The sequence below is a fragment of the Rhinolophus hipposideros genome (genome assembly GCF_964194185.1).
Source record: "Rhinolophus hipposideros genome assembly, chromosome: 7".
Classification (NCBI taxonomy): domain Eukaryota; kingdom Metazoa; phylum Chordata; class Mammalia; order Chiroptera; family Rhinolophidae; genus Rhinolophus; species Rhinolophus hipposideros.
Genome location: NC_138053.1, coordinates 48,390,325 through 48,621,758, shown reverse-complemented (window position 1 = coordinate 48,621,758; position 231,434 = coordinate 48,390,325). Strand labels below are relative to the sequence as shown.

Sequence of the window (231,434 nt, the reverse complement as noted above, 5' to 3'; positions counted from 1 at the left end):
CGTGTTGTGATTGTGCGCGCTGTGTGAGCGTGCATTTGTCTGTGTGTACGTGAGTACATACAGCTGTGTGTGCGCGCGAGCGCGCGTGGGAGCGGCTGTGTGCTGTCGCCGCGCGCCCCCACCCCGCCACAATCGGCCCCATCCGCACGGTCGCAGAAGCGGCGCCTGGGGCCGGGCGGGCGAGGGAGGGACGCGCGCCGGAGTGAGCGGGCTGCGCCGCGGCGCCGACTTTGCCCTTTCAATCAGGCTCCAAGCCGATTACAGCTGATCTGCCACGTGACGTTTTACCTTCTGTCTCCTGGAGCGAGTTGCCCGAGGACAGACCTTCTCCGGCGGCCGCGCGTCGCGCCGCCCCGGCCCGCTTCGGGGGCTCTGGCATCCGCAACTTTGGGCGAAGCAGCCGGCAGCCCTGGTGCCCTCGCGGGGCCACTGTCCGCGCGGGCATCGGGGGCGTCGCGTGGCCAGCAGCGCGGCGGTCGTGCAGGAGAACGCGCGTGGGCCACAGCAGGGCGCCCCTCGGACCCGCGCGGCGCCTTGTCCGGCAGGCCGGAGGGGGTGCCCTGTGCTCGGCGTCAGGAAAGGGGGCGCCATTCGCCAGCCGGGACCCGAGCGGGCGGGCGCGCCCTGGGGGGGAGCCGGCCGGGAGATGGCCGCCAGGCAGGAGTGAGCCTCCCGCGCCCTCACCATGCAGAAAAGCGTGCGCTACAACGAGGGGCACGCCCTGTACCTGGCCTTCCTGGCCCGCAAGGAGGGCACGAAGCGCGGCTTCCTGAGCAAGAAGGCAGCCGAGGCGAGCCGCTGGCACGAGAAGTGGTTCGCCCTCTACCAGAATGTGCTCTTCTACTTCGAGGGCGAGCAGAGCGGCCGCCCGGCGGGCATGTACCTCCTGGAGGGCTGCAGCTGCGAGCGGGCGCCCGCGCCGCCCAGGGCCGGTGCCGGGCCCGGGGGCGCCCGAGACGCGCTGGACAAGCAGGTACCGCGCGCCCCACCTCTCCCAGTGTCCCTGCCTTAGGTCCCGAACTCTTCTAACCTTGGAGACCTAGGGCTCGACCGCACGGAGTCCATCCTCGAGATCCCTCCGGGCGTCAGTGACGGGATGTCTCCACGCGCCTCCCCAGCTCCATCTCCCTTCTCCCCACTTTCGTGTAATCACTGGGAATAGGCACTCGGCTTTATTCCTTTTGCGACCCTGACAGCGGTCGGGTCTTTCCCGCTTCGTTGACAAGCATCCATTGCTTCTCTAGACCTTGTTCGGAAAGATTTAGTATGGTGACGGGTGTTGACACCTGTTGGATTTAGATAGGCAAGACGGAACTAACTTATTTCGGAAAGTTTGGTCTCTCGCTTATCCGGCTGGTGCGTGTAGGTTCTTTGCACGCAGATGTTTGTGCAGAAGACAAGTGGCACTCCTGAGACAGACAGGCACTGTCTGTTGGCCACTTTCAATCTGTGTTGTCGTTTACGTTGGTTTACCTTGCTAACATTTGACCTACTGCGTCTCATTCGAAGGTAAATGTGTACCCAGTTCCCTCAGGATTCATATTTGGTAGCCACATTCCTGCTATGTTTAAACATGTGGGCATTTAAAAAGACCATTTCTGTGTACTTTTAAATGAGTGCTTTTGAAAACGAATGTGACCTTTTTTATTTTTGGTCATAATTTTATTAGTTTTGCTACTATGTACGTACTCCGGGAGGAAAAAAATCTCTAGATTTAGTAACTCTGGCGCCCAATTCCTGCAAATGCGAAATTTGTATTTTTTTCAATCACCATTTGGTTACTAAAGTTAAAGCAGACTAATTGTATGCTCCCAAATGTTCTCGCTTCGCTTCTAGACCTCCAACTTAAAAAAAAAAAAGGCTCATTGTCTCTGCTGTTGCATAAAAATATTTCGCAGCTGAATTTTCCGTGTGCTAGTCTGACCAAACAGCTTTTACTGCAAACCAAGGAAGGTGGCTGTGGGAGGCGCTAGAGATGGAATGATGAATTAGATTCCTACCTATCCCCTGGGGGCTCATGAAACAACGTGTAGAATTAAGAGGAGTTAAAACTAGATCGACCCGAAGTTTGATTTTTTTCTTTCACTTTGGTTTCACTGTAAATCATTAATAGATTTAACTAATTAAACTTGTTAGAAGCTTATAAATCTGAAATTTAAAAAATACGCCCTTTGGTTTTAAGGGCATGTTGAGGGTCATTTGAAAAACTGATTTCCAATTTTGTAGATATAGTAGATACTGGAAATACGAGCTTAAATTTCAAGTCATGAATTTTAGAATTTTTATTGCGAGCAGAAGGGTTTTGAGGAAACAGATTTTTTTCCTAGCGGTGAGATTTTTTTTTTTTTTTTAAAGATGTGTATTCCAAGGCCCGACGGAAGCCAAAACTAAAGGGCTTTTAAGTGTTATGTCTAACATGAAATTACTCTGAATATATATCATTGACTTAATTCCAAATTATCTTTTCTCTTTGTATTTATACTACTAATATCAGGAGACAACCACTATTTTTTTTTTTTTTTGAGTTCTTACCTGTTGCAACTTATATGGCTGCCTGTCAAGTTAATATTATACGAAAACCAATATTTTTCTACTTGGAAAATATCTGGACTCTCATCTGCAGGACAGTTTTCTTTACACCACACTTTAATAAAGAATTGTAACCTCCGGATAGCTTGACTTTCATACCACTTTTTACTGGATATCCTAGACAGGTCATCCTATGAAAAAAATTTTCTGTCTATCGTACAAGTGATGAACAGTTCTCAATCATTTTATTCATCTCTAAGAGGTTAGAAATCAGAATCTTTGGTCTTTGTAGAAAAACTGAGATGTAGAGAACAGCTTTGCAAATGGATTAGGAGTTGGCCTGGGAAATCTGACAAATTTTTGTCTTCTGTTAGATATGCTTCTGTGACTTGGGTTAGTTTAGCAGATTGACGCTTTTCTCCAGCACTGCCTCTCTGGGAGTGTTTGAAGAATTAAGGCAAAACTGTGAAGGTAAGAAACAAGTCCTCAGCTGATGCAGTTGGTTCCCTTTCAGTTAATGTGTTGCTAATGGGCTCACATCATCTTAAGCACCTAGATTGCTGCAACTGTGAGACTGGCAAGATAGAGGATGGATGTGAGGCACTGAGCAAGGATAACCTCAAGTTCTGCTTCTCCATCTATGCTTCGGGAGCTTTCCACATAAGTATTCCATCAACCCCATTAACATAGTTGAAAGTCAGGACTTGAAACAGGACTTAAGGAGACAGAGTGGATTTCCTTTACCAGAACTTCCTTAGGCAAATCTCTGAACATGTCCTTTGTTTTTTTTTTTCTGTTAATGAAATCCGTTTTTTAAGATGTGAAAACTCAGAGTTTGGGTAAGGTGATTTCCAAGTTGCCTTCCAATAATGACGTCTCCTATTTCTAAGTTATAACAGACAGTGTGAGCTTTCTGCTATGTAGAGGATGTGAAAGATAATTTCACAAGATTTAAAGATTACCAGTCTCTGTGATAAATACTGCATCTGGGAATCGAAGGACAAGCAGGTGATTGAAGTGGACATTCTGATAAATCATTGAGGTCAACAGATGTGCAAACCTATCGTCACGCTTGTCTGAGACAGATATTCCTATTCACATTGGGGAGCATATATTGTCAGGTTGCTGACAGTTACCATAGTTGATACAATTCTTGCTATAAAATGCTTTTAGTCATTCTTGCCCGTTTAAATTCTACTCCTGCAAATCATTTTAAAATTGTAATTAATTGTTTTTTAAGTAAGTTATAAGAAAACACCCATTGATTTGCTTCATCTAAATAATAATTCAAAATAAGTTGATTGACAAAAGAAAAGAATTAAGTTTTTTTTAACCACTTTGTCTTAAACTGTTAAGAAGAAAAAAGGAAGTTGTTTTACACTTTCCAAATGTGCCTGGGTTGAAGGAATATTTGCATTGCTTCGTTTTAAAAATGATGTTCCAGAATTACACTTTGGTAGGTTCTTGGGAGATTGCAAGGTTCTCTTATCAACCTTCTGTAGTGACTGCTTCTTAGCGATACTTATGGTGATATAATCCAAATGAGTTCAGTTAAAAAATTTAAGTGATGTTCCTTTTCCCAAAAAAGTGTGTTGTTGGTACTTCTTTCTAAGAACGCTCCATTTATGGAAAATGAAAAACTTACCTTTCATTCCAGGTGAAGGTGTTTAAGAAAGAAGGGCATTTGCATTTAGTAAGCACCTTCTATGTGCCAGGGTTGGTGTTGTCCTCCATTATCTCATCTAATTGGAACCTCATTTCAGCTCTTGGAGATTGGTAGTATTTTTTTTTTCTCTTGTTTTTACCTATGCCAGCACTGAGGCTCAAAGAGTTCTTGGGAGAGGATCAAAATCCTACTCCAAGTACGAAGACAGAATAATCTTGAAGAGTGCCTTACCTAGGAGACTATTTAAATCCACTAAGCTTCAAGAAATTTCAAATCTGGGTGGAATGGGATTTGGGATTGTAGTATATAAATCACTGTTTTGTTTATTCTTATTTTCCCTTTACAAACTACTTACAGGGCAGTTGTGATTGTTGAGAAATACAATTGCAGAGCATTACATTCTCAGAGAAAAATGGGATTTATGCTTAAACAAACATTTTTCCATGGTATTCACTTACTTCAGTAGGGGTCTTTAAAAATATTTGCCCTTAGGGTGACAGTACACATCTCAGTCAGTTTGGTCTGTTTAAGCGGATGGAAAGACATCTAGGGATAAAGCCATCTTTATTCTTATTTTTCTGGTAATGTTAAGTGCTCTATTCAGTCCGATTTCAACTGTTTTTTGGAGAAAATATCTCCTTAGTTCTGCAGGTTTCAAGTATTAGATACTTGTCATATTTGTACTGAATAAAACATGTTGATTTAATTTTAAAGGGATTAAAGGTTATGCGATTTTCCCTGTCACCTCATTACTAGCTAGGCATTTTAGCCTTCCTAACTTGTAGCCAAGTTAAAGAGGATTTTAATCATTTTATTGAATTAGGCAAATGTTAATGGTTTGTTAGAACAAGTTTTTGATATTGCAGTTTGTGTAATGCAGATTATATTTTAAGGTGATTTTATACATATTTTTCAATAAATATTCATTCTACAGTCAATATAATTTTAATTTTGTTGAATACAAAAATTTAGTCTTTAAAATTATTTTGTAATGAAATAAGGCAGATTAATAAACAATATGGATTTCCTCAGGTCTTAAATCCTAATTTTAAAATAGCTTTGTTTTTTTATGCCTGTTCATTTGTCCTATAAGAAAGAGATATGTGTGTATCTGTGTGTGTGTTTATTGAGTTAGTTATTTTCTATCATTAAATATTAAACGTGTTATACAGTTATTTATGTTGGAGTTTACAGATTTTTATTTTTATCATTAATATTTCAAGACATGACAGTTGTAAATATAATCTGCCTACAATTTGGGTAGGGTTAGTTTTCAAGATTTAGGATGTGTAATGATTCTGTTAAATGAATCACAGTATAAATTCCTCTCTGAAATTAGTTTCCCTCAATGTAAGACTGTAAATAATAAAATCTTAGTTAATATTTAAATGAAACTGAAATGATATTTGTTAGACATCAATGTTTGGTTATTGTATAACATTTGGCCATTACTCTAAAAATTAACAATTTATTACAAAATTATTCATTACATTTCAATTGGTGTAATTTTCAAATATTGGCTAATTGAGAAGTTATAAATACATTATTTTGGCTCCACTAAGGGGTATATTTTAGCATTTTTGCCCAAGGAATTCAAATATAATTGTATGTATATTTAGGGAAAACAAATAGTAATAGGTTTTTCTTTTTTTATTTGAGAAAACATTGATATTAGTAGTAGGTGGAATGGAGATGAGGAAGGCACATGTTCTCACAGTTTTCCTTTTTGCTAGTGTTTGAAAACATGATTCAATGAAAAATAAGGATTCAAATTATTTTTCCTAAACCTCCTCACAGTGAATGCAAAATTCCCCAAATATACTTTTAGGGAGAAGGCAGAAACAAAGCAAAACAAAACAAGTTTAAGTTGAATTGTGTTTATTTAAGTAATATTTCTTTTCTTTTCAAACTGTAAAGGACAAAATGAGGAAGTTGGGGAGGCTGATATAAGCGTAGCTTACAGCAGCAGAGTAGAGCAAGTTAATGAAGGTTAGAATTCTCTTGAGGTCTAAGAAGTTACAAATAAAAGGACAGTTAAAAAAAAAGTTATGCTTAAGAATAAAATTTATTGACCCTTTTGTGCTTTGCTTTTTAAAATGTAGGCCACAATTTCTTTTATGATCTCTTTTCATACTTACCAGTGTGACATTGCTGAGACCTATGTGACGGAAACAGCAGGGATCTGAGGGAATCTGGTTACTGGTACTTTGCATTCTTTTCAGGTTTCCGAAATGTTTTATTTTGTCATTGTCTGATTTAATTTAGACAATGCCTGATTCATTTCCTCAACTGTATTTATGAGCCATGCCATTTATGTGACTCATTTTAACAGTGGGGTTAGTGCTGTCAGAGAGGGACAGTTGGGAAATAGGAGGTTTCCTGGGGTTAGCAATGTGGGAGAGGAGCGCTGGTAACCTGGCCTAAGGTTCAGTATGTAACCCCATAACTCACTATAGAAGTCATGACGAGACAATGTCAGTCCTGCATAGGAATAGCACGCTGCACATATCCAATACAAACTTCCTTTTTTAACTTGAAGAATGTCAGTTCCAGGTCAGATGGTAGTATTGTGTGGGGTTCAGTTCAGGAGTTAAACTGCGGGCGTTTCAGTCTTGACTCAGCTGCTTCCCAGATACATGATCTTGAGCAGTTCTCTTTCTAAGCCTGGACCCCTCCCTTCCTGTGTGATGGGGCTTATGATAGTACCTACCTCATAGGGTTGTTTTGAGGCTCATAGTCAGTAGTTCCCACCAAGCTCTTAACAGAGGGCCTGGCAGGTGAATATTCAGTACATTTGTCTGCTGGTGTTTTTATTACCCCTTTCTAATATAATTCTTCTTTGACTTTCTTCTTTTTGTTTTCATTACTAAGGTTACTCAGAAAGTATTTTCCTTGCTTCCTCTTTAAAAAATAATTTTAATTTAACACTCACAATAGAGAATAAATAGTTCATGGAATGCCAATAACCCTTCACTCAACTTCAAGAATCAACTTTCTGCTTTCTTGTTATCTCTGTTTCCCTCCACACTTTTTTTTTTTAAAGACTACTTAAAAGCAAGTCCAAGATATCATATTATTTCACTCATAAATAAGGATGTTTTTCCTTTTTGGCATAGTCCTTTTTTGGCAGGGAAGATTGTGCTAGATGTAGCTCGGAAAAGATTGATCTTGGAAAGACTATAAACGGAAAAAGTTAAGACAGTAGTTATGAAAACATAAAGGTGGTGGAATTCAGTTTTCAATAAGTTCTGGCATATCAAATCTTAAGAAAATTTGAAATCAGTTGTTTAATTATGACCATGGTATAAAGGTATTTTCATGATTTGTCCTCACTCTAGGATAAGTTATATTATCAGTGATTCTCTTACTAAGGGATCTTCTTTTCTTTATTGAAGTCCATTTACCGAACTCTTCTAGCTGTAGAGAGTCAAGAATGAGTGGTTTTCCCTCTGACACCATTAATGGTTCTTCTCACTCAGGATTTTACAGTTTTGCAACAGACAAGACGTCATCCATACACCAATGTTTCGTCCATCTTTCAAAATCAATTCTGAGACCCAACAGCTAGTCAATGTTTTTTAAGACAGTTACTATGGATTCATTAATCAACTGTGAAGTTTGCTTTTTTCTACTGTTGCTAAACTTTTCTAGGGTTAGTTGGTTTCTGTCATATGAATATTTACTTTAGGCCCTTTTGATTGTAAGGGAGAGATGTGAAACTAAGTTGTCTTAAATAATGGTCACCTCTGTATGTGGTGGGGGGACAGTGGGAATACTGTAAGGCAATATAATGGCAAGTCTCCTTTATTGTGACCAAGCTATTCTTTGAATGTTGGTACTGGCTGACCTGTTTTTCAGCATGTTTATTCCTTTTCGGTTCCTCACTGCTTCTGTTTTCTCATAGCTTCTGCTTTCCCTAATTTCAGGTTGCCATGCCTCTCATGGTACTGCCTCAGGATGTTGTGGGCCCTTTCTCTCTGCCTTTGTTTGTTTCATCGGCACTGCAGTGTCTCTTATTCACTCCGTATATACCGATGCATTTTCTAGTGAAAGAATCTCTTTGGCTCCATTCACATTTTGGGGCTAGACAAAACCACTGGTCTCTGACCAGTCCATGGATTGGCTGTCAAACAGCAGGGGCCACGGTAAGGGAGTTTCATAAAAAGTTTGGTGGGTGTGATAGATATTATTATTGACATGTCCAGTGTGTTCATCAAGCTAGTTAATATTATTTCCCTAAACTAATAGTATAAGCCACATTCTCGTCCTTCAGTAGCAGTTTTACACCTTCACTTTATCAATAAGATCTTTCCAGTAATACAATTGTTTCTGGTCCTGATTGACCTGTATTGCTTCGGGTTCATGGTCATATTTTTTCCTTACTTTTTAAATATTCAAACATTATTTGAACATTGTTGTTTTAACAATAACTTAAATTAAACCTATTTTTCAAGTATAGCATACATACAGAAAAGTGCACAAATCCTAAGTGTGCTGCTTGATGAATTTTCAAAAAGTAAATACATTTTTATGAGCAGCACCCAGATCAAGCAGTTGATGTGATCAGCCCTCTAGAAACTAACCTCATGGCTGTTCGTCTTCACTACTCTTAACCATGGGGAGCCATTGTCCTTACTTCAGACACTAGGGATGGCTTTGGCATGTTTTGGAACTTCAGTGTAGACTCATGCTGTCAGTTCTTTTTTGTGTCAGGCTTCTTTCCCTCAGCATCATGTTGTTAAGATTCATCCTTGTTGTTGGGTGTTGCAGTTCATTCCATTTCATTTCTTTGTAGTATTCCCTAGATGAGTATACAAAACGATTTCCTTATCCATTCTTTATCTACTATTGTTGGACATTTGGATTGTTTCCAAATTGAGGCTATTACAAAAAATATGGCTGTGAAAATTCTTGTACAAGTCTTTTGTGAACATACATGTATGCCTTCCTGTTGGGTATATACCCAGGAATAAAATTGTTGGTTCCTAAGACATATATGTATTCAGCTGAAATAATTACTGCTAAACAGTTTTCCAAAATTGTCATATCAGTGTGTTCCCACCAGCAGCATATAAGAACTCCAGTTGCTCTATGTCCTTGCCAACACTTGGTATTATCAATATTTTTAATCAGTCTAATGGATGTGTAGTAGTATCTCCTTTTGTTTTTTATTTTTATTTCTCTGATAATGAGGTTGAGCACCTTTTCAAGTATTTATTGGCCATTTGATTGTTCTCTGTTTCAAAGTGCTTGTTCAACCTTTTGCCCATTTTTTTGTTGAATTGTCTTGCCTTATTGATCTTTAAGAGTTTTTTAATATTAAACTTGAACTATGTGAATTGCCATTTTTGTACATCAAAAATGATTGCATATCAGAATTTCATATTCTTCATCCTAATACATATGCAGACATGAGTCCTTTGTCAGTTATATGTACTGCAAATATTTTCTCCTTCTCTGGCTTGTCTTTTTACTTCCTTAAAGGTGTCTTTTGATCAAGAGAAGTTTAAAACTTTAATGCAGTGTAAGCTGTCGATCTTTTTCTTTCTGGCATCTGTCTGCCCATGAAATGGATGGGGATGGGCACAACATCGAGAGGTGCTTTGTGTGGATGCTTCCTGGGGTCTGAGGTGTTCCCTTCCCAGATGCTTCTGGGTTGTTGCTCTTCCTCTAAAAATGCATACACCAACGCATACACAAATGTATACACCAAAAGACTTGTACAAGAATTTTCACAGCAAGATTATCCACAAAATCTGGGTGTCTCCTTCCAGTAGCTCTAGCTTCCCTTTTTATATATAAAAAAAATTAGTTTCAGGTGTACAAAATAATGTAACAGTTAGACATTTACACCTCTCACAAAGTGATAACCTCCCTTCCCCAATCTACTACCCCTCTGACATTGTATATAACTGTTACAATTCCATTGACTCTATTCCCTATGCTGTACTCCACATATATATATATATATATATATATATATATATATATATATATATATATTTGTAGTCACAGGATGTGGAGTACATATATATATATACATATATATATATATATATATATATATATATATATATATATATAAAATTATAATTGACATTCAGTATTTTTATGCAATCATTCCCGTCTCACACCTGCACCTTTTATCTGGAAGGGTCAGGTGCAGGAGGGGCAAGGGCACTTTCATAAAACTTAACCAGGATTAAGTTTGAATTCCTGACAACCCCCTTCAGCTATGTTGGCTCCTGGAGGGCATGCCAACAAGGCTGGCTTGGGGGTACTGTTAGGGAAAGAAAAATGCACCATGCCTGCAATGGTCAAGAGAGAACCCTCAGTTTCAACATATGTCTATAGAATGCCCTATATATAACCCTTCCCCATTTTGTCCTGATCATTACCTAGGAAGTGGTGAAGTAATGATAACCCCTTTCTCATAATAATCTCTTTCAGTGATCAAACTGCCTTACTGACATGTATGTACCAGGAGGGAGTAACGGAGAGAGAGTTGGGAGATCAGTCTATGCTGAGTACACAGATTTGTTTCAAAGACTAAGATGGTGTGGCTGGAAACAGCTAACCAATAACCTGAAAAAGTATTGATAATGGTGAGGCAGCACTGATAATCCTGAGAGAGGTTCAAAGTTCTGACATAGCCAATCTGCCAGGAGCAGGAGAGGTAACACACTGTGTGACATGGTCTCACCCATTATGAGACAAATAGGTCAGTTTTTGGCTGGAGCCACAAGTCTTCCTTGCTGTGGTAGTCTTTGCGTTAGAAATCAACAGCTTTGTTCCAGTCAGTCTCAGTAGAGAACCACCTCTTCCCCTGGGCATCCACAAGAGTGTTCCAGACTTCAATCAGCAGCCATGGCTTGTTCCCAGGTTCATGTTTCCAAAGAAAGGCTCTTTAGTCTGCCAATCCATAGTTTTCCAAGTGGCAGACCAAACAGCTGTGCTATTGGCAACAGCCCAAAAGTCTCAGTTCTGCCCCCTGACCAGCGCAACAACATCTGCTTTTGCTTCTGCATAGCTGATAATGAGGCTGAATAGCCACAGCACTCCAGTGTATACCACTGGGTTTCAGCTAAGCCAAACCATCAGTGAACAGGCCCAGACATTCAGGAAATCTCTGTGAATCGAGGGCCTCATTGAGTTTGTGGCTTTGCTTGAGGTAGCTGAGCAGATGAAGATTCCTCCAGAGGGATGCTTCCTATAATTTTTGTTTTTTGTTTTTTAGTGTAAACCTGAAATGCTGCTGGGGCCAGATCAGCTACATTCTTGAATTTTATTTTTTCCATTTAACAAACAAGGTTTGGCTCTTCCTACCTTGTTAGTTCTTTAGCCTGAGTTGATTCATTCTAAAATGGAATTTCTGGCTGGAAAGTTACAAGGTCTCTTTGGGTTAGTTTTGACAAGGACTCAACAGTAAGTTAATAGTTGCCTGTATGTCTTGTAATTTTGTTTGAATGCTGGACATTGTGTATGAAAAATCAAAGACAATTTGAGGCTCCGCACAATGTTTTTCCTTCAGAGAGAATTTACTTTTGCTTTCTTGCAGGCATTATTGTGGGGGTTATATTATATTAATCCATTCTGGGATTGAACTGGTGAAAGATAGATTTCAGGCTTTGTGAGAAATTGTCTATTTCCAGTTTGTCCTAATTTCTAAAATGTAGCCTTTCCAGTGACTTATCTGTAATTCCAGGTGTTTAAAAATCTCCTTACCCCTTGGTCTACCCCTAGTACCATGAGACTGTCAAAAACTCAATGCTGGTGAGTGAAATAACTCAATACATAGTCTCTTAGCTGCTGCTTTCTGCTTGACCTCTTAGTCTCTTGGTTCTCTACCATTTAGAAATTGGCAAATTTCTTGAGAGGAACAACTTCCAAGACTGTCAAACTCACTAGTTCACTTCCCTTCTCGAAGTTGTTTTTACTTCTTAGGTCCTGGCTGTCTTGTTAGCTCACGGATACTTTCAAATAGATTATTTTTTATGTCGCGTCCAGGTTTTCTCATTGTTCTTAGTGTGTGCATGGTGGTGTCGGGTGCAGGGACAGTCTGTAACAGGCTACTTGGCTATTATCACTTAGCAATGAGTTTTAATAGACTCAAAATGAGCGACACTCTTTTCAAATAGTGGAAGAGGTATGTTGTTTTTTTTTCCTAGAAATTTCTCTGTTAATTACTTCTATTAGGTTGGTGCAAAAGTAATTGCGGTTTGCAATTTTTTTTGAGTTTTTAAACCACAGTTACTTTTGCACCAACTTAATAACTCAGTATTGATAATACTAAGATGTCAAATCACAACTAATCTTTATTAATTATAAATTTCATTCTGAACATCTTTGAATATGGTGTTTTTGGACAAAATTAAAAAAATGTCATTTTGTAGTCATAAGATTCTTACAGATATTTATTTTTATCCTACTACTGAGTGGTGAGGTGTATTTTGAGGGTACCAAGCTGTAAGTTCCATTTTATTCCTTACATAGTGGATTTAGTTTAAACTTCTCTTTTGTATACTTTTCTCATATCTGATATCTGCCTGTCTCTATCTATCTATCTGTCTGTCTGTCTGTCTGTCTATCTAATCCTAGTTGATGAGCATTTAATTTAAAGCAATCATCTTTCTCCAGGCATAAATCATCCCTCTCTTTTTAGAAAGTAAAACAAAATAAAATTAGACTATTCCACTTAGGATACTAACTTGTTAGGTATTTGTAGACATTGTTTTGTATTACACAATTGTAAAATTTCCTGTTTATTGAGTGCTAATTCTGGGTTAAAGAGCCAAACACTTTACATATATTATCTCATTTAATCTTCATGGCCAACCTGAGATGACATTTTGTTTTGCAGATAAAGACACTGAGGCTTAGAGTGGTTTAATAATTAACCTAGGGTAAACCTTCAATTAGTGACAAACTTGGTTAATAGGGCCTAGTTTAGTAATTTAGCGTTTGTTGAGCTTGGCCTTTACCTAGGAGCTAGATATATATTACCAAAAGGTAAAAGCTTTTGTCTTCAGTCTCAGTCTTTTCTGTCTCGGTACATTTGCAGTTTGAGAGGAAAACTTCTCAGTCTAATCTGTCCACCTTCCTAAAGTGCATAAGACAAGCTATTATCACCACCCCAGATTCATGAGAGTAAGTCCACAAAGCAGAGCTGCCGGCCCATATTTATCTAAGGGAAGCATTACAACCAGCTTACATAACTTCCATGATCTCTGTGTGCTTGAACCTGTGCTGAGTGTCTGAGAGTTGGGACATGGTGGAGAGTGGGATGTTGGGGAACAGGTCAGTCTGTCTCCAAAGCACCCCTGTCTTTCTCCTGTGCTGCTGACTTCCAGTGTAGGCTTCCTTCTTGGTATCTGCCCAGCATCATGAGGGACCCAGCACTAAAAATGTGGAAGACACAGCACTCCCTGCCACTTCAGACTTTGCCTGTGCTGTGACTATTGGCTCTGAGAAAATTTCTTACATTTTGATGTCAGTCCATATCCTCAGTCTCTTGATTTATGCTACCACTTTTTAGCCACTAGGTCTAACTAGGTTATAGTCTTCCCTGATCCTGAGGAAGACTGAAACGTTGGGCAACTGAGAATAATATCTGCAACCTGTGCTATCAATGTAAATGTTATCAAATTAGAAGGGGCATTGATATGTAGGCAATCTTTCTGTTCTGAGCCGAAGTATCTTCTTGTGTTTGTTTCGTTGGCAAGTTTCACCTGTTGTCTCTGGAACTGTGGAGTCAAAGGGTTGAACAATAGCATCCTGTGATTATAGTACCTTAACTGTAATTTCCTCCTGTGAACAGTGTTATACAAGTTTATTTGCAACCTGCCAGTTTGAGCTGAGATCATCCTCATTCCTGTTCACCTGCCGTGTAAATGTCTTTTAACGCTGCAGAAGCCGTGGCACCCCATCTGGTTGAATGGTACAGAATGCCCTGTATGTTGAAGTGAAATTCCCGAGTTTAAGCTCTGGATCCACCTGTAAGAAGCTGTGGATTCTCAAGCTTAGTCATGTCCTCATCTGGAAAATGGGCATGATAATTCCTACCTTGTAAAGAAAGTGGTTGGTAATATTATATGAACTGAGGTAATCTAGGCGAAAAGTGTTTTGTACTAAAATTCTACAAAAATGTTATTTTAAATTCTTCACAATTACACTTATTCATTCATTTATTTTTTAAGATTGTTATTAAAATATAGCTAACATACAATATTATATCATAGTTATTCAACAGTACCCACCTGGCACTATCCATAGTGTTTACCATACTATTGATTATATTCCCTGTACATCCCCATGACTCTTTTATATACCACCAATCTGTATTTCTTAATGTCTTCGCCTTTCACCCTGCCCCCAAACCCACCCCCCATCTATCACCCCAATAGATCTAGTACCCATCTGACACCATGCATACTTATTACAATATTATTGACTATATTCCTTATGTTATACCTTACATCCCCATGACTACTGTGTAACAACTAATTTGTACTTCTTAATCCCGCCCCCTTTTTCACCCATCCCCAATCCCCCTCCCATATGGCAACCATCAAAATGTTCTCTGCATCTATGAGTTTGTTTCTGTTTCATTTGTTTGTTTCTTTTATTCTTTAGATTCCACTTATACGTGAAATCATATGACATTTGTCTTTTGCTGTCTGACTTACTACACTCAGCACAATACCCTCTAGGTCCATCCATGTTGTCACAGGTGACAAGATTTCATGCTTTTTTATGGATGAGTAATATTTTATTGTATATATGTACCACCTCTGCTTTATCCATTCATCCATTCAGAGACACCCAGGTTGCCTTCATATCCTGGCTATTGTAAATAATGCTGCAATGAACATAGGGAGGAGCATGTCCTCTCAAAGTAGTATTTTGGGTTTCTTCTGATAACTAACTAGAAGTGGATTACTAGGTTCTTCTTTGTCTCTTGTTATGGTCTTCTTTTAAAGTCTATTTTGTCTAGTGTAAGTATTGCTACCCCAACTTTTTGTTTGTTTGTTTCTATTTTCATGAAATATCTTTTTCCTTCCCTTTACTTTCAGTCTGTATTTCTTTCCATGTGAAGTGAGTCTCTTGTAGGCAGCATATGTGTGGGTCTTATTATTTTATTAATTCAGCTGCCCTATGGTTTTTGATTGGAGCATTTAATCCATTTACATTTAAAGTAATTGTTGCTAGGTATGTACTTATTGCCATATTATTATTTATATTTTTTATCTTTTTTTTGTCTTAAAGAAGTCCCTCTAAGATTCCTTATAATACTTGTTTGGTGGTGAGGAACTCTTTTAGCTTTTTCTTGTCTGGGAAGCTCTTTATCTGTCCTTCAATTCTAAAAGGTAGCTTTGCTGTGCAGAGTAATCTTGTTTGTAGGTACTTGCTTTTCGTCACTTTGAATGTTTCATGCCAATCCCATCTGGCCTGCGAAGTTTCTATTGAGAAATCAACTGATGGTCTTATGGGAGCTCCCTTGTAGGTAACTGTTTTTCTCTTGCTGCTTTTAGGATTTTCTCTTTTACTTTAACCTTTGTCATTCTAACTATGTTATGTCTTGGTGTGGGCCTCTTTGGGTTCGTCTTATTTGGGACACCGCACTTCCTGGGCTTGTATGTCTATTTCCTTCACCAGGTTAGGGAAGTTTTCAGTCATTATTTCTTCAAATACGTTTTCAATTCCTTGCTCTCTCACTTATCCTTCTGGTACCACTATAACGTGAATGTGGGTACGCTCGATGTTGTCCCAGAGGCCGCTTAAACTCTCCTTAGTTTTTTGGATTCTTTTTCTTTTTGCTGTTCTGATTAGGTGTTTACTGCCACCTCATCTTCTAAATTGCTGATTTGATCCTCTTCTTCATCTTATCTACTGTTGATTCCCTGTAATGTATTCTTCATTTCTGTTATTGTATTCTTTATTTTTGATTAGCTCTTTTTTATGTTTTCTATCTCCATTTCTATCTCCACTTCCTATCTCTTTGTTGAAGTCCTCCCTGAGATCATTGAGCATTCTTATAACCAATGTTGGGAACTCTGTATCTGGTAGATTGCTTGTCTCCATTTTGTTTAGAACATTTTCTGGATGTTAATTCTATTCTTTTATTTGGGATATATTTCTTTGTCTCCCCATTTTGGCTGCCTCTCTGTGTTTGTTTCTATGTATTAGGTAGGGCTGTTGTGTCTCCCGGTGTTAAGTGGTGTTATGTAGGAGGTGTGCTGTGGGGCTCAGTGGTGTTGTCTTCCTGGTCATCTGAGCTACGAAATCCAGGTGTGTCCATTGTGTGGGTTGTGTGTGCCCTCCTCTTGTAATGAGCTTTGGTTGCTATTTGCATGTCAATGGAAGGATTGACCATAGCTCATTGGTTGTAAGAACTGTTCATGACTACATGGAGGAGTTGTGATGCAGGGGATGACTCTACAGAGCAGAGTCTGCCTCAGCAGGGCTCTGGTGCCTGCCCAATCTGCCCCTTGGGTGTTATTGGAGGTGGCTGCGTGATGCTTCAGCTCATTTTGAGGCTGGCCACAGTGTGGGCCAGTCCCAGGACCAACTGGGAGGGGACCCATTGCAGGTCAAGTTCAGCTGCAGCCTGTGTCCTATCTAGGGCCACCCAGCAGGAGCCACAAAGCAATCCTCAGGTGGCTACCACCTGTGCCCTGTTTGGAAGTATCTCGAGAGGCCAAGCTGTGAACCACGGTCAGCTGCTGTTAGTTCTGGGCTTAGGGCTGCTCAAGTAGAGGTACAGGACACGATCAAGCCAGATACTGCTTGTCTGGGTTCTGAGAACCTTTGAGAGACCCTAGAAAAGTCTGCACCATGAGCCAAGGCTGGCTGTTTGTACGAAAAAGCCACTGGAAGCGGTTTGGGTGTGCCTGAAAGTTGGGTGGGGCAGGGTCTTAGAATCACATGGGCGTGGCAAACGAATCACGTTAGCCAGCTTGATGGAGACTCAGATATGAAGGCCACCTGTGTCTGCCCACAGGAAGGGGGAGGGCTCAACAAAGAAACTGTCTTCTGCCAGCTCCTCCATCCTGAGAAAACTGTTGCTTCAGCTTTCCTCCTGAAGCCAGACAACTCAGTTCCCTCCTATATGTCCCTGTCACCTCTCCAGCTGCTGCCCCAGAGCCCGTGATTCTGTCAGTGAATAAATCCAGTGCGGTCTTTTTAAAGAGGAGCGTCTGGGACTCCAGCCACCTTTTATCTCACTCTGTCACAATCTCTAGTGGTTTTCACAACTAGAAATTATGGGGCCTTCTTTCTCCGGCACTGAAACCCTAGGCTGGGGAGGGGCTAGGACCCCTCGCTACTGGAGTTAGGGGACACCTCCACAGCCAAGATATTCCTCCTGATTTTTAATGGTTACACGCAGCTGTGAGACTAGCTGGTTCTGTGTCTTTGCCCCTCCTATCGGTCTCGAGTTGGCTTCTTCTGCATATCCTTAGTTGTAAGGCTTCAGATTTCAGGTGATTCTCAATGATTGCTTTTCTGTAGTTTAGTTGTAATTTTGGTGTGCTCATGAGAGAAGGTAAGCACAGCATTTTTCTACTCTGCCATTTTGACTGGAATGCTACATTTTTTCTTTTAAAGGAGGGTGATTTAAACAGCAAATCAGTTGAAAGTTTGGTATTCTGTTCATTTTATGGTCCATTTTGAGAACCAAATGTCTTCTCTAACCAGTTTGTAAGCATCTTTGTGAGTCCAAGTTTTTAATTCTATGGAGACTATTTAGTGGATGACAAATCTTTAAGAAATACTTGGAAGATAACTTTTCTAAGTGCAGGAAAATGTTAAAAGGATAGATCAGTGAAGGAGTTTTTCTTTGTCATTTAAATCCTTTCTGTTGTATAGCTCTGTCGTGCAGGGTCTCAGCTCCCACTCCCCGCCCAAGAACGCAGGACACGGTAAGGCCAAAAAGGAACACCCACGGAGCCATAGGTAGGGAAGTCAAACCAATATATTCTCGCTGGCGGCTGGGCTGGAGACACAGGAAGCAGGATCTACATAATCTGCCTAACAGCAGTCCGTGCTTGCCAACCACCATCTTCTTGCTAGCCCCCATTCCTTTTCTGCTAGCGTAGCCACAGCAGTTATATTAGTGGCCAATAGCCTACGGGTTACAGCTGACGGCCAACTAGCCACAGCTGCTGGCATCTGATCACAGTTGATGGCCATTCACTACCCGAGCCAGCACCTTTCTATGTGAGGCCGAGAGCCTGGAAACTGTTTTTTTGGGGTTTTGTCCCCACACTCCACCCCTACAGGGTCTCGCCTCACAATCTACGCGACAAGCGTCTTCTGCGAGGGGCCCTGTGCAAGGAGCCTGGAGGTGAATGCAATATCCCGGACACAGCCAGGCTCTCTGAGCACAGCCAGGGTTTCTCAGGGCACCACCAGTACTTCTGGGCACAGCCAGACTTCCTGGGCTTCTTAAGGTACCACCAGTCTCCCCGGGCACAGCCAGGGTTTCTCAGGGCACCACCCCAGTACTTCTGGGCACAGCCAGACATCCTGGACTTCTTAGGGTACCACCTGTTTCCCCGGGCACAGCCAGGTTTTCTCAGGGCACCACCACAGTACTTCTGGGCACAGCCAGACCTCCTGGGATTCTTAGGGTACCACCAGTCTCCCCGGGCACAGCCAGGTTTTCTCAGGGGACCACCACAGTACTTCTGGGCACAGCCAGACTTCCTGGGATTCTTAGGGTACCACCTGTCTTCCCGGGCACAGCCAGAGTTTCTTAGGGCACTGCCACTCTCTCTGGACACAGCCAGACTTCCTGGACACAGCCAGGGCTCACAGGGCACTGCCACTCTCTCTGGGCACAGCCAGACTTCCTGGACACAGCCAAGGCTCTCAGGGCATTGCCACTCTCTCTGGACACAGCCAGACTTCCTGGACACAGCCAGGGCCTCTCAGGGCACTGCCACTCTCTGGACACAGCCAGACTTCCTGGACACAGCCAGGGCCTCAGGGCACTGCCACTCTCTCTCTGGGCCTCTCGGGGTACTGTGCTGGAACAACAGCGGCTCACATCAAGGTGCTTACATATTATCAATGGCGGCCAGTCAAGACACAAAAGCAAACATTCTCGCCAGTCCCACTACATGGTGGTATGTTCCCAAACAGTCAAGCGTCCATTAAATTAGGGATGGAAGGCAATTCCCCATAGTCCATAGTCATTCACCAGGGCTGTCCTGGGGGTGAGGGATGACCTTGACCTCACCCTCATCTCCCACGGAGGACTCAGCAAGTGTTTCCTCCTGGGACTAAAAGTCCTGCATCCGGGCTGCCTCAGCAAGCAGTTCCCAGCCCACAGGGCGGCAACAACCTTCGCTTTCTCCGCTTTCTCCGGCCTTCGCTGGTTGGGGAACCATCCACCTCTTTCCACCCCTCCACGGGAATCGAGCTCTCCGGCAGCTGCTCCTCCTGGTCTTCCTCAGACTGAGCTTTCATACGCACAAACTGCTCCACTGCCCTTCGGAAAGCTTTGGCCAGCACCGTATCCTGCCGACTACGCCACGTGTCACGCGGGGGACCCTGCTCGCTGCGCCATTTGTCGTGCAGGGTCTCAGCTCCCACTCCCCGCCCAAGAACGCAGGACACGGTAAGGCCAAAAAGGAACACCCACGGAGCCATAGGTAGGGAAGTCAAACCAATATATTCTCGCTGGCGGCTGGGCTGGAGACACAGGAAACAGGATCTACATAATCTGCCTAACAGCAGTCCGTGCTTGCCAACCACCATCTTCTTGCTAGCCCCCATTCCTTTTCTGCTAGCGTAGCCACAGCAGTTATATTAGTGGCCAATAGCCTACGGGTTACAGCTGACGGCCAACTAGCCACAGCTGCTGGCATCTGATCACAGTTGATGGCCATTCACTACCCGAGCCAGCACCTTTCTATGTGAGGCCGAGAGCCTGGAAACTGTTTTTTTGGGGTTTTGTCCCCACAAGCTCCTTCTGACTGTAATAAATATTAGATGTATTAAAGTGAGACTAATAGGTAATTTGTTTAGAAGAAAATGTAGCAAAATTAATATTTGTGTTTTGAAAGTTCAATTTTTTTTACAGAGAATGTTTAAAATATATACCGAAAGGTAAATAAATGCACAGCTTACTTATTTTTCTCTCTTTTGGTATAGACTGCCATGTTAACAGAATATCTTTAAAAGCAGCTTTATGTAGAAATGTAATATTTCTGGGGATCTAATGTACATCATGGTGACTAGAGTTAACAATACTGTACTGTATGTTCGAAATTTGCTGAGAGAGTAGATCTTAAATATTTTTAACACATACACACACACACACACACACACACACACACACACACAATGGTAACTATGTGAAGTGATGGATTTGTTAACCTTATCATGGTAACCATCTCACAACATATCTGTACCAAGTCATCATGTTGTATACTTTAAACTTACACAGTGTTATTTTTCAATTATATCTTAATAAAGCTGGGGGGAAGGCAATCAGTGAGTGGATACAGTAGTGCATGTATTTTGATTTGATGAATTATATATAGAAGTGATTGGTTGTTCTGGCACCATTATAGCCCAAGTGAATACCAGTCAGAAGACCTGCCTCCTTATTCCAGTTCTTTGAAAGAGTAACTAAGGCACTATTTAATTTCTTGAACATTTGGTTAGGAATGAAAAATAGAGCTTGTTTGTTTATAAATAATTGAGGATGAAGGACTGAAGTTTGAGATCGTAAATCTGTCTTAGTATCTCAGACACTAGCTCAGCTCACAAACCCAAATAACCCTCTTTCTTAACTAGTATTTAACCTATTTCTATGCAGTTGCAATAGAAATTAAAATAATAATTATTATTAATATTTAAAAGCCAAATAATGACATGTGTGTATAATTCTATTTAGTTTTCAAAATACTTTAGCATATTTTATCCATTTGATTTCTTAATAACTCTGTTACTTATGTTTCCTTTATAATTTTGAACTTTTTTAGACACACTATTACATTTTAAATTTATTCTCAAACAAGAAGTAATGTTTATGGTATAAAATTTGAAAATCACAGAGAACTATAAAATAAGAAAATTAAAATCTCCTGAAACCGTATTCCTCAGAGAACACTATGTATTGAATTGTTGGAGGATTTCCTTCAAGGGTGTTTTCTGCATGTGCACATAATAAATGGATGTTTTTGAAGGGGGCATACTTGGAATCATATTGTATGTAGAGTTTTAGATCCTGATTTTTTAATTGAACATTATGAGAATTTTATTTATTTATTTATTTATTTATTTATTTATTTATTTATTTATTTTAAATTAAAGTTTATTGGGGTGACAATAGTAAAGTTACATAGGTCAGACTAGAATTACCATATGACCCAGCAATCCCTCTCCTGGGTATCTACCCAAAACATCTGAAAACATTTATCCGTAAAGATACGTATGCTCCGATGTTCATTGCAGCGTTTTATTTGCCAGTAAATATTCTGTGAACACATTATTTTTAATGACTGCACAGCATTCTTTTTGTTACACAGATGTGCAATAAACCTTCTTCTACTGTTGGATATTTGGGTTGTTTTAATAATATGAAGTTTTGCTTTGCTGTTGTAAATAATGCTGCAGTGAAGACCAGGGAAGTGAGTGTTTGTGAATAAGTTATCAGGCACGTGGAGGCAGACAGAATAAATTATCAGGCAGACAAATAAACGAACAAAAAAGCGGGAAGTGATAGGCATCTTTTAAACCACCACAGTAAGGATATTTCCCTAACTTCTCCACGTCGATTAAAAACTGTGCTCTCTAATAAATACTCCACTGCCATTTCAAGGTAGTTATGTAACCGGTTGAAAACCCAATGTAAAACGTGAATGAAAGTACAATCTCATCTGTGAATAAAATACAGAAATAAATATGGTCAAATAAGTAGTCTAATTTCTGGAAATAAAATTAGACTAGGAATGTTTTTGGTGGAATTTGCTTCCCTAGTGGTGATATTTGTTAGGATTAGAGTGTTTGGAACCATGATCAGTGAGCTCCATTTGAACACACGAATAGGAATGCCTAAAATTACCACATTCCATTGATTTTAAGCATACTTGGATTACAACATTTTCCATTTTCTATAATTAGGATGTGTTTTCAATCAGTGTGCACATTTGATTGATACAGCAATTCTTTTCCTAAAAACTTTCACCAATTTATGTTGTATTTTACAATACCATCATAGAAACAAAGAAAAGTAGTAGCTTCCAAACTAAGATACTGGCATTTATTTGTGTTTTCAAAGCTCTTTGTTGCGTGTATATTTACAACAACATAGCAGCATATGGATGTCTGTATTGCATTATACCCTATAGGCCTTTGACCTTTGGTAATAATTAAATATAAGGATAGAGAATATCATGACCATGTGAGACAGGAAAATTCAGTGCTTGGTTTTCAAAGTTCTTACTCTGCAAATCTACTTGAAAAGGTGGCAGATGTTCATACCAGCTACTCTTTACTGTGATTGCTTTTTATCTTTTCCTGCAGACCCCTTTTTGGCCACACGATCTTTGGTCACTAAAATTCAAGAAGCTGCTTCTTCATACAACTACAACATTATCTACTTTTTGGCATTGGGTTTTCATTTTTCATATCCTTCCATTGTGGTTAGAGAATGGCAAATTTTACCCCATCCTTAAATTTGATTATGTTACCTTTTGTGATTTAAGAAGACCAAAACAAAAACAATGAAATCCTCCTGGGCTAGGATACTCATTCTTTCCTCCACTGATGTTGCTAACAGCTGCCTTGCCTCCTTGACTTATTGTCATCCTTTCCACTGAAATTTTGGCCATGGACAGAACTTCTGAAAGAATACCACTGAACTTCTTTCCCACTGTGAATTTCAATAAATGGGCTTTCTAGTTTTGATGCTTAGACAAAACATTTTAGCTGAAGATTAGTTTACAAACCTGGAAGGCAGGTTTGTTTTGAGGTTCTCTGTAATTTTGAGTAAGGGAAGAAGTTCCATTGGCTTTTCACCTGGCAGCCTGTTGGCCAGCACAATGGGATCTTTCCAGAGTCCACTCACCACAACCCTTGTGAGCCCAGTTCCCAAATTCCTCTGGATTGCTGCTAATGACATCAAAGTAAAATCCAGGCAAACGTTTTCTAGATACTTTGTAATCTCTTTTGCACATTTCTCTAAAAGTCACTTAAGTTTCGGAGCTGTGTATTTATATAGTGACCATGTTACTGTAATTCCAACATACCAACACTAGTTACTTATATAGTTGCTGTTAAGAAGTGAAAATCTTCCATTTTAGCTTTTATTAAGACTTGTTATTGTTAATATTACCACAGCATGGGTTCCAAGTTTTCTAAGACAATCTTGACTAAAATATTCTATCTCTACAGTCTCATAAGAGCATTTGGGTTTTCAGGCCATGGGGTCATGATTCGCTTTGGAAATTATGGTACCTGTACTTCCTGATAACTTTGAAACAATTTATAAAATGCTGCTTTGACTCTTAGGTGACATGTTTAACAGTCCATGTGGTACAACTGAGATGGAAAGAGACTTTCTTACAAAAAGGGTTGTTGTTTGTTGTTGCTGAGGCTTGTGAGTGAGTGTGTGTGTGTGTGTGTGTGTGTGTGTGTTGTTTTTGTTGTTGTTGTGCTTTAGTAACTAACCTCTTTTTAGGAGGTATACTAGACAGTTCCTTTCTCATATTAAAAAGTGCTTGTGCCGTGCTCGCTTCTGCAGCACATATACTAAAATTGGAACGATACAGAGAAGATTAGCATGGCCCCTGCGCAAGGATGATACGCAAATTCGTGAAGCATTCCATATATTTTTTTAAAAAGTGCTTGTTTAAAGCAAAGCATCTAGTTTCAATGGGAAAATTACAATGTATAAAATTTGTCTTTAGAGAACTATTATGCATTAGCAAGTACGTGTGTTATAAAGGGAAACAGAAGTTTGACCATAAATTAATTCACTGGCAGTCGAGCACCACACTGATGTGGCTCATGCACTGAAATGGTAGATGAGGATGGGTATTGGTGTGGCTTCTCCGCCTGTGAAGGTTTGACTGTATATCCTCACCTCTGGTGGCTTTTAGGAGGTTTACAGGTGCTCAGAAGCCAGATCGCCTTCATCAGAGCCAGGGCACTTAATTCCCTCACTGATTTGCTGCAAAGCACTGTACTGAGGCTGAGGAAAGAAGTTTAAGGTCACGTTCCTGCAGTCCTGAAAGTGTCTGTGTAATGGAGGACATTAGCTTGTGCACTTGAAGGAGTTCTCTGATGTGTGAAGCTTCATAAAGGCTGTACATGCATGTTCAGGGGACGAGGACCTTTCTGGCTTTGTGATCAGGGACAGGTGCAGGAACATGTGAGGGCGTTGGTCCGTGACAGACGGGTTAAGTTGAACTGGTAGGAAGAAGAAGAGCTCAGCTCATTTTGGTTTAAGTTAGGGACATGTAGGTTCAAATAGGAAGTAACATCTGGGCAAGACTGGAAAGGCAGATGAGACAGTCCACATTCATTGGCTTGTGAGTCATGGGGAGCCCTGAGGGATGCCAGTGTAGAGAGGGGTGGGAGTAGATGGAAAGATAATCTGATATGGTGTTTGGGGAAATTGGAATAAGAAAAGATGGGAGGGAGCCTGACAAGGAATCTAGGAATTTGGTTCTGTTTTTTTTTTTTTAAATAAATTTTATTGGAGAATATTGGGGAACGGTGTGTTTCTCCAGGGCCCATCAGCTCCAAGTTGTTGTCTAGTTGTGGAGGGTGCAGCTCAGCTCCAACGCCAGTTGCCGTTTTCAATCTTTAGTTGCAGGGGGCACAGCCCACCATCCCACGGAGGGAATTGAACTGGCAACCTTGTTGTTGAGAGCTCACCCTCTCACCAACTGAGCCTTCTGGCCGCCCCTGGTTCTGTTATTAATACAGTTTACTGTGAGGATTTTTTCCTGATATCAAACAGGGCTTTGCAAAAAATTCACCTAGAAATTTTTGTCTCAAAGGGACTACTTGTTATGAGGGATATCCACTTGTGTGCTTTGGTGTTTATTATTTGTTAAAATGGATTCATACCAAAAGAGTATAGGGAAATGCTCAGTTACCCAAAGTGAAGCAGATTTCTTTGTGACAGGATTTCCGAGAACCTTTATTATGCACATTGCTGTGTTAATCTTCCCTTACTTGATAATCTGTTCTAGAACCAGGGTGGGCTGGCACAGTGAACTGCAGAGACCAAGCCCCTTGGCCTCTGTTCCCTCACTGGCCTGCTTTTGTTGCCTTGGACAAACTGGGGTCTTCGTTCTGGCAAGGGCAGGGTGCCAAACGGTGGAATCTCTATCTAGGAATCTCAGTCGGAGTCTCCTCTTCTCTGCCCACTTGCCCAAATTGCAATGACCTGGGCTCCTTGGCATCTGAGCTATAGCTGACCCTTAGGCCATTTTCTTTTGGTCTGAGAATGTCTCTAGCTGAGGGCACTTGTGTGCAAAGCCGCTCACCATCCTGGATGGGCCAACCATGCAAAGGGTACTATTTAAGTACCTACACAATATTGTCCATTTTGCCACTTGCCCTGCAAAGCCTAAAGTATTTTCTAGCCCATTACAGAAAAAGTTGGCAGACGTCTGCTTTCGTCCTACACTGTACAGCAATACGTGATTTTTGAGCACTTAGAACGTGATTAGTCTGAATTGAGATGTGCTGTAAGTGTTTACACTTATACATACTGGAATTTGAAGACCTGGTGTTAAAATATATATATATATATATATATATATATATATATATATATATATATATATATATATATATATCATTAGTAATTTTTTATATTTGATTAGGTGTTGAAAGGATATTTTGGATACATTGGGTCAAATGTATTGTTAAAATTAATTTCACTTGTTTTTCTTTACTTTTTTCCATGTGGCCACTAGCAAATTTAAAATTATAGGTGTGGCTTACATTTAGGACACACAATATGTTTCCATTGTACAATGCTGATTATAGTGTAGAATCCAAGTTTATTGCTCATAGAGTTCTTTTTTCAAAGAACTTCTTGAATAAACCTACATGGTTTTTCTTGGGGTACAAGTTTAACAAACATGACAGAGCCCTACACATACTCTATTTTGAGTGTTTTGTGTTTTGTTGATAGCTAAGCTATATAGTTTAATAGATGTAAATGCTTACCTTTAAATAATGGTACAGGGGCCGGCCCAGTGGCTCAGGCGGTTAGAGCTCCGTGCTCCTAACTCCGAAGGCTGCCGGTTCGATTCCCACATGGGCCAGTGGGCTCTCAACCACAAGGTTGCCGGTTCAACTCCTTGACTCCCGCAAGGGATGGTGGGCTCCACCGCCTGCAACTAGAAACATGGCAAATGGACCTGGAGCAGAGCTGCGCCCTCCACAACTAAGACTAAAAGGACAACAACTTGAAACTGAACGGCACTCTCCACAACTAAGATTGAAAGGACAACAACTTGACTTGGAAAAAACAGTCCTGGAAGTACACACTGTTCCCCAATAAAGTCCTATTCCCCTTCCCCAATAATAAAATCTTTAAAAAAAAAAAGCATAAAAACCTCTTGTGATTCATACTTGTTGATTGTAATCATTAAAATAATAATAATAATACATATTTTCCTTTGTTTCTCAAATATAGATATACTGATTAATTTACGCTATATTTTAAATCAAGTATTTTTTATTACTATTATTCTTATTATTGTGGTTTTAAAATCTGTGAGCTATATATTTCCTGTGATGTAAAAATTATGACTTTGTCATTTTTTCTCTGATTCAGCAAGTCCACTTCTAGGATTCTGTCCTAAGGAAACAATTGGATGAGTGTGCAAAATGTGCATATAAAGATGCTCATTGTAGCCTTGCCTTTGATAATGAAACATTTGGAAACAGCCTCGATGCCCAACTATAATGATTGATTACTTAAGTTATGGAATATCTACGTAATTATATCGCCAATATAAATGATAGCAATGAATTACTAAAGAGTGTTGATAGACAATCAGTATTTTAAAGAGAAATATATGAATTTATACTTCAAAAATCCTGAAATAAAACAGATTCTAACTGTTCATACTGATTCTTTTTGATTGGGGATTTTAGGTTATTTTAATTTCCTTCATGCCTACTTATATGGCCTAATGTTCTGTAATAGATTTGTATATCTTATGTAATTAATTAAAACAATTATTTAACCATTTAGTAAATATGTATGAAATAGCTCCTTGGAAACAAGAAAAGTTCAAAATTCTAAGGGAACATATTTATGTGGCATGGGAATTCATAAAAATAGATTTTATTGTCATATAATAAGAGATATTAGATAAAAAAATTTTCACCCCAGATTAAGTCACATATTGTAAACAAATTGTTCTGATAATAGGGTAAGTAGTCATTGGTGGGGACTAAAGAGTTTGTACTATCTAAAAAAAAATTAAGTTCTCCTTATTTGAAAATCTCCTGAGATCTACCCTGCGTTCCCCACCTCGACACAATTGTGATGGCCAGTGACTTTTTCCACTAAAATAATTTCCTGAAATTTTTAAATGCTTCATGGGTAGTTATTTTTAAGTGACCCAGCACAGGAAGGATGTAAAGGGGGTGGAGTATGTCGGGAACTCCTGCCAGTTCATGGAAACATTGTTTGAAAGTGAACTAAGGCCACCAAAAGGAGTCTGAAGAGATCGCTATGTACAAAGCAAAGGTTTTTATTGTGTCGGGTAAATACAGAGTGTGTGCTTGACTCCAGTAGGTGTTTGGATATGTTTGACATTTTGTTTATTTCCATAGTGCAATTTAACCCTAACAGTCAGTTGAACAGTTAAAACTTAGAAAAGTTAAGAAGAACATGACTTTCACCATAGTAGTTAATAGGTGAGCCCCAGTTTAGCAAACAGCTCTACAAATGGGATTTACCTTTAACATTTACAATATTAAACAGTTCCTAGACTCTACTCCATATTCTACATCTGAAACTACATGTTTTAGACAGTTTATATATAGCTTCAGCAAAATTAATGGGAAATATCACTGGCAATATGTATATCATTAAAAAACGGATAAGTCCTTTAGATTATTAAGACACTAATGGAGTCAAATGTTAACCTTCTCCGTCCCAACCAGGCAGTCTGTAATTCTTCTTTGTGCACCTACTACCTCATAACACCTCTTACAGCATCGGGCTTATTGTGGTTATTATCTGTGTATCCATCTCTCTTCTACTAAGCTCTGAGCTTCTTGACACCAGAACTGTGTTTTACTTGCTTTTGTGTCCTTAACTGCCAGTAGGGGACTTGTACGTGTAGGTAGTGCTTAACACATGTTTATTGAAAGAAGGCAAGTAGGACAGGAGTGTTCTGGGTGATACAATTATTAATTAGTCCCTGTGTTCAAAACGCAGTAGTCTGAATTGCTCCATGAGGATGCTTTTGGGACATAAGAAAGACCCAACAATCTCTTTTTTAAAATTAAACTTTATTGGGATGACAATTGTTAGTCAAGTTACATAGATTTCAGTTGTACAATTCTGTAATACATTATCTATATCTCACATTGTGTGTTCACCACCCAGAGTCAGTTCTTTTTCCATCACCATATATTTGACCCCGTTTACCCTCATCTACCACTTCTTCCCTCCTTACTCTCTGGTAAAACCCCTAAACTATTGTCTATGTCTATAAGTTTTTGTTCCCTCATTTGTTTGTCTTTTGTTGTTTTCCATTTTACATACCACATATCAGTGAAATAATATGGTTCTCTAATTTTTCTGTCTGACTTATTTCGCTTAGCATTATAATCTCAAGATCCATCCATGTTGTCACAAATGGTACTATTTCATCTTTTCTGACTGCTGAATAGTATTCCATTGTGTATATATACCACAACTTCTTTATCCATTCATCTATCGAAGGACACTTTGGTTGTTTCCATGCCTTGGGCACTGTACATAAAGCTGCAATGAACATTGGAGCACACGTGTCTTTATGTATAAATGTTTTCAGATTTTTTTGGTAGATACCCAGGAGAGGGATTGCTGGATATATAGTAATTCTATTCGTAATTATTTGTGGAACCTCCACACTGCCTTCCATAACGGCTGCACCAGTCTGCATTCCCACCAACAGCGTATGAGGGTTCCTTTTTCTCCACAGCCTCTCTAACACTTGTTACTAGTAGTCTTGTTGATGCTAGCCATTCTAACTAGGGTGAGGTGATATCTCATTGTGGTTTTTATTTGCATTTCTCTGATGATTAGTAATGTTGTGCATTTTTTCATATGTTTATTTGCCATTTGTATGTCCTCTTTGGAGAAATGTCTCTTCAGATCCTCAGCCCATTTTTCAATTGGGTTGTTTGTTTTTTTGTTGAGTTGTGTGAGTTCCTTGTATATTTTGGATATTAGCCCCTTATCAGAGGTGCTGTTTACAAAAATCTTCTCCCATTCAGGTGGTTGCCTTTTTATTTTGTCAATGGCTTCTTTTGTTGTGCAGAAGTTTTAAAGTTTGATATAGTCCAATTCATTTATTTTAGCTTTTACTTCCCTTGCCTTTGCAGTCAAATTCATAAAATGCTTTTTCAACCCAAGGTCCATTAAGTTTAGTACCTATGTTTCCTTCTATGCAGTTTATTGTTTCAGGTCTTATGCTTATGTCTTTCATCCATTTTGAATTAATTTTGGTACATGGTGACAGATAGCAGTCCAATTTCATTCTTTGGCACGTGGCTTTCCAATTCTCCCAGCACCGTTTATTGAAGAGGCTGTCTTTTCTCCATTATATGTTTGGCTTCTCTGTCAAAAATTGTCTGTCCTTGTTTACGTGGGTTTATTTCTGGGTTCTCAGTGCTATTCCATTGGTCTATGTGTCTGTTTTTCTGCCAATACTATGCTGTTTTGATTATTGTTGCGCCGTAGTACAAGCTAAGGTCAGGGAGTGTGATACCTCCAGCATTGTTCTTTTTCATTAGGATTTCTTTGGCTATTCAGAGTCTTTTGTGGTTCCATGCAAATCTGATGATTTTTTTTTGTTCTATTTCCTTAAAAAATGCCATTGGGATTTTGATGGGGATTGCATTAAATCTGTATATTGCTTTGGGTGATACGGCCATTTTAACTATGTTGATTCTTCCAATCCATGAGCACGGAATGTCTTTCCATTTCTTTTTGTCTTCTTCAATTTCTTTTAAAAATGTCTTATAGTTTTCAGTATATAAGTCTTTCACATCCTTGGTTAAGTTTATTCCTAGGTATTTTATTCTTTTTGTTGCAATTGCAAAAGGAATTTTTTAAATTTCTTTTTCTGAGATTTCATTGTTAGTATATAGGAATGCAATGGACTTCTGTACATTGATTTTGTAACGGCAACTTTACTGTATTCGTTTATTGTTTCTAGTAATTTTTGCTGGAGTCTTTACGGTTTTCTATGTATAGCATCATGTCATCTAAAAGAGTGACAATTTAACTTCTTCATTGTCAATTTGGATGCCTTTAATTTCTTTGTCTTGCTTGACTGCTCTAGAGAGGACTTCCAACACTGCTGAAAAATAGAGGTGATAGGGTACAGCCCTGTCATGTTCCTGAATGTAGAGCAAAGGGCTTCAGTTTTTCACCATTAATTATGATGTTAGCTGAGGGTTTGTCATAGATGGCCTTTATTATGTTATTTTTCTTTCTATATCTATTTTATTTAGTGTCTTAATCATAAATGGATGTTGTATGTTGTCGTGCTTTTTCTGTATGAATTGATATAATCATATGATTTTTGTCCTTTATTTTGTTTATGTGATGTATCACATTTGATGGATTTGCGTATGTTGAACCATCCTTGTGCCCTGGGGATGAACCCCTCTTGGTCGTGATGAATAATCTTTTTAATGCATTGTTGCATTCGATTTGCTAGACTTTTGTTTAGGATTTTTGCATCTCTATTCATCAGAGATATTGGTCTGTAGTTTTCTTTTTTTGTGTTGTCCTTACCAGGTTTTGGTATCAGGGTAATGTTGGCCTCATAAAATGAGTTAAGGAGTATTGTCTCTTCTTCAGTTTTTGGAAGAGTTTGAGTAGGGCAGGTATTAGATCCTCTTTGAAGGTTTGGTAGAATTCACTAGTGAAACCTTCTGGTCCCAGACTTTTGTTTTTGGTAAGGTTTCGGATGATTGATGCAATTTCTCTACTGGTGATCAGTCTATTTAGATTTTCCCATTCTTTGTGATTCAGCCTAGGAAGGCTATATGTTTCTAAGAACTTGTCGATTTCTTCTAGATTACTGAATTTGGTGGCATATAGTCCTTCATAATATTGTTGGATGATCTTTATATTTCTGTGGAATCCATGATAACTTCCCCTCTTTCATTTCTGATTTTGTTTATTAGTGTCTTTTCTCTTTTTATCTTAGTGAGTCTAGCCAAGGGTTTGTCAACTTTATCAATCTTTTCAAAAAATCTAGCTCTTTGTCCCATTATTTTTTTCTATTGTCTTTTTGTTCTCTGTTTCATTTAGTTCTGCTCTGATTTTTATTATTTCCTTTCTTCTGCTGACCTTGGGTTTCATTTGTTCTTTTTCTAGTTCTTTAAGGTATAACGTGAGGTTATATATCTGGGAGTTTTCTTGTTTCTTGAGATAGGCCTGTAATGATATAAATTTTCCTCTTAAAACTGCTTTTGCTGCATCCAAAAATTTTGGTAGGATGTATTTTCGTTTTCATTTGTTTCTATGTATCTCTTGATCTCTCCTCTTATTTCTTCTTTGACCCAGTTGTTCTTTAAAAGTATGTTTTTAATCTTCACATATTTGTGGTTTTTCCTGCCTTTTTTTTTTTTTTTTTGCTGTTGATATCCAATTTCAAAGCCTTGTGATCAGAGAATATGCTTGGTATGATTTCAGTCTTCTTAAATTGGCTGAGACTAGTTTTATGTGCCAATATATGGTCTATCCTTGAGAATGTTCCATGTAACCAGAAAAAAATGTATAGTCTGATGTTCTAGGATGAAGTGCTCTATAAATGTCAATTATGTCCATTTCATCTAATATGTCATTTAGGGCAGCTATTTATTTATTTATTTTCTGTTTGGATGATCTATCTGAAGCTGTCAATGATGTATTTAGGTCTCCTAGTAAAATTGTGTTTTGGTCAATTTCTTCCTTTAGTTCTGTTAGTAGCTGCTTGGTATATTTCGGTTCTCCCTGATTGGGAGAATATTGATGATTGTTATTGATGTCTTCCTGTTCATTATGAACAAGAACTTTATCATTATGAAATGTCCATCTTTGTCTTCTGTTACCTTTTTTATCCTGGAGTCTGTTTCATCTGATTTTTACCTGATTTTCAGTTACACCTGATTTTCTCTGGATACCATTTGCTTGGAGTGTCAAATTCAACCCTTTCACTTTGAGTTTATGTTTGTCCTTGTAGCTGAGATGTGTCCCTTGGAAGCAGCATATGGTTGGGTTTAGTTTTTCGATCCAATCTGCTATTCTGTGCATTTTTATTGGAAAGTTCAATCCATGTACATTTAGAGTGATTATTGATATGTGAGGATTTCCTATCATTGTATCTTTGGTTTTCTGGTAGGACTGTGTCTCCATTGTTTCTTTGCCTTTTTGTTGTTGTCTGTTATTTCTATGTGGTGGTATTCTATGATTTTTCCCTCTGTTTATTCTTTTATTACATTATATATTTCAGTTCTGGTGTTTTATTGAGTGGTTACCTTAAGTTTATGTAAAATAAAGTTTCATATTTAGAGTATTTTCTTCAGCATGCTTGCTTTCTCCATTCCCATATTCCTGTTCAGGCCTTTACTCTCTCCCCTTTTATGTTTTGGTTGTCACAAATTATCCCTATTTATGCTGGTCGGATAGCCTCCTTCAGTATTTCTTGTAGTGCAGGTCGTGTGTTAAAAAATTCCCTCAGCTCTGTATGTCTGGAAAGGTCTTTATTCCTCCTTCATATCTAAATTATCTCTTTGCTGGATATATCATTCTTGGCTCATAATTTCTCTCTTTCAGTAGTTTGAACATTTGATTCTACTCCCTCCTGGCTTGTAGAGTTTCTGCTGAAAAAGCTGATGATAATCTAATGGGCTTTCCTTTGTAGATTACCGTCCTCTTTTCCCTGGCTGCCTTTAGGATTCTTTCTTTGTCAGTAATTTTTGAGAGCTGCAATACAATGTGTCTTGGGGAAGGCCTGTTGGGGTTGAGGTAATTGGGTGTTCTATTTGCTTCTTGGATTCGAGGATCCAGTTCTTTCCACAAGTTTGGGAAGTTCTCATCGACTATTTGTTTGAATATACTCTCTCTTCCCTTTTCTCTTTCTTTTCTTTCTGCTTTGCCCATTATTCTTATATTCTTCTTTCTGATGGAGTCAGAAAGTTCTTGTAGAGTTCTTTCATTTAAGTCTCAAGTCTCTTTCTTCTTCCATCCAGGTCATTTCCAGATTTCTGTCTTCGATGTCACTGATTCTTTCCTCCATCTGGTCAACTCTACTACCTAAGCTGGCTATTTCATTCTTCATTTCTTTTATTCAGTTCCTAATCTCCAGAAATTCCATTTGGTTCTTTTTTAAAATTTCAGTCTCTTTGGTAAAATGTTCGTTTTGTTCTTTGATTGTGTTTCTGAGTTCATTAAACTGCCTCTCTGTGTTTTCTTGCATCTCATTGAGTTTTTTTAAGAACTGCAATTTGAATTCTCTGTTATTTAAGTCACATGTTTCCAAGTCTTTTAGTTCATTTTCTGGAGACTTTTCATTTTTTTCCTGAGCTGTCTTGTTACCTGGGTTATTCATGGCTATTAATGATTTATTATTTCTCTTCCTAGACATTTACAGGAGTGAGTTCTGCAACAGGTTGATAGAAAGAGGTCTTTCTTTTGTTTTCCAGTAGGTTTTGGTAGAATGTTTTATTTTTCTCTCTGACTATAGCCTTTTATTGTCTCTCACACTGTAGTGTTATATATTTTCTTCACTATTCTGGCTTCTCACACAATGGGGGTATTCCCTGGAAGGAGGGCTTCTCCTCTGTGAACAGTTGGCCTTGGTCATACGGCACCACCTCCATGGGGGGATGTGGAGAGCTTCTGAAGTTCCAAAGCTCTTCCTGTTCCAGATTCAGAGCCCATGTGCTTCAGCAGCCCTGTTTACTCCTGCAGGGATCCACCCAGATAGGTGGGGACAGGGGTAGAGTGGTTTATGAGAGGTGGTCCAGAGCAATGGCTGCGACCACCACCACAGCCAGTCCTCCTTCCATGGTTCCCTCCCCTTTGCCAGAACTAGTTGGGCTGTGAGTCCAAGCCTGTGGACCTCAGTTCTCAGAACTGCAAATATTCTGTTCTTTTGATCTGACACTGCTACTGTTCTGCTTCTAGCACAGGGCAGGTGGGGGCGGGGCAAGCTCTGGGAGGGTAGGGACGGGGCGGCTAGTCTCAGTGCCTAAGGCTTCCGTTCTCTGCTCAGCAGTGAGGGCTTAAACCACCATTTTCAGCCTTCTTCCCTCAGTCTTTTCTCCGAGGTCTCTGCCGTGAGCGTTGGGTTCAGCCGTGTTATATTCTGCCCCCTCAGCCCTGTGGGCCATAAGCGGAGCCTTAGCAGTCCGAGTTCTTCCCTCTCCCGCAGCTGCAGTAGTTCCGGGATGCAGCGAGCTCGGAGCACTGAGCCAAATCTGCGTCCTGCGCCCGTGGGGCTCCGTCCCTGTACTTCAACCTTCCCTCCTCCCCCACTTGCGCAATTTGCCCGCCTTTAGGTGAATTCAGTAATGAGACTCTTCGTCTTGCCTGTCTGCTGTGGAGTCCTTTGTGGAGTTATAGTTTTTCAATTTGTTGTAAACCCTGGGGGAGATTTCCAGAGGCTTACCTCACGCCGCCATTTTGATGACGTCCGACAGTCTCTAACTTAAGAGTTTAAACTACATTTTGCATGGAGAAATCTTTTAGTATGTTTAAACCCATCTTTTTGTCTTGCTCATCACTACTTGAATTCAGACTATCTTATTTCAGTTGAACTTCTATGTGAGCTCCATGCCTCCTTTCCAATCTATTGTCCACATTGCCATCATATCTATCTCCCTAAATGAGTATAATCATATTATTCTCCTGCTTCATGTCTGTCACTGGCTCCTGTAACTGCTAGGTACTCCGGCCTTCTTTGCAGGACACTGGAGCCCTCTGTTATCTGGCTCATTTATTTCCACTCTCCCCATATCTAGGCCCCAGTCATGCCATACAGAAGTAGTCATCTTCTTTAACAGGCCATGTGCTTTGCTGTTTTCTGTGCTTAAAATGCCCTCCAGATTCCTATTCTTCCAGATGCCTCCTCTTCTATAGTAGACCAGCTTTCTGACCCCTTCAGGGAGCTTGCCACACCCTTCTGGTGACCCCTGTTCAGTGTTTATCATCTCTTTGATACACAGTCACCTTATGTATTTGTCTTTTGCTTCTTGACATCTATTTCTTCAATGAATGCCTCATTGCTTGGTTATGATGCTCAAGAAATGGAAACTCCATTTACTGACTGCTGACTGTGTGCCAGGCATTGTGTAGATTTGGTTCCCACTGGATCCAAAAGTACTTGGGGCAGGAACCACAGCTTACCTTGGGCTGAACATCTAGTGGGGTAGGGGCTCTCTAAGTAAAACATATTTGTGGACTGTAGATCTTTCCATTGTTTTTTTAAAATAAATAGGCATGTAGCCTAAGTCATTTGAATTAATTTAGCATTCATTATATTTTGGCTTCATGCAAAGACAATTTTTGGAAATAAGTGAGTGATGAGTGATTGTGTAGTGACATTACTTATTTATTCTGCTAGCTTGTTTTTGATCAAATCATTGTACACTGGTAGGAGGCAGAGAAGAGAGGAAACACAGGGTGATGGTTTCCACTTAACACTCAGAAGATTGCCCCAGAACACTTAGAGAAAAAGAGAATAAAGTCAGAATAGTGATAGTTGTAAGTGTAAAATGTAGATTCTTGGTTAAAGGAAAATCACTGTGACATAGCTCATAACATTTTCATATGACTTGAAATACTTCATGGCATACATTCTGTTCTCCAACTGCCACCTCCGTCTCTTCTGTTGTTTTTGCCTCTGTTTTTGATCATGGTGTGACATTCTCTTCTCCCATCACTCTGCCAATCCAAGCAGTATTTCCTTAGAAAGCTACATTAGGGATCACCCCCACATCACTTCTTGTTATATCTGTCATCTTTCCCTTTATTTCATTCATACATTATCATCTCTATTTAGTTGTGCTTTGAAATAAATGTACTTTATGTATATATTTTTGTCTCTTTAATTAGTCTAATGTTCCTATAGCCAAGGACCATATCTTATTTTTCTTTTAAATTAGCTGGAGTTCTTAGTAATGCTCTATGAAGGTTGTTATTAAATGTTAGAGTCTTGCTGAATTAAGTGATTTTTAAGTGTTTAAAATCTTAATTAATGTATATATAGTCCGGACACTGATAGATACTGTTTGCATTTATTTGACAGGAGTTAAGAGAAAATCTTTCCTCTTGGGTTCAGATACTGAATTTGCCAGATATCAGCAGTCCAATATTTCTGTGCTTCAGGTTTTTATCTTTAACAGTAACATCTACCTCACAGGGTCGATGCAGGGATAGCCATGTTGAGAGAAGGCATATATAAAACACTTGATAATGTCTGGCACTTAATAAGTGCTCGATCAATATTAGTCATTATGTGTAGTTTTTACATACAAACACAGAAAAATAAAATATGTATAGTTTGTGCATACATAAAATACCCTAATGATTATAAAATTGACTTATTGAAGGCATTTAAAAAATTAAGGTGACATTAATTGTGAATTAGAAAGTTGAACATTATTACTATTGTTTTGAAAAAGAACTCTCTTTTTGTGTGTTGATACTCCAAATCAGATTAAGTCTGCTATGTAAAGTCTAGCCTAAAGATACTGGATGCCAAAAAGAATTGAGCAAAACCATGCTTACAGAAATGTTTTTCATTATTTTGCTCATTTCTGTGCAACCATTTTTAGTTTAGACATTCTACTGTAGTGGGGGTTCCATAAAGACTCCTTTGTGTGAAATTCTGTATTGGAGCAAAGTTTATCATTGGAACAACTAATAATGTTGCATTTTGGGTGGCAGAGTGGTGAAAAAATGTTTTCATAAAGTGCCCCATCCTATTAGCAAATGAAAACTGGAGGGTGGGGTTGGACTATGAGCAGAGCAGTAACCCTACACCCTTCACATGCTGAAATAAACGCTCCTTTTTTGAAGCATGGGTTTTATTATATTCTTGCTTTTGGAAATGTATTCCATTACTGCCAACATAATACAGTGTAGTTATACTGTTGTTAATCATGCCATCAGTCAATTTATAAAACTCAATATAATCATATTGTGGTAAAATACAATTACAGTAAGAGTTATAATGAGATAAGAGAGATGACTATGTCTTCTGGGAACTAGTCCTTCATTTCTGGAATACTGTTCTTTGTCTGGATTGTTTATTGGATTCTGGGATTCTTATGCTTATGTAGTTAGTCTCCCTTTCTCCTCTTTCCCACCCTTCCTTAGAGGCTGCCAAGGTGGGGAGGGCAGATGGCTGTGTAGATAAATGTTGCATACATGTTTATGTTGGAGGATGAGTGGGAGATATATCCCCTAGAGAAATGAGGGCCCCGCTTTTCTTCAGCAGAGAGGTAGGTGTTGAATCCAGTGTTCCATCGCCCAAAGAAAAGTCCCTTTACTAATTTGACTGCCAGAGAGTTTTGTCTTTTTCTGCCTCACTAGAGCCCCATTTTCCAAATTGCACAAAGGCACACTGTATTGTCTAGTAGCAGCTTGATTTCCACATTCTGTAGGAAGTAGGTGAGCTCCTTCACAGCCAGTTTCTTGCCAACTCAGAGTCAGTTCTTGGAGTTCTGAGAATTTTCCTGCCCACTCCTGTTGTCTTATTGCCCTTGGAAGGAATGGGTTAGGGAGCTCCAGCCAGAGCAGTCAGGACCTCCATTCTGGTCCAAAGGAGTTCTGAGATTGGAGCTTCCTGTCTGCTGACTGGGGCATTTCCTCTTCTCTAGCTGGCTTGCACTAGGAGCTCTTGGTGGTTGTGGCCTTGCTTTATTAAGCAGGTCTGTGGGTCCAGATGAAAGCCTGGTGGGGACTGGATCTAGGCAGGGTGCTGGTGTGCAGCCAGTCATAGGTCCCACAACTGTCTCGACCCCCCAACTCCCTGAGCCCTGACTCTGAGCTCTCAGGCACTCTGGGCCCCTGTTGTTGGTCCTTCATACTTCTCAGCAAGGCTTTCCTTCTCATAGGTTGACTTGCTGGCTGGTATGTCCCTCACTGTGGTGGTGTCTAACCTTTATTCTGTGGGAATTACATGGTATGACTCTGGGAAAGAGCAGAGCATTTGCATTAGGAGTGCCACCTTAGTACGTGGAAGGTTCACGCCGAGAGCTGCATGAGCTCAGGTTAGTGATGGTACTTTGTGGGTCAGAGGAGCTTGTAAATCAGACTAGAGTGGAAAATTACTCACCTCCAGGAATGTGACAACCTCTTTTTCACTTTACTGTAGAGTTCCGAGACCCCTTGTTTCTATCAGTGCCTCCTAATTTTATATGTTCATTGATAGACTATCTGAACTCAGCGACCATTGAGCAAGGCCTCTTAAACCTCATAAAGGTCTACAAATCACCGGGGACCTTTGAAAATGCAGATTGTGATTCAGTATGTCTGGGGCAAGGCCTGAGATTTTGCATTTCCAACAAGCTCAGGAAGACCTTAGGCTTTCCCCTTACAGGACCTTTTTCGCTGTTTCCGGTTTTACCTCAAAGCCCCACCTTCACACTCCTTTACAATTTGTTTTGTTTTATTTTATTAACAGAGCTATTTCTGGTCTGCCTGTTTGCTTTTATGTCTCTCAGATGTATATTGATATACATTTGAGTAACCTTTTCTCAATTATTGAATGTGTTCCCAAGATAACATATACAAAAGAATCATAGTTGCTTTTAGTTTTTTAAAAAAGTCTTCCTTTTAAATTATATAAACTTCTTCGAATTTTACAGAAATATTTTGAATGACTGCAGTTTACATAGATACATTACCAAGGAGGTGTCTTCTAACCTGACTAACAAACAGGGTTGATACAAATTCTGGAGGCAGAAGGCTCTTACGTAAGTAAGTGCAACAGTGGGTAAATTTATCAGGCCGGTGGACCCTATGGACAAGGGAATGAATCTTTGGATTGGATGTCCTGGGAGGAAATTCTCATTAGGATGGTCGTAGTGCAGACTGTCTCCCATGTCAGTACCTGTCACATTGCTTCCTAGCCTCTCTTGGGCCCATCACACCCCCTCCCCAAACCCTCATCCTCCACCAGAGAAGTCTCACTGCCTTTAATCTAGAGAATAGTATAGCACTTTTTATACACACATACATACATACACACATACAGAGAGAGAGAGTTTGATTGAGCTTGACCGCGCCCCTCAGTAAAGCCAGTACCGTCCTTGGTAGGACTCTGCCTCTTAGATCTGAATGTCCCTTTGGAGTTGCGGCTAGGGGAAGAATTGTCTCCCTTGTCCCACTCGGGAACACCAGTGGCCTTCACATGCCTGTCAGAGACAGGTCACAGGGAATTGACTTTCTTGAGGGTTTCTGCAAGTTCATCCAATGTAGTCTATGATCTGTTCTACTTTATTTTCTGGTTAACAAAATGAGAATTAGTATTCTAATTTGCAGAAGAGATTATGACAGAGATACAGCCAGGGTCTTACTTGTGAAAGAGAGAAGAAATTCTTCAGCAAGTAGGAAGGAATTGGTTCAAGGATAAGCTTCAGGGTAAATTAGAAAGGTTATCATCCTAATTTAGGCTTCTTCATGGTTTGGATGGAGTTTTAAAATATAGATTATGATTCATGAGAAAATACACAGATCACTATTTTCAGTCATTTTTGAAAAATCTGTTCTGAATTATCTTCATCCCTGCCTGATTTCAAAAAGGATTTGATACAGCCCATCTTAGTCCGTTCGGCTTTGATATAAAAAAATATTATAGACTGGATAGCTTATAAACAACAGAAATTTATTTGTCACTGTTCTGGAGGCTAAAAATCCAAGATCAAGGCAACGGCATATATGGTGTCTGGTGAGACCCACTTCCTGGTTCATTAATGGCCAGCAATCTTGCTGTATGTAATCTCACATGTCAAAAGGGGCAAAGGAGCCACCATCAATTTTAATTTCAGAAAAAGTATATACAAAATAGATTAAATCCAGTGGCTGTACTGATTGGTCAGTTTCCTAATCTGTATAGTGAAAGGGTTTAAATATATCATCAAGGTCCCTTTTGTTGCTTGAGTCTTCTACATTAAACATCGTCTTGGCAAGTAAGAGCTGATATTCCCAAACTGAGTACTTGAGGGACCTTCAGTAAAGTGACTATTTACAGTGGTGAGGGCAGGGTTTCAGGAACCAACAGGTAGGTGTGCAGTGCAAAACGCAGGGCTAGCTAGAGAAGGGAGTCATCACCATATCTAGGTGTGAAGGCATGAGGGAGGGGAAGTGGTTACAGAAATTGAAGAGATTAGCTTTAGAGAACTGTCTGTTTCACAAAAGCTATACATTATACAACCAATCCTGGTAGGTAGTTGAGCTGGAGGGATGGCTACCTCAACTTTACTCTTTTCTCATCCTACCTCCTGATGGTGGCTCCCCTGGGCCAAACCCAGCAGAAAGCCACGGGGTTTCCATACACCTCTGCCTCCAGGAGCACAGAGCAAGGTGATGGAGAGAGAGAGAGAGAGAGAGAGAGAGAGAGAGTGTGTGTGTGTGTGTGGGGGGGGAGCGGGAGGGGCAAATGGAAGGAAAGCAAGCAGCACTTTCCCTAACTTCATGTTCTTAAACAAAATGCTTTGAATTTTTTTTCAAGGCAGACATTGTGTCTTCATGTCAGCTTCATAAGAGACCTTATCTCTGGTTTGCTGCTGTAGCTCCAGGGCTTAAATAGGACCTGGGCTCTGGTAGAATTCAGTGAATAAAGCGTTGCTGGGCAGCGAGCACTCCTTAAGAAGGGGCAGTAAGTGGCAACAATCAAACTGCAGTGCTGAAGAAATGAGACAGAAATGGAGAGCTGAGCTGATGGCTTTGTCAGGTTCCTTCAAGTCTTTGCTGTCCTACTCCTAGTGAAATCTGTAAGAGAGTAGTTTTCAGAACAAAATAAAACCTTCATAAATTTTCATTTATTGCTTTCATTTTAATAGTGTGGGACAAAATGCATTTTCGCATCTATAGATCCCACAGATGAATGACAAATGGCACGGTGGCCTTGCCTCTGTGACAGCCTCTATTGTGAAGAACTACCCTCTTAGCTTGTATTCACTGACATGATAGCTTGAAGCAAAGTCGGTTATGCCACAAAAATGTTGTGATTTAAAATTAAGTATGGAAATATATTCTCTTGAGGGAATTAATTGTGGATTTTCCCCCAGCGTCTCAAATAATCATTACTTTTTCAAAAAGTTCAATTGGAGTATATAGTTTATATACAATAAAATGTATCCATTTAAAATATACATTTCCATGAGTGTGGGCACAGGCATACAATTGGGCCATCACCACGGTAAATCAAAATACAGAATTTTTTATCGTCCCAAGAAGTTGACTTGGGGCTCTTTGTGGTCGATCCCCTTCCCAACTTCCTGCCCCAGACCATCTCTAATATAAATGGAATCATATGTGTAGTATTTAAATTTCAGAATCAGCTTTTCAATGTCTACAAAATCTTCTGGTTTTTATTGTATATTTGTGTGTATACCTTTATACAAGTTAACATTTACCCAAGCATATGCATGTGGTAAAAATGATCTGGGTAGTATAAAAAAGTTTAAAATTAAAAGACAAATCTACCACCCACGCTTTCTCATTTCTAATCCCACTTCTCAGAGCCAGCAGTATTTAGCTGTCTCCTGTTAGTTCTTCTGGAGGTTTTAATTGACAGACAAACCACTGTTTTTTGACAGTAGCTATTGACGGCGTGCAGTGCGAGGTGACGCTGTTGCTCATTACATTATCTCCTCTCCTCTTCCACCTCCTTTTCCCTCCTTTCGACAGTTATTAGTCAACTCACTATTTTTATTTCCCCTATTGCTTACCTTTGTATCTTGAGTGCTCATTCTTGATTATATTCCTGAATTTAAACTAGCACTTTGAAGAAGAAAATAATTATAGTTATTGAACTTAATAGACTATTGTGTATGTAAAATAACTACATAAATCACAAATTTCACGGATGGACATATTACAAAACAGCTAAATTCAACTTCTGATGTTAAAAATGTAATTTTTGTCAACATAAAGAAAATTCAGAAGGAAATTGCAAGAAGCTTAACAAAAGCTCTAAGTGTTTGTTTTCCTCCTTTGGTGCATATGAGTTCAGCAAAGCAAACTAAGGAGGATGTTTTCTCCTAGAAAGAACATGAAATTGAAAAGTTTGTGGTACAGGACAAAAATTCGCTAGCAATAAAGATTTTACAACTAAAGACTCCTTGTACTGGCAATTAAATGAGTTAAAATATTCTTCGCCAATGTTACCAAAAAACAAAACAAAACAAAACAAACACACACACACCAACAAAATCTTCCAGAGTAATATTTTTAACACACGCATACTTTCTTTGTATTTCTATAAACAGTGTCTTTGAGATGTTAAAAGTGTTCTGGGTGGTAAACACATAATGTGATATATAGATGACGTACTACAGAATTGTACACTTGAACCCTATGTAATTTTACTAACCATTATCACCCCAATAAATTTTAATTAATTAAAAAAAAGTGGTTTCTGACTGGGTTACCTCTAGGATGAGGCACTGTAGGTGTAGACCAGATGGTTTAATCTACCTTCTCGAACTCTTTCGGAAGCCATCAGATGTGCATCTGCCGTCCAGTTTGCAGGTTAGACTTCCCCAGGGACTCTGCAAACTAGAATGTCTTCACCAAACCAAGGGTCTTTTCTGTGCTCACAGATACTATTGACTCCCCAATGCTTGACGACTCACTTAATGTGAATGTGAAGAGACTTCTTAATACAAGAACAGACCCCTTTTACACCACAGTCTCAAGAAATGTGTTTAGTTAACTATAACAAAAACAACAACAGCAAAATATGATTTTAATGGGGCCTAAACAACTATTTTTCTGTCTTGTATTTATCCAGGCAAGATGGCTAAAGTTGGAATTCATTGAAACAGCAATAGCTTCACAGCTCATATCATGAGACGCATTTATTTTGTCACAAAATGTAATAATTTCTGTAGTTATACAAAAGTGAAATCCAAAGCCTAGAAGAAAATCAGCAAGTATTTCCCTTGACAGGTGTCAAGGCTTCCATCTTTCTATTGACAACAGCTGCATCTTTAAAATAGGGAGATGACAGTAGGAATGTAACGTAAGAGCTGGTGTTAAAGGAGAATTTTGAATGTCGAGAACAAGGAGACATAATGTTTGCTGAGCTATTTTTTTCCCAGAAGCTGAAATGCCCAAGGGAAGATGCTCCCATATTAGGCAGATAATCCCTTAGGTAACTGTCCCACAGATTGGTTACTGTAGTCCTATTTTATAACTTTTAATAATTGTAAATTTCTATTTCTTGTCTCATCAACTTTCGACAGTATATCTTGATTCTCCACTTTCAGCCCTTACTCCTCCTCTCCTCCCTGCATGTTTACTGTGAAATTATTATGATTGAAATTATATACTCTGAAATGTAAATAGTTATCTGTGCTTTATATACAGAGGGTGCCAAAAAATGTATACACATTTTAAGAAAGAAAAACACTGTGTTAAAATTACGCTGACGGTAACCACTTTGAGCACCACTTGTAATTGCAGAAGTCAAACATGACTTGTATTCATCTTTTGTTATGGGTATATATTGAGTATTACAATTTTAATACAGTTTTTTCCTTTCTTAAAATGTGTATACATTTGTTTTGGCACCCTCTGTATATGTTGTTTTTTGAAAGACAAAAGCTGGAAGTAGATTTTATTGTAGCATGCAGAGATACATTGTGATTAGATTTCATTCTCTGTGGTTCCAATGCCACAACTTGTTTGTTTTCAAGAAATAAGTTTAAATAAATTCTCTTTCCAATGTACTCACCATGTTTGGCCCCATTTTAGTGGGTTTCGTATTTGCACCATGACATGCTTTTGCATTTCCCCTTCCCTGGGGTTCCTTATTGCCTTCTGTTTTTCTCATTGAGAGATACATAGAATGCCTCTGCTATGCCCCTGTGCACCCTCTCTCCATCCTTCTTCACCTTACTCTCTACCTCTGTGGATTGTGTCAGCAGATTTCCATGCCTGGTGGCTTCTATCGTGTTTCCCCGAAAATAAGACCTAGCCGGACCATCAGCTCTAATGCATTTTTTGGAGCAAAAATTAATATAAGACCCAGTCTTATTTTACTATAATATGAGACCCCGGTCTCATATTAATATTTGCTCCAGAAGACTCATTAGAGCTGATGGTTCGGCTAGATCTTATTTTCGGGGAAACAGGGTAGTTGGGTTCAGCCCACTTAAATGCCAAACAAGAGATGAGGAAGAAGGGGGAGAATGGGGTCAGAGTATTCTTTCTGCTGGATCCTTCTCTGTGACGTTGCCTCAGTCTGGCTAGGCTATGTGTTTCTACTCCAGGTCACTTTTCCTCTCAAGGTAGTGTTCCTGCAGACTCTCTGACCTTTAGATTTGGGTAAATACTCCCTTTTCTCTTTAGGCTTGGAGAGGGAAACAGTCCCATTGTTGCTAGGACCCCCAGTTACTGCACTTTCTTTTCCTCAGTTTTGTAAATAGGCCCTAAATTATCTTAATCTGAGGATTCCACTGCTTTCCTGTTGTAATCTTAACTGATGCAGTAGGTTTTCAGAAGAAGCAAGATTGATCCAGAAGGTGAGGTTTGTTTATCCATACCTATCAAACATGGCAGAACCAAGAAGTCTGACTGGGCTCTGGGGCAATCTTCTCTTTCTGGTGATCAGGCAGAGAGCTCACTGCCACTCACTGCATACTGTCCTCATAGCCCCCTCCCCCTAAAAGCCAAAATGATTAACAGTTTTCATTCGGGGTGTACCTATGTATTCCTATCGGCCGCTTCAGTTCAGTTTCTGTAAAGAACAGCCTCTGTGTTTTTATTTTGGTTTGTTTTGTTATTTGGGCCTGCAAATAAACTGCCTGAGCTCTGTGCCCTGGGCTGGGAAAAGCAGCGAGAGGTTGTTTCATAACACCTTCCCTGCCCAAATCTTAGCAGCATAAAATACCAATCATTTTATTATGTTCCCAGATTCTGTGGGTCTGCAATGCAGAAAGGGCACAGTGGGGATGGCTCTTCTCCATTCCATGATGTCTGGGGCCCTGGGACAGCTGGGGGCGGGTACATCTGGGCCTGCAATGGCTGGGATTGTACCAGCGAGGGCTGAAAGAGTCACTTTCGAGAGGGTTTCTTGATTCATGTGTCTGCTTCCTGGGCTGAGGTGGCTGAAGGAAGACTCACTATTGGAGCCCTGAGCTGGCATGTCAGAAATCCACCCACCCTGCTGATGCCACCTGGAAAGGCTACACATCCCCACTTTGCTTGAAAGTCACAACTAAACCATGAGCTACGTTTATACTCTCTTTTCCCTTATGGAAAAAGCAGAATCTAGCTTTTACTTTTGAATAACTTATCTAAACACAATAATGTTAGTAAATTAAATCATTAGCAATGGTTTGTGATTTTTTTTTTTTTTCCTAGTAAAAACTCAAGTGTCAAGGGCGTACCTGACTTTACCCAGTGCTGCTTTGTCAAAGCTGTGCTGACCGCTCTGATAGTGTCGGACTGGTGTTTGACTAGAGCAAGTTTCACAGGGTATATTGTGTTCTATGCGCCTCTGCATCTTAGTGACTCAACACAAAAGGGCTTTGTTCAACTGGGGTCCCTTCCACAGGGTACCCCAAATACAGATAGCTACAGCTGGCCATGTTGTAGGCCACCTAAATTCAAACAAGTGCAGCCCTAAGACTATATCATCTGAGCAAACACCAAGACCGCAGACAAACTTGGACAAAGTGCATGACTGGACATTATCCTCTGGCTGCTGCGCTCGTCTCTGTAACTCTGAGCTGGGTGCTTCAAAAATGAGAATCCATAGCTGCGAGGGTGGTGACTCGTCCAGCGCGTGGTGCACTGGTGGGTGCTATGACAGCTATCTTATGTATGTTCTCATTTACGCTTTAAATAGATGGAGCATACCAGAATCAAGAATACATGCATCCTTACTTGAGAAACACTGTTCTAAAGAGAGTGAGTTAATGTTTGTGACCCGACGGGCTTTGTTTCTTTCCTTTCTCTGTGCTGTTAGTATGCCTTCACTCCTGGGAAATACAATTTGCACACAGACAATAGCCTTCCACCAGCAGTCTTTTTTATTGGCTTTACGAGTGAAGCTATTCTTTATTGCACAAGTCGTCTCTAGGATAATTTTAATGAAGGATAAGATGCTCTGAGCTAACGATGGTTCGAGTGGTGAATTACTTGCCTTTGCTGAGTCTCTTTGCTGTCTAAGTTTGGAGGAGCCCACAGGCTTCCAGTACACTGTTCAGTGCACTTTGCTGTAACCCCCTGCAAAGTACTTCCCTGCACTCTTGGTATGTTTTATTCTTTTGACCCACGAGCGTCTCAGTTTTCATTGCCATTCGAGGGCTCTCTTTGTCTTAGTCTGCTTAGGCTGCTGTAATAAAGTACCATAGACTGGGTGGCTTATAAACAACAGAGATTTATTTCTCATAGTTCTGGAGGCTGGGAAGTTCAAGATGAAAGCACCAGTAGATTGGGTGTCTGGTGAGAGCTCTCCTCCTGGGTCACATATGGCCATCTTCTCACTGCGTTCTCACATGTAGGAGTGAAGGATCTCCCTGGGATCTCTTTTATAAGGGCACTAATACCATTCATGAGGGCTCCACCTATGACCTAGTCACTTCCCAAAGGCCTCACTCTTAACGCCTCCTCATTGGGCATGAGGACTTAACATATGAATTTTGGGGAAACACCAACATTTAGTCTGTAACATCCTCAGACCCCCTTACTTTTCCCTTGGGACCATGAAGACACTCCTTGGCACCCTGAATTCCCTTCTTCTTGAGCACAGATGCTACTCTGGGGCAATTAAAGGGTATGATGTGAATGTTTGGTGTCCATAGGGCTTTCTCACAGACATACACACATACTGTTCTCCTCTTTGAAAAGTCAGAGCAACTTCCTCATGACCCCAAATTTTACCCTGACTTGTGTTTATTTGCTTGTTTTCTTGCCTCTGTCTTGCTGTAGAATTGTAACCTTCTTGAGGGCTGAGAAGAAGAGTTTTTCATCTTAATAGATTAATAGTTTAGACACTTAAAAATCTGTGTTTCATTGAAGGGAAATCTGGGCTTCTTCTCATTCACTGATTGGAACAAAGTCTTTGTTTTCTGTGTCCTCTTGAATGATGACAGAATTGGTGGCCTCTAGGGAGTGGAAGGAAACTGTCCAAATATTTCCATTGGAAATGGGTTCATCTGATCAGTTTATGAAGAGACATCTATATGTGGAATTAGATAATTTGGTTACCACTATAATCTTTTAGCAAATGACTTTGCATCAGTAATCCTGTGGGGAACTACTATATCTGTTCAGTGGAGAGTTTATATTTTTGAAAGCCATATCAACCAACTTTTCCTTCTAGTTTTGCTTCACTGGAGAAAGTAAATGTGGCATGTTTAGCATTTAATGCCCATTCCCATGTATGGAGGGGGTAGTTATCTACCTGTGTACTTCATTTTCAGGGAAGTTTTCTTCCCTGTAATACATCTAATTATTTATTTGTTTTTCTTTCCTGCATTTGCATTTTGGATACTCGTTTAGTGTTATGTTTTGATCAATGTATTTGATAAAATACGTAGATGGTGATTAAAATAAATTCATTTGCTACTTGCTTTTTAAAGATTTTTATTTAGAAACATAGCTACTGTAGTATGTTATATCAGTTTCAAGTGTACACTATGGTGGTTCAACATGTATATATCTAAGGAAGTGATCACCATAAGTCCAACAACCATCTGACACCACACCACGCTATCATAATATTATTGACTATACTCCCTATGCTGTACATTACATCCCCATGACTTATTTGTTTTATACCTGGAAATTAGAACCTCTTATTCCCCTTCACCTTTTCTTCCCCTTTTTAAAATTTTCAATTATAGTTAACATTCATTATTTTATATTAATTTCAGGTGTACAGCATAGTGGTTGGGGATTTATATAATTTAAGAAGTGATCCTCCTGATTAGTATTCACCTGGCTCTATACATAGCTATAACCCCATTATTGACTGTATTCCCTATGCTTTACTTTACATCCCCATGACTATTATGTAACTACCAATTAGTACTTCTTAATCCCTTCACCTTTTTCACCCTGTCCACCAACTCCCTGCTCCCATATATCATCCCAATAATCCAGTACCCATCTGACACCATATATAGTTATTACAATATTATTGACTATATTCCTTATGCTGTACCCTACATCCCCATGACTACTTTGTAACAACCAATTTGTGCTTCTTAATCCCTTCCCCCTTGTCACTCACTACCTCAACCCCCCTCCCATCTGGCATCCATCAAAATGTTCTCTGTATCTATGATTGTGTTTCTGTTTTGTTTGTTTATTTTGTTCTTTAGATTCCTTCCACTTATAAGTGAAATCACATTGCATCCGTCTTTCTCTGTCTGACATACTCCATTTAGCAAAATACCCTCTAGGTCCATCCATGCTGCTGCAGATGGCAAGAACCCATTCCCTTCCTTGGCTGAGCAATATTCCATTATATATAGGTACCACTTACTCTTCATCCATTCATCCACTGATGGACACCCAGGCTGTCTCCACATCTTGGCCATTGTAAATAATGCTGCAATGAACATATGGATGAGCACATCCCCTCGAAGCAGCATTTTGGGTTTCTTTGGGTAAATACTCAGAAGTGGAATTACTGGATCCTTCTTTGTCTCTTATTATAGCCTTTGTTTTAAAGTCTGTTTTCTCTGGTGTAAGTATTGCTACCCCAGCTTTTTTCCCCCCATTTCCATTTTCATGAAATAACTTTTTCCATGACTTTACATTCAATCAGTGTGTGTCTTTCAATCTGAAGTGAGTCTCTTATAGGCGGCATATGTAAAGGTTTTGTTTTCTTATCCATTCAGATACCCTATTGTTTTGATTAGAGCATTTAATTTATTTACATTGTAAGTAATTATTGATAGATATGTAGTTATTGCCATTTTATTATTCATATTTTTAATTTTTGGTTTTCTTTGTCTTAAAAGAAGTCCCTCTGACATTCCTTGTAATACTGGTTTGGTGGTGAGAAAGTCCTTGTCTGGGAAGCTCTTTATCTGACCTTTGATTCTAAATGATAGCTTTGCTGGGTGGAATAGTCTTGGTTGTAGATCCTTGTCTTTCATCACTTTGAATATTTCCTGCCAATCCCTTCTGGACTGCAGTTTCTCTTGAGAAATGAGCTGACTGCCTAAGGGAACTCCCTTGTAGGTAACTAGCTGCTTTTCTCTTGCTGCTTTTAAGATTCTCTCTTTGTCATTAATCTTTGTCATTTTAATTATAATGTGTCTTGGTGTGGGCCTGTTTGGGTTCAAATCACTTGGGACTCTCTGTGCTTCCTGGGCTTGTGTGTCTATTTCCTTTGTCAGGTTAGGATAGTTTTCAGTCCTTATTTCTTCAAATAGGTTGTCTATCCCTTGCTTTTTCTCTTCTCCTTCTGGTACTCCTATGATGCGAATGTTGTTAGGATTGATATTGTTTCAGAGGTCTCTTAAACTATCCTTAATTTTTTTTTTGACTCTTCCTTTTGTTGTTCCGATTAGGTGTTTTCTGCTACCTTGTCTTCCAAATTGCTGATTCAATCCTTTTCTTCATCTAATCTGCTGCTGATTCCTTCTAGTGCATTCTTCATTTCAGTTATGTGTTCTTCACTTTTGACTGGTTCTTTTTTATGATTACTCTGTCCTTTTTTATGCTTTTTGTCTCTTTGTTGAAGTACTCACTAAGATACTTGAGCATCCTTATAAACAATGTTTTGAACTCTGTCTCTAGAAGGTTGATTTCTTCCATTTCATTTAGTTGTTTTTCTGGAGTTTTCTCTTATTCTTTCATTTTGGATGTATTTCTTTGTTTCCTCATTTTGGCTGCCTCTCTGTGTTTATTTCTATTTATTAGGTAAATCTGCTACATCTCTCAATCTTGCTGGGTGGCCTTATGTAGTAGGTGCCCCATGGGGCCCAGTAGCACTGCCTCCCTGGTCACCTGTGCTGGGTACTTCAGGAGTGTCCCTTGTGTGAGTTTTGTGTGCCCTCCTGTTATATTTGCTATTGGTACATCAGTGGGTAGGAGTGACCCTCAGGCTGACTGGATGTGGGGTTTGGCCATGTCCACAGCTTATGGGCTGCTGTGCAGGGGCTTATCACATGCAGCAGGATTCCTTACAGTGAGTTCTGGAGCATGTTGAGATCACCCTTTGGGTTTGCCACTTGTGGGGCTAATTGGATGGTACTCTGCTCTGGTCTGAAGCCAAGCTCCAAATATGTTTGTTCTGGGACCTTTGGAGGCGCTCCAGTGCAGACCAAGGTTAGCCACTGCTTGTGACTGGTTGGGAGCTACTGGTAGGAGCTACAAAACGATCCACAGTTGGTTGCTGCCTGTGCTGGACCTGCAGATGCCTGGGAGAGGCCACACTATAAACTGAGTATTGCTGCCACCAGTACCGTGTCTGGGATACCTCCACAAAAAGCCAGGACACACCGAGGCCAATTGCCTGCCAATTTACCCACTGATCACACCTTATGAGGAACTGAGTTGGGTGTGGTGGGGTCTCAGTGAGTCACCAGGGTGGGGCAAGCAGAGCTCACCAGACCAATTCAGATTCAGATTTGGCCATGGGTGTGGGGGATGGCTCACTATTTTCCAGGAAAGATGGTAAGTATCTTCCAGTCCTCACTCTGAAGCACCACACCTTAGTCTGTCCCCTGTATGTCTCTGATGTCCCCCAAGTCACTATCCCTCTGCTGGAGCCCAGGTTGCGTGCCTATGGGCGAATCTTTAAGAGGATGTGCAGGCCCTTTAAGAGGATGTCTGGGTTTCCTGCAGCCCCTCTGTCCCTCCCAGATGGTCGGAATCTCCACTGCTTTTCAAAACTAGATGTTGTGGGGGCTCCTTTTCCCAGCAGCAGTACTCTGGGTTTAGGAGCCTGGTGTGGGGCTCGTGTTTCCTTGCTGCTCTGTGGGGAAACTTTGAGGCTGAGATATCCCTCTCAATTTTCATCCTGCACATGGAGGTTTGGGGTCAACACGTTTTGAGTCTCTGTCCCTCCTATCATCTCAATGTGGCTTCTTCTTTATATTCTTAGTTATAACTTCTGTTCAGCTGAACTTCAGATGATTCTCCAGGTTGATTGTTCTATAATTTAGTTGTAATTTTGATGTGTTCATGGGATGAGGCAAGCATAGTGTTTACTCCACCATCTTGGCTCTCAATCCTATTTGCTACCTATTTTAAATGATGGATAATTAAAAAAAATAACTTAGTTATAGTTAAGAATCATCTGGACCATAATTTGTAGTGACCTATCCATTCTTAATGTTTTTTGTGGCTCAGAGGTGCGATTTTGTCATTGTGAACAAATGAGTATATGATATTAAAATGAAGGCCTTTGATTACTACTGGGTAAATTTGTATCTGTGGAAGAAGTAAAAAAAAAAAGTCCTCATTGAATCTTTACTTAGTAATAATGATTTAGATTTTGAAATGAACTTGTAAAATACCAAGATCACATAATTAAAAGTCCGTAATGTGTAGATCTGGAAATTTTGTAATTGAGCCATCATTTTTCAGGATATTGCAAGATGTTATCTCACTGGACAGAGTGAAATGGAATATTTGATAGTAGGATTATCATTTTCCCTGACAAAAAAATGTCAGCATTATATTACACTTATTGTGATAGGTTTGGCAAGTAGAAAGGCAGAACTGGCTTTGGTCATTTAGCTACTTCTGGAAAAAATGCTCTTTAGATGTCTTCAAACTAGAGAGTCCCTTGAACTCCTTTGTCCCGGGGACATGAATTTACTCAAAGTAATGATTATTTGCCAGATGAGAGAAGAAGCACTCTTAATTTTTTTTTAAGATCACAAAAAGACAGTTGTTTTTTTTTAAAGGAAAAGTAAGTTGCTTTGGATTTTGAAGTTTATTCATAAAATCATTTTTTTCAGCTTTATTGAAGTATAATTGACAAATAAAATTTTATAAAAACAATTTGAATTTGTTTTGATTTCAGACATCAAAATAGAAATCTATGTAATAATACAAGGTCAGGGCTGAATTATAGACCTAAAGAAACAGAATGTCTACCTTTACTAAATTATTTTAGGGAAAAGAAGCCTATATGTTCCTCTCCAAACGGTGGTGAGCCCAGCCTTCTGACATGTTTACCGTTGTGTTACGTCTTTGATGAGAGTCAAAGACAAAGGCTTTGCCTAAAGAGGCGCTCATTTATCTTTATATCAATGGTGCTAACAAGAGTACTGGTCAGCTGCACACGTCCCCACCCTCTTCTTAAAAGATTCCTGCCTGAAAGCAGGGTCCTTGCCGCAGAGCTGTTGGTGAGACTAGAACTGGGGAGTTGATGGTGTGCCTGTGTTTGTGTTAATGTGGGCAGGCCGTCCTGGTCAGAGCCTAAGAGCAGCTAAGCTTCTTTGGAATGGTTTGGGGCTTGTAGCCAGAATAAAGCTCTCACTTGTTGCTGAACTCTAAACACAATGAGCAGTTTCCTGTTATTAAACAGCGGAAAAAAAATTGTGCTCAGCTACTGAGTTTTGGATGTACTTGGATTACAGTTCTCCTTGATTTGAAAGGTGATAGGGTGTGACCCCTTACTTGTTGCATGCCCTTTTGTTTCCAGGCAGTGATCCATCTACTGATCACAGAGTGGTATTTACCCACCAGTGAGTTGTGGACTCTCTGTGGGTGAGACGTGGGGCTTGTTAAGAAGCTGTTTTGGTTGTGTTGTTGGGCTTTGAGGGTGCAAGTTCAACGGCAACATTCCACCAACTGGCTTATGCATGAGAACCACCAGACACCTAATTACTTGGTCAAATAATTTGAAGCAGATCCATTTTTATGTTTTTATAACGTACCATTCTTTAAAGCAGGTAACTTTTTTGAGCAAGCCTGGCTTTTTCCGTGAGATGGTATACTCAACTATTTAAATTGGTCATTTCATCAGTTGAAATAATACTTGAAATTTTCCCACTTTAGAGAGATGCAGGAGTCCCAGAGTCTTGGCAATGCAGTGCAGCAAATGTGGAAAAGGTATAAATACCCTGATGGAAATCATAATCTGTGTGGATAATTGTTTTCTCCTCAGTGTGACATCATCAGTATTGTTCTTTAATTGGAACAGAAGTGCAGTCATGCTGATAAGTTTTTAGTATTTGGTTTCAGTTGCATTTATCACCGTAGTGAATTTTAGAACATTTTCATTACCTCAGAAAAGACGCCTCTCTCATCCTTTAGCTATTACCACCTAACTTCCCCAACTTCCCCCAGCCCTAGGCAACTACTAATCTACTTTCTGTCTCTATGGATTTGCCTGTTCTGGAAATTTTTTATAAATGGAATCATATAATATATCGTTCTTTTTTTATAACTGGCTTTTTTCACTTAGCATAATGTTTTTAAGGCTTATCTGTATTATAGAATGTGTCAGTACTTTATTCCTTTTTACGACTGAATAATATTCCATTTAATGGATATACCACATTTGTTTATCCATTCATCAATTAATAGATATTTGGGTTGTCTCCACTTTTTGGCTGTCATAATTAATGTTGCTATGCACATTAATATACAATTTTTTATGTGGACATGTTTTCATTTCTCTTGGCTATGTACCTAGGAGTGGAGAGGCATTGTATTTTGCAGTGGTTGTTTTCTTTTATTTGTAAAATGGAAGGGGTGCTTTCCTGGGTGATATAGTCTCGGTGTTGGAGACAGCATTGATTAGGAGGCAGGAATTGTGGGTCAGAGTTTCAGGTCTGTCCCTGACTGGCCTTGTATTAGGAATTTCACTGTTTCATCAGCTGTAGAATGAAGTAGTTTTTTTATCAGACAATCTTTAATATCTCTTCCAAGTTAAAAAAATTTTCCTGAGTTATAATAAAAGACTTTTCAAGATATGAAGGAAAATGTTTCCAGTGAGGTCTAAATAACAGACCACACCCCACTAAAGTCGCTAGATGCTATTTTTTTGTTTCCTAGTTTGAAAACAACTTGGACTTTAAATATATATTTAGTTAAATGTTTGCATATATTTCAGTAAAAATAAAGAAATGCTTCTTTTAAAAAAATTGGATGAATATAAAACCAAAATTACTCAAATTTGTGTTCCCCAAAGAAATCTGCTTTAACATTTTGATGTATTTCTTGTCCATGTTTTTCTACTTTAGGTTGTCTTCTGGTTTACTGAGCTGCAATCATACTCACTTCACAGTATTCTGTTGGGATCCTGTTTTGATTGCCCCTCAGACTCGTTTTGATTTTACTTTGATGCTACTTACTCTGATTGAAGGACCTTTGAAAGTGGAAAGTATTTTGATTCAAATGGCTTGGGGAAAGCCATTACAGTTTTGAAAGCATAAGATATTTCCAAAAGTGTGTTTCAGTTAGCAAGATTTGTACATAGCACAAAGAGATGAAGAGTTAAAATCAGTAGTTTCATACCATGGAGCAGCTAATCCATTTCCTCTTTTTGCGTTTTGACTGTTTCAGATGCCATCAAAATCATGTGTTTATCCTTTTCCACCATGTAATCTGTTCAAAAAGTAGTTGATTGTGGTTTCAAATTGACCAAGTCTTCCCAGAAAACACGTTCCCAAGATTCTTTCCTGTGTTGGAAGAAAGGGTGAACTTGAGTTCCTTTTGCCTACTTGTTGGTTTCAATCGCAGCAACTTGAAAATTTATATTGACTCTTTCTGGTTCCTGAGAGACCACTCTGTACAGTGAAGCAGGCCCTTCTTCTTTGGGGGATGGAGGGTCCACTTCTTCCTGGGACCTGTTCCAAGCTGGGCCTTGATGCTGAAGCATCCTCTCCTGAGTTCCCCAGGACTCCATCCCTTCCTGTTGCAGTGGGCGTTAGCTGAGCTCACTTTTTCATTTTTCCTTTTTTAACTCTTGACACCAAACTCCACTTTCTCACAGTGGCCCTTTTAGTTATAGTACACATTGTTTAGTATTTATTCAACCAACATTATGGAGCAGCTATTATGTGTCAGATACTGGCAGGCATTGGGATTAAAGAGATCAAAGTCATGTTTCTTGCTTTGATGAAATTCTGTACTATATGTAGAGTCCTTAAAAATCTGGCTAGAAAATGTGAAAAAAATCATGAGTGCTTCTTTTTACTTTAGTTTGAATGAATACAGAGACATCTTGCAGAAGGTTATGGATGGCTGCCAGGTTATTCCTTGTAAAACACAGCTTTCATTTTCTCATGGTTCCAACTCAAGAAAATATAATAAATCACTATTGTCTATAAAATAAAATTTATTTTATTTTCTAATGATTTCTGTGTCTCTTTCAAACCAGATAAATGTGTTGAGTCACCCTTATGTCCTCTCTGTTAGGGATTTGGGTTCCTTTCTCCTCAAGGACTCTCTTCAATGAAGCAAGTATAGAAGAATATTTAATTAAATGAGAAACAAAAGACTAGTTCATTAATCAGGGCACACCTCACCCCTCGACTATGTGGGACAATATGGCCGGAGCTTGACATTACAAATAGGAGCTTCCTTGATTGTGGGCCTGCTTCACTGTACAGAGCGGTGCCTCAGGAACCAGCGTGTTGTTCTTCAAAGCAGTGACTCCACCCACAGGGAAAACCAATCATTGGATGTGAAATGCTGAGCAAGCAAATCAGATGCTGCTACTCATTTGGGAGGGGATGAATAGGACACGTGAGTGGGAAGAGCAACAGAATTGTCTACATCCCTTGGCAGTGGCAATAATGGGCTATAATAGAAGTTCTAAAGGTCCTGAACTTCCCCATGTCATCCAGCAAGATGTCTTGCCAGTCTGTTCACACTTATTCTTTCTATATTCTGGACTGTCTTTGTCTGGATGCTTCAGTCGTCCGGGACTTAGCTTTCGGAAGTGACTCACATGTATTTTGATCCGTCTGTGCAATGATCTTCTATAGTATTTATTGTATTCATCTATAGTAAACATTTTCCAATATGTCAAAATCAGGATGCGTGATTTGATATACAGGGCCAACTATCTCAAAAGTGTAGAATCTGAAGAAAATGCATGATGATTGTTACTATTTTTATATAGCTTATTTTATCACTTTGACACACCTTGCACTGTTATTTAATCTTATATTATTATTTGATTGCTTTATTAGTGCCTGATTTATATCTTTAGCTAAATTATAATGGCCTGAAGACCAAAGAGTGATCTCTCTCTCTCTATTCTATAGTACCATACATTATACACATATTTTTATACATATCAGCATGCGACTTTTAAAAATAAAGGGGTTGAAAAATATTTAATGGATTTTTTTCCTGCCTCCTTTTTTTTCTTTTTCCCTCTCTCCCTCCTTTCCTTTTGTAGTACCTTCTATTTGTTAGGCTGTTGATGTAAAGATTGGAAATGAGGATAGAAATGGTTAGGGTAGAAGATAGGGGCACTATAAAATTCAAGGGCAGAATAGAACTGTGTAGACTTGCTGATTTTTGGAAATTTATTTTCCAGCTTATATATTCCTTCCTATGTGGTCCATCCTTTTGTGGTGGGTCGGCTCAGAAAGTCGACTTTGTGTCAAAGTCCTGGATTTTGGAATCCTATGACCTGGTTAGCTTTGCCACATATAAAACTTCACAGCAGAGACTCGGGAACAGAGTGTGGGCAGATGAGTGTAAGTACGCCTGGGCCTACAGCTTAGGGCACATGTCCTGTTGGACTGGGGATGACTGTCATGCCTCTTTAAGCCTCTTTAATTCCTCATCTGTAACGTGGGAATAAGTCATGTGGTCATTGTGAGAAGTAAATAAGAAAATGCAGGAGGAATCTTAGTACCATGCCTGGCATCTGTTAGTCATTATTATCATGCTCAGACACATAGGCACGGACACCATTGTATGCTGTCCAGGTTAGAGAAGCTCCCTGGGGAGTGTAAAGTCCTAGAGGAGACCACTCGATTGCTTATAATTTCCAGTTATGGTATCACATATGGGCTAGCTCAGTTGCAGAAATTGTGGTGTGAGTGTCGTCAATAGCTGATTATCATGCCTGTTAGATACATCACCCTTGACAGACATGTGGAACAAAGATCCATAAAGAAAATCTGAAAACAAATTTAGAAAAACAAACTATTTATAACTTGTGCCCACTCTTGAGAATTTCAACCAATGGACTAACTCAGAACTCAAAATAAAAAAGTTTATGTATCAAGATGTTATGAGGAATAAAGACCTTCTAAGTATTTCAAAAATAGGCACATAAATTGAAGTAAACTGTAGTGTATCCTCTCTGTGCAATGTTATACAGGCTTTATAAGTGTTCAGCACATTTTAAGTAACTTGGAAAAACACTTAGGTTATCATGTGACTTGAAAAACCACTCGCGTAACACTACACGTGCAGCATGAGCTCAACTGTATTAGCATGGTTTTAGAAAATAGACTGGACTGAAGTACATCAAAATTTAACAGCAGTTATCTTTGGATGACATTGGGATTATGGGTAAATTTGCCCCTCTAATTTTGCTTCTTTATATTTGCTATATTCATATGCCATATGTGTATTATTTTTATGGGCCCAAAACTAGATTTTTTCATAGGGGATAAGTAATGTACATAGATGGTAGACAAAAACTATGGTATTTGGCTTGGATTTTCACAATGAAAAAAATCAAATGCATGAGGCACTAACTGAATTATTTGTTATGTACTCCTCTAAGACAAATAAGAGTGTGGCTTAAGCTAAACGAAAGACACACTGCTTTGTAGAATTTGAGAGAGGTTTAGCTTTTTGAAGGCCTTTGGAAAAGCAGCAGAAATACAAAGCTCCAGCAAATGCATATGTGCTGTGTCAGTGTTCTTTTCCAGAACTAAACTTGGGTATTCTTAGCCATTATTATTGTTGGAGATTTGAGACTGTCATTTTCTTTTAAATGTTTGACAGCTATAAGCTTTCAGCTATCAGTAAATGAGGTAAAAATATATTTTGAGTATCAAACATCTTTTTAGGGAAATAGGCCCAGCGAAACCATCATTAATAGTTCACTTTCAGGCAACATGTTAAGCTCCCGTCCTAATCCTGCTCCTGATATTTAATAGCCATGCATGTCCACCAGATGTGCTCCAAGTCCTTTTATTTACATGGATGTTTCCAGCAATTCAGTGTATATTTTTCTACTTACAAATAAATGCATGCCAATAGCCCTCTTTTTCACATTGCTGTGCTTCAGCATATTTGTTTGTTTTGAAAAGCAGGAAAGTAGGCCCTGAGTATTTTTCACATCTTTACCACACATAGAACTATTTATATTGATGTATTTAAAATGTATAGGCTCATATGGCTAATTTGAAAAATACATAAAATGTATGAATAAGAAGATAATTACTCAGCGGTAACTGCTGGTTAACATTTTGGTATGTTTCCTTCCACTTATTTTTATTAATACTTTTTCATAAATGTTACCAATTCTGTATTTATTCTCTAGGTTGCTTTTATTGCTTGTCCTTTTCATGTTGGTACATGTAGAACTCATTTTTTTAAATTCCTTACTTATGATACGCTGTAGTATATTTAGCTATCTTTTTATTGATAGATGTTTAGATTGTTGTCATTTTTTTGCTGTTAAAATGATATTGTAATGAATATTCTTGCATGTGTTTTGAGCACATGAGTGTTTTTCTAAGAAGTAGAAATACTGGATGATGGGGTTTGCTTTTATATTTTTTTTACTTAGTATGTGTTTTCAGTATATTTCTTTATCCGTTTATAAACATACACATTATATATAAATAGATGTTAGCGATATTTATTTTTCTTTGAAAGTGTTAGTTACATTAGTCCTATTGCTCTAAATCTTGTGTTTTTGACTTACTGACATAATATTAACTTCTTTCCATGTCATATTTACAAAAGTGGTACGATGTTACGGGTGGTCTGAACTTTTATAGCAGATACACAGACACCTGGTGATATGACTGAATCTGTCTTCTAGCAACCTAACTTTTAAAAAAACGTTAAATTTGTTATAATTTCAAACTTCAGTAAATTGCAAGAGTAGTACAAAGAACTCCTCTATGTCGTTTACCCAGATTCATTAATTATGAACATTTTCCTCATTCTCTCTCTCTCTCTCTCTCTCTCTCTCTCTCTCTCTCTCTGTTTCCTATGTATGAACTCATAAATTTTCTTTGCCTTGTTCACTTGGTTATGTTGATGTCTGTCAGAGTTCTCCACTAAAAAAGTTATTTTTTCCAGTGTAATTATTAATAATCTATGGAGAGATTCATCCACATTGATGTATGTATCTGTAGTTATTTGTTTCTTGCTGAAAGTTTACCATTGTGTGAATATTTCACACATTGTTTTTCTATTCATCTGTTGATGGACGTTTGGGATTTTGCTTGACATTGGGGTGCATCAACCAGATCCCCTCTTAAAGGAGTGCCGCTGTCCCGCTGCAGAGAATGTGGTCAGCAGACAGCCGTTAGCTGTCTCCTCCATCTGAGTCTCCTGCAGCTGCAGAGAGCTGCCTTGTCCAGGGTTATGCCCTTCCTGAGGGAGCCCACATGCAGTGACTGGGAGGCAGTGGTCTAACGGTCCAACCATTGCAGCCCGAGGCAGGACAGCTCGGACACATTTTTCTCCTTACTTCCATGGCATCCACCACTGTCATACCAGCACCCCTTTGTCAGCTAACTGTATTGAGGCAGCTAAAGATTTGAGCAAAGTTTTTAATGCAGATGTTGGGATATCTCCTCTGTGGTTCCTCCCTTTTCTAGTATTTTCTCCCTTAATTTCTATTGCTCTGGTACTTCTCATTTCTGTCCTCTTATTCCTCAAGCCAACATCCTATTGGATTTATAGCTGCTCTGTACCATCTGGAGTGTAGTGTGGCCTCATACAAAAGCTGTACAGATGTGAATCTCATGTGGTGTCGTTCTCTTCTTTCAAGAATAAAATCTCCTCTTAAATTTTGTTGTTAAATTTTTATTTATATTATTCCAAATATATTTGTGTGATATGTATGAATGTATATATATTTTTTGTGATCTACCTTATGTGATCTATGTGTGTTTTCTCAAATATATTTGTATAGTTTATGTTATCCCAAATTTAAAATTGTTCTCTGTGAGAGGGCTAGTTTGATAAAAGCTACTCTGCCAGTACTGGAACCAGAAACTCATTCAAATTTTTAATAGATATTGTCAACAACTCTCCTAAATCAGTTTTCTTTTTTTCCTAAGTCAGTTTTATCAATGTTCTTTCATCAGTGTTGTGTCAATGTTTCCATATCTCCATATGTTTAATAATTGATATTGTAAAGCTGTTTTCCTAGTACCCCACCTGATGGATGAAAATGTTTGTTCAGTGTTTTAATTGGCATTTCCCTATATTCTAGTGAGGCTGGTGAGATTTTCATTCCACTGGAAAGTTCTACTTTCTGTTTTACATTAATAATTTGCCTATTTATAGTTTTGCCCATTTTCTTATGGGTTGTCTTTTTGCTTATTGATTATACATATGAATTATAATTAATTGTCAGCCATTTACATTGCAAATAAATTCTCATAGTCTATTTTCACATTTGCTCATGTGTCTTTTATCCTATACAAGTATTATATTTTTACATAAAATTTATCCGTCTTTTATGTCTCTTGCTTTCTTAGTCCACTGCTTTTCTAGGTATAGTTACTATTTTTTTTTTTGCAAAATTTGTTTCATACTCAGGCTCCAAACTCTATCTTTCTGTGGTGGGCAGCAACTGAAATGTGCTAATGTGTTATTTTGTTACCTGCTTATACACTGTTGTTTAAAATAAGTAATATTCCAAAGAGTATTCCTGAAAATATTCTTACGGAGCATAAGTAATATTCCAAAGAGTATTCCTGAAAATATTCTTACGGAGCATGGTTATTAATTAAATTGCTCAGAATGTTCCGGTTCAAATATCCCATAATTTATTTAATTTGTCCCCTATTGTTGGACATTTTTATTGTTAATGATGCTACAAACAGTCTTGGATGTAAGTCTTTGGATATATTTCTAATTATTTCATTGATGTAGATTCCTATATAGAAACGGATTGTTACAAAGTGTGTGATACAAATTGCTAGTCATCAAATTGCTAGCCATAAAGATTGCAATTATTTTCATTTCAATCAGCACATTATAATTCCAACTCTGGATTTTATTATTTTTTAAAAACTAATATTTTTTAAAATATGAAATAATGGTCTTAATGTACTAATATGCATTTCTTGTTCATATTTTCGTGTGTTTGTGTCTTTTTTTGTTTTTTGTGGGCATGTGAATATTCTGTTCCTTTTCTCACATTTATCTTAGGGTATTTGTCTTTTCTTACTGATTTAGAAACTTCTTTATATATTGAGTACATTAATTAATTCTTTTATATTGTCCAGTTTTTGCTTCATGATCATATGACATTTTGGATAATATTTATTGCTGAGTAGTTAGCACTTTAAATGTAAAAATGAAACCACATTTCAAAGGATTCTTTCTGTCTCTTTTATAATGTTACGAACCCAGTGCTTCTGATTAAAAACCCTCAATGCAACAGTGGTTCCTAGTTAATTTGATAAATGTAACTGATGATTATCAATGTAAACTAGGCACAATGCCATAAAAGATTTTCCCTCTTAAAAGGCACTACTTATTTCTTTACTGACATATGTATTTTCTTTGATTCCCATTTTGGTAGATTGCTATGCAACAGAAATTGAGATATTGAACAACAATGTCAGAACAGTGATCTAACTGTTGTTTATGTGCTATACAGGGTAAATGGTAAAATTCTAGGTTATGCTATAGCTACTAAAGGATTTTGGTAATGTGGGATCTTAGAGACCATCTAGTTTTGTTTTCTAAGGGTAGGAATCCCTTTCGAAACACCGCTGAGAGATGGTCAACAGGTTACGGCATTTCGTTCCATTTTTAGAAAGGTCTTCTAAATCTCTAACTTAAAGCCATGATTCCTGTTTGTGTTTTCTGGAGTCACACAGTGTAAATCTCAAGTCTATCTCGGGTGGCTGGTTAGCACAGTTGGTTAGAGCGTGGTGCTGAAAACACTAAGGTTGCTGGTTCGATCCCTGCATGGGCCACTGTGACCTGCGCCCTCCTTAAAAAAAATAAAAATAAATAAATAGATAAGTAAAGTCTATCTCATTGTGCACATTTCCCTACCCATTTTTTCGCACAACCATGGTCCGTGTTCGACAGGGCACCTCAAGAATTTGCCTGTAGCAGCAGAGAAACTTGAACCCTCGCTCAAGTGTCTGTGCCCAAGTAGTCTTTTTGTTAAGTGCTAACTGCCCTGGTGTTAACAGCATCCATTTTCATCGTACATACTTTTTGCAAAAATAAGATTATGGTTAGAAAATGGAAATTAAATAAAACCAGTGGTTGAAATGAGAAAATGATGAAGATGGCACTAAGAGAAAGGTTTGGAGGTTTCATCCTTTAGAACCAATGACGTTAGAGGTTCTGGATTAGTTCAGGAGAGGCCAGAATAAAATGGACATTAGAGTGTTGATAAAGTTATCACTTATCTGTAAGAGAAGGCTGTGACAGAGGTGACTGAATTCATAGGTGTGCTCAATCAGTGGTTCCAAGGCTGGCCATAATTAAATGGTTATTGCAGCACTATACACAATAGCCAAGACATGGAAACAACCAAAATGTCCATCGGTAGATGACTGGATTAAGTAGTTGTGGTACCTTTATGCAATGGAGTATTACTCGGCCATAAAGAAGAATGAAATCTTACCATTTGCAACAATATGAATGGACCTAGAGAACATTATGCTAAGAGAAATAAGTCAGATGGAGAGAGATAAATACCATATGATCTCACTTACATGTGGAATCTAAAGAATAGATTAAATGAACAAACTAATCAGAAACAGTCTAAGCGATACAGAGAAAAAACTGAGGGTTGCTAGATGGGAGGGGAGTGGGGATGAGGGAGAAGGTGAGGGGATTAGAAAGCACAATCAGTAACCACAAGATTGCCACTGGGATACGAAAGACAGTTTGTGGGACATAATAATGTTGCAAAGATTTTGCAGGGTGTCAGGTGGGCACTTGTCTTATTAGGGAGACCACTTCATGGACGGTGTAGGGTCCGTCCATGGACCACTGCAGTGTATACCTGAAGCTGAAGCTGAATAATAATGTCAACTATTATTTTATATATTTATATACATACATAATGTATATTTAGTCACAGGATATGGAGTACAGCGTAGGGAACAGAGTCAGTGGAATTGTAACAGCTGTATACGGTGTCAGAGGGGTAGTAGCTTGTAGGGGGGGTTATCACTTTGTGAAGGGTGTAAATGTGCAACTATTACATTGTTTTGTACACCTGAAACTAATTTAAAAAGAGGAAAAAAATAAACGGGAGGGTTAGGGGTGGGGTGGAGCCAATCACATAGACCAAGCGTTATCTTCAACAGCACCGGTTGGTCCCTGTCCGGAGTGGTAATACAAGAGAAAGGAAGGAACTACCTATAGTGTGAGAATTTAACAAAACATGGAGAGAAATCTTTTCCTTTTCCTGCCAGACAGGGATGATGACCACACATCATGCTTCACTTTCAGAAATTTCAATATGCCTGGTGATTTATGGGAGTTCAGATCCTTTGGTCAATGAAGTTTCTCTGTTCCAATTTTTATATGATAACCTCTCATAGATTTGAAGAGCAGCCAAATATCTCAAGTTCTCTTAGCCATTCTTAAAATGACAGGTTTTCTAAGCCACTGTCCTTGTCACTCTCCAATGAACACTGTTTAATTTCAGTTTTGTGTGTGTGTGAAATTTGGAAGCTAGGAAAATGTAGTTTTTTGTTGTAGAAAACCACAGTAGGAGGCAGTTAAACTCTTACTCCTTGAGTTGGACTCTCAGTTAAATTCTTGCTACATTAGAATCTAAAATATGTTTAATAGAAGAATATATCTGAAAAGCTGATACTGCAGTGTACTGTGGACTTTATGCGTTGCTTTAGTCATAGTTTCAAATTTACAGTCTGTATATTGAGTCCAACATACAGATATGTTGGAACAAATCATTCAGCACTCTCTTGCATGACACTGAAGCTTCAAAATACAACTTCTCTCTAAGCCTTTGGAAGAATTAGAAATCTTTTCATCATGAGTATCAAACAACCACAAAAGAATCTACAAGAACAAAACCACCAAACAACCACCACAACAAAACGGCGTGCTTTCTTCTTAATTACCAAACACCCAGTGTGCTGGTATATAATTTTAATACATCCTTTTCTTCTTTTCACACACACTTAGCTGAGGAAAGTAGGGAGGAAGAAGGAAGGAACACTCCAGTTACCCAGTTTTGCAGATCTGGAAGGAGTTCAAGGTCCCAGGCAGACTTGAGGTGACTGGTTGCCATGTGAGATCTGGCAGTTTCACTCCATGGCAATAACAAGACACTCCACAGTTTTTAAGACACTGTGAATTGTATTATTGCAGTCCATCTTCATTTTGGGGGTTAATAGGAAAGATGGTCTTGTCTTCAGTTGGCATAGGAGCAAACTGAACATAAAGGGGAACTTGCCAGAGTTCAGGCTGTCCCCAGACGCAGAAAGAGATCCTGACATCCTATCCTGCCTTATAGCCTGGGGCTCCTTCTGCTGAACCACGCCCCTTGCTCAGGTGCTGGTATGAATCTGTGAGGTTGGCTTGTACTGAAGCAAATACACTCATAGCATGACCCTGAATCTTGGAGTTGAAAAGGAGGTGAACCAATAAGAAAGGAGAAAAGCCTTCACCATCTTAGGATGTGCCTGCAGCTCCTAAGAAGGCCTGGAGGAGGTAGTTGGATGATTTGACACATGTTTTAAAGAATGAGCTTCAACATATAACCATGATATGAAAAGATGGAGTAGTTGTAAAATATCTCCATTAATTTACATACAATCTTTGGAGCTAAAAGTGCCCATGAGACAGGGCTGTGGTAAAGAAATGATCCTAGTATATAAAAATAGTCACTAAGGCAGGAGAATCGAATGTTTTGTGTCCTGGAGACCAAGAGAGTGGGGTCAAGGGTATAATGCTTTAGACTTTTCTTCAGTTAGTGCCCCACCAACTGACATAATTTTGGCTGAATGCAATGGGCAGAGAAGTCCCCTGCAAGTAACATTTCAATGACAATGTTGGAAATACAAAAGAGTAAGAATGCCAGGCAGAGAAGCGAGGGAATGGTATCAAGAAAGAGGAAGTGTTGTCCCCCCTTTTTATGCCCACTTTACTGTGTGTTTTTTTTCCAGTCTGTCTTCTCTTATTTCTCTGACATGCTGCCAGGGTAGTGGACATTAAATCAGATTTAGAGTGATCTGTCTGTGCCTCGAGGGCTCAGGGATGGGATACTTTTCTCTTACAGAAGGCCGGTCACATACCAATAAATCATTAACTAACTAGTACCCTTGAATGTTAAAGGTAGTTTAATTGTCAGTTTGGATGACATTAAACTCCTTAGAGTCAAAATTAGTATAAGGATACATAAAATTTAGTTTTATCAGTATATCAAATGTTTAAAATGTATTTAATTTCCACTTTACAAGCAGTTACAGAAAGAAGGAGAAAGAGAAAAAGGAGAAAGAGGAGGGGGTACTGAATCAGAGGAAGAATAACATGACCACATACTTAATATTGTGTTGGAAATGCACCAAGACTGGAGAATTGCTATCCATGGTTTTTAGCCATCTCCACATCATAAGGCACTTGGAGTCTCCCTTTTAATTGGGATGGATGGTCAGGACCCACGTTGGGGGAGAAATATGCTCAGGACTTTAGAGGGCCACTGAATAGTGTTATTTACACTCCTGGGGACTAGGAAGGCCAGATTCCAAGGCCCAAGTGGGGATGGAGGGCTCTCCCGCCTTTAGAGCCTTGCTGTGGTCCCAGAGGCACTGCCACCCCAGGCTGCTGTATTATTGTGATCACTAGCTCCATGTGTGTTAATCACCAAGCCAGGGACAGTTTAGAAGGCATCCATTTCTTTGTCCTGCCAGAGTCTGATGTGTGGGGTCAGAAATCTGGTTACCTGGGAGGAGAAGACTCTGGGGCCTTCCTGTAGGGCTTCACCCACCTCTCCCAGACAGGGGCAGTGCTGGAAAAGGATTCAAAGAGGATTTTCTGCCTTAATGGTGCAGAGAGGGTTGGTTTTAGTTCTCTTAATGTAACACTAAAATTTTTCAAGAATATATGTAATAACTTAAAACTCTGCAGAACCATCCAAATAGTAACACATGTGGCGCAACATTTTTTAAGACATTATTTTTCTGCTGTATACTTTTAAGAAAACCCATTGTAGTTTTTTGTTATTTTTTGTGATTTTTATTAAAATGTAGCATACAAACAATATTATATTAGTTTCAGGTGTACATCATAGTTATTCAACAGTACCCATTTGCCACTATACATAGTTATTACCATATTATTGATTATACTCATACTCCCTATGCTAAAGAAGTGATCACCATAAGTCCAGCAACCATCTGACACCACACCACGCTATCACCATGTTATTGACTATATTTCCTATGCTGTACATTACATCCCCAAGACTTATTTGTCTTATACCTGGAACTTTGAACCTCTTATTCCCCTTTACCTTCACCCCCCCCTTTTTTCAATTATAGTTGACATTCAATATTATTTTATATTAATTTCAGGTGTCCAACATAGCAGTTAGATATTTATATAATTTACAAAGTGATCCCCCTGATTAGTACCCACCTGGCACTATATATAGTTATTACCACATTATTGATTATATTCCCTGTGCTTTATTTTACATCCTCATGACTATTTTATAACCACCAATTCGTATTTTTTAATCCCTTTATCTGTTTTTACTGTGCCTCCAACCCCCTCCTGTCACCTGATAGATCTAGTACCCATCTGACACCATCCATAGTTACTACATATTACTACATAGTTATTACAATATTATTGACTATGTTCCTTATGCTGTACCCTACATCCCCATGACTACTTTGTAGCAACCAATTTGTACTTCTTAATCCCTTCCCTTTTTCACCCACCCTCAACCGCCTCGCGTCTGGCAACCATCAAAATATTCTCTGTATGAATTTGTTTCTGTTTCATTTGTTTGTTTATTTTATTCTTTAGTTTCCACTTATAAGTGAAATCATACAACATTTGTCTTTTGCTGTCTGATTTATTACACTCAGCACAATACCCTCTAGGTCCATCCATACTGTTGCAGATGGCAAGATTTCATTCTTTTTTTACAGCTGAGTAATATTCCATTGTATATATGTACCACCTTTTCTTTAGCAATTCATCCATTCAGGGCCTCCCAGGTTGCCTTCATATCCTGGCTATTGTAAATAATGCTGCAATGAACATATGGAAGAGCATCCCCTCGAAATAGTATTTTAGGTTACTTCTGATAAATACTCAGAAGTGGGATTACTAGGTCCTTCTTTGTCTCTTGTTACAGCCTTTTGTTATAATAATGTCTCTTTCATCTGGTATGAGTATTGCTACTCTGGATTTTTTTTTTTCTTTTTTCATGAAATATTTTTTTCCATCGCTTTTAGTCTCTGTGTGTCTTTCAATCTGAAGTGAGTTTCTTGTAGGCAGCATGTGTAAGGGTCTTGTTTTCTTATCTATTTAGCCCCCCTATGTTTTGATTGGAGCATTTAATCCATTTACATTGAAAGTTATTGTTGATAGGCATCAAGTTATTGCCATTTTATTATTTATATTTTTGATATATATATATATATATATATATATATATATATATATATATATATCGTCTTAAAGAAGCCTCTCTAAGATTCATTATAATACTTGTTTCATAGTGAGGAACTCTTTTAGCTTTTTCTTATCTGGGAAGTTCTTTATCTGTCCTTTGATTCTAAATGATAGCTTTGCTGTGTAGACTAATCTTGGTTGTAGGTCCTGGCTTTTCATCACTTTGAATATTTCCTTCTGACCTGCAAAGTTTCTGCTGAGAAATCAGCTGACTGTCTTAAGGGAGCTCCCTTGTAGGTAACTAATTGTTTTTCTCTTGCTGCTTTTAGGATTCTTTCTTTGTCTTTAACCTTTGGAATTTTAATTATGTTATGTCTTGGTGTGGGCCTCTTTGGGTTCGTCTTGTTTGGGACTCTGCGCTCCCTGGGCTTGTATATCTATTTCCTTCACCCAGGTTAGGGAAGTTTTCCATCATTATTTCTTCAAATAGATTTTCAATTCCTTGTTCTCTCTCTTCTCCTTCTGGGACACTGGTACACATAATGCAAATGTTGGTACACTTGATGATGTCCCAGAGACCCCTTAAACTCTCCTTAGTTTGTTGGATTCTTTTTTTCTTTTTGCTGTTTTTATTAGGTGTTTAATGTTACCTCATCTTCTTAATTGCTGATTCGATTCTCTGCTTTATCTAATCTATTGTTGATTCCTGTAATATATCTTTCATTTCTGTTATTGCATTATTTATTTTTGACTGGTTCTTTTTTATGTTTTCCATCTCCATTTTTATGTTTCCTATCTCTTTATTCAAGTTCTCCCTGAGATATTTGAGCATTCTTATAACCAGTGTTTGGAGCTCTGCCATCTGGTAGATTGTTTGTGTCCATTTTGTGTAGTTCTTTTTCTGGAGCTTTGTTCTGTTCTTTTATTTGGGACATGTTTCTTTGTCTCCCCATTTTGGCGGCCTCCCTGTGTTTGTTTCTATGTATTAGGTAGGGCTGCTATGTTTTCTGGTCTTAGTACAGTGGCCTTATGTAGTAGGTGTGCTGTAGAGTCAATGGTGCAGTCTTCCTGGTCACCTGAGCCACATACTCCAGTTTTATCTCTTGTGTGGGTTGTGTGTACCCTCGTCTTGTAGTTGAGCCTTGGTTGCTGTTTGTACTTCAGTGGGAGAGATTGACGCTTGGGCTCATTGGTTGTGAGGCCAGGCCGTCACTACAGGGGAGGTGTTATGGTGCAAGGGCTGACTCTACAGAGCAGTATTTGCCTCAGCAGGGCTCTGGTGCCTGCTCAACCTACCCCTTGGATGTATCATCCTTGGAGGTGGCTGGGTGATTCTTCAACTCATTTTGAAGCTGGCTACTGGAAGGGGACCTGTTGCAGGTCAAGTTCAGCCACAGACCCTGCCCCACCCAGAGCAACTCAGCAGGAGCCACGCAACAATCAGCAGATGGCCACTACCTGTGCCATGCTTGGAAGTGCCTCAAGAGGCCAAGCTGTGAACCAAGGCTAGCTGCCACTAATTCTGGGCTTACAGCTGCTCAGCTAGTGGTATAGGACATGCTGAAGCCAGATGCTGCTTGTCTGGGCTCCGCAAACCTTTCAGAAACCCTAGGAAAGCATGCAGCATGAGCAGGTGGTTTGTATGAAAAAGCCATTGGAAGCAGCTTGGGTGTGCTTGAAAACTGGGTGATGTGGGATCTCAGAATCCCCAAGCCATGGAAAATGAATAGTTTCAGCCAGTTTGATGGAGACACAGGTACAACAGCCACCTGTGTCTGCATGCTGGGAGGGGGAAGGGCTCAACAAAGAAACAATGGCTCTATTAGCTCCTCCATCCTGGAGAATGTTGCCCTTCCAGCCCTTGTCCTGAAGCCAGACAACTCACTCCACCCCCTCCGTCCCTTATGTCCTGGTCACCCCTCCAGCTGCTGCCTCAGCGCTGGAGCTCAGAGCCAGTGATTCCATTGGCAAGTAGGCCCATGCATGGTCCCTTTAAGCGGAGTGCCTGGGATTTCAGTCACCCTCTATCTCACTCAGCCACAATCTTCGCTGGTTTTCACAACCAGAAATTATGGGGACTTCTCTCCCTGGTACTGGAACCCTGGTCAGGGGAGCCTTGTGTGGCACTGGAATCCCTTGCTCCTTTTGGGGGGACATTCACAGTCGAGGTATCCCTCCTGATTTTTAATCATACAAGGGTGTGAGACCAGCCCATTCTTGCATCTCTGCCCCTCTAACCAGTCTCAACGTGACTTCTTCTGTATGTCCTTAGTTGTACGGCTTCAGTTCAGCAAGATTTCAGGTGATTTGCAATGATGGTTGTTTTGTAGTTTAGCTGTAATTTTGATGTGGTCTTGAGAGGAAGTAAGCACAGTGTTTACCTACTTTGCCATCTTGACCTGAATTCCCATGGTGGTTTTTAACCTTCCTTTGAACATCATTTATTTGACCAACATCATTTACTGTCTCTGGTACATAAATACTATTATAAAAACCTGAAGTAGGTTTGAAAAATGGATAAATAGCTTCATTGATTATATAGCAATATTTGCTTATTATAAATGATTCAAACAATTTAAAAATGGAATGAACATATTTTTGTTGGCTATATTTGTGTTTATTGTAAATGATTCAAACAATATAGAAATAGAGAAAGTGGAAGTGGTCCTGTAATACCATCCCCCAGCAATTGCCACTGTTAGCTGTAAATTTTTTTCTAACTGTCAGAAGTTTAAGGACAGAGTTTTAAGTGAGCGTGTGTTCTCATATTGGGTTACATTTGTTCTCTGTGCAAAAGCACATAGTATAAGCAGCAGCCAACCCAAGGCAGAGCCAACACATTATAATAAAAACCAGAAAACTGAAAATTCATACAAACGTGCAGTAGAACCCAATAAGATCCTAAAAATTTTAAATTCTAAATCTGTTTATTATGTTGTCTTTCTGCCATTTTATGGTCATTATAGGTAAAAGATAAGAATCTTTGGTGAATCTGCCTATCTACAGTATCTGTTTTTTATTGCTTGTCTAGTGGTTTGTGAGATCAGCATAATGTTTTGGTTTTCCATCTTATGTTAAGAATATATATTTGATAGCTTAAGGGGTCTGTATTTCTCCTTTCTTTAGGTGCCTACCTGAATATGATTATATAGTCATGAAATTGATCATCATGTGTGGCTATTCAAAGCAAATTTATTATGTTAATTACAACTCATGTTTCTTTGCTGTGATCATTTATTCACCAAACATTATTGAGGGCTTTGTGTATGCCTGGCACCGCGTTAGGATCAAGTGTATCAAAGGACAAGGCTGGTAGGGAAGAGAGATGCGTACACGGACAACTCTAATGTGGTGTGAGAAGAGTGCATGGGGTTCCTGAAATACAGAGCAGAGAGTAACTCCTTTTGCCAGGGAAGAATATTCTTAGAGGAACTGACATTTCAGCGACCTAAGTCATGAAAGTTCAGTTAGAATTTGTAGGTAGAAAAGGGACTGGGGGTTGAAGGAAGAATGTCAAGATGATGAGATACACTGAGAAAGAATGGAATTAAATTTTGCTAAGTGCCTACTGGGTACCAGGCACTGCATGTCAGCGGATTCAATTCTATAAGGGTTACATCATTGTCTTCATTCTGCCCATGAGGAAAGTCCTTCTCAGAAAGGTTATGTGACTTGCCCCAAGGTCTCTTAACTTGAGTTACCACGTGGAGGAGCCAGGACTCACACTTAGATCTGACGACTCCATAGAGGTATGAGGTTGAGGAAAGAGCTTGTCTTCTTGTGGGCAGAGATGGGACAGTGTGCCTGCAGTGTGGAGTGCATTCAAGGAAACAGGCGGGAGCAAGATTAAAAATGGAAAATGGGTCCAGTTCATGAAGCCTCTGTAAGATTTGCTCTTAGAGTTTGAAAATACTAGCAAGGGTTTATAAGCAGACATAAAAGCTCAGATTTATCTTTTAGAAAGAGAACTCTGACCACCGACTTTGGGTTGGAGGGAGTTGAATAAGACCAGCGGTAAGGTCACAGGTTTATCCTCAATACACTTAGATATGCAAAGAAAATGTTTTTTTAAATTTTCCCTGACTTCTCCTTAAGACCCACCCTCTCCCCACTTAACAAGTGGAGAGAAAAAAAATGGATTTAGCTGACAGTAATAAACTCCGTCTGTTCAGTAATGTAAAAGGTCTCTTTTGGTAATTCATTCTTCCCTCTGCGTCACAGAGGTCACATGTCTGAGATTTGGTGTGTGTGTGTGTGTGTGTGTGTGTGTGTGTGTTGGTTTGTTGTGTGTTGTCCTTGCTGGTGCCAACTGTGGTCTGGCATTGTTCTGGCTCTGCCTTGAGTATCTGTTGGCATCTATTGCTAAAGTGTGTGGCTGCTGTAAGTTGTGATCCGTTATCTCTCAGATCAGGACCTGGTTGTCCATTTTACTTACGTGGTCCCTCCGTGGCTCTTGCTGGGGTGTCATAGCCCTCCACGCTGAGATCTGACAGTGCCCTTCCCGCACAGTCCTCCACTGTACACTTGGGGATGTCCACACCACTTAGAAGCTAGGGAGCTATGGATAGCTAAACTGAAAACTTGGGCCCTTTCTTCACCTAACAGCTATGACACCAATTTTACTGATTTACGTGAAATGGTCACCAGCCATGGGGTCACCACCATATGTTGTCATCAGGGTCGGGTGGGGCAAGAGGACATTCTGTGAGATGACATCTCTAGATCCCAAAGGAAAAGTGGCACTAAAGATCCCTGGCTTTTGGCTTTGTCATGAACCCTCTTAACTCTTTACCCTTTGCCCTGAGTAGGGAGAAGCTATACCATATGGGTCTCTTTCTCCTTCTGTTTTCTCTGTCTACCTTGGCCACTTCTTCTCTGCACACTTCTGGTGTTTCCAAATCACTGGGACTTCGCTAGATCATCCTGTCTTCCTTCAAGGGGGACTATTAAGCTCCCACTTTGGGCTGTGGTAGCAGCCAGGATACAAGAAGGGAGAAAGACCAGCTATAAGATAAAGGAACCTCAATTGGACAGTATGTCAAAGCTGTCACAGCTGTCATCCTGTGATAAAGCTGTTACAGTAGTCTAGGTGAGAGATAATAAAAGCCAGAACAGAGTCCTAGGAGGGAGTATTGGTGAAACCAAATTTGGGGTTGATTAGAGGGAGATGTTGAGGGTGACTTTGGAGTTCCTAGTTGGGGCAACTATTGGATAAAGATGCACTTGACAGAGAAAAGACAGGAGGAGAAGGATTAGTTGTGAGGGCAGGAAGTAGGAGGAGGAGCATTAGGGGGCAGGGCAGAGGGAAGGAAGGTAATGGGTGAGTTCGTGAGTTTGGTTTTGAACATGATTGAAATGTTGTCTAATGGGAGAAAAGTGGGGTTGGCACCTGGGAGAGAATCTCTCTGGAAAAGTAGATTTGGGAACAGGTAAGGATATCTAGGGAGAAAAAGAAGACATCACTGTCATTGTAGATGAATTTAAAGACAAAGTTATCACTCTAATTAATTCTTCCTTGTACTTCACGATGACCCAGTACTTCGGAACTCCTCATTCCTGCCAGGTTAGAGTATCACCAAGGGTGTCTGCTGTGACTTTTGACCCCCAAGGGGACCTCTAAAGCCCCAGGTCTGACACCTAGACCCATGGTATACAGAGTTCACATCAGAATGAGGCCAAGAGATACAAAGGAAAACTTTGAGGAGTGGCTAAAAATAAATAACTTTCAGGTACATGCAGAGGCAGTGTTTAATTTTTTTGTGATTGAGCTGAATTTGTTAATTGAAATCCTGGAAACATAACATGTACTTCTCAAAATTCTTTCCATCATTGTTATGCCTGAGACATGGTTTAACCTTTGGATGTACTCTGCTAATATAATTGCCTTGCTGTCTTTTAAAGGTGGCTTTTAATTGGGTCCTGGAACAGCAGCTGCAGTTGAGGTGCTGGTTGCAGTCTTTTAACAGATCTGGCCGGTTCAAGAGTTTCCTCTCCCTGGACTGGGCATCTGGACTTGCATAATAGCCAGCAGCGAATGAAATGCCACCCCTTATAGGATTGCCCTTTAAGCCACGGATTTGTTATTTTGTGGAGTTTCGACTTTTTGCCTCTCAAATTTAAATGGACCTTTATTGAATACAGTGCTAAACTCAATTCTTCCACTTCTCAGTGGCCTTTTCATCAGGTTATATCCCCCTAGTTCAGAGCATTTAGTCCTCTGGCTGGACAAGAGGTTGAAGAACTAAAGACCTGGGGTTCTGGGACTGCCCATGGGGAAATGTAGTGGATTATTACAGGCGTGACCCAGGGTCCCCAACTGGCTGATGATTGAAGTCTCTTAACCATCACCCCCTTTTTTGGTAAATTGTGCTGAAAATTCTTATCTGCAGGTTGTTAATTCATTTGAGTATGTAAGTATCACACTGAACACACAGACGTTTGGGGGTGGGGTGGGAAGGTGGGACAGTAGAATGAATCCTGTGTTTTTGTCTTTGGTTCTCCATCTCAGAGCAGTTCTGTGGGGTTGGTTCTTTCTGTTTCCCAGGATGAAGTCCTGCGCAGGCCCAGTGAATTTTCTGATCATTGTCATAATAAAAAGTTCATTCCCATTTCTTCCCAGTCAGTCTCAGTTTGGTCGTGAAGATGTCCAGTCGCAAGTAGACTGGTTTAAAGGGCAACTTCTCCTGCCCCTGACTCAGATATTTGATTCAGTTGGTCAAATTACACACACACACAAACACACACACAAACCTGTTCCACAAAAACAATAATAGCAACAACAAAACAATTTATTGAAATACATAAAAATCATAGATTAATTTACTTTTTAAAGGTGATAAATATATTAGATTTATTAAGTTTTTATATTTCTTTGTTATCACCAATGCTGTTCTCAAGATTAAAGTTTCCTCTCTCTTGATACTATAACAAAGGGCAATATTTTTTTATATTGATTTTATACCCCACTATTTTGCTCAATGTTCTTATTCTAATAGTTTTTCAATGAAGTTTCATACAGACAATTATATCATCTGAGAAAAATGATTTTTTCCTTGCTCTCTATTTCTATGCCTTTTTCCCCCCTTCATTTTTCAACATTGCCCTCCAGATAGAATTGGTAAATAGAAGTGGTGATAATTGCTATCTTTTTCTTACTTTTGATTTTAGAGGGGTTGCTTGTAGCAAATAGCTCACCATTAGGTAAAATGTTTTTTAGTACGTTTTTGACAGATACACTTTATCAGGTTCAGCAATTTCACTTTGTAGGTTGCAAGGAATTTTAATCATGTGTTTGTGCAGAATTTCATCAAATACCTTTTCTACATCTAATGAGATGCTGCAGGTTGACCCTTACTGAGGAATGTTAAGATGTAACCTATGGTATCTTTCAAATGCAGAGTAATTACCAATTAGACTGGAAGAGATATTACATCTTGAAATATGACTTACATAACGATAATGCATTTTGTAAACATATACCCTTTGTAGGGAAATACCATCTTGTTATGATGTCATGCTTGAAAAATAAAACTAAACATTATTTGTTTGTTTTTCTCTCCAGTATTACTTTACCGTTCTTTTTGGCCACGAAGGTCAGAAACCACTGGAGCTGCGCTGTGAGGAGGAGCAGGATGGTAAAGAGTGGATGGAAGCTATTCACCAAGCCAGGTATGGGCTCAAATCCTCTGTGTGACACTGGCTTGTCTGGGGCTTGCATTGGGGGTGTCACTATTGGTGGTAGTTTTAGAAGAACTTGCAATTCCAAGATGGGTTTCCCCTTGATATCTCCTCATTGGTTATGTGTGAGATGATTCTTTGAACTTTCTGTGGCTATTCTCCAGCTAAAGATGAAAGGTAATAGATAAAACAATAACAGTGATATTAGGTCACTGTTGTGGATTTGTTTCTGTGTGCCAGGCACTGTCTATGTGCTTCTCAGTGAAGGAATTTGTTAAATATGTTGATTCGCTTATCCTTTCAATAGTCTCCGAGAGGGGTATCATAATTACCCCTTCTTTTACAGAGGAAACTGAGGCCTGGAAGTGTAGTTTGCTTGCCTGAGGTCACACAGCTAGAAAGTGGGAAAGCTGGGATATGGACTCAGCTGAGCCCACATCTGTAAACCCTAACCTGTGCAGCCTGCTTATAAGGAAAGGTGCGTTGGCTTCTCTGTAGGGAAATAGAAGACTGTGATTTTGCTTCCTCCGAAGAAATACAAGGAAGATGGAAAGGAACACATTCGGCCTCGAAAGTGAATGAGAAATCCAAAAGAGACGCAGGCAGAACTCTCTCCTTTATTTTTCATATTTGATTCCAAAGTCCTGTCCAGGTTTGCTTCAAATGGCTCCCATCCATGCTCACTGCTTTTCACCTGTCCCCTCCCTAATCCAGGTTCTTGTCACTTCACAGCTCCCCATTCATATGCCTAGTGTTTTAGTGGCAAGACTCAATCTGGGACACATTTTCTTTTCCTACACCTGACATGCCCTCCTTTCTAAACGTCCATTCATGTTTCTACCACCCCTTTCTGGAACTTTCCCCAAGTCAGCCCTCACTGGCCCTCCTTTCCAAAGTGCTTCAGCACATGCACCGCTGTATGTGGAATATTTAACAATGTAGTACAAATTAGGCCATGTTTTACATATTTCATGAGTGTGATTTCTGTTTCCTGAGCTGCACCTTGAGAATAAGGACGAAGGTGATCAGGAATATTTTCAGATGGATTATAAAGAGAAGGAAAATGTTCTGAGTGAGTTTAGACTGTTCCTTTGAACCCCTGAGACTTTTTTTCTGACGGTCTCCTTCCATCCCCTTCTCAGCCCTCCCCTCTTCTTTCTTCAACTACTTTTTATTGACTGCCTCCTCTGTGGCAGGCAGGCACACTAACTGCTTCACATACTTGTCGTTTTTCATTCCTCACCAGTACCCAGGAAGGTATTATTAACCCCATTTTACAGGTGAGAAAACAAAGGTTCATGACGATTCAGCAGACTGGCCAAAATCTACCACAGATTTGTTAAGCTGCAGAGCTGGGATTCAAACCAGCGTCAGGCTGATTCTAGAGCCTTTAACCAGTGCTCTTTGTTATTGTCTCTTTTTCTCTTCAGTTCTTCCCTCTTCCATTTCTTTTTCTCTTCTTCCACTCAAAGACGAAAATGGATTGATGTGAGGTCAGGGTTGAGACTAGAAGATGTTTTTTGCAACGCATCTCAGTTCCTTTTCTTTCCTACCCTCCAAAATATTTCTCAGGGGTGCATGTGGTTGGTGAGTAAACGCAAACGCTACTCTCCAAGCAGGCCTTGGGGGCAGTGACTTCATGACCCAGGCACAGTGTTCAGCCGCCTTTGCTCTCAGGGGATCTGTCTGAGGCTTTTGCTCCAGATTAGGACTAATGTGGAATGATTTCCTATAGAAAGAAGGTCATGTCTTCAAAGGTGAATAAAGCATCAGGTTGGCAAGAGAAGAGCCCTTGGGTCATTTCCAGACATGGTCTTTGTCACCACTTCTATTCCTTTCTACCTGGGAGTTAAAGTAAATGATTTAAAGTGAGTATTTGCCCATCTTTTTCATTTCACAAAAGGCAGGTACCGTTAGTAGCCTAAATGCCTTTATAGTTGCCAAATATCACAGTAAACCAAATGCAGAGTATGAATGACTTTAAAAATGGTTAGATTTCAAGTAACAGATGTTTTTCTATATCATGAAAACTTTGTTATGTATATAGAAGTGAGTCAGTAACTATGGTAGTGATTGACATATGATCAAAACCAGGGCATGTGTGATCTTGTCAGGAAAAATAGACTTTAGAAATCACTTGAGTGGCTTAGGTGATGGAATGGTAAAAATTCTCTTTTGGATTTGAAGATTTGGTTAATAATTGATCTTTTTTCCTGATGTTCTTGACTTTTTGGTCCATTAGGTTTGTTTTTCCTTTGACTGGAAGCCCAGGACTGGTTTCTTTGATGATTTCCTTTTAATCTCTCTGCTTTATACCTGAGTTTTTATATTTGACTTTTTTTGCATTGAGATGCTTCTTAAATTTTTGTTTTTTTTAAATCAGGGTAGATAATCACTTTTTCATTTAAGTTTCATTAAGTTGAGTTTTTCGTGTAAACTTGGATCTTTGAAATTCATCCTGACTTTGTTCAAACATGAGCAGAGCCAGAAAGTTAATGAAGCTGATTCAGAGAAAGAATTTGTCAGGCAGTTTTGCTTGGCATTATGCTAATTAAAACAGCTGGTTGGTTGACTAACCATTTCACCTTTAGAGGACAGTCTGATGGCATTAATTTGGTATTGCTGTCTTTCTAATAGAAAATGCTCAATAATTATGGTTTTATCGATCCCTCTTTATAAAACGTTGAGCTTTTGATTAACTAATGACTATTTTAGCCTGAGACGGGTTCTTTTCTGGGCTACAAACCTCCTGCAGATACTACATAGAAACAGGCCTGCTCAGAATCCGTCTCTGTCACTGCTATTTTCCTGGGCTGGCTTCTCAGTCCCAGCCTGGATGTGCTGTCTTTCAGTGTCATGAAAATCACATTCTTGCTACTGGCTTTTGTACCTCACAGCTCAATCTACCCGACCCCGTTTACCTTCAGAGGCTCTTGGAGCCATTTTCTGAGATGTAGAGTTGCGTTCTCCCTCAGATCTAACCCAGGGAAAAATCTTTTTGGAAATCAGATTCTCATTTGGAGCTTTGTCCTGGTCCAGGAAGCTTGTTTTACTGTTCTGCGTGAAGTTGGCCGATGTGGCATTTTGAGAACACTGACACATTTAATGATCATTTCATCACATATTACTGGCGCTAGTTCATGGGAAGCGCTAGCCAGACTCAGTCATGTTTTTGTCTGAATGAGGTGAAGCCAGAGTATTTTAATAGCAATGAAGTCTATGCTCATTCTCTAAATGGTCTGCTATTTGAGTATGGAACTTTGGACATTCCCAATAACCTGATACTTCATCTTTGTTCCCTTGGCCATATCTGCCCACCATGGTTAATTTAGTTGTAGACATTAGGACAATCAAAAACACTAACCCAGTTGATTTGGGTCCTTAGGGCTTATTGGCTGAAAAGACAGTATCTACAGCACTTTGTCTCCGTGTTTCATCTACTGGAACACTGACCAAATGAAGTCTTGGCAGTTAGAAGGCAGTCATGGCCTGAAATTGGATCCAGGCGTACCTCTTCCAAGGCCCTTCGCATCTGGCCTAAGCACAAGGCCCGAAGGACCTGGTCTGTGACAGTTGGGAAGAGAGGATGAGAAGAGAGGTGGAAGGTATTCTAGAGATGTAGGGGGTAGACTTTAAAGGACTTTGTCACCACCTGGATATAGGCAATATTAGACCAGGGGCACATCTAACACACCTCTCGGGTCCCTAGCTTGAATGCTGCACTCACTGGGAGGAATGGAGGAGAAATGATGAATGAGAGCAGGGCTGTGGGGCAAAGATGATGAGTGCTGGCCAGGAAGGGCTTCTGCGGGCAATTGGAGGGTATGGTCACTTGGAAGGGACAGTGAGAGCCATGCGACACTGATGGACCCCCTGGTATGGCAGGTCTGAGAGAATGAGTGTTGGGGCTGCTAGAGAAGTAAGCTGTGTCCTGAGGGCACAGCTGCTTTGGGTTCAGGTCGGGGACAGCTTGTGAAAAGTTGGAGACGTAGAAAATATTGTGCCTTGTACAGCATACCATGGAAATGTGCATAGCTCTCCCCCCTGCAAAGGTATTGGTTATGCTTCCAGTGTTTAAGACACTCCCACTATCTTTTTCCTGCTTTCCAATTTCTCCAATTAACACTCTGCTCAAACCCCCACCTCGATTCTCTTTCCTCCCTTCAATGTGTGCCTGTGGCAGGTGGATGTTGGCCATGCCCCCAGGGGGAGAGCGTTCACAAGGGAAAAAGGAATTGGGCGTACACTTCCATTCCATAATGCTCATGTCAGATTGGTGTGGCAAGGGCTTGACATAGCCCTTTTCTTCACCCTGTCAGTCTAGGACGTGGTGAGCAGGGACTTAATCCTCCAGTTAAGTCTTTCAATTAAGCCTTGTTCTCTTGTCCATTAAAGAACGCTCTAATCCAGCCTTTTGGGTTTGTTTTTATCTATAGACCTTGTGATTTTATGTGCCAGAGGCAGCCTGTTGTTCATCTCTCTTTCTCTTTCTCTCTGTCTCTGTCTCTGTCTCTGTCTCTATCTCTATCTCTATCTTTGTCTCTTCCTGTGCGTGCGCACATGGTAATTGGTAATTGTACCCACGGTAATTGTACCAAACACCCAATGCTTGCAATCTCATTGCTTTTACTTGGATAGAGACTAAACTTAGAGCAAAGTGTATAGTATAAAATCTGTCCACCACTAAAAGCCACTGTGTGTGTCATATCATCCCCATAAAATCAACACTTCATGGAATGTGCATGGAGGAATTCCTTACTAATCAGAAAAGAGTGATTACGTAGAAAAGCTGAAAATGCTTTATATCTCACAGCTAAACCACAGGCCTAGAAAATCAGAAACAGGCAGTGATACAGCCTAAAGCAATCCTGAAGCTACATTTTGTATTCTTCTTGTAACCGTAAGACTGTCACTCCTATAAAGCTGACAGTGTGGATTTTGTTGAGATGTTATTTTAACTAAGAACTTCTGCTAGGACTTTGCCTTCAGATTTGCCACAGTGAAAGAGAATTCTTGCCTTAGAGCCTGCACAGTACAACACGAAAGAAAAGGGTACTGTTTGTGTGAACTATGAAAGATTTCACTTGGTTGGATGCTAGAACTTGTTTTCTGTAGGGAAACGTTGGGCTTGAATTTTCTTATTTCCAGCCTTTTGGTTACTTTTACCTGTTAGTTTCCTTCCCTGCTCCTCAGTGTTTCCGCTTCAAATGCTCCTCTCCTCCTGAAACATCCAGCTTACATTGCAGTACAACCTCGTATCCACATTCGCAGAGCAGGTACTTTGTCCTCCCCTGCACACTGGCTCACCTGCAGGGGCCGGGGCCATCCTCATGGACTCTTTGCCACTCCCAGGAGAACCATCTCTGGTTCACAATGAATCTCTACCCTGAGTCTCTTCTCATCGATTTTCTTGCTCCACTAGTTGTTCCATTTTTCTCTTATAGCTTCAGTCTGCTTACTCTCCTCCCCCAACCTTGGCTTTTTTCCTGCATTCTTAGATTCTCCTTACGTCTCTCCCACCTTAAAAACAAAACAATTAAAAATCCTCCTTTGAACTAATTAAAAAAAAAAATATATATATATATATACACACACACATATATAAATCCTCCTTTGGCCCTGATCCTTCCTCTCAGTGCTATTCCCTCTTGGAGAAATGGTTTGGTTGTTCTCCCTCTGTTCACAGCTCCTGCTGTCTTTTCAGCCCTTTGTGCTTGTGTCCCTACCCCACTGAGACTGTTATCACCTGGGTCAGCAATGACTTCCAAAGCTTCTTCATATATCACTTCACCTTTCCATTTATATTTAATACTTCCTTATGTTTGAATTGCAAGTAATTCATAAACACAAGCTCTCTAAAAAAGAAAAGTCAAACAATATTTTATAGAGTAAAAAGTTATGGTCTCCATTCATATCCACCCCACCTTCCCCACCATTCCCCAAGCCCCCCTGTTTCCTCAAAGGTATTTATAGGTAATAATCTGGTATTTAGTTTTTCTACACATTTGAATATGGATGGATAAATAGATAATATAATTACATACTCTTTATTTACTATTCACCTTATTCGCAACTTTCTTTTCACATTAATTTTGAAGTCTTTTTTTTAAATAGGCGTATCAGTATATAGAGACCTAAATCTTCCCTTGAAATTCCCTTTCCTTTTGCTTCTATGATGTCACTCACTCCTGATTCTCCTACTACTTTGTTTCACAGCTCCTCTGTTCTGTCCCTTTCTTTAATGTTGCTGCTCAGCAGAGCTCTGCTGTGGGGTCTCTTCTCTCCTCACTGGCACCGAGTCCCAAGGCTTCCACCACGTGGAAAGTCACCCTTTCTCCATGCTTTTGCGCTGCTGGGTACGGTGCTCCATGCACCATGTGCGCTTTGTTTAATGGTCACAACAGCTCATGACGTAGGTGGTACTATTCCTATTGAGTGTGAGGTCTTAGATAAAATAACCCCTGAAGGCCACCAATCTAGTAAGTGGCAGAGCTGGAATTCAAATCCAGGTCAGGCCTCTGCACTTAACCACCAAATATAGTGCCTTCAGTACGGGAGAAGCTGACAAATACACAAATATGCATTTTTCTCTATTGACCTATCCATTTTTCATGTCCCCCTGGGTGCTCAGAGTTACATGATACTAAGAAAATCCAAAACCAAACTCATGTTTTTCTCCAAGTGGCTTCTTGTCCCCTTCTTCCTGCTTAGGGAATAGTTTCCCATACACTCAGTCACACAGGCCAGCAGATGTCATCCTGTACCCTCCGTCCTCATTGCTCTTATCCAGTCAGCGGCCACTTGTGGATTCATCCCCTGGACTAGCAGTTAGTCGTCATTCCTCTCTGTGTCGACTGGGTGGGCTGGGCTATTGCTCAGCCCCCACACCTGTTTCTCTTCCAAGTTTGCCTAATCCTTCCTTCCTGGGATGCAATGTTTAGAACAGGAAGTTTTAGTCTTTATATTTTGATTCCTCTTTTTAATCTCTCCTAACAGAGATGCTTAAATTTTCATTCATTGTAAAGGGGACAGCTTAGGAGAGGAGAGCCTGGCCATAGAGAGAGAGGAGATTAGCAGGGGTGAGACAGTGTTAGAACCTCACGTGAATGTGATGCCTAAAAAGCATTGATCATCATCATACCCCTGTGCTGTGCGCGGGACGGAGCTATGAGAGTAGCAGTCTCACACGTTTGTGTTGTTCCACAATGTCAGATTTTATTAGACTTCATTCTACTGACTCGGTTTACCACAGGCATTAACCAAGGCTTCAGCCAGAGGATAGTCTTCAGTAGTTGAGATAGAGTGGTTTCGCACAAGAGGGTCACATAGGTTTGCAAGCGATATGGTTAGGCAAGGTAAACAGAGTCACACGAAGGAAAGATGCGTGAGTCCGGTGTGCAGTGAGCGTCCCTTTGGCGCTGGTGTGCAAAGTGTCGGGCATCAGGCCAGACAGGTGAGACAGTCAGGAGGCGAGGCCTGGGATGAGTGCAGATGCGGCTCACAGATCGTCAGTTGAGCCCTGAGTGAGGAGCCATCAGAGAGCTCTGATTTTATGCTCAAGACTGGGTGTGGTGCACCCATCTGCAGTCCGATAAAGTCGTCATATGGTCACACTCCCCCCTGCGTCTCGAGCTATCTGGTTAGGGCATTTACTGGGTACACCATTCAGAGGATGCTCTGGCTTGACTGCCATAGCTCTCGGAATCATTAGAGTCCACTTTGTGTTCATAATTAATGCTGTAGACACCCTGATATGAGGAATGATGATTCTTAAGAGTTTTCTCAGTAAAATGGAGCATAATCCTGGAGCTAGTAGCAGTTTTTCTTTAGTTACCTGTTATATGACTTTTCAGTTTGGGTTTTTCTATTATATATATATATATATATATATATATATATATAGAGAGAGAGAGAGAGAGAGAGAGAGATCTATATATTCTATATATCTGTATTTATGTCTCTGTCTGTCTGTCTCTCTCTCTCTCTATATATATATGTATATAATTATATATTATATATATATATATATATATATATATATATATATATATATATGGTCTTTAGTAAGCATGTCTTCAATCAAAGCAACTAGGATGAGTTTCTAGCCCGCACAATAATTCTTTGCTCAACTCATATAATTTTTACCCTTCTTTCAAAATAATTAAGGCATATGTTTTTATACAGTGCCTTTTCTCTGGACTCTTTAGGACTTTATTTGAATGTTTCCATTTTTCCTGTATGGAATAGTGGTGATTTGGTTTTGATTATAAACATTACACACACACACACACACACACACACACATACACCCTCACACACACACACATGAGTAGATACCTCAAACTTGCCATCTGTTGGTGCTCAACAGATGTGTTGGCTTTCATCATGTTGATTTATATGGCTTAATTTTATTATTTCCCTTGGCAGTGAGAAACCATTTTTCCCTCCTGGTGAACATTAAACTGAAAAACAAACAGAACAGAAATAATGAACAGATTAGGCAAAACTTAAAAATCTTAAACTTGAGTATTATCTAGCAACTGGAAAATTTAACCAGATAAAACATATATTGAAAATGTAGAATAGAAATACCAATGCTCTGAAAATTCTTACATTGAAATGAAGTCATACTTGCACGTTCAGTTGATTTGACGCAGTCCTAGAATAGACATTTATTTACTAATAGGATACATAAAGAAAGCTTTGTGATATAAAGGTGAGAGAATATACCAGTAAGAGTAGTAATCTAAGAAGACCCAAGGAAATAAATTAAATAACTTCAAAATTATGAGAAATGAAAATTACTATGTGAAGGAAAATAAACCATGCAAAATAAATCATATTAGATGACTTTTTTTTTTTCATTTGATACAACTTTTCATTGGAATGACTGTTTTGTGCCAGGCCCCATGTCAGGTGCTGGAGCAATCTTTAACATTTTGCCTGGATTATTCTGGAGTCTCCGATGGTTTCTCTGACTCGAACCCCCATTTTTAGTTTTCCCATCACAGCAGTTAGCGTGTGCCTGTTAAAAAGGCAGAACTTGCCAGCCTCTCTGATCAAAGCTCGGCATATTATGCAGGGTGAAAACCTGAGACTTTATATTGATCTTACAGAGAGCCTTCATGTTTTAGAATCCTGTTCCCTTTTCTACTATTATCATTATATATTCCCTATTCATAAACTTTTAAACATTTGCCTTCTTTGCTTTAAATCAAACTTCTGTTGATTCTGAAAACTGAAAAACAATAAGAGGCATGTACATCATAGTTATACAAATATATAACTATTAATACAAATCTTTTTTATAACACCAAGTTGCCAGTTTTATTTCCCTGAACCTGTTCCTTGTAGTATTGGATGGATAATGCTACTCAGTTGTTTCACTCAACCACTTCAAATTCACTAAAATTTCTAATGGTGACCATAAACTTTCCCTTTCTTCCTTCTTCCTTCTTTTTTCTCATATGCTCCCCAGGTAAGAAGAGGTAGTCTTTTTCATCTCCGTACCTGAACAATGTTTGCATCCTATTTTCCTCCCTAGAGAATGTAGCCTGATTGCCTAGTTATTATAATTAATGCATATACCATTTTCTGGAAAATAAAAGATAAAAAATAACTTGCTTTGCATTACCAAGTATTGCTTCTTATCATGGAAATTATAAAAAAGCTACAAATAAGAACAAAAATATATTATTATTATTATTATGTAAATATTATCTTTATTAACCAATATTTAGTGTTACGACCCAAAATCATAGTCCAGATGGTTAAGGTTTGAGACTCAATAACGAATGTGTAAATTGTAAACAAAATGAGGAGACTATTGACTGTTACATCAAGAAGACTGTGGGGGGTAAAGGAAAAAATAATTGAAAAAGATGCTCTCTTAGAAATGGATATTTTATCAACTCAAAGAGCCATAAAGTCAGGATAAGAGTTTATCAGAAGTCTAAATCAATTAATGTAAAAAAAGTAGAAAGTCAAAACAATAGTTAGTGAACAAATGAGTATTGAGTTCATAAGAAATTGATATTCAAATTTGAGTAATTATTGTTTGTTTATGAGGAAGAAGGTATAACCAAATGTCTCCTGATATTCAAGTTATACAAATATATAACAAGATAAAAAATATTTGTATAGTTATACAAATATTATGTACCAAAGTATCAAGGTTGGTGTTTGGTTCTATGAAGAATGAAGGGTGTTCATATGCAGTTGAATAATTTGCTCCTTCAAAGAGAATCTCAGATGTGTTAACTTCTAAATCCTTTTAGCTTCCTTGGCTTCATCTGGCTTGTAGTCTTGCATTCCACGTCATGCTATGTCTTTGTTTTCTGTTTTGTTTGGTTGGAAAAAACTCCTCATAATTTTTCTCCTGTAGTATGTGTGGAGGTTAGTAAACTGTTTTTGTTTGGAGCTGGCCCTTGATCAGTTGATTTGTTGCCTGGGGTAGAAATTGAAGTTAAAAATATTTTTCCTTCAATTCTCTGTTGTCATCTAGCATCCCAGGTTACTGATTGAGAAATATGTCAGCTTGATTCTCACTTTCTTTAGGTAATCTGTGGTTGTTCTTTGGAAGCTTTTATGGTTTTCATCATCTTTAGAGCTCTGATATTTTTACCAGGATCTGTCAGGGTATAAAATGTTTTCATTTATCCTATCTGGCATGTAGATTATCTTTTCTATTTGAATTGTGCCATGATCAGTTCAGGAAAAGTTTCTTTCATTTCTTGATTATTTCTTCCTCATCATAGCCTATGGTTTTTGTTGTTCTTTTTTCCCCTTCTGAAAAAAGATAGATATTAGACCTCTTGGATCTATACTCCATGTTGCTCAATTTTTCTTTCATATTTCCAATCTCTTTACATTTTTGTTCACTGTTCTTTTTCTCTCCAATCACATAGCTTAGTTTTTCAGTCATGTCTGGTGCATTGCTTAGCACAGTCATTGACCTGTAAAATTTTAATAATCATTTTGTTGTTGTTGTTGTTGCCAAGAACTCTTCTTGTTATCTGGTGACTTCTTTTCTGTGGATGTCCCTTTTTGCCTTATGGTCTGATGTCCTTCTAGATCTCTCTGAAGACAGTAAGGCTCTGTTGCCTGAATTAGCCTTGTATCCTCTAGTGTCTTTCTGTTTGTGCATTTGGGGCTGTATGTAGTATCTATTTCTGATTAGCAATTTAATCCAAGTGCTTAAAACAATAAACAATTTATTGTCTCCCCGCAGTTTCTATGAATCAGGAATCGAGGGCCAGTTGAGCTGGGTGCCTCTGTGGGAAGATCTCTCCCAAGGCAACAATCAAAGAGTCAGCCAGGTCTGCAGTCTTATCTGAAGGCTTAACTGGGGGAGGATCCACTTCCAAGTTTGTTATGTGGTTGTTGCCTAGATTCACTTCCTTATCAGCTGTTGGACTGAGACCTCTGTCAGTTTCTGACTATATAAACCTCTTCACAGAGCTGCTTACAACATAGCACTGGCTTCGCTCAGAGCAAACCAGCAAGACAGTAGCAAAAGAAGGCAAGCAAGAGGGAAGCTAGAATCTGGGATGAAGAGCCATCCCATCACTTTTTCTATAACTTTTGCCATATTCTATTCTTCAGAAGTGAGTTACATAGGTCCAGCTCACACTCAAGAGGAAGGGATGACATAAGGACAAGAGTACGAACAGAAGGCAGGGATCACTACAGGCTGTCGTAGGGGCTGCTTACGGGGTGTTGCTTTTCTCAAGTGTCTAGTGATCTTTGTTATAAATGAAGGACCTTGTGGGTTATTACAGGTAGCTGGCCTGGGTTGACTCTGTGACTGTGAATGTAAAGTCTGTGTAACATACATAGGTGTCCTTTTCGGAGAGGTGGGCAGATAGCAGGAAGGCAGGCCAGGACACCCCCTTGTATAATTCCAAACCCTTTAGTATGCAGGGGTGGAGCCTGTGACTTGCTACCAGCCACGAGTATATGGCAAACACGATGGGGTAGTCCCTCCCTTGATTCAGTTACATTATATGACAACAGAAAAGAGATTTTGCAGATGTAATTATGGTTCTAAGCCAGTTGATTCTGAATTAATTAAAAGGGAGATTTTTCTAGATGGGTCTCACTTAATCAAATGAAAGCCCTTAAAGAAGGACTGGGGTCTTCCCTGAAGAAGAAGCAAACTGTGTGAGTTCTATAGCTGCGAGGAAATGAAATTTTAACAGTCTGAATAAACTTGGAATTGGGTTCTTCCCCATTCAAGCCTCCAGATGAGAATGCACCTTGGCTGACATTTTGATTGCAGCCTTGTGAGACCCTGAGCTGAGAATCCAGCTAAACTGAGCCTGGACTCCTGACTCATGGAAACTATGAGATAATACATGTGTTTTAAACCACTAACGTGGTGGTCATTTGTTACACAATAGAAAATTAATGCAGTATATTTCCCTCCTAATCCTTCTCAGTACCTTTCCCTTTTTGGTTCTCCCTTGTGTCTACAGTGGATGTCTGGAGTAAACAAGCTCTGTTCTCTCTGAATCCAGCTTCTTTGTTGGGAGCCTTCATTAGAAAGGAGGCCCCTTTCTGCACAGAACAGAGCTTGGGCCGCGATTTGAGGGCATATCACTGTTGCTAGTTGTGCCTTTTCTTTCTTTATTTTGGGTGTTGGGAAGAGGAAGAGCCTAACTTCCAGATGTTCTGAAAGCACTTTAATGAAAGGCCTGATGATCATCCCCTTGCCTACTCCTGTTCTTTATAGTTGTAGATTCTGAGCTTGAAGTTTCTCTGGCCACTCTTGGTGGGAACCCCATGCTTATATGCAGTGTCTGCATATGTGTAGTTTCCTCTCATCTTCCCACCACTCTGATTCTACTGGTTTTTCTCTTCATGGAATTTCATAAAACCTATGGTCTGTTGATACCATATTTTCCTGTTTTATAATGCTGGTACGGTTTCATTCTTCACAAAGAAAACAATTTTCATAGCATTTCAGTGGTACCTTGGAATTGAAGGAGCCTGATGTCGGCGAAGAGTATGTCGGAACTCAGCCAGCCACACATCCTGAACCAGACTTTTTCTTTTTATAAGAGAAAATAAAACACTATTTGCTACCTAACGCTGATCTAATATATTTATATTAAATTTGGCATATTTATTTTTTATTTTAATTAAAGTTTATTGGGGTGACAATTGTTAGTGAAATTACATAGATTTCAGGTGTACAATTCTGTATCACATCATCTATAAATCCCATTGTGTGTTCACCACCCAGAGTCAGTTCTCCTTCCATCACCATATATTTGATCCCCCTTACCCTCATCTCCCACCCCCCACCCTCCTCCCTTACCCTCTGGTAACTACTAAACTATTGTCTGTGTCTATGAGTTTTTGTTTCTTCATTTGTTTGTCTTGTTCTTTTGTTGTTTTCAGTTTTATATCCCACATATCAGTGAAATCATATGGTTCTTGACTTTTTCTGTCTGACTTATTTAGCTTAGTATAATACTCTCAAGATCCATCCATGCTGTCGCAAATGGTCCTATTTCATCTTTTCGTATGGCAGAGTAGTATTCCATTGTGTATATATACCACAACTTCTTTATCCATTCATCTATCGAAGGACATTTTGGTTGTTCCATGTCTTGGCCACCGTAAATAAAACTGCAATGAACGTTGGCACGCATATATCTTTACAGATAAATGTTTTCAGATTTTTTGGGTAGATATTCATTTTTAAATTGGATTGTTTGTCTTTGTGTTGTTGTTGAGCTGAATGAGTTCCTTATAAATTTTGGATACTAGCCCTTTATCGGAGGTGTTGTTTGCAAAAATCTTCTTCCATTTGGTTGGTTGCCTCTTTATTTTGTTGATGATTTCTTTTGCTATGTAGAAGCTTTTTAGTTTGATATAGTCCCATTTATTTATTTCAGCTTTTACTTACCTTGCCTTTGGGGTCAAATTCATAAAATGCTCTTTGAAACCAAGGTCCATAAGTTTAGTAACTATGTTTTCTTCTATGCATTTAATTGATTCAGATCTCATGTTTAGGTCTTTGATCCATTTGGAGTTAATTTTGGTACATGGTTACAGATAGCAATCTAATTTCATTTTTTTTTGCACATGGCTTTCCAATTTTCCCAGCACCATTTATTGAAGAGGCTGTCTTTTCTCCATTGTATGTTTTTGGCTTCTTTTTCAAAAACTATCTGTCCATGTTTATATAGGTTTATTTCTGGGTTCACAATTCTATCCCATTGGTTGGAGTGTCTGTTTTTCTGCCAATACCATGCTGTTTTGATTATTGTTGCTCTGTAGCACAAGCTGAAATCAGGGAGTGAAATACCTCCAGCATTGTTCTTTTTCTTAGGATTGCTTTGGCTGTTCTGGGTCTTTTGTGGTTCCTTACAAATCTGATGATTTTTTTGTTCAATTTCTTTTAAAAATGTTTTACAGTTTTCAGTGTGTAAGTCTTTCACATCCTTGGTTAAGTTTATTCCTAGGTATTTTATTCTTTTTGTTGCAATTGCGAAAGGAATTGTTGTTTTTTTTAATTTCTTTTTCTGAGATTTCATTGTTAGTATATAGGAATGCAATGGACTTTTATACATTGATTTTGTAATGGCAACTTCATTTATTGTTTCTAATAACTTTTTGGAGGAGTCTTTAGGGTTTTCTATATATAGCATCATATCATCTGCAAAAAGTGACAATTCAACTTCTTCATTCCCAGTTCAGATCCTTTTTATTTCTTTCTCTTGCCTGATTGCTCTGGCTAGAACTTCTAATACTATGTGGAAAAGCAGAGGTGATAGGGGACAAATCTGTCGTGTTCTTGAACATAGCGCAAATGGCTTTGATTTTTCACTGTTAATTATGATATTAGCTGAGGGTTTGTCATATATGGTCTTTATTATGTTGAGTTATTTCTTCTATACCCATTTTGTTAAATGTTTTAATCATAAAATGGATGTTGCATCTTGTCAAACACTTTTTCTGCATCTATTGAAATAATCATATGATTTTGTCCTTTATTTTATGTGGTATATTACATTGATGGATTTGCGTATGTTGAACCATCCTTGTGCCCCTGGGATGAACCCCATTTGGTCATGGTGTATAATCTTTGTAATGCATTATTGCATTTGATTTGCTAGAATTTTGTTTAAGATTTTTGCTCTGTATTTGATTTGTATTCATCAGAGATATTGGTATGTAATTTTCTTTTTTTTGCATTATCCTTACCAGGTTTTGGTATCAGGATGATGTTGGCCTCATAAAATAAATTAGGGAGTATTGTCTCTTCTTCAATTTTTTGGAAGAGTTTGAGTAGGATTGGTATTAGATCCCCTTTGAAGGTTTGGTAGAATTCACTAGTGAAGCCATCTGGTCCTGGACTTTTGCTTTTCGGAAGATTTTGGATGACTGATGCAATTTCCTTACTGGTGATCGGTCTATTTAGATTTTCCAATTCTTCGTGATTCAGCCGAGGAAGGCTATATGTTTCTAAAAATATGTCCATTTCTTCTAGGTTATTGAATGTGGTGGCATATAATCCTTCATAGTATTCTTGGATGATCCCTTATATTTCTGTGGCATTGCCCTCCTTCATTTCTGATTTTGTTTATTTGTGTCTTTTCTCTTTTTATCTTAGTGAGTCTAGCCAAGGGTATATTAGTTTTATTAATCTTTTCAAAGCACCAGCTCTTTGTTACATTAATTTTTTCTGTTGTCTTTTTGTTCTGTATTTCATTTAGTTCTGCTCTGATTTTTATTATTTCCTTCCTTCTGCTAACTTTGGGTTTCATTTGTTCTCCTTTTTCTAGTTCTTTAAGGTGTAATGTGAGGTTATTTATCTGGGATTTTTCTTCTTACTTGAGATAGGCCTGTAATTATATAAATTTCCCTCTTAAAATTGCTTTCACTGCATCCCAAAAATTTTGGTAGGATGTATTTTCATTCTCATTTGTTTCTATGTATCCTTTGATCGTTCCTCTTATTTCTTCTTTGACCCAGTCATTCTTTAGAAGTATGTTGTTTAATCTCCACATATTTGTGGTTTTTCCTGCTTTCTTTTTGCGGTTGATATCAATTTCAAAGGCTTGTGATCAAAGACTATGCTTGGTATGATTTCTTAAATTTGCTGAGGCTAGTTTTATGTCCCAACATATGGTCTATCCTTGAGAATGTTCCATGTATACTAGAAAAGAATGTATAGTCTGATGTTCTAGGATGAAATGCTCTATAAAGGTTAATTATGTCCATTTCATCTAATGTGTCATTTAGGGCTGCTATCTCATTATTTATTTTCTGTTTGGATGATCTATCCATAGCTGTCAATGATTTAGGTCCCCTACTATAATTTAGGTCCCCTACTATAATTGTGTTTTGGTCAATTTCTCCCTTTAGTTCTGTTAGTAGTTGCTTAGTATATTTCACTGCTCACTGATTGGGGACATAAATATTGATGACTATTATGTCTTCTTGTTGTACAGGTCCCTTTATCATTATGAAATGTTCATCTTTGTTTTTTGTTACCTTCTTTATCCTGAAGTTTGTCTCATCTGATATCAGTATGGCTGTACCTGCTTTTCTCTGATTACCATTTGCTTGGAGTGTCAGTTTCCACCCTTTCACTTTGCGTCTATATTTGTCCTTGTAGTTGAGATGTGTCTCTTAGAGGCAGCATATGGTTGGGTTTAGTTTTTTGATCCAGTCTGCTACTCTGTGCCTTTTTATTGGTGAGTTCAGTCCCTTTACATTTAGGGTGATTATTGATACATGAGAATTTCCTATCATTCTATCTCTGGTTTTCTGGTAGGATGGTATCTCCATTGTTTCTTAAATTTGTCATATTTCTAATGAAATTTATGAGAAAGAGCAGAATTTTTATTACATGACTATTTTTCTCATGCTCTGTTTTACTTCCTCCTTTAAAAGTTCCCCAAAGTATATTTCTATGAAGACTATGCTTCCCCCTCCCCCCTTTTTACCCACTTATACTTACACAGCCTTTCTTTCTACTCTCTTAGGTAATTTCTTAGAAAAAGTGTCTTAAAGATTTTTCTGACGCTATATTTTTCCCCCTAACAAATAGCACACATGATGTAAGTGCTGAGGATGTTGAGCCAATTGAACTAAAATTGTGATTTTTAGAATTGTCTTAATACAATTTTAGTTTCAAGTAGCACAAGCCTCTTTCAAATTAGTTTAGGTTAAAAGGAGGATTTATTAGATGGAAACTGCAATGTCTCACTGAAGCTAAGGGTAAAAATAATATTCAGATGTCACAAAGTTCTGGAACCAGAATCTAGAAAACTGACAGGAACCCAGGTAGTTATTACTTTTCTGTCTCAGACTTTTTGTCTCTTTTGTCCCTTTTTTTCTGAACATCTGCTATTCTTTTCTCTCTCAGTAGACTCACGTGTTGTTTTTTTTGGCATGGATGTGGTCAAATATGGTTGCCCAACAATGGCAATCTGAGTTTCTAAGTTCATATCATCTCAGTTCAAGCAAATAGGTCAGAGGCACAATCCAATTCCAAGGAGAAAGAATCTAATTGGTTTATCTTGGGCCAGTTATCTCTTTTTAATGTGGTCATGAGGGTAGGCTTTGTGGTGAAACATGGCGGCCAGGGCCTAAGTTCCCAAAAAAGAAATAATTATGGAAGATTGGGCAGATATCTTAAAACATGTCTGCTACAACATTCATATTTATGTCCAGTATGCTATTTCTCATTAGAAAGACAGTTTAGCTTATGGTTAAGAACATGGCCTTAGGGTCAGACAGACCTCGATTTGAATCCCAACCCTGACTTTTACTAGCTGTGTGACTTCTGTGAGGAACAAATTCTTTCTCTGTACAATTGAAATGATAAAACCTATCCATTTGGGTTGCTGGGAGGATGAGATGAGAATACCTATATAGGTGGTACATCCTACACACTCAATGAATAGTTATTAGGAATAGTTAGTTGTTAGGAATAGTTAGTTATTAGGAATAGTTAGTTATTCCTATTATCATATCACTTGGGAAAGATTATGTGAATGAAGGAACATTTTACCATTCTGAATAGCACAAGAAAATCTGGAGATAAAAGTTTAGATGCTACACAATAGCATAATCAATAAAAATCTAAGAGAGTTTGCTGTTACATTTGGTCAAAGAAATGGACACAGGTTAGACTGCTGGAGTTAGGGCCCAACAAATCTACACTTTTTTCCAGAATGAAATTATTGCTTCAGTTGGTTTTGGAAAGAAAGTACAAGGGTTGTCAATGGTTTCACAATCAGAAATAGAACCAAGTAGGGCTGGTGGTTGTTGGTTCAGTTATCATAGTTCTTTCCCGCCAGTGCCTGTTCTGATGGTCACTGCATTTAGTCTGCTTGGTGGCAAGTGTGTTCTTATTGACTAGTGCCTTAACTGGTGAAATATTTTGAATATCATCCATGGAAGCCAAGGATGTACCATCAATTCAAAGACTTCAGTTTCTTTGTTTAAAAGAACATGTACTGTTTTGACTTCAGTTTCTTTGTTAAAATATTTACTATTTTCTTTGTGAAAGTGTAGATTTCCTTTGCACTTTTCTCACTTATGTGATAAAATTATGGGTGGCAGCCATTATTAAATAAACTCTTAGTAAAAAAATATGTAAAAGTATAATGATTCAAATTCTATATAGTTAAAGGTTGCCAAATGTAAGCCAAAAGTTAATTTTTACATAGAGTTAGCCAAACAAGCTATGTTTATGGCTTCTTTAAAAATGTAGTGTGTGCTTTTCTATATGGAGCTGTAGTAAAACAATATCTCAATGACTAACTGTAATTTTCTCTCAAGTTACGCAGACATTTTGATTGAGAGGGAAGTATTAATGCAGAAGTACATTCATCTAGTTCAGATCGTAGAGACAGAAAAAATTGCAGCTAACCAACTACGGCATCAACTTGAAGATCAAGATACAGAAATCGAAAGGCTTAAATCAGAGGTATTTCCCATTTGGTGAATTCTTTCTCGTTGTTTCATGTGTCTTGTCATGTTGTCATGATTACATATCAAGGCAAAATTTTTATCCCAAACTTAGTTCCTCTTCCATCAACACATATATGGTCAGGCTAGGGATCTATATTAGAAAAGAACCTAATATCTATGTTAGGATTAGGTAAATATACTTCAATAAAATATCAGAATTATTGGCTATTTTTGAATTATTTATGCCCCTGATGTTCTTCATTTGATCAGATATTCAAGAATTGTCTATAATATTTAACCGTTTCCAGACTGACTCTTATAGTAATGATAATTGTGAGTCTGTCATAGATTCTGTTGAAGCCCGAATGACAGCTAAGGAAAGGCCTAAAATGAATTTAGAATGACTACTTTTTCTAGATCTAAGGAGTCCAACCATCTCCCCTTTAGAATTTTGAAAAATACATTTGAGTTAAAGTACAAAACATTTGCTAGGGTGCATTTTTCTCTGAAGTTGGAATTCCTGTTTCCCTCTACTTTTCCCCCGCAACCCACCCAGTATGAACTTCTCAGGCCCTGTACCGCCAATCAGTGAGATTGATGCCAAGTGAGAGCAGAAGGAGTCTGCAGCCATGGCGGTGTGCCTGGGTCCTCTCTTTCTCTGAGGTGCCCATGTCCATATACAGAAAGGTATATAAAAGTGTAAATATATATATAATGGTGTGATCAAAAATGCAGTGAATGTTCAAATAAAAAAAATTATTGCAGTAAAAGACACATTGCTATTAATCCTCCTCAAAATACTCCCCCTTGCTTCGAACGCACTTATCCCATCATTCTTGCCACTATCTGAAGGAGTTCTGGAAGTCCTCTTTTATGAGTGTCTTTACTTCATCCTCCATCATGACAACACTCCATGTCACACATCACTTCTGGTACGACAATTTCTGTCCTTATCCACCTTATTCACAGGGTCTGGCACTGTGCACTTCTGGCTCTTCCCCAAAGTCAAAATGACCACGAAAGGTAAACGTGTTGAATTAATTCAGGACATTGAGACATACATGACAGTGCAACTAAAGGCACTCTTGAAAGAAGACTTCCAGAACTGCTTCAGAAAGTGGCAAAAATGATGGGATAAGTGTGATTGAAGTGAGGAGGAATATTTTGAGGGATATTAATGGCAATGTGTCTTTTACTGTAATAATTTTTTTAATGTAGAGTCATTGTATTTTGTGATCACACTAGATAGATAGATAGATAGATAGATAGATAGATAGATAGATAGATAGATAGATAGAAAGATAGATAGATACTTTCCTTGTTATACTGTCATTCCTCATTGGAAGTGATAAATAACTAAAGAATTGAAGAGGAATGTAGAAATTGAGGGTTTTTTCCTCCCTCTTTCTGGCTAGCAGTGGCATTAGAATTTGCTTAGCTTCAAAGAGAAGAATAGGACGAATGAAGAAACTACTACTTGTATCCTTGTTGGCAGAAACAATTCAGCCTCCTCAGCCTTGATAACTTTCTTGTCACTTTCCTGTCATTTGATATTTTCTTTTCATTTCCTCAGAGCTTCTTCTAAGACATACACTGTGCAATGAGGAGTTTTCACCTCCTGCCGCCTGTGCACGTCACCTCCAGTATATAGAGCATGAGTAGAAGCTTGTTCCATCTGGGATCTGCTTGTTTCTCTGGTGATAATAAGTTGCAGGACGTGTTCACCATATCATTAGTGCTGTTAACTTCCCAATTCAACCCTGAAATCTGAGATAGTGAAAACAACAACAGAAAACTTAACAAACCTGCATTTTAAATGACTATATCAGGCACTGTAATTTAAAACAAAATTATTGTGTTCTTTCTTTGCCACAGTAAGCTAGAGCAGATGCTGTCTACTCAGTGAAAGAGGTTGGCATTTACTCCATAAGAGAAACAGCATCAAGTGATGTTCTCCAGTATTTATTTGTGTGTGCTTATATCTGTCTCCACCATGTTCTATTCTAGTCTGAATATAGATTGCAGCTAAAAGCTGTCAGTAGTAGGCATGTCTTGTGTAGTTGCTTGACAGGAGCCATAATTTTCTACTCCTTTTATTTTCCCACTTCCCTGACAGAAAATGACAGATACGTATATTTGGTATTGGGGTTAAAAATGTAAAGACACGCAGAGGGGGCAATTATGTTTTCTTAACTGTGTAAGTGTTTGCTTGTTAGTAAATCTGTATAGGTTCTTATGGTTGTAAGAGCCTACAATTGAATGGTAATCCAGTGAATTTTATTGCTAAGGGCAGTTGAGAGGCCATCTGGTCTTAAGTTGCCCCTCACAGATCACAGAACTGAGCTGGAGATATAAAGAGATCCCATGTTGTTTCAATTTTTTTTTTTTAACTTCCTTTTCCTTTTCTTGGCTCACTGAGACCAACGCAAAGCTCTGAAGTCCCTTTGCAGTTACCATTTTCCCAAGGAGATCTGTGAGCCTGCTGTACTATGTGTACTTGGAAGGCCATCGGTTGATTATTCCTACGAGGGAAACAAGAGCTTTGAGCTGAGTGTCATTGCATTTGGAGACCACAGGGCATTATAGTTAGCTGCCTTTGGGCAAGATGGTTGGCATGTCTCTCAGCTCCTGAGAAGGCCTTGGCCTGGTCATCACTCCCAGTCAGGGCCGAGTTTTGGGCTATCATTTCTTCTAACCCAAATCCCAGTTCTCACTTTCCATAGTCACTTCTTAAAAGCACTTTTGTTAGTAACAAAACAGGCTTGGGGTGAAGAAAGTCTTTCTTTCCCTGCTTTGGCACCAAAGGCAGGCAGAGTGTATAAAAAGTGAATGTTTCCGGAGGGTCTTGTAAGTGACCTTGTAGGGATAACTTCCAATGGGTTATGGCTATAATCCAGTATTTTCTAAATCATGAAATGGACTTATTTTGTGTTATATAGATTATTGCTCTTAATAAAACCAAGGAACGAATGCGGCCTTACCAAAGCAATCAAGAGGATGAGGATCCAGACATCAAGAAGATTAAAAAGGTAGGACGCTGGAAGTTTCTGGCTTTGGGGGAGCATGACAAGCAGTTGTCTGTTCTGTAATAATGCTTTTGCCTCCCTGTCCTGAGCTGAGAACAAGCTTGGTGTTTCTATTCTAATGGCTCTAGACTTGCCAGATAGGGCTACTCCTCTGGAAAATTTTCAGCTTGAGATTTCTTTGCAGTTCTGGGAATCCCCTTTTGGACTCTGCAGGAAGGATGCCAAAACTGCACGTTAAGATAACTGTTCTCCAGTTGGGTAAATTAGGTGCTGCTTTCATATTTTGGAGGAGTATTTTTAAAATTACATTTCAAAAATATTTCTTTTAGCTATAGTTTCTGGTGCTTATTTCACGAAAGTTTTTTTTTTTAAACGTGAGAAGATTGAGTAAATCACTACATCTGCTCAGATTTCTGGTTTAGTATTGTTTCTTTCTTGTTTAACATCGACATAATCAGCAGATCTTTCCATCTTACTGTTATTTATAACTGTACAACTTGTGCAATTAACCAGACACTGGCACTCAGTCTAGTCTACTGTGTTTGCTTTATGTCATCTGGGTTTTGAGTTCCATAATCTTAATTGTCCTGTGTAAAGCATTTACTCAACTTTGTTAACATTATGTGAAAAGCCTCACTATTAAAGAACTTTTCTTGGATACACATCTTCGAATCTTAATTTGTTCTTAATTTTTTAACCCTGTTTTTTTTTTTTTTTTTTTTTTTTGCTAAATAATTATCCCCCTTCAGTTGTAACAAAATTTTAACTAAATATTGCTCAGAATTTGAAATAGAAATGCTTCTTAGGACTAAGTTGCAATGTTTTCAGTTTCCAACAAATAAAAAAGTAAAATAACATTATCGCTTTCTTAGAATTTAAAACTTTAAAAATTGAATTTGGTTTATGTTATTGTGTTACAAGATTAATGCTATTGTCTTTCTTTTAATATTATGCAGTTGCATGTAAACAGAGGTATGAGTCAAATACAATTTGCAGTCCAGTTGTAGAAATTGGTCTGTTAGGAAGTGAGTGAACCAGCTTTTGCTCAGAGGGCAACACCAATCTAAGTAAATAGAAAGGTTTTATTCATCACAAAATTCAATTAAGTTGAATTTTGGAAATACTTCTATTAAACAGAAAGATAATGCTAAATGCTTTTTACATTTTCTACCTTTCTACTTCTTCTTTCTTTTATTTTTCAATTGCAGTTGACATACAATATTATATTAATTTCAGGTGGACAATATAGTGATTAGACATTTATATAACTTATGAAGTGATCATCCTGATAAATCTAGTACCCATCTGACACCATACATAGTAATCACAGTATTATTGACTATATTCCTAATGCTATACTTTACATCCCCATGACTATTTTTTAACAACCAATTTTTCACTTTTAATCCCTTCCCCTTTTACCCATCTCCAACCCCCCTCCCAGCTGGCAACCATCAAAATGTTCTCTGTATCTATGAGGGTGTTTCTGTTTTGTTTGATTGTTTATTTTGTTCTTTAGATTCTACATATAAATGAAATCACATTGCATCTGTCTTTCTCTCTCTGACATACTTCACTCAGCCTGATACCCTTCAGGTCCATCCGTGCCTCCGCAGGATGGCAAGAACCCATTCCCTTCCATGGCTGAGCAATATTCCATGTGCCACCTCCTCTTTATCCATTATCCATCAACGGACAACTAGGCTGCTTCCACATCTTGGCCATTTTAAACAATGCTGCAAAGAACATATGGATACATAAGTCACCTCGAAGTAGTGTTTTGTGTTTCTTTGGATAAATACCGGAAGTGGGATTACTGGGTCCTTCTTTGTCTCTTGTTATATATAGCCTTTGTTTTAAAGTCTGTTTTATCTGATATAAGCATGGCTATCCCAGATTTTTTATTTTTATTTTCATGAAATTTTGTTTTCATTCTTTTACTTTCATTCTATGTATGTCTTTTTATCTAAAGTGAGTCTCCTGTAGGCAACATATGTAAAGATCTTGTTCCTTTTTACCCATTCAGCTACCCTATCTGTTGGTTGGAGCATTTACTCCATTTACACTAAAGTAGTTGTTGATAGATATGCAGTTATTACCAAGTTATTCTTCATATTTTTTATCTTCTTTGTTTTCTTCTTCTTAAAGAAGTCTCCATAACATTTTTTGTAATACTGGTTTGGTAATATGGTTAATGAACTCCTTTAGCTTTTTCTTGTCTGGTAAGTTCTTTATCTGTCCTTCGATTCTAAATGATAGCTTTGCTGTGTAGAGTACTCTTGGTTGTAGGTCCTGGTTTTCATCACTTTGAGTATTTCCTGCCAGTCCATTTTGATCTGCAAAGTTTCTGTTGAGAAATCAACTGAGAGTCTTATGGGAGTTCCCTTGTAGGTAGCTAACTGCTTTTCTCTTGCTGCTTTTAAGAATCTCTCTTTGTCTTTGATCTTGGGCATTTTAATTATGATGTGTCTTGGTGTGGGCCTCTTTGGGTTCATCTTGTTTGGGACTCTGCACTTTCTGGGCTTGTATGTCTATTTCCTTTGCCAGGTTATGGAAGTTTTCTGTCATTAGTTCTTCAAACCATTTTTTCAATTTCTTGCTCTCTTCTCTTTCTGGTACCTCAATGATGCAAATGTTGGTATGCTTGCTGTTTTTCCAGAGGCCTCATAAACAGTCCACATTTTTAAAATTCTTTTTTCTTTTTGCTGTTCTGATTGGGTGTTTTCTTCTACTTTGTCTTCCAAATTGCTGATTTGATCCTCTGCTTCATCTAGTCTGCTGGTGATTCCTTCTAGTGCACTTTTTATTTCAGTTATTGTATTCTTCATTCTTATGGGTTCCTTTTTATGTTTTCTATTTTATTTTTATATTTTCCCTCTCTTTGTTAAAATTCTCATTGAGTTCATCTATTCTTCCCCTAAGTTCATTGAGCAGCTTTATAACCAGTGTTTTTAACTCTACATCTGGTAGTTTGCTTGTCTCCATTTTGTTTAGTTCTTTTTCTGGAGCTTTGTTCTGTGTTGTCCTTTGGGGCATGTTTCTTTGTCTTCTCATTTTGGCTGCATCCCTGTGTTTGTTTCTATGTATTAGGTAGGACTGCTATGTCTCCCCATCTTAGTAGAGTGACCTTATGTAGTAGGTGTCCTGTGGGGACCAGTGGCACAGTTTCCCTGGTCACCTGAGCCAGGTGCTGCAGGTGTGTCCCTGTGTGGGTTGTATGTACCCTCTTGTTGTAGTTGAGCCTTGATTGCTGTTCGCACATCAATAGAAGGGATTAACCTTCAGGCTGATTGGTTATATGGACTTGCTGTGACAACAGTGGAAGAGCTTTTGTGCAGGGGCTGACCCTATGGAGTAGGGTTTGCTTTAGCAGGGCTATGCTGCCTGCCTAGTCTTCCCTTTGGGTGTGTTTTCTGTGGAGGCAGCTGGGTGGTGCTCCAGTTCCAGCCACCAGGCATGCCAGTCCTAGGGTCTTCTTGGGGAGGGACCCTGCTGCAGGCCAAGTTCAGCCACAGCCTGTGACCTGCCCAGGGCTACTTGGCATGAGCCACAAACCAATCCACAGGTGATAGCCACCTGCTGTGGGCTTGGAGGTGCCTGGGAGAGGCCAAGCCATGGACTGAAGCTAGCTCACATTAGAGCCAGGCTTGGAGCTGCTCAGCACGAGGTACAGGGCATGCCGAGGCCAGATGCTGCCTGTTTGGGTTTTGTGAACCTTTGAGAGATTTTGGGAAAGTCCACAGCATGAGCCAAGACAGGCCCTTAGTTTGCAAAAGCCACTGGAAGCTGCATGGGTGGGTTTGCAAGTTGGGTGGGGTGGGGTCTCAGGGAATCCCCAGGCAGGGTGAACAGTGTTAGCCAGGTTGATGGAGACTCAGATATGGTGACTGCCTGCACCTGCACTCCAGGATAGGGGAGGGCTCAACAGAGCAATAATGGATTCTACCAGTACTTATGTCTGGGAGAAAGCTGCCTCTCCAACTCTCACCCTGAAGCGGGACAATTCAGTTCCTCCCCATATGTCCCTGGCATTTTTCAAGCTGCTGCCCCAGTGCTGGAGCTCAGAGCGAGTGAGTGCATCAGTGAGTAAGTCCGTGCATAGGCCCTTTAAGAGGAGTACCTGGAACTGCAGCCTCCCTCTTCATACTCAGCCCCTATATCTGCTGGTTTTCACAGCCACAAGTTGTGGATACTTCTCTTCCCAGCACTGGAACCCTGGGTGGGGAGATTGGTGTGGAGATGGGACACTTCACTCCTCTGGGAGCAAGGGCGGGACCTCCATAGCTGAGATATCCCTCCCGGTTTTTAATGGCCAAACATGTGTTTGGGACCAGCCTGTTCCGCATCTCAGCTGCTCCTACCAGTCTTGAGGTGGCTTCTTCTGCATGTCCTTAGTTGTAGGACTTCTCTTCAGCTAGACTTCAGATACTTCTCAATGATAGTTGTTCTGTAGTTTAGTTGTGATTTTGATGTGGTCATGAGAGGAAGCAAGCACAGCATTTACCTACTCTGCCATTTTGTCTGGAAATCATCTATTTTTCCTATTTTGTAATAGAAGTAATTAACAGAAAACTATTTGTAAACTTGTTAAATGGGTTTTGAAATTACTCTATTGTTCTTTCTGTCTCAAATCAAACTAATGTCTGTGTGAAAAGGAGTGCTTACAATTGAATTAGTTTCTCTATTCTGATCTTGACAAATATCAACTTAATTTTTTTAACTTTAAGAGACCAAAAATTGAGATTGGTTATAATTCATAGAAATTTCCCATTAGATTTTTCCAAATAAAATGTATGTAATTTCTCTGATACAATTCTATTAAAATGTGGTTAATTATTTTGGGGGGGTACATCAACTGTATGAAAATTGATAGTATACTGACAACATTGGTAGGTAAATAATACAATTTTAAAATTGCAAAAGAAAAGTAGCTGTTTAAATACATGATTATTTCACCCACATGGGTGAAGTACTAGTATGGAATAAATAAAAAGTGTAAGAATGTGTTGAATAGATAACAATGATAACTAAAAAGAATTTGGTAGTGATTTATGCTTTCAATGATATATGAATTTGCAACCTGCTTTGTTGCTGAATCTGCCACTTAAATCCTAATAAATTATCATAACTTTTCTAAAACGACAAAGGACTTCAGATTTTTTTGGTCGATTATTTTATAGATGAGGAAATGGAGGACTAGAATTTATGGTCACCCACCAGATTAGTTGCAGAGCCTTTGGGTTAAAGATTATGACATATACCTGTCTGCTTAGCATCCAACATTTTTAAACCATCTTTTTTTTCTGTTATTTGAAAGAAGCTTGCCATTATATATTCTAGGGGTGGGAACATTAGTGCACCAATGAAAGAACAGTGTTTTATATGTCACAGGAGGGGGGTCATTCTTATTGAGAGAGTTAAGAAAGCTAGTTTCAAAGCTCTGTGAGATTCTTTTTCTTTTTTTTTCCTTCCTCCCTTCCTCCCTCCCTCCTTCCCTCTACTTCCCTTTGTCTCTCTCTCCCTCCATCCCTCCCTTTCTTTTCCTTTTTTTTTTTTTTTTGTTGTTGTTCTGTAGGTTCAGAGCTTCATGCGGGGATGGTTGTGTAGAAGGAAATGGAAGACCATTGTGCAGGATTATATTTGTTCTCCTCATGCTGAAAGTATGAGGAAGAGAAATCAAATTGTGTTCACTATGGTCGAGGCTGAGTCCGAGTATGTTCACCAGCTCTACATCCTGGTCAATGGCTTCCTCCGGCCCCTACGAATGGCCGCCAGCTCCAAGAAGCCCCCTATCAGTCATGATGATGTCAGCAGTATTTTTCTTAACAGGTTTGTCTTGGCATAAATCAAAGAGTCATGTGCCACTTGTATTTCTTAAAAAGACTTTTTACTCTATTCTTAAAAGAATAGGTATCATAAATTCACTTTTACGAGTTTATGATATTGGAAATAAGAAAGCTATTATTTATGTTTCATTTTTAGTCCAAATTTCTATATCTTTATCTTGAATCTTGGCACACAGCTCTCTGGTTTTCTTCTCTATTTGACATATGTTTTCTTGTCATTATGTGGTGTGTGTGTGTGTGTGTGTGTGTGTGTGTGTGTGTGTGTTGGGGAAGGTCATCTCCCTTACAAACTGAGGGAATGGAGTGATTAATGGGTCTTTGCCTGTAATTATACAAAAGTACTTTGGGGAGAGCAAAAACTAACAGAAGGCCTGAGCCTCTCTAGTAAATTTATTCACTCAGTAAATATTTATTTATTACTGCTGAGGATTCATCAGTGAACAAAGAAAAAAAAAATCCCTGCCTTCATGGGACTTAAATTTTGCTGTGGGAAGACAGACAATTAATAGTGAATAAGTGAAATATGTAGTATATTATGTGATGATGAGTGCTGTGGAAAAAATAAAGTGAAGGAGATAATAGGGGAAAGAGACTGCTTGGGTGTTTTACTTAACATTTCAGTTAATTTTTTTTTTTGATAATACATTTCCATGTTCAAAGGTCAAAACAACATGAAAACATCAAACAACAGTTAGAAGTCTCACTCTTACCCTGTCTCTGCCCACCACATTTTCCCCACTTTGTATACCATGTTTCCCCGAAAATAAGACCTAGCCAGACCATCTGCTCTAATGCGTCTTTTGGAGCAAAAATTAATATAAGACCCGGTCTTATTTTACTGTAAGACCAGGTATAATATAATAAAATATAATGTAATATAGTACATCTTATATTAATTTTTGCTCCAAAAGACGCATTAGAGCTGATTGTCCGATTAGGTCTTATTTTCAGGGAAATGGTTTGTATATAACCATTTTAGTTAGTTTTTCATGTATCCTTCCAGTGTTTTCTGACACAGGTTCAATCAAATATACATTTTGAATCTTATTTTCTCCCTTACTACACAAAATGCAATGTGCTTTAACATATACTTATTTTTTTCACTTAACAGTGTATACTGGACAGCTTTCCATATTGACATGTAAAGAGCATTCTATTTTTTAAAAAATTGCTGCTTGGTATTATGTTATGTGACTGTGCCATAGTGTTTTTGTTTGTTTTGTTTTTTAATATAGCTAGTCTTTAGAAAGGCCTCAAAGGTAAGTCAACATTTGAACAAAGACTTGAGTTGGTGAGGAAGTAAGCCATGTGGCTATCTGGGGGGAAAGTGGTGCAAACAGAGGGCACTGCCTGTGCAAAGTTCCTAAGACTGGAGCAGGCCTGGCTTGTTTGTTTGAGAAACTGCCAAGGTCAGTGTGGATGAAAGGGGACATTAGAACATTAACAGTAAGACATTGTAAAGATGTTTGCTTTTACTTGAAGTGAGATGGGGAGACACTGGTAGGGTTTTGAGCAGGCTAGTGGCGTGACTTGACTTATTTTTGAAAGGCATACTCTGGCTTCTCTATTGAGAATAGATTGTGGGCAGAGCAGTTTGGAGGCTATGTCAATAAGCCAGGTGAGAGATGATTAGAGCAGGGAGGCCTGTTAGGTGGCTATTGTGATAGTCCAACCGATAGATAATTATTAACGGAGAAAGTGATAAGTGGTTGGATTCTGGATTTATTTTTAACGGAGAGCCAGTAAGATTTTTTTGATGAGTTTGATGTGGATTTTGAGGGAAAGCAAAAAGCAGTTAAGATTCCAAGGTGTTTGCCCTGAATAACTAGAAGTATGGAGGTGCTATTTACTAAATGGGGGGAGATTGAGGCAAGAACAGATTTAAGGGAAAGGTAAAGAGTTTTCATCTTGGACCTGTCGAGCATGAGATTCTGTTAGCCATCCAAATGGGGAAATCAAGTGATCAGGGATTGGATATTAGTCTGGGTAATATAGTTAAGGTAGGGGTCTGGGCTGGAGATATAAATTTGGGAGACCAATAGCATAAAGATAGTATTTAATGCTGTAATCTGAATGAGGTTTCCAAGGGAGTGAATACAGATGCATGAAAGAAGAGGAACAAGGACTGAGCCCTGGAATATTCCAACGTTTAGAGGTTAGCAAGATGAAGAGGGGCAATAATATGATAATAAAGCGGATAAATTAGAGTTGCAGGATGAAAACCAGAATGGGTTGTCCTAGAGACCAAGGCAAGAGGGAATAAACAACTATGTCAAGAGAAGGTCAAATAGAATGATAACTGAGAACTGACTGGATTTAACAACTTGGAGCTTGTTGGTAATTTTGATGAGGAGCCAAAGCCAGATTAGATAGAGGGTACGAAGAAGAGAATGGGGAATTGGAACTGGAGAGAGTGGGTATAGAAAACTCTTTCAAAGGAGGGTTGATATGAAAAGGAGCAGAGAAACAAGGTAGTACCTGGAAATAAATAAAAAAGTATAAAAAAGTGTGTGTGTGTGTGTGTGTGTGTGTGTGTGTGTGTGTGTTTTAAGTTGGGATAAGATCCTCGGAGGAGAGAAGTTCGAAGGCCTGAGAAGACAGGATACTGGAAGGTTTGTGTGCATATTGGAGTCACCAAGAATTATGACAGAAGCAGTGTTGGAGGAAAGACTGACAGTGAGCTGGGAGCTCAGAGCTCAGCGTGTTAGAAGAGTGGCTGGAGGGTCTGCAGATGACTGCAAAAAGGAGGTCATGAGTGGAAGTCTGACGGCATGAGATCAAAGCTAAGCTTTTCTATTGTGAAGAAGGAGGGAGATTTTCCCACACTGGGTAGTAATGGCTCCACTCAAGACTAAATTGTATAATTTTTGAATTTTTTTACAGTGAAACAATCATGTTTCTTCATGAAATATTTCATCAAGGACTGAAGGCAAGGATAGCAAACTGGCCTACTTTAATTTTAGGTAAGTGCATGCTTTAGAGATACAAGATTTTCTCTTAATATGGTTACAATTAGAGTAAAATAACTTTAACATCATTCAGCTGAAGCTGTTGCATTTTCCTGTTGACCTATGAGCTTCTTTAATTTATTGGGATTTTGTCAAATTGGCCTTTGGGCCCTGTCCTAATAGTTACCTTTCTCCTGGCCTATCATAGTTATTTGGGGCTAGAGTTAGGCTGTGTTTCCCCGGGGGTGGGGGTACAGTCTTTCAGATCCGTCATTCAGGCATCTGCTCTAGGGCCCCATGCATGTGTGACACCTGGTCCTGGGAGCCACTCTCTGCCATTCCCATGGAGTGAACACAGCCAGTCCACCCTCCCCCCATTCCTTAGATAAATTACTGAGCACCAGAAGAAACTGTCATGTTTACTTCTTCTTTACAGCTGATCTGTTTGATATTTTGCTACCCATGCTGAACATTTATCAAGAATTTGTGCGTAATCACCAGTACAGTCTCCAAGTGCTTGCCAATTGTAAGCAAAACAGAGATTTTGACAAACTCTTAAAACAGTATGAAGCCAACCCTGCCTGCGAGGGGAGGATGCTGGAAACATTCTTGACCTATCCAATGTTTCAGGTAAGTCATCTGGGATGTATTTTTTAGGTCATCGGTTCCAGCTTGATGTTTCTGATACCTGGTGTGACCAGAGTGAGATGTGCAGGGATCCCTTGTGAGGAATTATGGCACCTATATATCATTTGTCATCTTGAGTTTGAGAGATCAACAAATTTATGCCACACATTCTTTCGTTTCAGCATATGTAAGAAAACCAGGCATTTTTGAGACAATTAAATAAAAAAATGATTTTTTGATTAGCAGCACAATTTTCCCTTTACAGAAAGATTCCACACAGACCTTTTCTGTGAAGTCTCCTCCTCCAGCATGTTTAAAAATATTATTAGGTTTACAGAAATAGGATGCTGTGCAAATGTTCCAGTATATGCTGGTTGCATAAAAGTTCCTAAGGAATGGAGTGGAATGCTGGGAAAATCTTTGTTTTTGTTGTGATTACTGTTGAGTCTCCCTTGGCTGGAGCTCTGGAGAGCAAAAGGAGGACCTCCCCAGTCACGGAAGCTGTGGAGACAGGAGTCAGAGGCACTGGCTGGACCTGGGGACACTTGGCCCCCGTCAGGATGCTGCAGGGAGGCTGGGGCTTGTCATGACATTCACTCTGTAAGAGCAGAGCAAAGCAAGGGATCAAGTACACTTGTGTTCTTTCCTACATCTAGGGTTTTACCATTAAGAGCTCTTGAGTGAGAACTGCAGAGGCCAAAATGTGAATTGAAGCACATGTTCTTTTGAAAAGTGTTGATTCTGTTCTTTTGGAAAAGCATCGAGTGTTCCCATTGTGGAATTTATGGGGCTTCTGGCCAGCCCTCTAGATTGTCATGTGGTAAACTGATTCTCCTAATCACGTGTGTTAGGGTTTCTGTGGAGAACTTTGTCTCCCTGGACAGGCATGTCTGACCCCAGCCCATCATTTTATAGCCTCAGAAAGAAATGTTGCTCTGGTTTGTAATTGTTTATCTTAACGTTTGTCAATCCTGCTTGAAATTCTGGAAGTCACCATAGAAGATTTTTAAAAACCAAAAGGATGCATCTGAAACAACTTAAGTATAGTGAAACTTTATAATATTATTGTGGTTTTTTCATGGAACTAAATTGTTTGAACCCTTCGCCTCTCTGAGGAAATATTTGTAAAATATTTCACAAGGAAAACTTCAAAGCAAAAAAAGGCTTTTATTTTTGATAACCTGATACAAAATTGTAATTTAAGATTTTATTTATAGTGAAACAGGTTTTGTATACTGCAGTGTTCTTCTGAGATTCTATTGGAATCTTTGGCAGTTATCTCTAGCTGATGATTAAAATATCCTAAATTGTATCTTCAACTTCAACTTCAACTCAGGTGAATATACAAAGGTAGAGTTGTGAAAGACACACAGGACATTCAGAGAGGTTCCTAGCTCCCTTTTTCACAGCGTACTGATATCTTTCCAAGTGCTATTACATCCCCCTGATGTGACTCTGTCAATGTTCTAAGATTCCACCACCCTTCCCTCCCTCCCCCTGGCATTTAAGCCCAATAACAATGACTTGGCATTTTGATTGACCCCGAGGAATCCCCATAATGTCAGAAAAAGACCACTGGACTAGAAATCTTTAGGAGACTTGGATGTCTTGCTCCCCCTTCAGTCATATTGAACCAGTCTAAATCTCCATTTCTTAAACTCAAAATTGAGGGAACAGAGCTCTGATTGTCTCCCAGAGCATTAGCTCGCAGACTCTGTGATCCAACACAGACTAGACTGGTTCTGAAAGTTTGGGTTGGATCACTGTGTGGTGATGCCAAGAGCCTGGTAGTAGTCTGGCACCACCCCACCTCCACCAAGACAGTGGTGGCCCTACAGCCTGGAACTGAGCTAACAGGTCAGATGTTGAGATTTTCCGGCTTTTTTCACACCAGGGTCACCAAAGATCTCAGCTTGTGAGAGCCATCATTCTGGGAAAAGCCTTCAACTTAAAGAATGTAGCCAGAATTGGTCCAACTGCAAGAAATGTACAAACTGAAAGAGCACTGTCTTGCGCTGTTTATTTGCTTCCCCATAACAGTTTTGCTGCCGTATAACTATTCTGAATAGACCAAGAGGGGAAATCATCAGAGTTTGCTGCCCACGGGCCTCATTCTCCTCGGTGTCTCTCCTCTGTCTTGTTCTGTTGGCGTCTCTCCCTCTTGCCCTCTCTTTGGAGTGACCATGTGGAACACTGTGGGGAACTGCCCTTTCTAGATGCTTGAAGACTTTTCTTACAAGGTCCATTTCCATTCTATTCTTCTTGTTGCTTTTTGGTGCTTTCTGTAATGAGGTGAAATAGTCATGAAGGCCTTTGCTCCCTCATGTGATCCAGGGGTATCCAATCCCCTCAGCACGCATATCAGCAAATGTTCTTCTGCCTTGCTCCACTGTAGGCTGACACCTGGGGGATGAGGTTGGGGTGCTGCACATTTTTGTTGTTTAACAACAACGGATGCCGTGACCCTAGTTCATAGCACCAAGGAGCCTCTGCCCAGACTTATTTTGGAGCCTAGATATAGGGGCAGGAGTGGGGGCAGAGAGAGAAGGAGAGGCGATTGGTGACGTTTTGCCTGTGTATGTGTAGAAAAATGTTGTGTTCTACTTCATTCTGTGCTCTTCGTCAAGTAAGTCAATTGCTGCTGTTAAGGAACTATGTTGAATTACGGAAACATGGAGGCATTGTAGAACTTAAATGATGCAGAGAATTTACCCTCAAGTGAACTGTCAGACAAGTAAGTCCAAGTGTTGCCAAGAAATTTGTTATGGAAAATAATGTAGTCATTAACATAATGTTTATTTAGCAAAGACAGTGGCTTGGGTGGTACTGTTTCACTGGGCTCCAGCTGCTCATAAGGCCATAGGAGAGCTGATCATGAAATGCTTCTGACAAGAACAGCACTGTTAGATGGTCTCCAGAAAGTAGCCACCTATTTACTGTAACTGAAGAGCAAGCTAATTAATGTTAATAAATTGACAGGTATTGTTCCATAATTGAAAGCAGAATTATGATTCATCTAGACAGTACTTTCAATGATTCTTGGGTTTTTTTGGGAACAGATTTATAATAAGCTCTTGAATATACAGATGAGCTCTTCAGAGAGCCGTCCACTTGGTCTGCTTTTTGGAAGTTTCAGGCTTGTTTATTCCTCCAACTAGAAATTGGAAAAGGCCAGTTACTGAATTTCAAATCCATCCTCTTGAATCTTAGCCAAGGGGCTCTCTAAAATAGATTTAATTAATGGGGGAGGATGTTGAAGCTATCGACTAAACTTGACTAAACTTAGTTTCGTAGGTTTTCAGTGCATTATAAGTAGTCAGGCTTTTTGTTATGAAAAACTGAGCACATTAGCTGTTGATTGCCTTGATTTTCTTGTAGAACTACTAACTTAGAGGCAAACTTTTATCAATCTTGGGATTATGCAAAAGAGATATTTGAAAGCATCCTTATCCCAAGAGCCTTGGCCAAGTGGGACTTCCCTACAGGCTGATTTAGTGAGAAGTTTCTGGGATGGAGAGAGGCAGAAAGCATCCTGCATCCTTCCTTCAAAGGGAGGGGTCTCCTGTGCCCCACCCTCCTATGGCTAAGAAGTCTATACACTGCCAAAACTTTGACTTGATGACATTCTCTAGGAGAGATTCCAGAATAGGGGCTTCAGATGGACGTCTGTGCTGGTGGTTGTGCCCTCTGTGCCTCGTGTATAAATGTGGACACTCAGTGAATATTAGTAAATAACCCAATGAAGACCACCACCTGCACGAGAGTAAAAGTAGATCTGTGGATATAGAGCCACTAACGCCTCTGGTCAGAATGGAAGGGGCTACCCCACAGGCCCTGGGAAGCTGTTTTCTTTTCTTCGTTCTCAGAGATCCTTTCAAGTGCTGAGTGAGAGAGACCCCAGTTCCACAGAAGAGACACACTGGGCTAGTGCACTGGTCAGAGCTGGGCTCAGGGTTGGCTCTGTTGTTTACTATGAGGCCACCTTGGGCAAGTTACCGAACCTCTCTACACTTTGTTTTCTTCTTTGTAAAACAGGGAATAATCCTGTGTTTCTGGAGGACTTGATGCATGTACAAACCTTGAGCACCCGATCTGACCCACAGCGGGCAGTGTTATGGTAGCTATTTATTGTTCACATATGTTACTATTTACATTAAACTCATTGCTCCTGCTTTCTAAAAAAATTTAGTTTCTAATCCAGTAAAAGAATAAATATGTTGAATCACTATAATTTGAGTTAAATCTCTACTGTGGTCTATTAAAACCTTCATGGGATTCGTGGAGTTTCTGCCTTTCATGGAATTCAGATAGCCTGTTCATAAACAAAAGTACAAGTAAGTAATCTAATTCAATAATACTTTTTACTGCTGGAAGGATGAATTGAGGTAAAGCGGGATCAGAGTTTAACAAGGGTGAATGTATCTTCTTCTCCCATTTTAATCCTTAAAGAGAACATTGCAGCAGGAGTGTCAATTTTTTAAAAACATTGTAAAAAGGCAAATATACATAAAATACAGACTCAAATGAGTTGATGAGAGTTAAATCTGTTTCCCTATGAACCAATTTTCAAAAATTATGATGAAGAAATGTATGATTATATTTAAAAAATCTAAAGAAACAGTTGTTTCTTTGTAACATAATACTTTATTACTCTTTTTTTTTTTTTTTTTTTTTTTTTTTAATTAATTTTATTGGGGTGACAATTGTTAGTAAATTTACATAGATTTCAGGTGTACAATTCTGTATTACATCGTCTATAAATCCCATTGTGTGTTCACCACCCAGAGTCAGTTCTCTTTCATCACCATATATTTGATCCCCCTTACCCTCATCACCCTCCCCCCACCCCCTTACCCTCTGGTAACCACTAAATTATTGTCTGTGTCTATGAGTTTTTGTTTCTCATTTGTTTGTCTTGTTCTTTTTGGTTTATATACCACATATCAGTGAAATCATAGGGTTCTCTGCTTTTTCTGTCTGACTTATTTCACTTAGCATTATTTTCTCGAGATCCATCCATGTTGTCACAAATGCTCCTATATCATCTTTCCTTAACGCCGAATAGTATTCCATTGTGTATATGTACCACAACTTCTTTATCCATTCATCTATCGAAGGACATTTTGGTTGTTTCCATGTCTTGGCCACCGTAAACAAAGCTGCAATGAACATTGGCGTACACATGTCTCTATAGAGAAATGCTTTTATATTTTTGGGGTAGATACCCAGGAGAGCGATTGCTGGGTCATATGGTAATTCTATTCGTAATTTCTTGAGGAACCTCCACACTGCCTTCCATAGCGGCTGCACCAGTCTGCATTCCCACCAACAGTGTATGAGAGTTCCTTTTTCTCCACAGCCTCTCCAACACTTGTTACTATTTGTTTTGTTGATGAAAGCCATTCTGACTGGGGTGAGGTGATATCTCATTGTGGTTTTCATTTGCATTTCTCTGATGATTAGCGATGTTGAGCATTTTTTCATATGTCTATTTGCCATTTGTATATCCTCTTTGGAGAAATGTCTCTTTAGGTCTTCTGTCCATTTTTCAATTGGGTTGTTTGTTTTTTTGTTGTTGAGTTTCATGAGTTCCTTGTATATTTTGGATATTAGCCCCTTATCAGAGGAACTGTTTGCGAAAATCTTCTCCCATTCAGTTGGTTGCCTCATTATTTTGTCAATAGTTTCTTTTGCTGTGCAGAAGCTTTTCAGTTTCATATAATCCCATTTGTTTATTTTAGTTTTTACTTCCATTGCCTTTGGAGTCAAATTCATAAAATGCTCTTTGAACCCAAGGTCCATAAGTTTAGTACCTATGTTTTCTTCAATGCAGTTTATTGTGTCAGGTCTTATGCTTAAGTCTTTGATCCATTTTGAATTAATTTTGGTACATGGTGACAGATAGCAGTCCAGTTTCATTCTTTTGCACGTGGCTATCCAATTCTGCCAGCACCATTTATTGAAGAGGCTGTCTTTCCTCCATTGTATGTTTTTAGCTTCTTTGTCAAAAATTATCTGTCCATATTTATGTGGTTTTATTTCTGGGTTCTCAATTCTATTCCATTGGTCTATGTGTCTGTTTTTCCGCCAATACCAAGCTGTTTTGATTATTGTAGCCCTGTAGTACAAGGAAAAATCAGGGAGTGTGATACCTCCAGTATTGTTCTTTTTTTTAAATATTGCTTTGGCTATTCGGGGTCTTTTGTGGTTCCAAACAAATCTGAAGATTTTTTGTTCTATTTCTTTAAAAAATGCCATTGGGATTTTAATGGGGATTGCATTAAATCTGTATATGGCTTTGGGTAATATGGCCATTTTAACTATGTTGATTCTTCCAATCCATGAGCACGGAATGTCTTTCCATTTCTTTGTGTCTTCTTCAATTTCTTTCAAAAATGTCTTATAGTTTTCAGCATATAAATCCTTCACATCCTTGGTTAAGTTCATTCCTAGGTATTTTATTCTTTTTGCTGCAATTGCAAAAGGAATTGTTTTTTCTATCTCTTTTTCTGAGATTTCATTGTTGGTATATAGGAAAGCAATGGACTTTTGTACGTTGATTTTGTAGCCAGCAACTTTACTGTATTCATTGATTGTTTCTAATAGCTTTTTGGTGGAGTCTTTAGGGTTTTCTATATATAGCATCATGTCATCTGCAAAGAGTGACAATTTAACTTCTTCATTCCCAATTTGGATGCCTTTTATTTCTTTCTCTTGCCTGATAGCTCTGGCGAGGACTTCCAACACTATGTTGAAAAGCAGAGGTGATAGGGGACAACCTTGTCGTGTTCCTGAACGTAGAGCAAAGGGCTTCAGCTTTTCACCATTAATTATGAGATTAGCTGAGGGCTTGTCGTATATGGCCTTTATTATGTTGAGGTATTTTCCTTCTATACCAATTTTAGTAAGTGTTTTAATCATAAATGGATGTTGTATCTTATCAAATGCTTTTTCTGCATCAATTGATAGAATCATATGATTTTTGTCCTTTATTTTGTTTATGTGATGTATCACATTGATGGATTTGCGAATGTTGAACCATCCTTGTGCGCCGGGGATGAACCCCACTTGGTCGTGATGAATAATCTTTTTAATGCATTGTTGTATTCGATTTGCTAGAATTTTGTTTAGGATTTTAGCATCTGTATTCATCAGAGATATAGGTCTGTAGTTTTCTTTTTTTGTGTTGTCCTTACCAGGTTTTGGTATCAGGGTAATGTTGGCCTCATAAAATGAGTTAGGGAGTACTGACTCTTCTTCAATTTTTTGGAAGAGTTTGAGCAGGATTGGTATTAGATCCTCTTTGAAGGTTTGGTAGAATTCACTGGTGAAGCCATCTGGTCCAGGACTTTTGATTTTGGGAAGGTTTTTGATGACTGATTCAATTTCGTTACTGGTGATCGGCCTGTTAAGATTTTCCAGTTCTTCATGATTCAGCCTTGGAAGGCTATATGTTTCTAAGAACTTGTCCATTTCTTCTAAGTTATTAAATTTGGTGGCATATAGTCCTTCATAGTATTCTTGGATAATCCTTTGTATTTCTGTGGTGTCCGTGATAACTTCCCCTTTTTCATTTCTGATTTTGTTAATTAGTGTCTTCTCTCTTTTTATCTTAGTGAGTCTAGCCAAGGGTTTGTCGATTTTGTTAATCTTTTCAAAGAACCAGCTTTTTGTCACATTAATTTTTTCTATTGTCTTTTTGTTCTCTAGTTCATTTAGTTCTGCTCTGATTTTTGTTATTTCCTTTCTTCTGCTGACCTTGGGTTTCGCTTGTTCTTCTTTTTCTAGTTTTTTAAGGTGTAACATGAGATTATTTATTTGGGATTTTTCTTGTTTCTTGAGATAGGCCTGTAATGATATAAATTTCCCTCTTAAAACTGCTTTCGCGGCATCCCAAAAATTTTGGTAGGATGTATTTTCATTGTCATTTGTTTCTATGTATCTTTTGAGCTCTCCTCTAATTTCTTCTTTGACCCAGTCGTTCTTTAAAAGTATGTTGTTTAATCTCCATGTATTTGTGTTTTTTCCTGCTTTCTTTTTGCAGTTGATATCCAATTTCAAAGCTTTGTGATCAGAGAATATGCTTGGTATGATTTCAATCTTCTTAAATTTGCTGAGGCTGATTTTGTGTCCCAATATATGGTCTATCCTTGAGAATGTTCCATGTACACTAGAAAAGAATGTATAGTCTGATGTTTTAGGATGAAGTGCTCTATATATGTCAATTATGTCCAGTTCATCTAATGTGTCATTTAGGGCTGCGATTTCATTATTTATCTTCTGTTTGGATGATCTATCCATAGCTGTCAATGATGTATTTAAGTCCCCTAGTATAATTGTGTTTTGGTCAATTTCTCCCTTTAGTTCTGTTAGTAGTTGCTTGGTATATTTTGGTGCTCCCTGATTGGGGGCATAAATATTGATGACTGTTATGTCTTCTTGTTGTATAGTCCCCTTTACCATTATGAAATGTCCATCTTTGTCTCTTGTTATCTTTTTCACCCTGAAGTCTGTTTCATCGGAAATCATTATGGCAACACCTGATTTTCTCTGGGTACCATTTGCTTGGAGTGTCAATTTCCACCCTTTCACTTTGAGTCTATGCTTGTCCTTGTAGCTGAGATGTGTCTCTTGTAGGCAGCATATGGTTGGGTTTAGTTTTTTGATCCAATCTGCTACTCTGTGTCTCTTTATTGGTGAGTTCAGTCCATTTACATTTAGGGTGATTATTGATATGTGAGGATTTCCTGTCATTCTGTCTTTAGTTTTCTGGTAAGGCTGTATCTCCATTGTTTCTTTGCCTTTTTGTTGTTGTCTGTTATTTCTGTGTGGTGGTATTCTATGATGTTTCCCTCTGTTTCTTCTTTTATTACAGTATATATTTCAGATTTGGATGTTTTTTGAGTGGTTACCCTTGAGTTTATGTAAAAGAAAGTTTGATATTTAGAGTATTCCAGTTTCTTCAGTACGCTTACTTTCTCCATTCCCATATTCTGGTTCAGGCCTTTACGCTCCCCCTTTTTATGTTTCGGTTGCCACAAGTTGTCCCTGTTGATGGTGGTCTAATAGCCTCCTTTAGTATTTCTTGTAGTGCAGGTCGTGTATTAGAAAATTCCCTCAGCTTCTGGATGTCTGGAAAGGTCTTTATTCCTCCTTCATATCTAAAGGAGATCTTTGCTGGATATATTATTCTCGGCTCATGATTTCTCTCTTTCAATAGTTTGAATATTTGGTTCCATTCCCTCCTAGCTTGTAGAGTTTCTGCTGAAAAATCTGATGATAATCTAATGGGCTTTCCTTTGTAAGTTACCGTCTTCTTTTCCCTGGCTGCCTTGAGGATTCTTTCTTTGTCATTGATTTTAGACAGCTTCAATACAATGTGCCTTGGTGAAGGCCTGTTGGGATTGAGGTAATTAGGTGTTCTATTTGCTTCTTGGATTCGAGGATCCAGTTCTGTCCACAAGTTTGGGAAGTTCTCATCAACGATTTGTTTGAATATATTCTCTGTTCCCTTCCCTCTTTCTTCTCCTTCTGGTATGCCCATTATTCTTATATTGCTCTTTCTGATGGAGTCAGAAAGTTCTTGTAGAGTTCTTTCATTTCTTTTAAGTCTCAAGTCTCTTTCTTCTTCCCTCTGTGTAAATTCCAGGTTCCTATCTTCGATGTCACTGATTCTTTCCTCCATCTGGTCAACTCTACTACCTAAGCTGGATATTTTATTGTTAATTTCTTCTATTGAGTTCTTAATCTCCAGAAATTCTATTTGGTTCTTTTTCAAGATTTCAATCTCTTTTGTAAAATGCTCATGGTGTTCTTTGATTGTGTTTCTGAGTTCATTAAACTGCCTTTCTGTGTTTTCTTGCATCTCGTTCAGTTTTTTCAGAATTGCGATCTTGAATTCTCTGTCATTTAAATCACAAAGGTCCATATCTCTAAGTTCCTTTTCTGGAGAGTTTTCACTTTCTTTCTGAGCTATCTTGTTGCCTTGGTTATTCATGGCAATCACTGATTTACTATTTCTCTTCCTAGACATCTACAGGAGTGTCTTCTGCAACAGGTTGATAGGTATGCGAAGAGCTTTTGGAGTTCCAAAGCTCTTTCTGCACCAGATTCAGAGCCTGTTTGTTTCAGCAGTTCTGTTTACTCCTGCAGGGATCCGCCCAGATAGGTGGGGCTAGGGGCGGGGTGAGTTGTGAGAGGTGGCCCAGAGCAATGGCGGCGACCACCACCACAGCCAGTCCTGCATCCACAGCTACCTCCCCTTTGCCGGAACTAGTTGAGCTGCGAATCTGTGTCTGCGGTCCACAGTTCTCAGAGCAGCAAATATTCTGTCCTTTGATCCGACACTGCTACTTTATCGCTTCTAGCACCGGGCAGGTGGGGGCGGGGCGAGCTCTGGGAGGGTGGGGAGGGGGCGGCTAGTCTCCGTGCCTAAGGCTTCCGTTCTCCGCTCGGCAGTGAGGGCTTAAACCACCGATTTCAGCCCTCTTCCCTCAGTCTTTGCTCCGAGGTCTGCCGTGAGCGAGCGTTGGGTTCAGCCGTGCTATATGCTGCCCCCTCAGCCCTGTGGGCCGTAAGCGGAGCCCTAGCAGTCCAAGTCCTTCCCTCTCCCGCAGCGGCGGTAGTTCCCGGGCGCAGCGGGCTCCGAGCACTGAGCTAGGTCTGTGTCCTGCGCCCGCGCGGCTCCGTCTCCGCACGTCTCCTCTCCCTCCTCCCCCGCTCGCGCGATTCACCCACCTGGAGGTGAATTCAGTAGTCGGCCTCTTCGTCTTCCCTGTCTGCTGTGCAAGGAGTCCTTTGTGGAGTTATTGTTGTCCGATTCGTTGTAAATTCCAGGGGAGCGTTACAGAGGCTCACCTCACGCCGCCATTTTTCTCCTTCTTGCCTTTATTACTCTTTTTATATGTTCTTGGTGAAGTGTGTGTGTGTGTGTGTGTGTGTGTGCGCGCGCGCGCGCGCGCGCACGCGCGTGTGTGTGTGTGTATGACGTTTGAAGCGTAGTGTAGTTTGAATCTCTTTCTTTCTTTTTTTTTAAATTAAATTTATTGGGGTGACAATTGTTATTGAATCTATTTCTTATAAAATAGAATTGTAAAACAAAACTGCCAGAGGAGAGATGAGCTCCCCGGACGTGATGCCGGCACACCAGGGAACGTCAGGGTGTTACTCAGCCCAACCTCACGCTCACACTGGCCTTTGCATTTAGATTCCCAGGTACATCATTACGCTGCACGAGCTCCTAGCTCATACACCCCATGAGCATGTGGAGAGGAAAAGTCTGGAGTTTGCTAAATCGAAACTTGAGGAACTGTCCAGGTATGTGGAGAATTTATAATAAAGGCTTGATATGGGAAAATGCAAGTTAGTAGTCCGTGTGTCCATGGTGTGAGAGGCAAGACACAATCCAGCTTCTTAGATTCACCTGAAAGTTTAATGCTAGTTCGTGAGATTGGGTGTATTCTGGTTTAAGTTTGAGAATGTTCGCATTTCTTTCAGAGTAACAGAAAAATGATTTTTTTGTTGCATTTTTGTATTCATATTTGTCAAGAAGCTGGAGAATGTATATTTTGGATTTATCAGTGACTTCTCAGTGTTTCAGGCAGTTATTTATATCTGTGTTTCCTTAGCTTCTATGGAATAAATAGTGCAAAGGTCTCTGGCTTACTCTGCTTCTAAGAAAGGGCATCCTAATTTCAATGAAGGGAGCTGTTCGTAATACGTTGCTTTCCTGTTGCATTTGCAAGCAGCATTCCTAGGATATTCATTGCTCACTGACCTAGTTGTCACTTAGAGTCATGATATACATTGGCCTTGCTTTGGGTCGTGACTTGCTGAAGCCTGGACATCCAGTCTGCTTCCCCCACAGCCCCAGTTACATTGATACAAGTTCCCAGGTGGAGCTCTTCTTTGATTACCTGCTAGGGCAATAGAAAATGTCTCTTACACTGATCCTGCCTGTGTTGTGTCTGACAGGATAATGCACGATGAAGTGAGTGACACTGAAAACATAAGGAAGAATCTTGCCATAGAAAGAATGATAGTAGAGGGCTGTGATATTTTGCTGGACACCAGCCAAACTTTCATCCGCCAAGGTAAGTCCATATTCGGCAGACCCAATTTTAGTGACCTCTGCTACTCCTGCCTCCTTGTCACTGGCAGATCCAGGAAAGCAGGCTTGATTTAGCTGTGTGATTACTGCTGTTCGTGCAGGACATCCCCATGGCCTTGCCGGAGGCTGGGGGTGCGGCCCACCTTTGTGCTGTTTCTTTTCAGGGGCCATGAAAAACAGCAACACAATAACAAACAGTAAGGCATGAGTGGGATAGTAAATTATATTCTGACTGTATGTAGATGACATTCTCTACAGCTCCAAGGAGGACAGATTGATCCGGCTGATTGGAATGTCAGTGCCAGCTGGTGATGACATTCAGGCAAAGGCCCAAGAGAAACTTGCATTACTCAAAGCCCTTTCACAGAGCAGTGGGGATAGTGTCCGAAGTGAAAACAGCTGTCTGTTGTTCCCATATTTCATCAGCATTTCTGGAGGCCCCACATGATATGATTTAGCTCGATTGGTAACTTCGGTTACCATGAAATGTCTCACTCTTGACCCTGTCACACTTTGGTAATGGTGAAGGTATCTTGTTTATGGGGTGTGCTTTGGAGTCATCACCCAGTAAATTAAGCTTTTGAAGCATCGAAAATATTTGTATCACAAGCTGTGGAGAAGCAGCAACGTAATGGTGTAAAACCTCCGTGGCTCTCAAACCAAAGTGGGGGAAGTAAGCCACATCCCAAGTTCTTTTTAAGGCCTTAGGCATTTAGGAGGGGAACATGCCCCATGGAATTGATTTCAGACAATATATTACACACATTTATGATTCCGAACTTGATGAGGAGTGGCACATAAATTTGGAACTGGTATTTTCCTTTAATGTAGTTTCTGTTTCTATTGTGCCAATATTAAAGATAACTTGCATTTCTGTTGCCTACCAAAATGTGTTGCTTAAAATATTTTGTGCCTCGTCAAAACTAGACCTTATCTGTGCTGTGCACATGAATTTGTGCACAGAATACTTAAAAAGCTTAACACATGTTGTTCTATTTTCTGTTATTTATTTACCAAGAGAGACATCACACATACGTTAAAGTTGGGAAGTATATTTTAGGAAATGAGACCTTTTCTCATTTTTAGCTTTCAACTTTAATTTTTCTTCAAGTATTAATGGAATATAATTCTAACAGTGGCAGTCCTGCCTAATTTCCGCTCTATTCCTCCACACCAACTGTGTTCCCCATCCTGGCTCCTGCCTTCCCAGCTGGCACTTGCCTGCCTCTGTGCCTTCCCATGTGCTGTCTGTCCCCAGCCTGGGGGCCAAGAATGCCCTGGTCTTTTTCGTTCATGCTTCTCGAAGGTCTGCTTTTCCTACCCAGGCTCAGGTCAGACACCTCTAAGGAGCCTTCTAACATTTCCCCTTCATCTTCCCGTCCTCTCTCCTCCAGTTAGAATGAATCTACCTTGCTCCTCATTGCCAAGGCATTTTGCTCGTAGTGTACGTATTTCGTCCTCTGGTGTATTACAGGCACATGTTTGCATGCCTATCTCTTCCAAGAGTTACAACTCCGAAGGACAATGTTGGTGAATTCTTGCTTGCCTAGTATGATGCCTTCCATGATGGATCCCTGGAAGATGGGCATTGGATTAAACTGAATTGCTTGTTGAATTGCAGTTTGCATTGTAAGGTGTCTTGTTTTGTGTTTTTCTTGTGTTTAGAATTTACTGAAAAAGACTAGTTGTTGAATTGAGCTTTATAAAATGTAAGAATGGAAACAAAAGTTTCAATTACTAGTATTCAATTTCTGAAAAGACTTTTGATTGAAAAGGATTGTTAGGCATACGTATTTAATATATTTCTACACTTAGGCTGTTTTGATCTAGGTTTGTTAAAAACATCTATAATGAAAAATGCCAGAAGTTTGAATATATTGAATGTCATATTTTTTTCTATTGTCCCAGGAGGAAAGTCAGTGACAAGCCACCTCTTTCTTTGATTTAAGTCCAAATGTTATTTATTGTTTGTTCTGTATCACATGTTTAAGGCACTCCTATCAGCTATTAATATGTCTGATGTAATTATTATATTGATGTTGATGCAGTGATTTGCCTTTCAGCAGTCTTTTTCTGTATTGTGTGGTTTGGTTAGTCTGTTTAAGAAATATTCAATAAATCTGGTTTTAAAAAAATCATACCTTACTCTGAAAGCAGAAAGAAATCCAATTACAGATAATTTGGAAAGTTTGAATTATTTTGGTTTGGTTGCTCCTATTATCGCTTTTACTAACTACCCTTAATGGGCTTTAAAACTCATTGAGGTGAGTTTTCCTTTTTTCATTCTTTTAAATTTTTAGGGATTCTATCTTTTATGCAATAGATTACAATTTATGTCTAATTTTGTGCTAGCATTTGTGTTATTTCCTTTTAGGGATGACATGAGGTCTGTTTCTGTGTGTGTGTGTGTGTGTGTGTGTGTGTGTGTGTGTTTATGTGCGTGCACATGTATGTATGCATATGTGCAAATATGTGCATGGTTTCAATTGTAAGTGAATTTTTATTCTGAGGAGTAGGACAAATAAGTCACCCAGCTTCTCTGAAAGGCCTCCTCTGAGTAGGGGCACCAGCTTCTCTTGAATGTCAGTCCACGGGAATTTAGTGATTGAAATAACAGAAATTTCATTATAAATTGATTCCAATTATTAGACAGTTGATGGCTAGGATGCAAAGTACTGTAGCTCTCGGTGGGCAGATAGTGTCATTTGTTTCCCCAAATCTATTCAAAGTTTGTTGACCAAATGTGTGAGTGTCTGAGGCAATAATAGGAAGACAGTACAGCTACATCACTGGGGGTCAAATGCTTCTCCTCCACTTTTTTGCTCTGTGATATTGGGCAATTTACTTAACTTCTCTTTGCCTCAGTTTCCTCTCCTTAAGTTGCAGTACCTTTCCTTTAGGGTTCTTGTGAAGATTAAATGAGCAAATGCTCGCAAAAGCATCTAAGATCCAAATTTTGGAATGAGTTTCTATTTTCAATAACATGATATATATATATATATATGTATATATATATAAATATTTATATATATTATTTATATACATAAATATATAAATACTTAGTTGAGGATAAAAGCACTGTAAATTGACATGTTGTACAAAACCCATTATGCAGAGTCAGTGTTGTCTGGAAATGTGAATCAGGAAATTAAATAAAGGTGACTGAATTTAGAGCAAAATGCATTGAGAATGAGGCATGGACATCTCTGGTACCTTCATCATTCCCATACTCAAAGCTGTGTATTTTCATTGTACCAGTGTCCTTTGAACATGTCACATGGGGTCTAGTAATAGTTACACCTTCTCAAATGCCTAACTCAATAACCCGGACATTGCGCTTCATTCTTTTCACTGCTGAGTGGAATTAAGAATAAGGGCATTACAGCATCAAAAAGACAAGAGATAACAAATGCTGACAAGGATGTGGAGGAAAGGGAACTCTTGTGCACTGTTGGTGGGAATGTAAATGGGTGCAGCCACTATGGAAAACATGGAGGTTCCTCAAAAAACTAAAATTGGAACTACCATATGATCCAGCAGTTCCACTTCTGGGATTATATCCAAAGGAAACCAAAACACTAACTTGAAAAAATATCTGCCTCTCATGTTCATAGCAGCATTATTTACAATAGCCAAGACATGGAAACAACCTAAGTGCTCACTGATGATGAATGAATAAAGACATCGTCACACACACACACACACACACACACACACACAATGGAGTATTATTCAGCCATAAAAAAATGACGAATCCTACCATTTTCAACAACATGGATGGACCTTGACTACATTATGTTAATAAGTCAGAGAGGAAGAGACAGATACTATATGATCTCACTTATATGTGGAATCTAAAAAACAAAACAAAACAAAACAAAAACCTATCAAACTCACAGAAAAACAGATCAGATTTGTGGTTACCTGAAGCGGGGTGGGGGAGAAGGAATTGGAGAAAGGTAGTCAAAAAGATACAAACTTCCACTTATAAGAGAAATAAGTACTAGGGATTTAGTGTACAGCATGATAACTATAATTAACAGTTGTATAACATATAGGAAAGTCATTAAGAGAGTAGATCAGAAGGTGAAATTTTTATTTCTTTTCTTGTACCTGTGAGATGATGGATGTTAATTACCCCTATTATGGTACTCATTTCATAATATACATAAATCAAACCATCACCTTAAACTTATACAATGATGTATGAGTATGTCAATTATTTCTCAGTAAAACTGGGGGGAAAAGGTAAAACTAAATAAACAAAGAAAAGAAAAGAATCAGGGCCTTAGCTGGTCTTGAATGCCACTCTGGGAATTTAGTGATGGAAATAAGTTTTGAAGGACTACATCATACCAATGGTCTGATAGGAATTACTAATTTGATACTAGCTATTTCTCTAATTTGCCTTAACTAGAGCGGAATCTTTAAGTCTCATGGTTGTGTTAAACATCATGTTAAACATAAGATGAAATGTGAAAAAAATCCACTTAACATGTTTTTTGCAATATAATTATTTTATAAACCAAACAATAGTATTGAAATTGTTCACTTTTAATTCAGCTGTATAGATTTCTCGACATACCTAAAATACATAATCTCCTAGTTGGATATGAGGTGAACAGTTATAGATTAAACATGTTAGTGTGTGGTTGCCAAGGAAATATTTATTTTTTACCTCAAAGCTGAAATTTACAGTATTTACTAATATATGAGTGAACAGTATATTCTATAATTTCTGATTTACAAAATAAATGCTAGGAGCATTTACCAATGAACATATTATTATTAAGTTTTCATAGCCTTGGTAATAGTATTTCTGAAAATGACTCCCAAACCTTCTTGTCCACCAAAATTTCTGTCTAAGCCCCAGGTTTTCACTCTACCCTAACCAATCTGCCTGGGTGACTGCCGACCACCCATGTCAAAGCTGGAACTTACGGCCTTTTCCCATCCCTTCCCTTTACAAGTTTCAGTTGTTATGTTGCTGAATCCACTGCTGTCTCCTGACCATGCCACCCTGAGAGGCTAACCACTGAGCGCTGTTTAGCCTCTCAGGCCTCAGTTTCCCCTTCTGTGAGATAAAGGGGATGATCCGGTTCCGCTGAAAGATCTCCTTTGGCTTTAATTCTACCACGTGAGTCCCATGAGTATAATTCTTCTGCTGCTATTATCTGCTCATCTCCTTCTGTAAGCATTCTACCTTGAGCTCTCCCCATCCCTCCTTCAGTCTTCAAGTCTAATTACTTGTAGCTTGTGTTCTCTGCCAATTTGCTCCCACCTACCTCACCTCCCTCATTCACTTTCCTCTTGCCAGTTCCCTTCAGTGCAATCAAGCCTTCTCCTGCCCTCTGTTCTCAAATCCCACGCCCGCCCCCAGAACTACTTCCATGCTGTTCTCTAGGCCCCCAATAGCTGCCTAGTCTCTTCGTCAAGCAGTGCCACCTAACACCTAAATAGATGGAATCTGGGCGTGGAAGCTTGGGTCCTTTACCATCCTGTACACCTTTAAATCTCTGTAAAAAACAGATACTATTTGGAATATTCATATGTTAATATGAATGTTTTGTGATCCACAATCATAGTTTTACTATTTTATGTATATGAAGAACTTTAGTGGGTTTTTTTCCACTTATAGAAATAATCTGTGCTCATTAAAAAAAAAAAAAAAAGAAATCAGGAAACCCAGAAAATATATGAAGAGGCAAAAAAAAGCTGCCTGCAATCCTGCAATCTCACCTCTTAGTGATGACGACTGTTAAATATTTAAGCATTCAGTATGCATTTAATGGTTCTTAAGAGTCTGATATGAGCCTTTGCAAGGCTGCATTTGGGGTAAATGGTGGAATAAACAAATACCGTGTAGTAGAAATAATACTGGCTCAGGCCATTTCAGAAGCCAGGGGCAAGGCATTTGCAAGAATCTTTTTAGTACTTTTTGTTGTGATATTTAACTTAGACTGTAATTTTATTTTGGGGGTGAGGGAGGTGATTGTTAGGGTGAAGTTATGCAGAGCTTTTCACATTGAATGGAAGGCAGTTTTGCTCACAGGAATGCCCTGGGTATATGGTTTCCTTTCCATTTAGATTCCACAAAGAATTTTTATCACATATAATTTAAACGTAATGTGAAATAGCTACCCTTTAAAAATAGTCTGTAATTAAATTGCATTGAATTCTATAACTTGTATATTTCTATGATACACACGTATGACACATTCTATTTTTTAAATACAAAGTAAACTCTATTAATATGCTATTTATGTACCTTCAGTGCTTTGGGAAGAATAAATTCTATTTGCTTTTTATTATGTTATTACCATATGTAATTACATGACATGTACTTTATTTTAAGTAAATAAATTGATTGAGATCAGATCACCAAGGACAGATGACAAAAGTGCCTCATTCTTTGTATTCCATTTTGCTTTCTTTCAAACTTAATTTCTAGCTTATAGATGAATAATCAAGCCTAAAGTGTTTTATAAAAATAGTAGGAGTTAATGTGACCCTCAAAACAGAATGCATTGTTACTTCTGCTGAGAGGGTAGGGGGTTACTTGTCCCAATGGCACATTTCATCAATCCCTGGTATCTTGGGAAACAGCCCTGGTGTTTATTGCATCAGGAATGGCTCTCACTTGACAGAATTTTAATTGCTGTGTATTCTTCACCTTTGTAATCACCAGGTTCTCTTATTCAAGTACCTTCTGTTGAGAAGGGGAAACTTAGTAAAGTTCGCCTGGGTTCATTGTCTTTGAAAAAGGAAGGAGAAAGACAATGCTTTTTATTTACAAAGCACTTTTTAATTTGTACAAGAAGTTCAGGAGGAAAGCTGCATCTGCTCAAGGTACTGGTGTTACGTGGCTATTCCATTTATGTTTCACGCACTTAAGAAGCATCGAGGTTAATTTAATAATGACTTCCCCATGCTTGGTATCGTAAAACATTGTCACAATTGAATAACGAGGTAATGTACAGTTACTAATCCTGGCATTTACTTTGTTGTCACTTGGATCCAAAGTTATAGATAATTAAGTGTGTATTACCATAAAGAAGTGCAATTAAAATCATAATCTGGATAAAACTATTACTAGTTGATGACTGCTGAGCTACAAAAATCTTATCAAATTACTATAGTGCGCTGTTGCACTATTTGCTAAATGCTATTTTATCTTGCTCTATACCAGGAGTCAGCAAACGATGGCCCATTGTTTGATGCCTGTTCTTGTTAATAAAGTTGTATTAGAACACAGCTATGGTCATTTGTTTACATTTTGTTTGTGGCTGCTTTCATGCTTTTTAAAATGGCAGATTTGAGAAGTTGAGATGGAAATCATATGGCTTTACCATCTGGCCCTTTACAGAAAAAGTTCATCTGTCTACCTTCTGTTATTTATTCCTAAAAATATTGTTCACCTCCATGATGATGGCTTTCTACTGCTTCAGCCACTTCCTGGTTGGTGAGCGCAGCCTTTTCAACCTTTGCTGAGCTGCATTCACTCTGAAGGGTCCCTTACATGCCATCTAGTCTCCCATAGACTGACTTCCTAAATTTTATAAACACTGGGAGTGACAGTGAGTTGGAAGAGAAGAATCATGAAGTTAAATGAGTTTAATTATTTTTACACATCTAAATTTAATTTTGGAATCTATAAAAAGTTCCTTACGGTGTAGAATTGCTATGCTTTTTTTTCTGTGGCAACTTGAGTATAAGATGTGCAAGTCAGAGTTTCCCAACCTATGCGAGGTTCTCAGCCTCTTAATGAAAAATTGGTTTGTTTCCAGACAGGTGGGGTTCTCTCTCTTATAGAGTGCACCTTGATTGAGGAGCCGGATGCAGGTGATGATGACTGTAAGTTACCTTCTATCACTTAGAATTATATTAGAATTTAAAGGTCCTGTGGTTTTTATTTGTTTAGCACTAAGAAGTGATGCTTAAAGAGGCAGTAGAGATTCTGAGAATAAACTTCCTGAAGTCATTTGTATATGAAAAAATTCTATTGAACCTTTTAACCTGTAAACCTTGTGAAACCATCTTTGGCAATTCACATTTTACTGCAGTTGTCTCGTGTTAGTAATTTTTCAGTGTCAGGCAGAGAAGAAAGGAATTGAATTAGAGCATTAGAACTCTGTAGGTTATGAAGATTTACAAAAAATGAAATAAGAAGGAGCAGGATCCTAGTCCTGAGTAACCTACTGACCTCAGGTTCTTCATCTGCGTATGAGCTTCAGAAAACCTCCTCAAGCTAGAGAAGTACCATATTGCTGAAATGAGATTCTGGACTTGAGCAGCAATTGTACTGTTTCCCTGAAAATAAGACCTACCCCGAAAATAAGCCCCAGTTAAGATCATCAGCCAGAGGGACTCATTTAATACGTTATGACGATGGTCCAGAAGAAGATGACATGACTGTATTTGAATAAATGTAGGTTGTTGTACATGAAAAACTAAGACATCCCCTGAAAATTCGCCCTAATACATCTTTGGGGGCAAAAATTAATATAAGACCCGGTCTTATTTTCGGGGAAACACGGTATTACTAGAACTACGTGAAAGCAGCGATCACTCATATTTTTGTATTCACATCTGATTGGTTTACGTGTGTTGAAGCCAAAGGTTCTGGGCACGTGTTTGGACACCTGGATTTTAAAATAGTGGTGGAGCCTCCAGATGCTGCCGCTTTCACTGTAGTCTTATTGGCACCTTCACGCCAGGAGAAAGCTGCCTGGACAAGCGACATAAGTCAGGTAAGCGAATGGCTTTTGCCATAAGTCTTTTTTTTCTTCTGCACATTAACTTTTGGGAGGGATTTTTAGAGTCAATTTATTTTTATTAAAAAATTACATCTACCGTGTTTCCCTGAAAATAAGACCTAGCTGGACAATCAGCTCTAATGCGTATTTTGGAGCAAAAATTAATATAAGACCTAGTCTTATTTTACTATAAGTCCGGGTCTTATATGACATGACATGACACCAGGTCTTATATTAATTTTTGCTCCAAAAGACACATTAGAGCTGATGGTCCGGCTAGGTCTTATTTTTGGGGGAGCACGGTAGTTGCTGTGGTCCCTATCATTGCCATTATGTATCTTGAGATGCTGGAATCATTTGTTGTTTGTTTTTATTTTTATGGTTAACATTTATGTGAAATGTAGTAATTGTATTTTAGTTACTGGGCATTTTTGTACAATCTGTAAGTATAAACACTAGTGTTGAACAGTATTAAAATCTCCGTTAGTAATAAGTTTTCCAGTGACCCCACTGGATGTTTTTTTGCTTATTTGTGTCTGAGGTAGAAAAATGGTGAGAAATACAAAAAGAGCTACGGTGAGAAATCACAAATTAAGGAGTTACATCAAATGAGAGATACTATCTGTAGTCTGAAAACTGAAAATGAGCTCCTGTATTTTATATAGAAAAAATAGGGAACAGACTTGCTTACTTTTCTTGATCAGCAATGTCCAGTTAGGGAATTGTTGCATTTATTCAGGATGTGGAAATATGTCAAAATTAGTCATGATTAGACTTGAGCATTCCAAATCCAAGCTCCATGTTAATTTTGGCTCCATTAGCTAATGTAGGAGAAAAATGTTCATGTGAGGGAAATATTAAACGAAGGCTTGATATTTATCTTCAAAGTTGTTAACTCAGTGAAGACTGGACAAACAGAAAGGGCATATACTGTAAATTCTATCACCCCTTTTTTTCTGAAGAGCTTATAGTAATTTATATATAAAACAGATAAAAATCTGAACTATATCATAGTTCTTTAGAGACTTAATTTTTTTCTGAGTGACTAAAATCTGAGGGAAAATAGAAAGTGAATAAATGTCAAAAATAATTATTTTTACATGTCAAAGAAATTTTGCAAACTTAGTCTTATTTGACCCTTGCAACAGTATTCTGATGGTAATGAGAAATATTAGTCCCATTTCACAGGTGAGAAACCTGAGGTTTGGAAGGCTAAGAATTTGTCCAAAGTTTCACAACTGTGTTGAGTCAGGACTCAGACCTAATCCAGGTCTTTTATCAGAACTCTAAACATCTTCTACAGGAATGCTGGATTTCCACTTATGTACTGCCATGACCGCTTTGATGGTGAATATTTGCATAATTACATCCTTGTGGTGGTGATTTATTAATACCTTCATTAACTCTATGCTGGATGAATGAATACTTCAGTCTTTGTAATGCATCTCTTACCTTACGAAATTCTGAATCATTCACTGATTCTATGAATGTTTATTGTGCAATCACCATGTACTGCCAGATATTGTGTAGGTACTAGGGATACAGTGATAGTCCCTGCTCCTAAGGAGACAGACAGGCTAGTAGAGAAGAAAGGGAAGTAAACAACTTAATGGAACAAGATTTTGTGAAGTGTTGTGAAGCCAAGGTAAGTAGGAAGAATGGGGAGAATAGGAGAAGGCAACGGTGTTTTTCTAGCTGCTTCTAGCTCCTAACTTATGATGTAACTGGGGCTCCTAAGACACATAGTTGACAAACAGCTTTAAGTGACCTTCCTAGGGCACCTGGTTAGGCATTGTTAAAAGAGAAAGAACCTTGGGGTACAGGAAAAATCCTATGCCTGGTCCTTTAAAGAAAGGTACTCCATGCTTTGCCTGGCACAAGCATCCGAGTGAGACTCTCTGCTTAGACTAACTACATCTCGCAGCACAAGTGTACAGCTTCCTCCTCCTCTCTGATTAGCCATGGCCATTATGTCAAATTGTATTAGATTATACCTACAGTTGAATCAGAGAAGGATGCTCAGAGAAAGTTTTATCTTTTTGAGTGACAGTATCATTGTGTGAAATTACTATGTTCAGTAGAACTTTGATATTGTGTAGCTGCGACATTTATGATTTCACTCATTTAACAAATATGTTTATGCAGTGATACTATATGCCAGTCACTGTTTAGGCACTTGTGATGTATCATGAACAAAAGAAGCAACTATAACAAAAAAATTCCCTGGCTTTGTCTAGCTTGCATTCTAGTATTGGAAAAACTGAACATGAATGGTAAACATTATAAAGAAGTATATACTATTTTATGTTAGAAGGTGATTGGGCAGGGGAAGAAGGATGGAGCTCCTGGAGGTAGGTGTGAGGCGGTACAGTTTTAAAAAGGTGGTCAGCTCATTCCGAAGAAGACAAGTAAACAAAAAATGCAGCAGGTGGTGGAAATAACACGGAGGTATGTTATGAAGGGACAGTCATCCGAAACAGAGGTAACAGCCATTGCAAAGACTCTAGAGCAGGAGGACACTGCATATTTTGAGTTATAGCCTGAAGGCCAGTGTGGCTGAAGTGGAATGTGAAAGGTGGAACATAGAAAATGAGGAAGTCATGTAAGTGGAGTTGTTAAGTAAGCAGTGAGATATAGAAGTTCAGTGTTTATGGCAGAGGTCCAGGTAGAAGACTTTATGCCATTTAGGTGGTATTTAAGGTTGTGAAATTATTGAGATTACCCAGGGAGTAACTGTAGATAGAAAAGAGAAAAGGGTTAGGGGTCAGGGGGAAGAGCAAAGTGAACTAAGAAGGAACCATCAGTGCAATCGGAGGACAACCAAGAAGGCATGGTGTCCTGAAATCAAGTGAAGAAAATGTATCGAGGAGGAGGGAGTGGTCATGTGCCAACCACTACTAAAGGCTGAGTACAGTAGTGAGTATTCTGAGATACTTAGTGATTTTTCTGATGTGGGGTTTGAATGGTGAGTGGTAAGGATGGAGTGTTGAACTATTGACTAAGCCTACCCTGCTGCCCAGCAGCCTGCATCTCAACTGGCTTTGTTGTCTGCTTAAAGCAGGAAACATTTTATGGGGGAAATTATGTGCTACACATACACGGATGGAATTTGTCAGGCTCCCAAGTGTATCCCTGGACATATTCATTATTAATAAGATGAGGCTACTAAATGCTTTAAGATATACCATTTAATATTTTATGTATATGTACAAATATATGGACACAAAATGGAACTAAAAATACACCCAACACCCAGCATACAAAGTACATTTTTATCCAAGTATTTTCCACAGATACCTGTATTAGAGTTATCTGAGGGTTCTTAAGATATGCAGCTTCTTCCACCTACATTCCAGACACCCCAAGATTTAACACGCTCCACAGACTACTTTTGTATAATTAAATTAGAGAACCTTTGCCCTGAAAATCAACTGTTTCTCTCTCTAAAACCTCCAGAATCTTGCCATAGAGAAGTCATTTTACAGTCTGGCTCTCAGTGTGTGTATGCATGCGTCACTTTTGCTTTTTTATCTCATTTACGTCTTTCTGTATTTCTGCGTATTTTTCATACTGGTATCTTCTAAGATAGTATATTTGTGTGTGTGTGTGTATATACACACACACACACATACACACATCTCTACATTAACTTACCACCTTTCTAGCTTTTTCTGAATAATGAGGCACGTCATACAGGCAGTTTCCCAGTTTTAGCATTAAGACATGCTATGGTGCTAAGCATCTTAGAGCAGGAATTTTTCCCTTCCCTTTCATCCTTGGCTGGTATGTCTTCCCCACAGTGGGTAAGGCTGGTACAGAGGGCCTGATCACTTTCATGATTTCATAATTCATAACTTGACAGACTGCCGAATGCTTCAAGAAGTATACAACTCATCATTTCACTACATCATCAGCAAAGTATCTATGCAGCTTTCCTCTAAGTCCTGCCAATGTTTCATTTTGTCATATTCATCATATTTTCCTATTTAATGGAAAAATATTGCTTTTTAGTGGTTTTAAACGTGCACTTCTGTAATTATCAATGAGATTAACATGTTCCACTATTTCTATTTCTTGTCAGTTCATGCCAGATGGATGTTTATTCATTTCAGCTATCTGTACAGACCAGGGAAATGAACACTTTCTTTCAATTCATATTATGAATATGTTCTCCGTTATTTCGTCTTTTTATGTTTTTACTCGTTATTTTGCTAAATCTGAATCTTGTTTTGATTTGATTAGAAGTCACCTTGCTAAGGTACTGTACCATGTTACACTAGGCACACATGGCTCTTATTTAAGATAATAAAGTCTGTTCCTGAGTGGAAACGATGTGTTTCACATAAAGCACTCTCTGCAAAAATTAAACCTTTTGGCCTTGCCAGGCCTCTGTCTTTGAAGCTATAATTTTTAGAAGTAACAATTCCTTGAATGATTAATTATACTTTTCGCTACATCAGTAAGGTCATTATTAACTATTGGCTCCTCCAACAAAATGTGAAGTGGCTAATGGTCTTGACCAATAATTCTTCCCTTTTTCTTCTATTTATAGGGACAATTTTGAGGCTGAAGATTTGACCATTCATTTCAATATTGTGCATTCATTGGTGCTTGTCTTACTGTCATGCATAATGGTGTATTAAACAGATTTTTCTATAATTATGGGTATTAACTAAAACGCAGAATTAAAATTCACCTCTGGGCTTCTTGGTTTGGGCAGATGTGTCAAAATATAGACCTTGTACAGACAAATTTGTAGCATGCTGCTGACATACTTTATTCCTTAAAATAGCTCCCCTGGAATCAATAGGGAATTTTCTATTTTAACATAAAAAAGTGAATTAAAAGAGAAAAGTTGAATCTTAACTTCCTTCCTACTTAGAAGTATGAAGAAGGTAAAAAGCATGGTGACAACAGTAGACCACTGACATTTGAATAGGCATTGCCTGAACTAAAACCCTCAAAGTACCCTGCTGGAAGAGTTATTTTCAACATTTTTCCAAGGACCAGCTGCATCAAAATTACCTGGGGCTTTTGTGAACATGCATATTCCCAGACCCAACCCTAGTCGGACTCAAGGTCATCACAAACTGAACTAGAATATCCATGGCTTTTGTTATCCTAGTAATTTCAAGGTTTACTATAGTTCATATAAATTTAATCTGTCCTTAAAGCTATGTCACACCTTGTTTATTTTCATGTATTTCTTATTGAATGAGTGAACTGAAATTGTTTTCCGTTGGAGCTCAAACTCTTCTCCCCAACACAACCAAGATACATGCATGTATGATCATGAGTATACACCACGCCTTCTAACATAAATATATTCATACACACATTCATATACAGGTATCCCTTGCTTCTCAGAAGTTCAGGTAACATCGCTTTGCTTTTACAAAAGACCTATATCATTTCCAGGTGCTGTAGTTTGAGGAAATTCATTGAAGGGAACTTTAAAGTATTCCATTTTATTACCAGGGTTTTGGATCCTCTATACCTGGTCATTGAAATAGTGGCATAAGACATGAGAAAACAAACTTTTAAGGAAAAACAAGTTTGAAAATGACTGATGCGCTAAGTAAACTGAATAGTCAGGGGACGGCAGTGATCAAGTTCCTTATACGTATGTGTCCTCTTTTATTAGACATTTGAGTTTAGGGTAAACCCCGAGTTCAGGACCTGTGTGAAGTCCTGCAATCAGCTTCTTCACACCATTTAATTGTAGTCATAAAGCACTATATGATATCCTAGTAACTAGAAGTAATTTCTGATTTTAAAGATTGTTTAAATCTTTTTTTTAATTTGCTGCTTTTTTCAAAGGGAATATGTATAATTCAAAATAAATGCTTCCATAACCCAAAATAATTGCAAAGGGAAAATTTTAATTGATGTGGCATAGCTATAAATTAAAAAGGCAAAGAAAATTAGCAAAAGTTGTCTTAGAAAAGAGAACAAGATGAACAGGGTTTTATGTGTGCCGGAAACAGGAGAGATTATACATTGTATCCTCATCAATCCAACATGGTCCCAATAGAAACTGCTAGAGAAACTAGTAAAATGAGGGAATTTATTGGCAAAAACACCTGAAAAGCAGGCACAGAGCTGACCAGTGAGACAGAAGATGAATTTCACCCAAGGAAGCCATTTCTCCTCTCCCTGCTCCATACCACCCCCTAGGGCAGAGAATGAACACAGCAGAGGCAGTCACCATCCGAAGGTCATAAACCTCTTAAGCAGTGCTACATCTGCCAGAGAATTGTGACAATGTGACATTGTGGTCAGTATCCTTGAGAAACACATTGCAGGGAAACATGTCCTTAAATTTGCCAGGTACACAGCTTTGGTATCTAGACATTGAATCCGTGCCTCAATGTATAATGTTTACTTGCCTTGTGTGTGTGTGTGTGTGTGTGTGTGTGTGTGTGTGTGTGTGATGAGAAACTAAATTGTTTTTGTTGCTGTAAACAATTCTGTGAATATATAATCTGCCTAGGTTTTCACGTGGGTTGTAATTGTCTATTTTTTAATTTCACAGTGTGTGGACAATATACGGTGTAATGGTTTAATGACTATAGTGTTTGAAGAGAATTCCAAAGTTACTGTGCCACATATGATTAAGTAAGTGTGATAATCCTTTCCCTTACATTTTAATCAAGATAAAATTGGTAGAGAATGTAAAACCCTGAATAAAATATTGCTTCAGCAGCATTCTGCTTCATATTGTGACTATGTTTCTTGACAGTAATATGATAATTCATGATATTCCATTATAAATAAGACTATCAAAATGTTTCTTCAGATTCATGGTTTATCAACTCATGGCATAGAAAAATTGTTTTTCATATATGTTTGTTGTTTCATAAAAATTGTTTGTCACATATGCCTTCACTCAGAACAAAAGACTGTGGAGATTTTCAGATTCAATGTAAAAAGTTGTGACAGCCAGATGTGTCCAAGGTCAGAGGGTGGATCAAAGCATGGCAGATTCTTTTGGCGTCGTCTTAGTGGGTATGAATCTTATCATTCAGATTTGCTTGTAGAGATATGTTTAGATTTTGAAGACAATTAATATGAATCATCTGGGTTTCCTATGGTACCACCTGGCCACTGCCTATATATATAGGGCACTAGAGGCTATTGCCCAGGGTTGCCATCCTGTCTCTATATGTTTCGTTAACAAAGCAAATCCTATAATTTATAATGATCAATAGGGAAACTATAGCTTAAAATGAGAAGTTACATCAATAACTATGTGCCATAGCTTTCTGTATTAATGCTTTTGTCTTTATATACTTTTTTCTTTCCAAATTCAAAAATTGGGGAGTATTTTGAAGCTGATTCCTACTCTTATTTTCTTGGTTATTTGCATCCCAAATTCTAAGAATATTTTTAAAAGAAGTTCTGTTATATCTTTCAAAAAAAGGTTACATGAAACTAAGAAAATGTTTGTCTTCTATGTCTTTTTATGTGGATTTTTTTTTAGGTCTGAGATGTTTATGCTACTGCAATAAATAACATTAACTTTTCTCTTCTGATAAGTGTTAAGTGTTAACTATAATTAGCATCATCCCAATGATACAAATTTTAAAACTTATTATTATGTCATATGAAGGCAGAGGTGCATTATACTAGTTCCATAATTACAACAGAAAGTTAATTACAAAGAATGATAGTATTTTAAATTACTAGTCAAATTTAAACATATTTTGGGTAAGATTATTTTAAAACTCTGGGGCAAAGATTCTTTTAGCATTCAGTTTTCTAGGTTTTTAATTTACTATGGTTTTATTTAAAACCCAATTAGTTAAAATGTGTGATGCTAAGATTACAACCAAGTATGGAATATTAAATCAAATGGTCCAAGTTATGACTGAATTTTTAAATTCACATCATTGGTTAGAGTTTTCTTATTAATTTTTTACCATAGGATTCTTATTTTAGTATTTTACAAAATAACATATATTTTTATTCATTTTTAAAAGCACTTTCTTGAAGGTTAGGCAGCTATTCAATTCAAGTTCAGACTGCTTTAGAATGAGAATATGTTAGTTAGACATTGCAGCCAAGTAAGTTATAAACTCCCAAGCCCACTATACAGTGGTGCGCTGTATCTGTGGGTTCTGCTTCTGTGGCTTCAACATACCACAAATCCAAAATAGTTTTTAAAAAAGTTAGTTGTTGCTGACATGTACTAAGTAGTTAGGTCTATGATGGTGTGACTGTACTGAACATGTTCAGACCTTTTTTCTTGTTATTATTCCCTAAACAATACAGTATAACAACTATTTATGTAACATTTATGTTGTATTAGGTATTATAAGTAACTAGAGATGATTTAAAATGCACGGAAGGATGCGCGTAGGTTATATGAAAATACTAAGCCATTTTATGTCAGGGCCTTGAGCACCCTCAGCTTTCGGTGTCCACCGGGGTCCTGGAACCAATCCCCCATGGATACCAAAGGATGACTGTACATACGTTTTGTTGACTTCAAGAATTAATGTGGATAAAAACTTTAATATTGTGCATGACCGATTATGGCTGGTGCCCGAATGCATCTTTTGTCCCTTATCATGGCAGTTTGACAAGTGTCCATGTCCAATCTCAATCCCATGTAGACCAAGACTTTCCCACTTTGGGGTGCACAGAGGTGCACTTGGATGCGTAGGAAACATTCTCCTATCAGGACAGAAACCTGTATCTCCAGCTGTAAGAGTCACACATTAAGTCACACATTTTGATGCCCATCTATACTATACTGTATTTATTCCCAAGGCAGAGTTTCATATACAGAGGGTGCCAAAAACATGTACACACATTTTAAGAAAGGAAAAAGCTGTATTAAAATTGTAATGCTCAATATATACCAATAACAAAAGATGAACACATTTAACTTCTACAATTACAAGAGGTGCTCAAAGTGGTTACCATCAGTATAATGTTAGTACAGTGTTTTCCTTTCTTAAAATGTGTATACATTTTTTTGGCACTCTCTGTATTTTATATATTTCTTCCATCTATTTTTCTCTGCCTCATTGAGCCTGGTTCTCTTTCATCAAAGAAAAGTAGATGATTTTGTGATCTCTGTTCCTTCTGATAGTCTCCTCCATGGCTCTATTCTACCCTAAATTCTGTATTCTTGTCTCCCTGTGCATCTCCCTGGCTAGATATCACGAGGGGGTAAAAAAAGGACATTTTGGAGCGTTAAAGAAAAAGTTATCCTATCTTAATTGTGGCTTCACTTTACAGGCACTCACTTCCTTTTAAAAAAACTTGCTAATTATAATAGGTAATATGGGTTTGATGTCTCAAGATTGCTTTTTAAAGTGTTTACCAAAAAGGGGTTGTTATCATAAGAGGCTTAAGTAACACATTATATCTTTCTTGAGAGTCCCTTAGGAAATAAAGATCTTGTACAGTGTAATAAAAGAAAATTAAATAATTTCATAAATTCGATTTTTTTCTTTACTTAAAATAAAAATGTAATCACAATTTTGAAGGACAGTGGTGTAATTAGTCAGTTTTATTTTAATTTCATGGTGGCTACAACATAGTTTTCCCTCCTTTTGTTTTCATTGCTTATAGTCAACAGACGCAAATCTCAAACTATGGTTAGAATGCAAAATCATGACATTTATTAGGTGCAAATATCCCTTTAAATGGTGTTTTACATTTTATATATATAGGTTAAGGCTTGATTTCTCTTAACAATAATTAACCTCAACTTCCTCAGGAAATAGAGATTTTTTTGGTGGGAAATGATGGGAGGAAAAGTGATTACTTCGGTCAGCCATCTTCTAGACAGACTGCTTGATTCATGAAAGTTTCTAAGATCTTTTTACAAATGAGAAAATTAAGAACCAGCGAAGTAAAGTTGGTTGATGGTCACATAGTGAGTGGAAAAAAGGGCCACGCTGCTTTCAAGAATCTCAAAAGACGCGCTTGTGCATTTTCAAGATCAGTAATGTGACTTAAATTAGCTGGCCACCCTCAGACAATTCCTTGGCAGGGGTTAGCGGCTTTTTTAAAATGCCCTTTCAGGCCCACAAATGAAATACTTCCGCCTGCACTAAGCATACTTTGGGCTGGGAAGTTTCCAAGAGCAAGCTAAGAAAGGTATTGATTCCTTTTTATCCAAAAGAAAATAAATATATAATTTACAACCCCTCAAAGTGCTGAAAGGGATAATTAAGGGCCCTCACAAGAAGCCAACTGATTCTTAGCAAGCAGTCGCCTCACGGAACATCACTGGCCAAGGAGCATATTCTTTAATCAAGTGGTGAAATCCAGGACTTCATTGATTGCCTTTTCTGAGATGCTGCAGTGAAGAGAAACAAGGGATCTCAGAAGGGAATGAGCAGGCTCTGGGCAGTCCAAGAGAAGGTGTGCATTTCTATGATCCCCACTTGGATTCAACCTCTGCTTTGAAGCTTTTCCTCTTAGAAACTTTGCTTCTTCGCCCGCCTTTTTTCCCTTTTAAGAAACGCTCACCACTGGCTGAGGGCTCTGAACATGACCAAGGATCTTGTGGGCTGCTGTGCGTATCTTCCTCTTAGCTTGCTCATCCGCCTGGAGAGGCTGCTCAGACGTCCACTGCATTGGTCGGGTGGAGGAGCAGGCAGTTGGGAGGTTTTACAGAATGAGAACAAATACAGCATTGCCAGTGGGGGGAACTGCTCACAAGAATCTCTGGAAGGGTTTATGACCTATATTTCACCTATGAGTATTTTTTTAAATTGAAGTGAAATTGGTATATAATACGATATTAGTTTCAGGGGTGCATTGTAATTTGATATTTGTATACGTTACAAAGTGATCACCGTAAGTCTAGTTACCATCCATTACCATACAATTGACCGCCTTTACCCATTTTACTTTTTTTTAAAAAATGAAGACATTTTTAATACTGCAGACCAAAATGAAACCAAAGCATTTTACACAACTTGTGGATTCAACTGTACTCTTGGATAGCCTTAAATGCATTAATAAGCCAGGAAGAATGAAATGAATTAAGCATTCAGTTCAAGATGTTAGAAAAAGAATGACAAAATCAACTATAGGAAAATGCAGGAAGGAAATAAGATAAGAACTGACATTAATAAATTAAGATATAGAAAGACCACAGAATTGATGAAGAGGTAGTTCTAGAGGGAAAAATACCTAATAATATAATCTATCGTATAATCTATCAGTTTAGTCAAGAAAAAAGGGGAAAGCACAAATGCACAAAATTAGAAGTGAGAAAAAGAAATATCTGTGTCTCCCCCTTCCCTCACCCCTCTGTGGGGAGAATGTTACCTATTACTTTTTAAGGGCATTTTTGATACTTTGATTTAAGAGGATAAGCAAAGCCCCTCCTACATAAGGCTTTTGGTCTCATTTTCCTAATAAAACATGGTTGAATTAGAGAGAGAAGTGAAGGGTAGCAGAATATGCCACCCCAAAATATACCACTTTGGCATATTATTTTGAGCTGTAGGAACTTGAAAAACAGCAAATGTAGGGAGAGGCTTTCTCTAAAGTCCCCTTATCTGCCTAAAGAAGACCCTCTAAAAAGAACTCAGTTGTCATAAATCCCTTCCCAAGGACATTCATCACCCAGGAAGGATTGACCCTTATCGCAGGAGAGGAGACTAGAAGTCGATAGCATACCCAAATTGTCACACTATCTATTTAATCGCCCATCTATTCTTCTAAGAACCATTTATCTTTTCTAAAAATCATTTACTCTCCCCTAAGAGGCCTATGTCTCCCTCCCTTTTTCCTGTTAAGATGATATTTAATCCTGAATTCTAAGCCACCTGGAGAGTTCCTCATTTCTCCCTGGGTATCTTGCATGTATCCATGTTAATAAATTTATTTGTTTTTCTCTTGCTAATCTATCTTTTATTACAGAGCTCTCAGCCAAGAACTCAGAAGGGTAGAGGAAAAATTATTTTTGCTCCCCTACAGAAGGAATTCCCAGAGTGAAATGAATTATTATTACCTTCTCCACAATTAATTTTGACCTTCCTAAATAAATTGTATGGCATATTTGATATTCCTTTAGCCCTGCCTTGTTGTATGTAATATGTCATATCAATGTCTTTTATCAAATGCGATGGGAGGCCTGCACAGGAATGTGTGTTTACGAAGACTGAAATACTCAGTGACCCAGAGGACACTGCATCCTGGTTTTGTCCTCATGTGCCTGCTTTGTGCATAGGTCTGATGCCCGTCTTCATAAAGACGACACTGACATTTGCTTCAGTAAAACACTCAACTCCTGCAAAGTGCCCCAGATCCGTTATGCCAGTGTGGAGCGCCTCTTGGAGCGGCTGACAGACTTGAGGTTTCTTAGTATTGATTTCCTCAACACCTTTCTGCACACCTATCGTATTTTCACGACGGCAGCTGTGGTGCTAGCAAAGCTTTCCGACATATACAAGAGGCCTTTTACCTCCATCCCTGTCAGGTAGGCCTGGGACTTTCCTGTCATGACAGTGTGGTCCTTCTGGTTCCTGGGTTTCCCTTTAGATGAACCGCTCTGAGGGTATTGCCTTGCCTTCGATCTTACCATGCCTCACCAGTAGAAGGGGTGAGTAGAGGTCACAGATAGTTCCTGATGGAAGAAGTTGAGAACCCTGAAGTCCCCAAGTGGCCTTTACTTTCTCTGTGATTATTTGGACACTAAATCTATTGTTTTAGATTTTCCTGTTTCATTTTTTTTACAGTTGTGCTTTTCAAACTTTAATATGCGTAAGAATCACCTGGGGTCTTGTTAAACTGCGGGCTATGATTCAGTAGGTCTGGAGTGGAGCCAGAGTTCTGCGTTTCTAATAAGCTGCCCAGAGATACCAGTACTACTGGTCTTTGGAGTATAGTTTCGTAGCAGGGGATTAGACATGGCCTAAAACGTGTCTGTGTTCCTTTGGCAAGTGCATGGAATACAGAGAGCATTGAAATGAAGAAAACCCAGCAAGGGAAGTGTGATGGTATTGTGGCCTTTTAATGAAGGGAGCATGTTCTCGAATGACATCAGGGGAATCATTTTCACTTGGCTACAATCTGTTAATAGCTTTTCTCTTATCTTTAGGTCATTGGAATTGTTTTTTGCCACAAGCCAGAACAACAGAGGTGAACATTTGGTGGATGGCAAGACTCCACGCTTGTGTCGCAAATTCTCCTCCCCCCCACCACTGGCTGTGTCCAGAACATCCTCCCCAGTGAGGGCCAGAAAGCTGTCCTTGACTTCTCCTTTGAATTCAAGGATAGGAGCATTGGACCTGAGCACCTCCCCGGCATCCAGCAGTCCTACCACAACCCACAGCCCTGCTGCGTCCCCACCGCCACACACTGGTAAAGTACCGTTGGATCTTAGCAGAAGCCTTTCTTCTCCAGAACAAAGCCTGGGATCTTTAGAAGAGCATTTAGATAACCCCCGCGTGGATCTGTGTAACAAGCTAAAACGAAGTATTCAAAGAGGTATTATCCACCTGCCACACCCTGTGCTTTCTGGCCACCTGCTTCCCTACCATTCCTTCGGAACGCTAGTTCCCTTTCTTTACAACTTTCCCACTTCTGCTTGGAAAGTAGAATGAACACAAAGGCTAGAATTCCAGTAGTTCCCTCTAGCCTTTGTAGAAAGGAGAGCAAGATTAGCTGTCCTAATGTCTTCTGTAGTAAAGGCCAATAGTGTTATCCGAGTGCTACTACTGGAAGGTTCTTCATGGAATTTGATTAAGGCTGGTGGTTGGGTAAAGAACCTAGCATGATACTCTGTGTAGCAGGTTGTGGGCACCCTCATCTCTGAGCTTGGACCTCAGGGCAGCCACCTCCTCCTCCAGCGTCTGCGTCAAGCACCTGTACTCCTTCTAACCTCCCCTGCTAAGGATGACTAGCCTGTAAGCATTAATATGGCTTCTTCAGTCTAGTTACCAAGGCAACATTCCATATTACAACAGAGATACAGGGAGAAAAATAAAATCTGAGGCAATTTTTAATGTCATGACAGCCAGAATGGTTTTTAAAAGGATACATTAGAATATTTGGTTTCCTGATTAAATTCTTTAATGACTTCCCGTCACACTTAAAGTATATTTTCCCTGCCAAGTCATTCAGAACCCATGAGACTTGGATGTTGTCTCCCTCTCCAACTCCTGCTCCTGCCATGCTCCCTCATCTACTAGGCTATAGTCACACTGATTTCTCTTTCGTGTCTCAGAAACACCTCAATCATTTCTGCTCAGGGCTTTTGCACTTTTTCTTTCTTCTGCCTGGACAGTCTTTCCCCATATAAGCTCCATGAAATCAGCAGTCTTATCTATCTTGTTCACCTCTGTAACCTCAGTGCCTTGGCCAGTGCCTGGGAGGTAGTAAATTTTTGTTAAATGAATGAAGCAAAACACTGTGAACGAATTGATGGTCCTGTGACACATCATCTTACCTCCCTTAGCTTGGTACAAGGTAGGGGTTGCAGGAAGTGATCCTTGTTGGTGTTAGATTCCAGTGTTGCTGTGACGGAAACAAAAAAGGTTTTACAGGCAAATTAGCAAACAACTTATTTTTTTTCTGTATAACAGCTGATTTACTTTCTGATAACAAAATAAATATTGGGCAATTAATCAGACAAAGCATCCAAATTTCAAGGAGCTGAAAGGCCCCTATTTTTATTCCTGCTTAAAGCTTCTGTGTACTTTCTAGCTTCATATCATTTAAATAAGCTTCCTGAGTGAAATACTTAATGGAATTTTAATTGGAGTGGTTGTCATCATCAAAAGTAGCACCCTTTTAAACAAGAAATTCTTTAAATTGACAGGTTAGCAAGTAAGGAAGAGGAAAGGAGGAAGATAATTAAAAACTCATTAGAAAAACGAGCTTCAGCAGAATCCAGATGGGTCCTTCTAGGGAATAATGAGGCAGTGCAGGAGCTAAGTGCATCTGGGGTTCGATCCAGTGCCGGTGCTTGGGCACCTCCACAGAGAGAATGACTTAGGGAGGCTCATCTCTGATCCCTGCTTTGGGATAGGGTGTTCTGGGAAAGACAGGAGTTCCCCAGAATATGAGGAGTTCTTTCCCTCCTTTATTGGATTGTAGTAAATAGGAGAGGAGAAATTTTGGGATAAGTCTGGGTTCTTGTGTTACTTTGAATTAGGAGAGCTTTAGGAAGAAGCATGTTAGTGTCAGACATTCGTGATTGAGGCTTTAGTTTGATTGCCCTCGTGGCTGGAATGACAATGCAGTAAAGGTCTGTTTAAGAGTTATTGCATGGCCGTCTTCTCTATGAGGGTTGCTCTGTTACCTATAATGGTACATAAGACTGTGTACGCTGACCCATTATACCCCAGTTATGCGGAGAAGATAGACACCATATTGCTATAAAGGCAGGTGGTACAAGAGGCATAGATAGAAGGCTCTGGAAGGTGAAAAACACAGGAGATCATGGCTGGTTGAGCAAAATCAGGACATGTCATTGATGGAATGGATAAGTGGGTTGGAGATGGGTGAACATATGAGCAAAACCCCAGTGGTGAAAGTCATTTCTGAGAGCAGGAGACGTAATTGCTTCGGAAGTGACAGCTTTTGCCAGTTCTGATGCCATGTGCAGCCCTGCAGAGCAGACCCTCTCACTAGTACTTCCTAGGGCTTTCTAGCATCAAGGAAACTTTTAAAACTCGCCTAATGAATCTTTTTTATTTACTTCTCCTCCTCCTCTTCCTTTTTCTCTTCCTCCTCCTCCTCCTCCTTTTCTGTCTTAACCACTTTTAAGTGTATACTTCAGTAGTGTTAAGTATATTCATGTTGTTGTTCAACTAATCTCTAGAACTTTTTCATCTTGCAGAATTGAAACTGTGTACCCATTGAACAGCTCCCCATTTCTCTCTCCCCGCTGCCCCTGCCAGCCACTGGTAACCACCATCTGCTTTCTGTTTCTAGAGTTTGACTACTTTAGATACCTCATATAAATGAAATCACAGAGTATTATCTTTTTGTGGTTGGCTTGTTTCACTTAGCATGATGTCTCAAGGTTCATCCAAGTTGTAGCATGTGCCAGGATTTCCCTCTATTTTAAGGCTGGAATATACAATATTCCATTATATATGTACATTCCATATTTTCTTTCCCCATTCGTCCTCTGACAGACATTGGGTTGCTTCTATCACTTGGCTATTGTGAATAATGCTGCAACGAACAGGGGAATGCAAATATGTCTTTGAGATTCTGCTTTCAATTCTTTTAGATAAATATCGAGAAGTGAGATGAATACCCAGAAGTGAGATTGTCATATGATAATTCAATTTTTAATTTTTAAAGAAACCTCCATACTGTTTTTCATGGTGGCTGCCCCCTTAAAATTCCCACCAACAGTACACAGGTTTCCAGTTTCTCTGCCTCCTTGTCAACACTTATTATTTTTTGTTCTTTGATAGTGTCCATCCTAATGGGCAGTGAGAATCTTTCTTCTTCTTTATAATTTCCAGAGATTTCATTTTACTTTGGCTAAGTCTTAGTAGTATGGATATTATTATTTTCTTTAACAGAGAAGCAAAAGAAAAATCTGTTTCTTTCTGCAAAGTAGTCGAAATACATGTCATGGATCTAGAGGCCTTCTGTCGAGCTGCCCATTGCCCACCATAATTCATTCTTCCACTTTAATTTGTTACAAACAGATTGTTTCATGTTGATCACCAGTTTCCCTAGTTCTGGTCTTCAGAGCCTAAGCCCAGAGTATGTGTATAGTGATGGTCCAGAGCCATATCATAGAGCCCGTTTGGCCTGCCATCTAGGATGGAGGTGTCGTCACTGGTAGGAATCAGCAGATTTTCCCCTGGAGCAAATTAAGCTTGAGGAGACCAAGATAAATGAGAAAGAACTGGACCAAGGCCACAAAGACTGGTCAGTGCAGACGCTGGACAGAGGTGGGATCATCGTGGACATAGCTAACAGTGACTGGAGAGCTTGTCCTGTGGCAGCATCAGTCATTCATGACCAGGGGCCTCAGATGGAGAGAGCCCATAAATATGGTTTGGCAAAAATACGATGTCAGCGCCTTTGCCCTCTGTGTTTCTTAGTCCCATCTACCCACTAACATGCCCCACCCCTCTTATTTTTACTATGACTATCCCCTCAGCCCTTCTGTCAAGTACTTAGTTTTTGGCCACTTCTTTGTATCTTTATTTCTTTTCCCTTTCTGTAGCTGTCTTCTGACTACTTTTAGTGTATTTACTTCCCATCGTGTTCTTAAAAATATTTAAGGTGGTTGTTGAAACAGACACATGGTAAAACAGGATTAAAAATAAAATAGATAAGGAAATCAGTCAATGAAAAAAAATTGATGGAGGCTAAGGATATGGTTAGTGAACAAATGAATACTGTGTGGTCCTCTGCAGTTCCCAGAGTCGCTCCAGTTTTGGTTCTGAATGTAATCAATTACATGATTCATATTGAAACCTAAGAGAGATGTGCAGGCACATCTTTTCTTCCTACTAAGACTTGAGAACAATTTATCTGTGGATGCTTGTCAAGGAAACATTGCTAATAGAAAGCTTAGAATTAATACCGGGACCAGGGAGGACCAGTGAGCTCTTTAGCATTTTTCTGAATAGCTGAAACAAAGGAATCCAGACTTCGTTTTTCTTTTATTTTGCATTGGTATGTGGGCAATTTTGACCATGCACAGTCTTAGAAAAATCAAGGATGAAACACTACTTGGCCATCAGTCTGACAAGTTTAGTGTGTGTGTGTGTGTGTGTGTGTGTGTGTGTGTGTGTCCATCCATCCGTCCAGATGTGAGTTCATGCGCATGTGCTTGTGTGCGTGTCTGTAGAAGCCAAGAGTACTGCTCTGTTAACTCGGCTGTCTAATACTCGAAAATTCAAATTGGCAAAGAAAAGGGAGACGCTGATCTGTCTTTAATTTGAAAGATGTTTGCGTGTGCTTTGCATAATGTTAACACTTGAAACAGTGGGTACACTTGAATAAGAATCCTGTACCAACAGTTTGTACATTTTCTGCTTTTCACTTCAGGACACAACTCCACACAACCTCACTGCATAACACCAGCTTTGCCCGTTAGGTCCACACTGAGGCCAGGGGTCTCTCTCGCTGCTGTCCAGCTAGACAGTTTCAGGGCACGTTCTTTGAAAAATGCTAGTAACCCTTGTCCAATTTTATTGTCATTGCAGTTCTAATGCTGGCCTTGCAATATTTCCTGGCAAGAGAACTTCAAATGACATGAAGGAAAAGAAGAAAAACAGGAAATATCCCTCAAAAATGAGTGAGAGTATGAACTTATGAGGGAAAAAATAATGCAATTTTTCCCCCCAACCTAGTCCCTAGATGTGTTCCAGGCTCACTCAATATTCATCAGTGGCCCCCACCCTGCCTTTATTGCTATCAAGCAGTCCCACCTTCTTATACCCAGCATTCTTCTAAAAAGCACTAATATCAGCGCAACTCACATCCAGATTCCACCCAATGGTGGAGTCTTAGTAATATCAAACCAATGGCAGGCAAGAAAGGAGAGCCCCAGGGAGGGCGGCCCACTATATTTGGGCCCCTTATCCAATCAGTGATCACTTGGGCCTTGGCTGTGCAGCTTATCCCAAGCATTGCTGCATAGCCCACATCACTAGTGTCTGTTTCTGTGTGCTTAGTTTGAAAATTGCCTGCCTGTGGGCTGAAAGTGCTCCCAATTTTAACATTTGTTTTGAGCCCACATCTGCCCACTCATCCTGCAGGCAAAGCTGTTTTGCATGGAACTTGGTTAAACGTGAACAAGCCAGAAGGAAATGCTTTTTCCCCCGACCATGCTGGCACAGTCTCGTCTCTTTATAGGTGCCTATTTGCTGACTGTGTTATACTTAGCTTTCTTTCAGTGGACATTCGGGGCCTGTCCAGCTCTCTCACTGGGAAGTGTTTTGGGTTCAATGTAATTGCTGACTAAATGGTTTTCTCTTTTGCCTCAGAGGAATGAATGGGTGAATCAGACCAAGGACATGTATTTGATAGTCTGCTTATTCTTGCAGAGCAGATGCCTTCCATTACTGAATTTTAAGGGAGTTATTTAGAAAATAATAAAACTAACAGCTAAGCACTGATTTTTCTTTTTTGTCTGCATCCGGCATCATTGCCAGCTTTACTGTAATTATGTCATTCAAGGAAAGATTCCAGCCATTTCCCTTCCCTGGTATTTCTGTATTTCAAAAAGGCAAAATTGTGGCTATATTTCTAAGGGAATAAATTGCATGCAACTGTAAAAATGGCTTTATATAATGTCATTTGGGATTATATAAAATTTATGGAGTGAAATCTTAATGGAATGGCAAAGAGAGTTGAGTTGAGAGTAGTTCTGCTGACAGGGGTAATGTAAAATTAGTGGAGGTGACACAGCTCTCATTGGTTAATGAACAGCCCAAGGAAAAAGAAATGGAAGACTCATTGGAAGTTTACAAAATGTTTTTAGTGTTTTTCCTTGAAAGAACACAAACCAAGTTGTAGTTTTACCCAGTTCATAAGCCAGTGGGAAGGGTATGGAAACATCAATAATAGCCTACGTGTGAGCCTAGAATGATGTGGCTTTTATCCATGGGATGTTAGCTGTAGTGAAGAGGCTCAAATGATCTTAAAACCTCCCAACTATTCATTGGGTAGAATTTCCTTTTGCCTCCTGCTGATCGGCAACTTTAGGTCAGGCCTCTCCAACAGAACGTCCTGGGAGGATGGGAATGTTCTATATCTGTGCTGTGCAATGGTATAGCCCCTAGCCACATGTAGCTACTGAGACTTGAAATGTGGCTAGTGCAAGGGGGGACCTGAAATAGTAATGCAACGTTAGTGGGTTTGAATTTAAATGAACATAACCATATTTGGCTCCTGCTACAATGTTGGACAGTGCAGCTCAGATCCTTAGAGTCCCCAACCTTCTTGGGGTAGAACCTTCATGGGTAGAGATTCAAACTTCAGTTGGGTTAAGGGGCTACCTAAGCAAAGAAATAATGAAGACCTATTTTGATCCCAGTCTGATTGATGCTCTAGAAAAGTCCCTCTTCCCCCTCTCCAAGAAGGCAGAAACATTCCTGGAGGGCAGGGGACCGGCTCCATATCTCCCGTTGTCTTTAATATCTGCTGATCTGTTGGGCAGGTGGGGCTGCAGAGAGTCAGCCAGTCTCCACTGGGTCAGCAAGACAGGGGTAGAGACGATCCACATGTAGGTTTAGTGTCATTAGTATTCTGTCAGGAGGAGTGACTCGATTTCATAGTAAAGCCCTCTAAAAATGTAGACTAATAGAAGGTGCTTATTATCTATAATGAACTTTTGTGTTTCCATGCATGATACTGACAAGAAGTTCTTGAATTCATGGCCTGGTTGTTAACATTCACGATGTTTTAAAGCAGCAGTCCTAGAGTCTACAGCAGTGGACCGAGCAGGAGTGGAAAGCTCCCCTGCGGCCGACGCCACCGAACTGTCACCTTGTAGATCACCCTCGACTCCTCGGCACCTCCGCTACCGCCAGCCCGGAGGTGAGAGCTCAGAAAGGGACTCAGAAATATAAAAACAAAAGATGATTTCTAGCTTCTGAATCTTTTGTTTGCCTTACTGTTTCACTCCCGAAATATTTTTTTAGTGTCAGTTATGAAAATGAGTTTGAAGCAAATAATGTTACGAGAAGACCAAGCAGTGGAAAAGTAAATGATTAGAGAATATGCCATTAGTATCACCAGTATTTATTTGACCCCATTATTACATTGCACTTTGTGTGGTGTGAGGTGAATCAGGAGGCCTAGTTGGTACTAGTTGGTTGCCCGTTGAAGAATCTAGTGCTTGTTTTACCAGAATGTTCCCAGATTCTGATACCTTACCATGAATCCCAGGGTAGTTTGTATTAAATAGGCTTATCTGGGACACCGCAATTTTGGGGTAACCATATTAAGAACACTATTTCATGTGATATATGATTCAGTTGCATAGGACCCCAATCTTTATTACTGCTAGTAGCAAAAACTGCCATATTGTCTATAGTTACGTAATTATAAAGTACTACCCCATAATTTGTTTGGGGACATATCAAATGTCCTCTAATTGGAGGAACAAACGATAGAAATCTTCTATCTCCCCATCTTCCCATTGTTCAAATAAATTATCCAAATAGCAGTTGTTTTTGAAATGTTTCCTTTTTTCTCCTAAGACCAATTATTTCAAGTTGGAAGGGAAAAATATACAATTATGAAACAAGATTCACCCCAAGTAACTGAAATAAAATATAAAGACATTTTTTTGGCTTTATTACTTTTGCTTCAAGTAGCACAGTTTAGCAAAAGATAGAGGTGCTTGGCTCTAGGTAGTCATTTTGTTTGTAGCCTTAGCCATGTGGTAGAAGCCTTTGTTATTGCCATCAGCTCCAAGATCAGCGAGCCTAGGTCAGGCTCTTGTCAAATTGATGCTGTTAACACTTGGGGAATGGACTGATTTTAGGCTCCTGGTCTATTATGGGTCACCTTGACATCTGGGTGGTTCTGATAAATGAAGGTGACAAACTAGACTTTCCTGGCTTGTCATAAGACTACTGTGGACTAAGCCAAATATCTTTTCTATTCTTAGAACCTTAGTCACTTCCCTGACCATTTTCCATGGGACAGACCCCCTTCAATTCATTGTAACTTGGAAGAGTTTGGGGCCAAAGCCCATGGAAGGAAAACTGTACCAAGGCAAGAGTTAAATGCTGTTCACTTGGTTATTATTATTATTAGGGCTCTGTTTTATGGTCTCTTTTCATATATTTATATTCACATATAAACTTTTTAATTTATATGAGCATTTTTTGCAAAGCCTCGTCCTGTTTGTGGATGAACGAAGTCTTTTGTTTCTTCCCTGATATGACTAAATCATACAGACACGGGAACAGAGGAAGGCAGCTGAAATCTGTGATAATATGGAAGATCCAAATGGGGGCACTATCACACACTTTCTCACTGTGTAGCTGAAATTTTGCGTGTTCATCTGTCTACTTGCCACCTTGTTGCACAAATGTTTTAAGGCTACTGCTGAGGAGAGGGTAGAACTGTTGAGGAGAGGGTAGAACTGTTCTGTGCTTTCGTGCGTGGGCACGTTAACCAGATCTTTGCTTCCCCCCGTATTCATTTAAGTATCACTATATAACTTAGGAGCAAACTAATAAAAGCCCTTCTGGTCGCAATCACAGTGAACTATTTTCACTGAAAACCTGAGTCAGGAAAAACAGTGACATTGGTATCAATATCAAATGCTATGTGTAAAACACCTGAGGAGTGAGAGGGACTGCAAAAAGGTGCTGAGCACGTTTTTAAAAAAATTTTATTTTAGAATGCAGTCCTACTTTTAAAGGTGGTTTGAGAAGAAAATTCTATTGGTAACTTAAAGTAGAAAATTTTTTAAAATTATTTTGCATATTGAGATACAATTCATATACCATCAGGTTCACACTTTTAAAGTACACAGTTCAGTGGTTTTTGATATAGTCACAAGGTTGGACAGGCACAACCACTATCTTATTTCAGAACATTTTCATGTCTCCCCCCAAAAAACTCTGTACCCATTAGTCACTGCCTATTTTTCCCCCTAGCCCATGGCAACCGCTAATTTATTTTCTGTCTCTACGGATTTGCCTATTCTGCACATTTAATATAAATGGAATCATACAACATGTGACTTTTTGTAACTGTCACTTAGCATGTGTTTTCATGGTTCCTTCATGTTGTAGTGTGTATCTACTTCATTCCTCTTTGTGGCTAAATAATATTCCCTGTATGGATATGCCACATTTGGTTTACCCATTGATCAGTTGATGGACATTTGGTTTTTTCTCCTTTATGCTGTTCTGGGTAGTCATGTATACGTTTTTGTATGGATATATGTTTTCCTTTCTCTTGGGTATATATCTAGAGTGGGCTTGCTGATATAGAATTTTGTTATGTGCCTATTAACAAGAAAAATACAGAGCAGTTAGCCTAACCCTTCATCCAGTGCAGGAATGAAAATGAGAATTTTCATTACAGAATATCATCCATCTGCCTCACCATGCCATTTCCACTCTTTTTATATAACCAGGACAGGCAACTGACAGCTCCCACTGCTCCGTTTCACCTGCTTCTGCTTTTGCAATTGCCACAGCTGCAGCAGGACACGGGAGTCCACCAGGTGAGTAGGGGCCAGCAGCTAAATACAGACACATGGCAACTTATATTAAATCAGTGGTCCTTGCCTGCCAGTGTCCTGATAAACACTGGGTAGCTTATTAAGAATGCAGATTCCCTTCTTGGAATAACCCTGTATGGCGCCAGATGGTTACGACTTACTGGGGTAATCACTTTGTAAGGTGCATAGATGTCTAAATACTATGTTGTACACCTGAAACTAATATCATATTGTTTGTCAACTATAATTGAAAGCTAAAAAAAGAATGCAGATTCCCAGCTTTCATTCTAAGCCAGTCTGGGGTAAGACTGTCATTTCAATAAGCACCTTGAGGTGAGTCTCACACAGGTGGTGTGTGGGTAACACGTTTGAGAACATATGTATCGGAGAAGGGTGTGTTGTTTCTCCCATGGTGTTTTATGGAGTTCTGTAACCTTTTTAGCTACGTTACTAAGAACACACATTTCCCTTTTAATTGAGTATAATGCTAAAAGCGTATGCAAGGTAGGAGGGAAAGCTTGTGAAAGGGAGAAGGAGGAGGGAACTATTGCTTTAGCTGACTCATAATTTATTTCCTTCCAGTAGCTCCCCGATGCTTTCTGAGTTGCTGTCAGTTTCAGGGAAAAGAAGAAGTTCTTAAAAGCACAGTATTTTAATAGATGAATATCATATTCATTGTCTGTCCTCTTCAGTGCCATGCAAGGAGGACATTACGTCCAAATAAATCTGTATGTGGTTTAAACAGCCTTGTTGCTGTGAATGTCTTCACCTAAACTAAAGCTGTGGATATGGAACATCATCCTTCTAGAACCAGGAGTGATGGTGTTATTTTGTTAATTAGCCATTGTTCACCTACCACAAAGGAGTCCGTTTCCAACAATAGTAAGGAATAACAAAGAGAGATGTCCTATAATGAACATGAGCTACCATAGTAATTATGTATAGTCCATCTGAATGGAAATATTTGCAGATTGATCATATTCCACTTCAAATTTTTGCCCCACCCACTGCATTTGATGTGGTCTGGCATATTGGGATGTTTTCTGCCCCAAATATTCCCAAAATCTTACCCCCAAAGTCCCATCCACATAACACAAAACAGCCTGTAGTGGTAATAATAATGATTTTTCATCAATCCAGTTAACTTCTATTATTGACTATATTCTATAATAATGAACATTTCTTTGGTGCAATAATAAAGGACTCTTCACTGTGCTTTCAGCAAAGTTAGTTATCTGTGATTTGCTAAGACCTTCTCCTGTCTTTCATTCTCACAAGCTAGTTTATCTTTGGAAAAAGTGAAGTACTGAGCTTCCTCACAGGTTTCATAATTTAGATAGGATTTATAGCTTTTAGTTTAATTCTGGATGAGCCCATTTCCCTATTTGCTGGAGGGGAAGGAATTTTTTTTTTTCACCAGAGATTGCAGCAAAGTTCTGATGAGCTTTAGGGAATGGCATTTTGACTTTGGCTTGTCCTGGCATCATGGACCAGAAGATAAAGAAACCAAACAGCCAAGTCTTCCTCACTATCTGAACATGCTGCTTCTGCTGCCTTTCCTCCTGCGTCGTTCCTGCAGCTGAAATAGCTTAGGAAGAACGCTCTCTTCAATGAGCAGCTGAGGAGGGGCAGACAGCTGACTGACCCCTGCCAGTGTTGCTAGGTGCAGAGTAGCCTGGTCCTGTTCTTTTACTAAGGTGCTGTTGATGTTGCCTATAATGTGGTCTGGAGACACATGATTCAATTTTAGAAATAAAGGAAATAAAGGACTGGGTTTGGCAGCATCTATGGTTCTGCCATAAAGGCAGCAAGTTGCATATGGGTCAGTTTCAGTGGCAAATGATGGTTAAAAAGGAGGGGATCTCTTTTGGAGGGGAGACCAGTATGTCCCTGGGGTGTAGCTGCTTTATGGAGCTGGCCCTGTGGGGGTTCAGGTTCATAGATTGCTGAGGAAGGTGAACTCGGAGCAGAAAGGTGGACAGAAAATTTTCTTTGCAAAGAGGGCAGACAAGATGTTCATGGCTATCCCTGAAGCCAGATTTTATTTGTGGAAGGTGACCTGGAATCTCCACAGAGTCTCCAGGCCTGCCTTGGGGGTCGTGCCTAATTTTTACACACACTGGAATGGCCTGAGTTTTTTCTCCCTGGTTTCTTTTAGGACCTAGAGCCTGACCTTTCTCAAGGTGGATGAGTCTCTTCCTTCCATATCATGCCCCCTTTGCTTGTAGACCAACAACAGTACCTCTGTGGCAAGGAAGGAAAGCCTGATTACGACTGCAACCCTAAACCACTTCTTGTTAGTGTCACATTATAAAGGTTTAACAGATTATTTAGTGTTTGCCTTCTGATTGGCAGCCAAGTTACATTGGTCCCACTTATAGATGGATCCAGAATTTGTGGGTTCTAACTCTTACACAGTTTGCCACAAGGAAAAGAATATAAAATTACAAATATAAGCATTTAGGGCACCTTTGGAAGGGGTCCACACACGTTGAGAGGCCACGAAGCTTAAGCCTCATCGGCTTCCCGGTAAATCTGCCTATTAGTCCAGTCTAGACCATTCTTGGAATCACAGCAGCTATAGGAAATTTTGTTTGTTGGGGAGTGGGGGCAGAGGTGGACCAATGACCATCCATGAATAAAATAAGTACCCTTTTCTGTGGTGGGAGCTTTAACTTTATACTAGATGAAGATAACGGGTAATTGATGGGGCCTAGTGTGCCCCACACTGATTGCAGTGTATTTTTCAAGCACCTGCTCGAATTTGGGAGCTCTGTACTAAAGTAGAAATTAAAATGTGTATATTTCAGATGGCTGCTGATACAGGGAATCTGCAGGTGCAGTTTGGATTTAGTTATGATAGGAATAGATATGTAAATCCGATGAATACACACATCAGGGCACATCATGGCGCTTACACCTGAAGCTCTAGAATTAATGATAGAGTTTACGAAATGATCTAAAATGAAATATGAACGTGTGAGGTGGGTTATTTTTACAAGAGTAGGAATTGTGGCAGTGGAGGTATGACAAGTAACTCTTGATTATCTGTGAGCAGATTATGTGTTTCACCATTTTTTGCAAGGCAAAGTAAATTAACAAAGTAGAGGCATGGTTGAATGCACTTACAGCAAAGTTAATGGCACGGTTACAATTGTTTAGAGAAATAGTGAGTTCTTTACTGGTGATTACTTGGTACTTGGAAAGCAGATAATTCATAATCTGTTTCCTCTTCTGGCAAACCACTCAGACTTGTGTAGTCAATCGTAGATCTGAGCTTGGTGCGGATTGGGCTTGAACCTGTTTTTAAAAATACTGATACCAGTCCCACCCCCAGAGATTGTGACTTGGTTAGTCTGAGCACATGCTGGGCATCAGGAGTTTTTAAAGTCCCTCCAGGTGATAGTAAAGTGGAGCCACAGTGGGAAACCACTGCACCAGATGAAGGAAGTAGGTGTTTGTTCCTTCTCTGGTTGTAGCATTCCCAATTCATTTCACTGAAGCCCTGACCTCAGTAGACTGTTAACTTCTCCTTAAGTAAGGAAGTAATTTCTCCTTAAGTAATTTCTCCTGGGGTAAGGCTCAGACAGTCTCTCCCTTCTTCCCCCCTCTTTACCTCCCCCCATTGACCTTTGTTATGGAGAAGAAGGCTCCGGGCATATTTCACACCGATGCTTTTCCTTTTCCCTGCAAGAGCCTTGAGGAGATCTTTCTGTAGTCTTTGCTCACAAAAGCGTGGGGGTTTTCTAAGAATGTGGTCCTCAGCAGTTTCTTACTCTCACAACACTAGTCCACATTCAGCCTCCAGCAGTTTTTCAAGATGACCATTTAAGTGTTGCTACCAGTTTCTGGCTGCAGCAACTTCTGCAATTGGTGAGCAGGTCTTAGCTGTGTCTCTCTGGATGTACTCGTCTCTCCAGTCTAGGGCATGGCTATTTGCCTTGCAACCGCAATGTTCTCGTGTCCGGGAAAAGCCATTGATTTTCAGTTTGTCCACCTGTTTTCTTATTGTAAGGACAGATGTGTCAACTTCCAAGTTCTTTCCGTGTTGGAGCTGAAACTGAAACTCTCACTTGGTGGGATTTTTATAGCAATTCTATTGATTCTGCAGGTCAATTTGGGGAGAATTGCCAATCTCAACAATATTCAGTCTTTCAGACTATGAACTTGCAATGTCTCTTGATTTCTTTACATCTGTTCTCATTTCCGTCAGCAATATTTTATGGTTTTCAGCATGTAAGTCTTACGTTTGTTTTGTTGCATTTAGCGCTATGCTTCTGACTTTTGTTTATTAGTTTCTTTTCCTACTGCCAGTATCCTAGTTTGGGACATATTTTCTGTTGTTTTTTTCAAAGTATATAAAAAAAACAACATTTTTTTCATTATTTCATCAAAAGCTAGTTGAAGTTTTGGGGGAAGGATATATCTCATTTAGATTTTAAAATAAAAACATTATCACTATTATGAATGAAAAATAAAGAGCTTTGGCAAATCGAATTTAAATTAAAAATAATTTCACACACGCGCACACACACACACACGCACGCAGAGCCTGGAATTAGAATTTGGGAATGGAAACGTTACATGGGTAACTGGTACGAGCCTGGGAAGCAGTGAGGAATGCTCACGTCCGGTGGTCATCGCCTTCTCTTCCAGGAAGATGCCCGACAACAAGCTAGGTGGCGTGGAGCACTTCCTTTGCTCATCATGTCTTTGACACAGCTTCCAAGCAGACCCAGATTTTGTTCCAGCTGTCTCGGGCGCCCCCTTTCCTGACTGTGTTACACTGCCACGTTCTCTTACTGTGTGCTGCTGTCTCCTGGGCTCCACACAGACTATTCTTTTCTACTTCGGTTACCTGCTTGGCCCTGAAATGGGTGCACCTCATGCAATCAAGTAGCAATTAACCAGTGATTCCATGGGTAACGGGGACAGCCTCTGCTCAGCTCTCTCTGGTGTTTTGCCATGACAGAATACGGATTGGGGCTGTAACATTTGTTTTCTTTCTTTCTGTTCTTTTCTTTTCTTAAAGGACAGTTCAGGAACCCGGATATTTGTGTGCAACCTTCTATTTTTCAATGTTGGAAGTGAATACATACTCTTTAAAAATTACTGTCCAAACCAACAAAATACTTCCATGGGCTGCATTTGGCTGTGAGCCACCAGTATGTGAGCTCAGATTTACTGCAATGACTTACAGCTGGAGTGTAGGTTGACACAGATAAGATTTCCTGAGAAGGGCCTACATTTTAGCAATGCACTCCTGAATGTTCTCGTGTCCCCACCCCCACTATTTCCGATTCCTTTGGCTGGGCTGTTTTACGTGAAGTCCATCTCTTCCCATTCACTGTGGCTTGACTACTTTTGCTCTCACAGGATAATCTTAGATCTGGAGGATGCCTCATTGTCATTCCCTTACCATGGAAGGGATGGCAGGGACCATCTTTCTCTATCTTATTTTATAGATTCTGAAGCAAGTATGAGACCCAGAGTGAGTGGTGGAAGGCCTTGCTCGGGTTCTGAGAATGAGGCTCTGATCTGTCCACTACCAAATTGCTGTTTGCTTTGCCTTAATATTGCCTTTAATGCCACATTTACTTCAAAAAGAACAAGATCTTGGGAAACTTGAATTATTTAATATTCTTACTGACTCTTGATCCTGTCTTCATCTGCAGCACGCCCATTTCTGTTCATCTTCTTCCCCCTTTTATGTCCACCCGGCATTCACTTCACAGATACAGCAGCATGGTAACTTCAGAAGATGAGCCCTGGTGAAATTAGTAATCTGTGGATAGATTCTTACTTGGGAAGCAGTTGTCACTGAGGGATTTGTGATTTCTTTCACAGGATTGCAGAAACTAGGGCCTTAGTACAATGATATAATCTGGTCAGAGAAAGCATTTATCCAGAGAAAGCAACTGAGAATTGGATTAAATTTGCAGCAAGATAGTTATTGATTACCATGAATTAAGTTAATGTCACATCTGTACCCTGCTGTCTGTAGTCTCTTTCAGGATTTGTGAGGACAGTCAGCTCTGTTTAAATAGCTTATCTAGTTATTGAATAAACTTATAAGAAAGGCGCAGAATATGGGCTTTTTCCAATGTCTGTCTTACAAGCTAAGATTGCAACTTCTGGCAGGAATCACAACTTGATTTTCTATTTCAAACTCAGAAGGTTAATGTCATGTAGATATTTTATTGCAGTGATTCTCAGTGGGGTATGGGTAGGGTGGAATGAGAATAGCCAGGGACTTCAAAACACACTGGTCCTCCTGGGGATTCTGAGCCATTTCCTCCCAGAGGCAGACACTCCAAGAAAGAGAGATGTTATTGATGGAAGTATGCCATACATGTGAGTGGTGTGAAAACAGAAATAAGGCTAAGAATCAGTGTTCTGCTCTCTGCCAGCCTTGGAAAGACTGCTCACTTTTTCTGATTCGTCTTCTCTTTCCTGGTTAGTCGGGGATAGCAGGAAACTGGCTGACTATCTCACCCACATTAGCAATGTGTTGGCTGCACGTACTGTTTCTTGTACGGGCCATCTTTTCATTTTCTGTGCAATGCACCTGTCTTCATTCATATTCATCTCCACTTTCCCTGTGTCCTGTTGTCCTTTTTCTTGGCATGTTCTCACCTCTTAGAGTTCTGCACTTATTTCACAGAGGTATGTCCTTTTGCCAGAACTGGCTGCATCCTTTGTAGGGCCCAGCACAATAAGAAAATGCAGGGCCCCTTGTTTAAAAAATTATAAAGAATTTCAAGACAGGGACAGCTGAGCATTAGATCATGTGTGGGCTCTTCTAGGCACGGGACACTGTGCAACATGAATTGAACACCATGAAGCCAGCCCTGCTTCTTGCAGTCCAGTCAGGGGCCCAATAGCTTCCAAATGTTCAGGATGTGCCTTTCAGTGCATTTCCAGGATTTTATCCTGATTCCGTAGAACTTTCCCATGGTGAAAAAGATACTATTAGAAAACAAGCCTCTTATTTTAAAGATGCAAAATCTGAGGCTAGGAGAAACTAATTAAAAAAGAGAAAAAAATATCTAAACCCAGGAGTTTTTATTCTCTGAAGAGACTACAAATTAAAAAAAAGTTAATACACAATGGAATACTTTTAATGATGAGAAAACATCATCTCTGATGAGTCAGAAGGACTCTCACTATCTAATGATGACTCAGAATAATCATTTAAAAAGCATCATGAAGACTAAAAGACATTCTGGTTTCCTGGACTTTTTGGTTATTTGAACTTTTGTAATGAATGCGATAAGGGAAATAAACAATAGGCTTGTCAACACACTACAAACAACTGAAAATCATTCCTCTGGGGTGACTACTTTCTGAACAAAGTTAGGAAAAATGGACAGCCTAAGCAATATATAATGAAAAATGAGATTTCTCAGTGAATTTTCTATTGGGAGAAACAATTCATCATAATGTTGTGATTATGTGTAATTGCATCAGTTCCACACAGGAAAAAGGATGAGATAAGCTTTTAATGACATCTTTCAAAGTAGTCAAAGGTTAAGTATATCAGCCTAGGTTATCTGTAGAAATACTGCTTTTGCGTAGTTAGTGGTACAAGTCGGCTCAGGTAACCTCAGCCTTAAAACTTCTGAAATCTATAGTAAGTGAGGAATGGGCTTTTCATCTGCTAGAAAATATTATCCCCTTAGCATATAGGTCCTAAATGTGTTCCTTACTTTATACAACCAAACAGTATTTGGTACAGGTTGTTTCTCTTACCTGCATTTGTAGCCTGTGGCTTCACAAGTGCTGGGAAGACCAGAAGAGGCAACTTGATAACATGCAATTAGCCTGTTTTATCGATTGTGAATACATTGTAATTGTGGCTAGTTTTTGCAGAGGGCCTCACAAAGTCACACCCACATCTTGCAAACCCTTGTCCTTTTCTGCCCTGTTGGGCATTTTTGTATACAGATTGAGTGATTGCACTTATTATCAACAACAATAAAGTTCTATAAGGTATTCTATATACCATGCACTAGTCTAAGCTTTATATATACTAACTGACATGTGAAGTCATTAAGAATTATTATACTCACTTTCCAGTAGAGGAAATTGAGATACAGAGAGTTAAGTAAATTGCCTAAGGTCGCATACGTAGTAAGTAGCAGATTTGAATCCTATCATTTGGCTAATGAAGAGAGGACCTACGGGATCTATTACCAATCCCAGTTTGTGCCTTACACATATAGAGCAGAGTTGGAACTTCATTCTTTGGGTTTCTGCAGTGCCGCCATTTTGTTTGGAAAAACACATGAATATTTCTATTGGGTGGTCTAGTGGTTTTAACAATAGGCCCACAAGCTATTTCATACTCCTTTCTTCAAGAAGCTGAGCTTAGTTTCTCTTCACTTTTGTGTGGACATGACTTAGTAACTTTTTTCTAACAAATAAAATTAGGTAGACGGGATCATGTGTGACTTTGGAGCCTAAGTCATCAAAAGACATCGTGGCATCCGTCTTGGTCGATGTCTCTTTTGGATCACTTGTTCTGGAGGAAATAAGCTTCCATGTCTTGAAGAGAGGACCATGAGACCGGCAGGAAACTAGGAAGCTGGATTCTTGCCAACAGCCCTGTGAGTGAGTTAGAAGTTGATCTTCCAGCCCCCGTGGAGCCTTCAGATGACTGTTGCCCACGTAGACATCTAGATTGCAATCTCATGAGAAACCCTGAGCCAGAACCACCCAGCTAAGCCACTTCCAAAAGCTTGTCCTGAAGAGACCGTGCAATAATAAATGTTCACTGTTTTAGGTCTCTCTGTTTTAGGGTAATTTTTTTATGCAGCAATAAATAACTACCATAGGTGGTATCACGGTGGCCAGTAAACCTTGGCCAGATATTCATAATCAAATTGAGTTTCAGGAACATACTTTCATTTTGGAAAGAGAATCATCTCTGGACTGTTCCCTGTGGGATAGAGCAAGCACCCTGGGCATATTTCCTACCAAATATTTTGAAATCAAGAGACTATATCTAAAATTAACATGTAGCTTAACTCTACCTTGCATTTCAAGATCTCTGAACAGCCTTTCTCTTCTTCCTTCACCTGCAGTGCGCTGAATTGAATTGAATGATTTTCCTGCTATTTGGAAGCTGAGAGCAGTTTGATTTTAACACAACTGTTGCTTAGCAATGAGAAGTAACTTAATGGCTCTACGCTCTTCTGCAAACTGAGAGGGGCCTCCCTGTGTAGCTATTGTCTGTCTGTAATGCTGAATCTAAAATTGTAATGATCATTTTAGGATAAAATTGAAGCTGGCCTATGTGACACATTATACTTATCCTCGCATCTCAGCCACCCAGGGAGTTGCACTGTCCCAGTTTGAGGGCCCTTTACAGAAAAGCTGGTTTCTTGGAATTATGGGGCATTTAGATGTCAAAAACAAAGCTCTAAAGAAGCTAGTAAATTCTTCCTTGGTAGGGGGTTTGTATTCCCTATATACTGACTTTGTGATTCTGAGGCCGAAAACTTGGCTCTTGAAATGTGAGTAGCCGCTGGGCTAATGACGTTAGGGAAAGGGCTATGAAGGTGTGGAGGTTTCAAAGAAATTTGGGGAAGTGAGAGAGGGTGGGAAGTTTAGCTACGACTGACCTCAATACCCAGCTCTTTTGGAAAGGCTCCTAGAAATCTTAGCTGCTTCGAATTTTTAAATGCAAGGTCTATATGTGATTGTTCATCCGAGAGGTTGGTTTAGAGACTCGGAAATCTCTGCCTGAATTAACAGTGTTATTCTTTCCTACTCTTCAGATTAAATGATGCATGAGTTTATTTGATTTTGTGCAATCTTCGATCAGTTATATAAGTCTTTCCCTGTGTACCCAGTGCCATACTGTGGAAAGATAAAAATGAAATAAGAGGCATTGCCTCCACTGTCTAAGAACTAACAAGCCAATAGAGGAGATTAGATGGACAGGCACATAAAGCAAATCTCAAATGATCAAGATGTAAACACTGAGATACAAGATATTGATAATAGTCAGTATAATTATTGGCCATGTTGGTAAACTGTGGACTTGAAAGCCAAGAGAAAAATGTCACAGTAGCAAAATAACAAGGCTTCAGTGCATGACCTTGAAGGAAACGGTTAATACAGTTTCAAAGTATTTCATGCACTCTTCCAATTAGCTTTCTCTAAAAGCAGTGTTGTTGTTTTTAACTTTGAGACAGTTTTTTCCTCTGGATCTGCAAGTTATTCTTTATGGGTGCACGCTTCCTGGTGTGTATAATAGTCTTAGAAATTTAGCTGGTATAAGATCTAGTGCAGACAGCATCTGTCATGCTGTACTAAATTAATATTGCCAAGATTTCTACATGTGCATCATAACGAGAAGTGATGAGAGATCTATACTGAATCAAATTACATTTCAGTGGCTTCAAAAATGAGGAGCCATAAATCCACAGAAAACCCAAATTAGACTAGTTGAAATAGAGTACAATAATAGTATTGTGATGTGTGCATGTGTTGTGTGTGTGTGTGTGTGTGTTTTTTAATAAATGTGGCATATAGTCTTGGAGGGCCAAGCAGCTCCTGTTTCAGATATTAGTGGATCATCAGCTGTACAGACTCTGAGGCTAGATATTTAAGTATGTGTAGCATTTGAGTGGCAACAGCACAGATGTTACCTGCCGGTAATCCTCCTCCTCTTTACAGACTTTTCGTGGTGCTTGCTTCCAATTTTCAAGATTCTGTACACAATTCAGAATTAATTCAAAACAGTAGAGAATCTTAGGATAAACCTCCTTCTGGTAAATAATGTTATGCTACCCAGAGTCAGTTCTGTCGACTCCCGTGAATTTGCATAAAACAAGCCTCTTTAGAGGCAGGCACCCAAATGCCAATAGTCTTGGCAAAGACTAAAGTCTCCTGCCTCCATCTTACTTGCCTTCCTTACTGCAATATTAAAGAGTTGTAAATGATGCTCTCATTCATTTTTTTCTATTTTGGCATTATCGACTTATGCCTTATGTTTGTATACTGCCTTACAATTCCAAAGCCCTTTAATAAGACATGGCATGTGTGTCCATCACAACAAGCCTGGAAAATGGGAAGGCAGGTAGTGTCTTCCTCTTTTAATATATAAGGAAACAGGCTCAGTGAGGTGAAGTAACTTACTCATGGGTAGCTATAAATTGTAAGAATAGAACCTGAGTTCAAGTCTCTGAATAACCAGTCCAGTGCTTGTTCTATTAAACCAGATTACTTTTGTAAAGTGGTATTTCAGAGCCATATATCGCTGATATTTCACGAGACAATTGAACAATTAATTGGTATGCAATTAATTGGTATCCAGTTAATTAATTGGTCTCCAATGATTTTAATTATTGGCCATCTTCAAATATGAATCTCAGCTTCCTTCCCTCTCAGATTCAGTCACTTCCTGTACATAAGGAAGTTTCAAGGACTGCGTTTTTATTCCTGATTTCCCTTCTGTGTTTCATAGTTTGCATTTCATTTCCAGGCAGGGCTCAGGGCAGAGCACCAAAGCATTCCTGAGGAGGGTTCTTGGATACTGATTAACACCCAGAAACACATTTTTAGGGATTTGAACATTTTTTCTTGTTCTCCTAAACATTTCTTCAGATAAACATCATGGCAAGTAGAAGAAATCCCTGAACTCACACACCATGTTTTACTTATTTACTTTTTCATTTTAAAATCGACCAACCATGTATTTCTTTGAAATGCATTCTGCCATTCAACTACCTTCGATAATGACTTAGAGATAGAAGCTTCTCATTGTCAAGATTGACTGCCCTGGTATTTTTTAAAATTTAAACAGCTTTATTGTGATATATTTCATATACTCTACAACTCACCCATTTAAAGCATACAATTCGATGGCTTTTAGTATTGCCCTGCCATCTTTAGTGGGCTTCCAATCTTAATTTTGAAAGCATTCAGGCTGCCTGCTGTGGAAAAGAATTCAGTCGGGAACTATGATGGACTCTGAGTGTCTGAGACAAAGACTCAGAGGCTAGTTATTTAATTAGGTCTTGCTCAGCACTATGGGGTGGGTGGGGGATACAGTTAAGAAACCTCCTTGATCTCTCAGTAGTTAGCGGTTAGTCCGGAGGTTTTGAACTTCTGTTCCGAGAGTAGTAAGAAAGGCTGTGGTGCCCTTCCTGGGGACATTGCTTGCTAGAGAAGTAGCTTCTGATTGCTGGTATTTGGTGACCTGGAAGTGGGAAAAGAAATTACTCAGGGAACAGGGGCCGTGAGGTCCTTAGAGAGAATTGGGTGTTGGTGAGGGCAGAGAAGAATGATGACTCTCTAAGGAGTCAGGATTGAAAAGTGGCTGACAGTGGATTTCAGTGTCACATAAACCTGCATCTGAGTTCTGTCACTTGTCTAAATAAACGGCGTGATCTAGGGCAGCCTCTCTGAGTCTCATCTTTAAAGGGAGGTAATGTACCTACTTCATAGAGCCGTTATGAGGATTAAAGGTGATGATCCTTGTTCACAGCTTAGTTCTCGGCATTGGAAACCAATTAAGCGCCCTACGAATATTTCCTGCTGTTGTTACAGGCTATCTCCTCCACATGATTTATATAAGCTTCTTGAGAACAGGGACTGCTGTGTTTACCATCAGATCTCCAGCCCCTAGCATCGTGTGAGACCAGAGTGTTGAACTGAAATAAATGCATTCCCCTATTGCCCATTTATTCCCTGTCTTATCCTACCTCACTTATATGCACACACGTGTGTGTATGCATACATATAAAAAAGCACATATGGGCATACTACCCCCCACACTGACTGGGCAAGAAGTAGTAAAATATTTGCAAAACAGTATTATGTGCCATCCTCTGGTCATTTGATGAAAGGAGTGTAGTTTCTGGGCCCTATCAAGAGACCTAGAAAGAACTTTGTTAAGTGAATCTGTGCTAAATAATGGCTCTTGCTACAGCAGGCTCTTGTGTATAGTGAGGAAACTTGGGAGAGAAGAGGCTTAGAGGCTCGCCAGTATGTGTTTATAGTAGTAATGGTAGATGCTTAGGACTTGCACTGGACTATTCTGGAAGGGGAAAGAGCCTGAGGAATGTTAGTGTACACATTTTCGATGGACTATTTATAGGACATGGTGGGGGGAGGGGGGAGAATTGCTGCAGATGATTGTGAGTCTAAGTCCTGAAAGGCTAAGTTAACAATACAATAATGATCTCACTTCACAATTAGCTAACTGTTGAGTGTCAGCAAGAAATCTTAAGTGGAGAGAATGAAAGAGGGGAGAAGATGTTCTTCCAAGATGAGCTTGTCCAGCCTCTCTCAGCCCTGGAATAGCATCCCCTGAGTTTATTTATGCCTGGTGGTCATTTTGGAAAGGGCTTGAGGCAGATCCCTGGCTGCATTGTGAGTCAGAAGACATTGCCTGGGCTGCATTCTGGAGAGAATCCAAGGGAGATTGAGTTTCTGGTCCATACGGAACTGATACCTTAATAATAAAAATTACGTTTGCAACCTTGTATCCTGAAGGTATCACACACCCCAGTGAACAAATTCGGTGCAAATTGTTCCCATTGTCAACAACAATGTCACCTGACATGGCTTTTGCCTTCCTACACTGGCTGCACTTTCAGTGGGTTGAAGGGCCAGTGCTCCAGGCTATTGTGTACAGCCTGCAGTTCCAGGTTAAGTCATTTACTAGCTGTTTTGAGTATTAGTTTCCTCATCGCCAAAAAGGAATAATCATGTCAAATTTACTAGATATTTTGAGAATTAACTTTTTTTTCTTATTTTTTTTATTTTAGCACAGTGATAATCAGAAGGAAAGGTGCTACATGAGGACAAATTTGCATGAGTTGCAGGATGACATTTGATTAAGCCCCATGTCCTGGCACCCAGGACTTAACTTATGGCTGTTTGCTGCCCAGTGGCACTTTCCTACTGTCAGTTTGACTTATGCCACAAGAAGGTGGTTCTGTGGGACATAGAGAATTCTGAGAACAGAAAGGCAGGAAGTCTGGGATCAAGGAGAACATCTCCAATAGGACTGAATATCTCCCAGTAGCTTTACTTTACCTACTGTGGTCAGTTCTGGTATTTTCTTATGCAGGGATTCCTTGAGGCTTCCCCTGACACTGCCCTAGCCATACTAGTGTATTATGGGTCCAGCTGCTGGGACTGACATTCTCATGGGAATGTCAGAACCATATTCAGAGTTGGACTTAGCCATACTGGTGCTATAATAATGTACATGTTCCAGTGAAGTTTCCAATGTGGTACAATTCAGTTTATAATGTTTTTAGTCCTGATTAACTTTTCCTGCATAATGATTATAATACTTGATTAATTTATGTTTCAGAACTGGACACATTGGTTTTTTTTTTTGTTTTTTTTTTTATAGTCAGAAGGATCTTGAGAAATAATGCTAAATCTATGGAACAAAGAGGTATTTTTGTTCAAATTCAGATAAAGACTGTGGGTACTAAACTGAACCTTTGGACAATTACTGCTAGTAATTTAAAGCTGTCACCAAAAATCTCAACGCTTTTTTTTTTTTTTTTTTTTTTTTGTGGCCAATATAGGAAATGGTTTAACGTGTCTAAAAAGAGAAAAGGATGTTCAAATTTAAGGTATCCTTTCTGCCTTCAAATATAGGTAGTTTTTTTTTTTGGTAGTGTGCGATTCTCTTCCTACTACAAAGCTATCAGATTCAGAAAAAGGGTGACTTTATCTACTCCACATGAAGATTTTATAATGTATTATTTCTGAAAATTTATGTGCTTAAAAATAATACGGGAATGGTAGAGTGAAGAGCTTGGCAAATTTTCTTTCTAAAAAGCAATGATAAAATTGGATAAAATTATCAAGACCAACCATTCATATTCTCCTGAAATAAATCACAGGCATACAACCAGCTGATAAGCTTTTACCCGAGAAAAACTCCTGAACTTCAGATAAAAACAGTGGGAATCTGTGGCATTGAAGCCTAGGGATGCTCTTCTCCCCTCATTCCCAGCTCCTTCAGTGTGGGGCAAGCTATGAAAACCAGCAACTTTGTTGTCAGAGGGTGATGACTTCATTTGGAACAGAAAAGAAAGTAGGAAAAAAAACCCCAATGTTGGGTGATCTCGAGCTCAATGGCAAACAGACAGAAACACCCACATTGTAGCTAGCCTGAGGTTGTGATCCAGGTTAGAGCATAGAAGTAAAAGCAACAAAGGAATTAGAATCAAAATGGTACATTATAATATATTTATCCAACACAAAAGAAGGTAGTAAAGGATGAACAGAAGAACAAAATTATTAGACATTGTGGTAGGCAGAATAATGACTCCCCCCATATGTCCACATCTTAATTACTGTAGTTAGTATGATACCTTACATGACAAAGGGAATTAAGATTACAGTTGAAACTAAGATTGTTAATCAACTGACCTTTAGATAGCAAACTTATCTGGATTATCTCAGTAGGCCCAATATAATCATAAGGTTCTCTAGAAGAGGAAGAGGGAGGCAGCAGATCTATGTCAGAGTAATGAGATGTAAGAAAGCCTCAACTGATCATAGCTGGCTTTGATGATGTAAGAGGGCAATGAGCCAAGGGATGCAGGCAGCCTCCAGAAGAAGGAAATGTCAAGAAAATGGATTCTCCTTTAGAATCTCCAAAAAAGGAACACAGCCTTACCAACATTTTACTTCTGACCCAGCATCAAGCTTGACCTCTATAACTGTATGATAATACATTTATGTGTTGTAAGCCTCTAAATTTATGGTAATTTGTTACAACATCCACAGGAAACTAATACAGAATAAATAGAAAACAAACAGCAAAATGGCAGATGTAAATACAAGTGTATCAAATTCCATTAAATATGAATTGATGACACATGCAAATCAAAAGACAGATATTGTCAAACCACATAAAAAAGATCTAGCCATATGCTATATATAAGACACATTTTAGATTAAAAGACACACATAAGTTGAAAATAAAAGAATAGAAAAAGAGATTCCATGTAAATAGTAACCATAAGAGACTGGAGTGGCTCCATTAATATCAGGCAAAATAGAATATAAGACAGAAAAGTGTTACTAGAGGCAAAGAGGGATGTTTTATAATAAAAATATGGTCAATTCTTTTTTTTTTTTTTTTTAATATGCAAGCACAGTTTATTAGTGATACATTCTTAGGGAAGAGAACAGGCCTAGCCAAGGTAAGAGAGAGAGGCACAGGCTCCCAGTATTAGTGATAACATTCTCGGGGAAAAGGTTGGGGAGCCAAGGTTGGGGAGAGGGGGGGAACAGAGAGACAGAGACAGAGAGACACAGAGAGACAGAGAGAGAGAGAGAGAGAGAGAGAGAGAGAGAGAGAGAGAGAGAGAGAGAGAGAGAAGCCTAGGTTCCCGATGTTAGTGATACATTCTCAGGGAAGAGAACAGGCCTAGCTGAGGCATGAGAGCAGGGCAGAGGGGCAGAGGGAGAAGGGGAGAGAGAGAAAAAGGAGGAGAGAGCGAGGGCAAGAGTGTTGGAAGGCCAGAGAGTTCGAGGGCCAGAGCTGGTCAATTCTTTAAGAATACATAATAGTTATAAATGTATATGCACCTAACAACACAGCCCCAAATACATGAAGCAAAAACTGACTGAAATGAAAGAAATACACAATTCAACAAAAATAATTGTTAACTTCAATACTGCACTCTAAATAATTGATAAAATAACTATGTAGAAAATCAAAAGGCTATAAAAGACAACCAACACTGTCAATCAATATGACCTAATAGACATTTGTAGAATACTGTATGCAATGAAAGGAGAATATACATTCTTTAAAGCAGACATGAAAATATCTCTAGGGTAGACCATACTTTAAGCCATAAAACAAGTCTGAGATTTTTAAAAGATTGAAGTTACAAAAGGTATGTTTTGAGAACACAATGGTATTAACATAGAAATTAACAGAAATAAATTTGGAAAATCTCAATTATTTGGAAATTAACACATTGCTAAATAACTCATAGGTCAGAGAAGAAATCACCAGAGAAATTAGAAAACATTTTGAAAGGAATGAAAATGAAAACACAGCATATTAAAATTTATAATATGCAGTCTTTAGAGGGGAATTTATAGCTTTCAATACTTACATTAGAAAGTAAAATTGATCTCAAATCAACAATCTAAGCTTCTACCTTAAGAAACTCTTAAAAGGAAACAGACTAAACCCAAAGTGAGCAGAAGAAAGGAAAGATTGTAGCATAAATAAATAAATTAAAAAATAGAGAAAACCAATAAAGCCAAAAGTTATCTTTTTGAAAGGATCAACAAAATTGACAAGCCTTAACTAGAGTGATCGATAAAAGGAGATAGGAGACAAATGGCCAAAATAAAAAATGAAAGCAGGGATACTGCAGCCAATTCTACAGAAATGAACAATTATAAGGAAATACTATGAATAACTTTATGCCAACAATTGATATGAAATAGTCTTATAAGACAGAAATGGGTAAAACGGATCTAAAAAAGGAAAGAAAATCTGAACAGATCCCTAACAGATAAAGAAATTGAGTTAGTAATTCAAAATATTCCCCCAAAGAAAATCCCAGCCTTATATGAATTCACAGGTAATTTCTACTAAACATTTAAAGAATAAATTATGTTAATCCTTCACAAAATCATGAGACTAGTATTACCATGATGACAAAACCAGACAAAGACATAAGAAAAGAAAACTACAGATTAATAATGCTCATAAATATAAATACAGAAATTCTCAGTAAAATATTAGCAAAGCAAATCTAGCAACTGGTGAAAAAAATTAAATGCCATGACCACGTGTATTTTATCCCAGGAATGCAAGATTGGTTTAACAACAGAAAATCAATTAACATAACATATATAAATATAATAAACAATAAAAAATCATATGATTATCTCAATAGAAACAGATAAAACATTGTATAAAAATCTAACCAAGAAAGTAGGACTAGAAGGGGAATTCCTTAGTCTGACAAAAGTCATCTGTGAAAATTGTACAGTTAACATCATACTCAGTGGTGAAAGACTGAATGCTTTCCTTCTGCTATCAAGAACAAGATCAAGGATATCTTGCCACTTCTATGGAACATTGCACTGGAGTACCTTTCCAGTGCAATAAGAGGTGGAGAAAGGTAATGTAAAGACATTCTAATTGGAAGAAAGGGAGGAGGTAAAGCTGTCATTATTCACAAATGACATGATCTTGTATATAGAAAACCATACGGAATCCACACAAAAACTGCCAGAACTAATAAACAAGTTCAGCAAGGTTGCAAGACATGAGATCAATATGTAAAACTCAGTTGTATTTTATATACAGTGAACAATCCAAAAAGGAAATTAAGAAGACAATTCTATTCAGAAGAGCATCAAAAAGTCAAATACTTCAGAATATATTTAACAAAAGAAGTGAAAAGTTTGTATACTACAAAGTACAGAACATTGCTGAGAAAAATTAATAGAGATGTAAACCAAGTTCATTGATTGGAAGATTCAATATTTGTCAAGATGGCAATTTCCCCAAAACTGATCTATAGATTCAACACAATTTCTAGCAAAATACCAATAGGCATGTTTGAAGAAATTCATAAGCTGATTCTAAATACACTCGTATGCATAAATCTCAGCAAGGATCTTTTTTTTTTTTTTTTTTGGTAGAGTGCTAACATTTCTATGGAAATGAAAGGACTCAGAACAGCCAAGACAATTTTGAAAAATAAGAACTAAGTTGGAGGACTTCTACTTCCTGATTTCAAAACTTTATAGAAAAAAAAACTTTATAGAAGACTACAGTTAGCAAGATAGTATGATACGGGCATAAAGATATTCATACATATCAGTGGAAGAGAAGTAGGAGTCTAGAAATAAATCCTTACATTATGTCCCATTGATTTTGTATAAAGGTACCAAAGCAATTTAATGGGAAGAAGGATAGTCTTTTTAACAAACAGTGCTGGAGCAATTGGCTGGCTATAAGCAAAAAGATTAATTTAATCCTAAATGTAAGGGCTAAAATTATGGACTTCAATAAGAAACAGGAGAAAATCTTAGTGCATTGGGTTGGGCAAAAAAATTTTAGATACAACATCAAAAGCAAGATTCATAAATGAAAAAATGTTGATAAATTGGACTTCATCAAAATTGAAAACTTTTTTACTTCAAAGGACACCATCAAGAAAGTGAAAAAGATAACCCATAAAGAACTGGGAGGAAATATTTACAAATCGTATATTTGACAAAGGATTTCTATCCAGATTATATAAAGAACTCTCACAGCTTAATATTAAGAAGACAAACAATCAAAGTGAAAATAAATGGACAATTTGAATAGATATCTCACCAAAGAAGATAAACAAATGGCTTAAAAGGACATGAAAAGATGAAATACAAATTAAAACCTCAATGAGATACTACTTAATACCCATTAGAATAGCTATAACAAAATTGACGGAAAAATAACAAGTGACAGTGAGAATGTAGAGAAACAAGAACTCACCTACATTGCTGGTGGAAACATAAAATAGTAAAGCCACTTTGGAAAAATCAGTTGGCCAGTTTCTACAGTGTTCAACATAAGCGTATCATAGGATCCAGCAACGGCACTCCAGGGTACTTGGCATCTACACAAGAGAAATGAAGCCGTATGTTCACACAAAGACTCACACATGAATTTTTATAGCAGCATTAATCATAATAGCCCCAAATTAGAAACAATCAAATGTCCGTCAACAAGTGAATGGAGAAACAAATGTGATACAATAGAATATTATTCCATCGTAGAAAGGAATGAATGAATGATACATACTAACCACATGGATGAACCTCAAAAATATTGTGCTCAGTCAGGGTCAGCAATTTTTTCTAAAGATCAGATAATTAATATTTTTGGCTTGTGGACCACATGGTCTCTGTGGCAACTTCACAGCTCTGTCCTCATGGTGCGAAAGCAGCAACAGGCAATACATTAATGATTGGGTGTGATTGTGTTCCAGTAAAACTTTATTTACAAAAAAACAGGCAGCAGGTAGATTGGGGACTCCTGTTCTAAATGAAAGAAGCCAAATGTAAAAGACCCCGCACGGTATGATTCCTTTTATATGAAATGTGTAGAAAAGTAGATCTGTAAGACAGCAAACATTCATGATTGCCCAGCTTGGGGTTGGGAGCAGGGACTGACTGTACATCAGCAGTAGGGGCATTTTGGGAGTGATCGAGTGTTCTATAATTGGATTGTGATTATGGTGCACAACCCTATACATTTACTCAGTGTCAGTGAATTATACACTTAAAATGGGTGATGTACACTTAAAATGGATTCATGGCATGTAAGTTATAGCTCAATAAACCTGTTAAAAATTATATGTACTTTCATTTGTTTTTCTTTCTGTTGTTTCACTGGCTTAGCCATTTTATCCTCATATTATTACTTTCATCTTCAGTGGAAAATGTATTTTATTAGTGACACTTGCATGTCCAAGGTAAGAGCAGTACTTAAGAGAATTTTATAAATGCCTTGTAACGTTGAACTCTTCCCTCTAGAGCAAAAGTTGCTATGAGTTAGGTGAGTTCCTTTTGAACTCTCTCTCACAGGAACCTTATTGTAAGAAAGATCCTGTTAGAACTCGGACGCGAGCTTTCTAGCATAGCATCATCAGTGCCACTTGGTATCTAGAACCAAATGTCAGGCACTGTGGTTTTAAAGGTGGATAACAAAGGAGCTTCTAATTGTATGTATTTTCTTCCTGCCTTCTTTAACAGTTCTTATGATCGCTAACCTAGAACTAGAGTAGGTTAATTCATCTGATGCTTAAGGAATTGTCCATACCTTTTGAAGATCCTTTTATGCTAAGAAGAGAGCACTGATGTGATGTGTGCCAGTCGTCCGCTGTGATCATTGCATTTCCCTCCGAGTCTCAGCTGGTTCAAGGACTCAACTCAAATTCCATTCTGGGATCATTGCCTAATTGCCACTGCATCTTACCAAGAGAGTGAGTTAATAAAGTGTGGAACCATTAGGATTTTGGATACACCGGCCAGCTCTCATAGAACTACAGATTATGCTGCTGGTGACAGAATTGGTCAGACCGCGAGAAAGAGGGCCACGTGATGGCTGGGGCAGTGGTCTGCTGATTTGGTTTCATTTTGCTTATCAGAGAACATTTCCAAGGTGTTATAAGAAAATAGCTTCTTTTCTGGGCTGATGGTAGGGAATAAGCACTAATGAATCACTTCACTGTACGATTGCGGTGCTGCTATTAAATCCTCACCCTTAGACCTGAGTATAAGAGCCAGTTTTTAGAATCTTCAGAAGCTAGAGGAGAAAATGTGTCCCCTCAGGAGGATGTGCTATTTACCAGTCAGGGGCTGTTATCAGTGGCTGAGCTTACTGAACATGATGTAGCTGGAGAGAACCTCTTAGACAAAATATAAATACTGTTTTGTCCCCACTGTGGCCTCTCCTCCCCTTGTGTACAAAGATTCCCACATAAGAATTGTGTACAAATGATTTGATGCTTTATTTAAATCCATGTAATGAAGATACTACTATGAACATTAACTAGTATCCCATTGCCGGTATGTTAGTCTAATATGCATTATTATCTTCTATTTAAATTCGTTCATTTTGTTAGTCTTTTTCCCTGAACCTATTGAACAATTTTTTGCAGTGGTTTGGTTTGGTTTGATTTTCATTTAAGTAAGAGGTCAGGTTCTGCCAGGCAAACAGTGACAAAGACAAGCTTTTTTTTTCAACCTTTCACAGACTAACTGTCTTCTAAACATGGGCTAAGGGGGCCTAATTCACCCAGCACTATCCTCAGGGTGAGAGAGGCTTCTGTGTGAATTCTTATCTCTGCTGGGATTCCTTCCTTCCTTCCTTTTTTCCTCTGGTATCTGGCAGGAAAGATAGCTCCTCGTTTCTAACTGCAAATATTGAGCAGAATGGGCTAATTCCTGGATGTTTGGCATCAGGCGCTTGCTATCTGTTTTTCATGAAAGTTTGGTTGTGGGGAACAAATTAGCTATTTTTCTTGGGAAGAGATTTATTACAGGGTCGTGGGTACCTAGGCTTGGGGCTGGGCTTCCAGGAATCACCTCTGGGACACCATGTAGGACTGACCCAGGGGGCTCCTTGCTCTGATATCCTGGGGTCGGGAGCAAGCAGGAGATCACTGGGAAACTGGTGACCCAAGACTGACTTCGCGGGATCAGTGACCAGGACATGGCAGCTGCCTCTCCAGAGGCTGCCTCATGGGCTGGGACGCTGCAGCGCCCTGGTCAGGCCTGCCAGCGGAAAGGGCTACTGCCTTTCACGTCCACTTTCCAGACCCTGCGCAGATGCTCTCATTTTCATTCAGAACCTGAGTTACAGGAGAGTCTGGGAAAGGCAGTTTTTTAGCTTTTGAACTCTCCAGCCCCAGAGTATAGGAAGGAACCCCTCTCCATCTTACTTAGTCTTTTACATGTAATGAGTTATGCTTGTAAGAAAAGATGTGAATGTTTAACCATCTCAATTCAAATACAAATATGACTACATTGCAAGAACGTGCAAAAATGAGATAGTCCAATAGGCACAGAAGGTGCCTATTTGTTAAATCCTTCTCTGTATAGTTAAATCCATCTCTGTTGACCCCCAAACTCGCTAATTTAAAATATCTTCAGGCAAAGTAATTTTTGTGCGATATGTAGTCTAGAGGGTTCTTGTGGGATCCCAGTTTCTGGGCATATGAGTGAACATCAAGTTCTATGCTTTGATTAAGGGGCACTTTCCCCTGCCCTGGGGAAAGTACAGATGTGATGTGTGTCCCCGCAGTAGGTTCTGTGTAATCCGAGAGCTAAGCTGGTCATCAGCAGCGGATGTCTGCTCATTTTAGAACTCTTTATAAGATGGGGAAATTAGAACCTGTGATGGCTGTAGTCACATCTGTAGTAGACGTGAACGGTACCTGAGGACATTGTGCAGTGCAAACCCTACTACTTATGAGGTTATTGTCGGAGTTAAATAAGTTAATATGTTTAAAGTGCTTAGAACAGTGCATGGCAAATAAACACTATGTAAGTGATTGCTATGTCATTATTATGTTCTATAAAATGAGGATAGCTCTGGCTATAGCATTGTTGTAAGGCTTAAGTGAGTTTAGTCCCTGGCATAAGTAAGCACCAAATGAATCTTAGCTACAAATAATAATTATAATGCTTTAGTTCTTAGAGTGATACTTTTGCTGTAGTATGTAGCCTCTTTTACTACAGAGTCACTGGCTTGAATTTGAGCAAAGCACACCAGAGCCATTTTCATTTCTTCAGGACAGGGCATTTTCTCAGCAATGTGCGCATTTACTCCTGAGGTTTAGAATATTCTTTATAGTCACTCAGTAGAATCTCAAGTCCAAGAAGTTAGTTTACTTTTGGAAAATTATTTTTCTAACCAACGTGACTTCACACCACACTTATTCACTGTGTGAATTAAGGTCTCTGCCTTTAATATTGGGCCAAGTTTGATGAGAAAATAAGTCAACCTTCATGAAGGTTAGGAATCAATATGGTTCATTAATTTATGTTTTTATTAACCAAATACTTTGGCCTGATTTGGTAGAAAATATTTTTGTACAAGTATCTGGTAGACTGTTGGATCATTTCTATAACACTGAATAATTTCTTGGAAAGTTAAATAGAAAGTACTTTCAGAATTTGTGTTGTTTTTTTTTTTTAATGGACTTTCTCCAGCCTGATGAATAGTGACAGTAACACAAACTTAGGGAGTGGAATTCTTGGGAGCTTCTTATATCTTCTGGCAGTTGCATACCAATCAGTGAGTATTGGCCTGATCAGCAAAGTATGGATTCTGGAGGGAGGGTGAAATTCTTATATGGGAGTTAAAGTCCTATGTAGATGAAGTGAAAGTGTCTGGGGAGGGCAAAGAGGAAATTTGAAGCTCTCAAATATGTTTTAAGTATTGTTACCAATGTGTAATATTTGAAAGTTCTCAACATTGAGCACTGAGTGACCATCTGTCATTGAAATGAAACAAATAGACTTTGTCTGAAATACTCTGCAGAGACTTGCAAGATGGTCCCAGCCAGGGTCCTGAGAGGGTTCCCCAAAGGTGGAGCTCAGTGTGACCCTGCCTTCCTGTGCAGGGACTTTCCCTGGGGCTGAAGTTTCCACAACTGTGTACAAGCCTCTCTTCTCAGTCCCCAGTTGGTAAACTGAAAGTACTTTAATGATACCTCTAATCTTGTGGTTACAGACCCTAGGGAGGACGGGATGGGAGGAGAAGTGTGGTAAATTCCAAAGCAGGGAGGTTCCGGAACCTCCTGACTCAGGAAATACCAAAGTCTTCCAATGAACAGAACCAGTCTGTCTTGGTATATTTATCCACAAATGAGAAAGTGAATAAACAAGCTTGGATTTTAAAAAACAAAAACAATTGAACAGATTGACTGAGTCCCCACTGCATGTAAGACCCTTTGCACGAAGACCCAATGTTTCAGGTCTTTCACATGGAACCTCAAAGTGGGGCTCAATTTCTTTTGATACTTGAATTACAATAATTTAAGAACTGCCTCCCCCACCCTGCATCCAATGCATGAGGGGTTGGACAATTAAGTTTGCGAACTCATCAAAAGTGGTACATACCTCATTGCTGAATATCACTATGGTCACGTTCGAAGTGCTCCCCTTGGGAAGCTATGCACTGACACCAGTGCCTAGTCCACCCTTCAAAGCAATTTTGGAACTTTTTCTGGAATGGCCATCAGAGCTGTCATCATATTACATATTGATGTCCTGAATGTCATCAAAATGTCTTCCTTTCAATATTTCCTTTATCTTTTGGTAAAAAAAGAAGTCACTGTGGGCCAGATCAGGTGAGTAGGGAGGGTGTTCCAATACAGTTATTTGTTTACTGGCTAAAAACTCCCTCACAGACAGTGCTGTGTGAGCTGGTACACTGTCGTGATGCAAGAGCCATGAATTGTTGGTGAAAAGTTCAGGTCATTTAACTTTTTCACACAGCCTTTTTAGCACTTTCAAATAGTAAACTTTTTTAACTGTCCAGTTGGTACAAATTCATAATTAATAATCTCTCCGACATCAAAAAAAGGTTAGCAACATCATTCGCAAAGTTAATTGTCATTGGAAAGTCCATCTTTTAAAGACTTCCTTGGGAATATTTCCAAGTATTCCCAGTGCTGTTTTTCCCTGTCCTTGCTTGCATGCAAGTGCTCCTCTAGGCCAGATGTCCCATCCGAACTACATCAGAGCCCACCTGCTGGTCCTAGGTGCCTCTGCTACTGCTACAGAAGCCTTGCTTAGTCCACAGGGATTCTCCTGAAGCTCACCCACTCTCTTAACCATCCCTGGGGCTGGTACAGATCCCTGCTAACTTGCCTGGACCACTGGCTTCCACTTTCCCTAAGCCCTGGGACTTCTTCTGGGGCACCAGTTCAGACTCCTCTTTTCTTGTCTCTTGGCTCTTAAGAACTCCTACCATCCTTTCCCACGTCTGAGCTGGTTCTGTCTTTGCCACATGGGTCCGCCTGATGTATCTCAATGTCATTGAACATTCAAGAAAATAGATTGGGTTATCTCATGGATGTAATCAGATGTATGGGATTGGTACTGTGCAACTTTTCCGAGGAGCACCCAGGACCAAAGCACCAGTGGATTGATTATTGGGGCGAGGTGACACTTCACTCCTCCTGCCAAAGAGGAACGCCAAAGAACTCCTCCAAAAGCTCTTTCCTGCTTACAAACACTCTAGTGATTCTTAGAATAAGCAAGAAAGACACAGCCTCATTGTTACATGTGAGGGAGTGGGAGCATTGAGTTGAAGAGATTGAGGTGCTAGAGGAAAGATGGAGGAAGGAATGGCACAGAGGTAATTGATGATGCCCGAGAAGCAAGGATATCAGATGCACCGTGGGAGACCTGAGCTTTGGCCAGGGAGACACTGAGGAAGGGACCTTAGAAGCATCTAAATAAACACCTCTTGTTACCAAAGAGGAAACTGAGACTCTGATAGATTTAAGGACTTTTCCAACGTCATTCAGTGAGCTAAGCCCATTAAACAATCCCCAATCCATTATTTCTCCTATCACATCTTGCTGTTCTCTCCAGGAGTGAAGGAAGAGAGGGAGGATAGAATTGCAGAGAGATTTTGAAGGAAAGGGGAGTTAAGGTGTCTCCTGATCTCCCTCATGAGGTAACTACAATCTTCAAGTTCTGGGTAGTGTGTGTCAGTCAGAGGATTGCCATATTATGCTCACTGCCCTCAATGGATAAGATGATGGATCCGAAGCTGTTGGCGGTTAAGGGGCTGGGGGCAAGTCAGTGACCAGTCAGCATTGTTAAACTAATTCACTGGAACAGAATTATACAGTGAGCTGCTCAGAATCTGTCTGAAATCCTAGAGAGTCTTTAAACTGCACACTTCCATACACAGTTGAATGACAAAGATACTCTCCTCACTGTGCTTTCTGTAAGTTTCAAAGCAGGTCAGAATTTAAAACGAAAGTCTACATAGCAGCTGCAGACATGAATGCTTGCATTCTGCCCCTCCACCTTTCTGTGGCCGCCTCCAGGGCACTTGAGGAAAAGCAGAAGCCTACCTGGCATGTTCTGATGGTGTGATGAAAGACACAGAGTATGGAGCAAGCAGCACAATAACTGAACATTGACAGAATCAGACAGACTTGGTATTCAGACAGAGCGGAGCCGTTCTCTGGAGAGACTCCCAGAGTCGTGCTTCCTGAGCTCACTTTACGCCTCAGGTCTCAAATCTCTGCCTCTGTCATCACGTGGCCGCCTTCTCTCTGAGTGTGTCTGTGTCCAAATTTCCCGCTTCTTATAACCACACTGGCCCACCCTGATCCAGTTTGACATCTTAACTTGATTACATTTGCAAAGACCCTATTTCCAAGTAAAGTGATGTTGACAGGTTCTGAGTGGACATGAATTTGGGGGCACTATTCAGTTCAGCACAGACCCCTACATCTGATCCATCAGCAAGCCTTAGTCCCTCTATCTCCTTCATAATTTTTACCACTCCTGCCACAATGTTTGTCCAAACCTGCCTCACCTGGGTCACCTGGGTTACTGCCTCATACCTGGCTCTCGACACGTTTTCCCCATCCAGTCCACTCTACAGAAAGCAGCCACAGTAACCTTTCCAAAGTGTAAATCAGATTATATGATTCCCCTGCTCAAACCCTCTGGTGACTTCCCAATACCAGAGACTATAATGCAGCTGTTTAGAGCTTCTGGGTTAGTGAACACGTGAAGATTTGGGGAGAGTGGCGTGCTCTGAGAGTTCCACACCCTTTCCCAACATCTTGCTCTGTGCCTCTCTTCTATCTGACTATTTCTTTTATTACAAACTGATGATAACAAAAAAAGAGAGAGAGAAAAACAATCCAGCTCTTTAACTTGGCTTGAAAGATGCCTGGTGATCTTGCTCACTGTGTAACTTGTCTCCCTTCTCCTGTCCCCATATTCGCTGGACTCCAGTCACAATGGGTTGCTTTCTGTCCCTCAGTCATGCTGAGCTGTCTCAGGGACTTTTTATTCATGGTTCTGCTGAAATATGTTTCCCCCATATCTTCAGATGACTGCCTCCTTTTCAAGGTTCTAATTCAAGTCCCAACTCACATCCTCTACTTAGAAAGGCCTTCCTCAATCCAGCCTAGCGAATGTGCTGTCTCGAATGTGCTGTATTCAGACAGAGTGGAGCCGTTCTCTGGAGAGACTTCCAGAGTTGTGCTTCCTGAGCTCACTTTACGCCTCACACGTTAGCCTATTTTTTTTCCATGTAGCTCTTCTTTTCAAAATCCAAATTTATCTTATTTGTTTATAGATAATAAACTGAATATTATTTATTTGTCTCCCCAGTAGAATGTAGGTTCCTATGAGTAGCTGATTAGTTTTCCTTATTTACAGCTGTACCCCAGCTCCTACAAAAGAGACTGGAACAAACGCTTAGTAAGTATTTTATGTCTGACTAAAATGGGCTACCTTTGTGTGTTGTGACTTCTACCCTCCTTCCCTCCAAGGTATGTTTCATTTTTTAGTGGTAAAACCTACATTTTTATACATTAAAAGCTTTTGTATAAATTCTTATATGTTAACAGTTAAGAGAGAGAAATACTTTTTTTAATACCCTCTCCCTAACTATCTCTAAAATTCCCTGGTTTGGTTTCTTCAGAATGCAATATGTCAATTTTATGCCTCACCCTCTACCTGAATACACAGGTCCTTGTTTATTCACAAATTTATACACAGCCTCCCAGATAAGAAGCTATCATTCATCCCCTACCCCCAACCCATGGAAATGCATTTCTAGATGTGTGTGGAAGAGTCTGTAGAAAGAAATACAGAAGGATTTTAAAAATTATTTTTTACTTTAGAAATTTATAAATTGTTTTAAAAATTATTATTTGGGTTTGTGGGGAACGTTAACCTAATGCCAAGGATATGAATATTGTCCCACAGCAGGCTATGTCACATCTTATCCAGGAGAGGTAGTGAGTGCCCACCAGGGAATTCCAACTAATGTACATAGTTTCACATAGTTGGTTATCAAGTTGGGCAAAAAAGAAAACTCTCAGGAAGTTTAAACGTTGTCTTTGTTTTTGGTGTTCTTCATGTTAACCATTTCTAGAGCATTCTCTGTATTTTCACAGGCCTTTTTAGGTAATACTGGTTTTGCTGTCAAGAAACTCTGACCAAGAGTGTTATATATCTTGATTTAAAAAAAAATAGATTGCTATATTTTAGTTTCCAAACTCGTTCAAGTTATTGTCTCCCATAAACGTTTGTCACCGTTAAGTTTCTAGCCTATATCGTTCCTTCTTGCCTCAGCAATTTTCTTGAAAAGTCATTTCAGCTTGCTTACTCTGTAGCTTCACTTCTCACCAACTCCTCAAATGCCCCCATTCCGCTTTGGCAGAAGTCTCCATCGCCCTCCGTTCTGCCAGTATATTCTTGTTATGTTTCTGCACCAGCACAAAACCTGATGACAGCAGTGATGGGAGGGCTGCAAATTATAAGCAATAAATAGGGACAAGGTGGACTCCCTGTGAACGACCTCTCAGGCAGCATGTTTCTGTGGGAAGAGTCTGGACTTTAGAATCAAATAATCTGGCCACAAATCCTGGCTCTGCTTTTACTTTCTGTGACCTTAGGTGGCTGTTGAACTTCTCTGAGCCTGTTTTCTCATATGAAAAAGCAAGAACTATGTTTTATGGAACTGTGAGAATTAAAAGAAGAAATACACAAAGGTTCTCAATAAATTTTATTTTAAACACAGTATATAATCACTTCTTTAGGAACCTGAACACACATTTTTCAAAATCCGTAAGAACAAATCCGCTGACAGTTACTGATTTCTTTGAAAGATGAAAGCAAAGATTTTGATTTTATCATTTTCCATGTATTTTTCATCACAAATAATAATAGACCTGTTGAGCTTCTCCTCATGCCAAAAGGATGTGTTTTTTTCATTGTTGCAGTTAATCACACTTAGAGAGAATCTCAGGATAACCTGAGTAAGGAGAAGAACTTAAAAACTGAAGGGCATTTTTTCATTGCCTCATTAGTATCTTCACATAGTGTCTTATGCAACATTTGTTCATCACATTATTCAAAGGATAAAATGAAAATTTCCTCCTTTTCTCTATTTTCAACTTCCTTGCCTCCCTCCACATATCATATGTTCTGCCTGTGATAGATTTCAGATCCAGAGTCATCAGAGTAATACGGTGAAAGAATGACCTTAATTCAGTTATAGAGCATCTGCAGGCACTTTCAAATAGTTTCGATTGGGAGTGATGCATTCTGTGTTAAGAAAAATACCTGCTGGGTACCTATGTGCATAGCTGAAGGGCCTACAAAGGTACTTGAGATAAAACCCTTCACCAAGGGGGTGTACAGTTTAGTGAGAGAGATGGCACATTGCTATAAGGGATGGAACAACTCACCAGGTGTCTGGTGGCAGGACCATAAAGTTGAATCTCATTCTTTTTTTTTTTTTATTAAATTTATTGGGGTGACAATTATTAGTAAATTTACATAGATTTCAGGTGTACAATTCTGTATTACATCGTCTATAAATCCCATTGTGTGTTCACCACCCAGAGTCAGTTCTCCTTCCATCACCATATATTTGATCCCCTTTACCCTCATCACCCACCCCCCACCCCCTTACCCTCTGGTAACCACTAAATTATTGTCTGTGTCTATGAGTTTTTCTTTCTCATTTGTTTGTCTTGTTCTTTTTGGTTTATATACCACATATGCTTTGTTTACGGTGGCCAAGACATGGAAACAACCAAAATGTCCTTCAATAGATGAATGGATAAAGAAGTTGTATATATACACAATGGAATACTATTCCGCGTTAAGGAAAGATGATATAGGAGCATTTGTGACAACATGGATGGATCTTGAGAGTATAATGCTAAGTGAAATAAGTCAGACAGAATCTCATTCTTAAATTCACATGTATGGTGATTTGGCTCTTATCACTCGGCCAGATGGCCTTTGCTGCCCAAATTAGCCAGTTTGACCCGTGTTTACAACTAAAAAGTGAATATGCATCAATTTTAAAGACAGGAATCTTGGGGTAACCATATTCCAGATATGTGATATTAGTAAACTCTCCTGGCAGAGTTTGGATGTGCTGTCACACTTAAAGTTAAAGTTAAAGATGTTTAAAGCCCCGCAAAGATTTGCTGTTTGCTTTTCCAAAAACATGGCACAAGAACTCCTTGGGAGCAGGTCTATGATTCTAGGACAGAACGGCTTCCGTTTGGATATTGCCACCAATGAGCTGTGTGGTTCATGTTTACATTGAGAAATAAATATTGCCCAAGCAACCCCCAATTTAGATGGTGGCTTGCAATAAGGAGGAAATCTGATGAGTTAAGGAAGATCACTGCTCTGATCGCATAGCTTTAAAGACTGAAAAATAAGGAGGCAGGCATGTCTGATCAGGAATCTGGATCTATATGCTATTTTACAGCAAGACCACACCTCTCATCTTAGCATTTGAGAACGCAGTTAAGGCAATTTCAATTCATGAGTAAGCAGCAGCCCTTTTTATAAAACTTGTTCTATCAGGATTTGCTACAGGTATGCCCTTCAGATAGATAGTTTATGTACCTGGTTAAATTGTTGGTGGTTTAAATAGAATTGAGAAAGTATTTTTTTCCCCTAAGATCAAAGATCTCCATCTGTTGATCAAAAGGTTGAAAAGGTCCTTCAGGAAAGACATGAAGAGCTTGATGTCCATCAAATTGGTACTATTTTCACATATCCTTATAACTATACTGTTAAAAGTATATTGTGAGGGCCATTTGTCCAAAGGGATGGATGGATGATGCCAGCTATAGATGAGAACATAATTGTAATAAATATATTTCTTATTTACAACTTTATGTGGCAACACTGTTCTCTTTATTTTACAAGTAAGGAAACTGAGCCATAGGTTAAGTGATTTGCCCTGGATTTTACTTCGGGTCCATCCTGGAGCCGTATCAGAGGTGGCCTGCCCTGTGAAGCAGACAGTGGGAGGTATATCTTTGGAACCTTCCCTCCCTGGTTCTTGGTGTTCCTACAGCATTTGGAAGGCTGGTGCTACCTGTGGCTGATCCTTCTACTCCAGCCATCTTTACTACTCGCTGTGGATTGTTGTGGCTGGGCTGACTGAATGGACATTGTTGGAAATGGCTTAAGAGAGTGCCTGGTCAATTTCTAAGAGAATTTTGGAACACTGTGCATGGCAGAAGGTGAAGAGCTCTGGACAGCAAAGAGATGTTTGCGAACTTACCAAGCTGTGGTCTACACGAGAAAGTCCATTAGAAGCGGTTTGGAAGAACACCCAACCAGTAAAGTCAAATTCTAACCTAAATGATAACAGAGCTTTGAATTTATGTAAATATTGGAAATTTTATAAAGAAAACCCATTAAGTGGTCTTTTAATGTGTGATACTAAATAATTTGGCGGGCAGAAGAAAGCTCCTTGCCTTTCTTGCCTGTTTTTCAAAGTAAACTCCCTTCTCCACCCAACCCTGACACAGACACAAAGGAACCAGTAGTGGTAAATGCTTTTCTAAAATACTTGAAAAGAATAGCAGCTCTCTTAAAATTGTTTTTCTCTCTTAACATTTCCCTTTGATTACCATCTTTCTGCCCCTTCCTCATTCCCATCTTTCACCCTTTCTGTTCTTGTCTCATCTACTAATCATATTTATACTTACACATGTGGGTGGGAGCTGCCTCATCCCACATTTTTCAGTGTTTCAAGAGCTTTTGACTTTTATCCTCCAGCAAAATGCTGACTCCTTATTATTCCCCAGCTATCACTCCAGTTGAGGCCTCTACTTTAATTTGATTAATCTGAGCTTTTTAATATACTTTCCCCATTTCCCATAGCATTTCCCATCCTTTTCCTCTGCCTGTCCCTTATAGATAGCACGTATAGTCTCACCAGTTGTTTCAAAGATATCTTTGTCTTAGAGTTCTGCCATTTCTATGTGTGGTTTTCATTTTATTTGTCTAGGTGTGGTTTTCATTTACTTAACCTGCTTGGGATTCATTGCAATTACTGAACCTGAAGATTTATGTCCTTCATAAAGTCTGAAAAACCCTTTTCCTACATTGCTTCTCTCTGATTTCTTTTCTCTTCATCTGAAACGTTACTAGACATATGGTGAAAATTCTAATTCTTTCCTCCATGTTTTAAAATCCCCTTTTTCTGTTTTCTATCCCTTTCACTCTTTGTACTGGGTAATTTTCTCAGATCTATTTTTCAGATCTCTTTCCAGTTTGCTCTTTTTTTATTCAAGTGAGTCTAATCTGTGTTTATCCCCCTGTGGGGTTTTAAATTTCAACTTGTCTATTTTTCAACAATAATTATAGAATGATTTTATTAATTTGAAGAAGTTTTATGCGGTTCTTATAAAATCTAACCTTTAAAGTACTATTTTATTCTTTTTCTCATGTTTTTAATTTCGATTGAAATTTTATATTACTAGTATTTGTAAACACCCTAATTTTAGGAAGCTTAAAGTTCTAGTACCTGAATTTCTTGGTAGTAGTAGAAAGGCAGAGTGGGGAGTTCCTGATCCCTGTGTCTACTGATCCTTTTTCTTGGTGGATGGTTTGTGTGTTTTGTAATTTTGATTGTGAGTTTTTCTTCAGGGCCTTTCTCGGTGGTAATCCAATAAGGCTGAGGTTGAGTGTGTGTCCCTCCAGAGAGATTTTGAGTGTGTATTTGTCGGGGCTATCACTGGCCTGGGCCACTTTCTAATTAAACTTCTCGTCTAGAAAAGCAGAACACACAACAGTGGTTCATTCTGAGCTTTAAACCGACATGATTGGGTCAGTGCTTATTAATTCTCAAGGAGGCTTTCTTCCACCGCCACTGAGATCCAGGCTGAGGCAGACAAGTTTCTTAACTATCTCCTTGTGCAGATTAGAGATTTTTTTCTAGCCCACCTACACAGAGGGGATGATCTTTTGAGAATCCCAACTTAAGGTGGGAATTTCAGTTCCCATTCCCTTACCTGAACTTCATGAAAGCCCTGGGGCTTTATCTTTTGAACCATGTGGATGTTACAATCCAAATCCCATGTTACCAACACTGGTTCCTGCTCTCCTCTCAGGGTAGTCAGCATCAATTCTGAGGCTTGGTTCTGGTTTTCTGATCTTTCTGGGTGTTTGGCTTTGGAAAAATCCTCCTTTTCTTGAAAACTCAGCTGTGCATTTAAAAATATATTTATTACATTTTACCCAGAATTTCTAAATTTTTAATAGCAAAAGATTTTTTCAAGGAAGCTGGACTGTCAAGAGCACTCATCCTCCTCTGACAGCGTCTACTACGGGGTGGAAGATGCTTATCTGCATTCAAAGAGGAGAATGGCGAAGGGGCCTCTGCCTTGACAAGCCCACCAATTTCTTCTCATTCATAAGCTCTGAAGACTGTTCGTTCAGTCTTTCACTCACTCATTTTTACATTCATATCACATTCAATAAATGCTTAGTAAGTTTCTACTACCTAGGTTTTCATTCATTTATTTAGCAAATATACATATATTGTGTACAGAATCAGCTACATGCCAGGTAGGTGCTCATTCTCAGCAAAAGCATACCTGATCCAGGACTTTGTGGAGGACACAAATATTGATCAGATAATCACATAGATGAATGTAAAATAGCAAACGTGCTGGAAAGGAAATGTGCATGGTGCTGTGAGATGGTTTATGGGGCATTTGTCCAACTCAGGCAAGAAAGGGCTTATTTGGAGAAGTGAAAAAAGAAGCAAGAGTGGCTTTCACAGAGAACAGATTTCAGGAGGCAAGAGTGACAACGGAGACCCGTTGGGAGGTTGTTGCTCTAGACCAGGTGAGACTTGCTGGTAGCTCAGCTCCAGTTTTGACTTTGTAGGTAGAATGACATGGACATATTTGACATTTATTTAGCAGGTAAAATTATCAGAAAGGAGCAGAGAGATGGACCAAGAACAATTCCAAAGTTTCAGGCTTATGTCACTGGATGGCTGATGGTGTTCTTTTACTGGGATAGGAAACACTAGAAGAGGACAAAGTTTGGTGGAAAGTCCATGAGTTTTTTTTTTTTGGATTTGTTGAGTTTGAGGTATTTGAAACACATAAGAGGAAAATGTCAAGAGGAATGTGGATATATGTCTGGCATGTAGCAGATCTGGAGCTTAAAGAAGAGCTCTAGGGATATAAATGTGTGAGTAATTTGCGCCTAGGTGATCATTAGATGAGATTTCTATGGAGAGATGATGGATATCCCTTGGATATAGGGACATGGAGGTCACTGGTGACTTTAATGGCAGCTGCTATGGTTGTAAGATGGGGTGAGAAGCTTGGAGTAGGAGATGAGGAAATGGAATCAGTGAGTATAGAGAACTTTGAAGAAGTTTGCCAGTGATGTTATGTAAGGCTTGAATTAATATTTAAAGGAAATGCATAATTAATTGATTATGATTAATTATGATTGGAAGGCAGAATCCTTTAAAATAATCAGTAGAAAAGTGTTAAAATAGTTTCTTGATAGTGAAAAGGTGGCTAAGATGGAGACAGGCTGGCACAGTGCGGACCCAAACCACACTGAACCAATATTCAATTGTAATAATACCTAACATTTATTGAGCTCTTACTGTTGTTCCAGGTGCCATTCTAAATGCTTAACGTGTGTTAAATAACTTAATCTCCACAACAACTCTATGAGGTAGGTACACTTACTATGTCATGTAGGACATGAGGAAACTGGCCACCGGAGAGGTGAAGTAACTTGTACGGTGGGAGAACAGGGATTTAATCCAGATAGTCTGTCTGCAGAGCTCATGTTCTTAACCACTATGCAATACTGGTTCTCAGTACATGGGTGTATAATGAAGTACTTGGGTCCTCTACAAACCAAGATATGGGCTCATCCACGTGTTGCCAGACAACAGGTTCTTGGTGTTCATAGCAGGAAAGAAATGAAGGATACACCAAACGGGCTAAGCAAACACTAGATTTATTAGAGAGAATAGTAGTGCCCTCTCAAGATAGTGAGAGCAGGCAGGCTCAGAGAAGAGGAGCTGCGCGGAATGTAAGTGGGGTTGGGAATTTATTCCACTTAAAATGAAAGGGTGGAATAGTCAGGACCTAAAGGTGGAGTCTTAGGTGTTCCTAGGCGGGGCGGGTCTTTGCTGACCACTCCTTCTGGTTGGAAGGGAAGTTTTTGTCTTTATTTGGCTCTCTCAGAACTGTCTTGGCAATGGGGCACGGGGTGGAGATTTTTCTTGGCTGCCATGCTAATAATATTATAATCTATTAGAATCAGCTAAAGTTCACCTAAAGTGGTAAGTTGGCATTCTGGATCCCCTCTCGGCTGCCAAAATCCAGTTCTGGCCAGATTGTAGTACACTTTTTCCTTAACTGCTGACCTTGCCTCCTCCTCCTTTTTCTCCCCCCTCCCTCTTCGCCCTATTGTTCCCACCTATGGTAACACATCTACAAGTATTGAAAAGTTTATTGGTTATATAATCACTTTGGGGCAAAAGTATAAACTAATGCTGACTCAAATACTTGTTAAAACTCCTTCTTGGCTTTATATTATAGATCAAGACAGGCATAAATGGAAGTGTCACTAGACTAGCTTTAGCTTTAATCAATGACCTTTAATAAATATGTGCACATTATTCATTTAATTGCACCTGTAACTATGTGGCAGACCCACTGCTGAGGGTATATAGGTAAGTAGGTAGAGTTCACGACCATCTGAAGCCACTTGCACTTCTCTGCCAAAATTTATCATTTGTGAGTTTCATTAACTACTGTCCTAAAATAAGTGACTTTTTCCAGGTCTCTGGGAATTGGCTTTAATTAGAACATGCGTGTGTTTCTTTTTCTCCTAAGGATTTAACAACACCGAGAGAATATGCGACAAAGAGTTTATTATACGTAGAACAGCCACCAATCGAGTGCTGAATGTCCTCCGTCACTGGGTCTCAAAGCACGCACAGGTAATTCAGTGCCCTCATTAATTATTTTCAAGGATTTATAAAACATCAACTCTCTAAGTCATTATACATGTAAAATGCCTCCTGATTCTTTGGAGTTAGGGTTTGAAACCTTGAAATTGGAATGTAGAAAGGGAAGAAATAGGAGGATACACATACAGATTAAAGCAAACACACATATTGCCAACATCTACTGTTTCAGAGCTACAAATGACAGGGGCTGTGGGTGCTAGACCCACAACAGGGTCACTGTACTATGCCATGCAAGGAGCATCATTTGGTTATACGGCCCTCTCTGTAAGTGGAATTGTGCCAGCTGCAGTGGTGCCCTCTGGAGGTAAACAGCAGGTGCTTCCCTGAGGTAAACAGCAGATGCCCCCTGGAGGTAAACAGCAGGTACTCTCCTGAGGTAAACATCAGATGCCCCCTGAGGTAAACAGCAGGTGCTTCCCTGAGGTAAACAACAGATGCCCCCTGAGGTAAACAGCAGGTGCTTCCCTGAGGTAAACAACTAGATGCCCTCTGGAGGTAAAAAACAGGTGCTCCCCTGAGGTAAACAGCAGGTACTCCCCTGAGGTAAACAATAGATACCCCTTGGAGATAAACAGTGGGTACTCTCCTGAGGTAAACAGCAGGTGCTTCCCTGAGGTAAACAGTAGGTGTCCCTGGAGGTAACCAGTAGGTGCTCCCTGGAGGTAACACCCTGGTACCAGACAGTCTGGTATCTGGTCAGGTAGTTTTCTCAGCCTGATTCAGGACATGTTTTGCCTCATGCTCTTTGATGTTTTGGTGCCTAGTATCCTAATTTTAAATTGGGTCACACAGACAGGACACTTATTTGCTATCTATTTGTGTGTTTTCAGTGCAAGTTGGTAGAATTTATACCAATTTCCTAAAATAAAGCACAGACCCCTTGGCCTCATTGGTTTAAGGCATGCATTGTGCTTTTCTCATCCACTGCCAAATAATGGGTGGGCCTCCTGGACTGGCTAGCACCCTGCATGGAAAGTTTTGGAGGGAGACAAGAGGTGTCCTGAATGGCTCAGATCACACCATGTGAAACATAGGAAATGTGAGTTAGTTAAGGAATAGAGAAAAGGGCAAGGAGTTCCAGGTTTCACTTCATTCTATTCTCAGAGGCCATATGGGCCTTGGTAATGATAGGCTATCAGATAGGGTCACTCCTGAAAGGGCCATGCTCCTGAAATCCCTGTGATAGAAGAATTCGTTAATTAAGAAAAATTTGCACCTCACCACCAGTAAGCCCATACAAATTCTTTTTTTTTTCATTTTTTATTTGTTGGGGGTGACAATTGTTAGTAAAATTACATAGATCTCAGGTGTACAATTCTGTATTACATCATCTACAAATTCTTAAATATTAAGTAAAAACAACAAAGATAGCACGTTAAAGAAATGATGTAAAATTTTCATTTTAACACATCTTAAGTAAAAATGGATCCTATGTGACTCAAATTCGGAGAACCATCCTTAACTCATTGGAAATGTCCAGCGTATCCTCTATGATCTCAGTGAGCTTCTTGTAACTCCCTTTTGCCCATTGCAGATAAAACACGATAATGAGGTTTCTCCTGTATCTGACCATTCATCCCATTGCTGTCTGGTTTTTTGACTCAGGGTCTTGACTTTAGTAGCTTCAGAAATGCAAAGTAACTTTGATAGACAGGGCCAAGCAGATACTGCTCGGTTTTCTTCCCTGGTCTAAGCTTCTCCTGTGCAAGTTCATGCCAAGACTCACACCATCACAGTACAAACCAAAGCCCAGGTTTACCTGGCCCAAGATTCCCTCCTCTCTTCCAAATCTTCCCACAAAAACTAACCTTGTTTCCGTATCAGCCTCTCGTCCCTTTTCTCAATCCTCAGTGCCCTGTTTTTCTAATTATCTCAAACAGGAACCCCTTACAACTCACATACAACTCTTATAATAACTGGAAAGTACCACAAAGCCAATTACAATATGCTATAGCTATTTTATTTTTGGTAAAGAGAATTCAAAAATGGGGAGAGATTGGCATACTGAACCCCTCACTTATAATAAAGAGATTTTCAATAGGTGTTATCCTCTGGTTTGATAGCTACATTGTATATACATACATATACAAATACACACACACAAACATACATACATGTGTGCTTATAAGGCAGTATTAGGTGAATAGCACCAAATCATTGGAATAGAAAATGGATTCATGAGAAAACAAGTGTGTTTTATTTATATTGTGTCCTGGTGATCTTTAGTTCTAATCCAAAGAGCACCCTAAGTGTTAGCTGTCGATTGGATGGTTCAGATACTCTGTGGGCTGTTATTTCAGATGTGCTTATACACCGAGAAGCAAGCACTTCTTTCTTTTCAGTTAGAGAGGCCACACTGGGAGTCCCAGCTTCTCAGACACTCCCTCCTTCAGAGCCATATGTGGATGGTAGAAATTGCTCAGGTATTCAGTTTTTTCTCCTGATATGTTTATAAAATTTAGACCCTGGTGTGCCAAAGAAAGATCTTACCATTTGTCTCTTTTTACTCATTTGTCTCTTCTTACCTTTGTCTCTTCTTACCTCGTTTGTCTCTTCTTACCTTCCCTGTGTGTGTGAGAAGATTTGGGGGGGTCTGTGGTTGGTGTCTGATTGTCCTGGTGTAAACTCATCATGTGTATATTCTGTCACCTTCCTCATCCCAGTGAGTCCTCCATCATCCTGTCTGTATAACCACACATATGCAGGATGTTTCTGTAACATTTCTCCTGTTGGCAATTGTTTTAGGACAAGTTTTTGCTGGCTTCAGTGTCCAGGTTTCCCTTCTTCCCTTTACTGACTTGCTTTGGGCTCTTGGTTGTCATTTGAGTTCCTCAGAGATCAGTTTGAGGAAGTCAAGGCAGACTTTTAGTGATGGATTGGTAAACACTTGGAACCCACAGCGCTGGTTTCAGCTCATGGTCCTGGAAGCCACGTTGTGTGCCCACTGCCTCCTCTTACTGACTGTGGACTCAGCCTGAGGCAGTGGAGTTCAGAGGAGGTGTGAGTGTGGCCCCTGAGTTGATGGCCATAAGCAAAGCGACCACTATGGTACTTACAGAACCAATAACAACTCAGCTTTATCTAAGTTTGTCGAAAGGTCTTTACTCTCTTAAAGGCAGTGTCTAGCTGTGAGATGGGACTGCTGGTCCGTAAACCTGGGCTGTAATCTGACTGCCAATCAATGGTCACCTTTGTTGTCTTTGGTTTTCACATCACAAAATGAAGGGCTTGATCAAGAGGATTTTTCATTATCTGAGTCACTCTGTGCCAGTTGAGTTCATTTAAGGAAGAGCATTATTTGGCAACTTGATTATTGTGAATTAGTAGCTTTAAAAAAAAATGAGTAGGAGGTTGTACTTGATTTTTCAAAAATACAACCCAACATGGGAACAATTGCCTTTTTCCTCACATGGTAGACTAACCAGGGACACCAATTCACAGAGAACAGAAAAGCCACCGTGAAGCCACTAGGTGTAGATTCATCCCCAAATAATCTAGAGAATCGAGTCTACCACACAGTATTAGATATCATGCAATCATTTCTCATCAATGGTTACTAATATTGGCAGATACGACCCTGAACTTACTTCTGGAGAAATAAAAAATTGCAGAGATATAGGTGTTGGTTCTCCAGAGAAATAAAATTTCATGCTCAACTCCCCCTTCCCCCGCCCCACCCCGCCCTCACAGTGTGGTGCTAGAATGCCATTTCTTTTTCTAGAAACTTCTAGCCTTTTCTTTAGTAAGTATTTGGTAAAGCTAAAATGTTTTTTTCTGATTCTAAAAATTTTCACCTGTTAATATGTTCTGCCCTAGTTTCTCCTCATTTTGTTGTACTTCTTCGCTCATTTGGTACCTTTTATGTTGCAAGTGAAGCCACAAGGCAAAGCTTGGTTTCTCCCCTATACCTTGTTTCTGGATTATCAGAAGGAGCAGCAGCACAGAGTTGGGGGACCGGTGTTCTTCTTCCAGCTCTGCCACTGTCTCATCTCTGGGGCCCTGAGCCAGTCACTTGGCTTCTCGGGGTGTTAATTTCCTCTCTGAAAATAGGAACAACCATCCCTCTGTGTCTCCCCCAAGGGTGTGGTGAGAATTAAAGCCTATGCTGAATTAACAAGCATGAAAGATACCATATAGATCTGTGTGACTAAGTCCCTTCCAGTTTCCACATTTCATCGCCCAACACCTAGCCCGTAAGCTCCTTGCAGATGATGCTTGTCCCATTCAGTTTGATACCTCCCATCACAGAGTTCTGCAACCTGGGGTGATGATAGTCACCTGGTCATAGTTGTCAAATCGAGTTTGTATTTTAATGTTGTTGGTATTCATTCTCCCCAGGAGGTCATTTTCTACCCTTTAAAGTTTCCAAGTCAGCCAAGACAGAGACTTTAACCACTGATAGACCAGAAATCAGGGCTGTTTGTATAGAGAGTAAATAAAGGACGTGTTTTCATACTCTACACACTTCATGCTTCTCGCTTCTCGCGTGTCTCCTGCTGGGAGGCCTTACATGTCATTTGCATGATTCCAAGGTGTCTGCAGGTTCCAGAGCTGCTGAGCTTGTCACCAGATGCTCCTGTGACTGCTTGTGTCTTCTGTGCAGACAGGTGGGGGAGGGATTCGAGGCTGGCTATAGACAATTCATATCTGTGCGCGAGTCTCTGTTGAAGGCCTTGTATGTGTAATCTATGGCAATTTTTCCCTTGAATTGTCTTATTGACCAACTAATTCTCTAAAGATACTCTGCCCATTATTTGAGGAATTTTACAGACCACGGAATGGCACTGATAAAGGAGCCTGCAGCTGTGCCTGTAGGTTACAATTCATTTCCTCAGACTCTGTATACCATCTGAATGGCAAATGGACAAGAATAAAACAATCACTCATTTCCTTAATTGTAGGCTAAGGGGAATATTTTGAAAGCATGAGATCAGACCAAAATGAGCTACTTACATAATAAAAATCTTCTAAGGCCTAAGGGGAATTGAAAGTGAGCCTCAGGAGATCAGACATTGCCTGAGTCAGGGTAGCTGGCCTTAAGTCTCCAGCAGAGAAGGCTCCAGAAGTCCCACCAAGTTACCCGTAAGAGGACGAGCTCGCCACTATGCATCTGCCACATTGAGAGGGAATCAGAGCCAGCTCCACCTGCACCAGCACGTCAGGCTACATTCTTTCCCCTGGACTGGAACCTGGAAGGTCAGAAGCGATCACAAGCAAGAGGAGAGAAGGTGCTTCCTGTGTAGGCTTTCTGGCTTGAAGCAGGCCAGGCTAGGGCAGCGGAGAAATGTCTTATTCTGGACCAAAGTGAAATTTTAATTAATATATTGGACTGGACATTTTGATTGAAGAAACAAGATCATTTTTGTAACTAAAAGGTTCTGGAAGCCTTTGGTGCCAGCCCCCAAACTACAGTCAGGTGGGGGAGGATGGTCTACAGAGCAGTTTAGTGAGAAGTAGTACTGTTGCTTGATGATTTCATCATTGTTTATGATAAAGGAAGTATAGGTCAGCGTGGGACAGCATCAGGGTCAGCTATCTGGACTGAGATCCTTCTTTATCATGTATTAGCTGTGCAGCTGAGTAAACTATTTAGCTCCTGCAAGCCTCTATTTAAGTGGGGATGATATCACTCTGTCTAATGATTGTGAGGATTACATAATACCTATTAGAGAAACCGTTAAAGGTGGAGGCTCAAAACAGGACGGATGGTTCTTCTTGGTAGAGCCCTATAAGGGTAGCATCTGGGCTACACCCAGGCCTTCTGGCAGGTAAATGGTGTTGCCCTTATTTCACCAGTGAAGTGATTAAGTCTCAGAGAGGTTCACTCAGCCCTGCCCAGTGACCATTTTGTAATGACGGAAACATTCTATGTCTGCAATGTCCAGAACAGTAGCCTGTAGCCACATGTAGCTAACTGAGCACTTGAAAGGTAGCTAGTGTGGTTGAAAAACTGAAGTTTTGATAATATTTAATTTAATTTAATAGCCACATGTGACTAATGGTGAAAGTCTAACTGTACAGTTCTAAACCCCTCAAAACTACAGCAGCAAGCCAGACCCAGCTCTCTGACGTCCAGCTCAGAATTCCTTCCTGTCCTCCAGTGTCCCATTCCTCTGAAATAGGAACCTGACAGGGTGGTCTGCACTATGTCTCTAGCAATAAGCCTGTTAAAGGCAGCCACACCTTATATTCGGTGTATGTAGACAAAAGTAAAACCTTTATGCGACATTGGTGTTGGGATTATAAATTTCAGGTAAGATGAAGGTATTTTCCCAGTAAGGGAATGTTTCCCATGAACATCCTCATGTTTTGGCTTCGAGCCTGGAGGGCCAGGTCAGTAGTGTAGTGGGAACATGCTCTATTGACTGACTGAGGTGGAAAAATGGGGGCTGCAGTGATGGCCTGGATCGGGGTGTCTCAGAATGGGAGTTTATGAAGTTCATGTCTTCTGTTTGTTGTTTTGACAGATGACAGGGGGCCCTTTTACATCTTTTAATTTTTTGGCATTGCTTAGTAAAACACAAAATCCAGCATCGAATTAGAATACTACGTTCATAATTATTCTTTGTTCCAAACCTGAAAAAGAAGTTGGGCCAGGATGAGCACGATACAGACTTTTGATGTGAGCGGGAGAATGAAATGTGTAAGAAAGCCAGCCACTGGCAGGCGGCTCCTGTCGTCTCTACTGACAGCTCCCAGCCTGCCCCCAGCTCTCTTCTGCCCTCAGTCTCTGCCCCCTGCTTGTCTATTCCCACTCCTACCCGTCTGTCTGCCGTGGGGGAATTTCCCCGCCATACTCGCTGCCCAGGCTCAGCTCTGGAGCTGTGGATCTTCTTTTCCACTTGCAAGGCAGACTGCAGAGTATGAACTTTGAGCTCTTGGCAGGAGGAAGAACGCCTGCCTCCCTGGGCAGCAGCTCTGCCGTGTGTGAGTGCTTGCTGTCCTCACTCTTCGAAGATGCCCAGGACTTGACAAGCCCCTTTCCCCAAGTCTTCACCACAGCTGGATGGGATGAGCCAATGTCCATTTCCAGGGGATGTGTGTCACTGGTACTGAGCTGGGAGGAGGAGCCATCGGGTTCCATAGACATGCTCTCTGAGCCAGCCTGAGGTTTGAGATTGTCTTCATGATGATATGGAGCACATGGTCTTTTATGGGCAACTTGGAAACCTCACCCCCCCATTCAGAAAGCAGTTTCCTCTGTGAGGACACGTTGTGCATAACAGACTCCCACCGTCTTAAGAAAATTCTGTCACCACTATTTTATCGCTTACTATGTGTCAGGCACTGTTCTAAGCCGTTTTCCAATATGAAGTCATTGACTCCTCACTCCAGGCTTTGGAAGGAAAGAAGGCAGACGTTGTTGCTATCCCTGTTTCACAGGTAGGGAAATTGAAGCCTAGAGAGGTGACACAGAGAGCAAGTGGCAGAAGCAGGTTTCACACATGGCTGCTGGCTGCCCAGCTCATGCTCTCCATCACCGCTAAGTTCACAGGCTTTCCATTTCATCGGTCATCGCCGGGATGCAGATCACTCACCATGTAAAATGTAAAACACCACTGTGACTCCAAACAGTGGGACTAGCATACGCTTACACTGACAATGCTTTCTCGCTCTGTTTCTAAATCTTTCCTCAGAAAAGTTACTTTCGCCCCAGAGTCTATTTTGTGTCCCTTAAACAAAGAATTCGTATTGCTAAAAGTCGATGTGGGGCGAGTACTCCCTCCCTTCTGTTGGCCACTGCGGTAGGTGTCTCCGTGTGTTCAGATGGCGATGAGCAGCTCCCACGCCAGCCTCCGCGGGAAACCGGCCCCAGCATGGGCGCTAGTGCTGTCCATGGTGACGGGTCAGGAAACCTCTGCTGTTCTTGAGACCCCAGACATCCCAGCTGACAGGTGGATTAGGATGCTGCCTCCTGGCTCAGGGGCCCCAAAGTGCAATGCATCTCCTGGGGCCTGTCCCCGGACGGTGGGTACTGATGGGGTGCCAGGAACAAGAGAGAAGTTAGTCGCAATGTGAGGTACTGGCCGCTATGAATTATTTCTTTTTAATGACAGATTTGTTTGTCATTTTTGTCAAATTTGAAGCCTACTGCTTTAACCTTGCAAATGGTTTATAAAATCACCAAATGGGAAGATAATCGATGGGCTACACAGTTTGTCGTGTTCGTCTCGTCCTTATCCATCGGTGCCCATTTGCTTCTGTCTGCCCATACCACTCCCGGTTGACCTCTGCCTATCCAAGCTAAGAAATGCCACATGTCCACAGGGTACAAACCAGTGTTTGTTCACAAACTCCTATTTTCCAGGAAGGCAGCCAAAGTGACATAGAGAGTGCGGTATTTAATTTAATTAGGCCAGCAACTTAAGCTCTGTTTGGTTCCTCCTGATTTCCTGGACACATAGGCTGGTGCTTATTTTCACACTGTTGTATTTGATCCTGCCTTGTTATTTTATCATTTGTCCTCTTCTTCTCCCCTCAGAACAAAATGCCTTGGGCATCACATTTCACTTTAGTTCCTGGTGAGGACTCAGGTGAGGAGAGAAATCTGGAAACCTGAATTCTACCTAGATTACAGTGTTCGCTTCCTGTCTTCCTCATTTGAAAAACTGGCAAACTGATCTGTATGGGGTTCTTATGCACAAATTAATTATGTGTTAGATTGCTGTAGAAAATGTAAAATGTAAGGAACCTGATAAGTATGGGTTTTCGTTTTTCAGTCCTGAAGGTAGATTTTCATTGTTTAAACTCTTTTTCTCTGGACCAGGTAAACAACCAAGTAAGAAGATTCCCAGTTCCTTTAACTACTTATCTAAGATTTTTCTTATCTTTTATGGAACCCTGTTGTTATCCTTAAAACTCTCCTTAAGCCTTCCGTGCTTATCTTAAAAAAAAAAATGTGTGGCGAGACATTTACAACAGGATTTACTTAAGTCAGTGTGAAAGAGAATTAAGAGTTTAAGAAGCCAGTGTCTTAAATGGAACTTACTTTCAGTTTCTATTAGTTGCTGTGACTGACATGTAGCTTTCCCTATAGAGTCAGTGGAATTCTTTAACCTTTGTGGATGGATTTCATTAACAGAGAAAACACTGAGAAGCAACCAAATGGGATTTTATGTACACCGAGCTCCTCTTATCTCTGTCGTAAAACATTTCTGACTAAAGTGCTGTGGAGAGCCCATATTTTTCCCAGTTCACATTCTGCACCCTCCCCCATCACCCTAGGAGTCTCAAAGCACTTCTGCAGACCATGGCATGCAGGACTGAGTCCTCAGACCCTTCACCCCCTCTGGCACTTTGGAGCCACCTCAGGACTCCCTGGAGCCAGCTTAACTCGGGGCATCCATTGCTCTGTGTACGCCCCGAGGTTTTGCTTCACTTGTGGCCTTTTCTTTGTGTGCCTCTCCTGTCCACTCTGCTCCCAGATGCCATCAACCAGTATCTCCTAATGTCTTTGCAGAGAACGTCTCCCTAGATGGACGTCAAAGGGTCTACTTCCATCACATGCTATGATTCTAGGTCTCTTCTCCATGGGCAAAGGGGTGATGTACAGTTTGCCTACCAGCTAGCTTCCTTTATCTGTGTTTTTCCCTCTTACGAATCAGGGCATGGAGAACACAGTAGAACTTATAGTTTTCCTAAGGCTTGTATTCGAGTGGAGCTCAAAGATTTTTTTTTCTTTTTTTGCCACGTGGCATTCATTAACTAAGAAAACTGAAAAATCAGGATTAAAGGCAGGCCCTTCCAAACTTTACTTTTGCCCTCCCGTCTTTGTCATTGTCTTAAAAGCTACAATCCATGTTCATTAACCACCTATCTGGAAACCAATGGAAAGCACAGCATCTGGAAAAATTCTCTTTTTTCCTGATAAATTCTTTTTAAACTGACTGATTCTCTTTTGAGGCTTCAGATACAAGCATGGGAGCTATCTGATTTCAAGGTTGGGGGGCGGTATTTAAAACTCCTAAAAGCACAGCTGTTCAGGTCTAGAGGGTGAATTTTAGCAAGTCATTCAAATGCAGAGTCATTTGTTAGAAAATGATCGCATAAATGATCTGCATGTGTTTTTCCATCTTGCTGAGTTGGTGTCTTTCATTGCCATTTGCCTCTTCCCAGTTATTTTTGTTCTAACATATCTTCCACATTTTGCATTGTGCTTTCTCCTAGTAGCTTCCCACTTCACATCTGCTGAAATAATTTCCCCAACTGCCAATTTAAGAACAATTAGGTCGCTTATTACCACTTGTCGCAAAGTCATGTATCCTTCCCATGAACTTTTGTCTGTTCATTCAACAAATATTTTGAAGGCCCAGTAGGAGCACCTGTGCTTACCAAATTGGGGTTTAATTAAATCTGGATTTTACTAAATTTTCCTGGTACGTAGACTCTTACATGATAGGTACACATTTCCTATATGTTTTGTTCCTCTTGGAAGATTCTAGAACCTTATGAGTAATTAATAACTAGTGAGTGTTGAACAGGTATTGGAAAGTGTAGAATTACTATCGTATTGCTTCCTAGGGTTTCATTCCAAACTTAATGCCTTTCTTCGTGTTTTTCAGTAGGGCTATTCTTTTTATAGTGGTGAACAAAGAGGCTTTTAAAATATTTTTGTAGTTAGGTGATGGGACATGCTGGAAAACCCTGCCTTTCACTTTTCCAGTGAGAAACCCTGATTCAGAGTCAAGGTTGCCTAGGGGTGGCGAGCAGGTGGGCAGACCAGGAGTGGTGGTGAGTGGACAAGGCCAGGCAGGTATTATGCAGAGTCTCCCCTGCCAGCTTTAAGCCAGCACAATTTCCCCTGGGATCCAGTTGCAATACTAACGTTCTGGATAAAGGTTCCCCTCCTCAAAAGAGCTGAAGAAACACGCTAGTATCAAGGCTTGTTACCTCTAGTTTATGAACATGAGGAATCCAGAGAAGCGTGTCCTAGAGCTGCCAGGGTTAATTTGCATAGATCTTGGGGAGACCACTTAGCATCTTTACCCAGTTTCCCAGTTGATAAAATGGCCCCAGATCTAACCTAAATCTACACCACAATTTAAATTAAATTCTTCATCTTCTGTAGTCAAAGAAGACAGAAAACAGCAGCATCCTTTTCATTTTCTTGAAAGTCATTAAGTCAAACCCTAGGCTCTTATTTTTAAGCCTAACACATCCTCAGTCCCTTCTTTATGAGCCCTTTGTTCCAGGTTTTAAAATTATTTATGAGGTCTTACTCCACTCTGCAGTATTTCCACTTTCCTTTTAAAAACTCTGGCCACTGCTAGGAATGCACTGTACTGATTACAGTGAGAAAATTACTCTCATAATTCTCTTTACCCTCAAACTGTGTTTATTGAATCAGCTTCTTCCAATGTCCTAGAATTCCCTTGGCCATACATAGCATATTACTAATGATTATCCTGCTCTCCTGAAAGAATGAATATAATTTCTAAGATGCCTAAACTATCAGCAGGGATTAGTTTTAAAGTGATGGAGAATTTGATTTATTGCCTCACAGATTATGTGTCTGTTGTCTGATCTAGTCTGGAGCTAAGTCTCAAGATCTGTATCTCAAATGGCTGTTAGCATAGGTGAGAAATAGTTCCAGACTTAGCATGGTAACCAGCTACTACTTGAGGTGTCTTTCAGCCCAAGCCACCAGCAGTAATTCGCTGATAGCCGCTTTTTCTGTGTGGGATAGCAGTTAAAAACTCAGGCTTCAGCCAACACTGCCTGGGTTTGAGTCCTGGGTCTGGCACGTGCTACCCATGTGACGTTGGATGAGATACTTAGATTCTTTGTACCTTGACTTCCTTGCATGTAAAATGGGAATAATAAGGACTGTAACTATTTGGTATTGAAGCTTAAATTAGATAATAAAATTATTAAAGTATCACCTAGCATGTGGCAAATTCATAACTAAGCTTAGTTATAATTGCCCCAGGAGTTGCTCCCTAACCTAGGGTAAATACTGACTTTCTAATCATTTATGAATGTGTTTGAGTAGCGTTGATAAAACCTTGGTAAAATATCCTCATCTCACAACAGCTTATCTTTTGAGGAGGATTCTAGCCTCTTCCATTGGTAACTTTTGTTCCTAAGCATTTGCTGTGTACCACACTCCATTCCTTAACACTTCCTTGAGCTGTCCCCTCTTGGCAGGGAGTTCCCAGACCTACATTTCCAGGTCCAGACCCTCTCTTACAACTCAGTGGAGCACTACCATGCTTTCGCCTGCGTTTAGATGCCCCCCACCCCTCAAGTCTCTCTCCCTGGGTTCCATTGGTTAGTGTTTCCTTCCTCTGCCCAGACTTCTGTTCACTGTTCTGCCTCTCCCCCAAAGCCTTATATATTGAGGTGCTCAGTAACTGTAGAAAGAATAGGAGCTATGGTCTCTTTTTAAGACATTGAAATGTAAAAGTCTTGCATTTTCTGGGCTCTTCGCCTTTGAAAGCAAGGTGGTTCCTTTTTTTCTAATCATCTGCTTCCTTCCATATTCCTGCTTCATAAATTGGAAAACAAAAACTAACCTAAATAAATTCTTGCTATGTTCAATTCAGTGTATGCCTCGGGTCCTCTTAGTGCCACAGGGCTCGCTCACCTGGCACATGAAGCTTTCTGAGGTAACCTTCAGCAGGTAGCTTCCCTACTGAGAGCCCTGCTTCCCTCTGTACCCAGCCGGCCAGGTCCAATTCGAAAGGTGAAGCCAACGCCCGGTAGCCAGACGACCCAGGAGCGCCATCTTGTGGGCACCCCGAGTGCTGCCTCGGAGAAGGAGCCTGAGATCCTCTCCCACCTGATAATCTCGTTTCCCATTTCAGGGCTTAGGGAAATGTAGCCAAAAATTAGATTCTAGATAGTTACAAAATGGCTGTCAGGCAGGCTTATTAAGAATACTCTACCTGTGGATTTAAATAGGGCAAGTGACTTTTAGATGCTTCAGATTTCATTTTATTGGGTAGTAGCTAGTATGCTTTTAAAAGGGACTTTTGAATGGCCAATTCTGCATTTTACACACATTGGTAAAAACGAAAATTTTACACTCTAGGTATTACATCAAAGGATTCAGATGTTTTAGTCAGTTTTTAAGGAGTTGTGTTTTGCATAAATTAAAAAATAAAAAGTAAAATCTTGCTTCTCCAAGTATGATCAGCATCACTCAGGAGTTCATCAGAAAAGTAGAATCTTCAATCCTCATTCCAGACCTGCTGCATCAGAATCTGTGGTGATTCATGGGCATATGACAGTTTGAGAAGCGCAGGTGTAAAGGACTCTTATCAGAGGCAGATGGAACCCACGTTCTCGTCCCTGTACCACTACCTCCTTACATGTCTCCTCTCAGCCCAGCGGCCGATGGTGAAACAAGATCTTGGAGGGAAAATAAATAAATAAAACAAAAGCCTGTGCAAATGTAAGGGGAAATTATGAGTGAGAAGTTTTACATTTCATACTCAGCCATCATTAGATAATCTGCTTTATATGAGCTACATCATCAGTAGAGTGAATATTCACCTGTAACCATTCATCACGCTACAAATAGTGTTTGGGCAGATTTTACCTAGTTTTCAATGGTCTCTCACATACTAGTCATCCCAGAGCTCAGAATAATAAAATTACATTATGTTTTCCTTCACAAAACCTTTCACACAACTTACCTTCGGAGGGTCTCAAAAACGTTACCCCTGTTGAGCCCAGCAACGGGCACAGCAGGTACTTAATGATGTTTGTTGATTAAACGACTAATTAGCGATCAGCAAGGTCCAAACTCTGGCCTAATGTCCTTCACAGTAATCCATTTATGATAATCAGATTATTTACATTAGTAGAGACACCCACAGGAAGACTCTGTCATCTCCCTAATAAACATCAAATATTCATTAAGAAGACCAACTCCTGATGGCTAAGAAATTCTTTGCTAGTATATGAAGATTGAAGTAGGTGAGATCATCAACTGTCTACAAACATCATTCCCTTTACCTTGAATTGGGGGAGAGAGTGGGACAAAGGAAAAAACAGCAAGATATTACTCTCTTCTTGCATACATTTTAAAAGAAAAATCAATAGCCAAGAAGCTGTTGGACAATATGGGTAAAATTTTTGGAAAACATATCTGAAGGCCTAAGATTGATAAGAGATACTAACATCTGTGTTGCCCCGAGCCCCAGTGGCAAGAAATGATACTGATTGTCAAACAGTGACAGTGAATATTAAGGAAAATTTATTACTCAGTTCTCCACCAAACTGGGACACAAAAATATTCAATTCAAATTAAGTTAGAATTTGCACTGTCTACAGTTTGTGAAATCATGGAACTTTTTGCCCCTACTTTACTAGATATAATAAAAGTAGGCTTTTTTATTAGATTCATTGCAGTTAGTAATGTTCTCTCTAATCATTTAAAATAATTCAGAATATCAGTGCTTCAAAATTACTTTCCTTAAGTTAAAATGTAGGAGGGAAAAGACACGCTCATGACTGACTGCACAAAGAGAGTCCAACAGAGTAAGTTGAAAACAGGACTTTGCGGTGCCCAGGTCATCCCCGAATACCTGACAATCCCAGCATGCTGCCTGTTGGTGTTTTATAAGAATGCATGGAGTGCAAGGATTACAACTTTACCTTTTTATTCGTTTTTTAACTTCTTACCTTGAAAATTTTCAAATCAAGAGAAAAATGTCAGAATAAAAAAAAGTACAGATACACATCTAGAGTCACTAATAGTTAATATGTTTATCATGTTTGTGTTCTCTCTCTTCTCTCTCCTCCCCCAAATGAGGAAGGATCTGCACTTAAATAGCCTCAGTAAATGATCAAATTCAGGAAAATTTAGCCATGATAGAATGTTCTAAACTAGTACGTTGTCCAGACTCAGTTTTTGCCAGGTGTCCCAGTAATGCCCTCGACAGCATTTGCCCCTTGATCCCGGATCTAATCCAAGTCCACATGTTGCATTTAGCTGTGGTCCTTTTGGTGTCCTTTAAACTGGAACAGTGCTTCAGTTTTTTATTGTCTTTCATGACATTAACATTTTTGAAGAACACAGGTTAAAGCTTCCTCACAATGCAAATGAGAAGTTATGCATTGTGAGCAAAAATGCTGAGTGATGCGTCTTGACAGAGCATTCCATTAGTGGATACATGGTGTTGGTTTGTTCCAACACTGGTGATGGTAACTCTGATCACTCGGTTAAGGTGGTGTCTCCAGAGTTCCCTGTGTAATTAATAATTTTTGGTGTGTGTGCATGCGGGGCGGGGAAGGGAGTACTCTGACATTATTGTTTCCTGATAAAGTCCAGCATCCATTCATGACCCTCACCTGATCAGTTTTTACTGCTTTGATCAAGAATGGTGACTTTCTAATTGTTTTATTCCTTTGCATTTATTAGTTGGAATTCCATTATAAAGGATAGTTTTCTCTTCCACCCTCTTTATATATTTATTTATGTATTTGTTTGGGAGCATCAGTACGAACTTTGATTCAGTTGGCTATTACTTATTACTCTCATTTTCATGCTTATACTGTCCCCACTATGCCCAGTGGGTGTCTGTCCCTTCAGTCTCCTGTGTTTGACTCAGCCCCATCAGTTTGTGGAGATCATTTGTTCTTCAGCCCTTAGTGTATCTATAATGAAGTTCTTCTTCATTCAAATCACTGCCAACATGACAGATTTTATTCTTGCAGCAAATTATTTTTGGAGCGATTGCTGTACCCCAGTTATTGATCTTACTTATGATCCAATGGAAAACCAGACAATTAAATCAGCCTTTACATTACAGTACGTTATGATAGAGGGCGCCATGACCAAGGCAAAGCTCTTTACCCCACTGGGTCAGCTAAAGAAGGCTCTTGGGGAAAAATATATATCACCTTCTGGACCATTTGAATGGAAGTAAAAGTGGGGAGAAGGCACAGTGTTCCAGGCTAAGGGAAGCACATATCTCTTTGAGGCATTCCCATCCCCTGGAGAGCCTGTCAGAAATACCAACAACAGGGGCCTCATTTCAAACCGTTAAATCAGGATCTCTGGGGAAAAGTCTAGGGTCCATACATTTTATTCTCTTCCATACATAGCTTCTAGAGAATTTGTCTCGAGAAACAGTGTCACACATAACAGAGCAAAACCCTTTAAAACTAAAAGTTTTAATAATGCATTTTATTTTATAGGATTTTGAACTCAACAATGAACTGAAAATGAATGTCCTAAATTTGCTTGAAGAAGTTTTGCGAGACCCAGACCTTCTTCCCCAAGAAAGGAAAGCCACAGCAAATATCCTGAGGTAAAGGCAATTGCAGGTGCCTATTAATTACATTGGTCAATTTGTGCTATGTTCATAGAAAATAAGATCCTGTCAAACCAGAAGGATATATCTTAGACTCCTGGGGCAGCAAGGATTCTGTTCTCACTGGTAATGTTACCTGTCACCTTTTTCCTGCTGCCTCAGGAAGATGTTAGACTGGGCAACACAACTTGTGTGCAGTGCGACTGCTCCTGTTTGTGTGGGCAGACAATGGTTTATTACAGAACCAAAACTGAAAGGGAGGAAACCTTGAGGATCCTCTCCTGCAAGCCCAGCAGGCATTGGCCGAGGGATTTGTTTTCCTCCTGTGGTACTTTTTCATTATTCTGACTTCTAGTTCCCTCTTCATTTGCAACCTTCTTTCTTCTAAGCTCGGCTATATTGTTTCTTTGTTATCCAGAATGCTTGTGTGTGGAGGGGAGTCCATTTTAGCTCAGTCCACCATGTTTTTGGAAGTCCCTCCCTGATGCAGCAAGGACAGATTTGGGTCTGTAATGTTTTAACAACTGTCCACAAGACATTCTTAGCCCCATTAGCTCAAGATCTCATCGCCAGCCCTCCCTTTGATTTAGGAGCAGTTATAAGTTGAATTATACCCCTACTCCCCACAAAAAAATATATTGAACATTTACTCCCCCGTAACTCAAAATGTGACTTTATTTGAAAATAGGGCCATTGCAGATGTAATTAGTTAAGGTAAAGTTGTACTGCAGTAGGATGGGCTCCTAATCCAGTATAACTGGTGTCCTTATAAGAAGATGGTCATGCGAAGACAGAGAGACAAAGAGAATGCCATGTGAAGATGGAGCAGAGGTTGGAGTTATGCAGCTGCAAACCAATGAATGCCAACGATTGCAGCCAAACCACCAAAAGCTAGGAAAAGGCAAGGGAGGATTCCTCCACAGGTTTCAGGAAACCTCGCCCTGCTGACCCTTGATTTTGGACGTCTAGCCTCCCAAACTCTAAGACAGTAAGTTTCTGTTGTTTGAAGCCACCTAGTCAGTGGCTCTTTATTAGTGCAACCCTAGGAAACTAGTCCTTCATTTTTTTTTTCATTCTATGAAAACATCTCAGTAAATTTAAGGACTATGTTATCCTGTCTATTTTCAGATTTTAAAATTATAAATACGTTTTCAGATAAAGTCTGGTTTCAGTGGATGAGTGGTTATGTCTGTGAGAGATGACTGTTCCTTTTCTCTTCATAGAAACACTTTATTATGCTCTTTGTATTTAAAACACTGCTATTTTAAAACCACATTCTAGAAGTTTGTGTCCCCAGACATTTGACTGGATGGTTGTCAGGGGAATGGGGGCATTCAGGCTGGGAAAGACTGTCAGGATTGGAGAATACGAAGCGTTCATGTTGCCATCCCCTCACAACACCCCATACTAGGCATTCCAATCAATCATGAGAGCTCTTTGCCTGCACCACGAAATGCAGAATTCATTGACTTGACACTACCAATTAATTGAAGTTGGCACTTAACATGATTCCTATTTACCATCCCAGGTTTTTATTATTCATCAGGCTTAAGATGTGCAAATTCTCTTTGTTAAATAAATGACCTAAAAATTAGAGGTATGAGATCAAGAAGGAACAGAAATTTCAGTAAATGGCACAGCCTGGGAGCGTAATTCTAGCAGAGCCTGCCTGATTTTAACTTCTGCAGGACGTCACAGGTTTAAAACTTGGCTCAGCTACTTGCAGCTATCAAGTTTTCTATCCAGTCTAAACCGCAGTTTCCTTGTTTATAAAATGGGGCTAATAATATCTACACCATTGGGTTGTTGTGAAGAATACATGATGTAATTTGTATAGAGGTTAACACAATGCCTGAAACATAATTAGTATTCATATGACTGCTATACTTGTTGTTATAATTAGTATTAGAAAGCACTGAGAGGAGCTCTTGGGAAAAAGAGTTTCTGCCATCCCAGGTGATACGGCCCAAGTAAAACCAGGCTAGCTCTTAGTCAAACTCAGTTTTCCTTGGGCTTCATCACCTTGTCGATACAAAAGAGATTGTAATGTATACTTTAAATCAGGGGTGTCCAAACTTTTTTCAACGTTTTTCACCAAGGACCATATGCGGTAAAATACACAAACAGCCGGGCCACTCACTCGAGATAAAGTACGTATTGCCCCACCTGGTTTATTTAAGTAAACTAAATATATTTTTGGAATTTGCTGCGGGCCAATAAAAAATGGATCGCAGGCTGCAGTTGGCCTGCGGGCCACAGTTTGGACACCCCTGCTTTAAATGAATGAATTGTTTAGTATGTGATTTAAATCTTAATATAGCTGTTACAATTTTAAAAAATAGACTCACAGTCATAACCAACTTGCTGCTATTTTGTAAAAGAAAAAAAAAGTCAAAAACAAAAAAACAGTTTCCCTGAGGGGGTGCCCCAGCTGCCCACCCAGAATTCTCTAGTCTCTTGCAAAGTCTTCCCAAAACATTCTAAAAGTCCCAAGAAATGTATGCTCAGGAACAAACCCAGTCATTTTTCCTGCCTCGGCATCTTTATTCAAGCTCACCACCCCCAGGCCACTTGAAGGAGAGACCTTATCAGTGCCACCACTGTTTCTGTGGAGAATGCTGCCCGCCAGTCTCCTGAAACCACCATTTTCCTATCAAAAACCTCAGCTAGATCCCACCGCTCCATCCCTGTGCCAACTGGGCTCCAGAGCAGCCTCACTCAACCCAGAGCCTCAGACTCTCCTTTAGCAACTGGTTCCTCGTCCTTCACCATAATAATTCAAAACCCACCCTCAGAGCCGAGCAGGGCATAGTGTGACACCATCTATTCTCCCACCTCTGACTATCTTTCTTCCTGTCAAGCCAAAACAAAACAAGTCTTTATTTAGCCCTAAGCATATCAATGAAAACAGACAGATATAAGGGAGGTCACCAGCCCATTAGCTGAGCAGACAGCTAGACCCTGAGTACCAGTTTAGGTCAGCTGGGTTTCTGAATCACTAACTTATCTGCCCAACAACCCAGTGAATAGATTTGTGCAAAAAATCCTGGTGCAGAAGACAATACCCTACTGATCCTTGTTCGAATTTCCCCTGCCAAGTAATTCACTCCATCCGTGCTATCCTGATGAGTCCCTGCTCTGGCACATACGATTGTGATTATAGGAGAAATAAATGATACATTAAGTTTTTACAGTTTTTGATAATTTGCCATATCACATACTTATGTTTATGTATGAAATTTATGTTTTTAAGAATCATGTCAGAATGATTAGAAAGTAGAGTAGGAAGTAAGCCTAGATATAACCATCAACTGAAGGAATGCCATCCTTTGGAAATCTTTTTGTGGAAAAAAAATCATAGAGTACCTGACAAAGAAATAGAAATTAAAAGGATTATTTAACAACCTGACCATTATAAATATTTTCTTGTTGGTTCATTTCTTAATTTGGAAAACAAACAAAGGATTATTTCCAGCCAAAGCCAGGAGATTTTAATATCCATGCATTTATAGATACCTACTTTTTTTTTTTTTTTTCCATGTGGCAGAGCATAGGTAGCATGGGCTCAAGTAAACCTAGAGAGAAGGAAAACCAGGATTGAGACAGCACAGGAAAGAGATGGTCTGGCAGGGCCCAGCAGGCAAATCAGCAGGCGATTAAACCATTCACAAGGTAAGGAGGAGCCGAGTCTGGGGCAGGCCCTGAGTCTGGGGCAGGCCCTGAGTCTGGGACAGGCCCTGCACAGGCACAAGCCAGACAGTTACAGGAGCACGCCAGTAGCCCAGAGAGTACGAACCACGCAAGGACAGAGGCCCGTTGCTCCTGGCTCTGATTTTTAAGACTACCTGATGTCTACAATTGAAGGAGGAATTTTCCAGTTACAGAACATGGGTGATCCCATTTTTTAAATCTCATGTTTCATTATAAAATATTAAACTGATCATACTGATTAATGGATGTGAGGGAAACACAGGATCCTGGAGTGTTCATCAAAGCTTTAAGATAGTCAGACTAGAGCAAATTCATCCTCTCTTGGATCTGGACCAGAGAAGTACAGGGGACTTCACATCTGAAGGGAACATTTCTGAATATATCTCCCAATGAATATGAGTTATGATTGTGAGATAAAAACATATCAGGTTGTAGTTAAATGTAGCCCTGACATTAGAGATTTATATGCATTCAAGTCACGTAACAGTGAGATGTTAACATAAAACATGTATTTAAACATATATTAAACGAATACGGTAAAGTGAAAGCTTTCTGTGATGAGCCTCCCTGCCTCATACAGTCTCACAGGGGTTACTTTAAGCTTAACTGGCACAGGTAGTTTGTTGCTCTGTTTGTAAGTAAAACCCTCTGCTCAAGACGTTTGTATTTCTAAAATATCAACCTCCTCCCCATATTGTCTGACTAGCTGGTTTCTGATTCTATGCAGTGTAGTGTGGGTTTTTTTGTAGACAACAAACATGCCACAAAATGAAAAGAAACAATAAATTCTTGGAATGTCAACTGGGATGAGTTAAGATCACAAAAAGGTGACTGTTCCCCTCCCCCCGCAACCCCACAAAGCCCCAAGCAGCATCAATAAGCTCTTATGAAGAGAGAAAATGTTAAATAACTTAATGGGATCAGACTATATCTTGGAACATTAGGATAAGATCATTGAGGAGAGTAACATTTGATAGAAGCTAACTAATTTCTTGACCACTTCTTTCCAAGGGAGGAATATTGTCTAGTCTCATAAAAAAAGATCTTTTCCATAAGTACACATAGTCTTGTGGCCACTGACCTCTCTCCAGGAACCTAGACTACAGTGGAAAAAATGACATACATTTTAGGAAAGAGTGTGTAACCCATTATCCCTTGTGTGTAACCCATAAGTGTGATTTAACAGTCTTTGGAGAAAGAGTTGTGTTTATTTATTTTTTCCTCACCTCAACCTGCCCTTTATCATATGAGGACAATTTTTTTCTGCTCACAAATGATATGGCTAATTGCTGACAAAAAGACTGCCCCTCCTCTAATCTAAAAGGATTTTGCTCGCTGGTAAACAGCGGAGAGCCTTTGTAATAGAGGAAGAAGATAGACAGGGAACTGATGTGTGTTCTATGCTGGACCCTTGAAGAGGTGCCTCCCATAAGCCTGCTTAAGACAAGCAAGAAGAACAGGAGAGCAGAATTGGACGAAAAGCCTGGGCAAGTTTAGTCAATTTCTTTGAGCTTTTGTTTCCTGATCTGTAAAATGGAGATAATGATGCTTACTTTGAAGGGATTTTTTGATAGACGAGATTGTGTACGTCACATGCTTAGCACATGCCTGCCATGTGATGGACATCCCGTGACCCATTTCTGTTGCTGTCGTATTTCCGAGGGTGGTAGTTTTGTTTTCATCCATTCAAAGCACAACAGAATATCACATCGTTATTTCTTTTGACACCGGCTTGCTCCAGCAGACAGGCTACATGGTTTGGGACTCTTTAAATATTTTAATACTTTTGATATGTGATTGTGCCTTTATTTTGGAAAACTGAAAATGCTTGGCTCAGACGGCAAGTGATATAATCATTATAATTCTGGACTCTGAACTTCTCTTGGATATGACGTATCACTCCCAGTCTGAAACCAGCACCCACTTCAGTATTAATTAACTTAGGGATTTATCCATTCATTCATCACTTATCAAAAGAAAACATCTATTGAGAGCTAAATAATGCCATGTGTGGGGCTACGGCAGCAAATCTCAGGAAAGTCAACCTAGGAAGCAAAAGGAAAGAATTGACCTGCTGGCTTCTATCTCACGTTGTTCTTTGAATTCTTGCAACCTAGGAACTCCCCTGAGCTCCTGGGCTGCATATGAGTGGGGTGGGGCTTGCTCTGCCTCAGAATGAGCAGGGAAGGGCCAGAGTGGGAAACAGGCGCACGAATGGAGCACTCAGGCCTGTTAGACTCCCTGACTGACAGTACTGCAGGGGGCCCAAATTCACAGCAGGGATCCCCTTGGTAATGTAGAGCACAGCAGCTCACCCTCAGGTTCACTTTGATGGTGGGTGTTTTATTTACAGCCTTGTATGTAACAAGTCAGCTCCTTGTTATAAGTCAGCTCTCTTGATGATCTTCCTGTGCCTTTACCATGTGTGTTTTCTGTTTCCTTGACCACTTGTCTCCAGCTCACGGCCCCACAGCCTCCAGCTGGCAGCACAGCCTTGCAGACCTAAACGCTCCGACTTCTTACCCAGGGAACACTGAACTGTGTTTTGTCATTTCGTTCCTGGCTTGCCTATTTTCTTTTCATGGAGGATACGCTGATTTATATTTTATATATATATATATATATATATATATATATATATATATATATATATATATATTTGTGGGTTTTTTGTGTTTTTTTTTTAGGGCTCTTTCACAAGATGATCAAGATGACATCCACCTAAAATTAGAGGATATCATTCAACTGGTAAGTTTGGCCATGGTCTTATCCAGCACAATTATGTGCAAACTACCTCTCAAAGGCAAGCAATATGCTTGTAACTGATAAATGAGTGTTTGGCCGTATGTATGACCCATGAAGCTCTGAGAGATGAACCAAATTTGGCCAGGGGTTGAACAGTTGGTCCATGATGTTAATGCTGGCTGAGAGTTCTGAGCTTTCTGCCATTCTCTTCATATCTAGAATCTTTGATGGACTTCGCACTTCAGCAACTGCAGTGAGCAGACAGGAGCCTTGCTCCTGTGTGTTTCATTCCCCCCACCCCTTCATCTCTTGCAGACAGACTGTCCGAAGGCTGAATGCTTTGAGACCTTGTCAGCCATGGAGCTGGCTGAGCAGATTACCCTTCTGGACCACGTCGTCTTCAGAAGCATTCCCTATGAGTGAGTGCTACCCTCGCAGCAGCAGACCCACCTTAGGCAGGAATAACCCGCTTAGAGTTGACATTATTCCTAAGGCAGACGAGTGTGCAGAGGGGTGAGCCTTAGTCTTAAAATAGTGTGGTCCCCCTGAATGTCTTGGTTCCAGTTTATGTTGGAAATACTGATTTGAGAATATTGGAGACTCTCAAGATGGTCACTCTTCTGTTTCTATATGTAGTATGATTACCACAGAATGTAAATTTCTTTTTACTCTCACATCATGCATTACAGAAACTTCAATAGAGCTCTGACTGTGGTTCTCAAATTTCAGTGTGTCTAAAATCATTGGGGAACTTGTTAAAAATATACATTCCTAGATACCTCCCTCAGAGATTCTGATTCTGGTAGGTTTGAGGCCCAGAAACTGTATTTTCCGTGAGAAGCCCAGATAATTCTGGGTGGTCCAAGACTTCAAAAAAGACTGATCTTCAGTAAATTCTGTAAATTCTGCTACCCACTTGCATAAATCAACAAGAGTTGCTGAGCATTGAGACCATGGGCTAATCACACAGCCTTTTAATTTCCTCATTCATAGAGTAAGGAGAGGCTGCTTAAGCCCCCTCACCCCACCCCCACCCTGGCACCCCCAGCTGTTATATTCCGTAGCCTATAACAAGCAAGGCCTTTGTTTGGACAAGTGGCAACTGTTGGCACATGTTCTCTGTGAACTGAAAACTAAATTGAAGATAAGGGAAGGACTGGACAAGAGATATGAACGTGTCATATCCAGCAAAGAGGACGTCTGTGAGGATGGAGGGTCAAGTGATGGTTAGATGGTAAGAGCTACAGCTCTGTCAGAGAGGCATCAGGGGCAGAGACAAACTTCTATGCATTTTATCTTCTTTCCCTCCTCCTCTTCCAGCACTCATAGACCAATCCATAAACCTGAAAAAAATAAAATAAAATAGGAATGTGGCCCATTGGTCATACCAGTGAACCCTGTGAGTATTCGAGGACTTGAGTTAGGAACCACAGTGCCTCTTCCCCGCTACTCGTGACTACCCTCCGGTGCAGTGAGGATTCCAGGGAAAGAAGAGCATGATCTCTGTGGAGGAGGAGAAAGAGCAAAGCCTGAACCTTTGTGGTGGCTCTTGGTGTGGTCTCTTCCTGGGACCCTCCCCATGTCTCCCCCCTGCCCCTTTGTGCCGGTGTGAACATCTACCAATTATTTTCATCCGTGCACCTGGTACGCCTTTACGTCCCCAGCCTTGCGGGATGGGAGTACTACCACTGACAGTAAGGGACAAAGAAACTTGCACAGGGACTCAGTCAATATTTCTGGATTAAGAATATGTCAGAGTAATTTTATTTCAAGTTGTTTTTCTGGCTCTATAAAATAATTCCTATATGCTCCATCTTGATTGTCCATTGCTTGCGGGGAGCTGGTGCCCTGCTCATGGGGGAAGTGAAGGAGCAGAGATGTTATTTGGAAGACAGACCTTCCCCAGGCTGAGCGCCCACCACTGTAACTGCCTTCATCACGTGTATGCAGCCCTCCCCACAGTGTACTGTGCTGGGCTCGGGGAAGGACAAGGGAAAGTCCCTGCCCATGGCATCGACATTTGCCTGGAGAAGGTCAAAGCAAAGTGGAGGAAACCATGCTGTTTGTTCTTGGTTAGCATTTTTGGTAGTGATGGATTTTTCGGACCTTCTACTAAGACTTACATTTTTTTATTTTTAAAGCGGATCCAAAAATAAAAAAATAAATAAAAATAAAAAAATAAAAAGCTGATCCAAGGAAAATAGTCTTGGTTTCTTAGTTAGTACTTAACCTCTTTATTCCTCTTGTGTTGGTCATTGTTTTCCAACTTCAGAGAAGCCCTTATAACAATCCCAACAGGGACAAAGTTCAAACATTTATAAGAAAAAGCTGGAAATTGAAAAATTGTTTTGTTTTTGTTTTTGTTTTTTTCCCCTGAATGGTGAAATGCTAGAGTTGAGCTAAAATTCATCTGAGATGTTCCGTAGCACCAGGTGTTGGGCAATGTCAAGTTTAACGTATGTAATATTAATAATAATTATTCATACCAATAACTGACCACTTAAAAAATTAATTGGTTTTCTATTTTGCTTTCTGCTTTCAGAGAGTTTCTTGGGCAGGGGTGGATGAAACTGGATAAAAATGAAAGAACACCTTACATTATGAAAACCAGCCAACACTTCAATGATGTGAGTAACCATAAAAATAAAACCTTGGGCTCATTACAGGAAGATGACTATGAGGGTCTTAAGACTCCTTCTCTAAAATAAAGCCACCCACATTTAAGGCAAAACTGATGGAACAGTAAAGACAAGCTTAAATCTCCTCTAAAAGCTCATAATGATGTCATCATTTCTAGATGCAAGCGGTTCACTTTTGCTAGTAAGTGCTCAGAAATGCATAGGGTGCTGTTCTTATTTTCATCATACTCATCATTACGTCCTGGTCATAGATTGACTAGTTCTAGCAGAATGAGCTGCATATCTCACTGGTCCCTGGTGGTGCTGGTGACAGTAACATTGGGTTGTTGTAACTCCTCATCATCATTATTGATCATTCAGCCCAAATTACATTCCAGGGTTAAAAAGGACCTCTTTGGGCATAATTCCAGTGTTGCTGTGACTGTGCAATGGTGACCAGCTATCGGTCCATCTTCCCACTCTGCTTTTCTCCAGCAGCAAGATGGAGTTGCTTTACACCCACTAACTCTTAATTTGTTCTGTTCTAATGGTTTTAGTGTTGTAATATAACCATAGATGTGGGAGTGTCTTCAGGACTTTCCAAGCAAAGGGAAGGCTTGCTTTGCAGTTCCACTAAACTATGGTAAAAGGAATAATGATAATATTAAAAAAAAAAAAGACTACCAGAACCCTGTAGGTAAATTAATAAGTCATTTAGAAGCAAAATACAAAACAACAGTGTAGATTCCCAAGATAGTGCTTTTGCACAGGGTACTTGCAGAATGCTTAAATGCTGACTGGTGTTATCACATAATGAGGATCAATGCCACTGCTGCCTAAAGGACAGGACACGTGACCCATCGAGGCCACTCTCTGAGAAGCAGAGCACCTGTTGTGGAAATAAGCCTCTATTGCCTGTGCCATACATACACTTAGGGTATAATGGACATTCAAATCCTAGATTCAGTCCCCGACTGCAGACCCACATGTCTCTACTTGGATGGCTACTTGCATTGCGCCCTCAACAGGTTGCAAATGAACTTATTATCATCAGCACCCCAGACATGCCAAGCCTGCTTCTACCTCTTATTCTCTGTTCTCAGTCTCAGGTAATGGCCTCACCATACATTCACTTGCCCATGCATGGAAACTAGTGGTCATCTTTGACTCTTCCTTCTCCCTTACCTACCCTCAACCACCCAACATGTAAGTGAACCCTAAATCTAGGTATGTCTCAAACCCTTTTCCCCCTCATTTCCCATTGCCATAACCTTGATTTGGTCTTTCATCCTTTCTCTCCAGGAGCTCCTATCTCACTCATTGCCGTTCCACCACAACTCATGCAGTGTCACAGGAATAGCTTCTCTGAAAGGCCAATCTAATTATATCACTTTGATAAAAATCTGTCAAAGTGACCTCCCCTCACCTTCCAGATATAGTTCCAACTGCTCAACCTGGTCTTTGGGAACCTTGCTCACCTGTCATCCTTGTCTCTCACGACCCCTTGGGCTCCTCAGATGGCTATCAGATCCTCCATTATGCCATGCCTTCCACCTCTGTCCCTGTGCAAATGCTCTTCTACTTTGATGGAAAGCAGTGGCTAACTCCTTCTCAACCTTTAGGACTCAGTGCAGCCACAACCTCATTCCAGAAGCCTCCTCTGTACTAGACCAGATGCTGCATGCTGCCTCCATGTACTCAACACCCCCCACCCAGCCCCCCGCCACACACACACACACAGGCAGACTTGGCTTTGCATTTCACTGTGTGGCATTATTTGTTTATGTCTGCCTCCCCACACACACACATTCCCCCTTAGCTAGGCTCAGTGCTCTAAGGTCAGGGATGCTGATTTATTTGCCTTTCTGAACCAGGCACCTAAAAGAATGCCTGGTTCATAGTAGGTGCTCAATACAAAAAGATATTTTAAATGAATATGCAGAATGGTAATTCTGAGGCACTGTGAGATCTTAAGTACCTAAAGAATCAAACAATGCTTGTATCCATCAGAGTTAACGTATGGATATAAGATTAGACCACGTATTCTTTTATCAGCAACCAATCCTATTCTGCTCTTTTCCTTTCCATAATCTAAGTGTTGAGCTTCTTAAGCTGCCTGTTTTTCTCTTGGCTTTAACTAACAGAATTATATTACTTAGCCTTGAAACTGTAGGTCCTTTAAACTGTTGGTGGAAAAAACTTTAGCAAGGTGAAAAGGAGAAAATGTTCTCTCTTTTCCTGCACCAGAGTGTTTTTGATTTGAAAGTTGATTCGGTTAGAAATGATTTGATTAAGGGTAATCTAAAATGTTTTCTTTCTCTGTGATAATCGAGGCTTCTTAGAGTAGCTATTGGGGGGTGGGGGCAAGGAATGTGGAGAGGCCCCAAAAAGAGAAACCCATGATCTACAAAGGTTGCCATTCCTCAGGGGTTAGCTCATTCTATTCCATTTCCTGGAAAATTGTTGGAAATAACTCCATCAAAATTACTGATTAGTGAGACATCATAAAAATGGTGGTGTGAGGTGAGCCTCTTGAAATCTTTCCTGGAATTTACAACAAATTGAACAACTATAACTTCAGAAAGGACTTCCAGTGCAGCAGACAGGCAAGACAAAGAGGCTCTCTACTGAAATCATGTAAAGGTGGGCAAATTGCGCGAGTGGGAGAGGAGGGAAGGGAGAAGTGTGGAGACAGAGCCGCAAGGGCGCAGGACGCAGACCTAGCTCAGTGCTCCGAGCTCGCCGCATCCCGGAACTACCGCAGCTGTGGGAGAGGGAAGAACTCGGACTGCTAGGGCTCCGCTTATGGCCCACAGGGCTGAGGGGACAGCATATAACATGGCTGAACCCAACGCTCACGGCAGAGACCTCGGAGCAAAGACGGAATCCTCAAGACAGCCAGGGAAAAGAAGACGGTAACCTACAAAGGAAAGCCCATTAGATTATCATCAGATTTTTCAGCAGAAACTCTACAAGCCAGGAGGGAGTGGAACCAAATATTCAAACTATTGAAAGAGAGAAATTATGAGCCAAGAATGATATATCCAGCAAAGATATAATTTAGATATGAAGGAGGAATAAAGACCTTTCAAGACATACAGAAGCTGAGGGAATGCACTACAAGAAATACTGAAGGAGGCTATTCGACCAGCATAAATAGGGATAACTTGTGACAACCAAAATATAAAAGGGGGAGAGTAAAGGCCTGAACTGGAATATGATAATGGAGAAAGTAAACATTCTGAAGAAAATGGAATACTCTAAATATGAAACTTTCTTTTACATAAACTTAACGGTAACCACTCAAAAAAACTCCGGAACTGAAATACATAACGAAATAAAAGAAGAAACAGAGGCAAACATCATACAATACCACCACACAGAAATAATAGACAACAACAAAAAGGCAAAGAAACAATGGAGACACAGTCTTACCAGAAAACCAAAGATAGAATAATAGGAAATCCTTACATATCAATAATCACCCTAAATGTTAATGGACTGAACTCACCAATAACACAGAGTAGCAGAGGGGATCAAAAAACTAAACCCAACCAAAAGCCAAAGTCTGGGATCAGATGGCTTAGTGAATTCCACCAAACCTTCAAAGAGGATCTAATACCTGTCCTTCTCAAACTCTTCCAAAAAATTGAAGAAGAGACAGTACTCCCTAACTCATTTTATGAGGCCAACATTACCTTGATACCCAAACCTGGTAAGGACAACACAAAAAAAAACAACTACAGACCAATATCTCTGATGAATACAGATGCAAAAATCCTAAACAAAATTCTAGCAAATCGAATGCAACAATGCATTAAAAAGATGATTCATCACGACCAAGTGGGGTTCATCCCAGGGGCACAAGAATGGTTCAACATATGCAAATCCATCAATGTGATACATTATGTAAACAAAATAAAGGACCAAAATTATATGATTATGTCAATTGATGCAGAAAAAACATTTGACAAGATACAACATCCATTTATGATTAAAACACTTAATAAAATAGGTATAGAAGGAATATACCTTAACATAATAAAGGCCATATATGACAAACCCTCTGCTAATATCATAATTAACGGTGAAAAACTGAAGTCCTTTGCTCTATGTTTAGGAACATGACATGGCTGTCCCCTCTGCTTTTCAACATCATGTTCTGTTGGAAGTTCTCACCAGAGCAATCAGGCAAGAGAAAAAAATAAAAAGCATCCAATTGGGAATGAAGAAGTTAAATTGTCACTCTTTGCAGATGACTTGATGTTATATATAGAAAACCCTAAAGATTCCACCAAAAAGTTATTAGAAACAATCAACAAATACAGTAAAGTTGCTGGCTACAAAATCAACGTACAAAAGTCCATTGCATTCCTATATACTAACAATGAAATCTCAGAAAAAGAAAAAAAAAACAATTCCTTTTGCAATTACTCCAAAAAGAATAAAATACCTAGGAATAAACTTAACCAAGGACGTGAAAGACCTACAAGCTGAAAACTATAAGACATTTTTTAAAGAAATTGAAGAAGACTCAAAGAAATGGAAAGACATTCCATGCTCATGCATTGGAAAAATCAGCATAGTTAAAATGGCTATGTTACCCAAAGCAATATACAGATTTAATGCAGTCCCCATCAATATCCCAATGGCATTTTTTTTAAGAAATAGAACAAAAAAATCATCAGATTTGCATGGAACCACAAACGACCCCGAATAGCCAAAGCAATCCTAAGGAAAAAGAACAATACTGGAGGTACCACACTCCCTGACTTTAGCTTGTACTACAGGGCAACAATAATCAAAACAGCATGGTATTGGCAGAAAAACAGACACACAGACCAATGGAATAGAATTGAGAACAGAAATAAACCCACATAAATATGGACAGATAATTTTTGACAAAGAAGCCAAAAACATACAATGGAGAAAAGACAGCCTCTTCAATAAAACGGTGCTGGGAGAACTGGGTGCAAAAGAATGAAACTGGACTGCTGTCTGTCACCATGTACCGAAATTAATTCAAAATGGATCAAAGACCTAAGCATAAGACCTGAAACAATAAACTGCATAGAAGAAAATATACGTACTAAACTTATGGACCTTGGGTTCAAAGAGCATTTTATGAATTTGACTCCAAACGCAAGGGAAATAAAAGCTAAAATAAATGAATAGGACTATATCAAACTTAAAAGCTTCTGCACAACAAAAGAAACGATTGGCAAAATAAAGAGGCAACCACCTGAATGGGAGATTTTTGCAAACAGCGCCTCTGATAAGGGGCTAATATCCAAAATATATGAGGAACTCATACAACTCAACAACAAAAAAAAACAAACAACCCAATTGAAAAATGGGCAGAGCACCTAAAGAGACATTTTTCAAAGAGGACGTACAAATGGCAAGTAGATATATGAAAAAAATGCTCAACATCACTAATCATCAGAGAAATGCAAATAAAAACCACAATGAGATATCACCTCACCCCAGTTAGAATGGCTACCATCAACAAGACAAATAGTAACAAGTGTTGGAGAGGCTGTGGAGAACAAAGAACCCTCATACACTGTCGGTGGGAATGCAGATTGGTGCAGCCTCTATGGAAGGTAGTGTGGATGTTCCTCAAATAATTAAAAATAAAATTACCATATGACCCATCAATCCCTCTCCTAGGTATCTACCCAAAAAATCTGAAAACATTTATCCATAAAGACATGTGTGCTCCAATGTTCATTGCAGCTTTGTTTACGGTGGCCAAGACATGGAAACAACCAAAATGTCCTTCGATAGATGAATGGATAAAGAAGTTGTGGTATATATACACAATGGAATACTATTCAGCGGTAAGAAAAGATGAAATAGTACCATTTGTGACAACATGGATGGATCTTGAGATTATAATGCTAAGCGAAGTAAGTCACATAGATAAGTAGAGAACCATATGATTTCACTGATATGTGGTATATAAAACTGAAAACAACAAAAGAACAAGACAAACAAATGAAGAAACAAAAATTTATAGACACAGACAATAGTTTAGGGGTTACCAGAGGGTAAGGGGGAAGGGGGAACTCTAGAAGAGGGTAAACGGGGTCAAATAGATGGTGATATAAGTAGAACTGACTCTGGGTGGTGAACACACAATGTGATATATAGATGATGTAATACAGAATTGTATATGTGAAATCTATGTAACTTTACTAACAATTGTCACCCCAATAAACTTTAGTTTTTAAAAAAAATGACTGATTAACAAACTCACCTCTGCTCCCACCACGCTGATTCCAAACAATGCATATCTTCACTCTGAGGATGAAAATTGTTCATTAGTTTGTTATTGTTACAGACTCTTATCTCTTCAGAAAGTTATCTAAACATGAACGATGATCTCCACGTCCCTCTGCAGCCTGCTTTCCTGACATCTCTGTATGTAACTCGGGTATTTGGCCTGATGCATTGCTTTGGTTCTTAGCCACCTCTCTTGACTTTCTCGTTGTCTCAGATGAGTAACCTGGTGGCCTCCCAGATAATGAATTACACAGATGTCATCTCCCGTGCCAACGCAATTGAGAAGTGGGTGGCGGTGGCGGACATTTGCCGGTGCCTGCACAACTACAATGGCGTGCTGGAGATCACCTCAGCCTTAAACAGAAGCGCCATCTACAGGCTGAAGAAAACCTGGGCCAAGGTGTCCAAGCAGGTGAGCATCAGCCAGCTACCTGTCCCGCTGCCACCGAGAAGAGGAGAGGCAGGGAGACCTGAGCCAAGATAAATAGTACTAATTAGGACATAATTAACTGAAATGAGCAGCTCACTTGCCAAAGGAAGATGTCAATGTGGGTAATTACTGTGTTCTTACCACTTAATTGATTCCACTCATGTGCATTTCTCAATGGTTAATTTAGAAAAGAAAATACAACCCCAAACACTCATTATAACATACTCAGGGAGAACCTCAAACAATGTGGTTGACAGGCAAGAGTTGTCCCCTGAGTCATTTATAGAGAGGGCACATTGATGCCAGGTGACACAGTGATACTGAGTGAATCCATTCTTTCTCCCCCAAAGTAAGGGTGCAGATGCCTTCGGGCCAAACACCAGGGATCAGGGGCCTCCATATTTACCTCTTTCCTTGTCATTCATGCCGTCACTTTAAAGTTTTGGCATGATGACTTATATGTGCAGAGAGAGAACTTTCTTAACTTTCTTTTCATTGGACTCAGCTTGCTCCTACCTATCATTTTCATTCAGATCACTTCAAGATTCAAATGAAATCACAACTTCCCCTGCTTTTTCTCCTGGCCTTCTCTGTGGGTGTCGGTGGGTGTTGCGGAGGGCCCTTCCAGGCTTGTGGGACAGGGTGGTCTGCTTCTCCCAGCCGAGCTGCCTGGGTGTGGGTGTCACCGAGAGTGGCTCATCATCCTCAGGGGACACCCTTCCATTCTCCCATGTCCATGGAAACAAGTCCAGACCAATGTCAACGATTTTATTTCTTGGTAAGTGTCAGACTTTTCTAACAAATTGGTGAAGATAATCACAAAAGAAAGGATTTGGTATAGAGGATATTTAGTTGGTTAATAACCAAGCAACCATATGTGTGCTTTGATGACTTGGAAATTAACTCTCAAAAAAGATTCATTATGAAATCCCCCTGATGTGACACTTCTCCTTTAAGAGTCCCTATTCACACGTGTGTTTCAGTTCTTTAAGCCCCTGAGTTTCTCATGCATTGCAATTTTTCTTTTCTACACATTTTCCTCTCTTTTTGGCTAAATGAATAGCATAGTCACTTTCTCTTACCCACATGTTCTTTTTTGAACACCATATTTAATCATAATGCCCCATCTTTGTACTTTGAAACTCTTATCATTCAAAATCATATCACATCACAACCGTCTGGCAGAGGTACTAGCACCTGACACTGTGGAAGAGAATGGAGCATGTTGTGGTAACTCGTTATTTTATCAAACCATAGGAGAATTTTCATAACATTCTAAGTCATTTGTTTCTTTCTAGACAAAAGCTCTAATGGACAAGCTTCAGAAGACTGTTTCATCTGAAGGAAGATTTAAAAATCTCAGAGAAACCCTTAAAAAGTATGTCTATAATAATTATTAAATTATCCGTAATTCACAAGTATATTTAAATAACTTATATAGTATACAAATAGTGGTCTACCTCCTACTTTGCCTTGAAAAGAAAAAACCAAATGGGAAACAATTTCCATCATCTAGGTATTTTTCTTATTTTCCTTTTCATTTGGAATGCTGTGCATATATTACAGTAAATGTCTCATAGTATGCAGAGATTTTGAAATAAAAAGAAAATATCACCATAGTAAATCAAACCATCTTTTACTATTAAAAATTTGATTTTATATTTCTTAATCTAAGCACAATGTTATTCTGTGATTTTTAAAATGTAAATATTATAGTACCTATTGATTACTGTTATCTATTTTGGGCCTTTTATTGCTGGGTCATTCCGAGAGAGAGAGAGAGAGAGAGAGAGAGAGAGAGAGAGAGAGAGAGAGAGAGAGAGAGAGAGAGAGAAAGGGAAAAAGAGAAGGAGAGGAGAGGTGAGGGGAGGGGACAGACTTTATTATTAATGATCTGCCACACGTACTTGACTTACTCTGGAAAAAACGTTAGTCTTGTGATGCCGCAAGTGAAAGAAAGACTCATGGTGATAATAATAGTACAATAACTATTATTATTACTAAATACTTACTAAATGAAAGACTCCATGCTAAGTGTTTGATGTGTTTTATTTAAGCCTCATAACTAACTAGAGAGAGAAGTTTAATTGTTTCCATTTTACAGATGAGGAAACTGCGGTTCAGAGTTGGCCCAGCATCACTTAGTAAGTGGTCAAGTTGGGACTCAAACCCAGTTAGTTCACTCTAGATCAGAGGTCCATGTTCTCAGCTGTAGACTCTGGGAAGACCCAGTGTATGCACCCCCCCAACAAACAAACAAATAAACAAACAAAAAATAAAGGTCTCACTTTAGGGTGCAGTTGTGATATTAATTACATCTATACCTTCTAAAATATTTAAATACTAACTAAAACAGAAAATAAATTTTACAAGCTTTAATCACATTGATTTTTCCACCCAGTTCTTTAAGGTTGAATGTTTGCACTTTAATGTGAGAACATAGGGATTTCCTACGTACATGCTTCTGCCCCTCAGAGGAGTCTGGCCAATTTACAAGTACTGCAAACAAATACTGCCAACAAGAATTGCTAGCAAACGTTTTGTGTTTGTCTATAAGATATCCTGTTGTTTGAACATGCCATTATCTCAAACACATAGTAAATCACGGGCCATAATTTTGTGTTATATTCTATTGTGAGATGTATTTAAAACTCTGCATGTCATGAGTGTGCTTCTGAAAATAGAATTAAAAGACTTTATTCTTGAGGATTGAAGCAGCATAGTTGCTTCCTGTCAAGCTGAGGAGGGAAGTCACCATTTATGTGAATGAGCCTGAGAAAAGTGCCTCTTGGTCTTGCAGTTGTAACCCTCCAACCGTTCCTTATCTGGGGATGTACCTAACGGACTTGGCATTTATTGAAGAAGGGACACCAAACTTTACTGAGGAAGGCCTTGTCAATTTCTCCAAAATGAGAATGGTAGGTCATAATTTCATAATCAGCCTGTTTCAATGACTTCACTGGCTAATGGAGAAGAGAGTAAGTCATGAAAGTCACTGCTTGCTTTTTAATCTCGAGGTAGAACAGATGGTGGACCCTGGGTCTGGTACCTGATGTTGGCCCATTGAGGACTGATTGAGGAGATTTTCAACTGAGCCATTTCAGCTGGCAGTCTGGGCAAATGGGGTGGGGAATAAAGCTCCAGGGATGACAGTCTGAGACTGACCAGTGATAGACAGATAGTGAAGGCTTCCTGCTGGACATCCAGGTTCTGAGTACCAAGTTAGAGGCAAGGAGTCCACGGACAGTAGCACCCAGAGCTTGCCACTCCTAAGCTTGAGGCCACCCAGCACCAGCTGTTTCCTTGATTGTGAATTGAGCTGTCATCCTGCTGTCAGCATTTCACATGGCTCACAGAATGGCTGTAAAGCCCTGGGCATAAAGAATGATCAGGCAGGGCTCTAGCTACCTCACTGGAGAAAGTGACTGACTATACTAGGATAGCCCCCCAGAAGAATGGGCTGCGATACAGGGAAATACTTTTGCTTTGCTTTTGTTGTTTCTCCGTTAGATATCGCATATTGTCAGAGAGATACGCCAGTTCCAGCAGACTTCCTATCGAATAGACCATCAGCCAAAGGTAATATTGTATAAATGTTTATGGTTGTAAGGTAACTTAATAAAGAAGAATTAATGAATTAGAAACAGCAGTAGAGTTCATCAATAATACCATAAGCTGACACACAGTAAAGACCAATAAAGCAGACAAATCTTTGGCAACTCTAATTAAGAAGCAAAGAAAGAAGGCAAGAAACACCAACTTATCATCAAGTTCTGTCGATTTTACATCCTGTATTTCTCTTGAATCTGTCTACACCACCACCACTCCGGTCCAAGCTACTGATACCTGTTACGTGGTCTACTTGCATTCAATCTGGAATACAAAGTCCATTCTACAAATTACTGCCAGATAGAATTCTTTGAAACACAAAGTAGAATATGTTTGAAACTTGCACAAACTGTTTTATTGGTTTCCCATTGCTCTTAGGATAAAGAAAGAGGAAAGTCTCGTGTCCTAGAAGTTTTGAATTATGTGGCTTCTACTCATCTTTCAAGATTTAGCTCACAATATAATACTTCCTTTCCCCCTTCCTCTTTCCATCCCAGCCACAAGTGGCTTACCTTTTTTCCATCCTTCCTTCCTCCTTCCCTACCTTACTTCCATTTTTTAACTGACATTATTTTTCAGAATCGTTTTAACTTTATAGAATAATTGAGAAGGCAGTATAGAAGATTCCCATATAACTTACAGCCATTTTTCCCTACTATTTCAAGGAATTTGACAAAGTTATCCTAAAACTCATAAGGAAGTTTAGAGAGATAAAAAAAAACAAAAAGAAAAACAAAAAACCAACAAGGACTTTTTTAAAATAGAGAAAGCTCTTCCTTGTTCTTCTTATCAGATACAGACACATATCCTATACCATAATGAATAAAGCAGGACTTTACAGGCACAGGAATACAAATGAAATGGAGCAAAATAAAGTCCAGATGCAGATTTTATCTATATAAAAATCTAGTAGAGGATAAAGGAGGCATTTTTAAAAATGCCAGAAACAAATTGATTATTCAGTAAATGGAATAGGAATTTTGGCTCTCCATCTTATACCATTCACAAAAATAAGTTCCAGATGAGTGCATTACCTAAATATAAAAAGAAATATTAAATTATTTGAATAAAATATAGACAAAACAGTCATGATCTTTAGATTTGAAAGACCTTGTTCAGCACAGAATGCAAATTATGAAAGACAAACCTGGTAAGTTCGCCACACCAAAATTAAAAACTTCTACATGACAAAAGGCAATTGTTTAAAAAATCAAAATACAAGTAGTAAACTAGGAGACGATATTTGTAGCACATAAAACAAAGAGACAGAATAAAAGTATTCCTATAAAGCCAAAGAAAAGTATAAACAACTCAATAGAGTAATTGGCAAAGCTATGAACAGGTAGCTCACAGAAGAAGAAACAAAAATGGCCAATACATAATTGAAAAATGCTCAATTTTACTAGTAAGAAAAAAAAATGCAAATTACAATGAGGCATCATTTTCACCTATCAGATAGACAAAATTTTCAAATATTAATACTATCAAACATTAGTTTGGGTATTAGTAAGATAACAGGTACTCTCACATACTGTAGGTACAACAGTTTTGGAGGGCATTTTACATCATCTTGTAACATTAAAAATTGATATACTGAGTAACCAGAACTCTTGCACATGGCTGTGAGAGTAATATGGTACAACAACTTTGGAAACTGTGTCATTTGGATGTTTCCTAAAGGGTTAAATGTGCATCTACTTATGACCCAGCAATCTCCAAGGGGGAAGTGAAAACATGCCCATTAAAAATCTAGTATAAAAATCTAGTTCATGGCATTTCTTAACAACAGCCGGAATTAGAAATAACCAGGTGTCATAAATAGATCAATGGATAAACAAAAGTGGTGTTTCTATCTATGCAATGAACTACCACCCAGCAGTGAAAGAGGGCAGACTGCTGATACATACCACAAGGAGATGAATCCCAAAACATTATGCTAACGGAAGAAGCAAGACACAAAAGAGAATATACTGTATGATTCCATTTACATCATATTCTAGAGTAGACAAAGGTAATATATGGTGATAGAAATCAGATCAGTGGTTGCTTCCGGGAACAGATTTGACTGGGAAACTGCATGAAGGAACTTTCTGGCGTGGTGGAACTATTCTACATTGTGATATATATGTGTGTGAGTTGTATGGTGTAAACATTTGTCAAAACTAATCAAACTAATTTTACTTATGTAAGTTATCTCTCTCAATAAAAATAAAGAACCATTTTCATAGAAATACCTCATGCCCCAACATTTTTATTTCGGTGTAATTTTTTTTTCCATTTTATTTCTAGTCTCTACCCCAAGGGAACATTCCCATGTGAGTACTAGGAAGCGTGCAAACAAGGATTTCAGTGACTTTGTGCAATAGTGAAATATTGAAGTAACTGCACATTCATCCATGTGAGATCATGAAATAAACACTAATATATCACGCTCTTAGTTCTATAGAGCAGGTTGGCGTGGAAGCTCACCACAACTTCTAGTTAAGAGATGAAAGCAGAATAAAATATACAGTATGATACCACCCATGATGGGGGGGGAAAGATTTCTGTAAGTACATGTAATATCTAGAAAGACAGTAAAACATTTGAGAGAATACAGACCAAATGATAACAGTGTGCCTCTTGAGGAAAGTACCCGAAGAGTTGGGAGAGAACAAGAAATTTGATTATTTTTTTTTACACTGAGAATATATTTATATATATATATATATATATATATATATATATATATATATATATATATTTAGTTATATAAAATTTTTAAATGTTTAAGAGAAAATGTTAAATTGTGTCAAATTCCATTCAGAAAATACACGAACTAGTATTCTAAAAAAACTGAAAGTGAAGGTTTCTCTTTTTCTCCAGGTCACTCAGTACTTGCTTGACAAAGCCCTCATCATAGATGAAGATACGCTGTATGAGCTGTCGCTAAAAATTGAACCTCGGCTCCCTGCTTGAAACTTTGGCCTTGCCCCTGAGTCTGTGGAATTTTCATGGAAAGCGGGATGGACAGAACTGCATGCCATGCCTCCCACAGTGCAGTGAGGACAGCGGGGATGGAGACGAAGCCAGTTCTCGTTTCCACGGAAGAAGACGGAACCAAACTGGAATTCTGTCTCCAGCCAGGGAAGCCCAGCTGTTCGGGGTCAAAGACAGATGCTTCAGACTTGGGTGGGAAGGTGAAAAGAGTGATATTTGGTAAAGCTGATGGCACATTTTGCATAAGAGAATGTAAGATGGGAGATGTGGTAGCCGTTTTAATGAAGGAGGTAAGAAGGTTACTTTCAAACTCTGCTCCAGGTTCTGTTAGAACTTGGGGACAAGGATTCATGAAAAAAGCTTGTGATGTTTCTCTGGCACTTTATTGGCCTGGGTATGTCTACCAGTCTTCTCCTAGGATTTAACTGCTTCCGTTACATTTCCTTTGTTACACGCTTCCAGAAAAGCTGAGGCTTCCTTTTTAGGAATGGACCAACACAGAAGCAATTTCAGCCTACAGCATGTGCATGGTTTTCAGTGCATGGAGGAATAATGGCATGTTCTGAACCTGCTTTTTCAGTCTTTAGGCAACAGGGTAAGAAAGACATGATGAAAGTCAAGTGGATTTGTATGTAACATTTCTTTAATTAAGTCAGTAGGCTTTGCCCCAGAGGATTCCAGCCTGTAACTGCGTGAGGTAGGGTGGGGGCTTCTTCCTGAGGCTGTGCTGCCCAAGAAGCCAACACCCTCAGAAGGGCAGGTTCAGGGTTTGCTGAAAGGTGTCTGCATACCTCACCGACAAAACTGTGGAATAAGACAGAGGCCACAAAGCACTGTGGGGAAGAGTGGGTTTCAGTAAGTGAAAAGATAGAGTACTCATAAGTCATCTCTGCACCTCGCTGTGTTTCTTTTCTTTTCCCCCCCCTCACAGTAATGTGGGAATCGATTTTGATTTACACAAACCATTTTTAGGGTTACTATGAGCATTGGTTGTATTTTTTTTAAGTTGTGTAGTTGGATTTTCTTTTGAAAACCCACAGTTGCGTGTGCTATTGATAGGCCGTTCTTCCCCAACCATCTTTGTTTTTAAAATTTGAGGTATTTCTGTGTGAAAAGGTTGTACGTGTATGAGAAATGGGTGCAACCACTCAACAGCCTTTCTATCAGAAGACCAACTGCAGGGCTTAGTCCTGCCACCCTACAGAGAGCTCTGCTTTAAAAGGAGAAAGAGAAAATATATACAGTTATTGTCACCTGAGCCTACTGCACCTGACGTTTTCACTTCGAGGCATGAAGTATATTGATGCTGACAATCAAAAAAATCGATCTGTCTGGCTGTTTTCCCTCTTTCTTTGCACTTTAATTATGTTGTTAGAGCTAACAGCTGACAAATTCAACTTGCTGGCCCAGTGGAAGCACCAGCTTTGATAACATACCATAGAGATGGAGAATGTACATTTTTCCTGCATGGCAAGGGCCATCTCTGTACATAACTATATAGTGAAATATCAAATAAGTAAAAGAAAATATTTGTAATATTTGAAGACCATTCAAAAACAATACTTTCAGTAGCTCATATTAGCCAACAGTGTAGCACTAAATCTAAGGAGGGTTACTTATGGATGCTCTATTTTCCTTTTTCACACAAAGTTGCTTGTTTGTTCTCTTTAGTCCCAAATAAGAGGTTGATGCATCTTGATGCATGATAAGAAGCATGATTGTTTGGATCTTAACAGCACATAACTGCAATATATTTCTCAGTGTTCAGAAACTGAGGGCTTGAATTAATTGCACCAAGCACCTAAAGGTCTTGCAGAAGAAAAGGAACGTAAAGCTTAACTTTACATAGTCTTGGAAGGTGAATTAAAACCAGGACAAATCAGTGAAAGAACCAAACATATAGTACTGCCAGGCAAAACAACACATGGAAAGGTCATATGATTCTGCCTTGGAGTCCCCAAAGTCTTCCAAAAGGGAGGGGATGATTCCGTGTGCGCTTTCCCTGGAAGTTTGGACCCTTATTTCTGTGACCAAAATGTTCCAGAGCCATTCTTATTAAAGGAAAATTGGAGACAGGAATTTCCAAATGCTCCTCCCTCTTTGGAACACAGAATTTCCTCAAGTAGTGACAAAGCTTTCACGTGTATTTCCTGCAGAATGTTGGAAGCGCCCCCCAATGGTCAGCTATGGGCACTGTCAATTGCTATGCTGACCTGTAGTATTTAATTGAGCTTTGTAAGTCCCTCCAGCTTCCTAGAGTCTGAAACCTTGCTGGAGCTATAAGAGAGAGAACTCTGCCTCTAAGGAAGTTCCTTTTAATGACGTGCACCGTTTCTGGACCGGCAGAAGTAGGAATGGGCATTTTAAAAACCTCAATTTGGTCGCATTTAAAATCCTCAAGAGCAATCTGTGATGTTTTTTCCAATTGCTAAAGTACCCATTCTCTTCTGCTTTGCAAGCTTTGTGTGTGTTGTTGGAGAATGCACTCCCAGCTACTCAAGGCTGCCGCTGCCTAAATTCCACTATATGAGACCCGTTTCTAAGAGTAGATGAGAGGTCAACCTCTAACAACCAAGTAGCAAACACTTATATTATTGCAAAATTAACCTAGAAAATCAGAAATAAAACCCAATTTCATGCTTGCATAGGAATACCCACATTTTGTACTGTCAATGAATTATCTTGGGGCTTTTAGGGAATGCCATTGGTTATTAACTAAGACATCCAGTTTTACTACAGGGACAAATCTCTTATTTAGGCCAATATATTATGTGACAAATTGAGGCATAAAGTAGAATGCTGTCACTTTTCCTTAGTATTTCTCTGAAGGAATTTAAAGAGGGAATTTTAAATGACTTGTGATATTTAAAGTGGCTCTCACACCAAGTCCCCATTACTATTTGTTAAATTTCAGTACATCTTAAAGTACTACTTAAAAACAAATGAAACTCATAGATACTGAATAATTTGAAAGAGGAAAATCTATTACATTCCGATTTGGAGAGTGCATGTGGTGATGGCCCAACACGTCTTTTTCTCTCACGGTATTATACAAGACCAGACCTTGGGTCAGCAATGACTGGGACACTTTTAAATTGTTAACTAAAAAGAGTAATGCAATGAGAGGGGCTATTCTCAATAAAATTAACTTTTATTTAAAATGAAGGATTTTATTTAGCTTTTCAAAGTTTGATTTTATTCTTCCTGAAAAAAATCTTTCCCTTTGCTTTAAAATGTAAGATTTAAAAAAAAATCCAACCTGTAAAATTGATCATTTTTACTACTATTGAAATGGGATAAAATGATGACTATTATTTGTGGTAAAAGAATAGATCCAGGTTAATGTCCACAGCCAGAAGGAAGAAATGAGTAAGATTCATTCTCATTTCAGTGAAGACAACAGATTGCAAGTTTGAATAATGACTTGATTCCAGATGCCACAACGTGAATCCTGGTAGTAAGACTTGAGTCAATGAAATCTAATCAGAGTGTCATTTCTTCATTTCTATTAGCGACTTAAAATTAACGCAGGACAGAGCTGCACATACAACAGTAGAAAGAAGAAAACAATCATTGTGTTGTAGATGTAAACACATGAATGATTCACAGAGCTCATCTTGGCTACCACACAGTATGGCATTCACATTCTGGTTGATTATACTTGATCTCATCTGCTCAAGAAAAACAATAGTTCTACTTAATGATGTGGAACAAGTCTTTCACACAACCCATTTCATTTTCCCCTAGAAAGACAGTTATCAAAGAGCATTGGGCTAGGCTCCCTTGCTCTGAGTCCTAGGCCCAGATCTACACCGACAAGCTGGGAAACATTAGGCCAGTGCTGAAACCTCTCTGAGCCTCAGTTTCCTCACCCGCAAAATGGAGTTAATAGTAATTTCTGTGCTCCCTACCTCACATGGTTATCAGGACAAAATGGGTTAGACTATAAAGTCCAAATGTTAGGTAACATGATTACCATCCTCATCTCTCTTTTGCAGAGGATTTAAATGTATTTCTTTGTTATTTGTGTGTGTGTAATGGATAAACCCATGCGAAGTACATTGTTTTTGTGTCCAGTTACTTGGCAAATCTGCTGACTTTTGTAATTCTGACAGAGGGGTTTGTGCTGTGGCCTAACACTTGCCTGGTGAGGTGTGGGCTATACCTATATACAAATTAAACTTTAACTTTCTTGAATTATCCAACATCTCAGACTCTTCATTTAATTATTTTCATATTTTTCTACATTGTCTTCTTCATAGCAATGAGCTCCTTCAGATACTTTTTTACTTCTACGGTTCCAGGAGAATAAAAAGTTTAGAAGTCCATGTTGCCGGCACTCAACTATCAGACAATTTGAGGGACCTCAAAAGAGATTATTAAGGGTCATCTAGTCCTATTGGCTTTCCAGTGCTTCAATCTTTCCTGTAACATCCCCAGCCCCTGTTCGACTACCTCCAGGCACACACAGCTCACTATGGCCTGAACAGCTTTGTTCATCTAATGGCAACTCAACGCTTGGGGACAGAAGTGGCGAGAAGGAAAGCTGCAGAGGTGGAGACCTGGCCCAGCCATCACTAGCTCTGATCTTGGACAGGCTCCTAAGCTCCCAAGGCCAAGTTCCTCATCTATAAAACAAGACTCATATATGCCCCTAGAATTACTGCGATTTTTACGTGAAATAATATATATGAAAATACTTTTAAATTTTGTCAAGTAGATGAAGTTGCCCTAACATTGAGAGTTGAAGAGATCATGAGGCAGCT

At 39.5% G+C, this 231,434-nt stretch overlaps 1 protein-coding gene across 7 annotated transcripts; it reads left to right on the top strand.

Moving 5' to 3' along the window:
* Positions 1–314: 314 nt before the first annotated feature.
* RASGRF2 (Ras protein specific guanine nucleotide releasing factor 2) lies at positions 315–230,873 on the top strand. Of its 7 annotated transcripts, none has more exons than XM_081052888.1 (28): positions 543–973; positions 75,928–76,034; positions 94,851–94,998; positions 97,922–98,011; positions 103,584–103,837; positions 106,738–106,817; positions 107,239–107,432; positions 118,636–118,745; positions 119,403–119,521; positions 126,227–126,387; positions 127,326–127,392; positions 128,152–128,288; positions 134,830–134,912; positions 140,500–140,748; positions 141,370–141,632; positions 148,671–148,796; positions 151,360–151,449; positions 179,392–179,433; positions 187,887–187,993; positions 204,173–204,285; positions 210,687–210,747; positions 211,060–211,163; positions 213,287–213,371; positions 219,865–220,062; positions 221,379–221,458; positions 222,881–222,998; positions 223,591–223,659; positions 226,555–230,873. In XM_081052888.1, the coding sequence occupies exons 1-28, from the start codon at positions 686–688 to the stop codon at positions 226,645–226,647; spliced, it is 3,636 nt and encodes a 1,211-aa protein (XP_080909014.1). In that variant the 5' UTR covers positions 543–685; the 3' UTR covers positions 226,648–230,873. The 7 variants fall into 7 exon arrangements, with proteins under 7 accessions (XP_080909012.1, XP_080909014.1, XP_080909013.1 ...); XM_081052887.1 differs by having other exon boundaries at positions 148,668–148,796; XM_081052884.1 differs by having other exon boundaries at positions 141,370–141,758.
* The last annotated feature ends 561 nt before the right edge of the window (positions 230,874–231,434 follow it).

Excerpts from the sequence above, each read along its gene's own strand:
- RASGRF2 (XM_081052883.1), top strand. The coding sequence starts at position 686 with ATGCAGAAAAGCGTGCGCTACAACGAGGGGCACGCCCTGTACCTGGCC. Across the intron at positions 119,522-126,226 it reads CCAAACTTTCATCCGCCAAG|GTTCTCTTATTCAAGTACCT; the intron begins GTAAGTCCATAT and ends TGTAATCACCAG. Across the intron at positions 210,748-211,059 it reads TAGAGGATATCATTCAACTG|ACAGACTGTCCGAAGGCTGA; the intron begins GTAAGTTTGGCC and ends CATCTCTTGCAG.